The sequence below is a fragment of the Podarcis raffonei genome, chromosome 3 (assembly GCF_027172205.1).
Source record: "Podarcis raffonei isolate rPodRaf1 chromosome 3, rPodRaf1.pri, whole genome shotgun sequence".
Lineage (NCBI taxonomy): Eukaryota > Metazoa > Chordata > Lepidosauria > Squamata > Lacertidae > Podarcis > Podarcis raffonei.
In genome coordinates, this window is record NC_070604.1 from 44,519,890 (window position 1) to 44,808,247 (window position 288,358).

At 41.8% G+C, this 288,358-nt stretch overlaps 9 protein-coding genes and 1 long non-coding RNA gene across 25 annotated transcripts; 6 read left to right on the forward strand and 4 right to left on the reverse strand.

Moving 5' to 3' along the window:
* Positions 1–300: 300 nt before the first annotated feature.
* Positions 301–13,476, reverse strand: CGA (glycoprotein hormones, alpha polypeptide). Of its 4 annotated transcripts, XM_053381415.1 has the most exons (8): positions 13,388–13,476; positions 9,776–9,876; positions 8,386–8,591; positions 6,952–6,989; positions 6,367–6,429; positions 3,643–3,749; positions 1,588–1,778; positions 301–780 (listed from the first exon to the last, which is right to left on the reverse strand). In XM_053381415.1, the coding sequence occupies exons 3-8, from the start codon at positions 8,413–8,415 to the stop codon at positions 697–699; spliced, it is 513 nt and encodes a 170-aa protein (XP_053237390.1). In that variant the 5' UTR covers positions 8,416–8,591; positions 9,776–9,876; positions 13,388–13,476; the 3' UTR covers positions 301–696. The 4 variants fall into 4 exon arrangements, with proteins under 4 accessions (XP_053237390.1, XP_053237391.1, XP_053237389.1 ...); XM_053381416.1 differs by lacking the exon at positions 13,388–13,476 and having other exon boundaries at positions 8,386–8,463; positions 9,776–11,539; XM_053381414.1 differs by lacking the exon at positions 13,388–13,476 and having other exon boundaries at positions 9,776–11,539.
* Positions 13,370–43,017, forward strand: ZNF292 (zinc finger protein 292). 2 transcript variants are annotated; one of them, XM_053381411.1, is made up of 8 exons: positions 13,370–13,588; positions 18,948–19,102; positions 19,575–19,653; positions 21,699–21,834; positions 30,148–30,350; positions 31,922–32,058; positions 33,259–33,400; positions 34,946–43,017. In XM_053381411.1, exons 1-8 carry the CDS (start codon positions 13,409–13,411, stop codon positions 42,089–42,091), a joined length of 8,178 nt encoding a protein of 2,725 aa, XP_053237386.1. In that variant the 5' UTR covers positions 13,370–13,408; the 3' UTR covers positions 42,092–43,017. The 2 variants fall into 2 exon arrangements, with proteins under 2 accessions (XP_053237386.1, XP_053237387.1); XM_053381412.1 differs by lacking the exons at positions 13,370–13,588; positions 18,948–19,102; positions 19,575–19,653; positions 21,699–21,834; positions 33,259–33,400 and having other exon boundaries at positions 30,246–30,350.
* A 5,487-nt stretch (positions 43,018–48,504) lies between these two features.
* Positions 48,505–57,052, reverse strand: GJB7 (gap junction protein beta 7). The gene is made up of 2 exons (XM_053381413.1): positions 56,912–57,052; positions 48,505–50,090 (listed from the first exon to the last, which is right to left on the reverse strand). The coding sequence occupies exon 2, from the start codon at positions 50,060–50,062 to the stop codon at positions 49,268–49,270; it is 795 nt and encodes a 264-aa protein (XP_053237388.1). The 5' UTR covers positions 50,063–50,090; positions 56,912–57,052; the 3' UTR covers positions 48,505–49,267.
* Positions 57,053–63,008: 5,956 nt separating this feature from the next.
* Positions 63,009–74,155, forward strand: LOC128410320 (small integral membrane protein 8-like). 5 transcript variants are annotated; one of them, XM_053381421.1, is made up of 5 exons: positions 65,863–66,918; positions 68,780–68,874; positions 71,443–71,550; positions 72,555–72,757; positions 73,618–74,155. In XM_053381421.1, the coding sequence occupies exons 1-5, from the start codon at positions 66,771–66,773 to the stop codon at positions 74,036–74,038; spliced, it is 975 nt and encodes a 324-aa protein (XP_053237396.1). In that variant the 5' UTR covers positions 65,863–66,770; the 3' UTR covers positions 74,039–74,155. The 5 variants fall into 5 exon arrangements, with proteins under 5 accessions (XP_053237399.1, XP_053237398.1, XP_053237397.1 ...); XM_053381423.1 differs by lacking the exons at positions 71,443–71,550; positions 72,555–72,757; positions 73,618–74,155 and adding exons at positions 63,445–63,579; positions 64,743–64,884 and having other exon boundaries at positions 65,701–65,889; positions 68,780–68,876; XM_053381424.1 differs by lacking the exons at positions 68,780–68,874; positions 71,443–71,550; positions 72,555–72,757; positions 73,618–74,155 and adding exons at positions 63,009–63,136; positions 64,743–64,884 and having other exon boundaries at positions 65,701–66,416.
* A 1,747-nt stretch (positions 74,156–75,902) lies between these two features.
* Positions 75,903–91,623, forward strand: CFAP206 (cilia and flagella associated protein 206). Of its 2 annotated transcripts, none has more exons than XM_053381419.1 (13): positions 75,903–76,006; positions 77,563–77,671; positions 79,260–79,343; positions 80,602–80,692; positions 81,443–81,631; positions 83,133–83,291; positions 84,173–84,381; positions 85,567–85,686; positions 86,597–86,795; positions 88,632–88,772; positions 89,543–89,736; positions 90,606–90,749; positions 91,349–91,623. In XM_053381419.1, the coding sequence occupies exons 2-13, from the start codon at positions 77,564–77,566 to the stop codon at positions 91,577–91,579; spliced, it is 1,869 nt and encodes a 622-aa protein (XP_053237394.1). In that variant the 5' UTR covers positions 75,903–76,006; position 77,563; the 3' UTR covers positions 91,580–91,623. The 2 variants fall into 2 exon arrangements, with proteins under 2 accessions (XP_053237394.1, XP_053237395.1); XM_053381420.1 differs by lacking the exon at positions 75,903–76,006 and adding an exon at positions 76,116–76,230.
* An 872-nt stretch (positions 91,624–92,495) lies between these two features.
* SLC35A1 (solute carrier family 35 member A1) lies at positions 92,496–105,252 on the forward strand. Of its 3 annotated transcripts, none has more exons than XM_053381430.1 (8): positions 92,497–92,614; positions 95,760–95,937; positions 99,232–99,391; positions 100,394–100,546; positions 101,302–101,368; positions 102,638–102,814; positions 104,042–104,176; positions 104,798–105,252. In XM_053381430.1, exons 1-8 carry the CDS (start codon positions 92,599–92,601, stop codon positions 104,926–104,928), a joined length of 1,017 nt encoding a protein of 338 aa, XP_053237405.1. In that variant the 5' UTR covers positions 92,497–92,598; the 3' UTR covers positions 104,929–105,252. The 3 variants fall into 3 exon arrangements, with proteins under 3 accessions (XP_053237408.1, XP_053237405.1, XP_053237406.1); XM_053381431.1 differs by lacking the exon at positions 92,497–92,614 and adding an exon at positions 93,062–93,189; XM_053381433.1 differs by lacking the exon at positions 104,042–104,176 and having other exon boundaries at positions 92,496–92,614.
* A 1,581-nt stretch (positions 105,253–106,833) lies between these two features.
* Positions 106,834–126,598, reverse strand: RARS2 (arginyl-tRNA synthetase 2, mitochondrial). The gene is made up of 20 exons (XM_053381436.1): positions 126,475–126,598; positions 126,128–126,201; positions 125,422–125,527; positions 123,611–123,694; positions 122,013–122,110; positions 120,915–120,970; positions 119,729–119,812; positions 118,711–118,787; positions 117,861–118,019; positions 117,542–117,648; positions 116,293–116,379; positions 115,571–115,631; positions 114,966–115,042; positions 114,270–114,394; positions 113,787–113,854; positions 113,590–113,699; positions 113,185–113,283; positions 112,348–112,422; positions 109,338–109,401; positions 106,834–107,106 (listed from the first exon to the last, which is right to left on the reverse strand). The coding sequence occupies exons 1-20, from the start codon at positions 126,511–126,513 to the stop codon at positions 107,020–107,022; spliced, it is 1,737 nt and encodes a 578-aa protein (XP_053237411.1). The 5' UTR covers positions 126,514–126,598; the 3' UTR covers positions 106,834–107,019.
* Positions 126,599–126,689: 91 nt separating this feature from the next.
* ORC3 (origin recognition complex subunit 3) lies at positions 126,690–161,420 on the forward strand. 4 transcript variants are annotated; one of them, XM_053381427.1, is made up of 20 exons: positions 126,690–126,875; positions 128,246–128,297; positions 130,260–130,357; positions 131,862–132,006; positions 135,337–135,441; positions 136,929–137,080; positions 137,705–137,841; positions 139,425–139,584; positions 139,780–139,893; positions 140,809–140,942; positions 142,958–143,021; positions 146,276–146,392; positions 148,079–148,158; positions 149,433–149,566; positions 152,207–152,286; positions 153,548–153,645; positions 154,861–155,002; positions 157,956–158,072; positions 159,919–159,992; positions 161,057–161,420. In XM_053381427.1, the coding sequence occupies exons 1-20, from the start codon at positions 126,852–126,854 to the stop codon at positions 161,160–161,162; spliced, it is 2,133 nt and encodes a 710-aa protein (XP_053237402.1). In that variant the 5' UTR covers positions 126,690–126,851; the 3' UTR covers positions 161,163–161,420. The 4 variants fall into 4 exon arrangements, with proteins under 4 accessions (XP_053237402.1, XP_053237401.1, XP_053237404.1 ...); XM_053381426.1 differs by having other exon boundaries at positions 126,691–126,875; positions 152,204–152,286; XM_053381428.1 differs by lacking the exons at positions 126,690–126,875; positions 131,862–132,006 and adding an exon at positions 127,104–127,361 and having other exon boundaries at positions 152,204–152,286.
* A 2,167-nt stretch (positions 161,421–163,587) lies between these two features.
* AKIRIN2 (akirin 2) lies at positions 163,588–178,049 on the reverse strand. Of its 2 annotated transcripts, XM_053381435.1 has the most exons (5): positions 177,336–178,043; positions 166,378–166,518; positions 165,509–165,658; positions 164,537–164,608; positions 163,588–164,267 (listed from the first exon to the last, which is right to left on the reverse strand). In XM_053381435.1, the coding sequence occupies exons 1-5, from the start codon at positions 177,541–177,543 to the stop codon at positions 164,257–164,259; spliced, it is 582 nt and encodes a 193-aa protein (XP_053237410.1). In that variant the 5' UTR covers positions 177,544–178,043; the 3' UTR covers positions 163,588–164,256. The 2 variants fall into 2 exon arrangements, with proteins under 2 accessions (XP_053237410.1, XP_053237409.1); XM_053381434.1 differs by lacking the exon at positions 163,588–164,267 and having other exon boundaries at positions 164,463–164,608; positions 177,336–178,049.
* LOC128410326 (uncharacterized) lies at positions 165,656–173,020 on the forward strand. The gene is made up of 4 exons (XR_008329458.1): positions 165,656–165,938; positions 170,190–170,365; positions 172,322–172,388; positions 172,885–173,020. It is a non-coding gene; the product is annotated as an uncharacterized LOC128410326 (long non-coding RNA).
* Positions 178,050–288,358: the final 110,309 nt, after the last annotated feature.

The window sequence follows — 288,358 nt, forward strand, 5'->3', positions numbered from 1 at the left end:
TCTGGTCTATTTGAGATTTCCCTAGAGTCTTATTGTAGCATGAACTTTCATATACAACAACCTACTTTGTCAGGTGTAAGGTTCAAGCATCTGTCGAAAATATAAAATGTTTCTGAAATGGCAATACCCATACCCAAATTCAAAGTATAATTGGTTATAAGAGAAACTTGAAAATTATTATGAAGCTTCTTTTCAATTGACATATTTTCATGTGGTGAGAATCATTATTTTCTATGTCTAGCACTGAAACAATGTTATTCAGTTCTTCAACAGGGGAAGAAGATAATCCACAAGTCGTAATATATTTAACTGGCTTATTTTTAAAAGAAAAGAATGCAACATATTTCTCCACAGATGGAGTGAGAAATTATTTCAAATTAGTATAGCATCCTTTTTCTCGGAGAAGACAGTTATACATTAATTCACACCTTACGTACAAAATAAACAAGACTTTGGTTGTCATGCAAAATTCTATATTTGGTTTCTAAGAGAAATAATGAAACATATTTGTCAGTTTCACTCAATGTGTGATGAAGTAAAGAAGAAACATAACAGCAGGGAATATATCATAGTAGGTAAGCTCAAAGCTTCCTTTTTTTCAATCAGAAAAGTTATGATCTTATACATGCAAATAATGCAAATAATGCAAATAAAATAAAATCATTCGTTGTCATCGGCGGTCCATTCATGAAGGTCTTAAGATTTATGATAGTAGCAAGTACTGCAGTGACAATCGGTGTGATTCTCTATCTTTGTGTGTTCATGATTTGGAATGGGAGCCTGGATAAAAGAAAAGAAAAAATAGAATTATACTTTCATTCATTGCAAAAATCAGACCCTTTTTGCAAAGAACACCTTAAAGCTTTATTTTCTCACTTAAAATAAAAGCTATGTGTTTATTATGCAATTTCTTCTTCTATATTGTGATTTGTTGTAGTGAAGTTTATGGTACTGTTTTAATTGTACACCATTTTGATACTTTCTCTCTATATATATACATATATGAATAAATGTAAATAAAGAAACACTGAGAATTATTATCTAGACTCACTCTGCTATCATTTTCATTGGCAGTTATAAGTAGATAGAATCCTAAAGAACACCCCGCCCCAAAATGCAATTAGTTCCATATGCTCAAAAAATATTTTTCACTAGCATTTCTTGAACAGCAGCTGCTCATCTACAGGGCAAATACGTTGTAATGTAGTTGCAAGACATCGCTAACTTAACCTTTGCAGAAATGAGGTTGAGGGTACATTCAAAAGCCAGCTACAAGATAGTGTGAGGAATTCTCCTGTTCACCCACCCTTAATCTGGTTTGAATGTTGTGATACATATATTGCTCACTTGAATTATACAAGAGTTCAAAGTCAATACCAATAGATCTGATTTTGCTATGTAAGGGTTGGAGCCATTTGGATTTATAAGAGACCTTAAGTAAGTCAGAGAGCAGACTGTGGACTTAGAAGAATGGAGTTGCAGCTTTCAGGCACAATCTTCAAGCATGCCTGAGGATTCCAATATTATTCCAGGGTGGAAGCGTAACAAACACATATTGCATAGGTAGGTGTTTAGTAGCCTCGTTACCTGTTTGAAGGCTCTTGCCACACAGCATGTTGCTTCTGATGTGATGTTCTTTGGAACCGGCATTGTCTTCTTAGATCTCATGGGAGTGGGATAAGCCCTTGAGAAACAGCATCCTGCACACTGATAAATAGGTCGCCCATTGAACAGCTCGGTCATGCGTGCATTCAAGATCAGTTTACATTCAGGGCAGCCTTTCAGATACACAGAAAAGAATATATTTAGATATTAGTGCTGTTCTTGGTTCTACTTGTACTTCACATTGCAACATACGACGGGCTGGGCTGCATTCCAATCTTGAGCTGAACTGGTAGGGTGGGCTTCTCATTGTGCGCCATCAATTCATGAATGGCTAAATTCACATCTAACTTTGAAGACAAAATGGTCTACAGCAAGACATGGGAGCCTTCCAGATATTGATTGGACCACAATTCCCATAATCTCTTACCATTGGCCATGGTGGATGGGGCTGATGGGAACTGGATCCCAACAAGTCCTCCAGGCCCTAGTCTACAGGAAATAAGATAAACTTTCTGATCTGATCTTGGCCCTCTTTCTATCAAATGTTTTGGAATTAGCTAAGGCTTGCTTAAACTGGTCACCTCCTCAAGATCCAAAGGAAACCCCCCCCACACACTTCTTTCCTTTTTTAAAAAAAAAATTCAGTATGGTGCCATTAGCTTAAATAACTATATGGGCCAAAATGTAGCTAAGGCAAAAACTGTGAAATATTCACTGGGAGCTACTAACAAGGTGCTCTGAAGTGGGGTTTTCAAGACAGAACATGCAATTTCACTCCTTGAACACGCAGCACATTTTCAGAAAAAGAAATGCCAGTTGAAAGAATTTGTCACATACAGGGCACCAAAAACACTAAGGTATTCAAAATCACAAGTCAAGCGGGTAATTAAATGCATGTTTATGAATATGGCAGAAAATAGAGGTCATCTGTTAATCAGATTATTAACAAGTAACGTAGTAAATCATCTTTTGATGTTAGGGAAGCTTAAACAGCTGCAGCTCTTCATTTCCCACATTTGGAGATGCTGACAGATAATACTGCTTTAAAAAACAACTCAATCAAAAATATTATGTGGAAAGCCCCCAATCAAAAAAGCACTGTTAGTGTTAAAGTAAATTAGTTAATGCCATATCCATTCATTTTTCATCTTTTTAAAAATTTAATTTGCATTAATTGCAATGCATATTGTTATTTTTTTGTGGAAAATATTAATAAAATTTATTTTTAAAAAAAGAAAGAAAAAATATAGAAAAGAAAGCATACACATGTACTAGCAGAAAGCTTTCATTAGTTTAAAAAAAATGATTTCTTATGATTATGGGGAGAAATATAATGCCTTTCTTGTCAATGAGATTAAAAGTGCTACCTATCCAATAATCTGCAGTATGAAATGGTTAACATTTACTTTCAGGGGTGTAATGTACAAAGTGCTATTCAGTCAGAAGATTCTAGAAGTGTCACACAGCCCTATCTTTTGAAAATTTACTCAGTATAGGTAAGTATACTGAGTAAGTACAGTGGTACCTCGGGTTAAGTATTTAATTCGTTCTGGAGGTCCGTTCTTAACCTGAAACTGTTCTTAACCTGAGGTACCACTTTCACTAATGGGGCCTCCCACTGCTGCCACCGCACAATTTCTGTTCTCATCCTGAGGTAAAGTTCTTAACCTGAGGTACTATTTCTGGGTTAGCGGAGTCTGTAACCTGAAGCGTCTGTAACCCAAGGTACCACTGTATAGGTAAGTATATGTAAGTATTCCTCTTTGTAAAGCTTTAAATGCAATGATGCAATCCAGCAAGCTGCTAAATAGTTTTAACAAGAGAAAGAGAAAAGATTTTGCAACTTCTGTTAAAGTGCAGCGAAGAGGACCACTTCCATTACACTTCTCTTTTCTTTCTTATTTCACAATTTCCCGTGCCATGAAATGTCATTTCTGTTCATGGTGCACAGATGATGGCAGCTTAACTGGTAAGTTTTATTTATCCAAATCACTGTCTGCTTAAAAAAAAAAAAATCCAATATTTAATGTATCTCACCTGGAGCGATGAACTCTCGCTCCGGCACTGAATGTAGAATACTCAGTGACACAGACAATATGGCAAAAGCAACAGCTGCATACTTCCCAAAGAACACCATGGCCCTCCTGCAAAAGAGAGAAAAACAAAGGATTTCCCTTCTAGTCGTAAGCATGTTTATTTGGAAAGACATCCAGTTGATTCCAGTTGAAAGTAGCTTAGGAACACAGTTTTCATCGTATTCTTAAATTCTACCCATGGAGAAGGCGCAGACCTGTAGGACTGCTGGTGGTGCTGCAGCCTCAAGAGACTAGTCACTTATTTGGATTCTGGTCTCTGAATGTAATATGGGATAAAAGTGTGGTTAGCATCTTGAATTTACCATGCAGTTTTAACATACATGCTAAGTGAGTACAGATGCATAAACAATGCTGTCACTTGGGTCAAAAGTTTGGGGTCTTTGTAGAATAAGGATAAGATGCCTTTCAGATGTTGTTGGATCCCAACTCAAATCGGTCCCAGTCAGCTTGTTGAATGTTCAGGGAGTTACAGACCAACTACGTCTGAAACTAAGTAGAACATCCACGAGTTCAGAAGTGGCTAATGTTTTGTGAGCTAGCCACTCCTGAACTAGAGGGTGTTTTACTAAGGCACTCCACATGGCTTGACTTACATGTTAGCCAAAACATCCTATTGGCTCAGATAGACTAAATGTTTTATAGGACTGATGTTGTTGCATAAGTTATCTGAGTGGTTTCCAGTGACATATGAGAGCTATGTTCACAAGTGGTGGTTGTTGTTTTTTTTAAAAAATATTGTACACATTATGGTTGTGGACCAAGAGCCAAACAGCTATCTCATGTCATAGACTGATGCAGCACAGAGAGTATGCATGCCTCTCACTTCTTATGAGGAATACCTTGCATAAACTTTATATATAGGCACGTGCCCAGTATCTCTGAAACTCATGAAGTGATGCTAAGCATTAGTTAAATTTAACATTTCCCCCTGTCCATGGGAATACTTTGGTGTAAGCCTCTAGACTGAGTAAAATATATAAAAATATGGTATCACTTTCCAGTAGATCAGGAACAAGCTACAATCTAGCATCCTGCTCATGAATGCTCCCTGCAAAATCTACCGAAATATTTAGCTAGGATCCAAAAACCCACAAAAGGTCATTCTGCATGCACAATAGGGCATCGATGCCCGACTGGAAAAAATTAAGCAGACACACATGCCACAAAAAAGCTATGGGAACCGGATCTTCAGAGAAAAAAGTGTCAACAATTGTCACTAGGCACATGAGACAACTAGACATAAAATTTTCCATGCATCTTTATGAGAATCACACTTCCTAACTGTAAAAGCACTATGCTGGAGCTGGCCCTAAGCAGCTTATAAGGACAGTATTTTTATTCATATTTATTCTAAACAGAAAACAAATAACAGAAAAACTACTTTCCAGAAATAACAATGCAACAAAAAATGCAATCAGACAAGAAGATAGTGCTGTTTAGGCCATGTACACAAAAAAATGTGGAAGATAAAGGCAACTGACAAGCAAACCATTCAAAGGAATTAAATTAATAAAATATTAGCAATATATTATATTATCAAACACAATTTGTTTTTATATTTTTGTTATAAAGTAATAATGCTGATGAGTCTGTTATATTTATGTGATGATTTCTAGTAAATTGGCATTTAAAAGGAGAGGACTGCCTTAGGCTGCAGTCCTAAGAACACAACATGGAGTAAGACGCACTGAACACAATGGGTTTTCTGACTAGACTTGTGCAGGGTTGCACTGCAAGCCTTTGCAGAAATAATCTAGGGGAAAAATGTATTAAGGTAATAGCCATTTTTCTCCCTTAATTTTATAAATGTAGTATAGGGATGGAGGACAATTTTATTAAGTTTTAAAACTGGATTTACCAGATTCACACTTTTTGAAACAATATGAGAACTAAAACATAGCCATCCTTTGAAATCCGCACTTACTTGAAATTTTCAAGGCAATTTTCCCAACAAACCAATGTTTACCAAAAATGCATATTTTAGGTAGAAGGGTGCATAAAAATAAATATATTAGTGGAAATAATATACAAAAATACATAAATCAATATAAATTGCTTGCAAAGATGTGTGCATTAGTCAAAATGACATAAAAATTGTTTATCAGGAAAAAGTCACACTAAAGTGCTTAAGAATTCTAATGTGGATATTTTTAAAAGAAAAATTGCTGCAGGAATATGGAGAATCCAATTTAAGATTGTGAAAAATGAGAAATTAGCAGATTCTTCCACTGCTAATGCAGTATCAGAGATCTAAATGGGATGATTTTGAGAAAGTATATGTATTGCTCTCTTAGCTAAATACTCCCTAATGAAGCCATTTCCAACACGATATGTAAGTAACACAGGCTGTTGTTGCTTTTACCTTGACAGATAGTTGCAACCAATGCCCAACCAGTTTGATGCGTAAGTTTGTTGCATTCCCACTTTACAAGTTTAGATGTAAAATATAATGTGTGAAGTAGCCTAAGGGGATTGTTACTTATTAGCCACTATCCATCCAAAGTTGCTTTTTCTGATCTCTTTCCCTGATCCAGAGAACTATGGCTTGTATCAAAAGAACTTCAGGTACAACAGAGCTTTCTCACTCCATTCCCGTTGCAGCCTTTTGCCCCTCACCAAAAAACAAACGAACAGAAACCCCGCTCCTGAAAACCAGGGGACTCACCAGACAGAGAAAGCATGAGAAGACTGCATGGCCACTGATGTATTCAGGGTTATGTGGCATAAGCTGCGCAAGAGAATCCAAGTGAAAAGCTGCATGTGGCTCCACTTGCATTATGTCTATCCCTGGAGAGAGTTCTCCCTAACAACAACACTCTCAAAACAGTAACATGTTATACCCCTGCAACAGCAAACACATTTGGTGTTTTTGTTTTTTTTAAAGCAAAAATTTTCAGCTTCAGGTTTTTATCTAAACCATGCTCCCATTTCAGAGACTGAGATACATTGCACACAAAGAGCTGATCACCATTTGGCTGACACGTTTTTGTGTCTTCATCAAATGATCCCAACGCATCAAATGAATCCAACGCATCTCGCAAAACAACCCTTATCCATGTTACTCACAAGTAAGCACTACTGAGTTCTGTGGAGTTTACCCCCAAGTAAGTGGATATAGGATTGCAGCCTCAGTCTAGGAAGAGAATCACAGTACTTGGTCTTTTTACAAAGAGTCTGCTTTAAAGAAAAGAGATTATATTAGATTTCATATTAATAAACATATCTAAACCATTTTAACAAATAACATTACCCTTCTTCTTTTCCAGCTGAGGACAGTTGATTAAGGGTCTGAAAAAAATAGGGTTAGGAAACTTAGCGGCAGCTTGTCTTTCGACACTGAGACGGAATATACCCTGTGTTTTTCTTTTATACTAGGAAATTCAGTCATATCTCCCACCTAGATCTAAGCCAATGGATCAACTGTGATGTCTCCTCATTGGCCAACTATTGCTTGATGTAATTACTATTCCGCCATACTGATGTTATCTCATCCTTGACTCTTAAAGAGATCACTTCCTGCATTGTAATATTAAAGAAAGGTCAGATGGTGGGCACAAAAATCAACGATGTTTACCATTTAGTTTTCTCTTGCATTGTCAACCACAGTTTACTGCCATTTTCAGTAATTGCAGCCATTAAAAAAAGAACAACAAAGACAACAGTGACTTCACCAGATTTCCTACCAGCTTCTAAAATGGCACAGGGGGAGAATGTTCATTCCCTGTACAGAGGTACCCCAGGTTACATATGCTTCAGGTTACAGACGCTTCAAGTTACAGACTCTGCTAACCCAGAAATAATAGTACCTCAGGTTAAGAACTTTGCTTAAGGATGAGAACAGAAATTGCACGGCGGGGGCGCAGTAGCAGCTGGAGGCCCCATTAGCTAAAGTGGTGCTTCAGGTTAAGAACAGTTTCAGGTTAAGAATGGACCTCCAGAACGAATTAAATACTTAACCCGAGGTACCACTGTAGTCTCTTTCCCCTTTGCAACATTATATTAAGAGCTGAAAACTAGAAAATAACATTTAAAAATTTAACAATGGACCTGCAGTATCTTGATAAATAATAGAACCAAGGGATTGGAGGGAAGTCAATTTGTTTTGTTTTGTTTTGTTTTGTTTTTGCATTGTTGTGGTTGTTTTTTATTTTTGTTATTTTTGGAAAATCAATAAAATGTTATTAAAAAAATAAAAAGAAAACTAGAAAATAACAAAATACAGTGGACGCTTGGGTTGCGAACGTGATCCATGCGGGATGCATGTTTGCAACTTGCACCGTTCGCAACCCACGTGTGTGCGTGCACGGGTTGCGATTCGGCACTTCTGCACACGCGCAAAGTGTGATTTAGCACTTCTGCGCATACGCAACTGCCGAAACCCAGAAGTAACCCATTCCGGTACTTCCTGGTTTTGGCGGTCTGCAACCCAAAAAAACGCAACCGGAAGCGGCTATAACCCAAGGTATGACTGTAGGAGGGAATAGCTCAGTTGGTTAGAGCACGGTGCTGATAACCTAGCCCAGGTTGTGATTCAGTCCCCATGTGAGCCACTTGCATATTTCTGCATTGCAGTGGTTTGGACTAGGTGACTCTCAGGGTCCCTCTCAACTCTACAATTGTATGATTTTATGATGCTAAAATGATGAAAAATAATGCAGTTTCAAACCATCCTTTTTGCACTCACCCTGTTTGATTCATATTGCAACATTTTCATTTCATATTCATTTCATTCATGGAATGGCTGGTGGTCCAGAGGTTGTCTCTGACAGAAGGGAAGGGGAAGCAATTATCACCAATTCCTCCTTCCCCCTGCAGCATCCTCCATCACCTCTCACATTGTTGCAGAGTCATCCAAATGGAGCTGTAGGAGGGAAATGCCTTTCCTCACGTCTGTGGATGGGAGATTATATGAGTGGAAAGCTATACACAGGGTTCAAGCCACTATTTCTTTGAAAGCATTATGCAAATAGTGCAAGTAAATTATTCAGACCCATTTATATTTAGTACATAGTTCTACACATGCGCACACGGGTCCCGCAGATTTTTGTGTGTCAGGCTGTGTCATGTCTCTAGCCTCAATCTCCCCATCTCCATCTCAGAAGGGGAAGAGGTATTGCCCAGGGATCCTTCATCCCACACTCCAGAACCTTCCAAACCTGAGGGCTTGACTTTACTTGACACCTCAGACACAGAAGACCCACACACGGAGACCTCACCATAGTTTCCAGTGGTTGCAGGTTCAGGCAATTGGCCTTTAGGAAACACAGTTTTTTTCTGAATGGGTGAGGTTAACAGCAGGTGAAAATCATGGCATCTTGAAAAGGTCACAGCAGGCTGCAGAAACAATAGCTCTCTTTGGGTGAGTTCCAACTAATGTTTGCCTTTGTGATCTGTCCAGGGTCCTGGCAAAAGATACTGCCTTGCCTTTTGTGATCCACCATAGCTTACCATAATTCCATTTGCTCTTCTAGTAATTGCCACTTCTTCAAACCAGCCCCCCCTTGGGGCCTTGAGGCCACAACAGGTTGCAACGTAAGTCAACTTTTAAAAAAATAAAGTGCCAGGTAGCATGATAGCACTATTGCAGGGAAGCATATTTTCTGTAGGTTACAACAGACCTGTATTTGAAGATAATTTCAGACCATATGGAATTCTTATACAAAATGTGCATTATATTAAAGACAGATGTTTGTGTTAAAATAAATTTTAGTAAGTATTAGAATAACTGAGTGAAGCATTAAGCACTTTTATATTCCATTTATTTCAGTGAGAGTTAAATGCATGATCCATTTTCCATCTTTAAAAATCAAATTAAATTAAATCATGCAAAATTAAACTTTGCGTGAAGTGCACCTAATGGTTATACTCGCAACATTATGTTACTCCCTTTGCTAGAATAACTTAATTTTAGAATCACTTATTATTTTCCCCATTTTATTCTAAAAATCCACTTGTGAATCAGAAATGTTATTATGCATCTAGCTTTTCATTTGCACTCCAAGTAATTTTGTTTTTCCCTGTTCAATGTATGTAATACCCCATTCAAATCAATATTCTCGTAACAGCAACTATACCTGTAGTTTGCAATCAGTGATGGAACAGCAGGGGAGTTCAATTCCCTCTCAAGGCTTCCAGCTACCAATATTAATTAGGTGAAAAATACAAGGAAATATATCTGTGAACAAACAATGCTGCAGTAAAAATGCCAGGGCAGAGACCATTTTTATGTACCTTGTATAGTTTTATGTTTTTACTGGTGAAAGAAGATCTACTCAATAAAGGCCAAATAAAAGACATATGTGGATAAAGAAATAATATTACAAGGCAGAGTCTACCTCTACTGTTTACTTTACAGCTTCTGAGAAATGGAACAACTAATAGGGCCTCCTCTGCCCCCTGAGGGGGTCTGTAGGGCTTTAAACGCTAATGTGAGCATCTGGATCTAAGCCTGGAAATGAACTGGCAACCAATGCAGCAGTTTTAAAACAAGGGTTATGTGAGATCTAATTGGAAGCCCAGCCACTAATCTGCTTGCTGCATTTTGAACCACTTGACATTTCCAAGTCATCCTAAGTATGTAAGTTACCAGAGAATGTATTACAGTGGCCAGGTTATTTATGTCCAAAAGGGGTTGTTTCTGGTGAACCAGAAAGATACTTCTGCTCCAGAAGGCTACTGTGGTCAACAGTATCAAAAGCCACCAACAGATTGAGAATGAGCAGCGTTGCACTCTCCCCATCTCTCTCCTGATAAATATCATCACCCAGGGTGACCAAGGAAATTTGAGTGTCATGACAAGGCCTGAAGCCAGACTGGAACAGATCCAAGTAATTAGTTTCCTTCCTGAAGCTGGACCACCATCACCTTCTCAAGCACCTTGCCTCAAAAGGGGATATTTGCCACCAGACAATAGTTATTTTAACAATTCTGGATCCAGTGAGGTCTTCTTACCAAGGAGACACACCACTGTCTCCTTCAAGGCAGGTGGCACCTTCTTCATTAAAACATTAATCACTTTCTGGACCCCCCCACCAGGCAACCCCCTGAAGAAGCCAGAATGCCAAGGGTCAAGGTGGCAGGTGGATGGCCACATGTCTTCAAGCAGGTTGTCACATCCTCAGGCTGCAATAATGTAAACTGATCCAGTAGTGATGGAGCAGACAGTGCTCTAGACAACTTTGTTAGACTTGATTTGAATGCGATCCAGCTCTGTCAAAATCTGAGTGATTTTCTCCCTAAAGTGCCTTGCAAAGTTGTTACAGAAAGCCAGCAAGGATGTCAGAGCCTTTTCATTTCTGTTTCTATCTCTTTGGTATTTCTGTTTAGAGAAACCAGTACGCCCATTTTGTGGGAACGAAGGCCTGTTAGCAGGATCTATTAGCAGGATGACCAAAATAGATCTCATACAGGCCAGCAGATTCAACCCCTGCCACTGCACCGCCATCAGCCCCATTGTGGTGCTTCCAGCCCCATTGTGGCTTTGTCTGTGTCACAGTACCCTTGTCCTCACAGCCATCCCTCACCAAACTGCTACTGCATCGTGGCAGTTGCAGTGGCGGGACTGGCAGCAGTACAGGTGTGACGGTGGGGCCAGGGAGGGGCCCTGGTTCTGCAGGATGGTGAATGGTGTTGCAGGGGCGACAAAATGACCTGCGCCACCCCCAAATATAGGATTCATAATTACAACTCCCAACTGTTTCCCCACCTAAAAGCAGCTGTGGGGAAGGAAGTTTAAAAAATCCTCTCCCTCATACCATTTTCTAAATCTAAATTAGCCCTGAATATGCTAAAATAAAAAGCTAAATACCTCACCCCTACACGTGCTGCTTCAAAATTCAACGTACAGTGGTGCCTCGCAAGACGAAATTAATTCGTTCCGCAAGTTTTTTCTTCTTGCGAGTTTTTCGTCTTGCGAAGCACGGTTTCCCATAGGAATGCATTGAAAATCAATCAATGCGTTCCTATGGAAACCGCCTTCAGACCAGGTCCGGGGACAGTCTGTCCCCCGACCTCTTCTGAAGGCTGGGGGGGGGACAAGGGCTTTTCTTCCCACCGCCAGCCTTCAGAAGGCTGTTCTGAAGGCTGGCGGTGGGAAGAAAAGCCCTTCTCCCCACCTCCCACCCCGCAAGCTCCAGGGACAGGAGGGCTTTCCTCCCGACTGCCAGCATTTTAAAAGCCCCCAGGACAGCGGAGACTTCTCCGCTGTCCCGGGGGCTTTTAAAATGCTGGCGGGCGGCAGCGAAGCTTTCGCTGCCGCCCGCCAGCATTTTCAGATCGCCCCGGGACAGCAGAGAAGTCTCCGCTGTCCCGGGGGCTTTTAAAATGCTGGCGGGCGGCAGCGAAGCGTTCGCTGCTGCCCGCCAGCATTTTCAGAAGTCTCCGCTGTCCCGGGAAGGCCGGCGGGGGGGAGCAAAGACTTTTGCCCCCCGCCGGCCTTCAGAAGAGGTCCAGGACCTCTTCTGAAGGCCGGCGGAGATTTCCCTATGGGCTTTCTTCTTGCGAAGCAAGCCCATAGGGAAATTCGTTTTGCGAAGCACCTCCAAAACGGAAAACTCTTTCGTCTTGCGAGTTTTTCATTTTGCGAGGCGTTCGTCTTGCGAGGCACCACTGTACCTATAGAAAGCAAAGGTAATATTTGCAAAGGTGAATGTTTTTAGCACCCACCTTTGCAAGTTTAAAATTGTTCTCAATGCTGTTTTTCTACTGTATCTTGCTGTGGGACCTTAGGCATAGCAGCCAGCTCCTAGGGGCTGAGGTTCCTTCGCCCCCACCCCAATACAATATTTGAAAGGGCCAGATCCCCCCCCCCCGAAGTTGATGACCATTGCCATTCAAATAGTGTGTGGGCTGCATCACTGGCCCTCCTGCCTTAGGGTGGAGGGCGGGAAGTAAGTAAGTAAGTAAGTAAGTAAGTAAATAAATAAATTCGACGGATGTTTGTTCCTTTATTTTTCTTAAAAGGATAGTTTGTATTTAAAATAATTTCCCCAAAGCTTAAACAGCTGCCCTGTCGAACAGTTTCGGAAGTTGCGGACTAGCAATAAATGCGCATCGGTTTTTGGATTCCTATCTGCGTAACACCTGGCCTCCCTCGCAGACGGAGGGGCGAGAAACTTTGCAGCCAGGTGCGCGTGTCCAGGGAGAGAAAAGAGGGGCGAACGGAAGCGGGCGAGAAGCGCGCCGCCTGCCCGTTGAAGTCTGCGGTGGCGGCGCCGCCTCTTCCTGTGCAAGGGAGCGAAGCCGCTCCAAACCAGGCAGACCGCGAGCGAAACTGAAACACTTCTTCGTCCTGTCTCCTTGCCGTCTCTGCCCCCCCCCAAAAAAAAAGTTCGCGAGGCGCGTCACGAGGCTATTTGTTCCACTAGGCGCGCGCCGGCAGACGCACGTGACAGGACTAGCCCACGTTTCCCAGCCCCTCTGCGAATGTTGGGGGGGGGTAGGACGGATAAAGAGCGGGCGAACTGCCTGTTCGAACTCTCCTCCCCTTCGATCCCGCACGTGATTCCCCCTCCCCGGAACGTGGTATTGTGTAATCACGTGACCCCCCTTTACGGGGCTCGCGCCTGCGCGCGCGCGGGGAGAGCTGGGGGGGGGTAGGTGGGCCGTTGAGGGAGGGCTCGCGAGTGCGGTGGCGGTTGGTTGGTTGTGGTTGGTAGTGGTAGGGTGGGGGGAGGGGGGCTGCGTACGCGACGGAGCGGGGTGCGAAGATGGCGGACGAGGAGGCCGAGCAGGACAGCGGCAGCCACGGCCCTGGCGGCGAGAGCGGCCTCCTCCCTCTGGATATGCGGCGCTTGAAGGGGCGGCTGCTGGAGCTGGAGACGGGGCTGCGGGAGAGCCGGGAGCCCGCCGTGGAGGCGGCCGCCGAGTACTGTCAGCAGCTCTGCCAGGTCAGGACGGGGCCGGGGCGGGCAGGCGGGAGGGTCCTCTCTCTCCTTGCCTCCTCCTCCTCCTCCAGCGGGAGCAGGAAGGAACTGGGCCGCGCTGCTGCTGCTGCTCTCCTCCTTGAAACTGGCTCTGAGGGAGGGAGCGGGCGGGCAAAAGTGGCCCGCCCCCCTCGCCGGGAGGGGAGTTCATCGCGGGCCCGGAATCCCCTCCCCCACAACCTGTCTTCCCGGCAGCTCCCCACCCCCCACGCGGCTCCCTCTTCGACTCGGCCCCTTTGTTTTGCTGCTGCTGCTGCCGCCGCCGCCGCCTCGGGTCTGGAGGGGCCTTTGTCTGCTGATGGCGGCGGCGGAGAGCCCGTGCCCCTGGCCCAGCAATAAGCCGGAGCCTGAAGGAGGGGAGGGGAAGGGTAGCTTGTTCCAGCGGGAGGAAGCGAGGGAAGGGGGTGGCTATGAGAGCTCCCTCACCCGCTCGGTTGTATCTCGAGGACTCATGCTCCAGGTGCCAGAGAAGGAAGTCCTGCCCCGGTTTCCCCCTATGCCACAAATATTTCAATATAACCACCAGCTTGCCCATGGGAGCTAGCGCGCATCTGCCCCACAGTAGCGCACCGGGAGGCTTAGTCGTAAGGCTCCCTTCATGTGTTACCCCCATAGACGAGCATAGGAAGAGTCAGTCCAGTGATCAGGGTTTCCGGAGTATCTTTAAGCCAGTGTTGTTATGGTTGAACGATCTTTCCAACTGCCCTTGGATTTTGTCAATTAAATCAGGTTACTCTAAACGAACATAGTATTTGTAGCGTTTGCTCAGGATGCACACTATTGCTCTTTCCACAAATGTCTTGCCCATCAAATGCCTGTTTCCGCCAATTTGTCGATTGGGAAACTGTCATTTCAGAAATCCACTTAGTTCAAAACTTACATATTTGAATGGAAGACATGAACTGCTTTAAACAAGCATGCTTGAAACAGATACTTTTTGATACAATCACACAAAAATAACATATTGGCCTGGTTCTCGTGTCACTTAAAGTATCATTCACCTAAGTGGCATGCTGTTGAAATGTCTTACTCCGGCTGCTAAGCCATAGTTTGGTCTTAATGTTATGTCTGAACCCGAACTCATGATTGATTTCTTTCTAAACTACGAGTAGTAAACCAAGGTTTGTGTTTTGTTTACCACTCGTGTGTATGGCTGACTTGGTATAAGACAGCTTTCTATTTCTGTGCATGTTTGCTCAAAAGAAAATCCCGCTGTGTTGAGTGGAATTTAATTAATTGTTATTTAGTTTCTTTTTCTAGGTCAGAATGTTTTTTTTAAAATTTAGGCCTATAATAATGGATCACATTCAGTTTTTGTCCCTCTGTATACATAGTCAATAGGGAGTCAGCCTTAGGATTTACTCCTCACCTGTGTCAAACCATTTACAGCCATCCCATCATTTCCCATGGTTTTGTGTTGCAAGTTCACAGGTGCAAGCAAATTAAGATCCTTTGTCAACCAAAGGATGAAGGATCCTCGTTTTTTGTTAACCATAGTTTGCATCAGTGCCATTTAACAATAACAATGAAAAAAGTCCCAGTATTCCTACAGGCTGGTCCTCTCTCGCTTGTCTAGGATAAAAATTTCTGTAGAACAACTGTCATAGACTAAATTCCCATCTTCTTTGACATTATGCATTATACTTGAGCTAGAAAGAATAAGATGTTCCTTTTTGCCTATTGAGAACTCCTGAAAGTAGGAGTGAATAAAATCAACAGTGTAGTTGAGCTCTTGTACATCAGCTCAGTGTCTCTTGATCATATATCTTAATTGAGATTTGAAATTGTGCATTTTTGAGAGAAAGGGAGTCATGCCTGACACTCTTTTCAAGCATGCCTCAAGCCATGGAAGGCTTCAGTTTATGTATTTCTAAAATGTATCAGGCCTTGTTCATGTGAACTAGCTATGGCATTTAACTTTATCAGTTGCCTTTTGGGGAAAAACACCTTTGTTCAAGTTGATGTAATAAAATAGATAATCCTGATTTTATGAGATGAAATTATAATTATTTCCATTTTACCTGTTCTTATTCCATTCTTCCACCTTTTCTCTTACACACAAACTAGCTCTTAATTATAAGTGTGTGTTTGTATACACACACACACACCTTATTTGTTGTGTATATGTATATCTTAATATTTACTATGATTTATTCACTATTATGGATATTGATGTTTATGTGATTAATAATAATAAAAATCATATTATGTAAACAAGATGGGTGGATGGGAGCGTGCCTTGCTGGATCCAAGGAACAGCCGGGAACATTGGCTCCTGATGGTTCCTTTGGAGTCCCATCTTTACCCACACCATATCTGATGTCATGCATGGTATCAGGTGTGGGATGTGTGGGTATGACTTCCTAAAAATGGCCTGGTGGGCCATGTTTGGTACATGGGTCTGAGGTTCCCCACCACTGTACTGTCAGTGACAAGAGTGAGAATTCCTGACTCCCTAGCTGTGTATGCCCCTTTCTGTGATAAGGCGTGTTCAAACTGGCTCACAGCAATGCCAGAATAGGGTATAATAGTAGGAAAATCTATAGCATTTCAATTGATAGTCTCCCCCCCCCTTTTCTAATACTTAATTTATCCTTCAATTTTAAAAGAAATTTTGTGATGGGTGTTTATGAAAGATGTTACATCTAGCTAAAAGGCAGTCATATCTTATAGCTATGCCTCTGTTGCAATCAAAGAAATTTGGGAGAGTCGAGTACTTCTTAGCTTTATAGAAGCTTGGATAAAGAATGGTATACCGTGTAAAATTAAAGGGGGCTTTCCTTTTACCTGCCTTTGTATTCTCTCAAGTCCTTGCATCTTCATTGTAGTGGCAGGCCAGACACAGGCCTGCCTAGTTAGAAGAGAACTCATCAAAAACTCTCCACCACAGTGTGATGGTGCTTTAACAAGTGAAAATGATTTCCAGGGTTGAACTCACCTGGTGTCTTTCATGTATTAATGTAATTATTTAATTATATTTTTATTTCGCTTTTCAGACAAATATTGTATCCCAAAATGGCTTACATCAATCAAATGTTAGATACTGGCCCTGCCCTCAGACTTACAAACTAGAAAGACAAGACGTACAAGGGAAGGGGACTGGAGGGAAAAGGTAAAGGAGGGAGATCAATTTAAAAATGCCAAAATAAATTGATTAGTTGTAATCAGGCATTTGTATTCAGTTGAGGTTAGGTGATCTTTCCTTACTGGTGTTTTTGAACAGATAGGCATGGTGTGGCAACCTGGCGATCTTTAGTTCTGACATTAGCAGAAGCCAGGTTGTCCTTCTCACAGTCTCGGGGAAATTCTTTGGGTGCAAAAGTTCATAGTGACTCTGAATTTGCACTTGGCAGTACTGCTTTGGAACAATTGGCCTAGCTCTCATAAAGAAAGGGAATAAAGAGAGGGCCAGATTTGTCCTCCTTCACAGGTGTTTGATACCCCCTCCCTTAGTGATCCTGCTCAGATGTATTAGTAATGTAAAATGAAATTTATTATGTATAAATTATTGCATGTTAATAGATAATACATGCTTTCTGCCACACTTCAGATTCTTTGAAGAAAAGGTCCAATACGATGTTCATGTATTATTCTCTATGTAGAAATAGTCTCCTTTGGGTTTTTCCCAATTGAAGCCTCTGTTTCATGGCATCAATCTATAATGTTCATAAGGGTTACTTCCCATTTGGTAACTCTGGTTTTTTAGAATTAAATGATTCTTCACACTAGTTGACAAAATATTCTAATATCCCCCAGAATTCATTCAAAGTTCAGTTGACAGCATGTAGTTCTTTGTGATAGACCATATTAGTTTGGGGCAACAAAACAAAAAGATCATGGAAATATAATAATTAAAAATTTCATTTTAGTGTGCCTCACTGGCAAAGCGTTCATTGTTATCTGTGCTAGGAGAATTCTTTGTGATTTATATTTGTGTCTCTTGAATTATTCCTATCCTCCTATTCTAGTGGATTAGGAGAAAAAAATCATTATGATTAATATTTCATTTTTAATTGTATATAGAATAGTCTCACTTACTCATGGCACAGTACCAATCATTAGGCAGAATTTGAAGATACCCCTTGTCTACAGTAACATTACCAAGTTTAGCTCTAACATTACCCAGTCTAGATATGCATTTCTATGCACCATTAAATAGGAGTAAGTTCCACGCAGTGGGACTTGCTTTTGAGTAAACATGCATCACATTTCAGTGCATTTTTTTTAAGCTTTATTGCTTTGTTAAAGAGAAGGACATTTTAAAAAATCATTCTACAGCTAGGCAGTACCTGGAAATCTCAGAAGCCAGAGGGGGTTAGACAGTACGCAGAGGGTTTATTTATCTTCTACATATCATGTTGAATGAGCTGTGAGTTTTCTGCACAGTTTTCTCTCACTGTCCAGGCCCAGCTATGCTTGACTGAAAGCTTGAACACCATGTACCTCAGAGCCTCTCTCTCCAAAATGGAATTTTTGTGCTCTGCATAGCTCTGTACTATTACAAATTGGCTGACGAAAGCTGAGTAATAAAATACACAAATACATGCATAGTTGCATACACTGGTCTCATCAGGAAATAATGAACTCTTCCAAAAGCAAGTGCAAGAGATATTTCTTAGTGTTTCTACTCTCCTCTGTCCCTCGTCCCTAAGGTAAGGCTAATAGGTCATTTTCCAACTCACAAAATTCCCTGTAGAGTTGTAGTACTAGATCAGAAATCCAGTCTTTTCTGCTTGTCCAATGGAGCTGTTATGAAGGGTGAGTTCAACCAGCTACATCATGCACTACTTTAATTGTCCAGTCCTGCTATTAAATAACTCCTTTCCCAAGAAAGCTATGGCCCGAATACAGTGTTCTTAAGTACCTGCTACCATAATTGGGATTAGAGAATCACATCCCAGTTGCTGTGCAACAACTGGTAATATGTCTGTGGCTGATTGCAGCAGTTGCAACAGCTACCAGCCAGGGAATAGGATGCCACATGCTTGCAGCTTTGTGTTGGAGCTGTTGCATTAATAGTGGTGCAAAGCAGCTGTGATGTGCGGTCTCTCAATCCCATTTGTGTCTGAGGTTTGCTGTGTCTGGTATGTCAGCACAGTGCTTTGCAACAAACATATTGAGGTTCAGAGCACATAAATGTTCCTTCTCTTATGCTCTTTGGTGGGACATGGAAGAGAAAAGTCTTATTCATTTGGTAGATTCTAAAAATGTACAGTATAATGTTGAGGGGGAAAATGGTGAATGTGTCAAGTCTCATATCAGTGAATAAAATGGAAAAATGGACTCCAGTCTTGATTATTCCATCTTCATGTTTTCTCAACAGACACTTCTTGAATATGCAGAAAATTGGAAGACATCTGAGGATCCCTTGCCTTTGCTGGAGGTATACACAGAGGCTATCCACAGTTATGTTAAAGTGCGGTCTTACGTTACCTCTGAATGTGAAAATGTAGCCTTGGTGCTTGAACGCTTAGCACTGTGAGTATACTATAATTAGTTTTACGTACACTTGTTTTATATTTTCAAGCTACTTTGGAATATAATGCTGTATATAGTGATGGATAGTTCTTTTAGATAGTAAATGAGGGCCTGACTTACATCTTTAATACATTGGTGAGAGGAAATGGGACTAGATTCAGCTAGTGTTGGACTAGGACCTGGGAGATCAGGGTTCAAATACCAACTCAGTAATGAAGCTGGGTGACCTTGGGCCAGTCACATTTACCACCAATCGGCCCACTGGCAATTAGATACCTTATTATTGGCACTGGGAATACTTGCCCCACAGCTGACATCACATATGACACAAGGTGAATGTGGTTTGTGGGACGCTACCTCATGGGCCAAATTAGGATCTGTGTCAGACCCAATTAGGCCTGTGTACTGGAGGTTCCCCGCTCATGTTGTGAGCAGTGAGAAATTAACTGATTTTGCAATCTTTCTTTTTCAGAAGCTATGCTGAACTTCTGCTATCCCTGCCTCTTGAACTGCCTGAAAACCAATGGAAAGAGTTTCAGTCCTTTATTCAGGTAAGAATTTGGTTTCTTAACCAACCTATTCATCTGGAGTCATAAATATATAATGTTTGGTGCCTCGTGTTTCTCCTACAGTGATGAGTTCTGTTGTGTGTCAGTCTCTCAGATTTATTGTGATCTAAATCTCAGTGAGATGATGGTTTATAGTTCTGCCAGGGGAAAATTGTTCAGATGGAAAGTTTGGTTTAGTTTAGTAGCCTTCCATTTTTTCAAGTAAGTCACATAGCTACTCACCCCTTGTGTTTTGGCAAGGTAAAGAAACTTTGTGATAAAGGGGAATTGAAAATTTGAAGCACTCCACAGTTCTTATCATAATCCTCCATATTCTGAACAAGAATAGTATTGACGTACATAAATCTGTATAAAAATATGAACAAAATAGTGCAGGAACTCTTTGATTGTGGTACCTTTTTTAAAAAGTATGCTTTCTATCCCACCAAGTTATTTTGCTTAGTGTATGATCCTGCTTCATAATCTGTTAGCATAACCCCTTGAGTTGTAGGTTTGTTAGTTAGTTAGTTTGTTTTTTATTTAAAAAAAGTATGATTGGAAGTGAGTTGCGAAAGGCAGATAGCAGTGAGCACTTCGAAAACTCAGTGTTCTTATCTCTTCTCAATCCGTTAGATGCTATCCAGCTAACATAGTTTAGAGACCCATTTCAATCCCTGCTCAGTTTATTCAATTTAACAGAGAAACAGGGAAGATTGTAATTTGGAATTAGGAAGAATGGTACAAAGATATGATTACGTGGCCAGAAAATTAATGGGAAGTGCTGCGCTTTTACTCTTCAGTATTAGAGCCTGCACTCTACAGATGTGAAGTGAAGATTTTATACAAGGTCCACCAGACAGGACATTGGAATATCCTTTGAAATTCCATGTACAGTACAGCGTTGATCATCAACTGGAAAAGCCACCCATGCCCTTTAAAAGGCGGCATATCAGGCAGAAATTTAAAAGGTGTGACTGTAACCCACTGTTGCATTTATTGAATTCCTACCTGTTACACAGCTTTAAAAGGATATGACTCCTTTCATCTCTTTTCTCCCATCTTTTAACATATTTAGTTTGCTTTGCACAGAATGCTTTCAAAGTTCTCAAACAGAAGAGAGTACTGTGTCTGGTAGATGGACTAGGAATTCCATTTTTGTAGCCTACAGAGACCCTTCTGCTGTATGAAGCTACATTCCCTTTCTTCATCTGTGGCTGGCTGAGGAATACCATATGAATGCCAGCTTCCTATCATTCAATGCTGTGATTGCATACCTAGTACACTGGTGCCTGAATAGAAGAGTATGTGAGCGCTTGGTAGCTTTTTCTGGTATTATTATTCAATTGAAAAGATAGTAGAGCTTAGATAATTAGCAGTTAAACTCCGACAGAAGGTGCCAGGGCGTTGTCTTATTTTCAGAGCCAACATTGATTTTGGGTTGGTTCACACCAGATGCTTTTAAGCCGTGATTTAGAGCTAGGTGGATGAGACTCAGCAAGCCAGAGCAAAGAGTTGGACTTGTATGTTTCTCTTTGCTTCTCCTGCACAGCCAGGAATCCTAGCTTAGGAACCAGGAATCGTAGTTGAAAATTGCAGTTGCTAAACAAGCCAGCTTCAAACAACAGCTCTCTGTTTAGAACAGCATCCTTCAACTTAAACATGCTCCCTCTTCTATCATGCAGTGTGATAAAGTCATTGAAAATGGTCACAGTTCAAAAGAGCAAATAGAAGTGGCAGAGAGAAACTATAAAAACTAAAAGAAGCTCTTTTTCACAATGTTTTCAGTGTACTGCAGTATCCTTGTTCAAAAAGGCATGCTGATATGAATGTATATTTAATTTAAAATTGGCTTCCACTTCATTCTTCATTAACAGTTCTTACCAGTGTTGCATTCAGGACTGAACGTCTGTCATGTCAGCTGTGGCAACGTGCTTAGTAAAAATTACTTTAACGTTTGATTATTAAAAGCCCAAGTGCTATTATGAGTTTTATGTAATTTGATGTACATATACTTGTTAAAACTATTTTGGTGGTTTGTTTTTTCCAAGATGGCACACACAAAATTGATGGAAAGTGGCAGCTGCCAATTGCATTTCTTATCTCTTCTTGCTCAAGAAAATGGGACTTGGAAGAATCCAGTTCTTTCTAGTATCCTTTCCCAAGAGCCTCTGGATCAGGATGAGGGTAAGTTTACAAAGGAAATGTAGGCTGAAATGTAGCCTACTGTACAAAGCTAAGAGTTGCATCCATTAGTCTGCTTGCTTTTGCCCCTGGCCCCATGCAGTCTTTGGGTGATTCATCACAAGGGAATGTGGCTTTTGAGCTCGAAAGGTTCTCCAACCCTGCTATTAATTCTTTGCAGGATAAGGCACTTCTGCACTTCAGTTTCTGCCCCCTGTCCAACACGTAGTATAATCATTAGGTGAAGGTGAATTTGCAGAAATCCTCACACACTGTCAGGTAGGCTACAGCTACATGAAAAGACTTGTGAACTGAGAGATACTAACCAACTTTAGAAGTTGACAGTTATGTGTATTTAAATTAGTTCTTACTATAAAATAAAAGTGTGAATGTATCCTTATTTACCAATTGTTATATCTTCCTGTATTAAGTGGAAATGGGAAGACAGAGAATTGGAAATAAGCAGAGAGCTTAAAAGTTTTATGCCTTGCATGGGGGAAAGCCCACTTCGTGTACTGGTTTCAGAAAGGTAGAGATAGTTATGCAGGGGCTGGTTCTGGGGTTGTTCTGACTATGTGCAATTTCAGCTTTACACACAGTCCCTGGAACCTAACCCCTGTGCAAGTTGTGAATCAACTGTATAGACAATAGTTTTCCATTTGTTGCCCAATTATTCCACTTTCTGCAGCATTTTTAAATCTCTTCTCTCCATGAGAAATGGCATTAGAGAATGCAAGTTAGAGAAGAAAATTCTTCGTAATTCCATGTATAGTGATTAGTTTATACGTGATCATTAATGACGGAGAAAAAGAAATGCACCATTACTTTTGAGTCAATTCTTCTATGGTAAAGCTTTCTTGTGGAAGCACCCATATTTTAAGATTTGTGAGTTAATACTTACCATGGCAAGCATCCAGAGGGCAAACTATTTAGCTCTAGTGTAATCGTGTGTTCAATACTTCCTTGGTGTCTCGTCTCGTCTTTAAAGTATTAGTTTCGTGCTCCCCATATCAGTGATCCATGTGTTCAGCTGGATCAGCTGGTTGCATGCATGAATTAAGGCAAAAATAAATAAAAATGCTACCTGTGCATTTAATTGGCATGGCACAGAGATACCTGCGTACAAAATATTAAGATTTGTCACTGCCGTGTTACATGGCTGCAAGAGCCATTTTCTTTCCCTTCTTCTTTAAGGACTACTTGGGCTTAATGGGAGTATGAAGACATGCATAGTAGAGATATGAGGAATGCTGCTACTGCCTCCTTTGGGAAGCAGTGGTTGGAAAACAGTTTAAGTGCTCATCTGGCATGATGGGAAGGCATGTAAAAAATTTGATTTTGCTTTGTATTTGTAAGCTTCCTTTGTCTTAAGAGAAGCAGGATGGTGATGTTTGCCACACCCCAATAATTGCTTGCAAAGCTATTTAATGTGTGGAAATCTGGGAATTAATTGAATATTTTATTTTTATTTTACTTATTAAGTGCATATCTCACATTTCTTCCCAAAGGACCAGGTGGCAAACACTTCACGTAATAAAAACACAATTTAAAATGAAATACTGACAAAGAGTTGTATCTGACGAAGTTGTCCTATTCATGCAAAGGCAGATTCCTCCTCCTTCCCCTTCTTCCCAAAAATCTGTTACAGGGGTTTCCCCACCCTCCAGAACATTTTAGCGGGGTACAAGGAGAGGGAGGAGAAGTTTCATTGTAGAAGTGGAAATCCTTGTGCAAATTGGACAGCTTCGTCAGATACAACCCATAGAGTCTGGGAAGACTGAAATAATGTTTGAGATGGTGTCCTTGACACTTTCAGGGTTACCAAGGTGTTGAGGTACTTTAAGAGTTTAGTCCCTTAGTTATAATGGTCTGAATGAAGTTTGCATTAATTTCCACGCTGTTATTAATTACCATCTACAGTACATACAAATGGTATGTTTATGAATAGTGCTGCTCACACTAGAAATTTGGTTAGCACAATATTAAATCTTGAATTGAGGCCTCTTGCCAAATAGGGGTTGGGCTTAAGTTTATTTATGTAAGAATACAACTAAAACTATGATAAAACCATAATAAACACAATTAAAAATGTCCTGCACAGTAGGGATAGCCTTTAGGAGAAAGGAAAGAACATCATAGGGGGAAACTAATGATTGAGGATTTATTTTGATAAAGAATTGTATTAGATGTGGTATGGGTGGGCATCTGAGAGATTAAATATTGGGTTTCTATTGTTCATTGAAGATTGAGCAGAGTGAAGTTTATAGTGGCTTAAAATTTATTTTTGTATTCTAAAATAGATCTTGTTTCTGCATTGACTGTGTTATTTGTGTCATGGTTGTGTTTTTGTAGCATAACTTGGTCTTGTGATCATCCTTGCTCACAGGTTAACTGTACCGTGAAATTAAAGGTTGCTGTGGATTTGCAAGAGGAAAACTAAAACCTTGACATTAAAACTACAGATGTTAATAATACTAATGTGACGTACAGTTCCGATTCATGAGTTTAAAATGGACATTTTTTTAAACCTCAAGGTCTTCCGTATCTTATTTCAGTGATAGCAGAGAATGTTCCTCTGTTAATGCAAGACAGGTTACCTGAAATGATAAACACTGTGGTTTAAAGGATTATTAGGGACCGTGGGTGGAAGAGCAAGGCTAAAAAATAAGAAATGTAATTAGTCACTCAATCATGTGGAAGATGGAAAAGAATATGAATGTTTTGGATTGGGCATGGAAAATGAACATTGAATAAATGCATCATTTTGTGTTTAACAATGAACAGTACTAAACCTTTGCATATACAGAACTGTCATCTCTAGTTAGTAAAATAACTTTCTCCCGGATTTCACAATGGCCTGTGTGTGCATTTCTTGTTAAGAAAGCACGCCTGTGTTGCATAGCTTAGGAAAATATATTCTAATTTCTTACTTAGCTTGTCATTATCTTTTTTTAAAACTTAAGCTGATTTTAATAAGTTGCACAATTAAATATGCAAAGTGAGGCAGTTACTCTAATCACATAACATGGAGTAACTTCTCAAAATATGATTTGATTATCAGGAGCGCCATTGTGAACTGAGACAGTCTGCTCTTCTCCCCACCCCTGCCATGGTGTCAAAAATAGTTAAGAGTTAAATGTCACATTGCTTGACTCAGGCAAATGATGGTTACTACTAACCACAGTTTGTACCCAGACCAGATACTGAAACCAAGATGTGGTACACTGGACCGTTGTCTTGCCTTAGTAATGGACTGGACAAGAGCCAATAAACTGACAATCTACATAAGACTGAGACATTGTTATTGGGTGGTTCCCTAGATCAAATGGATGGGAGTGTGTTGTGGACACTTGGTCTAAAAATTGTAGACATGAGGATTAGCTAGGTAAGCCTAGGTAAGAAACCTGCCAAATTACAGACAAAGGTTTGTGTATTAGCCACCTGTAAACTCGACTGAGGGGACAGAGAGAACTAAAGGTGGTTTGCTTTACGCCCTGTGGTTTTGTGAACAACTACTTTTTAAAATGGCATATATCATAGGGGTGCCTATAAGAAAGGAGCGTGCAAAATTTCAGAGGAATGGGGGCAGGGGCTAGTGACTGACACGATTGGAAAAAATCACGTTTGGCACCAAAACTCCAGAAACAATGCAAAGCTGATAAATAGGAGTGGATGTGTAGCACAAAGGCAAAAGGGCATCAACGTCTGGCATTTTCAAGTGAGCACTGCTAGCAAAACTAGCAAAGAACACAGAGCATAGAAGAACAAGGTGATACATCAACATCTGTTCTCCAAAGAACAGTGTTTAAAGAGCTTCTGTAAAGCTATTCAAGGTTTTTCTGTGGATATGGCACAGTAAATTTGCAAGACATTTTAATGTCTGAATAATAGCTGTGTTAAAAGTTCTGAAACGTAACAGTTTTGATACAATATAAGCATTGTCTGGTTTTTTGTTTAGTGATTATAAAGTAGTGGTTTAATAGTGGCAAAACAAAGCAATTTTTTGTCTCATTTGCATGCTTTTAAGTGATCCTGATAGTTTACTCTCTTTTTCTATTTTAATTTTAAAGAAACATTTATTCAAAATTCTGCAAAACACAGTGTTATCAAACAGAATCTGATGACAATATACATAGTCCACATACAATTATAGATCACTGTTCAACAAAAACAGACATAAAATAAAACCAAAATAAACATCTTCCCATCAGATGTTAAGGAGATAAGTTATTTACACAACTTTAGAAAATATTTGAAGGTAGCCCTGTATAGGGAAGTTTTTTAATGTTTAATGTTGTATTACGTTTTTATATATGTTGGAAGACACTCAGAGTGGCTGGAGCAACCTAGTCAGATGGGCGAGGGTACCAAAAATTGTTGTTGAATGTAGCGACTGGAACTATTTATAACATAGATATAATGGCTGAACAAGACAGGGTTACAAACATGGACTCTATTATACCAAGGGAAAGTAATTAAAGTGTTCTGTTGTCGTAAGTCACTATCAGCCATATTCATTCATTACTGCTTTGTTTCATTGCTCTTTATTTGCCTATTTTCTTTTTCTTTATTCCTCATCATCCCAAAACTGTCTAAATAATTTTATTTATTTATCTTTATCCAATTACCTTCCCCATTTTTTCTCTAGTTTGGGAACCCTCCAAACATACATATTTTCTGAGTATGTTTTATTTAGCCGAGTGCCTTATTTTATGTCAGCCTTCTTCAATCTTGTGCCTTCTAAATGTTTTGGATGACAATTCCCATCATCCTTGACCGCTGGTGGTGTTGGTTGGGACTAGTGAGAGTTACATTCCAAAAACATCTGGAGGGCACCAGGTCAGGGAATGCTGTTAGTTGAGCAAGCTATAAGTGTCTATTAAAAATTAAGGCTGCAAATCAAGGAAGCAGTATATGATTGTCAGGGAGAACTACATGTGCAACCTGAGTAGGATTACAGGTGGTGCCATTTTGTGTGTGTCCAATTGACGCACAACCACCATTGTACACATCATTTTTGGCCCTGGAATGAAGTGGAACAGGCTTATAGTGACCCAGAACACAACTCCTGCACAAGCGGGGAGTTGCCTGTACATGTATTCACTACAATTGTTGTCATTGCCAAAGTCACTGTTCAGTATAAGAAGAGGCTTCTCTTCTGCCATTGGGACTGCTGTACCAAAACATCAAACAAATTAGATGTACATGTAGCTCTCTCACCATTCCCATGCCAGCACATCACTTCGTTTAATTGCTGCTGCAGTTAATGAAAAATATACCTTGACATTTGATTTTGGAAAGCATTGCCAAAGCATTTCGAGTCAGTATAGGGAGACTTATTGAAGACTGTTATTAATAAGTTTTTGCCTGTTACATATTTGTTTGACCCTTCCAAAATTACAAAATTACAATTGCTTTCCATGCTCACTTAAGTTAAAACTTTGTCTTTCTTAAAAGGTATGGGAAAATAGTGCACATACTGTTTCACTTTTCAAAAACATGAAGATAAAGATTGGCTGAATAGTTCATTTTAATTTATGATATAATTCACAATTTTAATTTACAAAATTTAGAAATTTAATTGTGAAGGCTTTATAACAAAAATACAAGTACATGGTTAAGGTATAAATACTAGTTGTAAATATTAACTGGTCTTTACTGATTCACACATACATTGGTGTTAAATATTTAATGGACAGTTACTGATCACATATTGTTGTTTCGCCCTGTTTGCATTTCACATTTTAAAGTGGAAAGTTCAATCACCTTACAGTTTGGTCTGAAACAAGTCTAATTGAAAGTACGCCTCATTGTTATCAGTGAAGCTTTCTTGCTTTGCAGCATTAATGTAGTAACATTCTAGAATGTAAGCCAGTGCTTAGCTGCATTGGATTGTGATACTGTATTGTGTGTTTTGATGTAGTAATTTTAACACTTAATATTGGGTTTATACCTTTTTATGTGCCTGAGATTCAGTAACAAGAACGGACAAAAGGCAAGTTTGTCTGTTGATGAATACATATTATTCTCTGGCTTCTGAAATTTGAATTATAAGGATATTCAGTAATTGCATTTAAGTCTCTTTCCTAAGTTGTAAAGAGCATTTCTAGCAATGTACCTAATGTTGGAAGATAGTATAAAATGTGTTTGTTTCTAGTATTTGAAATTATTATTGTGAGTTGTATTATCATTCAGTGGATATCACTGATAAAGCCTGTTTTTAATCAGTGTGTTAGTTTAAAAATATTATTTATTATTATATAATATATAATATAATATTATTATACTGGAAAGTATCTTTGTAAATAATTTATGGCGGAATTCAGATGAGATTGACCTCTGAATCATAAATCACAATTGTCTTTTTGCAGCCGTAATAATACTGAATCTGCCTCTTTCGTCCCATTTCATCAGCTTGCTCTCTGAAAAGTAATTAGAACGATTAATTTATCTGCAAGAATATCTGTTTTCATATTATAAAGCTACTTAATCCAGACAAGCTGCAGTGACATTGATTTTAATCTATTTCCTTAACCTTTTTGGTGGATCTTTTTTAATTAACTTTTGCATCCTAGCTTTATTGATTTATTTTGGTTTTTTACCTTTAGACTCTATAGATGAGTCATAATTGTACATATAAAGCCATCTGGATTCTTCTCCAATTTCTCTCTCATTTTACCCTTCTTCTAAAGACCAGTGTCTAAAATCTCTTTGTAAATACAAAAATTAGTGTGTGCGCATGTGGGAAAAACAAGTAGCTTTTAATCAGGTTTTGTTTTTGTTTTGTTTTGTTTAAAAAAACCTTTTAAATAATTTTAAATTTGGTTCTAATGTGTGCAACTTAAAATATATCTGGAGTGTCTCTCTTGATGGAACCTAGCCCGGCCAGGTGGGTTTCAAGGTGGGTCACAGTTCGGTCCCACTGCATTGTGCACCCCAGTTCATCACTTCACTTGTTCACATAGGTGTGCATAGCAGTCATTACCCTCCACCCGCGCTGCGACTGGCTTTGGGCTCTTGCACAAGGATGCTGCCACCCAGCAATAGAGAGGGGTGTCGCCACCACCTTCCCAACACTTCCGCCTGTTGGTCAAGCTTGACCTCGGGGGTGGAGGTGTGGCCAGCTTGCAGCATTGGGCTGCCACACAAGGAAGCTGTCTCTGCAGATCCCTCATAGCTGGCCCTAGAGTGGCCCTAAGGAGAAGGAGCCGCTGCCGCCGCTGTCCAACCCCAAAGGCTGGGCTTGGGTGCTGCTTCCTTCGATGAGGGAACCTGTTTTGGGGGTGCCTAGGTGCACACCCTCAAAAGAAATGTGTCTGGAGCTGCGACCCTCCCCGTCCTGCCCTCTCCATGCTATGCCACTGGCACTGGCTCTTATATATGTTCATCGCTGCAGCTTTCTTTGTAAGTGCTAGCTTGAGAGCCATAGGTGATAAGGAACTGCATGTCAGAGGGTGCATGGAATTCCATGCAGGTGAATGAGCTAGCGGAGGAGGAATGGAACACTGTTCCTACTGTGCACCCAGTGTAGAAACCAAGTAGGGTGCCAGAATCTGGTGCTTAGCATAAAAATACAATGAATTGTTGCAGGAAGGAAATACTTCTTTGTCTCCCTCTGTAGCCCCTCCAGTCCCTCTCCTGTTATAAAAAAATACATAATTGCAGACTAGTTTGTGGTCTTATTTATTAGGATTATTTGTTGGTTCTACCAATCCTGTAGTCATATATTTGTACAATTGTGTGCCGAATGAAATCTTACCTTGACACCATCCAGCATAAATTGTTCATTAAGAAGGTTGTTCAGCCCCCTCTCCCCTCATTATAACTTGTGTTCTCTGAAGTAAATTATGTTGAAATACAAATAATATTACTGCAAAAAAGGTAATCTCACTTATTTCCCATACCATAATTAAGAAAAGTTGGTATATCATAGGGTTTGTTCAGAAGTTGTCCCTGAGAAGGAATCAAGGTAGAATTTGGGTTTATGAACCCCCTTACCCATGTTTCTACTTCTCTTTTCATGATAACTGGTGACAGAACAGGAGCTTCTATACTCTTATGGTGAGAGGGATTGAGGAGGGAATGTACAGCAGTGAAATCATGTCCAAACTCTTAACCACATTGATGATCAGAGGGAAGAATTGAAGCTCTGGCTTACTTTTTTAAAATTGAAATAGGTTTACTGTAGTCAAGTTGGGCCCTTTCAAAATCCTTCTAACAGTTAGTGCCTTTGCCTTTCATGATAAATACTGGTATGTAGACCTGTGTTAACACTTACTGCATGGTGAGCTAACAATATGTCTAATTGTCTTTCAGTGAATCAGTTTTTAACCTTTGAAGGCCCTATGCTACTGGATGTGCGCATTAAGCATTTGATGAAAACAAAGCAGTTAACTCAAGCAACTGCCCTGGCAAAAGTGTGCTCTGACAATCCAGAAATCAGCAGCAAAGGCAGTTTTAAGCAAACCTATCTAGTCTGCCTTTGTTCTGGGTCACCAAATGAAAAGCTAATGCAGGAGGTAAGTATGTTTTAGAAATATGCCTTGTGACTTTCTCAAAGCATCAGTAATAAGAGTATTGGGAAACATGGTTCAGAAGTGCATGTTGTAACATTCTCTGAAGAAAGAATTACTTGTGTTCTAGAACAGTTAAGCTTGAGTCAGTGCAAACTGTAAGGTATAAAACATCTTGGGCCAGATTCAACTACCCCATTCATGGAAGCTAGCACAAGGACTCCACCTAGCTCAATGGAGCTTTCCCCCTCTCTTCCCCTGTACCTGCCCCAAATCCTCCCTGGAGAGTTGGGAGAACCCCCAGAACAGCATGGCAGGAAGGAGAAGGAAGATTGTTTCATCTGGCAAGCAGAAATATTCTCATTGGTGGTATATTTAATTCCACCCATTGACTTATCCCTTAAAAAAGAATTGTTGAGGTGTTTGCCATATTTTATTATATGGGGGTCTATTCGTTAATGTATAGTACCCAGTATTTGGATATAATGGCCTTTAAATTGGAACAATTGGGCATAGAAAGGTTAGGAGGGAATTCATGGTTTTGAATAATTCTGGGAGATGAAGGTTTTCATGGAAGCTCTTAATATAAGGGGTAATTAAATATGCTCAGTGGTCAGTCTTTGAAACATTCATATCTGTTAGACCCTCTTTGGCAGTAATCAGAAAGGAACTGACAGCCTTGTTCGAGCTTTTGAAGAGAAATGACAGAATGACTCCATTTGGCATTAATATCTTTTAAAATGCCCTTCCTCTTTCAGCATTAACCACACTACCTGGTGAATGCTAAGCTTTTGACTACCTTCAAATCCTTTAACCATGGCTGGCATTGACCTCAGCGCAGATGCTCTGCTGCAGCATTGTTAAAGTTGAAAAGGGTTAGAAGAAAGGGATTCTAGTACTGTATAAGGAAGGCAGTTCATGAACATGCTGAAGCCCAGAGGTTGCTCCCAATCTCTTAACCAAAATTAAGTCCTTTAGTTCCTGGAGTCCTTTCACTTGGATTATTTTATATTTGGGAATGATTTGTACAGGTCCTTACAAACATAGGGTAGGATTTCCCTAACAAGACCTATCAGCAGAAGCCCTGCACAAAACATTTTGCTTGCACAGTGGGGCTTTTCCACTCCACCCACCCATGTGTGTTGGTAAGGCGAATCCCCAGAACAGTACTCAGAAGGTGGAGAGGTGAGTGGTTATTCTGTTTGGCAAACGGAAACGCTTGCACTGACAGAAGGATCAGAAGAGTGTGACGTTAAATTCCTCCCATAAACTAATAAAACATACATAGAGACTTAAGTATTTTTGTCTGTGTTAGCAGTATTTTTAGTCTCTCTGGATAAGTGTAATAGAAGATGCTGGTGTATAAATTTAGGAGATCATTGAGATGATTTATGTAATGTATAAACTGTACAAGTTAGATTTTTTTTCTTTTTGAAAAATAATCATGGTTTTTACATAGACTATCACTGTTTAAAGCAATTGCTTAAACTGCTATGTACTATGCATGTTTTGATGTAATCGGATTTAATATTTTAACTGAAAACAAATTACTTAATCTTTTTTTCCTCACTCTTCAGATTGCAGATATAGACTGCAAAGATGCTTTAGAAATGATCTGTAATCTAGAATCTGAAGGAGATGAAAAGAGTGCTCTTATTTTATGTGCAGCATTTTTATCTCGTCAACTGCAGCAGGGAGAGATGTATTGTGCATGGTAGGTTTGAATCCTTTGAAGTATGTTAGTTAGAATATATTATACAGCAAATATACAAATGGAGTAATGGAACAGAAATCTTATAAAATTGAGTATTTTGTCATAACTTGTGATAGCTAGTGCCATTGGCGTCCCTAATTTATCCTAATTAATGATAAGATAGCAGATCAAATATTACAAAGCAACCGTAGTTTTACCTCTGTAGGAACCAAATTCTACAGCTCTTAGCAGACTGCTGTAATAGAAGTTAAGTTAATATATCTAAAATACTTACCTCATCATTGCGAGATTTTATTGTACCAGTACATTTCCAAGTACTATGCAGTGAAATGACTAGTAGACTGTTCCTTGTGAAAATAACCCAGAGCATATTTAACGCTGAAACGTGCATCCTTACCATTTATATCTGTATAAGATAGATATTGAGTGTTAAGTGGGAAAATATAATACTTGGAATGAAATGCTTAGTCATGAAAATGTTAGCACATTTAACATTTAGGATTTTTCTGTAAATTTTATTAAAATAAGATTTCAATCACAAGTTCAAGAATGATGGATTGTAAATCACTCTTAGTTTTATGCTGCTCAAGATGCATTAAGCAAGCCAATTTCCTCATCTCAAGTATTCAGAAAGAATGACTTGCTTTCCATGTGTCCAGGCATAGTTTAGATTACTTTAAGTCAAACAGTTCTCTTTTAAATGTACTGTAATCTTTCTCCTGTTTTTGGTCAAAATATCATGCAGGTAGGCTGCCTCTGAAGCTATTATTTTTCTTTGTATTCCAACTGTTTCCAAAAATTCCCAATAAGTAGAAGCTGCAGGGAATTCCCAAGGTGCCGTACTAGCAATTGTTTACCTTAATTTATAGGGCATGGGGCTGCCACCTCTGTTGCATTGATTGCCAACTCCCAACCCCCTCCCTTCACCCCTGCCCACTTGCTACCCCTGCCAACACACTACCCTCCCCATTGTGAATCCCCATCCTTCCACATCTCTCACAGCTCGCCCCAATCCACTGTGAGAGGGTGAGAAGATGAGAAAGTCTTTCATCGCATTCTGCCAGAATGAAGTGTGCATTTTGAAATTCCCACTTCCTTCCAGGAGCAGTGGAAAAGGGAGAGAAAGACACACACACCCTTCTAGTGACTACAGTGTTTCAATGTTAGAATAGTTTTAACTTTGTAAATCTCAATTTTCAGGGAACTGACACTCTTCTGGAGCAAACTACAGCAAAGGGTAGAGCCTTCTGTACAAATATATCTAGAGAGATGTCGTCAACTTTCTGTGTTAACAAAGACAGTATACCACATTTTCTTCCTAATTAAAGTAATCAATTCAGAGGTAAGGATGTGCAGTAAGGTTATTTGTGATGCTGTGAATTGAAAATCCACTTGGTAGTGACTTGCAAAGTATAGTGCACCTACCTCATGAAAATACAGTTCTTCGCACTTCCAACTATGGTATCTGCATGTGTAAACTAGCAATCAGAAGTTCCTGTGAAGCATAATTTCCTCTTGTCTCAGAGAATGCTGGCATGACAGTGTGCACTTTGCACTCAGTATCTCTGGCTGCCAAAAATGTCCAAAACACTAACCATTTGCTTAGAACATCTTTTAAAGAAAGGGAGGGAGGATGAGCCCATCTGTGGGAGAGAGCTTTTGATTGCTTTTGACCATTCTAGATGGCCTTGACTCCTACATCAGTTTTATGAAGTAGAAAGATTGCATTGGGTACAATACAGCCAAATTTTGCTCACTCTGTTTCAATAGCATCCTGGGTAAAGTATTTATTTTCCTGTTATGTTTATATTTCTAGGCTATTTTCCTGCCCAAAGGCCAGTAAACCAGGTTACAAATAAAAACAGCTCAAAACTTAGAAGCCAACAGCTAAACAAAATAAAGAAACAAAAGTCAAATGCAGAGCAGCACCAAAACAACCTCCAACTGTTAAAAAGCAAACATCAAAATACAGCAAGAAACCAGGCCAGCATGAAATCAAGACCAAAGGAACAATGAAATAATAAAACAATTGTAACAGAACAGCCTATAGTGTGGAGGTAATACAAGTATAGGGGAGATAGTTCCACATCCTGTTTCAGGACGATGTGGGCAAGTGGAAGTTCTTCCAGGGAATAGGTCTTAGTAGGTCAGTTGTATTCTTTAGTTTGGGACCTTAGTTTGCTTGACTCTGCCTTAAATTGTATAGCAATGTCTGCCCAAGAGTTGCTAAAGATACTAGGTTGGATCCAGAGAAGAGGACATTTGCACAAGTAGATTTTCTTCATGTGTCCTTCACATGAAAAGCTACATGATACTGCTGTCCGATTTCAGCTCATTCATTCCCATTCCAGCATTTCATCTTCCAGCCATCAGAAACATTTTATTTGATGGATGCAGGTAGCTGCAATTTGGGTTGGGAAATTCTTTTCATGCAAACATCCTTATGCTTACGTTTCTCTGGATACAACCCAGAGATGTTTGAGAATGGCATTTACAGGTAATAGCTCTGATAAATGTTGAGCCTTGCGGGACACAACTGAATTAAGGACAAAGAAGTTGCTCTTTTCCCCAGTATTATTTTTTGTGCTTCTATATATTGTAAGGCAGTTGCTGGTTTCACTTAATAATTATGGGGTTTTTTCAAGAGTTTGCAACAGGACCATATTAATCAAAAACTGAATTCTATAACTGTTCCTGGAAGAAGTGATTAATTTTGACAAAATGTAGACCATTATCCATTTAATGCAAAAATACGGGTTTTTTAATTGTATGTTTAATGTTCAGATGTAAGGGAAAGAGTTTGAATAATCATTTATAGAATTTACTGAAATCAATTGTAAGCATTACATAATGTTTGAAATTACTTTTTAATTTGTCTCTTTTACAGATCGATGCTGCTGGACTTGCAACGTGCATTGAACTTTGTGTGAAAGCATTGCGTTTGGAAGCCAGTGAGAATACAGAGGTCAAGATTTCCATTTGCAAGACTATATCTTGTTTGTTGCCTGATGATTTGGAGGTTAAACGTGCTTGTCAACTGAGTGAATTTCTCCTCGAGCCAAATGTGGATGCATACTATGCTGTTGAAATGCTATATAATCAGCCTGACCAGAAATATGATGAAGAAAACCTTCCAATACCAAATTCATTACGCTGTGAGCTCTTACTTGTATTAAAAACTCAATGGCCTTTCGATCCAGAATTTTGGGACTGGAAAATGCTAAAACGTCAGTGTCTTGCATTGATGGGAGAAGAGGCGTCAATTGTATCATCAATAGATGAGTTGAATGACAGTGAAATGCATGAAAAAGCAGAGGACTGCCAAGATGAAAACAAAGAAACTTTAGTGAATGGACTTTCTGGATGTTTTGATGAAGCTACAAACTTACTTAGAAGCATTAGAGATAAAAAGCAGAAAAACCGAGAAATAAAGAAACTGAGAGAGCGAGGGTTCATATCTGCTAGATTCAGGAACTGGCAAGCATACATGCAATATTGTGTACTGTGTGACAAAGAATTCCTTGGACATAGAATAGTAAGGCATGCACAGAAACACTACAAGGATGGAATCTATAGTTGCCCAATATGTGCACAGAATTTTAATTCTAAAGAAACATTTGTTCCCCATGTCACACTACACGTTAAGAAGTCTAGTAAAGAGAGACTGGCTGCAATGAAACCACTGAGAAAATTAGGAAGACCACCTAAAACAACAACCACTGGCGTGAACAAGAAGAACAATACTGTAGTTAAGCAGGAACAACGGCACATAAAAAAGAACAGCCTTTATGCAGCAGACTTCATTGTTTTTAATGATAATGATGGTTCTGATGATGAAAATTTTGAAAAAGACAAACCTTACATTCCAGAGATAACACCAGTTCAGAAACCTTTGCCTGTCAATGAGTTTACATGTCCTGTTAGCTTGTGTAAGAAAGGCTTTAAATACTTTAAAAATTTGATTGCACATGCGAAAGGTCATAAAGACAATGAAGAAGCTAAACGGTTTCTTGAAATGCAGAGCAAAAAAGTCATTTGCCAGTACTGTAGACGCCATTTTGTAAGTGTTACCCACCTCAATGATCATTTACAAATGCATTGTGGCAGCAAACCCTACATCTGTATCCAGATGAAATGTAAATCTAGCTTTAATAGTTATGCTGAACTTTTGAGTCATCGGAAAGAGCACCCACTCTTCAAGGCAAAGTGTATGTTTCCGAAATGTGGAAGAGTGTTTTCAGAAGCATACTTACTTTATGATCATGAAGCACAGCACTATAATACCTTCACCTGCAAATTTGCAGGTTGTGGAAAAGTTTACCGCTCCCAAAATGAATTAGAAAAGCATATTGAAGACCATACTAAATCATCTGAAAAAACACAGCTGTCTGATGGTGAGAATAATTCTTCCCAACCTTTAGAAGAAAATGAGAATGCTGAAGAAATCCATCCAAAAGAAACATTTGTTTTACCACCTGAAAATGGTATAAATATCTGTGCCAAAGCAGAAAATTATGTCTCGGATCAGTTCAAAGATGAATCTCTCAGGACTGAGGGAACAAAAATGCCAGCTAGTGTACTGGAACAGATTAATTCAATCTCTGTAGAAAGTGTGGAGCAACCTATACCTGCTCCTCCTGCAAAGGCAGAACCGGTAGCTGTGGCCAGCAGTGTTTTGATGCCTCTTCTAGGCCAAAGAATTAGAGAAAACATGGCAAGAAAAGGTAAATTACCTGCTTTGAGTAGTAAAATAGATACTGGTGCATCTGTAGTCCAACAGTTATGCCCAACAGTTGAAGATACTTGTAATGATCTTGCAGTGTTCCAGGAAGGAAAGGAACATGACTGTGTTGGTGAGTCCCAAACAGTTTCCATGCATTCAGTTAAACTTGAACCTGAAGTTCTTGCATCAAAAAGCCCTGAAAAAGAGATAAGTCTTATGTCCTTCATGCCGAATCAAGTTGGCTGTCAAAATTTACTCTCTCCCAAACTTCAGATGGAAGAGAGCATTAAGACTGCTCCCAATTTTTATAATTTGCCTCTAAAGACTTTAGAAGGGATTGCACTTGCTCCAACCCAGAACAGCCTCGGCACTCCATTTGTTCCAGTCATACCACTGGCAGCTCCAGTTCAGAAGTTCACTTGCCAAGTTGATGGATGTACTCGAGTCTACAATTCTTGCCAAAGCATTGGCAAACACATGAAGACAGCCCATCCTGATCAATATGCTGCATTTAAGATGCAGCGCAAGAATAAAAGGAGTAAAAAAACAAGCAGTTTGCAAAACCTGTCAAATGATAGCAAAATTGTTTATTTTTTACCATCACAAGTATCTACTCCCGCTAGTGATGCTTTTCTTCAACAAGCCAAGACCACTTCAATTCCCCCTTGTACAAGCCAACTGCAGCAGCTGTCTAATGCTCTTTTTCCAACACGTCTGGAAAGTATGACTAATTCCCTATTACCCAACGTGGAAAATGTTATAAATATAGGTCTGTCATCCCATATTAAAAGTGAAACAGAGAATACATTAGGCGCACAATTGGGAAGTTTGTCCAGTGCAACTTTACCTTCACAGCTGGACGAACTAGAAAAAACAGTTATGCCTCTGAACATTGACAGTGGTTCAGATCCTTTCCTTCCTTTACCTTCAGAAAATGGTCCAATTTCTCTCTTTCCTTCTCTTGCTGATAATGGTCCGAGTTCTGTTTTCTCACAAATGGAGAACAATACCAGTCACTTTTCCTCCCTAGAAGGAAACAATAACTCTGCTTTTACAAAAGAGGAAAGTGTTGATGTGCTCTTCCCTTCACAAGTAAATAATGAGAGTAACTTCAGTGAAACCACTCCGCAACTCCTTGTTTCAGAAAAAGTGAAAAAGGTTCGTAGGCGAGATCCAGATGGAAAAGAAAAGAAGCCAAAGCATAACAAGCGGGCAAAATGGCCAGCAATAATCAGGGATGGCAAATTTATTTGTAGTCGATGTTATAGGGTTTTTTCTAATCCTAGATCACTTGGTGGCCACCTGTCTAAACGCTCCTATTGTAAGCCCCTAGATGAATCGGAAATTTCTCATGAAGCTCTACAGCTTAATGGACAATCTTCTCTTCTTGCCAGTATGATTCTTTCTTCAAATGCATTGAGCTTACAGCAGCAACAGGAGCCAACTTTTAATCCAGAAGTGTGTTTTAAAGAGCCATCATTCCTTCAGCTGCTGGCTACTGAAAATCGGTCAACTGCTTTTTTCCAGAACTTGTTTCCACGGACTAATACGACTACCTTCAATGCAAGTGAAAATGAAGAAGGAAATGAAATTATCAAACAGGCCTTGGAAACTGCAGGCATTCCAAGTACTTTTGATTCTACAGAAATATTACCACATGTAATTACAACTAGCTGTATCACTGGTACTACTGAAATAAATGCAACAGTTTTGCCAAATCCAGGTGTGTCACCTTCGTTACCAACTACCTTGCTATCAGACCAAAACAGAACAATTAACACCAAAATTTCCTCAGTAGAAGAATGCAACAGCTTACCAGTATTTCCAGATGACTTAATACTTAAGACTATTGAAAATGGCTTATGTTCCAACTTGGTTTCTAATTCTACTGCCACAGCACATAATTTTGGAAATAATACTTCACGTATTTCAGTCATAAGCAGCATCAAAAATTCAGAATTGAGTAACTTAAAGAAAAAGGGGGTCGGTGGTTCGAAGAAAAAGAAGAAAGCTGCTGCTGACATTTCACAGAAATTAGTAATTAATGATTTGTCAACATTGGGGCTTTTAGCCAGAAATGCTGAAGAAAATGTGCAAATATCGACAGAGAATCTCCAGTCAAATGTATTGACAAAATATGAGTCTCAAGTGTTAATGGAAAATCTTACACAAAAACTGAGCAATGTGGACAGCGAGTTAATTGCCAGTGTCAAAGAGAACTTTAATACTAGTCATGACACTCATGAAGAAACAGTTTGCTTATCAGTGAAATCTGAAAATGACAACTCTCAGGTCACTCTAGATTCCTGCATTCAGGAAAATTCCAATTTGGAGATTTCAGAGCAGAATGTAATTGAAAACTTTGAGAAGACCCTTGAAATAATTAAAACAGCTATGAACTCTCAGATGGTAGAAGTTAAAATGGAAAACCAGGAAGTGTCAATTGAGTCATTGCAGAGTCAGCAAATCGGTACTGCTGAGTGTACATCAGAAAACCCTTCACAAACTGTTCAACCATCCAACGTTGCGCAACACATAGCAGACATACAGAATGTCACCCTTGATAAAATTAGCCCTTCTAAGTATGACACCTCTCACAAAGATGATATTCAGATTATGGAAATATTAGAAGGTTTGAAAAAGCTGAAGTTAGAAAGTGAAACTTCAGGTCAAGTGTTTGACAGTATAATTCATTGTCTTCCAGCAGATTCACTACCACAGATTCTTCTTCCATTTGTAACAACTGAAACCACTTCTCCTGTCCAGCCACCTTCAGAAACGCATAATCGGTTCAGTGAAAAAGCCCATAAACCTTTTATGTGCCAGGCCCCAAGCTGCAGTTACAGTGCTATGACCAAGGATGCATTATTTAAACACTACAGCAAAATACATCAATACACTGCAGAAATGATACTGGAAATTAAGAAACACCAGTTGAAATATGCACCCTTTAAATGTGTTGTAGCTACCTGTCCAAAAACATTTACAAGAAATTCTAACCTCCGGGCCCACTGTCAGCTGGTACATCACTTTACAACAGAGGAAATGGTAAAACTAAAACTAAAAAGACCCTATGGGAGAAGATCCCAAAACAAAACTGCAAACTTAACACCAAGGCCTGTTGAACTAAAGAGTATACCTTGTGTGCTAATGGAAAGTGCACAGGAAGCGCAATTGACTAAAGATCTTGAAATAAAGAAAGAAGCATGTATAGAATCTGTGAAAGTGCCAGAAATAGTGGTGCCAGAGAGAGTGATCCCAGAGGAGGTGGTGCCAGAAAGTACACCAGATGTTTCTGAAAAAATGGAAAAACCTCCACAAGTGGTTACCATTCCTCCTGAACTTTATAATGTTGCCACACTAAAAAACATACAGGTACAACCCAAAGTACGCAAAATTAGAAGAAATAGGAAAGAAAAAGAGGAGAAAAAACACCCCAAACCAGCATGTAAAACTTTAGAACTTCCTACTAGTTATAGTCCCTACAGACCTTACAGATGTGTACATCAAGGTTGTTTTGCTGCTTTTACAATACAGCAGAATTTGATTCTTCATTATCAAGCTGTACACAAATCTGATCTGCCCTCCTTCTCTGTGGAAGGAGAAGAAGAAAGTGAGCCGAGTAAAGATGAGGAGTTTTGTAAAGAAGAAGACTGTGATGAAACTGAAACAAATGTAGTTGTAAAAGAATTCAGATGTGAGGTGAGAAATTGCTCAAGGATATTTCAGGAAGTCACTAGTCTTATTCAGCACTACATGAAGCTTCATGAAATGACTCCTGAGGAAATTGGAAGCATGAAGTCAGCCTTGGATGTTGGAAGATTCCCTTGTGATCAGTCTGAATGTAAATCATCCTTTGCAATGTATATTAATTATATTACTCATTTAGAAGTGGATCATGGAATAAAGATAAAACAAACAAAAACAGAGGATGGCATGTACAAGTGTGATTGTGAAGGCTGTGATCGTATTTATGCAACAAGGTCTAATCTCCTACGACATATTTTTAATAAGCATAATGATAGGCATAAAGATCATCTGATAAGACCGAGGCGATTCTTGACACCAGGTCAGGAAAATATTTCAAGTAAGGCTAATCAGGAAAAAACCTTGAAAATTAAGCATAAAGGATTAAAATATAGGGCAGGAAAGCATGGAAACAAAATATCAATTAGGACTAAGCGAAGGAAACTTATAATTGTAGAAAACAAGAACTCAAAAATGGGCCAGATCCTTGAAAATAAGGCATATACTTTGAAATGTGGAAAGTATGTGTACTCAATAAAGAGTAGGCATGATGCTTTATCAGAATGTTCAAGCACTTTGGTCACACAATATCCATGTATGATAGAAGGCTGTTCGTCAGTTGTCACAAGTGAAAATAATATAATTAGGCATTATAAATGTCACAAGTTGTCTAAAGCATATACTTCAAAACACAGAAATATCCTAATTGTCTCAAACAAACATCCTGATTCATTGGAGAAAGAAGTATCTTCACAAAATGAGGCAATTGAGGACAAAACATGTGATGCAGAATTGCAGCCACATTTGTCTGAAACCCCTGAGGACTTGAGAGCCTCTACACCAGTGGCACAAAAAGAACCTGAGAAGAGTGAGAAGGATGAAGTGGATGAGCTTGCAGAAATGTTCATTACCAAACTTGTTAATGAGGACCTCACAAGTTCAGAGAATCATGGAAAGCCTTCTTCTGATGTAAATAATGACTGCCAAGAAACTAGTTCTTGCCTTTCGGAAAAGCAAAACGTAAATGGTAACTTAAAAAGAGCAAACAAAGAAAAAAATCCTCAGATTAAAAAGCGGAAAGTTGAGAAACAGGAAGAAATCTTAGCTGTTGAAGTAAGTAGTGTGCGGAGAGAGGAAGAAACTGCTGTCGCTGTTCAAACTGCTGAAGAGCAATCCGCATCTTTTGACTGGAGTTCATTTAAGCCTATGGGATTTGAAGTATCTTTCCTCAAGTTCCTTGAAGAGTCTGCAGTGAAGCAAAAGAAACCTACAGATAGAGCCTGCAATAGCTGTGGAACCAGAAAAGGTTCTCATTCAAACTCAAGAAAATCTAATGACAAGTCCTCGTTTGCAAGAACACGATCATGTTCTGAAAGTGAAATCTCTGTACAGTTTGCTAACCCATCACAATTTCAGTGTAGCGGTACTGTAAAAATAGTTTTAGATAAGACTTTTAAAAATTGCACTGAGCTTGTGTTGAAGCAGCTTCAGGAAATGAAACCTATTGTCAGTCTGATAAGACTTGATGGACATTTGGAGAAAAATCCAGAGGTTACAAAATAATCGGGTAATATATGTGGACTCTATGTTCTGATGATTAATGTCTAAACATGACCTGTACTGCATTTTTTATTTTATTTTAGTAGGAAGCCATTGAGCATGAGACTATTTCTTAAGGTTTTCTGTTGAAGTGATTTAACCTAGCAAAATCATGACAGTTGTCATGTAAATTTCTTTGTTTTTATCCCTATGGGACTTGGAACAGAATCATTGTTTCAGTTTTGTAAATAATTGATCAGAACCTCAATTTTTTATCAGATTTTTGTCCTTTTCCATGACTCAAATATTTGTGTATTGTCTGTGGTATTTTTCACTGGGTCACAGCTCATATATAACAGTACTTTTTATTTGTAGATACATTTTTGTATATATTTATTATTGTAAATCATTTGCTGCTGTTAGCAGTCTGTAAGTCTGAAATATTAAATGACACGTTTATATTCAGAATTTTAATTTGTAACTAAGTGATCCAGTTTTTAAAATATTCTTTTAAACTTTTTAAAGTAACAACTAGGTAAGTCTACCATATCCAGTTTCATTTTGCATAAAATGTGTGTACAGGAGAAGAGATTGATCAGATCACACTTAATTGGTTAAAATACATACTGACACAGTTGTGTTTGTAACTTGAAACATCCAATATCTTTGGATGGTATTCATATGTACTTAACTCAAACTTTTTCCTATAACTGCATTTGCATTGCTTTTAATTGGATCGAAATTCTTCCACTTCCATAATATAATGGAAATGTAAATTTTAAATAGTTTGCTGACACTGAAGATTTTAAACAACATTTTGGTATTGAATAACCCATCGTGAATGTGATAGAAAATTAGTAGTGTGGAGCAGTGTATATTTTTGAGGTGGTGATTTGTGAAGTAGCCCAGTATTGCCTTAAATAAAATCACATTTCATTTCTTGTTTTATACATGTTATCTTACAAAGGTCCTTTTTGTTTTTGAAATTTAGATTTATTTATAGGGTAGCATCTACAACACAGCTTTGGAAGCAATCTTTTTTAATGAATGCATTTTTACACTACTTGTTTTGATATTACCACCTTGGTATCTGTTTTGTAAAATATATACTATAACAGCATTAGAAACACAATATTTGCTTTTTCAATGGAAGATGAGAGTTAGTGCTCTTCCGAGTATACACAACTTTCATAATAGATGACAGCCTCTCTTCTCATTCAGAGTTACAGTAGAAAATGTAAGTTTCCTTCTGCCTTTTTTAGAATTAAGTTTCCTTGTCATTTGAAGTTTACATTACATGCACGCAAAGATACTAATAGCACATCAGGTTGATGCAGGGTAGTATTAAGGCAGAGAGACCACTGTCTCATCCACCATATTCAACTTCACTCAAGATGACCCTGCTATTGAGGCATCAAACAAATGACTTCAGGCTCTGTCCTAGTATCTCGAAAACGTCTTTCCCGGCAGCAGAGCAAGGGAGCAGTAGGTGAGAAAGAGGAATTAATGATGAGCTGGTGCAGTATAGACTTACTCCTTCACTTGGCACCAGGTTGAGACAGATTATTAGCAACCCAGTACTTGCCATCATGGTAGCAGTAAAGATTTGTATTTGAGCTCAAAATACTTGTTCCTACTTAAATGTTTTATGTCACCAAGGTCAAAATAGAAGTGTGATGTTGCCATAATAAAGAGTACATGTACACACAAGCCAAAAAAAATAAGCACAACTTACTTTTCATATATAAATATATGGCTGATGCAGCTGGGAAAGGATTGAATTGTGATGGGTCAAGTGGATTCTCTTACTGATTGTTAGACTTCAGTGAAGCCTATAGTAGATAAAACTGACTAATTTATCTTCCACAGGTTATCACTATTGCATATTTCACTTGATAAGTTGAATTTGAATGTGAAGTATGGATAAAATACCTGTTTCTAATTTTAAAATGTCTATTAAAGGAACAAATATGCAACAGTAACCACTCCCACCCCCCAGGTTGTGCCCGGACTCTTCAAGAAGCATTGTTTGGTCACCATACTTCTCTCACTCTTGCTTCATGAAAATACTTGAGGGATTAAAAGGAGGAAGAGGCAAACATGAAAGGAGAGGCCCTCCTTTTTTCTTGTTTTGTCCCTCCACAACAGAGTTTGGTAATATGTCCCTCCAGATACTGTTGGGACCCCCAACATTTATGAAACCTAGCCAGCTCCAGTGATTAGAGGTAATGGAATTTGTAGGTGAACAACATCTGAAGGGGTTCAAGTTCCTCATTCCCAACAAGTTCACATAATGTTGTCTCAGCCTTTTTTATGCTGTGTGATTTAGAAACGGGTAAGAACATGAGAGCTCCTGGATCAGGTCAGTAGCCTGTCTAGTCCATCCTATTATTGCAGTGGCCAATTAGATGCCCATAGGAAGTATACAAGGTAGACCTGAGCACAATAGCACTCCCCTGCAGTTTCCAGCAACTGGTATTCAGAAGCATTCTGCTTCTGATTATGGAGATGGAGCATAGCCTTCATGGCTAGTAGATATTGATAGCCTTATTTTCCATGAATTTGTCTAGACCTTTTTCAAAACCATGCAAATTGGTGGCTATCACTTCCTCCTATGGGAGTGAATTCCATAGCTTAACTATGAAGAAGTACTTTGTTCTGAATTCTCCCAACCTTCAGCTTTGTTGGATGTCCACCCTATTCCTGTGGGAAGCCCAAAGAAAGGACAAAGCTTTATGAGACTGGGAGAAAAACGCCTCTGCCCACTTTCTCCATGTCATGCATAATTCCATGCATTTCTATCATTTCTCCTCTTACATGGCCTTTCTCTTAACTGAAAAGTCTGAAGTAATGCAACCTTTCCTTATCCGCTTGATAATTTTGGATGCCCTTTTCTGAACCTTTTCTAATTATAATATCACCCTCAGGAGGTTATGGACTCTCCACCTTTGGAGGTTTCTAAGCAGAGGTTGGATGGCCATCTGACATGGATGCTTTAGCTGAGATTCCTGCATTGCAGGGGTTGGACTAGATGACCTCTGGGTCCCTTCCAACTCTACAATTCTATGATTCTATCTTGTTTTAAGGAGACCAGAACTGTATGCAGTATTCCAAATATAGTCATACCACAGATTTGTATAATGTAACGGTACTGGTAATTTTAGTCTTCTTTTCTTTCTGAATGATCTGTAGCATGGGATTTTTTTCTACAACTGCACACTGGATTGCCGCATTCTGGCTACCTGCTATGACCCAGTCACTGCCAGTTCAAACCCCTTAAATATATATGTGCAATTAAGATACTTTGCTCCAACGTTTGTCACCTTACACTTCTTTACGTTGAATGACATTGGGCATTTTACCATCCAGTCCATTTGGAGAGGTCCTTTTGGAGCTCTTCACAGCCCCTTTTTGTTTTAATGACCATGAATGATTTCGTATCTGGCAGATCTGGCCACCTCACTGCTCACCCCTAACCCAGACCAAGTACAGGTGCGTTGAGACGATGCGACACAAAATTGCACTTGTGGACAACTTACGAATGGCAATTTGCCTGGCAACCCTTTCTCCCCCGCCCCCTTCATAGTTCTTTTGTAGAACCCAACAAATTGTCCAGAATAGGGCATGAATGCCCCTCCCCATCCTCCTGCAAATAGGAATCCCTATTGGTTACCCTCTGAGCCCTGCTTTCACTGTCACTGGCCCAGCATCCACCCTTAATAACAATCATTCTATCATAGTTAATGTATCTTCATTCAGGAGCTCCCCCCAGTTTTTGGTAAGCAATCTATTCTTGGGGGGGGGGTTAAGTTATCTGTTCATTAGGCAGTTAGAAAGAAGTTAGCCCTCGGAAGAGTTGGGAAAATTGATACATAAGTCAGAGGCCTTGCTTGTTAGGAAATTGTATGGGTGCAGACGCCAAAACCCACTTTTGCCCTCAGCTATTGGATATATCATGTTGATGTCTGTGTTCCCTTCCAAAACATCATGTAGGAAAAGGCCCACAGACATGGCAAATAAGATGGGCTTGAATACAATTAGAGTGGTGAAAATGCAAATCTTTTTCACTTTAATAAACGGTAGTTTTTTAAAAAAATACAAAACTGAAGTCAGTGTTCACATGGAAATAACTTTAATATGTTTGCTTATTTCATATTTTATTTCAGCAAAAATTGCCTTGATCTAAATTTGCTGACATCACACTGTCGCTCAGAAAAAGTGGAAGCAACTTGCCAGCTAGCATTTAGTATTCTGGGGTGTGTTAAGCTTATTTCTCTAAAAATGTCATGAGAATTGTATATGTATACTTTGTAACAAAAAGGTAATTGATTTAATAGCCTTCAACAGTGACCTTTTTTGTTCTTTGACATTTTCTCATGTCAAATCCTCATGCAGTGCTTTCAGATGAGCTTTACCAGAGCCATAGCTTAGTGGTTGAGCATGCAAGAAGGTCACAAGTTTGATCCCCAAAACCTCTGGATGGAGCTGGGAATGCTCTTTGTCTGAACCCCTGGAGAACTACGGCCAGTCAGGATGGATAATATTGAGCTAGACGAAGCAATGGCCTGGCTAGTTATAAGGCAGCGTTCTGTGTTCTTGTGCCCTTGGATAAACTACTTGTAACACCACAAATCACCAATAGCTTATGTCTTCTAAATCTTGGTGGACGTTAGATTTAGCTGCCTTATTTTATTCCAGACACATCATTTTGGATTTCAAAGCCAAACATACTGGGAAACTTTAGCATTTGATTCTCCTCAGTGTGTTTATGCTGTTTTTCTGCCCAGAGTGGCTTACAAAAATGAAATCAAAACACAGGCAATTAAAATCCAAGAAAACAAAAACAAATGGCAGCAAAATTAACTTACAAAATTAATGAGAACAAGTTTTCAGATTCTAACGGGTGAAGTGGGAATTGATCACAAAGAGCCCATCAAAGAAAGAAGATCTTTTAACAGTCAAGATCAATATTGTGGGAGTCAGCATCATAGCTGTCAACTTTTCCCTTTTCTTGCAATGAATCCTATTTGGAATAAGGGAATTGCCCTTTAAAAAAGGGAAACGTTGACAGCTATAGTCAGCATTCCTTTAAATGCTTTTGACCCAAATCATTTTAGGTGTTCAATGATAATAAGCCGCACTTAGAAGTGAGATCAGAAACTAACGAAACCAGTGAAGGTCAGCCAAAATTGGAATTATATCCTGCATGTTAAGGGCTATGCTCCTGCTCACTCCACTAACCAACCCGCTGTCATTCCTCCCACATTAACACAGCAGAGCTCCCCCTTCCCATCCCATGCAACTACCAAGCTTGCTTGTCACATACCCAATCCTATTTCTGAAGCCACTTTGGTCTTCTGTTTTCACCTTCACCTCCATGTCCCCCCACATTTTGTGCAACCTTTCCTTGCACACTAACCACCCCCATGGTTAACTCCTGCATCTTCTTACTCCCGAACATTGCAACTACTAAGCATCCTTTTCACCTTCCACCCAGCTATGAAGCCACCATCTCTTCCTATTCTTCAGACCTTTTCATGCCCCTGCTTTCATCTTCAACCCTATTCACATGCCTCGTCCTCTTTTTTTCCCCTGCAACCCCTTTCATACCCCCTTTCCATTCCCCCTTTTCCACCCTCTTTTTTTCAACTCTCCTACACAGATCACTGCTATTTCCCTGTCTCCTTTACAGTGGTACCTTGGGTTAAGAACTTAATTCGTTCTGCAGGTCCGTTCTTAACCTGAAACTGTTCTTAACCTGAAGCACCACTTTAGCTAATGGGGCCTCCTGCTGCCGCAGATGAGGAATAGAAGAGGGAGAAGTTTAAAACAGAAAAAACCCCGCCCCTTACAGTGTTGCTCCCTTCTTGCTGTACTCAGTGGCAGAAGTTTGAGTAAAGTAGGGGTGGAGTTACACTGAGGGGTGTTCTTTTTAAAAAACAAACAAACCAGTTTTAACATAGAGAAATGAGCAGGGATGGGTACAACGCAAAAGTTAATGCAAAAAAGTAACACAAAACAGTGTTTTCCAACTTCCTTCTCACTGTACTCTAATATTGTTTCAAACTGCCCTTTAACCCCTGCCTTCTCTACTCAAACCTTTGCCATTGTTTAAAATCGCCACTAAGTTTCTCTCCATCCCTGCTTTATTCAAACCTCTGCTGTTCTTTAAAACTGTTATTTTACTCTGTGCCCTTTAGTGTTTAAAACCACCATTTCCCCCCTCTTTGCGTCCCTCCCTCCTCTCCCTATGCCATAGCTACTGCTGTGGCGCAACAGTTCCTTTTTGCTCCCTTTCGCTACCCCAACTTCATGCAAATCCAAGACTGTGATGAAACACAACCAATCCTCCAATGGAGGCTGCGTGATGACAATCTTACTTATTTGCATTTATTTTTGTAGGAAAATAGAAACCTAGTTTTAGGGTGCTTCCAGACAGGTATTTAATGTAGTATTTATTGTGTACTGCTTAATAATATTTTTACAAAAACGAAGTGGTTAACACGAGATATAAGTAGAAATAACAATGACATGTAAAAAAAATACACAATAGCGTTCATATGAGCAACTAAGTAGAAACAGAATTAAACTATCTCATAAGTAAAATGGGGCAGTACATGAGGCAAGAAGCTTCAGTTGCAAATGCAGTGTGTCAGTACAGGGATGGATCTGAGAATGGTAACCGGAGTCTCACTTACACAGTTGAGGCTAGTAAGTTACTATAACCAGCCAATGGCAGGGTTGCCTTAATGGCTAAGGTCTTGTCTTTGGGGCTTGAAATAAGAGAGGGGGCTTGAATCTTATGATGTCCATGTATAAGTGGAACAGTCATTAGCTCATGAGCCCTCCAAAATCTGTTTCAGATAGATGGGAGACCAGAGCAGATCTAGAGGACACCTGGGGGAGAAGGGGAAAGCCGGTTACTCTACTTACACAATCTTGGATTTCACCCAATTAAATTGTCTTTTTAAACTGAATTGTTGTGCGAAAACATTCAAAGTGACTATTGAATTTACTGTTCTTTTCAGCATTCTATATCATAAATATCAATATTTATACATCTTGAGGAAATGTCAGGTTTTGCATCTTAAACTTGGTGAACCTAAATAACTCCCAAGTCTGGAAAACACAGCCTGCTGATTAAAATCCCAAGCTGTCCTGAACTCATTAAAATGCATTTTAATTAACATTGTGTGCCTGTTACTCTTGCTGTTGGCTGGTGGGCAAGATTCTTCCATCTCCTTGGATACCGAAGATAGTGACTTCATCATTGCCCTGAAATAAGGTGGTTCCATTGTGATTCACAGAACTCGACTTTTTGTCTTCACGTTTGGACTCTTGAACTCTCTCGATGTAGCCTCTGAAACAACATTTGATGGAGTACTTGAAAACCAAATAGGTGAGTTCAATTACATTTAAGATGATGCACAAGGAGGACGTCACCACCACAATGTACAAGAAGACTTTTTTCTCTGTGGGCTTGGAGATGTAACAATCGACCGTGTTGGGACATGGACTCATGTCACATTTCACAAGGCGGGGCACGTTGAATCCGCCGTACAGCTTGTAAAACAAAAAGAGGAAGCCAAGTTCAAATCCTGTTTTGGAAATGAGACTGATGAGATAGGTGCATAGCAACCCTCCATCCATGCTTCCTGGGTCCTTATACAACTTCTTTCTGTGTCTTTTTTCCCTGCTTTCTCGATAGGCGACGTGGAGAACGACAAGAAGGGATGGGGTGGAGACCATGATCAATTGTAAGGCCCAAAGCCTCACCTGGGAAACTGGGAAAAAGTAGTCAAAGCAGACATTTTCACAGCCAGGTTGCCTAATGTTACACTCAAACTCCTTCTGTTCATCCTTCCAGACTTGTTCTGCAGCCACAACGTAGACAAGGAGGCGGAAGATAAACACAATAGCCAACCAGATTCTGCCGATTCCAGTTGAGTATTTGTTCACCCCGCTTAGGACATCACGGAGGAATGACCAGCTCATTGCTTCCACTTCAGAAAGGGGCAAGGAACTGTAACAAAACAAATACACAAAATGAGAATGCCCTCACTTTATTTTTATTTACACAACACACAGGACATCCAAACTGAATTACATTACTCGTTAGATTGTAAAAGTGATGTTCAATCCAATTGTACAATAATTCACGATTATAATTGGTTGTTCAGGGGGAACCAAGTGCTGGATTTGAGTTTAAATTCCATCTGTAAACTGGAAATAACAAAACTTTCCTTAACTCCTCTCATTAGCTCCTCCCATTGGAATGCAGATGCCAAGGGTATTCTTAGGTGCTGGGAACAGTTCATTATCACCCCATACATGAATATATATATAACATACATGTAATATATATAACAGGGATGCAGGTGGCACTGTGGGTTAAACCACAGAGCCTAGGACTTGCCGATCAGAAGGCGGTTTGAATCCCCGCGACGGGGTGACCTCCCGTTGCTCAGTCCCTGCTCCTGCCAACCTAGCAGTTCGAAAGCACGTCAAAGTGCAAGTAGATAAATAGGTAGCGCTCTGGCAGGAAGGTAAACGGCGTTTCCGTGCACTGCTCTGGTTCGCCAGAAGCGGCTTAGTCATGCTGGCCACATGACCCGGAAGCTGTACACTGGCTCCCTCAGCCAATAAAGCGAGATGAGCACTGCAACCCCAGAGTCGGTCACGACTGGACCAACACTCAGGTAACGTATGAGGCAGTTCTTTTTGTCATGCATGATTTTAAAGAATAAAACCAAGTTCAGATTTGGGAGTTGTAGCCAATGCTAGTAGTTCCAATGACTTCAGTCTCCACTCCTCCCCAGTGCCACCCCCAAAACTGCTCCATATGGTACCCCAAGCCTCAGGAGCTGGCTTTGGAGGGTGCATGGGGTGCTGGAGGAGACAGAAGAGGAATCTGAAACTCTGTGGCATGCATGAAAGTACATGGCACCATCAGAGCTGTAGCACTGGATAAAGCCCTCTTATTATTTTCTCATGTCCATAATTTCTTTGGTCATTCTAGATTTGACTAGTATGGTTACCTAGTTTCCAAACCAGTAGTCTTACTAAATTCCCCATCCGCAAGTATTTGCTTAGGCCAAACACACAGTGTAACGGTTGGACTTGTCAAAGGCTTCCGGGGTGTAGAGGGCAGATCCAGGTCTGAGGGGCCCTACAAGTACTTGCGGGGATAATTATGATAATTATGAAAAGACTGATAGGGATGGTTAAGGTAATAACATATAGTACCTGTAGGCCTCCTTGTACTTCGGTTTACATAATACAGTGGTACCTTGGGTTACATACCCTTCAGGTTATATACGCTTCAGGTTACAGACTCCGCTAACCCAGAAATAGTGCTTCAGGTTAAGAAATTTGCTTCAGGATAAGAACAGAAATCGGGTTGCAGCGGCGCAGTGGCAGCGGGAGACCCCATTAGCTAAAGTGGTGCTTCAGGTTAAGAACAGTTTCAGGTTAAGAACAAACCTCCGGAACGAATTAAGTACTTAACCCGAGGTACCACTGTATTTTATACTATTGTGTTCACGCTTGGAGATATTTTTGATGAAACGGTATATAAATCTGACTAAGTAAATGAAATAGGAATTTGATAGCATCATTAAGTGTCTACAGAATTGCTTGATGATGACCTATTATTTACTATTCATTAATCTACTCCTGCTATCTGCTTTCATGTCATTTTCCATGTTTTCTCATAGCAAGAACTCCTTTCCATTATCAGACTTCCCAAAATATGAGCAAGTGAAATGGCTGACAGGTTCTAGCCTACAGCTCCTAGCATTAGCATGAGGGAACAAATGATCCCCCTTCCGACTCTACAATTCTATGATTCTCCCATCCTTGCTGTATAGTCTGCAGAGTAGACCAACTTTCAGTTCCACAGTTTTGCTGATAGGTGGCACTGTTCTCTCACTTTATCATTAGTCTGTGTTACTTTCTCTTGCTGTATCACAATAAAAGGCCCCAGAGCAGCATCTATTCTACTATAACACCTGTCAAGTCATGTACTGTGGAGTCGAGGCCTTGATTCAGAACAGATTGCTGCAAATAACAAGGGGGAAACAGATACAAGGAGAGAGCGCATCATGGCAGGATGCATAAAGCCCATCACACGCGGAGGCCCTTTGCATCAGTGGAGTGGAAACTTTCTAAATCTTATTTATAATCAATTAAACGTAAAGCACAGATGGAGCCTGGATATATAGCCAGCCATGCAAATCCAAAGAACTTAATTAAGTCAAGGAACCATTTCTCTTCTAGTAACTCCTTAAGTTGACCTTTAATTATCTGTTGTCATGCCTGCCTAGATAGCTCAGTTGGTTAAGAGTGTGGTCTGATAACGCCAAGGTTACAGGCTTGATCCCCGTATGGGACAGCTGCCTATTCCTCCATCGCAGGGGGTTGGACTGGATGACCCTCGGGGTCCCTTCAAATTCTACAATTCTATGATTTTACACACTCTCTGGGCTGTGGATACTTGAAAAAGAAAAGGAGGATTCTATTAAAGTGATTGGAAAAGATTCTAACAATGATTCACAGAACATCACATGCACTCCGTTGTTTTAACCCTGCCTCCTGACTTCTGCCAACTTTAGCTCCCCAGGGTTGTGAAAGCTACTCATAAGGATTGAGGAAGAACCTTTAGATAAGGATACTGGAGGAGATCCTGACCCCAGTGCACATGCACAGTGAAATCACTAGATGTGCCTTCCGCTAAGAGAAATGAGCAGGCTGCTGGTGGAAGGCAATAGGGTAGGAGTGGCTAACCTGTGGTCCTGCAGGTGTTGTTGACCTGCAAGTTCCATCAGACCCAGTCAGCATGGGCAAAGGTCAGGGATGAAGGATGTTCAGCAACATCTGGAGGGCCAAAGATTAGCCTTCCCTATGGAATACATCCATGAATACAAGTCTCTCCCACCCCCCATTTTTTAAAGAAAGCTCATGATGGGGGGGAATTCAATGAAGAAGAGGAGCAGGTCAGTGCAGGACATCATCATCATCATCATTATTATTATTATTATTATTATTATTATTATTATTTCAATCAGCTGCAAGGTTTGCACCTTTTTTATAAACTACCAGCTTGCATCCAAAGTAGCCTGTTCATGGAAGGCAATATAGGCTGTGTACATGTGACATTTGATTCTAGATTCAATAGCAATTGGGTAGTTATTTATTCTACACAGTCCACACACAATCTAGATATATTGCATGTTTTTTTGCTCCTGAAAAGTGGGTTCATAGAATCGTAGAACTGGAAGAGACCATGAGGGTCATCAAGTCCAACCCCCTGCAATGCAGGAATCTTTTGTGCCCAATGTGGGGCTGGAACCCACAAGCCTACAATTAAGAGTTACATGCTCTACCAACTGCGCTATCCTTTCCCAAAAGTTCATTGCAGATTGATTCTGCATTACCCCATAGTGCGCCCATTTGAAAATGGATGCAGGCAGTCCCTGCAATTGGTGTGTGTGTGTATCCACACCCGTCCAATGTCGTGGTGGGTATGCTGAGATTGCAGTCATCATGTGCCTTCTTTATGCATCTGGGGCATGTGCAGAGTGGGAAAGGCATGGATAACCTAATCAAGGAGAGGGTTTTTAAATGTGTATCAGGTAACCACAACCACACTTGTGGTTCTAGTAGCAGGATCTAGTAGCCTGTTGAGGAGAAGCGTGAACAATTGCAAATTGAGAAAAAAACATTTTTTAAATGCTACGCTACAAACAGGTTAGCATGTATACAGCTGTAGACTACATCACTTCCATGCATACATTTCTGTAGAAGATCATTTCTTTATCATTGGTTTATTTATTACATTTTTATCATGACCTTCCTCCAACCCATCGGCTACCCTCACCCGGTTAAGCCGGCCAGTCAAAGCCATTCCCAGGGTGTGGCCGCCAGTGGCGTAGTGTGGGGGGTGCAGGGGGGCCGGCCACACCGGGCGCAACATCTGAGGGGGGGGGCACGCTAATCTAGTGGAAGAGACTCGAGTGCTAAAATCCACAGGTTAGGGGGCGCAAATTACTTGCCTTGCCCCGGGTAATGACAACCGACGCTACGCCACTGGTGGCCGCTGTCGCATGCTGACAGCTTCTAGGAGCCACAGGTGAGAGCCGAGTGCAAAGTGGGGGTCAAAGGTGGACAAATGACCCCAAAAAGAGCATGACATGTCCCCCATCGGAGGTACTACCCCTCCCCTAACCCCCTATACCCCCTTCAGAAGCATACAGTGGCATGAGAACATTGCCATCTTGGCTAGTAGCCATTGATTCCTTAGGTCTATGGAACTCTGAATCAAAAACAGCACTGTCCACCAAAATGGGAAAACACTGACAGGTAACATGGAGTTAAACATTAAATATTCCACAGCAGCTGCCGCTCCCATCATATGAAGAAATGTAAGTAGACTTGTCATTTGATGGAGGCTCTGGAGACTGCTTTACTCTTTACGGGTGATCATATTTGCCATGGGTACTGTTGCAACACACAACGCAGAGAACACTGGTCACATTCCAGGGGCATGTATCAGACTGGGGCACCCAGTGGGTCTTTTCCTTTCTCAGCACAGCAACATTGCAAGCAAGGGAGTGGCTGCTGCATCTGTGCTTGTCTAGCCTGGCGGTGAAAAGGTGAAGCATGTGTGCCACAGGGATATACAATACCCTCATTAGGGTTAAGGACATAACAGACCAATCCTGTGAGTTCTTGTATGAGCAAAACAGCTTGTAAGATCAGGTGTTATGACAGAATTCTGCTGATTAGCCTTCCCTTCCTCCTAAAAATTTTAAAACCATTGCTATGTAACATGGAGAGAGATCCAGCAAACATCAACCCTTTTCTGCCTACGTCTCTTTGCCCTTTCCCCCCCAACGTGCCCCCTCTGTATGTGATGGCTATATACACTCCACACACCTAAAGCACATTGAAAGGGCATAGCTTCCTCAAAGAATCCTGGGAAATGTAGTTTAGGGTGCTTGGAATTGTAGTTATTTGAGGGGTGAACTACAGTTCTCAGGATTCCTTGGGGGGAAGCGATGCACTTTAAATGTATACACGGGAGAGAACCAAAACATTGAATGCTTTCATATATGTTATTACCTTAACATCAATCTGTTCATAATTATCAGTTGTGAAATTCTATCCTGCTAGTACTTAATGCTAATACTTAGGAGAAGCCACAAGAACCGCTTAATAAGCTAGATTCAGGTAAGTAACAGTGTTGGTCTGCTGTAGTCGAAATAAAAATAAAAATAAATTGTCCAGTAGCACCTTATAGACCAACTAAGTTTGTTCTGGTATAAGCTTTTGTGTGCATCTGAAAGAAGTGTGCATGCACACAAAAGCTTATACCAGAACCAACTTAGTTGGTCTATAAGGTGCTACTGGACAATTTTTTTATTTTTTTATTTCCACATAATAAGCTGTTCAGCGCAATGTCTTGTCAGGAACTAATTGTCTTTATATTTTATAATGGCCTTTAATGATCATGTACATTGTGAAGTCCCATTTGCTTTAAGGCAGGCATGTCCAAAGTCCATTTCAGGGGCCTAATCGTGCCCACCAGTCAGTTTAATCTGGCCCCTGTGGCAGTTTATCTCCTGGGGTAAAATCCTAAATTTTCCAACTACAAAATTGGCCCTCAAGCATGTTTGCTTCATCAAATCTGCCCCTCTTTGAAAAAAGTTTGGGCACCCCTACTTAAGGAAACTATCCCCTTGGGTAGTTCAGTAGGTTCATCATCAAAAGAACTCCAGCAGATGCAAGTTCTCCTACCACAATGCAGGAACAGCTTATCTTTCTACCATGTTCCCTCCTAAATCATTACCAAAGACACAAAAGCTCTACCCCACATTGCAATGGCCTCCATCATTCCCATACCTGAGGAAGGTGCATTTCACACCAGCCTTCAACAGGGGATTCACATCAGACTCTTCATCTTAGACATCCTTTGCCAGCCTGCTGCCCTCCAGAGGATTTGGTGCCACAACTTCCAGTGCTAGTCAGACACCAGGTTGGTGGAGGCTAATTCTTACCTATTCCTTCCTGGAGCTGCCCTCCTATTACCTTAGTTTTACGTTTGCATTATTTCTCTTTCGCTTCCTTCTCATTCTCCTTTTTTAAAAAAGCTGACACGGTGACCTAAGGCAGGGTGTGACCCACCCTAGGTAAGGTTGGTGGTGATGCACTTGTAATTCTAAGTGACATGGCCCCTATTAAATTTGCTCCTGCAATACAGGATTAGCCTTTTTAATTCTCACTTTGTCTCTTTATACTTAAAAAAAAAAATGTTTTTATTGAAAGATTTTCATGGATGACAAAGTAGATTTCCTGCACATTCTTGGCTACAACTACTAATTCAATCCTATCCAATCTCATCATATTTTCTGGTTAGTTAGATTGGAAATATTTTTTTCTTTTGGTGAGAGTTAATAGAGTGTAAAGAGAGTCCCCAGAGTAATAGATAAGCAAATGGTCATCTTTACAAACGCTAACACTTTTTAACAACCAGCACAGTAAAAAATGGAGAAGGTTTCGGGATCCAAGCTTTAAGTCCCTCGCAACTGACCATTACAGAGCGACATTTCTTCTTGCTACTTATGATGGCAAAACATCCACTCACTTCCACAGCCAGCCTCCCCCCCCGCCCCCGACTCCTATTCCATGAGCATTTGTACATTTCTGAGCAAAATACTTTTGCTTGGCTGTATTCTGTTGCTGCTGATGCTGCACTTAAGATTTTAAAAAGCTGTTATACTTCCATCCTGTTTAAAAAGAACACACATATACGCACACTTTATCATAAGTGGAAAACAGACTTACCTTGTAGAGCAGCAGATGGCTGTCAAAAAAAAGCATGCAGCAGGTTTCTGGTACCATTAAAAATTAATCATTTGCTTTCCCAGAAACGGAGTTTTACAGCGTCAAGCGTTGAAAATGGAGTATGATGGTTTCCTAGGCAGTGTAACCTAAACAGGTGTAACCTGATCATTTGTTCAGGCATACTATTCAAATGAGGGTGTCTAGAGGAGTATCAGGGTAAATAGAAACTAAGAACAAATGCTTTAAGCCATATATTGCTGCTGTGCTGTATGTATGCACACACACAGTACATTCAGATTCCCAAGACTGATGTATAATTTGGAAATTCTCATCAGACAGCATGGTATAGTGGATTGTGTATTAGGCCTGAGGCAGGGCAATAGCTCAGGGGTAGAGCATCTCTTTGCATGCACAAGGTACAAGGTTCAACCCTGGCATCTTTAGGTAGGGCTTGGAGTGTATGCTGCCTGAAATCCTGGAGAACCATGGCAAATCAGCATGGCCAGTGCTGAGCTAGTGGCCTGACTTGGTGGAAGGGCAGTCTCCAACGTCCTTGTGTCAGCAATGAAGCTCACTTGGTGACTTTGGGCTAGGCACACATTCCTAGCCATTAAGACACTGTGACACAGGAGAAAACTGCTCTGAGTCCATTGGAGGAATGGTGGGATCCCAATACTACTAAGATACACCCCAACCTCTGTTGTTGCTGCCATGCATGTGTCTTGAGAGATAGAATGGAGTGTGCCTCCGAAGTCAAACCGTTAGCAACACCAAAGTGACCTGTCTGGGGCGCAAGCCTGGGCAGTGTGTGTGGAGGTCCTGGGATGCCAGATAACAATGCGGTCCAAAGGGAAGCAGAGCAAATGTTTGGCACCAGCTTGGCTGCAGGAGTTGCCAGAAGGAGGCACACAGGGCACCATCCAATTGTCTTAGGGACTGCACTCTGGTTCTGTGTAGGTTTTACTCCCTACATTATCTTCTCCTGAAGATTCCCCACAAGGCAGCAGAGGTTTAGGATCTGAGTGTTTCTTCTCTATGCTTAAGTTATTGTCATGCCGATCACTGTGGGCTTCCCATCCCACCAACCCACCATTCCGATTGAAAACAAATGTTTGGAAAGTCTGCTTAATCCTCCTCTCTTTCTAAACCCAAAGCTATCTAGTGATTTTGATTCACTACCCTAAAACTACAACAATCACCTTGCTTCAATTTTGTTTCCTGAAATTTGCATCTATGGAAAGCGATTTATAAATGGCAACAACGCAGCTGGCTTCAACTGAAGCATTCTTTTCGGTCCTGGAGGTTTTGCTGAACATGATTAGAAGGGACCGGTTGGTTAAAGGTATACAGGTTCCAAACAGTACAAATTGAGAGCATTTGCAGATGATTTAGTATTGACGTTACAGGAGCCAGAATCTAGTACCAAAAGGGTTTTAGAACTAATTCAAGAATTTGGTCAAGTGGCAGGATTTAAACTGAACAAGTCAAAAACTAAGGTGTTAGAGAAAAACTTAACACCGATTGAAAGAGAGAGGTTTCAGAATGAGACAGGTTTAACCATGGTCAAGAAAGTGAAATATTTGGGGATTAATATGACAGCAAAAAATGGGAACTTATTTAAAGATAATTATGAAAAATGTTGGATGGAAGTGAAAAAAGATTTAGAAATTTGGTCAAATTTGAAGCTTTCCTTGTTGGGTCGAATTGCAGCTATAAAGATGAATGTTTTGCCTAGAATGTTGTTTTTGTTTCAAACATTGCAGATTGTGGACAAAATGGATTGTTTCAAGAAGTGGCAGAAAGATATTTCTAGATTTGTCTGGCAGGGCAAGAAGCCCAGAATAAAATTTAAGATATTAACTGATGCAAAGGAAAGAGGCGGATTTGCCCTGCCAGACTTTAAACTTTACTATGAATCAGCAGCATTCTGCTGGCTGAAAGACTGGCTGCTTCTTGAGAACACAGACATTTTGGACTTAGAAGGTTTTAACAACGTTTTTGGTTGGCATGCATATTTCTGGTATGACAAGGTTAAAGCACATAAAGCATTCAAAAACCATATTGTCAGGAAAGCATTGTTCAATGTTTGGATAAGATACAAAGATTTATTGGAAAACAAAACCCCAAGGTGGTTGTCACCAATGGAAGCGAAGGCTCAGAAAAAGCTCAATATGGAGGCCAAATGGCCGAAATATTGGGAAATTTTGGAACAGGAGGGAGATAGACTAAAACTGCAGAGCTTTGAGAAACTAAAAAACAAAGTGCGAGATTGGCTTCACTATTATCAGATAATGGAGGCATATAATTTGGACAAGAAAATTGGCTTCCAGGTGGAAAAATCAAAATTAGAAACAGAACTGTTAGAACCCAAAACTAAGATTTTGTCAAAGATGTATAACTTGCTGTTGAAATGGAATACTCAGGATGAAACGGTGAAATCTGCTATGATTAAATGGGCTCAAGATGTTGGACATAACATTATGTTTGCTGACTGGGAACAGTTGTGGACCTCAGGTATGAAATTCACAGCATGCAATGCCTTAAGAGAGAATATTGTGAAAATGATATACAGGTGGTACATGACCCCAGTCAAGCTTGCAAAAATATATCATTTGCCCGATAATAAATGTTGGAAATGCAAAGAAACTGAAGGTACATTCTTTCACCTTTGGTGGACGTGCCCAAGAATTAAGGCTTTCTGGGAAATGATCTATAATGAAATGAAAAAGGTATTTAAATATACCTTTCTGAAGAAACCAGAGGCCTTTCTTCTGGGCATTGTCAGCCAATTGGTGCCAAAGAAGGACAGAACGTTTTTTATGTATGCTACAACAGCAGCAAGAATACTTATTGCAAAGTATTGGAAGACACAAGATCTACCCACTTTGGAAGAATGGCAGATGAAGGTGATGGACTATATGGGATTAGCAGAAATGACTGGCAGAATCCGAGATCAGGGAGAAGAGTCGGTGGAAGAAGAGTGGAAGAAATTTAAAGATTATCTACAGAAATATTGTAAAATTAATGAGTGTTAGAATGATGTTGGATTGAAATTAAGTGGTTTCCAGCTGTAATGCTTTTATAATGGTAAGGATTTGCTGAACTAACAATTTGGGGTGGAATACAAAAAAGGGAGGTATGAGGAGGTCCGGGAAACAAGTTAAAAGAAAATAAGTAACTGAAAATTTATGTGTGTGTTTTTTTTAAAAAAATCTTCTTTATTCTGTATTTTTGTTATTTTGTTTTCCTTTTTTATTTTATTGTAATATTATAAAAAATCTTAATAAATAGCTTATAAAAAAAATCAACTGAAGCATTCTTTTAATGGGAACTTGTTTTCTTCTGAAGTTGACATGTGCTTCCTACGATTCCAACGCAGACACCCTCTAGTTCTAATACAATACCTTTCAAAATTGGTGGACCTTGCTTCTGGGAGGGAATCCCATAGATTATGTGCTGTATGCAGGACCGTAGCTAGGGGGTGGTGAGGTGGGCCCCTGCCAGAGGTGCAGGCAAGGGGACGCACAAAATTGGCTAAAAATATGTCCATAAATACGTCTATAAATAAAAATACTGCATCGTAAGAAAAGGTTTTAAATTGAATGGGTGGAGGGGGGGGTGCTGGAGGAGAGTTGGAAAGAAGAGTTGATTTGTTCATGGCTAGGGGGCACAATCTGGATGGTTCAGCCAAGGGCGCAAGATCACCTAACTATGGCTCTGGCTGTATGAAGAAGTGTTTTATCTGTCAGCCCTGAATCTTCCAATATCTGGTTTAACTGGATGTTCCCAAGTTCTAATATAATGAGCTCTATCCAGTTTCTCTGCACTCAGCGAGATCTGACTCTGTCTACACATTACTACTTACAGAACAGTTAGGTGGTTAATTTTCACAAATCAGATCAAAACTGGTTTCGGGGAAATTGTACCAAAAAGCTGTATTTCATCAGAAACGGCCAGATAGATACAGGATGCTGATTGTGGCTAATGGGCTAATGTCATTCCAAACCAGCAGTGGAAGTGCACTGGGTGCAGAATAAACAGGAATGTGTATCCAGCCCAATGCAGTTTCTGATGTCTCAAAGCATCACAAGCGCATCATCTACCAAGGAACAAATCCTGATATGTAGGAGTGGCTGCCTGGATTCTTGCTGCAATTTTTAAAACCTCTCTAATTTAATTTCCTATGTTTGGTAGAAATCTGACTCTAGGGAAAGTTTTTGGCTCTGGGATGCAGCCATTACTTTGCAGCATTGTTGAGTATGACTAGACCATATTACAATGAAGGGAACAAAACACTATTTGCCTACCGTGTTCTCTTCCTCTGAGATGATTCATTCTGTATTTTAAGGTGAACAATTGCTTTAATCTTTGCTGACAAAGGGCAAGGTCAAGCAATCTAATCCACCTGCTTCTTACAACAGATGATAAGATGGAAACAGCAGGGCTTTACTTCTGATACGATCTTTCATTTTAAAAATGTAAGTATTCACTACAATTGCTTTTTAACATTACCTTTTTGAACTCTCACACATATGCAAAGCTTAGTTCTTTTATATATCAGAATTCTTGTTAATGCAAAGATACAATAGGATAGTAGCCAGTCTTTTGATAAAGACTAGATACAATGGTTTTTTAATGGTGCTGGGAACTGTAGCTCTGTGAGGAATAAACTACAGTTCTCAGGATTCTTTGGGGTAAGCAATGTGCTTTGAATGAGTGAAAGCATAGTTGCATCTAGCAAAAGGCTCTTGATTGTTTTTTACATTTATAGTTTATTTTAAAGACTTTTTTTTACATTTATACTTATTTTTAAAGTTAAGAGCAAAAATGGTCATTTGCTGGTGTGGTTTGAATCCAAGCCACATCTGCAAATAAACTTCAAATGGGTCTGCCAATCAGCTGGTTGACTGTTACAGTGAGCCCCTGCCCACCTTTAAAAGTTCACCTATGGGAAGGGAAAGGGATCATGTCTTTCGGGTGGATCCAGCCACACCAGAGGTAGACAATACTGAGCTAGATAGATCACTGGTCTGCCCTGAAATAAGGCAGCTTCCTACATTCCTTTGTTTTAAATAAAAAGTATCTACAATAACAGAAAGAGTGGGAGGGGAAGCAGATGTTAAATATGTCTGTTTTATAACACTGTAAATATGAATATAAACCTCAAATTATAATACAAAGTGATTTTTTAAATAAAATTGGGTGTGACCCAGTTTAAAACTGAGCATTTCTAAGCCCCACTGATTTCAACATACGGTAAAAGAGAAAACCAAATGCCTAGCTCTTTCATTTAAATCCGTCAGCCGCAAATGTCCTTAATTTTTATTGTCTGTAATTGGAGTGAGGAAAGTTTTGAACCGTGTTTTGATTTTACTCCAGATAATCACAACGGCAACACACACAAGGGTCTTGTGAAAGCAAGCTTCTAATCTCAATTGCACATTATATGATGCAACACAGCAGTACACAATCTTGTCTGTTGACTTTTCATTAGCTCAATATCTGTGATCATCATTATGAATATGAGAGGGACAACTTGTATGCTCCTCCTGATATTGCTGGAGTACAAATTTCCTAATCCCTGACCACTGGCCATGGTTGTAGTCCAACAATATCTGGAGGGACACACAAGTTCTCTATGGCTGCTATAGGAGGTCTTCGGCATCTCTGCATATGCACACTGGGCCCCACATAAAAAACTTCTCTTCCCAGTTTCATCTCTACGGGGATATAGTCCCCCTGCTGCATTAGTAGGCAACATTTTTAACAGGAGCTTTCCTAGTTATATGGAAAATAATGGAATCCAGCTAATATTATTTCTTTGTTTACTTCTCTGCAGATTCATCATAAAAGCTGTTGCCACAATAGCTACCAGTACAGCAGTTGAAGTGCGAGTTAAATATTGACAGAAAACACAGATGGCCCATTCAGTTCTCTAGTACCAAAGTAGATTCTCCGCATTTCCTACTTTCTAATATTTGCAAACTAGTGATGCACGTGAATTGCATTCATAGTGGCTGGCGAATTCTCTTCCTTTAAAGTTCTCTTTCTTTTAATCCAGCAGTTGTGTAAAAGAGGAAGAAAAAGGGGAAGAAAAAAACACCCCAGCAGGTGTCGCTTCTTCTTACACCTGTTAAAGGCGCAGGAGGCCCGCTCTGGCGTTTAAAGCCAAAGACATTTTTGGAGCCCGCTTTACAGAGCAATCTCCAGCACGCTTACTCAGAAGTAAGTCCTGCTGCTTTCAACGGGTCGCCTCCTTAATTTCCTCCCGCCTTTTGCATGGTTGGCCGCATGATAAGATAGATTATTGTCAAGGGTCCCACTGTGGTGAAGACCGAAGCTTTCACAACTCCTGCATTTATTTCCACCCTCCTCCATTCCCCTAATGAGGAAACAAAGCGGGGCGGTAATGGGGGGGGGGGGACTTAACCCTTCCTCTGAAGCGGCCTCGTGCCTTCCAGACGTTTAGACTTCAACTCCCATCAGCCTAAGTCGCGGTCCAAAATGGCCGGCCTTGCCGGGGCCTTATGGGAGTTGTAGTCAAAGACGTTGGGAGGACATTGCTTAGACTAGAGCAGAGTGCCGGCTTAGGCTTCGGAGGCGCGAGAGCGAGCGAGCAGGAGACGACTTTCTCCTAGGCCGCCCCGTGCGAGGAGCAGATCCCGAAGGTGCCCCCCCCCGCTCCCTTCTTTCTTTCAGGTCGCCGCTGCAGTATTGAATGCGGTGCCAGGTTGAGGGAGGTGTGGGACTTGTGCTCTAGTTAACTGGCTTTGAACTTGTGGGTCTGGGGGTCGCGGCACTCCTGGTCCCAAGGAGGCGCATTTGGGGTGGGGGAGAAGGGTGAGATCGGTTGAATAAATATTTGTGCAACTTGACGACCTACAGCTAGTTTCCCCCTCTTTTGTTATGCCTGTTCTGCAAAGTGTGTAGCGAGCCACTTGTTTTCAGTGCCTATAAAACTTGAGGTGAGTTATATTTAAGTTTTGAAACTTCTGGTACTGAAACGCCCACAGCGTGAGGGGTGAGATTATATTTGGTGGAAGATGTAAGGCCTGCTGCTGCTGCTCACATTTACCTGGAAATAAACTGCTCTGGGCTCGGACGGATTTACTGCCAGGTAAAGTATGGATATGAACAGGCTATGCAACATGTTCCTTCCTGCAGTCTGGAGCTGAAGCTGGGACCCAGATGCAGTGGCATAGCGTGGGGGGGTGCGGGGGGGCCGGCCGCACCAGGTGCAACATCTGGGGTTAGGGCAAATCCACAGGTTAGGGGGCGCAAATCCACGGGTTAGGGGGCGCAAATTACTTGCCCTGCCCCGGGTGCTGACAACCCACGCTATGCCACTGCCCAGATGGGCTTGAAATACACATAAATAATATGCTTTCAAAGTGGTGGAGAAAACTCATTAATTGGCTAAACCAGGCATCCCCAAACTCGGCCCTCCAGATGTTTTGGGACTACAATTCCCATCATCGCTGATCACTGGTCCTGTTAGCTAGGGATGATGGGAGTTGTAGTCCCAAAACACCTGGAGGACCGAGTTTGGGGATTTCTGGGCTAAACACTCTGGCTGTAGTTGTGGCAGGGTATGTAGGAGTTGAAATGCATGTGCTGCTGCTATGGTTTATTTACACATATACTACCTGAGCCTAAGAGGAAAGGGCTCACAGCATAATACCCTAACAGATCTTGCTTCTCCCTCAGTCACAGCCTTGGATTCCAGCACGAATCAAGCACAAAGCTGTGTATTGTACATGTTACCTTTATACATGTTTTTAGAACAGAACCCCTAAGCGAGCACTTACATAAACCAAACTGTTTTATGCAGCAGTAAGATGTCTTCAGCACCTCAGCCTCCAGATTTACAACATGAAGCACCCAAAGAGAAAGACTATCGAACTCCCGGATTCCGAAGTGTACGAACTACCACCTTGTTCCGTGCTGTGAACCCAGAACTTTTTATTAAACCTGTAAGAAACTTGTTAAGAAATAGCCATGATACGTGTGTGTGCATTCATTATATTACATATTACATCTAATTATAGATTGGGTTTTTTTTTATTCACAAGCAGCACTTGCTTTGATGGAAAAAATGAAGTTGTTAACTAGCTAATCAGAAGTGTGTGGCATATTTGGAGGTGGGGAGAAGCCAGACTATCTCCAGTGTGTTTTTTAATGTTCACAGAATGGGGAAATTGTTATGGTGTATGTACATTCATGATCTAATAACTAGCTACTGTCTACATTTAAGCATTTTATAAATACCGGTACATGTTTTTACTATCGAGTTGGGTAAACTTCATTAAATCTATGAAGTAAAGTGGAGCTAAGTGCACCAAGATTTTGGTTGCAATAGTTATGTAGATATACTTCAAAAGAGCTATGACTATCAGAGGCAAATGGTCTCCTTGACAATTTATTTATTAGAATTATATCCCACTATTTCATGGGTTCAGAGTTGACTATAGCAGTTTTTCCAAATACAAAAACTTCATCCCCAAGTGTCATGCAATCAAAGTAATCAAAATGTTTGAGGGATAAAAGAAGTCAAATCAGTCAACATTTTTACTTTTTATATACCGGTATGTTGAATTGTAACAGTGGTTAAACAGTTTGATTCTGTACGTTTCCATTCCCCATACTGAAAGCTGAACAAAAATGAAGAAGTAACTGAAAAGTTGATAGCCCCCACCCACCTGTGCACACACAGATGTTTGTATATGAACTGGATTAAGTACAATATTTTGGATTTAAATACTAGTATGTATTTTTTCTTATCTTCACAGAACAAACCAGTTATGGCTTTTGGGCTTGTAACGATTACTCTTTGCGTAGCCTACATTGGATACTTGCATGCACAACAAGAGAATAAAAAAGATCTTTATGAAGCTATTGACGGTGAGGGAAAGCGACATATGAAGCGGAAGACTTCTAAATGGGACTAAAGAAATGCATGACTTGCACATGTTCTGCATGTAAGGCGACACAAATAAGTGGTATATTTAGTTTTCTGATTTGTGACTTTTCAGGATTTTGTGTGGAAAGCCAGCATTTTTCTTGGCAATAATGGATGTTTCTTTTGAAATATAATGCCTTTTAATAACTAGGAAAAATGATATTGCCTGTACTGAATAAAAAGCCAGCATTATTAAGAAATGTAATATTTGTAACAACTGTTGCAGATATTCTAAGAATAAGCACTGTTGCAGATATTCTAAGAATAAGCACCTCTCTCTTTCTCTCTCTCTCTCTCTCTCACACACACACACGCACATGCCTGTTCTGTGTGTGTGTATAGAATGCTACACCGACTTACAAAATTTTAAGAGCAGAAAGGATAACAGAAAATCAGAAAAAGAACAATACATGATAATAAAAGCCATACAATAAATAACCTATAGAATAGAGCCAATTAAACAGCAGCAAAAGCATAATAATCTGTCTTATTATCTGGAAAATAACCTAAGCCTTTATTAAATGCTTGACTATCCTGTGTAAACTACTTGGGAGAGCACACAAAACTTTTTAAAGTTATTTGTTTAAAGGATCTAAAATGCTTTTGTGAGCAAAGCTTACCCAGCCTAGCAACAGTTACTGGGTGAGAAGTTAGCCTATATTATGAGACCTCTCACAGCCACATGATAGGCAGAGCTCCTTAACACCAGGGCTGCAGCTGAAGCGGGTATCATCTTGCCATCAAATAATCTCACCAAACAATGGTGAAACCTTTCTCTCTCTCCCCCTAGCATGCACAGATTCTAAGAAGACAATTCAGTTTAGGCTATGAGAACTAAGATTTCGCTTCCTCATCTAGTCCTCACTTGCCATTGGAGGAGGAAAAATCTTGACTGCAATCATGATTAGGAATCCAGATTTTGACACATTTGTTTGTTGTGCTGTTTGTTCAAAACTAATTCCACCACCTCCTAGACCAGAGACTTTTGAGCGGATTCGAGAATACAAGCCTTACAAAACTCGGTATTATACACACAGAGATATATTGGGTGAGTAGATAGTTACTTTATTTAATTTTAGATACTCATGCCTGTCCACCAAAAAGCCAATATATCTGGTGCTCAGTTGTTTTCATGCAGACATTGATCGCTCAGATACACTTAAGGTGTATCCACACATATTACAGTAATTACAGTTCCAGTAATTCCCATGTTAAACAGGATAAGAGTAAAATCTGGAGAAAATGCAGAAAGAAGGCCACAAACACAAGAGGGTAGAGACCTTAGTTAGGTAAAAATACTTCCGTCAGTTAGGGGAAGGGCTTTTAGCTTATAAAAAGATGTAAGTGTGTGAGAGACATGATGGAGAGTTTATGAAAGTTTAGGAAGAGTATAATAATTACTTGTCTCCCTGTCAACACAATCAATATAGTCTCATGACACTGGTTTGGGACAGACAAAAAGCAGTGCTTTATACAACGTCTAATGTACCTATGGGATTTACTGCTGTAGGACAGAGAGACTCTGATGGCCTCTAGAACTAACCTTCAAAAATTATTTGTTGTGAATGCATTTTTTCTTGATAAATATGTTAATGGATGAAAGTTTGACCAGTCATTTGATTAGCTTGTCTTAAGATCCGTGGGCATGTTAACAAGAGCCAGGACCCGCTGCCCTGTGTGGCAAATCACCAGGGCTACAGGGTTTAGAGCATTCCTAGACTCCCGAACTCTCCTGCCCATTCAGCCACTGCTTTCCCCAGCTAACAGCCGAGGCTGGTGCTTGATTTGTGACCACTGATTACTGGTTCCTGGATCCTCCCAGTGGTCAAAAGCCAGTCTCTGACAAAAGCCCAGTACCACTTGATGCAATGTTCATTCATCGCCCTATAGTGCCAACTGCTGGAACTGCACCCTTACCACTGTGCTCCATGGTGCAGCTGCTCATGTAGGTGCCTGGTTGGTATGGTCTTCCCTTCTGCTTTTTGAAAAGGAAGAATGGGCATCTGCACTGTGGGGTGGGAATGCAGAGTGCCTGCTTCAACTGGGAAATCATCTTGCTGGTGAGGGAGTGCTGCATTAGCACAGAACGTAGGAAGCTGCCTTATACTGAGTCAGACCATTGGTCTGTCCTAGCTTAGCATTGTCTATTGCGGCCCTCCAGTATATTAAACAAATCTCTCCCAGCCCTATCTGGAGCTGTCGGAGATTGCACATGGGGCCTTCTGCATGCAGAGCAGGTGCACTACCAGTCAGCTACAAAGCACAGCTGGGCCCACCAGTTACCGACACAGAATTTGTTCGTGCCTGTGTGGGGCACTGTTGTGTGCCCTGTGGAACTCCTTGGCTTGTGCTACATGGTGCAGATTGTGGCCTGCTTTTTTAATGCGCAGGCCCAGAGAGCAGCTGAATCCCGCAGGCTTACTACGTGTGAATCCTACAAAGGCTCTCCTGAACGGGGCCAATGCATGCCATCACTTCTAGGTGTAAGCCTGATGTTAGTGCTTGCTTGTATTCTGACATAGCTCACTTGGTAGAGCATGAGACTCTTAATCTCAGGGTCGTTGGTTCAAGCCCCACATTGGGGGGAAAGATGCCTGTATTGCAGGAGTTGGACTGGATGACCCTAGTGGTCCCTTCCAGCTCTACAATTCTAAGCAGTCAAATCTGCTAGCAAGTTGATCTGAGGAATCATTTTTTACATACTGAAATCAACCCAGGTCATTAAAAATGATGGGGGTGCACCAGCCTTCAGGAAATTATACATGGTTGAATAATATTAAATAAAAATACCTTAAATCTTAAAGCGTCTATCTTAAATATTCAAGCAAAGGAACAGGTGGCATGCATAGTTTGTGTATAACCTGTAGTGTTATGTTCCCCAATTGTGTTTTTTTTTTTGGCATACGTAGAATTGGGAGCTGACATTAAGCAAGCAGAAGCAGATAGAAGAGAAGCAGAAGTACAACAACGAATTGAAAAAGTGCAAGCTAGACTATTGCTCCAGGTACAACTGTTCTGCTGTCATCGCATTATCCAATCTGTTGCACTGGGGCCTTTCTGTGAATATTTACTGATGTATAATGCAGACAGCAAATTTTACAGAATTATGTGATATATTGGGTGGGGAACCTGTGACTCTCCAGAGGCTGAGGGGCTCCAGCTCCCATCAGCCCTGGACAGCATAGCCAATGGACTCAGGGATTATGGGAATTGCAGCCCAGCAATATGGGCTATAACTTGCCTAACCTTGCTATATATGATTACATGAGTTTTATAGGTTTTACAATGTTTTGCTTTTAATGTTTATTTTGTAATCCACACTTTCAAGACTATATTCTTCAATGTGGGATATAAATATTTATTTACGTAATAAAATAATTGAATAAAAATACCATTGTATGGATCCGTTCTGTATTTATCTTTCTGATGTGTTAATTTGGGTATCTAACTCACCAGTGTTACAGATCAGGGTTCAGATTTGCTCATTAGCAACCCAGTATGGCAGGGAATAAAGCATAAGCCAGTGCCAAAGACCACAGATTTAATATTATAATTGAACCAAATCAGTTGATTTATTGGTACTACAGTGTTTCATTTAAGGCTTGTTATTATCTTCATGTAGAAGATAATGATATTTTGAAATTAGAGCAACTTAAAGATAGAGCAAATTAAAGCAATGTAATACAGCAATATAGTACCTTTAGAAAATAAATTTTACAGATGACATATAGCATAATAATTACATTGACAAAACAATGAATCAGTGTCTTCTTCCTGCCCTTATAGTTGTAACCTAGAATTTCTAAGTTTTGCAGCGTATTAGCATTTTGGAATAAAGTTCATGGTTACCCAGCCAGCGCTGTGTGAGCTAAGATCTTGTGACCTTCGAAAGCAGAGTTAGATAAACTGCAAGCAGAGGGGGGGGGGATTCTTTCAACTCAGCATCTGGACTGTGAGGATGGAATTTCCCATTCTATCGCAATTTCAGTACTCTATCTTGGAGTAGGGAGAGGGAGTGAAACTGCAACCCTTGCCTCTTCATCAGCTCTTCACTTAGGACAGGGATGGGGAACCTGTGGCCCTCCAGATGTTGGACTACAACTGCTGGGGCTGATGGGAGTTGGAGTCCAAAACATCTGAGGGGCCACAGGTTCCCCATTCCTGGCGTACGGCTTGTGTGCCATGACACATCCCAGCACTTGCTTTCCAAAGCAGTTCAGTGTTCTGATCCTACATTTGTTTAGGCATTGTGGCTTGTTGTCTTTAAGTTCCTTAACATCTCATTACACTGATGGTACTGTGTTTCCTTTTAATCTTCTCATCTAGGATGCCGAAGTCTCCCATATATGGCAGAGAAACATGGCATAAAGTTCCAAGCCGCCTTTGTATAGTGTCACAGAAGCCAACTTTTCATCCCTTTAGTGCATTGTGGCTGCTCTCCTGTGTGTTTGACATTGGTTCTGCTGGTGCAGCAGGGTCCTGAGTAACATAATCTACATGCAACACTGAGGCAAAAGCTACGAAATAGCCATTAAATTACTCCAGGGGAAACTACTGCCACCAGCCATGTAGAAACAGCAGCAGCAGCTGTCTTTTCATGGCAGCAATTGGGAATTTGTGGCCTTCCAGATATTGCTGTCTTCCCTGACCATTTGTCCAATGGCTCTTGTGCCAGCTCACCACCTTTCCCAGAAAGCTCTGTTTAGGGGTTTTCCCCTGGCTAATGCAAATTATTCTGGTGCCACTTCTGCCTGCCCATTTGGGAAAAAAGGTTTGGATCATTCTGCCAACATGTTTCTGAGCTGTACCACTTTCAGACTGCAGGTGGGCATGTGCATAGTTGAATGGTTTGCTGTAGAAATAAAATCCCTACACACAGGTTTGCTGTAAAAAAACAAACACAAACACACAACCCTTCATATATAAAACCTAGACATTTGACGAGGCCCAAACTCTTCTCCCTGCTACTTCTCTGTACAGTGGTACCTTGGTTTAATCCATTCTGGAAGTCCGTTCTTAAACCAAAACCGTTCTTAAACTGAGGCGCGCTTTCCCTAATGAGGCCTCCTGCCACCGGTGCCTTTCCACCATTCAGATTCTGTTCTTAGACCGAGGTAAAGTTCTCAAACCGGGACACTATTTCCGGTTTTGCGGAGTTTGTAAACCGAATCGTTCTTAAACCGGACTGTTCTTAAACCGAGGTACCACTGTACAGGGAACTTACTTTGTATGGAAGAACAGACAGTTGTGTAAGCTGCCACCTTTAGTCTGGAGTGGTAAAGCCCAAACACAGGCATATCCTCTATTCTGCTGCTTTGCTTATGAGAACTATTGCTGTGCTGCTGCTTTAAAAAAGAAAATTAATGGGAAAATAATAAATATAGGGTGATATCCAACTAAGTCATAAAGCAGACCCATTTAAATTAAGGGACTTGTTGCTTAAGGTCATTGATATTAATGGGTCTGCTTTGAGTATGACTTAGTTGGATATCACCCAGAGCGATCTAGCTGATGTGCAGCATTAGAATGTCCTCAGCACAAGTTTTCTTCATGGCTATGCCTTGTTTTGTAGGCTGCAACAGAAAGAGAGGATGCTGTGGAAGATGCCCTCAATCGTGCAGCAGCTCTACACCAGCAAGATATTGAAGCCCTTAAAGAGAAAGACGAAAAAGCATTACAAGTCAGTAGTCGTTTTATTTTTGTTTTAAACATGTCAAGAGACAGTGCCTTGCATTCGGAGTTGTGTGGGGACGGATTCCCACCAATTGACACCCCCATGTCTGGATCCCTCTACAGTATGTCCTGCACCATTCCCAAAGCCCCCCCCCAAGTTCTTGGGGAAGGGAGTACGGGGCTGCAGAGGAAAGGGTGGAAGAGGCAGAAAAAGTCCCACTCCATGAACTGAAATCTGCTTTATTTTTGAATGGAATGTTGGGTCCAAACCTACATAAACATGCAGAAGCTTCATGTGGCACAATTTCTCTTGTAACAAGTAGGTGGGGGGGGGGATTTTTCTTGAAAACTTTGCTGAATTAAAAGAAAACACCCCACGAATTGAAATATAGGGTGTCAAGGTAAAGATTCAGCTGAAACCTCTCTGACATGCAAGAAGGGTTTGTTTGTTTGTTTGTTAGTTTGTTTGTTTGTTTTAGATGGGAGCAGTGCTTTTTTTCGGGGAGGATGCAGGGGTATGCATACCCCTAAACATTTTGTGAATCTAAGTTTGGCCTCATTGAGGGGCAGTATTTCAATATGAGTAGGGAAATGAGACTATCCCTTAACATTTTTTAGAAAATAAAGTACTGGATGGGAGAGTTCAAAACTGATTCATTACTGGCATTTTGACATCCTTTCTAGTCTGTGTCTCATTCTATTTCTACACATAAGAGCTGGCAGTAAAACTTTATTTTAGAACTACATTTATCTATTTATTTAAACTATAAAAGGGCATTTCATTTTTCATAAATATATAAAACCTAAGCATTCAGTGCACTGGTGAGACAGTCACCAGAAAGACAGCCTCAGTAAGCTATGTGGCTGAAGCATCTGAATTTGCATCTTCTACATCCAAAGTGGTTTATAAAGCATGGTGTGTTCTTTCTAGGCTCGTCTTGTTTAAAACAGGGATGAAGCAGCCTAATCCCTCCCTTCCTATTCTAATCTGTTTTTCTAACGCTGCTGCAGGAGGCTGTGAAGAACACAAGGATAGAAATGCTCCATCACCTGGAACTGGAACTGAAAAGAGAATCGGAAGCTGCTGAGCAGAGGATGACACACAAACTTCAGCGACTCATGCTGGAGCTCGCAATGGAGAAGTCGAAAGCCGTTGCTGAAGCTAGACAGGAAGAGAGGAACAAAATATCTGGAATGCTTGACAAGCAAAACAAGTACTTGGCTTAACAACCCCATTTCATATTTTAAAGCAGGGATGGGGAAACCACTGGACTGCATCACCCATCATCCCTGATAGTTGACCATGCTGGTTGCGGATAATGGGATAATGAGTTCACTGCCACCTGGAGGGACTTGGGCTTCCCATCCCTGTTGGGGTTTAAGGGGATGGGTTTAAGAGAGCTGCACCTGACCTTGTTTGCATCCAGATATCTGCAAATAGAGCGCTTTCCACCACCAGTGTTCCTCCAACTGATCTGCAGGAGCTGGATGTGCACTGGGTGCTTTCAAAAGTGGGATTGGTTTGCTAATGGGTCACTGAGATATTGCAAATGGGACATGGGCAGCAGTAAATCTGGATTAAATTGATGGGTATTTTGATGCCAATGGCATTGTGAGGATGTAGCTTGTGGTTAGTGAGGAGAGCACTTAAGCACAAGCCGAGGTTCAGGTGACATTCTAAATCAACTCTTAGTTTTTTAAAAGAGCCTCTTTTAGGTTGGGCTCCTCCTGGAAGCCTGCATGTTGATACAGCCCTGGTAAGCCATTGTTGGGCTTGTTGTGATTTGCAAACAAGGCTGATGTGATCAGTGGAGTTAACTCCCTGTTATGTGTGCTGTTGGATAGTACCAGATTTAATAGAATCTGATAGTAAAGATGGGCAGGGTGGGGGTTAGGTCTTCAGAAGTTTTGCTATCTGGTTTCCACCTACAGATTTAGTCCAGTTTATTGGAAGGCATTTTGCTTTGCCTCCAGCTGAAAGAAATGTGCAGTTCACACAAGATTGGCTTTCAAATTGCCAGTAATGAAAAATTATGTTGAAGTTATCATATGATCTTTTCTCTCACCCCTCCAGGAGGTTTTTGGAACAATTCCGGAAAGCTGGAGAGATTGCCAATGAAATTTATCAGAAGAACCTGCAGCAGTTGTCCGTGGAGAAAAAATATGAAATGGAAATGGCCTTTAAAATCTCCCAGAAAGAGTTTCAGGAAGAAACTGAGAAACTTATCAAAAGCGCAGAAAATCTCCGTGAGGCTCAGTTGGAAGAGGTGTCACATGAGGTGAGCAGGAAAAATGGCGAGATCCTGACTCTTAGCCAGCAACTGGAAAGCATGACAGACTGGAAAGATAGCCTGGAAGCAGAAATATTAGAAACAAGAGAAGCATTTCAGAAATACATTAACCTCACATTTCCACAACTTGCACCAGGGCAAGCAGACTTTATCTTACCATTCAGAAAAGTATCTCAGTTTGTTGACTCTGGTGTAGAAACGTAAGCTGAATGACAACCAGGAAGGAGTTCTGCCTGTTTGCTGCAGCCATCCAGTCTTGCTGTTGAGGAGTTGCTTAACTGCTGGGGAAGGAGGAGAAATAAATCCATCTTCTCTCACTAAGGTTTAACTGTGTGCCTGTGTCTATGTTTCCCTTGGATAACTCATGAACTCCCCTGTGACTGTGAAGCTGTGCTCTTTGAGGGGTGGATGGAGAATCTTGCTTCTGTATACTAAAAGAGAGCTGCTTCTGAAAAAGTTAGGGAGCACGGATGTCTCAATTTGAGCCCTGAAACTAGCAAGCGTGCCTCTGGACATGTGCAGAGAGCCTATCCCACCTTGCCACTGGGTTAACTGTAAGCTGCCTCCATACATATTTTATTTGAAGATGATATACTGTCAACTCAAGAAGGGTGGCTTATAACAACTGCAAGCCCCAACACCTTAAAAAAAATGGAAAGGGGATGGAGGAGCTAGCAAATTGCTCCTGATTTACTGCAACACGTTCTAAGGCTATGTGTACCCATCATAAAGGTGGCAAAGATGTGGACTTCCAGCTGTTGCTTGACTACAACTCCCATCACCTATAAGCTCATTGGTCTTGCTGGCCGGTGCTGGTGGGAATTGGAACACAATCAGATATAGGTGTGCCCTATTAAAGTGCATGGAAGTGTTGAGGCACAACAAATCAATCACCCCATGACTTTGCAGTTAGGAAAGTGATGTGGAAATGCAGTGAAAGATGCAGAATAATGATTGATGGACACAAAATAAAAGCTCTATAAGCTCAATAAAGAGCAGATACTGTATAATCTCTGCATCAGTGAGGCTGGGGGTGGGGTCTTGTCACCTAGCAGTCCAGGACCTACATACACCCTGCCCAGGCTTGCGCATCAAGAGTTCACTGCTGTGCTGCTAATGCAGCAAAAGCATGGGAGATCACGATTACCAGCCTCTACAGCAACAGCAGTGCTGTGATTCTCCCAACAGTTTGACTTCACCCCCCCCAAGGTGTACCCCATTGTCTTTTGAGAGACAGATGCCAACAATGTTGTCCTGTGAGATTGTCAAAAGGATCAAGCAGACGGCATTAATTAGCTGGCAAATAATGTTCCCTTGCTCAGTGGATTCACTTTAGGAAAGTCCTCCCATAGGCAGCATGCCGAAAACAGTTCTCACAATCTCGTGTGGCTCAACAGTAACCAGTGTGTCCAACACAGTAGTTCCACAGTAGAGGCTATTAAGAGGGGTGCAGAAAACAGCTTTCAAATGCCTCTTAGGTGGATTTCGGAAGTCACAATCTCTTGAGTTTTGTGTGTTTTAAAACCTAGCACATAGCTGCTAGGACGAGATACTGCTTTGAAGAACATTTCTCCGGCTGCGTTTCCAGCAAGAGCAACAAAGAATGACAGGCAGACGATGCATCCTCCAGCAGGATGGGACGCGTGCTTGGAGACCCCAGTGGGCTATTACGATTCGCACCGTGTCCTGTCAACCATAGGCATTGCCAGGGCGGACGGGGGCAGCTGCCCTCCCCCCAGATCAAGTAAAACAATAGAAATACTTAACTAACTGACCAATCACGTCGGTCCTGCTCCCCCACAAAAGTCCTGCCTCCCCTAACCAAGTCCTGCCCCACACCAAAAAACCCCTCTAGCTACGCCCATGGATGCAACGGGTGTGTGTGTATGTGAGAAACAGGGGAGGACAGTGGGGTAGGCAAGCGTGGGGACAATAGGTCGGGAGGTGGGTTAAGTTCCCCAGCGAACACGTGTGCGCTCATTCCGAAGACCACTGAGCCTGACCTAAGACCGCGCCGCCTCCGGCCTTCTAGCTCCGCCTACCTCCTAGGCCCCGGCGGTCTCCATGGAGACGCGGCTCTTCAGCGGAAACACGACGCGGGCGCTTCTTCCCTTTCAGGGGCCGAGACTGGAGGCTCCGAGGGCGCCGCGTGAGGCGGGAGGGGAGAGGCAGGTAAATCTCCGTGCTCGTCTTGGGGGGGAGAGACTGTTGTTAATTACAGAGACGGGAAAGTCAAGGAGTGGCGGGGGGGGGGAGAGTTTTACTGGAGCCAGGTGAGCGGGATGGCAGACCACATCTTGTTAAATTCCTTCAAGAGGGTCGCCAGTATCCCCTTCCCCCATCTGCTCAGGACTCTGGTGCGTTTCCTTGCTATAGAGAACAAAGAAATTACACAGGTGAAGTTTTCCCGCTGCTGCACTTCTGGAGGGGGGGGGAGAGAGAGAGAATTAAGCATCTGTTGAATTTCTTCATGTCTGCCGCACAGCTGAGGGGCAAAGGAACCCCACCAAGCGGGAGGAGAAAGGGGGGAATAGAGCGCTGTTTATACCACTAATAATAATAATAATAGTAGTAGTAAATTTGTATACCGCCCTATATCCGCAGGTCTCAGGGCAGTTACAACATAAAATCACAAAATAGATAACAAAAACAACCCAATAAACCTGCACCCCTCCCCAACATTTAAAAAAGGCATGGGCTGTAATTAACTCTGGAAGCCCAAATAATGTAATGTGGAGCCCAAGGACGGGACACAGCCAGGCAACTCTGCCACGAGTGCCAACATTTTTCTTGTAGCTGTGTATTTTTGTAATATTTTGGCTTAAATTGCCTGGGAGTCAGGAATTCTCACTCTTGTCACTGATAGTACAGTGGTGGGGAACCTCAGACCCATGTACCAAACATGGCCCACCAGGCCATTTTTAGGAAGTCATACCCACACATCCCACACCTGATACCATGCATGACATCAGATATGGCGTGGGTAAAGATGGGACTCCAAAGGAACCATCAGGAGCCAATGTTCCCGGCTGTTCCTTGGATCCAGCAAGGCACGCTCCCATCCACCCATCTTGTTTACATAATATGATTTTTATTATTATTAATCACATAAACATCAATATCCATAATAGTGAATAAATCATAGTAAATATTAAGATATACATACACACAGCAAATAAGGTGTGTGTGTGTGTATATATTTATACACACACACTCTAGCTCTTAATTATAAGTTTAAGAAAAAAGGTGGAAGAATGGAATAAGAACATGTAAAACACAAAAATAATTATAATTTCATCTCATAAAATCAGGATTATCTATTTTATTACATCAGCTTGAACAAAGGTTTTTTGTTTTTTTTCCAAAAGGCAACTGATAAAGTTAAATGCCATAGCTAGTTCACATGAACAAGGCCTGATACATTTTAGAAATACATAAACTGAAGCCTTCCATGGCTTGAGGTATGCTCAAAAAGAGTGTCAAGCATGCCTCCCTTTTTCTCAAAAATGCACAATTTCAAATCTCAATTAAGATACAGGTATGTATAATCCCTAACTAAAGTATTATATAGTATATTGTGTCTTTATGCAGAAGTAGGCAGCTTCTTGAAAACTTAAAAGATTGAGGAAGTTTTAATTGAATGTGCAATCACAATACTGTCAGTTATTCTGTGAAAAAAATTACCATGTATTGTAACAACATGAGCCCTTCATATCTTGATAATGCAGAATGACTCACTCTCAAGCTGAAAGTGTCATAAAGAATATCATCCGTGAAATAGGACAAGAATGTGCCATGAAAGGTCAAACCGTATCAGAAACTCTGGTGGCATTCATGGTAAGTGCAAAATACACTTGGGAGTTTCAAACACTGCTTTCTAGTCATGTTAACATGTCACTCCTGTGGCATTAAAATAATGCTAATGGAACAGAACATCACAAAACACGATTGTCTTGGGGCTAAAATGCAAGTACAGTGGTACCTCAGGTTACATACGCTTCAGGTTGCATACGTTTCAGGTTACAGACTCCGCTAACCCAGAAATATTACCTCAGGTTAAGAACTTTGCTTCAGGATGAGAACAGAAATCATGCTCCGGCGGTGCGGCAGCAGCAGGAGGCCCCATTAGCTAAAGTGGTGCTTCAGGTTAAGAACAGTCTCAGATTAAGAGCAGACCTCCAGAATGAATTAAGTTCTTAACCTGATGTACCACTGTAACACAAGAGTTATGCAGGCAACCCTTGGAACTCTAGAACCCATGGACAACTAAGGAAGCTGAACGTTGAAAGGTTCAGGACACACAAAAGAAGATGCTTTTTCACGCAGCACATAGTTAAACTGAGGAACACACTTCCAAATGAAGCAATGAGGACCACCTACCTGGATGGTTTGAGAAGAGTATTCATTCAGTGGCTACTAGCCGCAATAGCAGTGCTCCACCTCCACTTGCAGACTGGGAAAGACTCATTGCTTCTTGTACTTTCCACAGTAGTACACCTGCTCTAGCATTTTGCTTCGTGAGCTGGGCAGGTAATGATGACATTTGTATTTACTTCCCCAAATGCCGGGAATGAGGCCCCTATATTTGTTCTCTGGAGCTCACAACCACACTTCTCCAAGCAATGTTTTAAAGGAGGCTAGAACTGAGAGCAGAATAAAACCTCATACTGGGTTGCTTCTATCCAGTGCCACCATAAGGGCTGTACCTCTGGGGCTCTGCTCTATATTTTATTTTATTTAATAGAATGATAAATTAACCACTCAACCATTTATTGCATATTTTAAAATCATTTTTAGTTCCCATTGATTTTGATAAAATTTCCAAGTAAGTATGCTTGCTAGGACCAGGAAGTTAGTCCTCATGCCTATTATACCCAGTATACCTGAAGGAGCGTCTCCACCCCCATCATTCTGCCCGGACGCTGAGGTCTAGCGCCGAGGGCCTTCTGGCGGTTCCCTCATTGCGAGAAGCAAAGCTACAGGGAACCAGGCAGAGGGCCTTCTCGGTAGTGGCGCCCGCCCTGTGGAATGCCCTTCCAGCAGATGTCAAAGAGATAAACAACTACCTGACATTCAGAAGACATCTTAAGGCAGCCCTGTTCAGGGAAGTTTTTAACGTGTGATATTTTACTGTATTTTTGGTTTTTATGGAAGCCGCCCAGAGTGGCTGGGGAGGCCCAGCCAGATGGGCGGGGTATAAATAATAAATTATTATTATTATTATTATTATTATTATTATTATTATTATTATTAAATTAAACTGGGAAATGACATTTAGTGGGGAAACCTTGAGCAGTTGGGACATTTAATCTGTTTTATTCTGCAGTTGTATTTGGCAGTAATATATCTTTAAGAGCACAAGATAAATATTTAACTGGAAGCCTGGTGTTTTTTCTTTTTCTTTTTTGTTTCTTTTTACTTATAGGTGAAAGCTGTTGTATTGGATCCAAGGAATGGATTTAATGTGGACAGGACCCTTACAAAGGCTGATGTGCAAAAACTTATTAAGGTAATTTTGTGAATCTAAACATTTGTTTAACTATTTTTATACTGATTTCAATGAACTTACTAAGACTTATCAACAAATTAAAGCAGTCTTTCAAGCAACTCATGAAGTCTGTGGGAATTAAGCAGCCTAACTCTACTCAGGATTGCAGCCTAAATTATTGTTTTGTGTATAGTGTTTACCAAATTATGTTTCAGACCACAAAATCATTTAAAGCCTATGCTCTCAGAGTCATCTAAAGCCACATATCTCTCAGTGATAAACCTTTGACTGCTGTCCATTTTCTCATTATCCGTTGAAATCTCCCCCAACTGCTTCTCCAAACCTGCACAATTGGATCATAATTTTGTATACCCAGTTGATGAACACAAAATATAACGTTTGATTTCAATGTAATGGAAATTTGGCGAGCAGATGACACTTAATGCATTCAGCCATAATAAGTAGAATTTAAAATATGCCTCACATAAATGGCTTTATAAGCACAGCTACATACATATATCATTGCTTCAAACTGTGATACATGCCCTTTTGAGGTGTGTAGGACACCTGAAATATGAAAATGTTCTTTGTTCTAAAGAAAGCCTCCTGTGTGTGATTTTGAGGTTGTTAGATATGTTAGATAGATTTTAAGGTGGTTAGACTAGTTCATTGCCACTAGTGAACTAGCATTTCAAGCAACAAATCTCTCTGTGTGTCCGCAGCCTAGTGCTGCTGTATTATGCAGCAACAGGCTGCATGCAGTGGTATATGAGACTGCTTGTGTAGAAGGGATTATTGGTTTCAAGGCTGAGGGCTGCATATTTGCTGCTTTAGAGTGTGTTGAGCTGCTTGCCTGCTCTCTGTATTGAGAATGAGTAGCTTCATGAAGCTATGTTCACTTCAAAGTTCATGCAGCCACCTGGAATCAGGCAATAGCAAAAAATCTAATCCATATTATTCAACTCCACGCAGCAGTCCACTTATTATGCTATTTAGGAACAAGTAAATTACAAAAACTATGAACGTTTTGTGTCTTGAAGCTACATTATGGCAACGCAACATTTTGTTCTTGCAGTGGTGCTTCTCAGCCCCTTAATTTGTTTTCTCATGTAATGTTTAAGCAAAGGGCACCTTATTTTTTAAAACTATTAAACTGATGGATTCTGTTTCACATGTATAAATTCTGTAGCATAATGTTTCCAGGTGCCCAACGGTAATATTATTTTAATAATTAGTTAAGGGGCTTGAAATAACTTACATCAACATTTTCTCTTTTTAGCTTTCCATTGAAAGACTGCTTGACACAAGCAATCCATCCCTGGACACTATTAAGATGCAAGTTTATTTTGATATGAACTATATCAGTCGAGGTAATCAATGTGTGGAGTAATTTAATGTGAATATGGTGATGGTACAATCCTATGCATGCTTATTCAGAAGTCACACTGTGTTCAAGAGGACTTGCTGTCTAGTAAATTTACATGGGATTGCAGCCGCAATGTATCTATTCTTGCTACATGTGAAAACTTATAGTACTGTAATACAATGAAACAGCAAATCCAATAATATGTGAACATGCTAAGAGATGCAATCTATAAGGAGGTTATAAATTAAATTGCCTCTTTTAAAAATATTCAACATTTACTTAACATTAGAACAGTTAATATTTATTGTGCATTTAAAATCCTGGAAGTGCATTTGTGGTTTTTTAAAAGTTATATCCTATACCAAATAAATGGAACCGATACATTCCACTGTCTCAATTTACCTACAACTGAGTTTGTGCAATTATGTTACATAGTGCAGTCCTATGTGTGATTACTTGTATGTAAATCTCAGCATGATCACTAGATAATGCCTTAGGATGGCAGCCCTCAGAACGAGAAGAGCATGGGAGGATTTAAGCATGTGAAATATGGGCATTTTCAACTAGCTAAGTTGAAAGTCTGTTGATGCCTATGCATGTCTTTTGGCTGTCTGTGCCTTGGGGTTACAACTGATGTGTAACTGAAAAACTATCAAGTCTAATGAAATCTGCATCACTATGTGGTCTGCTGAAGCATGCAGGTGGCGCCAGTGATATAACTTGCTTTTGTATCGTCCTCTGTGTTTCCTCTTAGTTGAGTTAATCAAGGAACAGCATCGTGTTTTGGATTCTCGCCTTGCTCCAGTGGGCAGAGAAATTACAGATAGCCGTGCTCGTACCAGAGAGGAATTGGAAAGTGTTTATCGAAAAATTGTCAGCTATGTCCTGCTGCGCTCTGGCCTTGGATCCCCTACAGACATCAAGGTCATTAGAGAGGCAACTGGTTGGTAACTGTTTCAGATATATGCCGTGAAGAGTTTTGCCAATATGCACTTTACTGTGGTAGTCATTGCATAGGAACTGAGCGACAAGCGGTGGCTAGTTGGGGGACTGTCTTTTTACTTTCTTTTGTTTTGAAGTATTTGTATGCTGCCTTTGTGCCTCAGTATGTACCTTTGGCAGTTCACAGCAAATCTAGAAAGAATCCAGAGTATGTATACCTCCCCGGTAAAAAAATTCAAAGAAAACACTCAAAAGCACGTATACAAATATCTGCTCCAGATAGCAAAACCAGTCTGAGAATAGAACATAATCTGAGAGCCAGAAAAAGACACTTCACATATCCAACAGGCCAAATGCAAGCAACCATCCAACCCTTTCCTGAAGATATGGAGATCTTCTGAAGCAGCATTCAACACAGCAAGAAGGGATGCAGACAGAAGGACACAGCCCCTGTGCTGTGTATTATCCAAGTCACAAGTATTGTGTCAAGGGAGCAGTGGTGGGGTTCTTGGCACTTGACAACTGCCCAAGCTGGCCATTCACCTCCTTACTCACTGTGGCCTTCCATTCAAACTAATTGCTGATAAGGGCATTATACTATTCTGCATACAAGATTCTATACCTGAGATTCTAGGTAGTTCATGCAGAACTTGTAGTCTGGTTGTCTGCTTTAATGCCTTGCACAACTCCATACTTCCCTCCAAGCCTCCATCCCCCTGATGATATTCCTTGACCACTTACTCTTGCATGTCATTCATCTCCATCCTAATCTCTCCTTACACTCTTCAGGTCCTTAACCCCCTCAGTCCCCGAGTCCAAATTATTCAGACTCTTACCTCTTGGAAGGAGAATTAGTAGCGCAGAATTAGCAACTGTCTCCCAATGGCCTTATTCACTGACATTTATACTGGAGGGGGAAAGTGTGTTAAAAGTCTCTAAATTCTGTAGAGGCTCTTGACACACTTTTTTTTTTAGAGAGAGAGGGGGGTGGGGCAGTTTAACACACGTAGCTTTGTCCATAACGATTTCAGTTTATGTTGAGTGTTAGTTTATTGATTATCCTCTTCAGCCGTCATAAGATTTAGCATTTTATAGCTCTTGGTAAGTTAAAATACTTTATACTTAACTATGTCCAGAGGAGGGGGGGCATGCAAAGGGGCTGCAACAGGAAGAAAAAGATTGAGAAATTCCCATTCCACAAACAGAACATTCACAGTTCTTAGGATTCAAGACATGATCTCCAACATAGTGGGATCTCAAATGTGAATAAGTATCTTACTATACTAGGGGCGTTTCCATGGAAAATCCAGTAAGATACACCCACACCAGTTACCTGTTGGTGATACCTAAATGATTGATTTGCAAAACGAAGCCCCGACTGGAAGCAACCCAATGTGAACAAATTGTGGTCTCGTCCCCTCACCTTTCTGTTTTATTTGATGTTACAGCTGTTGTCTGCCTTTTTTTTTTGTATGACATTTTCCACTTTTAATATTTTACAGCTGCCCTGCAGAGTGTCTTCCCTCAAACAGAACTTGCTGCTTTCCTCTCCCTTTCAAAGAAGGAGAAAGAGAGGCAGTTGAAGGAGCTCACCATGATTGTCACAGGAATTCGGCTATTCAACAAGGAGTGTGGGAAGGGAGGAGAAGGCATTGATGAGTGTAGGTATATACTAGTAGGTGCTAAACTTGATGATGTGTCTGCATTAGCCATTTAAGCCACTTTAAAATGTGCAAAAATGCTCAGTGCTGGCTGATCACTAGTAGTCCCATCTGAATTGCTTCATGCAAATACAGCATTTAAGTTGATCTTCCAAATGAGATGTGATAACATGCTGTTCAGCTGCAGGTTAACTTTACTGAATATCTTCAAAATTGATAATCTGTACTGTATTATCTATTAAAAACTCTGTTAAATTGGCTTGTTGTAAAGCCTTTCATAGGATTTTTATATATTTATATAAAATAGAAAGCCGTGTTAGCCCCCTGAGAGAAAAAAGAAATGTTTTTTAGTCTCACCATGAGACTAACTTTAAATAAGTTTCGTATTAGAAAAATAGTGTGAGCTTTCAGAGGTGACAACATACTACTTCAGATGCTTATTTTTGGAACTAGGAGAAGCAAGGTGGAAAAGTCAGTTAACATATGATAGTTTATTGACTAAAACCTAGTACTTTTAAAAGGTTATTGACCCAAACCAGGATCCAAAGATGCCACCAATGTGTGCTTAAGAGTCCTTTTGCAGATGCCCAGTCTTGTCTGCAGTCATTCAAACTATGTTGGATGCTCTTCTGAGGTTCTCTCAGTCCTCAGGAGAGACCTTTCAGGGCATGCAAGGGGCTTCAAGTGGAAGGGAACCCACAAAAGCCTTGGTGTGCTCATATGGAAGGCTCCATGCATCTCTTCGGATGTCAGCCCTGTTTATTTTAGACAGAAATAGGTGGGGAAAATGCTTGTGGTTAGTTACTGAATTTGAGGTTGGCATGCTTAGTAATTACTGCCATGCCCCTTCTATATGTTTCAAACCAACCCTGTGTCAATAGTACCAGCTATTCTGAATGAAGCTATCCCAGCAGCCAACCACCATATAGAAATAGAACTGCAAGCTTCCAAGGATTTGGCGTACCAATACACAGCCTTGATTGAAATGATGCACCTGAGTCAAAATGCTGAGATAGAACTTAAAACGACAATGTTAAAAGAAGTCCTGTACAACGTGAGACAACACGAGGCTTTCCTCTGCATCATTCTGGTAAGATTGTTTTATACTTTGCATCCCTTCTAGAATGCTTGCATATACATTGTGCCCGTAAGCTTTTTGTATACTTATAACTATGCTTATTAAATTTATATACAGTATTGCCCTTCATTTGAAGATCACAGATTTTTATGTCGCAGTTTGCAACATAAAAAATAAATTAAAAACCCAAATACAAAACAAAACAAAAAACCACCTATAATCCACCCACTCCCCTGAGACATTTAAAAGGCCACAGACTGTTTAATCAGTGAATGGCCTAGTTGAAGAAGAATGTTATCGCTTGTGCCTAAAGATCTGTAATGAAGGAGCCAGGTGAGCCTTCCTGGGGAGAACGTTCCACAAACAGGGAGCCACCATAGAAAAGGCCTGTTTTCATGTTGCCACCCTCTGGACCTCTCATGGAGGCTTCAGTTGATTATCATTCCTTTGGTACATATCTTTAGACACTAGGCAAAAACATGCCTCTTCTCCCAGGCCTTTGGCTAATTAAACAATCTGTGGCCTTTTAAACTGTGGCGGTGGGGAGTATTGTTTTCGTTTGTCACTTTGGTATGTATTTTTGTGTTCTTATATTGCAAACTGCCATGTGATCTTTGGATGAAGGGCAGTATAGAAATTGTATTATTATTATTATTATTATTATTATTATTATTATTATTATTATTATTATTATTTTATTAATTCACCTCCCTGGCACAGCTAGCTACCCCCTCCCAACTATGTTGCCACCAGATGAAGAAGAGCCAAGTGGGGAGGGGCAGGTTCAATTTAAGAAACCAACTTTTAGTTGGTAGAGAATTGTACAAGGTTCCAAGTTGGACTGAACTCTCTTTCGTGCACTTTGGAAAAGAAGTGTCATTCTCTGCAGTACATAGCAATATAGGAGTACATGTCCAGATGACTGAGAATCTAATTGGAGATTGTCAATATGTGTGTGTGTGTGTGTATTCCATCCCGTATTTCATTTAAAGAGCTCAAGATGGCATACATGGTTCTCTCCCTGCCCCTGCTTTGTCCTATTATTTATCCTCACAACAACCCTGGGACTTTGGTTAGGCTTGGACATACTGACTGCCTCAAGGCCACTCAACGAGCTAAGGTAGATGTGGTAGATTCAATGAACTGTGGAAATGTCCTGAATTTCCATTGGTAATCTGCTGTATGCTGTCTTTTCAGTCTGATGTGATCACATGTGCACAAGAAGTTGATATGATGCAGAAGCAGTTTGCAGCACAGATGGAGCACTTAAAAAGTATTGTTCAGGCAAAGACAGCAGTGCCTACGTCTCTGGTTTATGTAAGTTCCTAAATTGCTAGAATGTAAAAAGGACTAGCTTGTGTTTGTGTGCTGAGTTAGTGACACAGACCTCTTTTACACCGAGAGACAGAGAGAGCCTGGATCCTTGCCTTTCTGTTCAGCTAGTCCAAGGGAGTTTTGAGCTTGTTGATAGTGCTGAGAGAGGGGTCTTGACCCTCCCCTCCCCTCCCGATGTTTTCCCAATTTCAACTGCCCCCAGGAACTATTATTTGCTGCATACAACAAAGCATACAGTGCCCATATGATACCATAGAGCATATTGGGGTGGGGTATTCAGATTGGGAAAATAATCCATTACAGGGACAGGGGAGAATTAACCCACCCTGCATCTTCATGCAGCTTTATTTAAAACAAAAAACCCTGCAGGACATCAGATCTCCTGTCATCGTAGCAAGTTTGTCTCTAGGATTTTACACAGAGCTGCTAAAAAAGAAAGTACTGTAAGTTCTGTAGGTTTGTACAGATTTGTGGGTTTGTACAGAGCTGCTAAAAAAGAAAGTACTGTAAGTTCTGTAGGTTTGTACATGCTGTCAATTTAACAGCATGAAAATTCCCTGTTCTCTGTTTAACTTTCATCAGAGGAATCTATTGCTTTATTGTATACAAGGAGTATATATCCTGGCACTGTGATAGTCTTTGGTCCTATGCTGTGCTAGAAATAACATAAAGAAATCAGGGATGCATGTTAAGGAGAGAGTGTAAATATTCCTTCAAAAATCCTTTACAATTAAAATTGTTAGGGTTTAAGATCATGAATTGCACCCCCTGCTTTTGTCTCCTCACCTGTGGAGTATATATAAAGAACAGCAGACTACATATTTTTGGCAAGCAGGCAGCATAATTTTGCAAATACAACTTCAATTTCTTTGTTTCCCCCCCCCCCTTCCAGCCTATATTTATTGCACTTTCTAACCTTTGGACCAGTTTTCAAGACGAGATCCTGGTGCTGAGTTTCCTCAATAACTTGACTATCAATCTCCAGCAGTTCCTAGGAGCCCACTCAGTGATTTTTCCAGAAGATGTGATGGAATCTCTTCTTGAAGATATTATTGTAAAAACTGACGAAGAAAGGTTAAAAGAAAGTGCTGGTACTAAAACCATAATTATGCATTTTGAATTAATGTATAAAGTCCATGGAATACTCTTGCTACCTTCAGATTCTTAGCCCTTTGAGAGCTAGAACTTCCATTTTATTGCTAAATAAGTATCATGTGCCATAAAAACCACTGAGCCTCTTACTGATTGGAAGGTTGGCGGTTCGAATCCCCACAACGGAGTGAGCTCCCATTGCTCTGTCCCAGCTCCTGCAAACCTAGCAGTTCAAAAGCACACCAATGCAAGTAGATAAATGGGTACTGCTGTGGTGGGAAGGTAAACGGTGTTTCCGTGCGCTCTGGTTTCTGTCGTGGTGTCCCGTTGTGCCAGAAGCGGTTTTAGTCAGGCTGGCCACATGACGCAGAAAGCTGTGGACAAACGCCAACTCCCTCGGCCTGAAGCAAGATGAGCGCCATACCCCATAGTTGCCTTGACTGGACTTAACCATCCAGGGATCCTTTACCTTTTGCCTTTACCATGTGTCATGCACTTACGGCTATATATATATAGCTGCCCTTGAGACTGACCCAGAAACTCCAGCGGGTGCAGAATGCCACGGTGAGACGCCTTACGGGGTCCTCGCCATGGGATTGCATTTACCCAGTGCTATACCAGCTGCACTGGCTCTCGGTGGAGTACAGGATCAGGTTTAAGGTGCTGGTTTTAACCTTTAAAGCCCTATGCAGCCTAGGACCCTTGTACCTACGGGACCGCGTCTCCTGGTATGTCCCACGGAGGACCATACAGTCTTCAAACAAAAACAGCTTGGAGGTCCCAGGCCACAGGGAGGTTAGGCTGGTCTCAACCAGAGCCAGGGCTTTTTCGGCTATGACCCTGATCTGGTGGAATGCTCTGTCACAAGAGACTAGGGCTCTGCAGGACTTGACATCTTTCCGCAGGGCCTGTAAGACAGAGCTGTTCCATCAGGCCTTTGGCCAAGGCACAGTCTGACCCCCTGCTTTGGTAATCCTCATAGAACTCTAGCCCAATGGTTGCTATTAATTTGATTCTGAATTGATTTTAGAATGAATTGATTTTAGAATGTATTTCAATTAATAGATTGTGGATTTTATGTAAATTGTGTTACTTTTACTGTTGTTAGCCGCTCTGAGCCCGGCTTCGGCTGGGGAGGGCGGGATATAAATAAAAAATTGTATGGTTGCCCAATAACATATGTTCTCTGGGTTGCTCTCAGAAAATTAAAATAGAAAAAATAAAATGCAGTATCAAAACCTCCTGTGCTGCAAACTGTTCCTAGGCCACACTATAGCCTCATCTTTCTAGATGAATTGTGTTATTATTTGGGGGGGGGGGAAATATGTTTTAGAATAAATGTTTTGTGAGCTGTTCTGAGGGCCAATATTGTGGATATAAGTAATAAATAAAAGTTGCCCTGAACCTTCCCACCTAATATGAAATACTAGATTATTCAGTACCTCACTAGGTACTTGTGCCATGGGATTCAGTGGTCTCAACCTTCCCCAGTAACCATGTGTATACATGAGTATGATCTGGGGTGTTTCTAGGTGGGACCTCAATGTTGCAAATGGGTTATTGAGATACAGCAAATGGGTCCTTGGCAACAGGTTTTTAACATCATATTCCCCCCCCCCCCAGAAAGGGAATATCTTGATTAAATGCTGGGGGGTGGGGGAAATATACTCTGTCATTTCGACACCAACAATATTGTGTGGACATTGCAACTAATAATAATAATAATAAAAATCTGCATGCATAAGCAATTTTCTCCTGCAATAAATACCTGTCTGGAAGCACATTTTCTGATACTGAAAATATATCCTAAGCTGCTGGTTTTTTTAATATTTCAGATAGCAAAGTAAATCCTGCTGACTTTACCGTAGAAGAGTGGCTCGTCCCAGAAACCACCATTAATTTCAGCCAAGTGCAAATTCAGTACCATGGGTTTTGTGCTTACACTTTTGCCGTGAAAGATGGTCTTCTTATCCCAGGTTTGCCAATTGTAGATAAGTCCCGTTTGCTTTTTAAGAGCATTCTTACTGCTTCATATTATGTTTTAAGTTGTAGACTGCCTTGCTTTAGTTTTATAGAAGTTTGGTGTATAAATAAAATAAAAATACCTGACATATAAGGAGCCTGCCACCCAAACTACTGGGGCTTGGCTTAAAAATGGAGATGGAGAAGAATTTGAGGCAGTAGGAATGTGGGGGGTGAGGAGGGAAGGAACAGTGACAAGCAGGAGATAAATCTGAGGAAGGGAATTAGAAAATTGGTATACACAGTGATCGATGGTAGCTGGGACAGAGAAACAATCGAAAAGAAGACATATCAACAAGACAAAAGGGCAAAGCCAATCAGTGCCAGAAAGAGATCTATTGGAGACTAATTCTCTTGGTTGGAGAGAAGAGGGATGTCGGAGCCTCCACTGCTTTAACAGCACCCTGTTTAGAATTCCATTCAAAGCATAAATTTGTATTTGTTTGTCCAGCAAAGAAACTAGAATTTAACAGTGCAATTTTTAAAAGGGTATTACTATTTTTACTGATGTAATCCACATCATGCAGGATTAGCTACGAAATACTTTAGTCTTGTTCTTAGTTCATAGAAAGTGATTTGCTGGGGGAGAGCATGATTTAAAGTTGACTGAATTTTCAGACAGGTTAGACACTAGAGCCATTCTTAATTTCAGAAGTGAAAACACTATAATCTGCATCAGGAATGTCATGAAGAAATCCTGTGTTCTTTTGCGCTTTGTTGTCAGCGAACCTTGCTGTTGGAATCCTGAAGTTTCGGGAGAAATACTATGCCTTTAGTTCCAAGGAAGCGGCATATAATTTTGCCAAGAATCCAGAGAAATGCGTTAAGATGATTGCAGAAAAAGCAAAGGAATCTGCAGAGCTTATTCAGCTGCTTGAACTTCATCAGCAATTTGAATCCCTTGCCCCTTATTCTCAGGTATTCAACACATTTATCCTTTACTTATTTAGGCCACTCCAAGAAAGCTTCATTCTAGAGTAAAGCCAAATAAGAGGCAATATGATAGAACTTATGCATAGCATGGAGAAAGTGGATAGAGGAAAGTTCTTCTCCCTCTCAAAATGTGTAGATATCCAAGGAAGCTGAATGTTGGGAGATTCAGAAGAGATAAGAGAAACTACTCCTTCACACAGTATGTAGTTAAACTGTGGAGTTCTGTCCCACAGGAGGTAGTGATGTCCACCAACTTGGATGGTTTTAACAGGGGAGTAGGCAAATTTATGGGGGACAAGGCTATCAGTGCCTACTAACCACAATGACTGTGTTTGGTCTCAACTGTTGGATGCAGTATGCTTCTGGGAACCGTAGGAGTGTTCTTGTGCTTGGTCCTGGTTGTGGGCTTCCCATAGGTTGGCCACAGTGAGTACTGGATGCTGGACTAGATGGGCCATTAGCCTGATGAAGCAGGCTCTTGTGTTCTTATGCTCCAAAAGCAATATAGCTACCATTTTAATAATACAATAAGTTGATCAGGAAGTATCTCAAAGAAGAGGTACTTCTTAATGCATAAGGTTGGTGCCACACTTCTTGTTTTGGCAGTGTCTTGTCCTTACTAGTTCATTGTGGGTTTGGCTGCAGTTAGCATGGAGAATAGCACAGTTCCAGAGTGGCTTGTGGTAGTTGGATGCATTGGTTCAGTACACTCAACACTCCAAACAGCCCCATCTGGAAGTGTGCTAAATGATGTGGTGTTGAGATATCTTCCCTTTTAGTTTTTATCTAATGCTTGGTTGGAAGGTGAAAATGTGGAAATAAAAAATAGCTATTCCTTTTTGTTGTTGTTACAGATCAGAGCCAAAGACAAGAAGAGTATGAAACCCATCACAAAATGTGACACCAGTACTCAGACGGATGTCCATATTTTGCCACCAAATATTGTGAAGAACTATGAGTGGAATGAATGGGAACTGAGAAGAAAAGCCATCAAACTGGTTTGTGTCAACATAATTTGAGAGACTAGTTCAGACAAACTACAAATAACAATTATCTCTCAGATCTTTTCAGACTTAACTCCATGCATTTGACCTTAAATTTTTTAGCCCCTCCATCTTTTGTTCTCAGCTTTGTTTGGAATAGCATAGTGCAACATTCGTGCTGAAGCTTTTACTTTGTTACTTTAAAATGTCTAAACTCCCCTTCATTGTGTCTGGGTGGTGTACAATAATGATAATATAAATAAATATATAAATATATAAATATATAAACATCACATATCCTTCATAACAATAAAACTGACAGGTAACAAACCTATGAAGCAGGCAGTGGCAGTAAAATGAATTAAAATGCCTGGGCAAACAAAAAGAAGTCTTGATCTTGCACCAAAGAAATGGAAAGTGCTTTCCCCTTGCTAGTTCATTGTCGACATAGGCTTTATACACATCCTAGAATTTGATCAGTTTATTCAATCCACCCTTGATAAGAAAGTATAAATCATTTATAAGTCTTTCAGGCAGTGCAATCCTTTAACATAATCTCACATTATGTTAAATGCAACTGTGATTATTCTTTTATCTTTTTTTTTTATATTCAGGCAAACTTGCGTCAAAAGCTAACTCACTCAGTGCAGACCAATCTAAGTCACATGAGAAGAGACAACTGCAGCCAGGTGTACCCACTGAAGGATAATGGCACACAGACCAAGCGTGAAAGCAATACTAATGTACCCAAACCTCAGATTTTCCTGGCTGGTCTCCGTGGAGGAACACCTCCAACTACCCACATGATCAAAATCAACTTAACAAGAGCAGTTGATGAAACATAAATGACAAGTCCTTCAATAAATGAACTTTAAAAACAAAAAACAAATTCATTGTGTCTCATTTTTGTTCTATTATTTCAAAGGCAATCTTTGTATCATTAATGGGGCCAGATGAAAGGTATCATGGGTAAGTTGAGTCTTCTATTCCCAGCCTTGTCCCATTGTAGCATCCTGTATTGGAAGGTGCAGTACTAGCTATATTTGTGGACTGCTATTCCTCACCATGCAATGCTCCCAGCTATCCTGTGTCAATCTTAGCAATTAGCCCTCCCATTCTGAACACCTTTTTTTTCCTTCTTTTTGAGGGGACAACGGGAAATTCACTTTTCCTTTGGTCTTGGATTTCATCTTAAGAAATATTTCGCATGACTGTAATTGTGCTAAAGACACTGAAATTCTGGTTCCTTGAGGCCTGACTGTAAAGTAGTGAAGAAATCTAGAATTTTAATGCCGGTGTTTCCTGCTTGGAAACCAAAGGCAGCGGCAAAGTCCCGACTTTTCCTAACTTGGGTATCATTTTGCATTGAAAATATTTTGCGTATTTATTTGAACATTTTAAGAAATTCCCGGCAGTACAGCCCGTTATCCCTCTATTGCTAAAGCAAGCTGGAGGCGGCAGTGAGTGGAAGAGCGTGGCTTGGGGGGTTAAAAAGAAAACAAAATTAGCAATTACATATAAAAGCTCTTTATATATGTGTGTGAGGGAGATCTATAGCTATATACAAATCACAAATTAATAGCGCGTACGTATGATACTGTAGTGCAGAGTAACGCGCTATATACGTGAAAGTATCCACTATGAACTCATGTAACGTTTCAAACCGGGGCAGGCTGCGCGCGCACGCGATACCCTCCTCCTGCATACATTCCCTTGGCTTCCGGCAGAAGTAACGACGCATCCTGCGCTCCAACCATAGAGCGGCTAGTCCGCTCTAGCCTCCGACGGTTGCTCTCTCTGGTATGCTGGGAGGCTTGGCTTAGCGGGCTTGAGCGCTCGCCGAGACGGATTCCTTTTGGATACCATGGCGCCTCCGAAAGGTGAGTGAGAAGCAGCCTGCCGCCGCCGCCACCGGTTTCCCCGTTATGCGTAAATGGAACAGTCCGTTCTACTGAGGCAAATAGCCAGGCGTCGTCCAGTTACTTGGAAGGCGGGGGGAGGATGTGAAGTGGGGCGGGGGGCAGTTTGGAGACCTTCTGCCTGAAAAGGCGAGCGCTGAGGTGTCTGGCTCCGGGGGCAACAAAACCGGCCCGGCTGCCTGGCAGCTCTGCTGGAAAGCGGCTGTCGGTCAGCGTCTCTCTCTGCTCTTGTGTCAAGCAGGCGAAATAGTAGAAGGTCCCTCGATGGAAGATAATGCTCCCTCCCCTTCCTGCCCCTCTTTAAAGACATGGCAGGTCGGGGTCTCGCCAGGATTTGGGGAGGGGGGCTGAACCCAAAATGTTAATTATAACGAGTTTCCGCTCCCCATTCCCTCTCCTTCAGGTTGCTTAGGCGAAAGAATAGCCCCCCTTGAACCTCCCTTCGAGCATGGAAATAATTGCTGACTTTGTCTGTGAACAAAGACTTGGAAACCTTTAAGCAGCCGCGTCTGGCATCATCCTCTCCTGCAAACGGTGTAGGATGATGCTCTTGTGTCACTCACTTGGCCAAGTAATGGCTGTTCTTGTGCAATGACCCTGGTCCAGAAGGCAAGCTCTTCCTCTAGATCCATGTGTACAGTGGTACCTCAGGTTACATACGCTTCAGGTTACAGCCTCCGCTAACCCAGAAATAGTGCTTCAGGTTAAGAACTTTGCTTCAGGATGAGAACAAAAATCGTGCTCCAGTGGCGCGGCAGCAGCGGGAGGCCCCATTAGCTAAAGTGGTGCTTCAGGTAAAGAACAGTTTCAGGTTAAGAACTGACTTCCAGAACGATTTAAGTACTTAACCCGAGGTACCACTGTATTTATTAATCGGTCTGAAATGCTAGGACAGATGTTTTCACATTAGAAAATAAATGCATCCAGGGATACATGAAATTGTAATGCAAGAAGTGGCTTGCCTATCGTGGTGTTAGAAACGTGCTTTCTCCCGTTTCTGAAAAATTGGGCCGAATAGACTTATTTACGCAAGCACTTTTGTGTGTGTGTTGTCATAAGGATGTTAGATGATCTCTGTTGAATCAGGCCAATGGACCATCTATTCCAACATCTTGTTCTCACAGAGGCCAACCAGATGCCTATGGAAAGCCTGCAGGTAGGACCCAAGGGCGACAGCACTCTTCTCACGATTCCCAGTATGATATTCAGAGGAATAGTGCCTTCTACAGTGGAGGTACAATAGCTAATAGCCATTGATGGGTTTGTCCTCCATGAATTTGCCTGTTCTTTTTAAAAACAAGCAATCTGAGATGGTGACCATCGGGTTACAGACGCTTCAGGTTGCAGACTCTGCTAACTCAGAAATAGTACCTTGGGTTAAGAACTTTGCTTCAGGATGAGAACAGAAATTGTGCTCTGGAGGTGCGGCAGCAGTGGGAGGCCCCATTAGCTAAAGGTACCTCAGGTTAAGAACAGTTTCTGGTTAAGAATGGATCTCCAGAATGAATTAAGTTCTTAACCCGAAGTACCACTGTATATGTGCTGCCTGAAGAAGCGCTTTCTTTTGTCTGCCCCGAAGCTTCCAACATTCAGCTTCCTTGGATGGCCCTGAGTTTCTAGGATGAGAGAGGAATCTGCTTTCCCTACACAGTGATAATTGCATCTTTTCAGATAATTCTGCTGTTTGCATTTAGCTTGATATACACCCGAATTAGGCTGAAGGAAATAGAGTTATATCTCTACCAGGGTGTACTCAGTTTAAATTATTGCAACAGTGCATCTATAATTGTACCTTGCAGGGATGTTTACATAGGCAAGGTGATAGTATGAGTAACAGGATTTAGTAATTCCCAGTCATATCATAATGTGGTGTAATGATTCAGGCGTTCACTGTTGAGTTAATAAAGAAATAAAAGTTTATACAGATAAAGATAAATTGTTTAATCAACAGTCTGATTCAACTGTAACTATGTTATTTTTGGTGGCCAGAGACTAGATGATGGCTGTTCTACTATACATCTCTCCTATGAAGAATCTGAAGTTCCTTGATTAGTAGCTTCTTATTTGCTGATCCTAAAATCAGCATGTGGAAATAATTTCATTTATTTCTGTTGGCCTTTGGTTTCAAGTAGAGTTATAGGTGCCAGATGAGGTACCATTTTGAAAATAGCCTACATTTATCTAGACCAGAGCTTTCCAAACTGTGTGTCGTGACATGTTAGTGTGTCAGCTGCAGTGTGTCAGTGTGTCACGCAAACACTCCCTACCCCCCTCTCAGGGCTGGAGAGGGGTTAATTTAACCTCCAGTTTGCTAATAAAACTGAATTACTGTATCACAAAATGATGCATATCTAAAAAGTGTGCCACCAACATGAAAAGTTTGGAAACCTCTGATCTAGACAGCCAGGAGTAGGATAAAGCACTCTCCTGCACCAGTTTGAAGGACCTTTGAGCCCTGGCCCCACATTCGCTCTTCTGACAGGATGAGCAGGACTACTTTGGCATGCTAATCAATGAATCAATCGGTTAATGCTTATCAATTAAACAATTAATTAAATGTATATCCCTCCGTCCCAAAGGAGCCCAGGGCAAACACACTAGTGATAAACCAATACAGTTAAAAATAAAACAAAACATGTTTAAAACATCCCAAACCAATTAAAAACATCTGAAAGCAGTAACATACTCTCACAGCTAATAATTTCAGAGTTGCCACGAACAGTATCTTTTGGCCATCCTTGGTAAACAGGAACATTTTAAAGTTCCTCCTGAAACTTAATTGTGAAGGAGACAGATGTGCCTCACCAGGGAGGGTGTTCCACAAATGAGGAAACCACCACCAAGAAGGCCCTATCATAAGTCAGTGCCAACAAGGCATCCCCTAGTGGTGGCACCACCAACAAAGTCACCTGCAGGTTTTAGGGTGCAAATCCTTCTAATGGTTAACCGTAATGTTTCTGCAGCAGGCCTGCTATAGCTTTTTGAATATAGAATGCTCCTGTTTTAAAACCCGTTTTCTAAGGACCAAACAGCAAACATAACTTCACTGTAGTTGTCAACGTGGTTCACGTCTTGTGTCCAATAGAGCGATGCTTTTGTTTTTCAGAAAATGTCAGCTTGCTTTTTAAGTTGTACTGCTTGACGGTGATGACCTTGGTGGCTGCAACGTATACAGTAGCTTTGCGGTACACGAGAACAACAGAAACAGTTTTATACTTCTCAACTACAGCTGTCTGTATTACAGAAGTTATCAAGCTATTCCTAAGTTTGGGCATTTTAGCAAAGTAAGTATAAATGTCGATGAGTAAATTGGAGTGGCGTATTTGCTCTTTTTTCTGATTCTTTTATTTTACTTGTTTTGTTTCTTGCTATGGTTCATGTGGACTGTGTTAGGCTTCTGTGAGCAGGTGGTATCAGAGGAGTCCTTCTCGAAAAGATTGGTTTTGAAACAAGTGAAAACATGCACATTTTAGTTTCCTAATCTCTCTTATGAATAGGTGTCACTGCCTTGAGTTCATTGTTTTGGATAAAGTTCAGAAGTCTGTGTAAATTAAGTATGGATGCTTGGCTGGCAGGTTTCTGGGTTGGTGTAGGCAGGAGACTTCAGAGTCATTCAAGAAGAACTTGTATTCTCACTAAGGCGGTATTTAAGGATTAGAAGCAATCCTCTGAACCATGTTGACCTGTCCTTCCTCAAATATGCCTATGATGTTCTAGAAGGATTCTCAATCAGAGGGCACTTATGATTTCTTTTAGCCTACATAGAAACTATTCAAATGGCTTCTCCCCCATGCTGGTAACATATGAATAATTGACCTTTTTTTGTCTTTTAATGGGACCCCAGGGCTGCTGCCTCATCTTGTGTAATGGTAGAGCTGGCCTTGAGCCTCATGTGGGATGCTTGGGCACTTTCAGTAATAGTCACTGTTCTTGCTGCATCTTGTAACATGGTACAGTGGTGCAGCCTTGGCTAGGAATTTCTCTAGCCTCTCTGTCTCTCAGAGCCTCAATATTTCCCCAAATCTGTGAGTTTATAAAGGTTGTTTATGAAACTCTATCTTATTCAGTAACATGCTCTGCAGCAAGGGGCCCTCCAGCTCCCATAATCCCTGGCCATTGGTCATTCTGGCAGAGGCTGATGGGAGTTGTAGTCCAGCAACAGCTGGAAGGTCACAGGTTTCCCGCTGCTTACTTAAATCATGGTTAAGTGTAGACTGCAAATTGCAAAGTAGAACTTCTGTCCTGAAGTGGGTTTGCTAATCTTGGTCTCGTTCTGTCATGGTGGGTGGGGCCACCCACCTGTCAATTACCTGATGTCACAATGATGGTGCTTTAAAGTGCCCGAGGCTTTGGCTTTACTACCAATCAGCTTTTTGCAGGCACTGGGTGTGTGGGTGAATTCCCCGCAGGGAGCTCAGTAAAGCACAGCCTTATCCAACAAGTGAAGAGTGGTAGAGTCAAAATCTGATTTTTCTTTTGCCAAAGCACAATTGGGAACGCATGTTAAGGTTCCCAAATATGAATTGGCAGCTGTGCCTCTATCTGCCCCACACCTGACAACACAGGTCATGTCAGGTATGAGGCAAGCAGGTGAGTGTGGTTTTGGGGAAAACTGCCTCTAATGCCAAAATTGAATCCCTGGGGGGCAAAGTTTGGCCAATGAGGTAGAAGTTGTCCACCGCAGAATATGGGACAGAACCTGAGAGAGAGTTTAGTTCTGCAGGCTGATATAACCTCTGGTTTGTGCTAACCTTGGTTGAACTTTTTTTCTGAATTCAGCATTTGTCTTTTTGAATAAAAATCAGTTTGCCTTTTTGAATAAGCCAGCAGTCAGTCAGACTTAATCTCTTCTCCTGCAGTTGTCTTTGCCGCCCTCACCTCTACTTTCCAACAGATGTAATCTAATATGCGTAAATGTTTTATTCCCCTTCTCTTGCAGTTGTGTCCCATTCGCTTCCTTTGTAAAGTCAGCTGAGAAGCACACGTTAGAACGGTGGGGGCTGATATGAGGGAGTGTTTAATCCCGGGTGTTCTCTGTGTTCAGAGTGAAGCAATCTTCTCCTTAACACTGCTAGATCCCAGAGTTGGGTCTCAAGGGGCAAAAAGTAGGTCACCAGTTATGAGTATCTTTTCTGAGGCCTGGTTTCAGCTGCATAATCACTTTAGTCACCCTGTAATTATGAGGGCCATATGAAAAAAAAAGACATTTCATGCTGTGCTGACTCCAAATACATAATTACTATCCTATCAAATTCAGAAATGACATAGATTCTTGAAATTGGGTCCCAGGAAAGCCAAACTTCCCTGGCAGGTATAATTTAAACAAGCAAGTCACAAGCAATGGCTTGGACTTTTAAAATATAGAGATAGCATTGACACGAAGAGGCTGTCCTCATTTTCGTCACAGGAGGTAGATTTAAGGGGAAACGGCTTTCTTGCTGTTTCACAATATATGGTGACATGTCATACTGTACTGGATTTTGTGAGATTGTGTATTTTGCAATTTTCCTGTACATACGTGTATGTACAATGGCTGTGTACAGGCTCTTTTACTTTTGTTCTCCCAGATCTCTGGTTCTCATACAGGGGTAATTTCACATGCACAGGAGTAAAGACAGTGTTCCTCTGCCTCCCCGCCCCCCTCCTTTTTTTTTTTTTTTTTGCATACACTACGAAATCACGGAGGTGGATAAAATGCATTTGTGAAGCTGTTCCTTTTTGCAGCAGGAACAGGACTGCTGACATCTCAGGTGGCTAAAATTAGGCCATCAAAGTGGTGTACTGTATAAGATAAAAATCCTGAGATTCACCTAATGCAGAGTTGCCATATGTCCGGAATTTCCCGGACATAGCCAGTATTTGGGCCTCATAAACAGTGTCCAGACAGAAATCACTTAAATGTCTGGGAAAATCCAGACGTAAGGCAGCCTATGTCAGAAGTATAGATTTTGGCAAATTTCATTTATAACAATAATAATAAATTTCATTTTTATAAAAAGCTCAATAACTTTGCCAAAAAAAGCTCACTTTTTGAAATATGGCAACCCTACCTGATGAGCCACAACAGAGGACAGCTGCACAGCTTCTGCTGTTTTTATGGTGCCTTGAAATGGTATGTAAAGGGTGATACGTAAATTTAATTAATTAACTACTTTTAAAATCTGCCTTACTGCAACATTTAGAGGAAGTTTTAAAACCAACCAACCCAACCAAATGTTGTCTTCATTCCAGCACTGCCAACTGGAATGTCTGGTTTGCATTCTGTCACCCTCACGGCGGTTATAGTCTTTGTTTGTCTTGCGGAAGGAGGAAGAATGTGAATCTTAAGCTTTCCAGGAGACTCAGCACGACTCTCCTTCCTCTAGTTGGCTTCTGCTTTTCTCTTTTTTTGGAGGGCCTCAAGATTGATACAAGATAGGAAGCGGGTGTTGTTGACAAGCTCATCCTGGCAGCTGAGAGGTTGTGGGGCTAAGCCTCTGTTGGGCTATTTCTGGATTGTTCTTGTTCTGCTGTACTATTGTCAAGCAGCTACAGTCATATTTGTGCTCAGAGCTTCTTCTTCTTTAAATGTTTTCCAGAGAGACTGGAAGCCCGGGTAGACTATTGACATCTTTAAAAGAAAATGTCTTGGGCAGCCCTAAAGAGCTACTCAAATTAAGCGTTCCATCTCTTGTCTATGCCATCCAGAACAACATGGCCTTCCTGGCTCTTAGCAATTTGGATGCAGCCGTTTACCAGGTAATGGTTGATGTTTGGAAGCTAGATGCAGACTCCCTAACCCTTACCAGGCCACACTCCTCATTGGTCCTGCTTTGTAGCCACTGTGAGTGTTCTTTCCTGCTTAGAACGAGCCCTGGAACTCTGACCACTCTTTGTGCTTGTCTGGGAGAGAGAGATTTTAATGTGCCTGGAAACACACCTACAGTACAAAGGTGAAATTAGCATTCCATCAATCAATCTTTATTGTGGTCATAGTCCAGGCAATAGAAAGAAATTAACATTAGTTTCTATGCCCACTGGCATTTGGCCCCTGAAGCATTGTCCAGAGGGGGCTGTGGCCCTCAGGCTGGCAAATGTTCCCCATCCCTGAGCTATGATGGATGAGCTCATGCAGGTGTGCCCATCAACTGGCGGCTGCAACATCGAGCAACAGGTTGTACGTGTGAAACAGCTATCACAAACAGAACACCCCAAACAGAACTTCTGCATTGTCTGATAGGAATTCAGACACAGTATCTTTTCAGTGGAAAATGGTTCACAGTTTCAGCTGCAAGTCACGGAAGGGAAAAGTCATCCTGGGCGTGTAACTCTTTCCTGAGAGGAAGGGGATTGTTCACCAAGGAAGATCCTGCCATGAGCATAACATCCCTTACATGAACCAAGTAATGATGTTGGATGCAAACCTATAAGCTTAGAACATGGGCGATACATTAGTATAATAAAATCATAGAATCATAGAGTTGGAAGGGACCACGAGGGTCATCTAGTCCACCATCCTCTACAATGCAGGAATCTCAACTAAAGATTCCAATCTCTGCTTAGAAACCTCAAAGGAAGGAGAGTCCACAACCTTTTACTGTCAGAAAGTTCTTCCTGATGTTTCATTGTATTACATTGTTGTTATAATGGTTGTGTTATATTGTTGCTATTAAATAAAGCAGGTTAGATATTAAACAGATTGTCTTTCTGTCTTTTTCCTAATAGCTAAATGAAACATGCCCTTTCTTTCCGGCTTCTTAGGTGACCTATCAGTTGAAGATCCCATGTACCGCTTTATGTACAGTCTTGATGCTGAACCGCTCTCTCAGCAAACTGCAGTGGTTCTCAGTCTTTATGTTGTGTGGTGGAGTCACGCTTGTTCAGTGGAAGCCAGCTCAAGCCACAAAAGTCCAGGTAAAGTTGATCACTGGGAGCCTTTCTCCATACCTGCTTTATGAAATAAGTTTCTCGTGCATCCAGTTGCATCATCTTACCCTAAGGGCATTGTGGAAGAGTATACTGCAGGGGAGGAGTAATTGCAGCCCTCCTGATGTTTCTCTACGGCAGCTTCCATCTTCATCAGGATGTCCTTTCCACACTGTAGGAATTGGGCCTTCTGTGTGTTGGCATCTGCCTTTCGGAAGCCCCTCCCTTTGAATATGAGGCACTCTCTGTTGCCTTTTTGGTGCCTACTGAAGGCCTTCAACAAGTTGAGACCTTTCCCAGTCCGCATCTGTATTGGAACCATTTTAAACAGATTTTGTTTTTTCGTTGTTTTAGCACTTGTTTGCCACCTTACGGTCCTCTGGGAGAAAGGGTAGTATATAAGTAAGTAAGTAAGTAAGTGAATGAACGAATGTCCTCATTGCATTTCAAGAATTAGCTAAGCTGTGGTATCCTGCAGCAGCTGGTTGAATAAGCAGGAGAGGAAAGGAAGAAGTACTGTTGAGTGATGACCTCCTGTGTTACATTGGCTCTCACCCTCTTTTCCCCAGAGAGAATTGAGCAGCCTGGGAGTCACATTTTGTAGTGCTGCTTGCATAGCACTGGCAGATGTTGCCAGATGGCCTAAGTCGTCTTTTGTTGTTGCAATAAATAACAATCTGGCTTGGCTTCCGAAAGTGACTGCAGCTATAAATAAACTTCCTCTGTTTTTATTTGTTCTTTAGATGGAGCAGAGCCCATTGATAGGCTTCGGTGCGATAGCCATTGCTGTTTTATGTTCAGGATTTGCAGGTAAAACCTTGTAGTTGAAGTTATCTTCAAGTAGCAGGCATTTATCTGTGAATGTGGCTAGTCCGACAGTGAAGGCCCCCTCTTACTTTACCTTGCCAGCTCAGAAAACACCATAGCACAGCTCCTTCCCATCCTTCTCAGGTAACATGGGAGAAGCTCTGGGAAGTGTCTTGGGTCACATCCACACCATACATTTAAAGCACTCTTATACCACTTTTGGGGTGCGGGTGGCGCTGTGGTGTAAACCACTGAGCCTTGGGCTTGACGATCGGAAGGTCGGCGGTTTGAATCCCCGTGACAGGGTGAGCTCCTGTTGTTTAGTCCCAGCTCCTGCCAACCTAGCAGTTTGAAAGCACGTCAAAGTGCAAGTAGATAAATAGGTACCGCTCTGGCGGGAAGGTAAACAGTGTTTCCGTGTGCTGCTCTGGTTTCGCCAGAAGCGGGTTAGTCATGCTGGCCACATGACCCAGAAAAACTGTCTGTGGACAATCGCTGGCTCCCTTGGCCAGTAAAGCGAGATGAGCACCACAACCCCAGAGTCATTTGTGACTGGACTTAGCTGTCAGGGGTCCTTTACCTTTTTATACCACTTTAGCGGCCATTGCTTCCCCCAAAGAATCCTGAGGACTGTAAGATGTTTGTTGTGCGGCTACAATTCCCAGCGCCCTGAACAAACCCAGTGCCCAGGAGCCTTTGAGGGAAACCAAAACTGTTAAGAGTGGTGTAAGAGTGCTTTAAGTGTACAGTGGTACCTTGGGTTACATACACTTCAGGTTACAAACTCCGCTAACCCAGAAGTAGTACCTCGGGTTAAGAACTTTGCTTCAGGATGAGAACAGAAATTGTGCTGTGGCGGCAGCAGGTGGCCCCATTAGCTAAAGTGGTGCTTCAGGTTAAGAACACTTTCAGGTTAAGAACGGACCTCCGGAACGAGGTACCACTGTACATTGTAGATGTGACCTATGTCGTAAGCTCAGGTCTGCCCAACCTAGGTCTCTTTTGAAAAGACAACTATCATCTCCGAGCATCAGCTCTACCTGTTAGGGCTAATGGGACTCAGGTGACAACACCTGTTGGAGGGCATCAAGTTGGGGAGGGCTGCTGTAGCTGTTCCCCACCTCAGCATCACCTCCCCCACAAACTTTTACGGTGGGAAGGTGGTGCAAGTTGACCCTGGGTTTATCTCTGTGGTGTAAATTCCCTAAATCAAAATTTAATGTATGGCGGGAGCTGTACATTGTTTCATCTCTCCCTTCCCTTCCCTTTCAGGGGTATATTTTGAGAAAGTGCTAAAGAGTTCGGATACATCTTTATGGGTCAGGAACATTCAGCTGTACCTCTCTGGGATTGTAGTGACCTTGGTTGGTGTCTACATGTCTGATGGCGTTAATGTAATGGAAAAGGGCTTCTTTTATGGCTATACCCATTATGTCTGGTTTGTCATCTGTAAGTATCCGATTGCCTTTTATCTTCAGTTCTACTTTTTCCTTCTTCAAGCTGGGGCCAGAGGTGTAGGAGATCAGCTTGGGGAACATATGGGGCAGAGACATCACTGAGCACAGCAAATTAAATTCACAGTGGTCTACTGTCCTGCAGGAAATAATTCGGAAGCATGCACTTTCCAGGGGAGTCTGAATATTGGCAAGAACTTAAGAATCATGGGGTGACTATCAGGTAGACTGCATGAAAGGGATTTGAGATACAGGAAGAGACAGGCCTTATTTCCTGGGTTACAGAGAAATAAGTATTCAAGGTTAAGACTAACTGCTGTGCTGGCTTTCCAAAGGAAATGCAGGTCATGTCAGGTAGGGCAGGTTAGTCACATTGATTCCATTCAGAGAATAAGCCAAGATGTAAACAAGCCCTTTTCCTTGATATGCAGACCCCTCACTTGTCCAGAAATCAAACCAGGACATTGCTAACCATCATTTCCTATTTTGTCTGAAGTCCAAAACTTGAGTTACAAGCTTCGGAACAAGCCAGGATCCTAAACCAACTCCAAACCATGGTTCTGAAGCACCGTTTCCCAGTTTGGACATGGGGAACTATGATTAATTGGACACTTCCTGGTTTGATTGGCTGTGCCATGTGTAAGTGTCAGTGTGTATAGGAAAAAAGTCTTGTTTGGATCTTAGTGTAGACTTTGATCTTGCCCATCCTTGCTTCCTGCTGTCGTATGTTGCTGAATCAGCTGTTTATGTTCCCATATTGAACAGACAGGAATTAAAAGTTCTCTTAACGGCCTGTACTCGAGACTAGCACCAGCAAATATGGGCTCTAAATGTGCTGTGTTGAATCTTGCTGGGTGATGTCCAAGGATAGCCATACTCAAGAGCAGACCCATTTAAATCCATTGACTTAGTTACTTAGGTATTGCCCCATGACATTCAGGTCAGTCTTGTAGGGATGTAAACAGCATTGCTGGTGCAAGCTAATATGTATAGACTAATACCAGGTTTGGTGTACCATGGGACAAAGGTATGCCATACTGGAACACAAATTTAATCCCCTAATGAGGTTGTGATACATGTCCCAAATGGACAGTATCTTCCAACCTTCAAAAGTTTTGCTATAAAAGGTGTTTTTTCTTCTTTGTTTCTTTGAACCCATATGGTAAATAAGAAAAAGATTCCAGACACTTCATTAACAGGGATATATCCTTTTGCTGTCTAGTCCTTTCCAGCGTTGGAGGTCTCTACACTTCAGTTGTTGTTAAGTACACCGACAACATTATGAAAGGTTTTTCTGCAGCTGCTGCCATTGTTCTCTCTACTGTTGCCTCGGTCCTCCTCTTTGGCTTACAGATAAGTACGTTGCTTTTGGCCATAGTCCACAATCCTAGGTGACGCTCTTTTGGTGCGGGCTTGAATAACTGTTGTCAGCTAATTGTATTATTGTATAATATTATAATCTGATGTTGTCGGCCCACAAATTAGCAAGGGTTAACATTTCAAAGCTGGCAGCATCTACTATTATTATCTTCAGCGCACCCGAGGCTTCGGAATGCAGGCAGCTCTGCGTAACCTTTGGGAGCCCGGCGCGGCTTCCCGCCGGGCTTGAGGATTGTGCAGAGCTGCGCGGAGCCCGGGAGCGCAGGCAGCTCTGCGCAGCCCTCCAGAGCCCGGCGCGGCTTGGCGCTGGGCTCCCGAGGGTTGCGCAGAGCTTCCTGAAGCCTGGAGAGCGAGAGGGGTCAGTGCGCACCGACCCCTCTCGCTCTCCAGGCTTCAGCGAAAGCCTGTATTTGCCCCATAGGACGCACACACATTTCCCCTTCATTTTTGGAGGGGAAAAGGTGCGTCCTATAGGGCAAAAGACGGTAAATATGAAGTACACAGCAATCTGATAACGAGTTTCATATTAAAAAAAGTATTCTAGAGTTTCTGTTTGGATCAGTGTGCTTTAAACCATGTGCTTTGTTTTTCCCTTTAGCCATCACCTTCTCTCTCGGTGCCCTCCTTGTATGCATCTCAATATACCTGTATGGACTGCCTCGACAAGACACCACAAAAATCCAGGCAGCAGAAGCAAAAGGGTCAAAAGAAAATCTTATTAGTGTGTGATGTTTTGCATCATGGAGAATAGAAAAAGACAATCTAAAGACTTGACATGAGTGTTTGTTCCTTTTTTTTCTTTTTTTAAAAAAAGCCTTAAACTGGTAATGCAAGATTGAACTAAAAGTGAAGTAACTCATTAGTGAAATGAAGGATTACACTGGAGGATGGAAACTTCGCTAAATTGTGAAGCACTGCTTTTCATGTAACGTTGATCTATTTGTGTTGGACTATGAAGAGTCTGTTCACCAAGAAGAATGAAGAAATTGAATGTGCAGTTTTTAAATATATATATATATATTGTCTATAAAATAAAGGGGAATGCCATTGGAATTCACTTTGATGAAACATGTATAATAGGGATTCTCTTCACGTGTTCTTGTAAGGAAAGGTGCTACATTTACTAAATTGTTGATTCAGTCTTAAAATATCTCAATCAGATTCTCAAACACATAGTACAACACATTTCCCAGTACAGTGGTACCTCGGGTTACAAACGCTTCAGGTTACAGACTCCGCTAACCCAGAAATAGTGCTCCAGGTTAAGAACTTTGCTTCAGGATGAGAACAGAAATCGTGCTCTGGCGGCGCGGCGGCAGCAGGAGGCCCCATTAGCTAAAGTGGTGCTTCAGGTTAAGAACAGTTTCAGGTTAAGTACGGGCCTCCAGAATGAATTAAGTACTTAACCCGAGGTACCACTGTATCTGCTTGTGCCTCGGCTTTCATATTGTCGGTTGCTGAACTACTCTGATAATCAGCTAGCTGTCGTAGCCAAAATGAAACCAAGATGATTGTTGTGAGGGGAAGTGGGGTATGTGGGAACAGAATGCTGTCATCTGATTGTTGAAGTGAACATAGGTGTAGCTGAAATGGATTCAGTTTCTTTTAAGCTTTTGATCTGCTGAATCCACTCTGCGAAAGCAGGAAGAAGAAAAAATGAAGCTGCTGCTCGTAAGAGGATTTTTTTCTATTGTGATTGGGGTTTTTAACACCATTTTGTATAATATTTATGCTTTTGTTGCACATCTAATATTCTGAAAGTGCTAAATAATTTTTTGTGCACGTTAGGTAGTCCAGAGGCCATTTGGGTTTGAGCCCTTTGTTCTTGCATCAAATAAAACTTAATGGGGGTGGGACAGTATTTAATGCTACTTAGATGTAGTTTTTCATTTTTCTCAACTTAATCCAACACTGAAATTCATGAAGGACAAGTGTTTTGATTTAGCTTTTCTGCAGCTTTGTAAAGATGTAAAGTTGATAATTAAACAATTAGAAGTGTGTAAGCTTCTCAAGTGGAGAAACTAAGATGGGAAAGGAGGTCCTAAATTCTAGACATGGCAATCTACTCTAAGGGGCTAGAATCTTAATTTTTACCTTGACATTCATACAGCAAACTTGTGTTCCTTGGGTTATGTTATAAATCCTTTTTGTTCTACGCCAGTAGTCTTAACGCAGTAGTTCTTGTCCAGTTATGCAAGATGGATTGTACAGGGACATGAGGGCTGCTCCTAGACCTTCTCTGTGGCAGACTGCCCAACTCTGCTCTGCTTGAATCAATGTCCTATCAGCGGCTAGGCACTTACTTCATTTCTTGGCTCTGCTGGGCACTTAAAACAAAAAAGATGGAAAGGTCTTTAGATTTTAAGACTGCTTTATTGTGCACAGTGCACTGAACTTGCTGTAGCTGCATTTGCATTGCTGTGGGGTTTTTAGTTTGTTTACATTTTACTGTGACATTTCTTTTACAAGGGCAGCAGCCTCCTCCCCATGACATATTTTGAAGAAAGGGGTGAGAATGAAAGGACTAGCTCCTCTCATAAGAATAATACAGACAAAATAATACAATGGCAGAAGGGAATGGGATCTGTTCTTCAGTGGCTAATGCTGTGTGTGTCCAATGATCTCGTCTCTAGGTACTGCCAGACTGCAACTCCTTTAATCTCTGATCCATTGTCTGGGGTTGGTGGGAGTCCAAAGACATCTTAAAAGTCCACACGTTTCCCACCTCTGGTCCAAGCAATATAGAGAAGCAAGGACAGAATAACAGCTAGTCTTCAAAACTCGTATAGTTTAGAATACGCAGTGCAGGAGATCTTCTCTTTACATTTTATTGACAGGTGTGATTCCTAGAAGCTTCATTCCATTAGCCAGAACGGAGCGAACAGCCTGGAACAAACAGAGCCTTGCCTGGAAAAATAAAAGGTGGGGAAGAGGAGGACACTAATTAATTTTTATCCTTAGCTCTCTTAAACAGAATTAATTCAGTAAATCTTGAATGTTTGGTGCATGTTCAACCATAGCAGAATTACAATTAAAGAATAACAACAAATGTTAAGATGCCCACTTTGCACCAACAGCCATTTCTTCCAGAGTTTAATCCTAGTAATGCTGAAAGTCTGCTATTATCTGTTTCACAGACACACGCCTATATTTGTATCCTTGTTCCCCATGCATAGTAAGTAGTAGGTTGAATGCTATTTCAGCTGAACATTACCTACCTCTCTGCAGTGAGTGTATTTTTAGGGCAGCAAATACACTACGAACCGTATGATGTGAAGTACATATGCGTGCGCACACCCTGACTATGGAAATGCTGCATGGAAGACATGCTCATGCATAGCGATGAAGTCTTAATCTAAAATTACAATACATGAAGTGGTCCTAATACACCTAGCTCAACCTTCCCCTAGCTGGTGCCTTGCAGGTGTTTTGGACTATCGCTTCTATGCACCGCAGCCAGTACAGAAGGCTAATCTAGCCAGTGATACACGGTCTATGGCACCAGGAAGAAAAAAGTGAAAATACTTGTTTCAGGACAATTGCCTCTTGATGAAATACAAGGATATCCTACATCCTGCCTCACCTACATCAGTAAATATACCAAAGGCAATGTGCTTTTATGTTTCACAAATAAAGGTGGACAGAAGGCTCTGGTGGGTGCTGTCAAGTTGAAGACAGATGAAGGGAAGAATTCACCACATACATTGGAGCAGTTTCTTTTCAGCACAGTTGCAAGAAATCTACCTGGTAGGTTAAATCTGCTCCAAGTTTGTGATTAATTAATTTGCCCCGAGTAACAGTGCAAACCCTATTATGTGTCCACTCACGTCTTTTGATTACAATGGGACGTACTGCCAGCAGTCGTGTGTAGTATTGCAGCCTAAACGGATTTATTTAGACTGCAACCTTATTTGGGAGTAAGTCCTACTGAGCTCACTGAAGCTTCTGAGTAGGTATATAATTTTGCGCTGTTAAGCCTGCAGCTGTATTTTTAGTTGATTAAGCAGCCGGAGCTTATTTTAAAAGGTAAACTCAAACATTAGTGCCACACGTTTTTTGTCTTAACGCTGTTTTGATTTGGTGCACTACCTTGGTGTGCTGCCAAAATAGGGAATAAAGACAAGCAGAAAATAGTCTTTTCCAACAAGGATTGGTAGAGTTTATTAACTCGCTAACCCCGTTTGTATCATCTCAAAAGGAAAAACAAAACCACACCAAACCAAACCGCTTTTCACTCTGCCTCTGTTTAGAACACTTCACATATCTATAGTATTGGTAGTATTTTGAGTGGCACTATAAGGGGGGAAGTGGGTAGATTTATTGTCTCTGGCTACAAAAAGCCTGAGAAAGCTGAAGTCTAACAAAAATGGGAAAGATTCTCCACGCTAAGGAGAAGGCTTAAAGAAACGTGGCAATTGCAGAAAATGGCTTATTTAAGCAATGTATCTCCTCACCCCCACAATTATTAGTATGGGGCAGGAAAACATTTTAAACTAAACAAAAAAAATTATGTACCGTATTTTTTGCTCTATAAGATGCACTTTTCCCTTCCTAAAAGGGGTGTGTGTGTGTGTGTGTGTGTGTGTGTGTGTGTGTGTCTTATGGAGCGAATGCAGGCGGGAGGCTCTGCTCAGTGCTCCCTTTAAAGAGCCACGTGGAGCGTGACACGGCCTGTCAGTCCCTTCTCCCTCCTCGGGGAAAAGCCCCCAAGAGCTGCAAACACACTCCGTGCGCTCTTTAAAGGGAGCGCGGCTCTTGGGGGAGCCTTCCTCCCGCTGCCCAGGAGAGGCTGCGCTGCGATCTTGCTTGCTGTCCTGGCTTATGGGATAGCCGCCTGCAGCCTCTTCCGGGCAGGGGGAGCCTTCATTCCCTTCATATCCCAGAAGCCAGAACAGCAAGAGGCTATCCCAGAAGCCAGATCCCTCTTGCTGTTCTGGCTTCTGGGATTCAGAATAATTTTTTTCTTGTTTTCCTCCTCCAAAAACTAGGTGCGTCTTATGGTCTGGTGCGTCTTATAGAGCGAAAAATATAGTGCTTATTTGATATATACCCCATCCTTCAACAGACTGCCAGAATGTACTTTGTAACACATCTCACGAGTAACGCATTCTATTCAAATAGCATCTCTTTTACTTTACCTCTGCTAGTTCCGGAACACTGCCTTTCACAGGTAGCATTTTGTGAGCCACAGCTGCTAAGTGACTGAAACAGAAACAGAGATATGAAACAAACTCTTTAAAAGCTGCAACCCTCAGTACGCATCTAAACTTACTGGCATTTGCTAGGGATGTGCAGTGAGCCCAAGATTTGCATTGCATCTAGTGTTTTTAAACAATCCAATCTGTTTGGATCAGCTGTGTGTTGTTCTGATTCAAATCCATTTTAGGGGCCCAAATCTGATCCGTTGGATATGAAACTCTGTTTTATCCACCTCCCCATTCACTCTCATGGGGAAATCTATAAACTGCTATAACTTTATTTACTCCTCACATATAAGTGAATGACATTTGCAAGCAAATGACCCCTCAGAGTGGATTAAACCTACCAAATGGATCAGGCATCATGGAAATTAATGCATTTCCATGCAGGGAACCTTTGATGTTACTTTTTTAAAAAAGTTTGAAACTTTTTCATTCTCTGCCAGAATTGGATGCAAATTTCAAACCTAGTTGCTCCTACTTGAGAGGGATGAAGCCTGCCAAATTTCCAAGAGAGATAAAGTAACCATTTTGGAGTGGAAAAATAGACATCACAATCCCTTCTTTCTTTCTTTTTGTGGAGGAAGCAATTAGTTTGAAAACTAGGTATATGAGGAAGGTCCCCTGGGTAAGAAACTTGTCAGAGTTCAAACAAACAGATCCAGGGGCTATTCTGCTAGGTGATCTGACTTTTGCAAGCCACCCCAACTTGCCTAACTCTGGCACTTGCATGCTGCTCTCGTAGCCCAAACTCAAGAGAAAACATGACCTAGGTATTTACTTCAACATCCCTCCCTCAAATCACGGTGGTTGGAGTCCACTGTGAAAATAATCTACTCTGTTTTAAAAGCTAGATCTGTCCATTCGAGCTCTGGGCATTTCCCCAGTCAGGTTGGTTTCTGTTTCTCTGAAAATAAAAGGGGTTGCGGGTGGGGGAAGGGATGAGCGTTTCATTAATGAATGGGAAAACGAAAGCAACAGAGTTGCTCGGAAGGTTGGGCACTCCCTGCTCCATCACAATAGGCCTTGTCAAGTGTGTGATCCAACTTGGTGATGTGAAAGAGTACGCCCGATCACCCCTATTTACCTTGGCATTCAGCTTTGTTACCAATGAAATTTACTTAAGAGCAGGTTGAGTAACCATAGTTCTATAACACAAGGGTTACCAACAAACAGAGAAACCACCACAGTTTGGATCCTTCTGCCAATGGAACAGTCATTTTCTGACCTATTAAGATGAGCATTATGTGAGAAGCAACTCCTCCCATACCGGAAGAGTTTCTTCCGTTTGCACATGTTTTCCTCAATACAGTGGTACCTCAGGTTAAGTATTTAATTCGTTCCGGAGGTCCGTTCTTAACCTGAAACTGTTCTTAACCTGAAGCACCACTTTAGCTAATGGGGCCTCCTGCTGCTGCTGCGCTGCCGGAGCCCGGTTTCTGTTCTTATCCTGAAGCAAAGTTCTTAACCCGAGGTACTATTTCTGGGTTAGTGGAGTCTGTAACCTGAAGTGTATGTAACCTGAGGTACCACTGTACCTTTTTATAGCCCACTGGAATTTGATAATTTACTCACTATGTTTCTCATGCTGTAATACGGAGGGAGCAGGAAGAACCTGTGGCTTCCCAGAGGTTGCTTGACTCCTAAGCTCACATAAGTTCCAGGCAGCGTGGCTAATGGCCAGAGATGCTGGGAGTCCAGAAACATCTGGAAGACCACAGGTTCCTCAGCCCTGATTTAACGCCATCCCCAGGGTACTGCAATCCTTCCCTAGAGGAACTATTGCCTTGCCACACTTGCACAGGAATACACTCAAATAATACCACCAATACATTTTTATTTTATTTTTTGAAAATTATACTTGTGGATCTCTGAATTCACAAGGAATAATCAGCAGGCTTGGAAAAATATTTGCCCTTGTTTTTAAAGGAGGGAAACCTTTGCTGAAGTTAAAACAAAAACAAACCCACAACTTTAGGGGGCACCAAACTGGGGTGGGAGCACCTCAACACAGCCACCATTGACTGAAGATGCTCAGCGGCCATAAAATACTGTTGCAGGGAGGGAATAGGAAAACCAGACTGTGCATTCTAGGAAATGGAAGGACACCACCACACATTTGTTTGCAGTTCCCACAGTTAACGTTATTACTGATACAATGGCACGAAACAATCACTAATGCATAGCTCTAGCCCTCCTGCAGAAGTTGTACATGAAGAGCCTGCTAATACTTGTGCAGTATATTGAAGAGGCTTCTGCAGAGTCTTCCCCTCACCCCCATAAAAGCAAATAAGCTCGAAATGTCATGTACATTTCAGTTCTATTGACGCTATGCAATGTTGGCCTCAGTCACTGGACTGAAATCAGCTCATGAGGTGCCTCGGGGCAAAATGTCTATCAGAGTCAGATGATGGACTTAACAGACCATTAAAAGTAACTGGTTTTTCTAGTTGAGGCAGATTCAAATTCTATGAATATGTACAGGGTTTCCTGGACAGTGTGCCAGAAAGAAAGGGGTGGCTCATTAAGGCTGGGAAATGAAATAACACTTGACAGAAGGCCCATTTCAAAGTTTTCAAGCCTGATTCACAGAATGCATTCTCTTATGAGGCCCATTATTATTATTATTATTATTATTATTATTATTATTATTAATGGAAATGCAGTATTAACATGTGAAGCAATGCTCAAATGTTCAATCTAAAGAAGTTCATTCTTCAGTGAACCACAAGTTTAGGTTCTAGGTATAGTTTTGGCTCTAAATAAAGCCTAAACTTCCTCAAGTTTGGAATGAGGTTCTGTGAATTTAATTACATCAAACTATTCCTTATCAAAGGACGCGGGTGGCGCTGTGGGTAAAAGCCTCAGCGCCTAAGGCTTGACGATCGAAAGGTCAAGTAGGCTGAATTCTTGTCAAAGGGCAAGACGTTTCTCTCACCCACTCACCTACCTTAGTTTAAGGAGATAGGCAACAATATGCTTGGGCTGGAGATCTTGAGAAGACTTGTAAAGAATCTCATCATACCTGAAGAGAATAAATAGAATAGCTGGCACATACTTCAGAATCTGAACATAGCTAGGATACGCACAGGTCACATCTATATTCCCATACTTATTCTCATTTAACACTAATGGAACACCTGTCATTTTCTAAGCAATGTAGGTATATTAAAGGATGAGGTAGCCTGTGCCTGGAGTCTCACAATCTAATAGACATGATGCGCAGTCTGAGCAGTATAGTACAGTACAGTACAGTACAGTACAGTACAGTACAGTACAGTATAGGTCCTTCTATCACCTTCCTATACTGGCCACCAAGCTATATCCCCCTGAGTTGGAGAGTGGTGTCTTTCTGAAGCCAGTTTGCCTCTTTCTGATGTTATTTATGAATTGCCTCTCCAGTCAAAAATGCCTGAGGTTATATAAAAATTTAAAAAATCTCCAAAACTTGGTTTGCAGCCTCGACAAATCACAAGTTAATCATGAGTCATCAAGGAAACCATGGCTTGTTTCTCACACAAAAAAAGTATGTTTTGTTTTCCAGCTGTTGGGTTTACACAAAACAGAAGGCCTTAATTAAACTAAAGTTTATATGCCAACAGTAATTACTTCCGATCATGGCAGTAAAGAAATAATAGTTAAGATGCTGGGCAGGGTTCACACATAACAATAAGCTTTAGTTTAATAAAACAATGGAGCCATTGTATCTAATGCAGCTTCAGCTCTCAATTAAGCAAGCAACTAAGTGAACAAGCAAGCAGAAGTTTGCAACTTATTTTCTGAATACCTGAGAAGGTGCTGAATTAGCGAAATAGCCTGTGGATCTTGTAGGCATGCAGCGTTAATGCAAGACGCCTGATTGACTGCTCCACACATCTCTTCTAAACTGGGTGGAGAAAAAGACAACAGAAATATTAAACATCTAAAACGTCTACGCAATTTTACTGAATGGAAAAGAGCCACATTGCCTTTTCATGAATATTTTCATTGTACTCAATGGAACAGTATTGCTAAAACCAAACTAAAAGCACTTGAGGAGATTGGGAATCCTAAATCCCAAGATTAAGAAACAGTGGCTGGGATCTAAAGAGTTGTTTTGGTTGTGGCCAAGGCTTTGGGTTGGCCCCCTGAGGTTTTCTTGGAACAACAGACCCTGACCCAGACTCTCGCCATTTTCAACTGCACTTCTTACCTGTGCAGTCTGGCGTGTGTGTACTGCAGGAAGACACCAGTATCACCTCGGCTCTGGAGAATACGATCCCAGCTGAACTGATAATCAGATAATAGGAGGCCCCTGAGGTCCTGAAATGGTAAGTTATTCAAGCATCTTGTAAACCCTGACAGCATCACTTTACATTTTGTCATGAAAGGATAACAGCATCAACAGACCTGAATGATAAATGCTGCGAGCCCAATCCTCTCAGCTGTCTCAAGAGGGTTGTCCAGTTCTTTGGTTGCTAAGCAGATAACAAAAGGTGAGGTGGGGAAGAGTGTCAATGGCTGCATTTCAATGTGACACTAAACTGTGGATTGGCAAAGCATATATGAGCCTAGTGTTCTCCTGGGCTTGCAGATTCCTTGTGAACTCCTTTATGCGCCTCCTGCTTAAGTAGCAGAAGGAGTTCACAAGTTTTCACATCTGTTTTTGGTTAACTGCAGTGCCATCTGAACTGGCACACTGGTCAATGCCTATAGGGAATTTTAACAAGTCAGCTTAGAAAGCAGGGTTTGAAGTTGTCTTGTTTGAAACTAATTGTAGCTAATGTTAAGCACCATTTGTTGGACTTGGAGGACACAACAAAAATGCTAAGGCCAGGCCGGCATTTCCATTTGCACAAGCATTACGTTAATAAGAGAGAATGATCAGCTAACTTTTTGCAGAAGCACTTTGTTCTATCACCATGGAGCGAGCTTCGTCCAAAACATCGTCAAGGAAAACCACTTCTCCTTTCCGAGTCCTCATTCCTTGAACTCTTCCAAAGGGCACATGCTGGCACCTGCAGGAAGACAGGGGACCAGAAACTTCAGTTGTTTTACTTTACCACCTTAAAGGGGGGGAAAGTGGCATTTTCCAAAGTGCATAAACTAAAAATGTTATTCCTTCTGAACAGAGATAATGTCAGCGCATTTTGGGATTCACAACTGTGCCCAGAAAGAAGTTACTTTGCAGTTCTTAATATCTAGACACATGTACAAACATGAGGTGGAGGAGAAGGGAGATCATTCTTTCTGGCAAACATAAATGCTTGCACTGACTGAGCAATCAGAAGAACTCAACACAGAATTCCTCCAATAGGGTATCTTCAAAGCCTTAGTATGCCATGAAGGTGCATATATATATATATATATATATATATATATATATATATATATATATATAAACGGTTGCCATATATTTTAAAAATCTAGATAGATAAGTTGTTGAGCTTTTACTAGCAACATGGACTACCGTACGTCCAGTTTTCCCTGGGCATTTCAGCAATTTCTGCCTGGACACTGCTTAAGGGGGTTGAATATAGAACGTATGGCAACCCTGCTATAGATATAGATAGGCAAGTACACATTTACCTTTCTGCCCATTGGTAACCCATTAATTTTAGTATCTGGAAGACCTGTTGAAAATGAGGGATCTGGCTTTTATCTGTCTTGGAGAAGGGGAAAAAAGAAAGAATCATTAAATGTACATTCAAACAGACACACAAGTGAAAATGTTCATATCCAAGGTGGGACAAATAATGGAGATGAAGTGAGGATGAAACTTGTGTATCTGAGAACATGATCTTCTAACATAAACTTTGGAAAAGCAGTCAGGTATGCGAGATCAAACTCGACTGAAAGATCCAGTCTTGAGACCACCACCCATTTCCAAAAAAGTGTCAGAAAAACTCCACCCTCACAACTTTGAAAGCTTTCACCTTTTTATTTGTTCAGGCCACAGGTTGTGCCAGAGATTCTGGGCTATAGCCAATGGCGTCCCTCCATTGATGGAAAGCTCTGATCCAGCAGAAGCTTCCATCCCTGCCCCGCAAGCCAATCTCACCCCAGCACTATATCTACTTTCATTTTATCTTTCCTTTTGCTGCTGCCAAAATCAGTGGGGTTTGAGGGCCGAATCAGAATTATGTGTTTGACGGGCTGGGGAGCTAGCCAGTCTGCAGGACAGCCAGACTTACCACATATATCATAGTGTCAGGATTCCATTTTTCCACTCTGTCTATAGCAGCAGCAAGATCTCTGGAAAACAAACACAAATACAGTCGTACCTCGGTAATCAAACGGAATCCATTCCGGAAGTCCATTTGACTTCCAAAACTTTCGGAAACCAAAGCGCGGCTTCTGATTGGCTTCTGGAAGCCGCAGAAGCCCCGTCAGATGTTCAGCTTCCAAAAATAGTTCGCAAACAGGAACACTCACTTCTGGGTTTGCGGCATTTGGGAGCTACAATGTTCGAGAACTAAGCTGTTTGAAAACCAAGGTATGACTATAAGACCAAACGAAACTTTCCAAAATTAAACAAACTTTAACTTACTCATTGTTAATCCTTTTGCGATTATGATTTGCCACTGGTCAATATTTTGTCATGTCCGTCTAACAGAGGATAAGGCTGGCTGCAACTCTATACTGAGAAGCATCTCACCAGGTAGGCTGGAGTCCCATTTAACTCAACAGCTCTTACTTTGGAGTGGATACGTTTAGGATTGCTCTGTAATAGCATCAGAATGCTGGGCCATTTCTATGGCAGCACCTAGGCTATAGAACTCCATTTTTTTATTTCACAGAGTTTTTAGTGTGGGTGACAGTTCTGGGTGTGGTTTTTTGCCAAATTCTTTTATGTTTTTGTTTTTATTGTATTAAAGTTACTGCTAAACAATCAGGCAAAAAGAATAACACTTGCCTCGTTAGATAGAGCGAGGTTCCATCACTCCGCATCACAGCAGAACAGTCCTCCTTTTCCGATAGGTAAACTACTCCTGTTCCTTCTCTAGAAAAATGGAGAAACAGAAAACAATGAAGCAACCATATGCGATACACAGATGAATAGTCATAATCTCACAGCACACTTCTAACCATAGTGTACTCAAAAATAAGTCCTCTTTAATTCAACAAGGCTTACTCCTAGGTGCATGGGTTAGGACTGCAGCTTGTGATCACAATTCTACAATCACACTTATTTCTCAGTAATTCTCCCCTCACTATCCAGAATTAAGGTTGTTTTCAAACAAGGATGATTAGGGCAAGAGGGACTTTTCACAAAAAGGTGATTACTCCCTTTCCTCAGCAACTTTACTGTACCCTCCAGCTCACTGATCACCTATATGGCAAATGTCTATGCTTCTCTCTCTACGAACCAGGCCAAATCCTGTACACCGCACACAAGAGAATGGGCCTTTTCTATGGAATGCTATTCCCAGGGAGATATACTTGGTGCACTTGGTGTCAGTTTTTAAGCACCAGGATGAGACTTTTCTGTTTACTCAGGTCTTCAATTAATTAATACTGCCCTCTGTGGTGGTATTGATCTTTAGGACTTTGTTCTCATTAATTCATTGTTAGATGAGCATTTTATGCCTTTTGTATTGTTGGCTTTAAAAAAAAAACATCTCTGGTTTTAAATTGTTTTTAGAAGCTGCATTTTTGATAAGTGACGGATAAATTAAATAAAAATAATAATGAAGCCATCACGTTTACATTACCTTTACCCTCCCCATTCTCACCTGCCTGCAGACTGCCAACCCTAACAACCTAGAGCAAACTTTTCACTTTGTTATGAATATCAGTATCAATTCAATACATGGCCCTTCCCTGCACAAAGCATGGGTAGGGAAGCTGAGGCCAGGGGCCAAATGCAGCCTTCTACACCTCTCCATCTGGCCCTCAAAACTCTCCCTAGGCAACATCCCTCTCTGGCCCTGTTTTGCTAACTGCTTGTGCCTGGCTAGAATGTGCACTTGAACCATGATAACACCTTTTGCTTGTCTGGATGGAGGACAGAGGGGTGTGTGAATGGGTGTAGAAATCAGCCTACTGTACAAAGGTAAAATTTACATTAGTTGCTCTGCCCCAGAAACCCAAAGTTCAGACAAGCAGGAGAGGTGAGGATGGCAGATGGTTCAAAAGCTGTAAACAGAAGAACCTGTTCGTACTGAGTTTTCTTAAGGAGTCCTTTCGTGTCCAGCATCTTTAAGACTTCTTGGCTTTTCTCCTGGTAGAATGATTCTCCAGAATATTCATCAAAGCACACGCCCAGGCGCTGAATGGCCCCACCAGGACGAAAGGAAAACAGTGTTACCATGAGACAAAGACAACCTTAATTTCTGTAAGTGCGTCATTCGGAATCAAGGTGGCGAAGTGAACTTTTGAAACCATACTGATTTTGTGTGCTTCTTAGAATTCCCAAGCAATGCCAGATGTGAGGCTGCTAGTGATATATAAATACTGGAAAAAATGGACCCGAGTTAGCACCTTGTACATCCGGGCATAGTCGTCAATGCTAATGTCTCTAAAATGTTGCCACAATGACACGGCTTGTTCTTCACGTGCCTCCAATCTTCTAAAGAAATCTTGCGCCAGCTTTTTAATGTTTTCCTCCTCTTCTGATGCTTTATTGGCCTGTACATAAACCTAAAGGAAACGAATGAAAAATATGGGTCAGTATTAACTCAGAGAACTCTCTCCAACTAGGAAAGGGACATTAGGCAGTGGTGAAGCACAGCTTTGTACCGAGATGGTCCCAAGTTCAATCCCTGGTGATCCTGACTCGGTGCCAGTGATCTCAGGAAGAAGGGAAATATATCTGGCATGAGACCTTGGAGAACTGCCATGCTAAAGAAATGAATGGTTCGAGTCAGTATAAAGGAAGCTTCAAGATAAAACAGAGTCTGAATTGTCCAACAAGGTTATCTAAAACACTGTCAAATAAACAGTACCACTATTAAAAAGCTATCAGATGCTTGTAGCATTCATTCCACACAGGTGCTCAGTTAAAAGAGGGCATGTCTGTGCTAGAGATTTGTTAATAGTCATTCCATCTTTTCAGAAACCCTAGTTATGTATGCCTCCAGAGGAATGGTAGTATAAAATTAAATAAACGTAATGTGAAAATAAACAGTATTTTAAGGCTCAATTACTTTTTTATAAATAAAATACTTATATACTGCAATTTCACTTAAAAATAAGCAGTGTACAACAAGCAAACACACACATACACAATTTAAAAACCACATTTCATCTTCACTTTGGAGCATGCACTCTGATTAACCTCACTCTTTCAGATTCAAGCTTTTTCAGACTATTTAACTGTGGATTAACGTACCTCAAAAAGATGCTGCAAAGGATTAGATTTTAGTTTTTCTTCAGAGCCAAACTGCTGGAAGCCAGCTCCCAACAAACCTGTGTTATTGTAGCCAATACAGTATTTGTTAACAAAATAACTGCATGAACTGCAAATTAATGACACAGTATTTTTTGACTACTTTTCTGCAATAGAATCTTACCAACCTGTTAAGCAAATATCAAGGGTAGAATAGCCAAGAGCATAGTGGTAGCCAGCACCTGTGTTGCCCCTCACAATAAATCCCTATGTCACACTGCTGGTGGGAGGCGAGGTCACAGCACTCCTCCTCACCACTCACCAGCTGCCTCTGTACTATAGCAGAGATCCTCAGGCTTAGAGTTTGAATACAGTTGTACCTTGGAAGTCGAACAGAATCTGTTCGACTTCCATAATGTTTGGAAACCAAAGCGCAGCTTCTGATTGGCTGCAGGAAGATCCTGCAGCCAATTGGAAGCCCCGCCGGACATTTGGCTTCCAAAAATAGTTCGCCGCAAACTGCAACACTCACTTCTGGGTTTGCGGCGTTCGGGAGCCAAAATGTTCAAGAATTAAGCTGTTCAAAAACCAAGGTACGGATGTATAACCTTCCAGGACTCTCTTTCAGGCTCCTAGAACTCTCTCCCAAGGCCACACCCCTCACTGCTCCTGCTCTAAAACCTCCTTTCAGGTGTTTGTTTTGTTTTGTTTTGTGTTTGCCAAGATGGAACATGTCCCTGGACTGCTCCAATGCCCTTTTCCTGCCTGACTAGAGGTTGGAGGTTTGTGAATGTAAAATCCTCCGAATTTCTGCATGGCTGGAATACAGCCTATTGTGTGAAGTGAAGCGCCACGTTCATGGCTCCACTGACTTTTGCCTCTGGCTCCCACCATGACTGGCACGCACCTGCCCACTCCTGCAAAGGTCGCCCACAAGGGAATGCAACACGTGAACTGAAAAGGGTTCCCCACCCCTGCACTATACATATCCTGAATGAGAAAAGGGGGGAGAATTACTTACCAAACTGCATGCCCCAATCTCCAAGGTAATTTACTCTTGTAACATGATGTCCCGTTGCTTCTTTGATATTTGCTATGAAATTTCCTGAAAACAGAACGTGACAATTATTGATCCCAGCAGCACACTTCATCCCCAAACACTCAGTTATATGTAACCCACACTCTGCTTTTCTCTGTGACAGCCAACAAAAATAATGACTCTATAAGGGCAGTTTCCTGCTGGATCTCTAAATAGTCTGAATGTGCTTTTACAGAAACATTATTTCTTCTACACATTTAATTCAATGTTAAAGAGCCTCCCTGTTTGCATTGTGTTCCATTCATTCCAGAAACACAGTAACTTGATGCCTCTAATCTGTGTAAATGTTATTACTCCCATGCTACAAATAGGTAAAAAAGGCACAAGGTTAAACTTGAAGGCAATGAACCTAACAGCTGAAAGAGAATCTCAAGCATGCCATCCTTGTGCACCAACTGTTTCTCATTAAACATGCAATCTCAGTGTGATCTCACTGGACTCCATCCGGAGTTGCAATTCTTCCCTAGCTGCACTCAAAAGGAGGTCATGTATCCGTATCTCAAAGTTGTGACCCACCTGTTACTGCATCCTCTGTGAATTTGTCCCCTCCTCTCTGTGTTGCGTACGGGAACCCAAAGCTGGGAAAAGTCATTCTAATTCGGCCTATTCCCCACATGATGATACAGAAATTCTCTCTGGTCTATGTCACAACTTTTTTTAGGATAAATGTCTTAACTTGTTTTGTTAAGTGCCTGTCTCTATCCTGACTTGACTGACTTTTCCTACGGCTGACCTTTGATTTCGCTATTGCAGAGAGACTCAAATTCCTTATGAATGCCTACATTACAAAGGGAGAGAACCACATAGTGAAATATCAGGATTCTTGATTAATTGATTGCCTATTACTTGTCTCAAGGCAATTCATAAGAAGACCATAAAAAAGAGCTAAGAAGTGCTTACAATTATACACACCCACCCACCCCCAAGGTAGGTTTAAACAAAATTAACACCCAAGTCATATAAGCCAGAGCAGTGTTGGGAGCCTATTATGGTGCCAAAGGCAAACCATCCATACTGTGACACCACAAGTTGGGAGGGTGGGGCGGAAACACCCACGGCAAGCAGGCCGGCCACATGAGCATAGAACATAGAGCATTGGCTATCTTACCTATTATTGTAGAGCGCAAATGACCCACATGAAACTTCTTTGCAATGTTGGGTGAACTGCAAGAAACAACAACAGTTACCATTTGAAGTTTATTTTCCCCCTTGTCTGTAAAAGGCATATGTGCAGACACACATGCTGAGTCCTCACAGCAGCATCTCCCAAACAAAACGGTTTCAATGTTTACCCCACACAATGAAAAATAAAAATACAACTGCATGGTAATCCCCCCAAAGAACCTATTAAAGTAAAAGCAAAGCCACAGAGAAGGATCCTGGCAGAAAACCCCATTCCAAAATGCACTGGCAGCTTTGTTACTCAAAAACTAAATGTACTTTAGCAGTTCCCTTTGCACAACAGACTTCTATGTGCGCGACAGAACTTCCCCTTCCTCTCCTACCACCTGCAGCTCCCCACACAGCCTCAAAATGTGCTCCAGAGAGTTGGGGGACCCGCAAGAGCATATTTTAGAGACACACAAAGGGAGGAGAGGAAGAATTCTCCCTGTGCAAGTCGAAAACTGACAGCACTGCAATGGCTACAACCCATTACCTTCAGAGATTTATATGCTAATCCATAGCTCATTCATATACTCTTCATGTGCGTGTTATTTCATATATTTTACTGAATGGGAAAATGTTAGTGTCATAGCTGAGTTGAGAGGAAGGGAGGATGTGGCAGGTATGCTACAGGAGAGTATTTAATATGTTTGAAAACCTGTAAGCATGGAAGCACAAAATCCTCTAATAGAATTTAAACTATCAGCTGTCATCTTTGATGCAGTAAGACCACCAAACTACCAGTCTACATAGATCAAGCTAGATATTTCCCAGGCCACAGTGGGACACAAACCAGAGCCGTCACTTTGGAGAAAGGAGCAAGAAGATGACTAAAAAAAGTGAGTCAAGCATCATAGTGCATGGAAACGAAAGAAGCAAACAAAACCAGACTCAGTCCAGTGAATCTATGTTGATCCATAGCCAAATATATTTGTGTAACCAGACTGCAGACTCCCAAGGCATTTTAGAAATATGCTTCAAAATAACTGAAGCTGTAATCTGCATTGAGTAAACATGTGCATGATTGTGCCTATGAACTCACCTAAACTCAATCAGAATTTTTCTTTTTGGCAATCCTGAGAAAAGTTCACTCTTTATCCCATATTTGGAGCCATCCTCAAACACTTGCTGCAACACTGTCTTAGAAGGCAAAATATGTATACAAAGAAAGGCATTCATCAATAATGAAGAATTTCAGAAACAGGTTGATATCCCTTTCACAAAAAAGCAATCAGTTACACCTGAAAGTAAACTTCAAGCATGTTAAAACTATAAACCATCAAGCACACATATCCCACTTACAGGTCTAACCTCAACAGCAGCTCACTTCAGAACTTCAACTCACCACTTGACACTAGTATTGTCAAAGTGTCCTTTTCCTGCCATTTGTCTCCCCTCATGTATCTGGTCTTCTTGGCTTGTAAGCCCGAGATTTGCGTCAATTTAGTAGGATTGATGTGAGGTGCTTTGGAAGACAATACTTGTCTGAAAATGGGATCCAGGCCCAATTGTTGCACCAACCCCAGGCTGGGAAAGTGTCGTCCTGCCCCTGGCCAGCAGTCTCAACAGGGCTGTGCATGAGGCTGAGACCCTGCTGTTCTTTAAAGCTCTGCTGGGCAGTAGCCAAGTTAAGATCACACGCTTACCTTGGAACTCGATGGGCCTTCCTTTCAAGCAGACACATACAGGATTGCACAATAAAAGGAGCGGTTGGTTCTCACTTCAGAAGTGTTTCACCGAGTGTGTGATCCGCTACCCAGAGAACTGCTGATTCTCAGAATTTTACCACACCCTTATCTATGCTCACGCTTTGCTTTGACATCAAGCCTGCTCATTTTAAGAGGCCAGAGCTCCAGCAGCTTTGAATCTCCAAGCATCTGTGACACCACACAATGTTATCAAATATCTGTGGTGGGCTTGGAAGATTGGCAGCAGCCAGAGCTTACTTTGGATTCTGCCTTGCGGTTCAGTTTCCTGTGCCCTCCCCCTTGGTGAACTGGGAAAGGCAGTTTGTTTTGCAGCATATTTCAGTGCTTCAGGCATTAAACACCTCGTTCAAATCAACGTTAACTAAATTTCTGTTTCCCCAGCTTTTAGCTTAGTAAAATGAAAACCAAATGGACTGTTGTGGTTTTCAGTTTGCTCTGTTAGTTGTATGCTTCACTCCCCACCCCCATTTTTATTATATTTCAGTTGTTTTTATTTTGTTACCTGCCTTGGAACAAACATTTGTGTAAATAAGACTGTAACTGTCAACGTACAAGGTATTAAGCCCCATTGAAAATAGTAATAAAATTTTACATTGATATCCCAACTTTCCTCCTCCTCCTCATTTTATCCTCACAACAACCTTGTGAAGTAGGCTAGGCTGAAGGTTCAGTGATTGACCCAAAATTACCTAGTGAGCTTCATGGCTGAGTGGGGATTAGAACTCTGGTCTCCCAGGTCTTAGATCAACACTAACCGCTACACCACACTGGCTCTCATAATGGGACTTGCTTCTAAGAATACATGTATACGTTTACAATCTAAATGCTCTAGAGCGGTGTGCAATCCACACTGCAACCATAAGCCTTGATTTAGATTTCCCTCCATTTATATCCAATAGCATTTTCACTGCTTATATATATTGGGTCTTACCTTTGCTAATAATTCTCGATTTATTGTGAAGTTTACTGTTCCTTCACCTGCGCTGATTTCACTCACCACTGGATCACATTTTAACTAAAATGAAAACACATTGACAACAGTGGATTACACAATCAATGAGTGGCACAGTTGATGCTGTTTTGTTATCAGTATTATCCCATACAGGTAGATCTTAATTATATTTTGAGAGATTTCAGAACTACTTTATGTTGTCTTTCACAGCTGCTGAATGATGAGAATGGCATGTCCTTTATACAATTACTACCAGCAGATGGTGCTTTTTAGCACCCATTACATGTCATTTGCTAATGAGCTTTACAATTAAAAGTTTAGACTTCCAACCTGACATAGAATTTGTATAAGTTGTTTAAGCTATACAGTACGTTTAAACATGTAACTAAACACACACACACACACACACACACACACACACACACACACAGTTAGCAGCTTAGGGCCCCACAGTTAACACACACAGTACAAGAACGTTCAGGAGTTGAGCATTAGTAAAGCGACTGCTTTCCAGATTACAATTTTATATAAAAATTGGTGATCGTAAAACCTTTGTAAAGCGCTGCCCAGAAGAAAGTCACTGATGTCAACATGGAACAGGCAGACATAATCGGAGGTGCATGAGTTGTGGGGCTGCAGTATCCAACACCTGATCATTTGCAACCTACAAAGGTGAAGGCAAGCAACCATTTTCCTGCCCACTCCCCATATGCGCAGTAGAAGTGTAAGGAGGAAAAGAGAACATAGGTATCAACCTTTAAGCCAGAGGTTTCCAACCTTTTTGAGTCCATGGCTCCCTTGACCAACTACATTCTTTCTGCGGCACCCCAGTGGGGTTCATGAGCCCTGTTATGTCACCCCTTGCCTGCAGAGCTGGCAGCCTCTGACCCTATTTCGAACACCCTACCTTGTGGAGTGTTCCCTCAGCCTCCTCTCCTCTCCTTGGGAGTCCTCCAGGCAGCCGCTGCTGCTACCGCCCCTGCCCCAAAGAGAGGTGCCTCCTCACACTGCCCCACAGCCACCTGGGACTTGTCTGTCCAGACTCCATTCCCAACAGCAAGGACTAGATGACTGGACTCCCTCGCCCGCTTACTCCAAGGCCACCTCAGCTTCTGGCAACCAGCACCCCCTGACCAGCCCAAGAGGCACCATTCGCCTGGGAAGCTTATAGCCAGAGCTGCTGCAACAAATAGCCGTGCAAGCCTTTGGGAGGCAGAGAAGTGAGAGGGCATCAAAGGAGGACAGGGGGCGAGGAAAGAAGGATGAATGCCTGTGTTGCCTGCAGCACTCCTGGCCATCATTCAAGGTACCCCAGGGTGCCACGGCACACTGGTTGAAAACCACTGCTTTAGGCTATATCAGGGACCTCTGGCCCTGTTTAACCATAATGTCTATGCTATATAAATAGTCCCAGTCTCTACCTTCCATGCATTTACATACCTATGGTTTATTTATTTTGGTTTTATATCTGCTTTTGTTCAACCATGATCTATAGCTGCATATGGACTACTTATATCGTCATTAGATCCTGTTTTGATACTACTATATTGTACAGGATTTTGTATAGCCTTTTGTGGAGAAATTAATACAAATTGCTATTTTTTTTAAAGAAAATCTTAGGCCCACCAGATGGTTGGACTCCACCTCCCATCAGCCCCAGTCTGTATGGTGAGGAATGATGGATGTTGTTATGTAGCAACATTTGAAAGACCACAAGCTTCCCACCCTGGGGCTATGCTGCCCTGTTTTTAATTGAATAAACACATTACAGTAAGTAGATCTCCGCATACCTTCTTTGCCAGCTTCTGGGCTTCAAGCTGAATATCTGACTTTGAGTAATTGCTGGAGCTAGCATCCAGCACAGAACTCACAGAGAGTTGGAAATCATACGCCTGCCTAGGGGATGAATAAAAAGAAGCAAGAAATTAAGGGGGGGAAGCTTTTATTTTATTACTGCATTCTGGCATAAAGACCTTTATTTATTTGCACACTTTACAATACAATTACCAAACACAGGGAGTGGTCTTCCAAGACAAATACACGTACAGATGTTAGGCATTGTATGCCACCATCCACATGGTATCCAAGCAAACTTGGAAAACCTTTTACATTACAGATTCAGCTCACATCTACAAGGTATACATTAATCTAAAGCGTTAAGATAATTTCTCCATAGTGGCTGCTGCAACTGTGATGAAAGGGAGAATACTGTGCTAGTGTTAATAAATGATCAACTGAGACCATACGGAGTCAAACCCGTCTTTGTCATTCCTCTTATCATCCTTCATATCAAAATAGCCAATGTTTATTTACACTGGATTTCTTTTGAATACTAAAAGAATTACAACAATTCTATTTTAAAAATTCCTAAATTATAAACAATGGCTAACTGAAATATTAGCAGCATCCTGACTTTTAGTCATCATCTTGTCTTACCATGGCAAAGTGATTTTAAGAAATTAAAATAATTAGAATAAAAATTAGAAATAACTCTACCCTTTTCTTGACACTGGAACAGCATATATTGACTTAATCAAGTTTTCTGGCGGCGTCTCCAGAATATGTGAAAGCTAGATTGAAAACAGATTATCCATATTAGTTAGGACAAAGTCAAGGCGCACGACTTCTGAGACCAACAGTGTCCCGCCCCCCAACTTGTCCATCTTTCACGGGGGTGGGGGAGTTAGCGAGCTGCTATCCTTATAGCTAACTGCTCTCTGCAGTGAAGCTTATGCAATCCCAGCAACCTTTCCAGGAACACTGTAGCAAGGAGGAACCATGAACCAAGGCCAGGGCAGGACGAAAGCCGACACCCTGGCTGCTGAATGAAGAGGGAGTGGTACCTGAGCAGCGATGCTCCTCCGAAATCGACACGCCGCCATGGCGCGCCCTCCACCCCCTGCCGTGGACGCGGCTCTTGGGAGGAGGAGGAGCCACTCGGCTCCCGCCGCCAATCGGATTGTACCACTTTCCGTCCAGCAGGGCAGGCGCGAAAGATTCGTCCCCGCCCCCTCCCTCCTTTCCTCTCTCTAGCCCGGCTATGGCGGAGTGAGGGAGTCACATGACTGGGAGGGGCACAACCTAGACCGGCTCGTACCATTCTCAGAGAGAGGGGGGAAAGGAAGACTACAAATCAGGTCCCGGAAGTGGCGGGAAAGGAGGCTCGAGTCCCGTTCGCGTAGTTTGGCCGCTGCATGTTGAGCGAGCTGGAGCCGCAGCTATGAGCACGTGCTCAGTCTCCAAGGTGAGTCAGGAGGGGGAGGGTGCGCCGCCCCGCCCGCCCTCAGCTTTAAAGAAGCCGCCCCCCCCAAACCCGCGCGCGCCTGGCTATCGCGTCGCCACGCGGAGGGTTCACTGAGCCCTGTCGACGGCAACGGCGGCCGCGCGTGGTTCGCCGCCCGTTCCTCGGAGCATGCGCGTAAAGGACCCCTGTAGCCGTATCCTCGCGCTTTGCCAGTCCTTACGTTGCGGTTGTAACGCCTCAGAAGGGGCTGGACCGCCAGGGTGGTTGTCAGAGACGCTTCTTCCCCTTTCCTGCTCAGCTGTAATGAAGAAAGAGAAGCGCAGGAGATTCTGAGTCTCTTTTGACCCCCAAAATGTGGAAGGAGAAAACCGGGAGGAGGGACAGAAATTCCTCTCCCTCTAGAGCCTTATCCAGAAATATGGCTGTTGTAAAAAGCGCACACATTGCACATGCTCTAATACGCCCAGCAGGTGGAATATTTGAAAGGTGCAGCATTTTCTCATCTGGAGATGCAGTGAAGGGATGGAAATTTCCACCTGTTGACTGTCTGACAGGCCTACATCAAGTATTTATTATAATTATTATAAATTTATATCCTGCTCTTCCCCTGATGATCACTTGGTGGTTTATAATATAGAAGCACAAAAATGCATAACATAGTAGCAAGCAAAAATAATACCCCCCCCAGCTTAAAAAGGCCCTAGATTGTTTAATTAGCCAGTTAAAAGCAGCAGATCCTCTACATGGTGGGGGTGAGGAAAGATAGCAAGCCAGTTCTCAGAATAGATATGCCTGCTCTAGCAAAACCAACCACTTGACAGCCAGGTGCTGGCATGGACTCCTGTCTGAATCGTCCCCACCTTTTTATGTTTTTCATAAATTTACTTTGGTAAGGGTTAGCACTTACCACTTCACTCTGCATATGGATGCAAAGAAGTTTGGCTTGGATAAAGGGAGGAAAGAAAAAGATCAGGATAAATGTGATTTTTCGCATACAAACTGGTGTACACTGCAAAAATTAACCTATCATTTGAAGCCAGGGTTGTTGTTAACCAGGGTCTGTACCCAAGGTTTGTCCTATGGTTACAGGCTGTGGTTAAGGAGGAGAAACCTTAACCATGAACCTAGGTTCAGATGACATGTTAAATCAAACCTTGACTTTGCTGCTATGCCATGCTGAGTTAAAAGGATGGGGAGGACCACAGCAATGTGAGCTCTTATCTGATAGCCAGGAAGTTTGGCCACTGCTGATAACCCATAGTTTATCATGATGTGCAAACCAAGCCGTTATATTTTCCTGCCAATCTGGAATTACGGTAAAATATTCAGTAGTTTTAGTCTTCCTTCCTTCCTTCCTTGTTACTCTTTAGGGCTGCTTTGTGTTCAAGCCAGATTCTAAGAAGGCGAAGGCATCTTCAGCAGGTTAGTACACAATATGTGTTATGAAACTCCACTTCCTAACAGTAAATTCAGACGGAATTTATATAACAATGCCATCTTTATTTTCCCATCTGTTCTGGGCATCCTTTGTAGCAGATATAACATTTCCTCCAGTATCTAAAAAATCAAGGTCTTGAGAGATTCTTTTTTAAAGGATCGGGTCATACTGTAAATTCCAGATTTAAAATTCTGCACTTGACATTTTCATTGTTTCCAGTGCTGGTATAATGTTGAAAAACAGCCACTCTCCTAGCTTTACACTGTGAATTTATTGACTGCTATGAAGGTCCTTTGTATTTTTAAAGGCAAGGATAGTAGGACAGTATGTCTATCTGTTTTCAAGGTAAGTAAAAGTGAAATAGTGTTCTTTTGAGTATATGAGGGTGCTTCTTAGATGTCATTTTGCTCCTTTCTTGTTCAGTTCAATCAACTGCAACTCAGCCTTTGACCTTCCTCTCTTGTCTGACCATGGTCAAGTCCATTGTTCATCTTCATAAACTTGAAATGAGCCTTGGGCTCATGGATGGGTGTTGAAGGATTTTTAGCCAACATATGTATGGTCTCATCCTAGGCAAGTCATTTTCTGTGAGTCTCAGTTCCCCATCTGTAAATGGAAATAATACAGTGGCTATGCCTCAGGAGCAAAGGCAAGCTTACAAGGATAGATGTGCAGCAGCAGTGAAAAGGTGAATTCTGTACTAGGAAGCATTAGGAAAGGAATTGAAAATAAAATAGCCAATATCATAATGCCAATATTCAAATCTATGGTGCAGCTACACTTGGACTGTATGTATTTTTAACTAGGGAAAATCTTTTTAAAATGGAGTCGCTGCTAAAATAATCCAAAGGATTATCGCCATTCTTGTATTGATTATTTTTACCTTACCCATATTGTGCTAGATTAGATTTTTTAAAATTGCCCTCCATCATTGGGAACAATACCTGGAAATAAAAAGCAACATATTTCAAAGTTGAGTGCTTTTCTATAGCATGCATTGAATAATATGCAAGGAAACCAGTTCTGCATATGTCTTCCATGTATATTGTTCTCTTTACTGTTTGCCATGAAAATATTTTGCAGGGAGGGATAGGGTTTACTGAATATATTATTTATTTTTCTTCAAATTTTAAGCTACCCTTCTTCATTAAGTTTACAAAAAATACAACAAAAATGATCAAACTAAAATATATTTAAAATATAAAGCCATTCCATTTAAAATGATATATTATCAACGGATCACTAAACTACAGCAGCAAAGAACCCAATTATACTGACCACAGACATCTCAACCCCAGAGACTTATTGACCAGTTCATGAAGCTTGGGCTCAATTTGGCTCTTCACCATTGGGCAACTGACAAGAACCACCTTGTCTTTGGAAAAATTCTTGTGTGAATCTATCCTCTGTAGAGGGCTTATTCAAGTAAATATGATACAACATTGCTCAAGATTTTTTATGGGCAAACCTAAATACTTGGATCCTCTTTCTCTTCTACACGAAAGTCGGAGTGACACAGAAAACCTAAAATGAGGGTGAGAGATTATGGGAGTTGTAGTCAGTAGCATCTGGAGGGCCAAAGATTTCCCATCCCTGACTTAAAGGAATATGGTGGTGAAATGTAATTAGGGATTCTGGCTACAATTTTATACCTACTTAGCTGGTAATAAATCCAAATGAACTCAGCAGGACTTCATTTGGGTTGACATTTATGGATACAGCATTCCATACTGAGGCTGTATAAATCTTACATCTTTCATAGCTATTGGTGGGGGTTTCTTTCTTCCTGAGCTTTGTCCTGACACCAGTTGCAACTCTCAGTTAATTTATACCTCTCCTGTGAAAAGAAATCTTCAGTATTCTGTTGCACTTAAGTTTTTTGCTTGAGAGGAAATTTGTTTTATAAATATTGAGTGTGAATGTCATTTCCCCCCTTGTTTTTCTAGCTGACTATTTTAGTAAAGGCAATACTGACTCAGAGGATAGTGAGCTACGATTTGATACTTGTCAGTTGTTATGGAAACAGATTAAATGTGAAACAGAGGTGAGTGTTGCTGCTTTTAACATTAACCATGAGATTTACTTAAGTCAGTTGTGTCTTGGGTGGGGGAAGGAAGCTTAGAAAATGCTTGCATTGAAGAAATAATGTGATATGCAGTCTTTTCTTTTACTTAGCCTGTACAATGGGTGAAACAGCAAGACTTTGAGCAATATTTTATACCCAAACTACTCCTTAATCTCTTAAGGTACCGTATTTTTCGCCCTATAGGACGCACTTTTTCCCCTCCAAAAATGAAGGGGAAATGTGTGTGCATCCTATGGGGCGAATGCAGGCTTTCGCTGAAGCCTGGAGAGCGAGAGGCGTCGGTGCGGACCGACCCTTCTCGCTCTCCAGGCTTCAGGAAGCTATCCACAAGCCTAGCAAGGCTTGCGGGCGGCAGCCTGCAGCCCAAACCACGGGGTGCGCTCCGGAGGACGCCCAGTGCTTCGGGCAGATGTCCGCAAGCCTTGCGAGTCCTTGCAAGGCTTGCAGGCAGCAGCCTGTTCTGGGGGCTGGGGGGGGATAATTTTTTTTAACCCCCCCCCAAAAAAACCTAGGTGCGTCCTATGGGCCCTATAGGGCGAAAAATACAGTACTTTTTGCAGCCTATCTGTATAAATTGTGGGTATCTTTCTACAATGTGTGAGCTGTTAGCTCCTTGTACAAGGAGACAGATTGGACATCCCTAGAGCCAACCATGCATATGCTTTTTCCTGTCGAGAATGAATTCCACATTCTTGGTCATCAATATGCATGTAAATTCCCCATGGATAACCTGGTAGAGAAGGTTTTGTAAATTGAAAGAGGGTTTTATTTTACCTTTTAGACTGTTCATGTAGTGCTGTTATTAAGACTTCAGTCTTCTGCCCTGTTGCTATCTGTAAATATGTAGCAGTTGACCTAAACATATTTAGGCTTGAACAGCCCCCCTTCCAACAAATATTGAAGGGGTCAAAGACACCTTGGCCCCCTAGAGTTGGCGCACCTGCTTATGGCTGACAGAAACAAGTTGGATTCTGCTTGTACATCTTGTGGTATGGCCTCAGCAGGAATTCAACAATGTCACTGTCTCAGTTACTACTTAATTTGTTCCTTTTTTTGCTGAGGAGCATTTGAAAATAAAAGCTACTCTGTGGAATTTCTGTTGTCTTTGAACTGCTAAAGGTATCAGATCTTTGACTTTTTAGGGTCATATCTGTCTTAAGTAGCAACAAGTAAGGAATTGAATTTTTCCTACAACTGATTCCCCATCCCCCATATCCGTCTAAATGGCTTTAAGAACCCCATACTCAAATAGAACATTTAAATCGGAATCATGAGTTGACTGAAACAGCTATGGAAACCACAGAAACAGTGTTTATAAACAATTGCCAGGAAACCTAAATAATTATGTGTTGTTGGATCTTGATTAACCTTTGGGGACTGCTCTTTAAAAATACACGGAATAACAATACGTCTCTTCATTCAGGCAACTAACAAAGTTCTGTGCATGTTATCTTTTTAACAGCAACTACAAGAGGACTTGAATAAAAAATTGTTTGATAACCTCATAACATTTTTGAGACAATCTCATTCAGACTTCCAAAAGAAGAAAACAAAATGGGCTTGTCGAATGAAGTCCAGTGAAATTCCCACTGCAGCTGTTGTTCTAGGTAACGTTTTATCTGGCATTGCATTTTTATTTATTTATAATAACTGCCATAACTTGGTATGAATCCTAAAATTAAGAAAAAAGAGAGATTGGGTAGAAGACTTAATACAGGCAAGGATCATAACATTAAGAATTGTTAATGGGCAGATTAGACATGTTGGCAACATAGTTGCCAAACAGGCAACGGCTTAATGCTAACACAGGCTTTTCAGCAGTTTGCAAAGTATAAAAGCCAATTACACAAACATTTAAATATAAACAGCTATAATTAACATAGGCAATAATGCAATCCTATTAAAATGCAATGTTGTATCCAACATCACAGTTCCATGCATGCAACATACTTCTGCATGTGCAATGGAACTTCCACTTCCTCTCCTTCCACCTGCAGCCCCCTTCCAAACCCCATCTGCTGCAGAGAGTTGGGGGACTGTGGAGCAGATTTGGCAGGCATATACGGGGAGGAGAGGAAGGGGAAATCCCATTGCACTAACGTATCTATTTCCAGTGTTAGATACAACCCACACCAATTAATCCAGAAGGCCTGGGTCAAAAGATGAAAGGAATATCTGTATAAACAGGTGCATCTTCTACAACTGGTCAATTGCCAGTACAGATGGGTCCTTGGGTTTCAGCAGGGAGTGATAACACCGGTGTTGCCAGTGAAAACTCATGTCTGTGTTACCATAAGGCATTAATCATCAGGCCGTAACAAGACTAATTAGTTCCATTTGTTGATCTTAATGCCTGTACCAAGCAATTGAAGGGTATTTGGTCTTTTAGTAATGTCATACAGAGCAGAGTTGTTTGGGGCTTCTACTTTTTTTAGATCAGTATGTCAGAAACGGGATCTGCCCTGGTCACGTAAGGTGAATCATTCACTTTTAACAAGAAAAGGGCACACAGGCAGATGCACATTGCAGAGAGACAAACCACAAAGAGCTTTTCTCCTCAGCTGAGCTCCATCCAGTACTTGTCAAGTCTGCAATGCTAACATGGGAATAAGTCAATTAAATTCAGTAGGACTTACTTCTGAGTAGACTCGGTTAGGATTACACAACTCCCTTGCTCTGGTAAGAGATACTGCTTATATCTGAGAGGATTACTTTTTCCACAGTGTTGCGTTCCTAGATTTACTTCCAATAATCCTTAGATATTTCTCAGTAGAGATGTCCTAGCAATTTTCTAAAAGCATGAGTGAGGAAAATATATTTTCTTGAAGATGGTGGGGAAGGTATAGAATATACAGACCAGATTATGTATTCAAACTGATGAAACTGCTATTAAATTAATTTTGGTGTCATCCCAGACCAGAGTTTATTGTCTGAGTAAAATAGTTTAAACATTTTGGCTCATGTTGGTAGCTAGCAGAGATTTGTGTTTGTCACAAGCAGCTGGTGGAGGGGCCAGGACTCACTGGATGCCATCCTGTGATTGAAGCTCAGGGCAACTGTGAGGCCTTGCTCTCCTCCCAAGCTTCTGAGCTGGGAAAGATGGAAGGATAGCACTCATCTTTCCTTTGCTGATTCATTACATTTAATGTGTTTGCAAATTATTGGATATGTGCCACCTTCATTGCCAGAGCCTAGTTATTTCAGTTTTGTGTCTGCACATTCCTTCTAGGGTGTAAATTATTTCTTTTGCCTTTGCTTTTCTATGCCTTTTCTTGTTTTGTTGCTTCTTCATTCAAGCTGCAGATGCCTTTGCTATATTGCTAACTGCCTTTGAACTTCGTCTCAGTTTTAATATGGAGAGCTAAAACAAAGGCCCAAATCTCCCTTGGGCATGCATTACTAGTTGCATGACCTTTGGATCACAGCCGTGTGAGGGGAGGATGTCCTTTTGGATTTCTAGCTCTTTGCATTTTTGCATTTATGTGTAGATTTAACAGTATGTCCTCAGTTCCTTTGTCTAAGAGCCAGTTCTCATGTCAGCCTCATAATGAGGCATAACAAGTACAGAAGCTCCCCCTCTGTCTGAGCAATCTACTTCCAACACCACAAATGGTTGTAGATTCTAATGCACCCTCCCCCCTCCCATTGTCTCATTCAGTCTGTCAGCATCTGTTTTCTCCTTGAGAACAGGACATGAAAAAGGGCAAATGAGAATGCTGGAACTGGAGCAATTTAAGTGTGTGTTGAAATTAAACACCAAAAAAAAAATAAAATCCAAATTGGCTACTGGTAGTGTTCTTGCTTAAAAAATGAGATCTTTATATTTTTTTTAAAATGGGTTTCCTTATATTTTCCACCCACCCACCCCAAATAACATCCTGGATATAGATTTTTAAGCTAGCAGGCCTATTGTTCCAGATATTCTGTGAGGTTAAGCATTATATTGTTGTGTCTGATCAGTTTGGACATCTCCTGTTTTATGGTAACAGTTAGTGGCTTAAATGTCTATAGCCAATTCTTTGCCACAGAGAAAGTATACCCTAGTTTAATTAAAAGTAGTGAAATACTACTTAAACAGCTCTTTTAAAAAACCCTGACTTCTGTCCTTCACATATTATAAATGGTGACTTTGCTTATTATTTGGCCACGATTAATTTCTTCAGAAGTTTTGGAAGGGAAATAGGCACCGAGCAGTTAAGATTGCATCTTCTGACAAAAGTTGATTGCTTTATTGATCAGTCAGCCCACAGTTTGTTTATCCTTCCTCCTACTTCTGATGTACTTGTAAATTTTCCTTTTCCTTCTTTCACTAGAGAAGAGTACTAGAAAATATATTGACCTTTAAAATAAATTATGATATGCAAGACAGATAAAGTGGTTGTTCCTGAGCTTATATATGGAGCCTTCCCTTAAGTTAAAAATGTTTTTGTTAATCACTTTTTTCTAATTCAGGCTGCAATCCTATGGATGAATTTCCTAGAAGCAAGTTCTAGTTGAGACTTGCTGTACAGTGCTACCTCTGGATGCGAATGGGATCTGTTCCAGAGCCCCGTTCGCATCCTGAGTAGAACATAAGATGCGTCTGCGCGTATGGGGGTTGCGTTTCACCGCTTCCGCGCATGTGCGTGACGTCATTTTTAGTGTCTGCGCATGTGCGATCGGCGAAACCCGGAAGTAACACGCTCTGTTACTTCTGGGTCACTGCGGAGCGCAACCTGAAAATACTTAACCTGAAGCTACTTCAACCTGAGGTATGACTGTATATATTAAAAGATATATTTAACAAGTACAATGTAGATATAGTTCAAGATAGTCATCCACATTGCTACTGTTTTACCTCTACAAATGTAAAATGACTATATGGTAAGCATGATAGAAAAGTATATTTTGTCATGTTTAAATGCAAACAGCACAATTCTGACTTGTCTTACTCCTAGGTGTCAATGTTATGGACCATGATCTGACATTTAAAAGCCTCTCAGAAGTTCTCCATGATGATGTTACTCCTTTTGTAGTGTCCCTAAGGTCCAAAGAATGCCCAGGTAAATACTGCAATAACTTGAAGAGGCTTTTTAGTTAAGTAGCATGCGGAATATGGGAAGTATCCCTAGAAATACAGTATATTTAGGCCTTTCCATCATTAGCCTTGGCAGTCAATGTTTGCTTTCATCAAAGTGCTTCTTCTTCTTCTTCTTCTTCTTCTTCTTCTTCTTATTCTTATTCTTATTCCCACCCATCTGGCTTGGTTTCCCCAGTCACTCTGGGTGGCTTACAGAATATGTAAAGCAGAAGAAAACATCAAACATGAAAACTTCTCAATATAGGGCTGCCTTTAGATATCTTCTAAAAGTTGTACAGTCGTACCTTGGTTGACGAACGTTTTGGCTCCCGAGCGCCGTAAATCCGGAAGTGGGTGTTCCGGTTTGCGAACGTTCTTTTGGAAGCTGAACGTCCAGTGGGGCTTCTGCAGCTTCCAATTGGCTGCAGGAAGTTCCTGCAGCCTATCGGAAGCTGCACCTTGGAAGCTGAACGGACTTCTGAAATGGATTCCATTCGGCTTCCAAGGTACAACTGTATAGTTCTTTATCTCCTTGACATCTGAAGGGAGGGTGTTCCATAGGGAGGGCACCGCTGCTGAGAAGGCCCTCTGCCTGGTTCCCTGTAACTTCGCTTTTCGCAGTGAGGGAACCAGCAGAAAACCCTTGGAGGAGGAACTCAGTGTCTGGGCTCAGCAATGGGGATGGAGACGCTCCTTCAGGATTACTGGGCCAAGGCAGTTTAGGCATTAAAGGTCAGCACCAACACTTTGAATTGTGCTTGGAAACGCACTGGGAGCATTAATATTCTAACATGACTAGTTCAGTGGGTTTGAAGCCTTTCATTCTATTGTTGTTGTTTAGTCATTTACACAAGAAGTTGTGGGGGTATCTTGAGTACAAAGGGTTTTGTGGGTTTTTTTTGCAATGGGGTCAGCATGAAGAAGAGTTATTTATTTCAAGTTCTTACACATAAGAGAGTCAAATGACTTTTGTATGTATTATGTGTTGTATATAAACACATTACAGGTTTGGTAACATTCCAAACAAAAAACTGAAGTTTGCCTGACCTCCTGCACTGTGTGATTGTCTTTTATAGAGATGCAAGTGGTCAGTGCATATTCAGTGCTGCTCCTGTTGCCAGCTTGAGACCTTTAACTGGAGGTGTCACAAACTGAATCAGGAAACTTTTATGTGCAAAGCATGAATTCTATACTGAGTGGTGCTGTTTTAAACTATGCAAAATAAGCACACTTTATTCAGTTTTCTATATTTTAAGAATCTAGGCTGAAGAACTTGGTTTACCTTTGATGTAAATTTGATACAGGATTTGGTTGGTTGGTTGGTTGGTTTAGTCTGTGAATGAAAATGAGTGAAGTGAACAAGTCTTAGTCGCATAATTCCTTGAAAAATAGTTATTTTTTAACAAGATTGCTGAGAAATCTAGCATTTTCATTATTAAATATTTGTGTATGTATATTTTTATTGTCAAGGCATAAAACAGCTTCTGCAAAAGCTGATGATTCAGCTGATGGGTTGTCATGTAGATGTGGACTCATCCGAAGAAGAATATTCCAAGCCTTCCTCAAATCGGATCCGCTGCTCCGTGGCATCTCTTATTGATTGGTATAGGAACATAACCAAGGTAAGCTTCAGAATTGCCTCTTGTAAAGTGTCACTGTTTTCCAGACTTAGTTCCCGCTAAAAATTTTCCCTGATTTGCCCCATCTAGTTAAATAGCTTTATTGGTGAGGTGTAGATTACATCAAGATAAATCCTGTGTTGGGATAGATGCAAAGTACTTTAATGGATAATCCTTCTTCCTAGGGAATTCTGGGAATTGTAGCTGTGTGAGGAATAGGGGTTTCCTAACAACTCACAGCACATTTCCCAGGATTCTTTGGGGGAAGCTGTGATTGTTCAAAGTTGTATGATGATGCTTTAAATCAATAGCGCAGATGGTGCCTTGGTCTTGCTAAGGTAACAATTTACACTGTCAGTCTTAACACAAGCTAAGATAACACAAGAGAGGGTTTTTGTTTATCCTCCACTCCACTTTGTATATATATGTTAATTACATGTATATTCCATCTCTCATTCACCATGAACTCATCAAAATCTCCTATCCAGGCACTGATTTTAAGCCTATTTAGCTTCAGCAAGGTTGCTGCATCATGTTGCCTTCAAACCATGCCCCTGGAGCGTTATTTTTGATGAGAGGTTTAATTTTCTTTTCGTATTTCCCCCCAACATGCACTATGACTTGAAGGAAACCGATACCGAATCTCCATGCAGAAAAAGGGTGTTCTCTTCCAGACATCTGGAATCTCCTCCAGTTGTAGTTATTTTCAAAGACTTGGAAAGTTTCACAACCAAAGTTCTGCAAGATTTCATATTTATTAGCAGGTAATATGATAGATTGCATAAGGGGGGCGGGGTCTGTTCTAATTCATGAAAGCAACTGATAATCTTGACTTGTGCCTGCATTATTATTATTTGTCTGTTTCATAGTAAGTACAAATACAGGTTCGGGTTACTCTGTTGTGTCATTTGAAGATTAAATTATAGGCTGGGGGCACAGTGATGTGTACAATTCAAATGTGGAAGCAGACTTGCAGCCCACTCCTATGCATCCCCCCCCCCAAAGTAAGCCAATAAGGTTGCAATGCAGTGCATACTTACCTGTGAGTGATATATCTCATTTAACTCAATGGGACTTTTGTTTGAGTAGTCCCAAATGAAATTGCATGGTGGATTTAGTTGTAAAAAAAAAATTCCAGGAAGTGTGCCTAGAATAATAGCCAAAAGATATTTAGAGAACAAAATAGGAAAAATCTCTGGGATTTCTGAACAAACACTGGCTTGACGTAAAGTGGCGGAGCTAGCTGAGAAGTGGTCTAGAAATCAAATAAGAGCCTCAGCATAGTTTTACATTTTCTTTTTTTTTTATTGACGCAAGCACGACAGTAACAAAGCCAGTGGCACTTGTGCGTTTAAATATAAAATAATGATTAGGCACAAAAGTCAACCTCCTAATTCTGTGAAGGTAGGCTTGAAAGTATGAGTGCATTAGTGGATGGAATCTCAAAGCCAGGAGGTTTCTGAGCAGCATCTTCAGGAGCAAGGACTGTGTTTGCACCCTGCACCACACTTTACCTGTCTTTGCACCAGCAGAGGTAGAATAAATCATGCAAATAAACAAACATGTGAAAGTTGTCTTTGTCTGCATAGTTTACAAAGAATCCAGACTTTCTTGCTGTGTAGTACTTAATTTTTGCTGCACACAACCTTGTGTGTTTCCTTTGTTCTATATATCACTTTCAGTTATAATTTGAATTTGAGATTAAAAGGAAAGCTTCAGATTTATTTATTTTTAATCTACTTTCAAATATATATTTCAGCTGCAGCTCTGGCTGTCCAGATGTTGCTGGACTCCCATCTCCCATTGGCCCTAGCTGGCACTATCAATCCTCATAGATGATGTAGTTCAAGGCTGCAGGTTCTCCATCTTGCCTGCGGTCTTGAACTACGCATAGTGCACTAAGCAGGGAGTTGGACTAAGTGGCCTCTAATCAAAACCCCATGATTCTGTGATAACTGGCACAGCAAAACGTGTACCTATTAAACTGAGCACAGTGTAATAGCCATGTTATACTAGCCAACAAAGGACTTGACAAAGCTCCTCTTTCTGATGTCTTCCTGGGAATGTCAGCCCCTGACAGGCCACAATATGCAGCTGATTAGCTCCATTCTCTTTGGTATGTATCAAGTTGTACATGCCAAAACTAGGATGGCCAGAAGGATTTAAAGGCCACATTCCACATGAATAGAGGCTATGAATTGTAAAATTATGTTTTTGCTTCCTTGCCTCATTAATATTGACACCACTGTATTGTTTAATGGGTGGGTGGTGTTGGAATGTATTGCCCTCTGATCACAATATACAAATTTAATTTTCCCTCCCTCTCTTTTTCTCTTATGTACCATAGTCATTGTATACAAGAATTTCCACTGGTACTTATTTTTGGAATTGCCACCTCTCCAATGATCATCCATAAGTTACTTCCTCACACAGTTTCCTCTTCGTTATGCATAGAGCTCTTCCAGTCTCTTTCATGCAAAGAGCATTTGACTAAAGTAATTGACAAGGTAATTGCCTTTAACTACAAAGGAAAAAGTAGTTTTTATTAAACGATATGATAAAAGTAAAACTGTAGATTTTTGAATGCAAGGCAGCACCCTTTTAAATATGTCTTGTATATGTTGGGATAACCCACCAAATTATGTAATAAATTGAAAGGAGCAAGGTTTTAATAAATGCTATTTTCTTCTTTTTTACTTCAGCTACTCCTAACAAGCCAATTTCCCTTTAAACTTAGTGAGAAAGTTCTGCAGGTGCTAATAAATATATTTTTATACCATGATTTCTCTGTTCAGAACTTCATCAAGGGATTTCAGGTAAGAACAACACAGTTGATGAACTTTAGATGTTACACTTCTAGCAAACTTAGGTTTACTACTTCACTGTGAAAATTAAGGCAGTTTCTGGATTATAATAACACTGCAGACTGCAACTGGGTTTCATATGATTGAGTACTTCTACTTACTTCCCTGCACAAACAGAACTGGCATGGAGAGGAGAAAAACCCTTCTCTTTGATGTCTGCTTTCTGTGTACAAAATCCCCACATATGTAATGGCACTGTTTCACCTAGAACAGATTGATAGGTTACAATCGCTCATTTAGCTGGGGACCACGCATGTGTCTTACACCATTGAAATGAAACAACAGTGGTTTGGCTGATTGATTTCACTCAGAAGAAAAAGGAAATAGGAAACAAATGGGTGGGAAGATAAAATTTGTAAACTTTAACAAAATCTATTGAGCGATTCCTTCATGAAAATACATGGAGTCAGCATGATATATTTCTGTAACACTGCTGTCCCAGTGAATAAATCTATCAGATCAGTTATGTATACACTAATGGGCTGGTTTCATAACTAATCCATCCAGTTGCATATTGAAAATGTACTCTACAACTGGCATAATTGCTATTTGTTCAGAGTATATAATACTGAGCACCAGTGGTGTTGGTTGCGGTTGCAGAGCAGGGAGGAATGAAAAAAGCAAAGTGGTTGATTATTGGTCTCTGTGGATAATTATTCATTTGCCTTTTAGGGAAGCAAGTGATTTCTGTAACCTGATTTACTGCCATATTTTTAAAAATGCATTGCACATGGTTTCAGCTTGATGCTAATTATTTAACAAAATAGATATATTTTTCCAATTGCTAACAATAGTTCTGATATTTTGGAAAATAAAATTTTGAAATCTCAGCATTGATATGTACTGTGATGACCTTGGTGCCTGCAGCTCTCTCTTTTGGAGCATTGTTATTCCCACCCACTCAGTGTGCTGTGCTGTGAGCTCCAAGAAGCTAGGAAGAGAACAGAAACGTTATCACACAGTCAGTGTGAAAACATTCGAAGACTGCCATCTTTTAGAAGGTAAAAGATGAAAATAAATCACTGCCTGCCTTTAGGTGAATTTCTTTTCAAGTTTAGCCTTTCACATGTGGTTACATATGGCTCGTATAGTTGTGTGTAATTTCATATGAGACTGCATGCATGCTGTGCAGAGAGGTCTCTGGAACCTGGTCTTGAAAATGACCATATTCCAATGGATCTATGCATTCATGGGAGACAAACTGTGTTTGCAGCTAGAGGGTACTTTTGCCATTTTTGCTGCAGCCACTTGCTGTGCTGAATGTGCAAGCTCCATTTTAAACTGAAAATCAACTTTCCTTGATAGCAGCATGCAATGGAGTACCATTAGCAGGATTTCTGGAAGTCAAAAAGTTGATCTTCCTGTGCCTTTCCCTCTATCAACTTGCTTTAGTTCCATTTTTTTTTACTTCATTTCCAAGACTGTTGTTGCTATTAACCATCCAGACCTTTATTTAAGAGATTCTAATTGAATGGAATTCTAATGGAAATTCTGATTGAAATGAATTAAGTGAACACAAAATTGCACATGGATTCCCCCCCCCCGAGTACTATCTGTCTGTCTGTTTGCCACCTGGTACACATAGCCTGGAAAGTACTGTGTTAGATCCAGATCTCAACTTTTTTGAATGAAACATCTCCTTCTGTCCACAAAAGGCTTTTGATCTACAGTGAGGGGGGAAAGTATTTGATCCTCTGCTAAATTTGCCCATTTACCCTCTGATGAAGAAATGACCAGTCCATAATTTTAATGGTAGGTTTATTGTAGCTGTGAGAGATAGAATAACAACAATTAAGGTCCAGGAGTGGCCTAGCCAGTCTCCAGACCTTAATCCCATCGAAAATCTGTAGAGGGAGCTGAAGGTTCGAGTAGCTACACATCAGCCTCGTAATCTTACTGACTTGGAGAGGATCTGCAAAGAGGAGTGGGACAAAATGCCTCCTGAGATGTGTGCAAACCTGGTGGCCACCTATAAGAAATGTCTGACCTCTGTAATTGCCAACAAGGGTTTTGCCACCAAGTACTAAGTCATCTTTTGCAAAGGGATCAAATACTTATTACACTCATTATAATGCAAATCAATCACTGACTTTTGTCTTCTGGGTTTCTGGGGTTTTTCCTGTTGTTATTCTGTCTCTCACAGTTACAGTAAACCTACCATTAAAATTATGGACTGGTCATTTCTTCGTCAGAAGGCAGACGGGCAAATTTAGCAGGGGATCAAATACTTTCCCCCCTCACTGTAGCTGGGAAATGCCATAGTGGAAAGTGGGAGGCATAAGAACATAAGAAAAACCTACTGCATCAGGCCAATGGTCCACTTAAGTCCAACATTCTGTTGTCCCAGTGGCCAACCAGATGCCTATGGGAAGCCTGCAAATAAGACCTCCTTTGGTTTCCACAACTGGTATCCAAAAGCATACTGCCACTGACTATGGAGGCAGAGCATAGCCATCATGGCTAGTAGCCACTGAGAGCCTTATCCTTCATGAGTTTGTTTATTCCTTTTCTAAAGCCATCCAAGTTGGTGACCATTGCTGCCTCTTGTGGGAGCAAACTCTGTAGATTAACTATACAACTTTGATGGTCTCCTCTCCACCTGCAGTCCCCCACTCCATCTCCAACTCTATTCCAGAGGATACCCCAACACTATGGAAAAGATTTTTGTAGGGTACAAGAGATCGCAGAGAGAAGGGAGAATTTGCAGAAGGTAGTTTTTCCACCCCTTACGCCAGCAAGTGCAAAGTCTAGATCCAAGCCAGAGTTAGTTTCTCTTATGTTTAGGAAGATAATATGTAATATCCTTCATCATCATCATCATTATTATTATTATATTTTAGAATGTGTGTATTCCAGATGGAACAATAACAACAGCTCATCTAGTATAAACTGGTAGATTCCCAAGGTTCCAAAATACTGTAATGAAGTCACTTCCTTAAAAAAAATGAAAGAAATTATATTGTATGGTTTGGTTTGGCTTTTCATTTTTTGAAGCACACTTTTCTTTTCTCTTCAGGTTTGTTGAAAACCAAGTATCAAACAAGCAGACAGTTCTGCTGACAGATGATGAATGTTTAAAGGTAAAATGTAGGCTGAAAAACCCCCTTAAGCTTTTAAACCCCTGAGTTCAAGCATTCTTTCCTACTGTGCTAAACAGCATAGAGTGAGCAGTGGGACCAAGGAGCAGCCCTGCTCCCAGCACTGCTTGCTCCATCTAAGCCCTCCTGCAGTATCCATGCATACAGCATGTATGTTTGTAGGGAGGGGGCCTATTCACATGTAGTTGGACATGTGAAGGTTTCCCCTAGAATCTGGTGATTGTTCAGGGTTTGATGGACAGGCAGTCAACAAAATGCATGACAAATCTTTTGGCTAACATACATTTCTGTGTAAAGCAGGAATGGGGAATCTCTCTCAGTGGAGAGCTGCATGGTGGTAAGAGGCAAAAGTAGGCAGAGCAATGAATGTGAATGTTACTTTGGTACAGTAGACAAGTTTCTACACACGTGCGTGGGCACACATGCATGCACACCCTTTTTATCCTCCACCTGGCCAAGTAAGAAGCATTGGAGTTTGAGGACACTTTCCAGCTGGGCAGAAACACTCAAGGAGGGTGAAAAGGAGGAGGAGTGAAGATATGGAGAAACCTAGAGGGTTGCATTTGGTCCCCAGCCCTGATATAAAGCAGCCAGATGTTGCAGAATTATATTCCATTGAAGTCTTTCATATTACACATTTGATAATGGGAGCCAAACCCATATTTTCATGTGTTATGTGTAACCAGCCCATTCACTCACTAAGTATGGCTTGTCTCTTCGACCTGAGCATGCATAGGATTATATCCTTCCAGCAGCACTATGCTACTTTTATGTATTCAGAAGTCAATCCCATACAGTTTAGTGAAGCTTACTGTTGAGTACGGAATGAATTACAGCTTCAGATGTTTATATACAGAAATTCATGAGTCTTAGAAAAGTCAACTGAGGTCCAGTTTTTTATACGATATAATGCAGAATGTCCAGAAAGACGTATACCTGACATGCATTAAAATGCTGCTCTGTTGTTTTGGAAGTGAAAGATTCTCTTTGGAAGATCACCCTCCTCAAGTCATCTTTATCTGCTAGAAATTATTCATCAAATGAGAGACAGAGTGGCAAACAAGGGCAGTGAAAGCACCAGTGATTCAGTGCTGCATCTTTCCAGCTTAGATAAGGCTTTCATAAAACTGAAATTAAATCTTCCTCCTTTGGGAATTGTCAGACTTCATTTCAAAGTTATAACAATGGTTGAACTTAATAGAAAAACCTGCCAAAAACAACCCAATACCATCAAATAGAAGGCCATAGCACAAAATTATCTGTCTGATGCATCCAATAAATTTAGCAGAACTGGCACACAAATGGATTTCCTCTGTATATCTGTAAGGGGCTGAAGATCTCTAAAGTAAATTTTGTGTGATAGGAAGATATAATCTCAGATCAAATAATTCTGCTAGAATAGAACAAATGGACTAACTTCTCAAAATACTGACTTCTTCCATCTGTAAATTATAAGAAAATTTGTCAGGCTTTGTTATGGCACTAAGCTTTCAGTCTTTGCCAAAAATTTATGTAGTCTGCTATTCCCTATATAAAGGCAGGCATTAAGTGTTGGCTTTTATAGAAAAAACATTGAGGTTCATTTTAGCCAACTGATAAGAAGTTTCAGCTTCAGACACACAGGGGCACAGCTTGTTGGAGTTGTAAGGCAATCTCAAACACAAATGAACTACCTACAGGAGATCTTTAGTCACAACTAATTTAAGACACATTAATTTCAATGGGTCTGGCTCCTAGGTATAGTTAAGTCTCAATCCAAACCGTTAAACGTTTAAGTTGCTTATCGCGGATGGCGTTGTGGGTAAAACCTCAGCGCCTAGGGCTTACCGATCGCATGGTCGGCGGTTCGAATCCCCGCGGCGGGGTGCGCTCCCGTTGCTCGGTCCCAGCGCCTGCCAACCTAGCAGTTCGAAAGCACCTCGGGGTGCAAGTAGATAAATAGGGACCACTTACCAGCGGGAAGGTAAACGGCGTTCCGTGTGCTGCGCTGGCTTGCCAGATGCAGCTTGTCACGCTGGCCACGTGACCCGGAAGTGTCTGCGGACAGCGCTGGCTCCCGGCCTATAGAGTGAGATGAGTGCACAACCCTAGAGTCTGGCAAGACTGGCCCGTACAGGCAGGGGTACCTTTACCTTTACCTTTTAAGAAGTTTCAGCTTCAGACACACAGGGGCACAGCTTGTTGGAGTTGTAAGGCAATCTCAAACACAAATGAACTACCTACAGGAGATCTTTAGTCACAACTAATTTAAGACACATTAATTTCAATGGGTCTGGCTCCTAGGTATAGTTAAGTCTCAATCCAAACCGTTAAACGTTTAAGTTGCTTATCGCGGATGGCATTGTGGGTAAAACCTCAGCGCCTAGGGCTTACCGATCGCATGGTCGGCGGTTCGAATCCCCGCGGCGGGGTGCGCTCCCGTTGCTCGGTCCCAGCGCCTGCCAACCTAGCAGTTCGAAAGCACCTCGGGGTGCAAGTAGATAAATAGGGACCACTTACCAGCGGGAAGGTAAACGGCGTTCCGTGTGCTGCGCTGGCTTGCCAGATGCAGCTTGTCACGCTGGCCACGTGACCCGGAAGTGTCTGCGGACAGCGCTGGCTCCCGGCCTATAGAGTGAGATGAGTGCACAACCCTAGAGTCTGGCAAGACTGGCCCGTACAGGCAGGGGTACCTTTACCTTTACCTTTTAAGAAGTTTCAGCTTCAGACACACAGGGGCACAGCTTGTTGGAGTTGTAAGGCAATCTCAAACACAAATGAACTACCTACAGGAGATCTTTAGTCACAACTAATTTAAGACACATTAATTTCAATGGGTCTGGCTCCTAGGTATAGTTAAGTCTCAATCCAAACCGTTAAACGTTTAAGTTGCTTATCATATATTTTTGAAGATTCACTGTTTAAGAAGTAGTTGCTTTATTGAAGACTTTTTATTTTCTGCCACAGTAGTTGATTTCTTTTAAGGGAAATTGGTGTAAAATAATAGTAGTAAAATGGGGAGAATAGAAAAATAGTTGACACCCACTGCCCAAGATATTGTGGGTATACTCCTTTACATCCACTAGGAGGCAGATTCTTTGAAGAAAGATTGCCCACCCACCTAGGAGTAAATTTCATTGAACTTTGAGTAGACATGTATCAAATTGTGCTATAACTTGTACAGTTGGACTATAGGCTCCCAGTTGCTTGCTGTAGCAAGTAGTAGGCTAATCAGACATTTTCCTTTATCAATTTAGGAAACAACACAAGAATTGCTTCAAGACCTACATACTTACCATGAAAATTATTTTCCAATTCTATGTTGTCTTCATGCTTTCACATCTTCTCTTCCCAAGTATCCATTAGGCAAACAAGTATGTACAAATCTTTTCTGCTTCATGTTTTCACATCTTGAGGAGTTTGAATTCATTTTGCAGTCCTGCTGCTTCACTATCTCTGCAATAGAGCCCAAGCACTATTGAGTTCTTTTTTCTTTCTTTTTACTGTTTGTATCACCCAATATCCGTGCATGTACATCCATCTCCGTGTCTTCTTGACTCTGAAGCAAACACTTAGGTTTTTAGACTTAGTTATATTGGGTTGCATCTTAACCTGCTGGCCACAAATGGAAAGGCTCCAGCTGTACCTGCAGAGAGTCCTCTGTGAACCGGATGTTTATATGGTGGGAAGAAGAGGTGACTTCTGCTTATATTTTTCCTACTTCCTGTCCCCCAGAGCTACCTCCTAAACTGTTCAAGATGATCCCAAGTGTCTCAAGCAGATTTTCAGAGAGAGGAGATTTAGCAAAAATCATCATCCATGCAGGAAAGCATTCAGTTCATGGAGTTATGTTCTGCGTAACTCTGGAGGATCAAAGATTTGGAGCCATCTAATTGCTTTGGCATCCTTCTGGAAATCAGTACAGTACTTGAAGGAGCGTCTCCACCCCCATTGTTCTGCCCAGACACTGAGATTCAGTGCTGAGGGCCTTCTGGTGGTTCCCTCGCTGCGAGAAGCCAAGTTAGAGGGAGCCAGGCAGAGGGCCTGCCTTCTCAGTAGTGGCACCTGCCCTGTAGAACACCCTCCCACCAGATGTCAAAGAGAAAAACAACTACCAGACTGTTAGAAGACATCTGGAGGCAGCCCTGTTTAGGGAAGCTTTTAATGTTTAACAGACTACTGTATTTTAATATTTTGTTGGAAGCCGCCCAGAGTGGCTGGGGAAACCCAGCCAGATGGGTGGGGTATAAATAACAAATTATTTATTACTATTATTATTATTGAAACTGCACTCTAAAAGGGCTAGGAAAAAGATACATTTCCCAAGGAACAGTTAAAGTAGCTTAAGTCTGTGGTGTAGATTTATGCATATCCCATATCACACAAGTGTCCTGTTTGGGGCAGGACACCCTAGATTTACAGAAGCCACTTGGCTTCTGATGCCAGTCCCAAAGTCCCATTTTGGTTCTCACCACCGTTTCTGCCACAGCCACCAATGTACTTCTGGAAGCCAGTGCCACACTCGCCTGGGAACCAAAAGAGTGCTGAACCAAAAGATGCAAGTTTGTTGGTGCTGCATTCTCCTATTCCTCTGGCATAGGTTTTCTTTGTAATCTGGGTCTTGGGCTACAAACACTCCCCCTATCAGTGGCGGAGCTTCATGCTCTGGCACCGGGGGGGGGGCAGAGAGCAGGCGGGGGCGGGGCTGACATGCGTCCTGGGGGCGTGGCACACAGCCCACACGGGTGTGACGCACATCCTGGGGGCATGGCGCTCTTCCTGAGGGGGCGGGGTGGCCAGCGCAGGCAGGGGGCAGCTGCGATGGCGCGCTGCCAGGGGCAGTGTGCTCCCCTCGCACTCCTCTTCCTCTGCCAGTGCCCCGTACCCCGTTTTAAAGATCTGAATGGTGTTGAGTCATCCACATTTGAGGTCAGTGAGTCCTGAGGACTTCCAGCTTTTCATGAAAACAGTGACAACTTAGCCCTTTGTGTTTTAGATTTTTTAAAAATGCTAAATTTAGTCTATTCCATGCTTGTAAAACGTTCTCTTCTATTTAACAGATCAGAGAGTTATATTGCACATGTTTGGAAAAGAAAGTGTGGGAAACAGAAGAATATGAGTCAGCTATTCAGCTGGTGAGGTAGCCTTCTTTCCATTTTCTTCTTGTGTTTTAGATATTTTAAATGCCTCCATCTGCTATTCAAGAAGAACTCAGTAATGTTGCCAAACAGGAAGCTTTTTTGTAACTGACCACATTGTTTCTCTTTGATAAAGTGGATGTTTTTAATTTACATTTCTATCCTTTATAGTGGGGTTGCCAGCAGGGATACAGAGCCAAACTCTAATTTTTCATTCATGCTTAGTAACGCTGTGAGGAAAACCATTGAGCTGTTCACTGTATCCTATTACATTTCATCCCCACCCGTTTTCTCCAAGGATTTTGGGACAACAAACATGGCTCCCTCCCCCATTTTATTATGTGAACAAGCCAGTGAAGCAAGTAAAAATGAGTAATTGGATTAAGATACTGAGATTTTGAACCTAGAACTTGCTGTTTCAAGCGTGACACTCTATTCTCACTACATCATTCTGGCTGTCATTGGTGTGTGCATATGTATATACGTACTTTCAGCTATAGATGTCAGGATTTTGAGGGTATGGTTTTGATTTAGAAGTTTTTGCTGTGAGCCTACCCATCAGGGCTTTCATTGCACCTAGCTATCCCAGGTGACATTTCTGTGTAATTTCCCATCTTCACAATGTTCTTACAGTAGCCCTGAATGTGCTGTGTTGAAATATCTTGAGTTTGAATGAAAGGATTTTTACTAATGGAGAAGATTCAGAATAAAACTATTTGAGATTTGTAGATTATAAAGAGTGGAATCCAGATTAAGTTAATTGAATGTAGTTACCTTTGAAATCACTAGGAACTAAGTAATGGCTAAGGTTAAGCGTATCTGTGAGCTCTTAGAGTTGCATCATATATAGTGCACAGTTTTGTAACTAGCCAAGTAGGGAATAGTGGGTTATAGCCAATGCTCAACAAATGACATTCCACTCTCACAACAGGATGTTCCTTTTCTCTCCTCTCCCTGTGGGCCCCCAAAATCTGCACCCTCTGGAACAGATTTTGAGGCTCCACAGGAGAGGAAGAAGTAATTCTATTGCACAAACAGAAGTCTCTTGTGCAAATGGAATAGCAGCATTGAATACAACCCAGATACTTAAATGGTTTTAACTTTGTTTCTTAATAGTCCACATTCTTAAACAATAAAACTGGTAGCTTGAAAACCATTATGAGTTTTCCATGCTTTTGCAAAAATGCTAGACAAAAGGCCAGGCATTCTGCTAAATGCTTCAAGCAGTTTACTGTGTCTATAATAAGTTACGAACATTGTTGGGCTGTTTTTTCAGGATGATGGCCAAGGATGAGTTGGTGGTGATTCTTGAAAAATGTGTGGAGATTATTACTTCCTCTCCTTCAGAACATCTTAAAATCCCTTCAGAGAAACTGAAGCAGTACCTGGACCAATTTAGGAATCTTGAAGGTATTTTGTACCAGTTTGTGTTAGAAATTTAAAGTCCATTCCCAGCATCAGTCACAATTCTCACTGAAAACTTGGAAAATAGCTTCCGTATACTGGGCACCGTTATAAGAAGAAACTATTGGCAGACAAAAGAATTATTGAAATGTTTGTCACAGTTACAGCAGCCGAGGAAAGTAGATAGTCATGAAGTCTGTAGGCTTCCCAACTTTTCTGAAATAAGTCAGCAGCAGGCCTGTTTAATTTTAGAAAATGAATTCCTGAAGTAGTAATGCAAATAAGAAAGTGGCTGTGGGTTTTTTTTGTGTGTACAGCTAACATGCAGACCTGCAGCAACAGGTCATTGTCATTGTCCTTTTTCTTCATAGGGGTAGCCTAATTTATTTTACTGTACTACACGATTTCTAGACAGCCTGTGATAATACCACAGACCAGCACTGCTTGTTAAGATAAGGCAGACTGCCATTTGCTGAGCATTACTCCAATTAGATCTGCCCTTATCGTACACAGCTTAAACTAAATAGGAGAAATGTTAGTTTTCAGGCCTTGCACTGCCCCTGCATTTGGCCACCTACTCCATAACTGTTGCAGAATAAAAAAATGAATCCGGTGTTTACGAAGCAGTGGTTTCATTTATGAGGTTTTTGACCTATGCCCATTTACAAAGGTTTTGCTTGTCTGCCTACCCACATTGATAACCAGAGTAACAAAAATGGCCAAATACAGGCTTATTTTTGGATTTCTGGCCCGTTCCTTAGCAAAAGATTTTATACATTTCTTAAATGATACAACTTGAATAAAGAGAACTTTAACTTCAGTAATGTTTACTCTAACTGTCCAGTGTAGGTTGTAGCCAACCCACTCTTAATACTTTAAGAGGACACCTTAAAATCAATGGAGTTAGGTTACTTCTGTTCATGGTTTTCAGTGGGCCTCCTTGGAATATGACTTAGTTGGAGTCAGCACACCACAATTCAGCTGCTGACTGAATTGGTTCACCTCAGTATCCTCAAAGTGTTTATAGCTCTTCTTTAAATGAGAGTTGTGTGGTGAAGTGGTTAGTGTCAGATTAGGACTTGGGAGACCTGGGTTCAAATTTTCACCCTGCCGTGAAGCTCACAAAGACCTTGGTCCAGTCACTCTTTCTCAGCCTAAACTACCTTACAAGTTTGAGGGATAACTATGTATGCCACTGAGTTCCTCAGAGGAAAGGCAAGATACAAATAGGGGCTAGCAAGACTGCTTAAAATTAGCAGTCTGCAGATGTTATTAAAATGTATTATTCTTGGAAGCATTATTTGCTGTTTTCGATGTTCTGAAAAAAGACCCCAGATATTTAATACGCTGCATTTGGAAGAAATACAATAACCTTTGGCTTCATTGTGAACAAATTTCTTTCTGATGCTGATCAGTTCAACACATGTTGCTTATAAAACCTCAAACTACGTACAAGACAGAAATATGAATGCTAGATCAGAAAGTGAATGAGAGCATTTCTTTCTGACTCTGAGAGAAATGTAGGGGAATTGTGCAAGGCACTAATTACAAGGCAAGCGTGAGGGTCCCAAACTCACTCTTTCCTCATTATGCTAACTTGGGGGAGAGAATCAGCAGTTCAAAAGGTGTGAGTAACCCTTCCTTTGCCTGCAAATTCACCCATCGTTTTCCACTCTGCCAACTTGAAGTCGTCCAGAAAACAGAGGGGGAGTGTGCAAATCAACCAGTGACTCTTTTCCACCTGTAAGCTCATCAAAGGGAAATACATAAACAGAGGCGAGGATTATTTTGATTTGTAAGAAATAGAAGTTTTGTGCGAAGACTACATGTATTAGGCAATTGGCAAACATGAGCTTTAAATCTGTTAAAGAGCTTAATGCTGAAACCTCATAATCAAGGGCTCAATAGATGTGAGAATAGAATTGCAAATATAGGAATATGTGAAGATTTTGAGGAGAACCATCTTATGCGTGCCGTCAATAGGAATAGGTGGAAATTATCCAAATATGAATCAGAAAGCTGTAGTTGAGCTTTGTGCTTTATTTTTGTGTACTTTTAATTCCGTAAATCTTTGGTGCTTGAGGCAGTAGAAAATAAGCCTCTTTTCTTTCTAAATATTTTACATAGGGGCAGTGGAGCGGAGTGAGATTCAAAACGTTGTATCCAGCTAAGTTATACTAAGAGTAGACCCACTGAGATTAGTGTAGCTAAATCAGTTGCAGCCATTAATATCAGTGGGTCTACTCTGCAGATGACTTAATTGAATACAGCTCCTAAAAGTATATATGTGTGTGTTTAACAATAAACGAAAGCTCTGGAAGGCAGTGGAACAGAGCAGTTTAGTTTCCGCGAATGTGCCCAATAAGATTTAATATGGGATTAAGTGGTGCACAGGGATTTCAGTCTTGATGCATCTTATCTCTTATTCTTCTTTGAATAGGAAGTTCTTAAGCTGTCCTGTTTGAATGCAGGAAATTGATGGGGGCAGGGAGAGAAGGGGATTGCAAATTTCTCAAAAACATATTCTCATCTGTTTTCCACTTAACTGTTTGCATCTTTCTCTTCCTTCCATGGACAGGCAGTAGCAGTTCACATAACCCACACAGTTTTCTGACTGACTGACCCCTGTTCTTATTCTGATAGCAGAAGCGAATGGTGGTCAAGAGGAGCCCATCTCCTCACTACAAGAACTTCAGAAGAAGACAGATCTTTATCACCTGCAAAAGGTCAGACTACCTAGGAATGAAAATATTATTAGCTAGACTGATGGCCGTATTTTAAGCACCTTTGGAATACAAACCAGATAAAGAGAGCAGTTTCAGCTTCAACACAGTGTGATCTTGAAATTCTGACACAGTCCAATGTAGCGAAGGGACAGGGTCCTCCCCAACCCAGTGTTTTCCTTCTTGGTCTGTTCTTTACCATGTCCATTCTTGTCAAAATATACTGAATTCTCTGAACACCCAGATGTTACAACTTGTGCAGAAGTGGATGATAATATGATTTGATTAATCCCGAGAGCAGGAGTTGGGTTTTGCTTGGCACAAATGTTTTACTCTCCCTTGTGCAAAGTATCACAGGGTGCAGGTACTAATTGAATTTTGCATTATTGGTAAGTTTTAATCTCAAGGTGCTCCAGGGCTCAGGTTTTTTTCTTCAAAAGTGAATAATCTGAAGTTATACCAGTAAGAGGCAGCAACTTATGGCTCTTCACATCATGGCAATAGCTGACCTTGGGCCAGTCACTACTTCTCAGCCCAATCAACTTTGCAGATTAGTCGTAAGGACATAGTAGCATGGAACCATGTGCTGAGTTCCTTGGATGAAAGGTATAATTCAAGGAAATACCTAGTCAGAGAGAGGCCCATCAACATAAACAATCTCCATTGTTCAAGCATGTGGTACTACATATTCATTGGGAAGGAAGGAATTGATGGGAAAAATCTTGCTACAAAGATGTAGCAGTCACATAAGCACTGGCAGTAACCTCAGATCCTGAGTAATTGAGGCTCTGCCATGGAGAGCTAGCCCTTTGGCTCAGCTTGATTGGTCAATCTAGCTGCAAATCAGGGTTGAAGTGTAAAGCAGATTTTAAGAAAACCCAAGAGTTTCACTTACTTGCTTGCTTGGATTAGTATATTATTCTTGCTCTTTGCTGTAATAGAATCACAACTGATGAATTTTAGAAGGAAAGAATTACCTGGAATTTCTGTATCAGGTGGTCATGAATTTGTGGAAACTGTTAGTTCTAGTCCAATAAAATTTCACTTACATGATAGTTGTTAATACTTGTAAAAGTGCAACTGTACTAGTTAAGGAACACAATACTATTTTGTCATCAAGCTAATCCTCTTTATTATTTATCACTGAAATCCACAATAATAAGCTTTTTCTTTTTCATTTAAAAAAATCTAATAACCTCATTAGCATTGCCAAGTGATTTACTCAATATAATTACTTGGAAATTCCTCTTTTGTTTTGCTTTAGACCCTGCTGGAGATGAAGGAATCAAGAAAGCTTAAGAAACTAACAAAATTTGAAATGCTTCGTTTTGAAGTGGTTGACTTTGTAGATGGCCTTGTAAGGTTAGCTTTGCTTTCTTTCTGACTTGGTTGTACAACTTTGCGTAACAAATTTAGTTCAACAGTAGACAAAGGCGCAGTTCAGCTGTGATGAACCATGGTTTGTTCAACCAAGACAAATGTGCACACCTTCCTTCCTCTCATTCCCTCATCCCTGTGCAATAGGAGGGGAGGGAGGTGCACACACAAAGTTCATTCCCAATCCAACAAAGCTGAACTAAGCCCAGATTGGAAATGATAAGATTGGGTAAAAAGTATCTGCAGAAAACCACTCTGTTTCATGCCAATACATTGTGTTCTTAACTTGAACTTGAAATTGGCCCAACATTGCATCAAGAACAAAGAATGTTGTCAACTAAATAGCAGTCTGGCAGGATGGAGGGTCAAGGGCAAAAGGAGGGAGTAGCACATGATGATAACTGATGGGTGTCATAATAAGACAGCTGTGGAGTGCAGTAGCATTAACTATGGGGGTTGTGGCTGAATAGTTTATAAACATGGCTTATTCAATAAATCAGGGTTTTTATTTGCTTTGGATGTTTTTCAGTTTCACTTTGGTTCATGGAAATTCAACTAAGATTGAAATACAGCTTTAATATGGAAATCACCTACAAAATGTTGTGTTAAGTAGCTCTCTCAAAAGGAAAGATTGAAATACAGAAGAAAAAGAAAACAGGCAGAGAAGTTGTTAAGTAACGTGTCACTACAGACTAGGAGACTTTTCATCCTCCTATATTTGATAGGGCACACATTAGCAAACTGATATTGGACCCAAGTCGCGTTTTTTAAAAGCTACTGAGGTGCGTTTTACAACTGCTGCAAATATGTAGAGGAGTTAAATCTGCACAGATCACATTTTGGAGGAATCTGAAAATGGGACAAAATGTGGTAAATGTTGTTGGTAACAATTGATGGCTTTAGTAGTCCTTCAATTGCTGGTCATTTCCATAAAGTGAGATTGCCAGTGGTGTGTGCAGATTGTTTGTAACAACTTGCGAGAGAGAAAGAGTCAGAATTTTTCATTGCCAAAATTACAATGAAAAGCCCCCAATAATTTCTGTTTATGGCATCTAGCCATTTGTCTACATAGTATCAGAGTTCATTGCAAAATGTATATGCTTGTTGGTTGCTGAGCACTGATCGTAGTAGGAATTAAGAAAAAAATCCATGTGTAATACTAGTCTCTCTCCTGCCCTTTATTCATTGGTGGTTTTTCAGAAATTACCTTGCGCCTGCAGAGATGCAGACATTGCATGAGGTGATGTATTTCAGTGCAGCTAATACCCTCCGTGAACATTTGAATGCTGCCCCACGTGTTGCTCTTCACACTGCTCTCAACAATCCATATTTCTACCTGAAGGTAAGAAATGGGCGGCTAAGCAATGTGCCCACACCCTCCTTGTACTTGGCGATCCCTAACTATGTTTAATGCTGTCCTCCCCGGCTTCCCTCATTGGGTTCAACATGATGAGCCCCCACAGCATCTTATTGCTTGAAATGTTGCTAAATGGTATTTAGAATCTCAGTTATGGGTCGTGGAGTGTGTTCCATAATGTAATCATTTGAAAATCGTGGCACTGTGTTTGGATCATGCAAAACGATCACAAGGTGGCTGTTCTTAAATACTTGTGAATCATTTTTTTGACTTTGTGAATTGAGTAATCCTGTCCCATGATCACTCCCATGGCTTTTATTTAATAAAAACCTAGATTTTGTAAGATCCATAGACAAGCCTGTCACAAGATTTTTCTCTTAACCTCCTGAGATACTGAAAATGGTAAAACTATACAAGATATTTAACTACCTGCTAAAATATCTGTTGCCTGTTGTTATTGAATTTTTCAACGACAGATCTTCCACTGAAGCACTTTTGATCAGTTTCTTAATAAAAGTATCCACATGCTGACAAAGAAAAAGGAGGAGACTTTAGCAGGCAGATAGCATTTCCTTTTTTTAAGATATATTATAAAATTCAACCTATTTTTATTTGCTGCATTGAGTTAAGTCGTGGAATATAAATTGACAAGAGCCAGGTTGGGAAAAGAATGTAAATTGTGTATGTGCCTGTTTTATTTATTTGATCTTATCAGTTATCTGATTTTATGCAGTGTTACACAGTTTAGATGGGGAAAACAAGCTTAATTCAAGTTCCAATATATTTGATAAAAAGCCAAGTCTTTGGCCTGGCATATCTGATTAATTTCTTATGCGCTTTGGGCAACTGTTTCGGGTATCTGTGAGTAGTAATCTCTGTTATTCCAGTGCACTACTAGTATTTAATTGTGTTATGACAGAAAGAAATAGCTCTTCATAGTATGAATTCAGTACATTCTGTTCTTTCATGAATTATAAAACTAGGATAAAAAATTATCTTGATAAATATAACTATAAAAGATGTAAGCTGTATAAAATCTAGACATTACTGATTACATAGATACTATTTCTCCTGGTAATATTATGTACCAGTCCTTGAAGAATGTTAGGATCATGTTTATGCTAATCTCTCCATCTTTCCACAAGTGTGGCTAAAGCATCAACTGGGCAAATCCCCAGCTTTACCCACCACAGTGAACCTGCATTACCCCTTGTAATGGTTATATGGGGTTGCTCGTGCGTAAGTTGCCGCCACTCCTGGCTAGGTGGCCTGGTTAAACCTTTCCTGGCTGGACAGCCCTTCACTCCGTGGCTGTTCAGTCGCTGGCAGAATCTGACAGTGGGCGTTTCTTAAACCTTTTCCAACATAAAAGTTGTTTGACGCCCAGTCTCCTCCTACTCTCCCTGCGCGGAAGTCTTCTGCGCAGGGAGGGTGTGGGTAGCGGAGGACCTGTGCTCTCTCCGCTGGTGTCCAGTGAAGAGTCTCTGAGCCTGCTCTCTGCTTCCCCCATTGGCCCCCCTTCATCCTTGGTGTTGCGCTGATTTTCTTCCCCAACAGGAGACCTGCCTCTCTCCCTACTTGGCCCCTCTCCAGCATCGTCATGGAGCCCCTCCTCCTCCTCTCGTTCCAATGGCAGTTCCCTGACACCCCTTTAAGGGGCTATCAACCAAAAATGACTCGCCTCACCTCACCTTTCATTCTAGGTCTAAATTCATAGTCAAAAATTTTCCTCCTGGAGTGCAAGAGGACAGTGTCATAAGTAATGTCTACAGCAGGACCTTGTCTTGAGGATTAATGGGGCTGCAGAATGTTGCTTGTATTAGATTAGCCTTATTTTTAGGGTTTTGTTTTTTACAGTCAAGTAGTACATACATTTTATGGAATTAAATAAAAGACAACTAATTAAGTAAAAACAAGAATGCTTGGAGATGATTTCTGCACATTTTTATCATCGCATTGATTCTGTAAGAGGCACAGCAATATGTGGAATTTCCCACTGTGTTTCCTCCCAGGTTGGAATGCTGCTAGAGGCCAAACTAGATGCCTTGTCCAGTTCGTCTGCCTCCCTCCTCCCTCGCCTTCGTGCATAGCGTTGTCATACCTAGCCCTTCTCTGACCATCCCGGGTGTTCCTCCTTTAATCTTTTGTCAGGCTGTTCTAGGTCTTTACGTTCATTATCTACCCTTCACCAAAATGTCTCAGGGCATCTTACAAAACAGAAAAAGAACAATGGTATAAGTCACAAGGTGAAAAAAGGGTTTAAACCATAGACAGTATAAAATGTCATGTCCCTTCTTTGGGGTCTTGCTGTGTGTGCTGTGTCTCATGTCAAGAAGAACAATATACTGCAGCTGTTGGTTGCACTAGACTTTCAAGTAATAGGACCCTCACTCCCATCTTGCAGCCCTCCTGAATGATCAGGTGGTTTTCAAAACCACTCTGCCAGCTAAGAGAGAAAAGCTTTTTCTTTGTGCTTGGTTCCTCCCTAACCCTCTTCTCTCCCAGCTGACCTTTTCCTAACTGCCTTCTCCTCCTTAGCAACCTTTCCCTAGCACCTGTTGCCATGACTCTTGCCCTTCCCAATAGCTCCATTTTCCTGACTGCTGCTACCAGGCACAAATGACCCTATTTACTTTTCATCACACTTGCCCCAAGGAAAATCCAGGGCTGAGCTGAGAAAAAAGTGAACTGTGTCAGCTACATACTGTTTGCAGCTACTATGCCTGGTGTAAGAGCAGAGATGAGTAGATTAATATTTCAGAAGGCTGGATGAAGTTAACAGCTTTCTGAAATAGTGGCATACGTTATGATTGTGATGTCCAGAGGTTGGGAAGTGGCTTAGCATAACATTTGCTTGGTGGGTCTGGGATGATGGCGTTATTAGCATATAAATGAAATGTACATGCATAACTCTCATTCTCACTATGAATTTTATCAGAATGAATCCTTGAAAACTGATGCAGGATGCATTTCTAATGCGGCTCCCGATATCTGTATAGCATACAAGCTTCATTTGGAGTGTGGCAGATTAATTAACCTTGTTGACTGGTTAGAGGTATGTGAACATGAATCGATTGACTGTTTCTGTGCTTTGCTGAATACTTAATCTGCTGTTTCTTTCTAAGCTTCACTTGTTTTGACAGCTAAATTGCTGCTGTATAACATTGAGAGTCCTCTTTCTTCTTATTTTTCCATAGTCCCAAAATCAGTCCACATAGCCTTCCCAGTTTATACTAGGACCAGAGTTAAATACAGTAGAACCACTTGCATCTTTGGTAGTGCCAAGGGCCCCCAAGGAACAAGCATCCTAGTGTTCCCATCAAGCCTTGCTTTTATTAGTTTCTCTCCTTTTCTCTCCTATTCTCAAAGTGTGAAAGGCATGCTCTCTTCTGTAAGCTGGGCTGTCACAAAAAGCACCTACACCTTCTTCCCATGGCTTTCTACACAAACCAACAGGGAGAGAAATAGCACCCCTTTTCTTCCCCATAATGGAAAGAAGTAATCCCATTCCCTTGCTTGCAGTTTTTCAGTAAATGGCAGCAGGGTGCTGGTGGTGCATTGTAAAAGCCAACCTGTTTTTCTTCCACTGAGAATGGAAAGAAGCAGCTTCTGTCCTGCAAGCAACATTTGAAGGAACCACCTCTCATGCCTCACTACTGATTCTTCAACCCCCAACTAGTGAGGCATGGATTGCACGTTCTGCAAAGTCCAGCTTTCAGAATAGAAGCCTCCTTTCCTTCCTTCCCCCTTCACTGTAGACAAAAGCAGTCCTGATTTTGTTCCCACTTACTGGATTTATTTCAGAAAGTAAGCCATGCCTCACTGCAAAAGCCCAATATGGGAGAGAAAGAAGGGGAACTCACTTCTTTCTTGTTTGTCATCTTTGGGGTTTTTGTTTTGTTTTGTTTTGCAAGAAGCAGTAGTTAGGTGTGGCTGCCCCTTTCTTCAAAAGGCCAAATCATGGAAGCAAAATTGCATCTCATGTCATCCTCCGAGACTGTGGAAAAAGGAAGTGTCTTCTGCTAATCAGGCTTTTGTTGGGTCTTGTTGCTGCTACCTCCTGTGCAATCCCAATGAGAAGGAAAAGAACCCCCTTTTCTCTATGGAAAGGGATGGATTTCCTTCCACTGGGCTTTTGCAGAGGCAGCAGCAATGAACTAGTGTGGAAGAAAACTCCTTAGTGCCATTGTCTCCCCTGTCCATCATGTAGATTAGTTTCTTATTCCCACCAAGCTTTTTCTGGTTTCAATCATAGACAAAGGCTCAGTTCAGATGCGATAAACAAACCATGGTTTGTTGGACCAAGAAAAAGATGTGTGCACATACTACTCCCCCCCTTTCTTCATCTTTTGTCTCTCCAGTACATCTGGGGTTTGTTAAATCATCTTCTCATGACAATTGTGGTTTAAGTGATCTCTCCAAAACAGGATATGAAACCAAAATTAAACTGATGTGGAGGTGGCAGTAACAAGGTGTCACATGTACCTTCTGCAAAATTCCAGCATTCCAGGAGAGGTCATTGGCAACACTGCAAATGGTCTTTACTAACAAGCTAAACAGAAACTTGTTGGCCACTGGCTGACACCACCCCTGCCCCCCCACCAAAAAGCCATTTGTGCTGATCCTAAGTACTGCAACTCTCCATGCTGTATTCAAAACTGTTTAGGAGGCCCCCAGTCTTCAGGAGCTGTTTTTTGGTGAAAATTTGTTGTCTGTAAGTGGAAGTGCTCTCTGCTAGTGCAAAGCTATCATTGGATTAAACCCTCAGTTTACAAGGATCTTATTTCTCCTCTGTGCTTTGTTAGCATGTTGATATCAAACTCTTTCAGCGTATATATTAATTTGTGACATTTATTACATTTACAAAAAATGGTATAAATCAATACAGTGTTTCCTCCTAGGCTTTTGCTACAGTTGTAGTTGCTGCAGAAAATCCAAATTCCAGTGTCAAGGACCAGATAGATGATGCTATCCAGTATCCTTTTCTGATTCTCTTCTGATTTAGCACCAGCTAGCAAACCAAAATATTATCTTCTTACAAATAACCTGAACAAATCTAAAAGGGTCTAGCAGAACATTTTGGAGCATTTTTCAATCCACGTTAAAACAGGGCTATTAGAAAGGAAAAATGAACTTGCCTAATTTAGACTGATAATCTCCCTGTGTAAGTTGTGTGTGCTGTGCCCAGACGCCGTTGTTCCATAAAACATTGTCTATCAACATGCCTGCCTTGTAAAGGCTGTTGATGTTATTTCCAGAGAATAAAGGATGCAATTATTTTACATAACAACAGTGAATGGTATGCAGCTAAGTTTCACTCAGAGTAGACCCATTGAACTAAATTAACCTTAGTCATGTTCATTAATTTCAGTGGGTCTACACTGAGTAAAACATAATTGAATACCACCCAGTATGTTTAAGCTCTATCAAATTTTAGTGAGTCTGGAGTTGGTCCTGTACTGACTAATCTGGGAACAAGCCCCATGAAACTTGTAGCAATGGCATTATCAGCACCACGCTCTTACCAACTGAGCCGAATCAAACTTCTGATATGACATGTATAAGATTGCAGTGAAAAGCTGTGGTTCTATACATATGTAATTTGAGATAAGCCCTCATGGAACAAGAGATTTATTTCTGCATGCAGAGGGTTGTGCTGTAAAATACCTATGACAGAGCTATGTAGTTTAGGACAGACCTTAAGATGTGTTTAGGTGGCAAGTTAATTTATAACAAGTCATATAACATCAGCATATCCTAGTCTTTAGAAAAAGAAGCCATACCTTGGGTAGAGAATACATCCACCCTGATCTTTGAGGCAGATGTCTCAACTAGACTAAATTTGTTCCATGTTATTATATGAGCCATATCATGTGTGTATATGAGTGATTTGTAAGCATGTGAAAGCAGTGCTTCAGTGAACTATGCAGAATACTTATCCTATTAGCAAAAAATATATAGTTCTGTATGTTTAGCCCATCTGTGAATATTCCCTTTGGTAGAGTGAAATGTATTTTTCCTTGACTGCCACTCCCCAAGTGCTCGTTTCATTAGAGCAGTCTCAGAACTGGAACTCTTGGGATTCATAAAGCCTTCCAAGCAGAAAACTGATCATGTGGCGAGACTGACATGGGGCAGCTGCTAGTATACGTTCTACTGAGAGAAGGAAATGCTCTGTACACTGTGAACAACTGTGGTAACACTTTCATAATGAGAAGTGCTGTTTTGCCACTGTAACATTGACAAGAACAAGTAGCTTCATGGATTTTGTTTCTTTGCATTAAACAACAAGCTAAATCCATCCATTTTAGAGAGAGAATCCAGTTGATGTTTGTGTTTGAGCATTTTGACATTTTTGTGCCTTTTCTGCAATGCATGTAAAATAAAACCGAACTTATCGTCACTGATCTCTGTCCTATCTGCAGAAACACTGAAGAAAATATTAATATTGTTCTGAGCTGAGCACATTGATATGACTGTACAGTGCAGACTAGACATGATTGTTGAGGTGGGATGTGAGACTCCCTACTGATGTTTCCTTCCTACTGTGGGGGGCTATGCTCTAATGTGGTGAGTTAACAAAGCTATTTAGAGAATGGTGATCAGTACCACTGTACTTAAGGTAGCTTCTACAATTTTTTCTAAATAAAATTACTTATTTTCAGTATTTGCAGTGTATTTTCTAAGAAAGTGAAAAAATGGTTGCTTATAAGTATGAAGCAAGCTCATAATCAAAGGAAGACTGATCAATACTGGCCTGCTTGGTACCAAAGCTGTGCCTAATGCATTGTTTCTAAGACACCAGGAAGATATTGAAGACTTTATGCTTGTTTAATCTCTGACATACTGAATAATCAGTATGACACTTTGGATAACAGTGTTCGTCATTGTTTTTAGCTGGTGTTCGAACAGTTCTCTTTAATCTTTCCATTTCCCTTGGCATGACACTCAAACAGTTGCAATTTCCTTTAAAAAACAACCACCTTAAAGTGAGGAAAAAATGCAATCAAACCTGAAAGTTAAATTTAGGTTCTTATGGAGCAAACATGAGTGGGGAATTGCAAAACTCTAACCTTCTTGTAGCAGAAGCCTGGCTGAAATTACAATGTGAGGAAAGTACACTAGCAAAATTCAGGCTCAGAATGTTGCAGTGTGGCCATCCAAATGCAATATAACAGAGGCTCCCAGAATGTAAAATTGCTTTGAACAATTTCAGCAGCATCAACAATACTAGAAAAAGAGATTGAAATGAAAGCCAAATGAGCAGTCATGTCTTTCAAGTTAAAATCAGAGATTTTAATCCAGAAGCTTAAGAATCCTCAACGTTCACTGCCCGTGCCCCCCCAAGCTTGAAAAGGCTAATTCTTGACAGCTGTGGTAGCAAAAGCAATGATTACTTCCAAGAAAAAGTAGTTTATACAAAGACTTGGACCATACATAAAAGTTAAAAAGCTATTTACGTGTGGTAGCTATTAGGAGTGTGCACCAGATGTTTTCACAGAAGTGCCTGAAATCTGCAGATACAGCAGCTCATTCATAGCAAATTAAGCTTTGTAAATTGTAGGCAGATGCATGCAGTAGTTTTGTGCAGCACACCTTTAAAGTATGGTCTAACTTTCATTTCATGCCAGAACTAGACACCTTTTGCAAGTATGATCACCCCTACTGAGTCTACAGAGCCATATGGAATCTTGAGAGTTCCTGATTGCACTGAAACACTGTATTAATGGCAGTTTGACTCAAAAATATGAAAAACCTTCAAATCACACCAATTTGTCTCGAAATTTTAGTTCAGAGCTGACCAATCCCCCACAGTGGCTATGAATATGCTTTTTAAAACTTAAGATACAAGTATTGATACAAACTAAGGGATGCGGGTGGTGCTGTGGGTTAAACCAGAGCCTAGGGCTTGCCGATCAAAAGGTCAGCGGTTCAAATACCTGTGATGGGGTGAGCTCCTGTTGCTCGGTCCCTGCTCCTGCCAACCTAGCAGTTCAAAAGCACATCAAAGTGCAAGTAGATAAATAGGTACTGCTCCAGCGGGAAGGTAAATGGCGTTTCCATGCACTGCTCTGGTTCTCCAGAAGTGGCTTAGTCATGCTGGCCACATACACCAGCTCCCTTGGCCAATAAAGCGAGATGAGCGCCGCAACCCCAGAGTCGGCCCCGACTGGACCTAATGGTCAGGGTCCATTGATACAAACAGGAATAGTAGACCTTCTAAGGGGGGAATATGTTCCTCTTGGCAGTGCTTTCTACATACTTGTGAGCAGTTTTTCAGACAGGGAAACCTTTCAAAAAGATGAAGGCAGGTTCTTCCAAAAATCCTTATAGAAAGGAACCTTGGCTCATCTCAGATTTCTGAGGTTCAGTGAGTCATCCCCAAAGCTAACAGCTTCTGAAAGTCTGCCTCGGTCGGCAGCAGGCCAAATGACTATAAAAAGGAAGCTTTCTTAACCTCTGGTTTGGTCACTTTTTCTTCCTGAGCTATCAAGCTAACAGCTGCTCGAAGTTTCACTTATTTTATCCAAATGGTGACAAAATGCCACCTATATATTCAAACACACAGGTTAGAAGTAAATGTTTATTCTTTCAACTAAATTCCAGTACTACAAGGGCAGTAAAACAATGATACACTGAAAAATTGCAGCAATAAACATTTGTTAAAGACTGATAGAATAAATAAAACCTACAAAAATGAGAAATTATATAAACCCATTCTTAACCCCCCAAAAAGTCATGGAATACAGAAATGCCCTCCTTCACTATTTCACAGGCAGTACTGTGGGCTATTTGCTTTAAATTTGTCCAGGAATTACATTCTAATTTAACTGTGAATATAGCTTTGCAGTGCACAGTTATGAAAACCACACTAACTTCAGTCAGAAGTGTCATTCTACACTTTTATTTACACAACCAGTGAAGGGCAGAGTTCTAGTACACCAGCTTTAATCCTTTTACTTTTCAAACTTATTAACATAAGCCAAATTGTAATGATACAGCAAATGAGACCACTGGTATTAACAGGTAGCAAAGGTCCACATCCAGGTGGTACTGACATCAGGGAGCACTCCAAAACCAGTTGCTGCATAAGAGTGGTTGCCACTGACAAAAGCTTGAAATAACCAGTGTATACAGAGGGGGGAAGGGGGAATATGGCATTGTTGCAAGTCTTTAAAGGACAGCTTGCAACAATAGAACAGGGTTTCAGGGCTGCCCACATATGCAGAAAACATGATTCATGAAACATCTGAAAAGAGAAAGAAAGAATTGCATCAGGGAGAACAGCACACAAAATTCTACAATCAAACTCTAGCACTAAACTGCAACTTGCCTCAGCATACAGAAAACCAATGCGTGGATCCTAGATTCCACTGAGCAGAGTTCTGCTCACAGGATTCCCCCTACCCCCAACCTAAGAAGTGGAGGCAATTTCTGTGGCTCCCCACTCCCAATATGCTCAGGGATGGGGGCATTGGTCTCTCTGCAACAACATGGGCGATAGCTCAAAATACTTACAACTTGCAGGCTGTTCTCCATATCGTCGCATGATCTGGTCATGCGTGAACTTCACAAATGCGTCATACTGTTCTATAAGCAAGGAATATTCCAAGTGAATAATCAAATGTAACAATCGCTTGAACAGACTCTACAGAACACAGCCAGTACAGGAAAAAGGAAGCACTTCACATTAAGCACACTACACTCTTTGTGTGTCAGTTGGCGCTCTCTGCATTGTGCCTAAGCACCTGCTGACTTATTATCCCTTATAGCACTCTGTCTAGATGTAATAAAAGGAAGTCAGAGAAGGCCTCACATCCTCCCTTTAACCCTTTCATCATTACATGTGGGCACAGATATTGTGGACTAAACAGGCGGCATCCAGCACACTCATGCCCTGATATCATCTGCCAGTAAAGTGGCATATTATCAGGTCTAAGTCATTTGTCATTTAAAAGCAGGCAAAGGATCATCAGATCCAAAAGTCAGCTTTCTACACAGGCAGTTAACCTAAACTAAAGCCCAGAGCAAATTGTGATGAGCATTTATGTTGGGAATGTTTTTAGTGCAACATGTGAGAACTCAAGTGGCTCAGCCAAGCCAAGCTACTTTTCCTGCTCAGCATCATGGTGCAGGAATACAACTTGGTTAGTAATCATTTTGTGACTGCCATCCTACAGCAGGGGTGGGCAACCTGTGGTCCTCCAGATGCTGGACACAAACTCGCACCAGTCCTGGCCAGCATGGTCAATAGCCACAGATAAGAGCTGTTGTCCAGCAACATGTGGAGGATCCCTTCCCACACTACAGTAGAAATATCTTGCAGGAAATTAAAATGAACAGGATCAGCCCTACCTCCTCCAGATAGAGCCAACTCACAAGAACTCGGCTACAATTATTACTCAGGAGACAGAGATTTATTTGTAACAGCTCACTACTGACTAATGTATAATTACTGCAAGTTTCACGCACTGTTTATTTTTGTCATACCTGCAAGTTTTGTGGTCAAAATTTCTTCATACTCTTCACGGATTTTCTCTTCACGTTCTTTGAGCAAGCGTTCACATATCATTCCAACTTGTCTGAGAGTAAAGAGGGGCTGTTCTTTTTTCAGTGGCGATGATGCTGCAGATGAAGTACCTATGAAAAAGTATTTTCATAGGTAATTAAGGTATATTTTAGAGATCCTCCTAATTACTGATGAGTGCATAGAATACACTTGTAGCTGTTTTGAGGATCAGATTTTTGACCAGTGAGTGCAACCTCTGTCACAATCCAAAGCGATGTCAACTGTGCTTTATGTTTCCATAGATTTAAGTGTGTAACTTTCTCTGTATGATGGCTTTTGAAGACAGCAGTCTAAGTGCCTGTCAATTATTTACAACAATATGTATTGGCAACATCTCAGAGTATCCACAAGGTTATTTGTCTGCAAACATATAAAATATGGTTTGATGTCCCATTTGCTAGTTACCCTTAAATGTCAGGCAGAGGAATCTCTGCTGGCTTGCCAGCATGTATGTTGGCCTGTTTTGTTAAAATCTCCTCTCAGGCTGAATGAGATTCCCGTCCCTGGTATATAGTATGTCGCTCTTATTTTATACTCAACTTTTGGCACCCTTTTCAAAAAGGGTGGGCAACAGCCCATTTAAAAGTATATTATCTCAATGATTATCTGGAAGAGAGCAGATAAAGTTTCTTATGAATATGCTCTTATTTGTTTCCACTGTTCATATTAACAGAGTATATCTCCTCTTCAAATAAAACTCTTCCTTCCACAGTTTTTTCATAGTGACACGCATAACTTACCTAGGATCCAAATTAACAAATGTTATGCAAGTTTACTTTAAAAGTTTTACCTGGCAAAGCTGGTCCAGTAAGGAGAAATGCTTGTGACTGTGCATCAGTAGAACAACAGGGATCTGTTTGCTGAAAGTTTTCTAGGTGTCTCCTCTTCTGCATGCGTTTGTACTCCTGTTTTATATTGTACAGAATTTGCTCTAGAAAAAGGAAAACATATTCATTATGTTTCTGCTTATTAGTCTAGCAAAGATTTCAAAACCCAAACATGTTACATTGACTATATAAGTGCTGATTTACTATAGTATGCATCTTAGAAGTGTGGCTATGCAGTTCTGTCAAAACATTAAGAGCATTTAAGTAATTTTCAATGAATTACACTTTTTAAGAAGCTAAATTTATGCACCACAAAAGATAAAATTTTGTATTATAAACCCCAGCAATGTTCTTTCCCACACAAATTCCTAAGCAGCAACAGGTAGGGGGCCTAAATGGTTACTTCTAGCAAAGGTCTCTGTTAACAGAAAGGGAAATGATTGGAGATTGGAGCAAGGTGGAATGCAAGGGAGGGAATCAGCAAAACTTGCCTCCACACCCCTTTTGTTAGCAGAGAGGAACACTGAATCAAAGCTCCCTCGGTAGTTGCACTCCACCCAATGTGGATCCACTACCAGCCTACTATGACCTCCACTTTGTCCTAAAAGAATAGTGAGAAAAATGACAGGTCACAAGCGTTAAATTGCGAACCATCGTTCCATGACATAGATTTGGTGGCAGCTACATTCATTCCACCTCCCTGATTTAGTCCGGCTTTAAAGGCACTAGACAATCAAGGACAAGTTCCATAAACATGTTGTCAGTACCTCCTTATTTCCTGCATACTGACTCTGTGACTGGGCCACATATGCAAAATAATCTGTGCTGCTTTTCCAAAGTAGATCTGAATAATTATGCATCACATTATCTCATTAAACTTAACTAAGTATTACCATTAAAAACGTACATCACTGTATGAGTTATAATTCTTTTCTGAAATACTGCTGTACATTGAATGCACTACTGGCTTAAATGTGCACCATCCCCTTCCATTATGGCTTCTCTCGATCTTATGATAATATTCTCTAGACTGCTGCCTGGTGGGCAAAAATGCATGCTCTCCCTTACAGATCTGCACTCTTCCCTGCACTTCACTAGAAAGAAACAAAAGGGGAAAGCAATCAGCCCTATCTACAGCACTTGCTTTGTGGGGCAAATGTAGTGAGACTGATTGTGTCTTTCTCCTCTCTTCACCTCTATCCCATGCGGAGGGGTATCCGCAGAAGAAGCAAATGTTTGCCAGGAAGCATCTTTCTTAAGTCTCATGCAAGCACTTCTACAGAAATGCATCCCCAACACTGCTGGCAGGGGAGGAGTAATCTGAGTGCAGATTCTCTCTCCCCACCCTTCCAATTTCAGGTTGCAGGTCTTGCAGGGAAGACTTCCACATGTAAACTCAGAACACCAAGATGCACATGCCACCTTTAATTTCACCCCCTCCCCCACATCTGCCATAATTCATCCTACTAGACTGTAGAATAATCTCCTTGCCACCAAAAGCCAATCTAGATTGCCCAGATTCTCTGCATGCCAGACACCATGGGGTATACTACTACCATCTCCTTTAAGGCAGTTAATATAGCCTCTTTTGCCTCATCTAGCCAGCTTGCAAATACCAACTGAGTACAGTGGTACCTCAGGTTACATACGCTTCAGGTTACAGACTCCACTAACCCGGAAATAATACCTTGGGTTAAGAACTTTGCTTCAGGATGCGAACAGAAATCGTGCTCCGGCGGCGTGGCAGCAGCAGGAGACCCCATTAGCTAAAGTGGTGCTTCAGGTTAAGAACAGTTTCAGGTTAAGAACGGACCTCTGGAACAAATTAAGTACTTAACCCAAGGTACCACTGTAAATATACAGAGTCACTTCCATTACTTGGGCGCGTTTGCTCATGTCCAACCTTGGAAACATTCCCAGATGGTTGTCTCATTATGGTACTTTTTAAAATGATTACTGTATCTCTTTTCTTTTTTTGAAAAAACTTTCACTCTAAAAATCATAGAGTAACAGTAACTTCCTGATCTGCTATAAAGTCCCATGTAAGATGAAACCTGGCACTTTGCTAAGGCAACAATGAAAGAGTAGTAAAATCTGTTCCCTTGGAAAGGACAGCACAATATCTTCAACACCTCAGCTAATAAGTGAAGTTGCACAGGATTCAAACCAGTTTAAGATATACAGTACAATACAGATCCATTTCTCCTAATTTGTATACCGCCTTTTTATTTTACTATACCCACGGCTGTTTACAAGCTGAAGAAACAAAGTATGTACACCTTATAACAATCTAATCCAATACAAAAATGTGATAATAAAACATAACTTTGATATAAGCAACTTATATCAAATAAAGTAATATTCAACAATTCATTAGAATAGTCATTCCAGTCTACAGCAAGAGTGGCTAACCTGTGGCCCACCACAGGTTGGGACTCCCAAACCCACCAGCGTGGCAGTGGTTAGAAATGGGAGTTGTAGCCAACAACATCTGGAGAAACATGGGTTAGCCAAACCCTGATAAGAGCGGGATTTGAGAAGTTCAAGCTATCAAGTATCTACTAGTTAGAAAAAAATTAAAATAAAATAATGGAATGCTTGTTTTGTTCACATTAAGAAACGTCCTTTTTTTTACATTTAGCATCTGAATCCCTAACTCCTTCTAAACCTTCAATAGATTGAATCCATACCTAATCTCACACTGTGAAAACTATTCCCCCCTTTTGCATTCAGTATTTGTTCCCATTAAAAAAATAAATCCATATATTGCTTTTGAAAAATGTCAGCTAATACCTGTATGTAGAAGAAGTGAAACTTAAAACTGTCTATTTTCACTTTTTGGGACACTACACAGAAAATATCAAGAGGCTGCATTAGTCCAATCCAGGGGTGCCCGTTTCCCCCCCAAAGCAGGCCAGATTTGACGAAATGAGCATGCGTGAGGGCCGACCAGACCTTTTTTTAGGATTGAAGTTGTTGAGTTTTTTTTAGGATTTTACCCCAGGAGACAGGCTATAAAAGAAGGTGTAATCTAAAGACCAGTTAACAAGCATCCCTGAATCATGCCTTGGAGGCAGAAACCAAAGGAGGCTGTGGAATGCTGGTCCCAGTAGTCTAGTCCTTTTCAACAACCAATAGTACTTTATTTCTTTCTTTGGAGTATGCTTCTCATATAGGAAGCTATCATCACTAAAGAAGCATATTCACTTTCAATGTTGTATTTAATGTTGTTTAAATAATATTTAAATCCAATTTTTAAATTGTTAGCTATTTCCATACTTACTTTCTTGTCATACTGTAAGCATAGTTTCAATGTCATGGTAGCATTCCTGACACAAGGCCCAAAATACCCAAGATATTGTCACTGTCAGCCTAGGTAGTGTAGTAGATAAGAATGTTGGGAGTAAGACCTAGGAGACCAGGTCTTATAACCCCCCACCTAGCCATGAAGGTCAGAGTCTAGTTCACATCTACTACCCCAAACTATAGATTAGTGGGAACCTGCCTGCTCCAACTTGCAAAAACTTTGTTTTTCCGTTATTATTTTTTGCCACCATGCTGAGCTACACCAAGGTTTGCCTGACCATGTTGTCCGAACCATGGCTTGTGGTTAAGCGTTGTCTTCACCAACCACAAACTAGCCACAAATAAATCGTAAGCCAAATAACCAGGACTGCCCAAACTCTTAGATTGCATTTGAGTGTCAAGGAATTACAAAGTCCAGTATTTACGCTCAAATGCTGAGAACGACCATTATGATTATCTTTGAGTTTAGATTTACTGCCACTGCTGGGTTTGACAAACCTGAAGTTCAAAAGCTAGTCACTTTAAACAAGGTACTGCCAAGAAAGGGGAAAAAATATTCATATCAACAGCCATGATCCAGAGGCTCCACCTGCCACTGATCTGAGCCCCAACAAAAAAAGAAATTGTCCACAAATGGAACAGCAGGTAAACGGTGCATTCAAAGACCTTTGCTGGAATGAAAACTATGTGCTGATGAGAGTCCTGAGTGTAGGGGGGAGTCTCCACACACACACACATTCAGTGGAGCGAGCAATCCAGAGCATCCAGATCAGCCCTTGTTGGATTAAGGTTCAGGTGACCAACTTTATGTTGAAAGAAATATTGCAAATTACAGATCCAATAAAAACAGACAGAAGTCTATTTTCCATTATAGAGTAATATGAACAGAATAATCCAGAGGGTGAGGAGGAAGTAAAAAATCCACCCCAACCCCCAAAAACAGGCAGAACTGGGAAATCCCCAACCAAAGATTCTGCTAAAAGCAGTAAATCCTAGGGTTTAATCCAAAGCTGTCCATGTGCAAGCCAAATGGACTTCTGCTTGCGCAACAAGACTTCACTTTCCTCTCCTTCCCTTGCAGTTCTCCGCATGCCCTCAAAATCTGCTCAGGGGGGTTGGGGGAGTGCAGGGGGCAGCAGATGAAGCTAAAGCCCAATTGTGCAAGTGGAAGTCCACTCACACATTGGATTCCACCCAATCTCCCAAAAGAATAATGTGGATTATATTCATATTTCCACTCTGGCTCAATAACCTCTGTTAAACAACAGAAGATGATGCAATAATAATTGTTACTTCTATTCCACTAAGGGCATTCCACGGAATACAGTCTGGATACATGGTAGCAAAACCTTTTACATAATACTGATCTTTAACTGGTGGGCTCAAACTCAAGTTGGTCACACTAGCAACATAAACCAAAAAAATTCCTTTTTGGGTTAGTGATATTTTTTCTTCTTTTAAGCAGAGAAAGAGGAAAAACAGAAAAGACCAAAAAAGTACTAAAAATAGTTTTCATGGTTTGCTAATACACTGAGATATTAAAGATATTTAAAATGTTTGGAATGTTACGGCTACTGAAAGCTGCCACTGATATATCCACATGCTTCTCAAGTTCTCACTAGTGTTACCTCTTCCTGTAATTTAGGAATAACATTATACCAGCACATCAACTGTACCAGCTGTGCCATCTTCGTATTTGTGGTTTGAAATGTAGGACAGTTCAAAAAGGACACCGCAGGATAAGCATGGTTCATAGCATATGAAGTCATATTTTAATTTGCTCAAAAAAAATTATTATGGTTAGCATTGGATAAATGCCCCAAATGTACTCTCCCAAACGCCCATATGTACACCAAAGGCTTCATGAGTAGCATCTATATATATACACATTAAGGAAGTATGTGTTCAAGATGACTAGGCAAGTGTGTTGCTCAGTCTAGGATGGCTCTGTCATGCAAGCAGGTCATCAAGTGATGGATAGGCACATGGGTAGGCAAACTAAGGTGGGGGGGGGCGGATCCAGCCCAATCACCTTCTAAATTTGGCCTGCGGGTGGTCCAGGAATCAGCGTGTTTTTACATGAGTAGAATGTGTGCTTTTATTTAAAATGCATCTCTGGGTTATTTGTGGGGCATAGGAATTCGTTCACCCCCCCCCCAAAAAATACACAAGGTCTGAGGGACAGTGGACCGGCCCCCTGCTGAAAAAGTTTGCTGACCCCTGCACTTACATGTCAACCACCTTAAGAGGCGGAGTATTAGCACTGATCAAAGTCAGAAAATACATACCAGATGACCCAACTATTTTAAAAAAATTGCAATACCATTGTTTTAAGCATCTATTCACTTACTGTATTTTTTGCACCATAACACTCACTTTTTTCCTCCTAAAAAGTAAGGGGAAATGTCTGTGCGTGTTATGGAGGGAATGCCTACGGGTGGCATGCCTACGGATTTTCCTCCTCTAAAAACTATATGCGTGTTATGGTCGGGTGCGTGTTATGGAGCGAAAAATACGGTAGTTTTCATTAAGGTGACAAATTTGTGTCTGGGCTGTAACTTCTTTAGACTGTATGACTGACTGACATTTTTTTCTATGGAGATGCAATCTTAGGACATCTCGACAGACAAGACTTACCGGACTTCAATCAAAGTGTGGCAAGTCCCAGGTAAGTGTCTATATAGAGCTGAGGAATCTATGACCCTCCAAATGTTGCTGAGCTACAAATCCCATCACACCGACCACTGGCTATGCTGGCTGGGGACGATGGAACAGTTGGAGGGCCACAGGTTTCCCACTCAAATGTAGAAGACTGAAGGAGCAGGCATGTGATTCCTTAACATTAATCTATACTGATAAAGCCCAGACAGAAGTTTAGTATCAAGATGCTACTATGGCAAGTGATCTTATACTTTTTTAGTTATTTGGATTTTATACTAAAGTCTATGAACAGGAATGCTACAGGTGTCTGCATTGGTATTAAACCTAGATGTACAAACAGATCATTTAACCAAAACATAGCTAGAAATTCCCAGATGGGAAAAAGCTCTATAGCTCCCCAAGATAAAAAGTACTTTTCCCACCATGATTGCTCCAAGTAAATACACTGCACACCAAAATTACATCTTTGTCATACAGGTTTTAAGATATGCAATTTCTTTCAGACATGTAAAAGTAGAAAAATCATAGAGAAAAGGCCGATTCAGCATGAATTCAGCAACACAGCAGCTGTCCAAACAATGTTTAGAACTCTTTGATATAATATTTACTCTGAATGTTTCCCTTCTCCTCTCCTACCAATAAAGCACTTATTTACCTATTCAAAACAGCTGGTGGCTCATTTTTTTTAGTGACACACCCACCAATTCCAAAGCTAGATTTTCTTCCTTAATTAAGCTAGATTGGCCCAAATCGATGTTTACATTGGCATAGATCCAAACATGCCTTGTGTGAACAGAAAGGTATTTCTGCTTGTGCAATGTACCCCAGTAATTCTTCCGTTTCCTCATCCTGTTACAAGCCTATATGCCCCACTCCAAGCCATTCTAAGAGGCTCTGTAAACCCTCAGGAACAGCTTGGTTGGGTGTGTGCAAGGGGTAAGAATGGGAAGAGGGGAGAGGGGAGAGACAGAACACCCCATTGCACCACTCCACTGTTCTTCTCAAGAGCCAACCTCCTAAATTGAGGGGGAAATTGAGACCTGAAATGCTGTACATTGAACTGCTTTTAACAAACCAATTCCTATAGCCAATTAGATTACTCAGTCTACAGTCTGATGCATGAGCTAATATGCTGACACAGCAACTCTGAGAAATGAGCAAAAGATGACAGAACTGATGTAAGGACCAAACTTTTCTTGCTGGGCTAATGCAGCAACTCGACCCCAGTCCAATGCAGCTGATGGTGTGGGGTCGTAACATTTTTATACATGAAAAACCTATTGTTACATTTTTCAATGGAAAAAACTCCACTTTAAGAATGCATTCATAGAATTAGTTAGTAACATAACTAATGAATACTGTACAATACAAATTCAAATCTGCCAGCTAGAATGGATATACTAGTTTAAATCTGAAATCTAAGTTGCAATTAACTTTTTCATGTGGCTATTCATAGACAAAATATTTTATGTGCATAATTCTTCATGCATGCTGAAACTTAATACTTTACAATGCTTTCATTTCATTTATTAAAATATAAATAATGCAAAGGAATTATATGTCATTCAGCTATCATGCCAGAATTGAAGTAAAAATAATTTCCAAGTAAGCCAAGGGTGGAAAACCCTTTTCATATTAAGGGCCACTGACCCATGGGAAAATCCAACCATGGTGATACGCTAGTGATACGCAGTTAGCACTTCATTATCTTTCTGCCACCCCATCTCTACTTCTATATTTTGTCTTATGAATCTACCTGCACTATGTTCCACTAACTCTGGGAGTGCATTTGCTGGGGACAAGTGTGCGAGCCTTCTTGGTGGCAGCACTAAGATAATGGAAATCCCCTCTAAAAGAGGTTGATGTTTTAGGAAAGCAGTAATGATTTCAATCTGTTCCAACAAGCCTTCCTGTTGAGTGGTGTATTTAGACTGCCCTAGTTGTTAGATGCCCTTTCATGCTGCAGTTTTAACTTATTTAATTAAAATACTGTATTTTTGTTGTCATGTTTCTGATCTAGATGCCTCCTTGGGAGCCTAAAGGCAGGGTAGAAATGATCTAAAATAATATTTTTAAAAGCTTAAGTCAAATAAACACACAAAGTCAGCTTTCAATCAATTAGGGCAAGAAAAAATTTCCAATAAAACCCACATCACTGAGTACTGCCACTACTGATGGCAACACACAAGTGGTACCTGTGTTTCGTATAAAATAGCTGTATTCCATGAAACTTTGTTGCCCTTAACAGAACCAGCAACAACTAACATTGCAGAACACGAAAGTCATTCAGGGTGTCTCCTGAATATAAAGGTATTTAGTACCCTTATCAATGCTTATTAAAAGCAACCAAACCCACATCCTATTATGACAGCATTGCAACCAATCCTTACATCACACCTATGTAAGAAAGTCTACTTAACTGTCTTAACAGTTCAATGTTCTTGAACTGTACATATAGGAATATCTGATGTGCAACCTGATCTTTTAAATCTTTTGCTAAATTAGTATAACCTAATGTTTGCTAGATTACTGCAACTCATCAATAGACAATTTAATTCATCCTCTTGCATAGAAAAACAGGCACATATCTGAGGCCCTTATTGTCATGCTTTAATTTACAGACTAGTTGGATTAAACACATGCCCGTTTCTGAAACCGGAAACATACAATAAATTCCACACATCATTGTATTTCTTGTGGAGTAAGGCATTACAAATCTAGGTTATTTCATCCCCAAGTTATTATTGGACAATTTGAACAAAGTCATAAGAATTTACACAGAAGCCCCACATTGTGAAGATTTACTTAAAACTAAATACCGCTGAATGACAAATCTCCAAATAATTTTGAAACAGACCTCTATGTGGAATTATTGGTCTTTAGTCTCAATTAGCATCTAAGGAAGATCATCTAAGTGTTTAAACACCTAGTTTTATACTTTTTTCTGGGTTTTTCAGTGGCACTGCACTTTTCAAGAGGATATGTGCTCCTAAACCACTAATGCTTCAAACTGCAGCTCCTTGACATGCCCAGCTGTTCACATCACTAAATCAATTTTAAACCCACATTTACATTAAATATTCATTGCATGGATACTTCTACTTCCAGTGAAGTCACCAATCATAAATGTAGCATTTAACTAACACAACCTTGGTTCCTGCTTACACATTTAGCAATCCTTTGGCTACTTTATGATTCAAACTAAACTGCAATCCTGAATACATGCTCCACTAACATAATTTACTAATGAGAAAGGTGTTAATTTAACTACCACACTTTGTTAACCCTATTCAAATCAAATGTAGTCTACCAGGGTTTAACAGGAGATGGTATGGTCCCAGACATTTCAGCATATCATCTCTCACAAGTGAGATTATCTATACAATGGGAAGACCAACATAATTTGAAGCAAGTTATTGTAGACATACCAAGATGCAAGATTTAAGGGCTAATTTAAATATTCATATTTCCATGTGACAGCAAGCATTCTGTAATTAATGTGGCTTACACAGATCAACTACATGAAAACACAATATATGTGAAAAACACAATATATGAAAACACAAGCTCTTGGGAAATGAAAAACATTATGAAAAACACTATATGAAAACACAAGCTCTTGGGAAATGAAAGCTTAATAAAAACCTGCAAATTACTATGCCTGCTATCTCAGATAATCTTCAGACCCAAATGCCACATCCATATATGCAAAATAAACTGAAGATAATGGTCCCTACATTCATTAATTACTTGAGAACTGGGGGAGGGGGTGAAGACGACAAAATGATTGGGGGGAGGATGAACTCTATATATGGAATAAGATTTTGAATAGATCCAGTTAGTGGAATCCACACTCTGGGCCAACCATGTAAATAGATTCAGAGGTGTAATTCAATGAAACCTGATCCTGCAATTTATTCATTAGGTCTTGGGGTGCAGGAGGAAGAAGAGACAGGTTATCACTTTAACATTTCTGGTGAAGTAACACTGAAATGCATTCTCATCCTTACTAAGAGATGTTCAACAGCCACTGCCTTATTACAGCTTCTTCTTACAAGAACGCCTTTATTGATTTGAGCCCCCGCGGAGACGTGAACAATACCCGGCTCAATACTGGAAGGAGGTGGGGTGGGGTGGGGGAGAGAAATGCAATTCTTATGGTGGAACCGGCCCCTGCCGTCGCGCAAGCAGTCCACCTTGGGGTGATTGATGACAGCCCCCGCTCCGTCCCTCTCCCTGCCCTCCCCCGGTGTTTGAACGGGAAGGCGGAGGCACGGCCGCCTCGGCTCAGGCAACATACGCCCAAGAGTTTAATGGCTGCAACAAATCGATCGCCTGCACCGGGGAGGAGAGAAAGAAGGGCAGAGAGACGGAGAAAGAGACAGACACACATTTCTCCCGGCCAAGATCCCGCCTCCCTCGCGATATAATTTCTCGGTTCCTCTTTCTCTCCGCACACATACAATTACCCCCGTCAAACGCCAAGGAGCCAAGCAGCCCTCTCTCCCCCAAGGGGGGTGGGGGGGGGAGGAAGGTGCGGTGCTGAATAGAGAAATTCCCCTTTCCCAGACGCAGCCCGGCGGGGCTGAGTCTCCCCGCCCCTCTTCGCCCATTACACCGGCTCAGCCCCATTATCAACCCCCTTTCTGCGGCCTCTCCCGTATCGCTGCCACTTCCCCGCCCCCACCGCGGCGAGAGCGGCCATTTCCATTGTGCCGACTCCGCGGCGAAAGCGAAGCCAAAGGAGGGGGGGAGAGAAAGGGGGGCAGAGAAGGGAGGTGGCTGGGAAGAGAAAGCGGGGCGACGGGGGAGAAGCCAAGCGGACTCATGAAAAGCAAGCCAAGAAAGGGGGGAGGCGGCGGAGGCGGCTTCGCCCCTTATCCTAGAGTCTCTCTCTCTCTCTCTGCCCCCCCCGCCGTGCCCCGCCCTAGGCAGCCCTCGGGGCCCCGCTTACCTGTGGTGAGGCGAGTGGACACTTCCCCGAAGGGCGAAGGCTCCATGCGCAGGTATTTCTGCGGGGACGAGGCGAAGGAGGCCGCGGAGGAAGAGGAGGCGGCGGCCGCCGAAGCGGACAAAGGGGCGCAGCGCCGCCGCTTCGGCGAGGCCGGGCTCAGGAGCGGGTCGAAATCCAGAGTCCTTTTTAGGGTGGCGCCGCAGGCCATGGCGGAGGTGGAGGGAGACGAGGACGAAGAGGCTGAGGGAGCGGAGCCGGCTGGGCCTTCGCCACCGAGAGAGAGAGAGCGGGGCCGGAAGGAGCTGACGAGACCGGGGGGGAAGGAGGGAACGGAGGAGGAGGGGGCGGAGGAGGCGCTTCAGGCGCTGCCTCGCCGCGTCAGGCTCGGGGTCGCCACTGCTACGCGCCTCCTGGGCTTTTCTGCTGCCTGCCGGCCGCCGGCTCCGCCTGCGTCTCCAGGGAGCGGCCCGGAGCTCTCGGCCCGGCTCGGCTGGACTCGTCGGCTCCGCCCGCGGAAAATCCTCCCCGGGCCGAATCCGGGAGGGTGTCTAGGCCGGTGGGAGCGGCACGACGGGAGGCTACCCGGCCTGAGGCCGCCGATGACGAGAGATAGCCGCGGCGGGAGCTGCCGTGCGCCTCTGTGACTCTTCCACACCAGCAATATGGCGTCAATAACAACGCCGCTGATTCAAAAAACCATCCCTCGCCGACGCGCCTGCACGGCACGGGGGTGGCGCCCGCCGCAAAGGTTCAGGGGAGTTGTGGTTCTCTCAGGGTCACCTCCCAGCGTTTGAGGCAAGGGCGCAGGAGGGGAGCGGAGAACTACGTTTCCCGTCGTTCTTCGCGCTAAGGACATGACTTCCGGGTGGAATTTAAATCCCCGCAGAGAACCCTGTACCTCAGGAATGCGAGTGAAACGGGGTGAAGGAATGGAAGCGGTCTTCTTAATATGGGGAGTAGCAGGAAAGGAGCCGGGCAGCGGGGAAAGGAGCTTAGTTTGCGGAAATTATAAATGGCTGATAGTACTTAATTATAACATCAGCCATAATAATACCTGGTCCAGAAGAAAGGGCGTTTCGTTCAGCTATCTCTGAAACACTGAAGTAGATTGTGGGGAAAGATGAATGAATGAAAGAACAAGAAAAAATCCCCGAAAGGAAGAAATTCGCATTTATAATACTCTTCTTGACTGTGCTCCAGCTTGTGTGGTGGGGAGAAAAAACTGTCGTGTCTAATGGCTTCACCGTTGTAGACAACACTTTGTATTAAAGGAAATAAATCACACATACATCTCTAAAAATGTTTGAATTTAAATGCCAATAGTGACTGAAATATATCCAAATATATGGGAAAACAAACATTTGATTCTCAGAAGCATTAATAATTATACAGATAGAAAACCATGGTGTGCCTGTAAATTGATTTCTTTGAATGATAACACAATGGTGTGTTTTTTAAGGCCAGCCAAGAGCAGCAGATCCTCCACCCCCAACCCGAGAAACATCACTCTGTTTTGGGGCTCTAGTGAGTGATTATAGAACCTACAGTCTTACTCTGGAAAAGATGATAGCATGTAACAATTGATCACATTTTACAAAGGCTCTCTCAGTAATACAGTAAACCTGAAAAGTAGGCCAAAATTAGTGTCCCCATATTGCAGTTGAGAAGTGAATATTTTGATTTGAAGAGTTAATATCTATACCACTTTATGAGAGAGAGTGGGAAGCTTCCCCATGGTCACGTAGTGAATATAAGCTGGGGGAAACATTTTAAGTCAGAGACTTCCTGGTTCTTGCCCACCGTTCTATTCAAGGAAAGAGCTATGGTTTTCTGAAGTGGAATATAGAAAGGGCCACTTAATCTTCTCAAATCAAACTAACTACATAGGGTGCATCCGTTGCATCATACCAGCCAGGCTGGAAGGCAGTGTGGCAAGCCTGGAGCTGGCACAGCAGTCGGGCTTGATGCTTTCAAGAGGTGACCGTGGGGCAGACTCGAGATCCAGCAGTTCCTAGCTCAGTCCCCACCCCTGGAATCAACATTTTCCCCCCTCCCTCTCCCATGCCACTAGAACTCATAGAATTGTAGAGTTGGAAGGGATCCTGAGGATCATCTAGTCCAACCACCTGCAATGCAGGAATCTGTCCCATATGGGAACTGAACTTGCAACCTTCGCATTATCAGCACCACACTCTGACCAACTGAGCTATCAAACTGGCAGATTTTTATTTTATGGTGTAAGCCCTGATTATTGGGGAAACAGTAAGTAGGCCACGATTAGTCTTGAGCCGCAAGGTCTAATACTCAACTAAATATTGCACCAATTCTTGAGCAGCCGATTTTATTTCATCATTTAATGGAAAGAATACAGAAGATGAGCAATATGAACAACATGTTGAGAGATCAGGAAGCTTGGCCTTTGGCATCTAATGCCAGTGGAGGGAGCCTGATGCCAGCAGATGCCCCTTCCTAGCTTCCTGTATAAATATTAAAAATCCGTACAGAGATCACTGTCAGAGTTAAACAATCACAGTCAGTGATAATTAGATCTCCCATCTCCTACATTACTGGAGTTTCCCACACCACTACCACAGAACTCCCAAGGGGAGGCAAAAGTCCAGATGGAAATGTGACATACACGAGCCATCTTCCTGCCAGTGTGCTGGCTAGGATTCTGCACAAAGAAGCACAGCTACCATTTACCCTTTACACAAGCACAAGCCTGTCTGAATCAACCTTGTGCTAGTCAAAGAAGGTCTGGCTGTAACTGATGAGTTCCAAGTATTGTTCACATGGGTTTGTTCTTCAATCAAATGAATTGTTAAGACATGTTCTAGCATCACATGTCCAGGTATCAGGTTCTGGCTAAAGGCCAGGATTTGGCCATGCACTGACAAAGTGTAATTTCATTGGGGAGTTCTAACAACATTTTTTATTTAGGCATTTTTGTACTGCTTTATTTGTTTCCATGAAAGGCCATCATAAAAAGGAGCATAATAAAAACATAAAGCATAGCAATAGACAGCATTGGTTGCCATCTGTCTCAGAAGGCAATGGAGGAGTGAGTCTTTGGGGTGAGGTCAAGCATCATAATAACAGCCCCCTTCTTTTAACAGGGCATGGATTATTTAATGGCCAAAGGCCTGAGTATAGAGGTATGTTTTTGCCTGGCACCTAAAAACATGTAATGATGGCACCAGGAGAGTCCCTCTGGGGAGAGCATTCCACAGACAGGGAATTATGACAGAAAAGGTTCGTTCTTGTGTCGTCACCCTCTGAACCTCTCAGGGAGTGGGGACATAGAGAAGGACCTTTGATGAAAAGCGCAGGGTCTGGGTTGGTTGATATGAGAAAAGGCAGTCCTTAAGGTATTGAGGTCCTGAGCCATGTAATGCACATTTATAATGCACATGTGACCTCAAAGGAAAACTTACATTTTGGCGCCACAAGTAACTCCAAAGTTATGTCTAAGATATTCTTTGTTGAAACAAAATCACGAGGTCGTGCTCACTTCGGCAGCACATATACAAAATCAGAGGTTGTCAATAACCATTAGGTATGCAGCCAACTCCCCATTTGCACACAGTTGAGGCATAAGTGACACCTGGAGCGGTATTATGCTCATCCTGCTGAACACAACCCCTGCACAAATGGGGAGTTGCCTGTAGTTAAACCATATTAGGCAATTTCTGCCTTTAAATTTGTATAATTTTCCAATTGTGTTTGCAAAGTACGGTATTTAGAACTAAAAGCTTCAACCTGATGGGGCTCTGGGAACTACCTGATATTCAAATTAATAATAATACAATTGGTATCTGTTTAATTAATAAGCACACTATAGAGCTGCAACTACAATGTAGAGCTGTAATGTTTGCAAAAACCTAGCAGTGATACTTGGAAAGCATAGTAGAATAGTGGTTGTGGACAATCTGTATTTCTTGTCAAAGTTCAACAAGATGCACTGGTATAAACAGCCTTCACAATTTTTTCACATGGAAATCAGGCCTTTGGGAAGGATAAAAAGGACTGCAGCCTTATGCATACTTCTGAGAACAGATCCCACCAAATTCTTCTGAGTAAACATGCATAGCATTGCACTGTAAAAGTGGGGGGGGGGGACTTTCAGATTCACTTATGGCCTTGTAAGAAGAAAGCTGTGTCCCTTTCCATTATTATACATTAATCAGCTCTGCCTGCTCTCTAGACTAGAACAGACTTACCATTAAAATGAGACAACCGAAGGCAACCTTTACCATAACTCATCATTTTAAAATATAACAGTGGCAAGTTAGAACACCGAGTTCTTGGTCTTTGTTCACACAGGTGCTTTGGGGAGAGACATTGAAAAATGACTTTAAATTCACAACATTGTGCTATTTAAAGCTGGGAATTAAAAACCAGTGAGCATTGCAGCAATTTTTCCATTGTTAATCTTGCCCGATGGAAGATGCTATGGATTGCTTTTTTGCTTTAGGCTCCTATCATGTGGCATTTAACCTGGCAGCAAGCCCCCATTGTACTTAGCGGAACTTACTTCTTAATAGACATGGGCAGGACTGCACTGTTAATGAATTTTATGTAGTGCTTTGAAAATGTGTCTGGACACTTATTATTTTTTTAGCCATACCAGTCTCTCAGGAAATCTGTCTCCCAATTCTAAGCAAGCCAAGAAAGTGGATCAGCCACTCAGTCAAATGAACACTGATTTTACAAGCTCCCTAAAAATACTATCACCTTCAGAGAATTATCACAAGGCATGGAACACTCCTTCCCAAGTACTAAGTCCTAAATTCAGAAGACTCTTGTCTTCTGTGCTGTCATTTCCTCTTTCTGCCTCTCTTGCATAGTGCTTCGTTGACCCATCTACTCCCATATTCCTTACCCCTTGTTATAACCCTTTTACTTGACTAGATTTCCCCCTCCCAAATGTATCCCTCAGTGTTTTCTCATCTTTATTCCTTTGTTGATCAAGCTTGTTGTCTAACCATAGTTGAGTCACTGCTCTTGGAGATATGGTGCCTCCCTGCTTGAGACTTCAGGGAGTACTATAAACACACAGTATATAATTCAAAGAGATGGGATGAGCAAACAATGCAGGCTCCTTTATGGGCAGGCTTAGTACTGCTTAAGTTGCCTAAGGAAATCTTACTATTAAGAAAGGTTTGATGATGTGGCCTGAAAATGCTGTGTGAAAGATCTGTTGAGAGTCAGTAGAGTCTTGGTATACAAATGTCAGGGAAGACAACAAAGAGAGGCTAAGACTATGTCGCTAGCTTTAGCAATCACTACGTCATAGCTATGTTTTGAGATATCAGCAAGTTACCTTCAGGAAAAATAAATATTGGTAAAGTTTGAGGTGTGACGATTACTTTGTTGGTATTTTCAAAATAGACATTGATTCAAAATTAAAATCAATACAAACTTATACCACTAATTCATTAGGCAAGCTTTAGGTAAAGCATCAAATCTATTCAACTCAGAGTACATCCACTGAAATCAATGGACCTAACTTAGTCATGTTTATTTTTTTAAAATTTTTATTTTTCTCTCCCTCCTCCCGGCATGTTTATTAATTACAGTGGGTCTACTCTGTGTAAAACATAGTTGAGTACCAACCTAGTTATTTTCTGTAAGCCATTCTTGTACCACTCAACTGTGACCAAGTAACAGAACCCAAGATGGGCCTCTGCAAATAAGAAATGGCTCTTTAGCAGCTCAGATTTCTATTGCCAACACTGCAAGAACAAGCAGGTGCATGTGTTTGGGTTGCATGTTCCCCCTTCTATCTTGCATGTAATAAAATGAAGCTTCTTGTTGCTGTTTTGGACAAACCACAGTTTCCAGTTATGAAGACAAGAAACTGTAGCTTGTTCTAATCTCAGCTCAAATAAACCCATTTTCAGCTGTGGTTTCAGATCCTGATTTGTTAACCAACGAAGAAAAACAAATCCGCTTCTCATATTCAGATATAGCACTGTGGTTTGTTTGTTTTTAAAAGTCAACAGAAGCCTTAAGCTTCCTTATCTTGAGAGGAGACTGTGCAAGTCTAAGATTTGCACTTGCTCATCCCTGTACTGTAATCCTAAACAATGCTTTATAATTAATGGCAACTGCATGGTGGATAAGGCTTTTAGTGGCAACTAACCAGATGGTTATATACTATCCTCTATTATCAGAAGCAACATGCCTCTGAATACCAGTTGCTGGCATACAAGAATGGGAGAGGGCTGTTGCCTGATTATGGTCTTCCCATAGGCGCTTGGTTGGCTACTGTGTGAAACAAGTTCTGATCAGCAGGGCTCTTTTAATGTCTGGACCAAGCCGTTGCATTTATGTAGGAGAAAGTAGAAGAGCTACAAACAGGGACCAAGGTTCAAATCCCCACAGCCATGAAGCTCATTGGGTAACATGAGACATGTTACAATCTCTCAGCCTAACCCACCTCACAGGGTTGTTGTGATAACAGTATGGAGAGGGAGAGAACAATGTACTCTACCATGAAGAAGTGTACTTTTCCTTGGAAGAAAGGTGGGATTTTTAAAAGTTTTTTTTTTAAGTAAGTAAAAAGTCACCATCTACAAATTAACTATTTCAATGTAATTATATTTTAATGTTCAACAGGACTATTCCAGAGTATGTGGTATGTAGTGAGAAACCTCAGACTATTCAGTATATACAGTATATTAAATGTTCCCTTACAGCACCCCTATACCAGGTAGATTTTATGTAAAAGTTAAAGGCAGAGGAGGAACTTGCTAAATGCCAAGGATGTTTGTTTAAGATCCGAAGCATAAATTTCCTCTGTGGGTCATTTATTTATGGGTAACTTATAACCTTTGCTTGATCATTTGTTTGTTAGAGATAACCATGCACATCCTGGATTCAGCTGGGAAATCTTTTCTAGCTAGTAGGACTAAAGGGTCAAAATATGCCTTGTGAAATTCACCATGATTCCCCATTGCAAGTTGGAGGTACCCAAAGGCGAATTTGGCTTCAAGAGTCTGGTTTACAATAACATTGGGCATCATTGCACTTGCATGTTGCAGCTAGGGGTAAGGCCTAGCATCTGAACACCCATGATCACCAGAGCCTTGACACCAACATCTTAAACCCAGTTCTGTGTGCCATCGAAAGAACTCAAGAGCCTGATGAATCTTAGGCCCAAAGTAGACAAGACACAGGATTCCATGCCTCTTTTCTGCAACGGACTTTTGCTCTGAAATGAAAAGCATCATTGGAAGGCTGCAACCAGGAGTTGAAGAACAGATGGAGGAGTTACTTAACCCTCTGGCAACTTGTCCACCCGCGATTACCCTCAAGCTGTTTTCTTACCAACAGCAAAATGGTGGTGATTTTGAGTAGACAAATGGTAGGAAGGGATAGAGTTAAGCAGAAGCTGCAAGTCTTCCTCATCCACCACTACTCTTCTTTCAGGTGCTACTTTTCATTCTTTTAAAAAAGGTGGTAAGAGACAGGTAACTCTTTTCACATATATTTTGGCTATTGCTTACAAAAATAGCTAGCTTTTGAACCTTGAAGCTCATAGGAACCCCAGGCATTAATTTTCCAAGAGTTTTCCCACATACCAATCATTTACTTCATGAAGCTTTGGCGAAGGGTGATAGCATACAGGTATAGCATAAGCTTTACGTGCAGAAGGTCCTGAAGTCAAGGAGGGCAGAGAAAGAGTCCCCATCTGAAGCCCTGGAGAACCACTGTCAGTCATCCTAGATGATACTGAGCTAGCTAGACCAATGATCTGACTGTTAAAAGTGGTTTCCTGTTTTTGTACATTTGAGAGGATCTGGTGGCTTAAATGGCACAGAGATGGCAAAACAACTCATCTACCACCCAGGTAGATGTTTGGAGTAATCAAGAGGTTACAGGAAAAAAACAGTCTCCTTTTCCTCTGTTTTCCTCTCTTCAGTCAAATATTGCTTATCTGTTTTGGTTATGGAAATTTGTTGGGGAGATCAAGCTACTCATCTGCCCTCCAGCAAAGCAGTCACAAAACGCTTCACACTTTTAATAAAGGATCTAGGTTCCTAAGGAAAAGTGTTCACTGCATGTTATCTTTTAAAAAAAGAAAGAAAAAAGAGTAGTAGTTATTTTCCAGGTGTGGGCACTTCAGTGAGGTAGTTTTGGGCAAACAAAGGAAAGGAAGGAATAGCTTCTCACCTCCACCTCTGGCTACTTTCCATTTTAAGATGTTGGAAGGAAAGAGACAAATCATCTCAAATTCAGCTCTAAGCTGCATGCAAATGAATGCTGAGGAGGCAGTAGGAGACATTCATTCAGCTGAACTTTGTGATGGAAAGAGAGATCCACAGCTGGGAATGCCTCCCCATCATGTGGGTCAACCATCTGTGCTTGGCAGATATGCCTCCCTGTGAAGAGGTTGTGCTTGGCTAATTGTGGAGAATGCACGGGAGATGCAGGAGGAGCTGGTGGCTCTTAAAGTTGCTTGCAGGACAGAAAGTCTGGCGAAATGAGCGTAAAGGCTGGTTCTAATTTAAGAAAATTTTAAAGGGGGCACGTGTGCTATGATGACCTTAAGCATACTTGGAACGTAACAGGGCAAATCTAGGGGTCATCGGATGAGCTCTAGTGTGCATCTGTCCGTGAGTCATTTGTTCCACTGCAGACAGAGGCAGCCTGTGTCATGGTAGGAGTAACACTTGTATGCATTTTATCCATCCCACATTACTCTTGTATAAAAAGAGGCAGGAAGTTTTCTTGCGGCACTTCCCACACCTAGCAGTATATTACATGCAAGCAGAAGAGAAGGGGGGAAAGAACACCTGTTTTTATATAATGTACGTATGTGTTTACTGGGGAAGTAAATTCCATGAACATCTGAGTTCCCATAAATACCAAGAGCTTGGTATTTATAGCATGGTGGCTATTGGTTAAACTACATGTTACACACAAATCTGTATGGTAGAGATGGATGTCATTTTTTAAAAAAGAAAAGATCTATGGAGGTGGCAACTGATAGCAGAGAAGTGATTAGGAGAAGGTATGCTTCATCCTTCCCCCCCACCATTTTCCTGCTCCAGTTGCCCCCAAATGAGTTTTCTTTCTCCATCCTCAAGTTTCAGATATATGTTTGTAAGGGCTGAAGGGATAAAGCTGAGTTCAAGATTCACAAGTGAAAATTTAGCATAGAATTTATCAGAGATTCCACATTTCACATCTGGAAAATACAATCCCCACAAGGTACAATGCTCCCCATTTTTAATGAGTTGAAGAAAATGAAAGAAGAGCTTGTGTTCACCAGGCAACAAGAAATTTAGTTTTTAAGAGCTCAGAAACACCTTGTCAGACTCAGAAGAGTACTTCCTGGCTGATCTGCAATGAATCATCACTGTTTATAGGGCTCCAGCATGCGGTAAGCCCTGAGGCAATCTGGCTGGAAAGGATGTGAATGAGATAATTATGTTGCCTGTCTACTTGAGGAACACCTGCTTTTCAAAGGTATTTCTATTGTTGAAGAAAAGAATTTGCATGTGGGTATAGCAACACCACACATTTAAACTCTGTAAATTATAATTATGTGTCTAGCAGAACATTCTCAGCACTGAAACTGAGCCACACGTCCTAGGATTCTTTGGAGGAAAGCATAGACAGTTTAAGCTAGTTTTAAAAATAAGCGTAGGTTGTGGGTCTTGCCATATAAAGAGTTCCCATATTTGATGTTCACTTGTTTCCCCAATTGTATATTTCTGCCTAGGATACAGTAGAAAAAAGAAAAAGAAAACAAAGTACAGTGGTACCTCGGGTTACCTACTCTTCAGGTTACATATGCTTCAGGTTACAGACTCCACTAACCCAGAAATAGTGCTTCAGGTTAAGAACTTTGCTTCAGGATGAGAACAGAAATCATGCTCCGGCGACGCGGCAGCAGCAGGAGACCCCATTAGCTAAAGTGGTGCTTCAGGTTAAGAACAGTTTCAGGTTAAGAACGGACCTCCGGAACAAATTAAGTACTTAACCCGAGGTACCACTGTATTGTTTCTCATCATTTTGATGACTTGAATGGATATCATTCAGTAAAAAAGGGTGTGGAAACCCAGTTGCCTCACAGGTACTATTTACTTCATGTTAGAACATAAGAGCCTGCTGGATCAGGCCAAAGGCCCATCTAGTCCAGCTTCCTGTTTTCCCAGTGGCTAAGTGACTAGATGTACAATATGAATCAGTAAGGTGTCAATTACACCTTGTATGTTTTCAGGTCACTTTCTTGGGGAGGGAAGTTGCATCACTAAGAAGCTTTCCTGACTCTACAGTGTAATCTGGCCTGCAAGGCTGTTTTTCCTATAGCCAAGCTTATCTGTCCTATGCCTGACATCATCTAGGACATCAGGTGTGGGGCAGGCAAAGCTGGGGCTCTCTGATGAAATGGGGAATACAGCCATTGACAGCATTCATGCCTTTGTCTCGTCCTCTTTTAAAGCCAAGTTGGTAGCCATCACTGGCTCCTGTGAGAGCAAGTTCCATAGATTAACTACAGTGTTTGAGGACCAGTGTGGTGTAGTGGTAGACTCGTAATCTGGTGAACTGGGTTCAATTCCCTGCTCCTCCACATGCAGCTGCTGAGTGACCTTGGGCCAGTCACACTTCTTTGAAGTCTCTCAGCCCCACTCACCTCACAGAGTGTTTGTTGTGGGGGAGGAAGGGAAAGGAGAATGTTAGCTGCTTTGAGACTCCTTCAGGTAGTGATAAAGTGGGATATCAAATCCAGACTCCTCTTCTTCTATGCGAAAAACTTTATTTTCTCTGTCTGGAATCTTCCAGTGTTCAAGTTCATTGAATGACCTTGTATTATGTTTGAGGATGAAAAAAAACCTATCTTTATCTATATCCTCCACGCCTCTAACATGTCCCCGCCGTAACTCACTTTTATTCTAAATTAAAACACCCCCAAAGTTGTTGCCTTTCTTCATAGGGGAGCTGCTCTAGCCTCTTGATCATTTTGTTTGACCTTTACCTTTTCCAATTCTACAATATCCTTTCTGAGATAGGTGACCAGAACGGTACATAAAAATGAACACACAGAGACACACAAAGACAGAACAGAGAGGTAGAACTTATTGCCCTTTCACAACAACTGCACACTGGGACAACACCATCCTTGAGCTGTCTGCTAGGACCCCAAGGTCAGTCACTGCCAGTTCAGATCACACTAATATGTGTGTGAATTTTTTTGGGGGGGTTGTCCAATGTGCCTCAGTGGTGATCAGCAGGGGTGCTCACCTGACCTCTCATCACCGGCTTACTGGGATGGGGAGATACAAGGCGGGAGGTTGGTTGGTGTGGTGCAAGCACAATAGCAGAGCCATTTCACTGCTCCCATTGGTGCGTTTGCACCTCACCATCCTCACTGCCATTTCACCCTCCTAGGAAGGTGCAGTGACTGCAGTGGCAGAAGGTCAGATAACCACTGCTGACTACTACTGGTGTACACTTGCTGACGTTGAACAGCATCTGCTGTTTTACTGCCCATTTATGCAGCCTGGAGAGAGATTTAATATTTTGTTGGAAGCCGCCCAGAGTGGCTGGAGAAACCCAACAACAACAACAACAACAACAGTAATATATCATTATCATTATTTATTATTAAGCTTTTGCCACTTCTTATGTGTTTCAACTTCTCTGAACAACTGGGCTTAATCAGCAAACTTGTCTACATTACTGCTCATTCCTAACTCCACATCATTTATGAGTATGTTAAAAAGTACATGTCCCCAAGCCAATCCTTGAAGGGCTCCACTTTCTTCATCTCTCAGTTGCAGCCCCCACCCCACCATGACACAAATCTATTCCAAACCTTGGGGAAGTTTTGAAAGCAGTTTCTAATGCAGCATGATTCTATTATTATTTTTGATGCTATGCAGAATTGGCTGTTGGAAGGGAGATGAATAAAGTCAAAGGCAGGGATGGCTCTGCACATGCCATTAGGCCCACCCAAAGGCCTCTGTGTTGCTCAGAACACACCTTACAGTGGGCCTCCATACAGTGGCCAGTATGTTTTAAGATCAGGGTGCAGAAGGCTTTATTAACAAGAAATCTATGTGAATATGATTTTTTCCATGAATGCATTTTAAGGGAAGGCAAAATTATATTGTAATAAACGTCTTTCAAAGTATATTCTGGGCATGAAAATGACTGTGTCTTCCCTTCTATCCGTGTTCCTTTTGTGTGATTTTATGCCCAAAGCAATGAAGTGAAACTCCAAACATTGCTGCTGCATCAATATATACTGCCCATGGAGAAAAGCAAGAAGCGAGTGAATTGCAGTAGGTTTGGCAGGGGTGGGGGGGTTGGGGAGTGGGGATGAGGGAGGCTGACAGTAGTGATTAAAGAAACAAGTTTCTTACAAGCAGACATTCATGTTGCTAAAGGATGTTCATAAATTGTTTCCATGTAACTGAGCAAGTAGGAGACTCTGGAGACGGCAAGAAACAAGAATCCAGGCGATGCAGATATTGTCACTCACACCACCAGCATCTTTGTGCTTAGTAATAGGGCTAGTGGGATAAAATATAATGCACTATTATTGTTCCTGGCTAGCTGAAAGTATTTAGCAGAGCTAGAAGGAGCGGATCAGCATTTTATCAAGGGTACAAGCAGTACCTGCTGGGGTGAGGGGAGTGTTCAAATGCAAGGCACTGCAGCATGTTCTAATTGTAATGTCAAGACAAGTATACTTTTAGGCAATGGGAAAGTGGAACATTCTGTCCTCTTTTGTACATCACAAATGTTCTTATCTGCAGCCTTGCAGGAGTATTAAAAAAAGAAGAAGTTTATGACAAATACCATACCCCTCTCCCCAACTCAAGAAACATTTTCTTCTGCTTGTAAGGGAATTAGCAGAACTACTTCCTCAACAGCTTATCATGACCAATGGCCAAATTCTTTGTCAGGCAAAAGAAGATTAATGGTTGTTTGATGTTCCTCGATGGCTAGTGAATGTCTCTTTAGGAGAGGTGATTGTCACAAGATGGTTTCTTGATATGGAGGCCTCTCTGGAATGTTCTGAACACAGGAAGCTATTAGCTTTCAGAAGATCCCATGTCATGTTTATGGAAGGTCCATTTCTTGAACCAGACCATGATCCCAGAATGCTATGGGCTAAACACAGAGACCAGGCCATCTTGGAACATACAGTAGGCAGGTGTGGTGTGGTAGGGGATTATGGAAGGAAGGACATCAGTTTGCATATAGCTGTAAGCCTGCTGTCTGAAAAGCAGTCTTGAGTCTAGGTTTTTATTTTGAAGAGTCTCAGGCCTCTCAGGACAACACCTCTGACTGAGGGAAGAGCTTTGTGTTTGGGAGAGAGAAAAGCAATGAATGGAAGCAGTAGCTTTGGAAAAGACCTTTTAGGGGCTGCCTCTCTGGGAGATCCAAGGTAGCCTGCAGGACAGTGGAATAGCTGCCTGTAGTAAACAGAAATTCTCAAGAATACAAACTGTGCCACATTAAAGATCTGCTCTGTATTGATGGGTAAATGTGTGTGTCCTTGTGTATCTTTAGAGGATACTTTGTGGAATGTATTGTTATGAGTTTGGGCAGGGGGACACCTAGGGACCCTCGCACCCTTGGCAAGGAGCTGTATCAGTGCCCCCGACCACAAAAAAATTACTTTACCACAATAGCCACATTATTTGTCTAAAAATTACTGTTGGTTTAGATGGGAATGCTTTGATTTCATCGATTAAATGCTCCAAGTAATTTAATGGTGCAAATAATAAAGTACGTAAATCAGTTATGCACTATAAGCAGTAGATCAATGTACACTATATGCATAAATGAGTAATATGCTATAATACATTGACTTACCTTAACCCTGGATTACTAACCCTGACTAAAACTTATATTACTAACTCATCATATTCTTTTATGACCTTTTTTTAAATACTTATTTTCCTGTTCCTATTTATTTTGAAAAAATTACATGATCTACTTTGGCATAATATGGAGATGCAGGATTAAAAGAAACATCTGGTCTAACGTGTTTAAACAGTATTTTATTACTTATAAATCTATGTGTATGAACAAGTTAAAATTTCACTTTTCTTGCTTTGACTGAAGCAAATTTGCTATGGCATCTACAATAATCTGTGAAACCACTTCATGTTTGATTGATAATAAGGCAAGGCTGGTCAATTTTTCTTGGTTCACAGTACAACAGAGATAATTCTTTATCAACTTGAGCTTGCTAAAGCTGCGTTCGCAAGATGCCACAGTCATTGGTAAGGTTACATAAACTCGAAGTGCAGTCTTGATATTTGGCTAAATTTCATCCAGAGAGTACTCTTGTATACACTTGTTTGATGCATCTCAGTATTCTTCCCCATCTTTGAAGAAGGCAGAACAAAATGTGAAGTCTATTTGTCTGATCAAATCTTGTGCTCCAAAAGCTGTTCCATCGCTATAATTTCTGTGATCTGCCATGTCATGCAGTACTGAAAAAACACAATTTACTGACTTTTAAAAAGCACTAATTGCTCTCTGTTTGGATGACCACCTCGTATCACTGTGACCTTTTAAAGAAACTCCAAGTGTGTCCATTAAAACTTGCTATTTTCCTGTAGAACCACTGAAAAAATTGAAGAGTTGTTGTACAGTTCCAAAAAACATCACAATCATTGCTCAAACATTTACAGCCTGGTATCCAACAAGATTTAAACTGTGGGCAGCACAGGGTATGTATCTCACCAAATCATAAACCTGAGATAATCTTGCTTGTTTGCCATTGTATTTTCCAGCCATGCTGCTGCCATTATCATACGCATACGTTTGACTATGGCAGCCATTAATTTTCAAACCGTCTGCCTGCAGTTTTAATAAAATATCATTTGAAAGGCCCTTTTCTGTTTTTTCATTTGTGTTTACAAAATCATAACCTTATAACTTGGCTTGTCTGCTCCATCTAAGCACTGTTTGTGGTGCAGTTGAAGATGATAGAAAAATATTTTGCTGCTTTAACTTTCCCCAATATCTCTCATCCTTTGCTTTCCCTGCTATCAACTCAATCAACTCATTTTCATATTTTTTTTTGGGGGGGGGATAACACAGAACTTATTTACTTGCATTCACATAGGTCATGTGAGCTGCTAGCTGAGGGCTTATCAATTCCAAGGTACTGAGGAACAGTGCTTTCTTTTCTGGGGGGACGCAGGGAGACGCATACCCCTAAACATTTTGTGAATCTAAGTTTGGCCTCATTGAGGGGCAGCATTTTAACAGGAATAGGAAAATGAGAGTACCCCTAAACATATTTTTTTTGGGGGGGAAACATTGCTGAGGAATATACCAAGCTCCCATGAAATTTCCCTCCAATTGCCCCAATGAAGTACCAAGTTGTCTTGGGCACAAAAAATGATAACATTGACAGCAACTTTTAGAATGTTTTGCCATTCCTCAGTCTCTTCTTAAAGGCTGTTTTTAGCATCCAGAGTTTTACCAATTCTTAATCTTTCGAAGTCTTTCCACGTTGTCTATCAGTGTCTGTGATGAGATGCATTTTAATGAATTTGTACAGAGGGATTCAAGTTTTTCCAATACTGAAAACCCTTCTCAAAGTCAGAAAATGTTGTGAGTTTTGGTCTCTTGAAGAAAAACAAAACACAATGGGAAACAAAAAAAGGGAGCATTTTTAGATTGGCTAAAGGATTGAACATTCAGTGCAGGAATACACATTTCCCCCAGAGCTGCACCCGTTACAAACAATGCTACAGATTTCCTTCAGATGGCTGTATACTGCGCAGTCTAGGCAATGCCACTGGGGAAGATAGTAGTCACAGCCACAGAGAGACTGGGTATGTATTGAACAGTGCCAGGAACAGGGAAGACAGAGGAGAGCCGATGTCACTCAGAAGGATCATAGATCCAGAATAAGAGCAAGCAGCAAAACAGATTGCCAGCCCCCTGCAAACTGGAAATGATCCCCAAAAGAGGGACTTCAAACCCGCTGCTTCACGTTCCTTCATGGCAGTGAAGGTTTACTATAAGGAAAGAGCCATAGGTGACCAACCTCTGTCCCTACATACTAGAAAAAGAACCCAGAAATGAGACTTATAAGGGCACAGTGGTATTTAGCAAACTGGTATCTCTGTGTAGAAAGCTTTGTCCTGTCTCATACAGGACTGCCAAGTGATGCCAAGTTAGCTGCTAAATCTAGAGAAATGGCAGGATGTCTGACAGGCCTTAGACCAGGCATAGGCAAACTCGGCCCTCCAGATGTTTTGGGACTACAGCTCCCATGAACCCTAGCTAACAGGACCAGTGGTCAGGGATGATGGGAACTGTAGTCCCAGAACATCTGGAGGGCCGAGTTTACCTATGCCTGCCTTAAACCTTGAAGAATTCTTAATTGTGCTTTAGATTTTGATTACATAAGGCTGAAAGCCTGCATTCAATTGTGGCTGTTGGAATAATTTGATATGAAAGGCTGAAGTTGTTTATATGTGGGGAGGAAAGGCAGCGTTTTTATTCCCTGTGTTGCTTGTTTTATTTTTCCGTTCGTTTTTGCTGGCAAGTGTTGGTTTGGGGGTAAAATATTTTGCAAGGTGTAGAAATCTTTAGTTTTATCCATGATGAAGCAGAGGAAGCTGTCTTATGCTGAGTCAGGTCCACTAGTCCATCAAGTAGTGCAATATTGTCTACATGCACTGGCAGTGGATCTCCAGGGTTCCAAATAGGGAACACTCCCAACCCTGAATGGGGACACCAGGGGAGGAATTAAAACGTCACACTGGAAATTGCTAGATTTTTTTGCTGAAGAGCTTTCCTTGTGGCAATGAGTTTTCTTTAAGCGAACAACAGACATTTCTTCTGTAGATATTGTATCAGCCTCTTTTTCTTTTATATATCTTTTCTTTTCTCGCCCCCACATGTGTCTCAAAGTATTTTTATCCATCTCCTGTAAATTCTTCTCCCTTCACATTCAGCTCATACTTATTCTCCTCACCACCACTATGCCAGTTTCTTTCCTCACTTCCTCCTACATTCACTTCTTTCTCCTACAACAGTTTTCCTCTCTTATTCCTTTTTCAGTTCCCTGTCTGTTTGGTTTGTTGTTGCCAAATTCCATACATTTAAGAATCTTAGAGTTGGAAGGGACAATGACCATCATCTAGTCCAACCCCCTTCAATGCAGGGATCTTTCATCTAACCTGGGGCTCAAACCCACAACCCTGAGATTAAGAGAGTCTCATGCTCTACAGACTGAGCTATCCCTCACCTTTTATTTCACTTTCTAGTTTCCTCCATCACCTCATCCAGCCATTTCCCCTCAGATGAGGGACACACACAAAGTCAAACCTCGTTGTCCCCCAGCCACTGTTACTTAGCATGGGAGAAGTTGCTGGTGCTGGCATTGGTCTAGCTAAAGGGCTATGGAGTAGCGAGGGGGCAAGGGACAGGCAGCTGAGGAGGCCTTGAGCAAGATGTGGCACTGAGGCCCACCTGAAAGTGGACCAAGGACCACTGGAAGGCCACACTCTTTGAGAAACACTGTTCTAGACCAAAAGAATCATCAATGGCAAAAGTGAACAGGGAGTGGAGTCAGGGTCAAATTTTGCACAGCTAAGAAAGAAAGAAAGAAAGAAAGAAAGAAAGAAAGATTCATTTTTATTACAGAGTTCCTGCTTAATGTCTGGAAATGTTATCTCCTTGTATCACTTATGGTCAATCTGAAAAACTCCCCCAAAGTTTTGGCATTTCACCAATATTCTAATTCCTGGTTGTGCTCATTAGCACTAAATAAAACTGGAGTAGGTTAAGTGTCTCAGTGAAGGCGCTTGTTGAGAAAGGAAGGTGGTGTCAAAAATGTTGACACGATTTTGTAAAAAGATGCCAGGCATTTAGCAGATTCTGTAATTGGTAGCTCTCTTAGGCTTACATGCAACAACCCGCACACAGAAAGAGGATACTTGCAAAACAGTAAAGACCTAATGGGAAAGAATTTTCAAACCACCTAATAATACCTTTTCTCTTTCCCTGAAATGACAGGCAGGAAGATTGCAGAACATGCCCTGCTATTGATTCAGCTTCTCCTGTGTTGTCAGACTTGATTATCTCAATTTCTCCCAAGGTTTGACTTGATGGAGAAGGAATTTGGCTCATTAATACATGTCTTTCGATCAGGCACTGCGGGGAGCAGGTGGAGAACAGCAAAATCAGCAACACCCAAATGCAGGAGAACTCTGTGTGGTTCTGGAACTAAAATCAAAAAGGTTTATCCATGGAGATGGAGTGCTACAGCTAATCCAGTGATGGACTATTAATAAGTCTGGCTAAGGGAGGAAAAGTGAGGCTTTCCTTCCATCAGGCTTTGAGATAAAGTCAGGACGGCACGCTGCAGCCTGTCCTTTCTGTGGGCTACACCCTTTATTTAAGCCAGTGACGCTGAAATGTCCTTCATCTCAGGTAAGCTGGGTGTGGCAGATAGAATACTGGCAAGCTTCCATTCACTGCAGCCTTTAAGCAGGGAGAGAACTATGAGTGATCTTGCCTTATTGACATGCCTCATCCTCATAGTCATCAGCAACCTCCCCTTTAATTTTTCAGGCCATCAGAACAGGATGAAATCAGGCAGGAGAAATTCACAATTCCTGAGGCCCTTCCTCCCATAAAGATAGATGTCCATGGTACACTGATACACTATAGTAATGAATGAAGAGTTTACACGCTGTATGAAAACAACATAAATGTCACTGTTCTCTCTTCTTGCAAGCATGCTGCCAAGTTAACGCCACAGATACTTCGTTGTCATCATGAGTGGTATAGTTGTAGACCAGTCCAGGTGTGTGAAAACCAGTCTATCCATCAGTCAATCTCCTTATTATGGTCAATCATTAGTATTAAAGAGAAAACAAACTTTGCAGAAATATGTAAAATAATACCAAACGAAACAAAATGGAGAACCACAAAAATGATATTAGTAGGAACTGTATTGTGTTATAAAACACCAGGCATGGAAAACAAAATTATAACTCTGCCAAAATCAGTCCCTGGTGAGCTTTACATGCAGCAACACAATATTTAGCCACACTGGAAAATGTGGATGCATTCTGCTTTAAAAAGAATTTTTAAAAAGCACAAAATGCACCATATCGTCCTGAGAATCTCTGTGAAAAGAACTCAGTAAAAATCTTACAAAATATCACAATAAAAGGAGCAAAACATAAGAAAATGAGGTATCAGTTCTACTTTTCCAGATTCGCAGGGACGTGTGGGAAGAAGAGATGCCATAAGGCTCCCCTGCCAATTTTCCTCAAATGCTGCAGTCAGTCTAGGCAAGCGTGTGATTGATGCAGTACTAGTGCAATAACCTTGCATTCTCCTAAGATGTTGTTAAACATCTTTTCTAGGCACATTTGTATACATTTTCATGGTGCATGGCAGCTTAGATGGTCAGATCACTAGTAATCAAATGGGTCAGATTCTATAGAGCAAGGGAGATGATCATACTCGTAATATGGCTTATTAGAAACAGCCGAAGCTGCCGTAGACCAAGTCCACTGGTTCACCCAGCTCAGTAGTTGTGTACATTGGACTAGCAGTGGTTTTCGTCAGTTTCACGCAGGAGTCCTTTTTAGGCTTACCTGGAGATGCTAGCGATCAAACCCGAGACCTTTTGCATGTAAAGCATGCAATGCATTCTAATTGTAACCTCCTCCCTTTTCATATCCCCTTACCCCTTCTGCTGGTCCCTTTGGTTCAACTTGAAACCACCAACATTTGCTGTACGTTATACAGGGCAGCTCAAGTCGGGGCGAGTATTGCGTAACCCATCGTTCTGCCTTTTTGAGCCAGATTATTATTTGATATCTGCTCAGCCACCAGATCTTGTCACACTGAGTTAGTAGATTTCCCCTCCTAACAAGGCAGAGGCAAGTCACAGTGGCGGCAGATCCTTGCACTGAAAATGTGCCTTCCCAAATCATGTAGAAAGACGAGGCTTCCCCTTTTAACTGAAAAATGAGGGGTTCAGAAGCCATGGGAGTAGCCGGGGGGGAGGGGAAGCAGGAGGGCAGCAGCCCCCACATCAAGTAAATCAATAAAAAATACTTAACTAACTGAGGTTCTGACCCCCCTAACATGAAGCCTTCCCCCCTCCCAACATAAAGCCTGGCTATGTCCATGGAAGACTTTCTTCTGCAGCTGCTTACCTTTCCAACTACTGCCCCTCTCTCCAAGCACTTTTCTCCAGTCCAGCACTGGAGGAGGGAAACTCTTGGTGCATGGGCAACTCCATGAGGAAGCGGGCAGGGCACCTGTTCCAGAACTGCACTACCTGTGACGCAATCGGTCAGTTCCCAGAAGCCACGATTATTGCTCAGTTGGGTTGCCAGTTGTTTCACTAGAATGTGCCACAGCATCATCGAAGTGACTTCAGCGAGCATTTCAATTTCAAATATCCTGATCACTTCTACTCTTAGTTAAGTAATTTTGTTTATTTGCCTGATTTACGGGGTGGCTGCCTCCCTGCCCTCGGGCCATGCCCATGCCCAGTGCTAGTGTATGTTGTGGGACGGGCAAGCAGGCAGACTTCAGAAACTGCAGGGGGACGGCTCTGTACTCCTCACCTGTGTGTCTCATTTGTTTAAAAATATGTACCCTCTTACTTTATGGCTGGGAGAAATCTGTGCTTAAAAATGTGGATCACCTGCTCTCTAGTTTGGCCTTGAGAATGCTCTGAAATGCAGTCTGATTTTCACATTTGGTACCTTAGTGCTCACTAGTTCAATAAAAAACCATTAAATCTCTCTCTCTGTGTGTGTGTGTGGATTCAGGTGGAAATGGGAAGAAAGCAAACTGTTAATATAACTTTCCTGACTGTAATCTTGTCCTTTATGCATTCTAGCTATTGAATGATTATTTATTCCTATGGTAAAACTCTTTAACACTGAAATACTGCTAGGCAGAAAATGGAATTGATGGTAGCTGTACAAAGAACTGCTTTGCACTGGCTGGTGAGTGGAGGTGGAGGCTTGGCTTAGGAGTCTGCACTACGTGAATGCAATGATCTGGCTTTTCAGTGTGAAAAATTGGGTAATTCGACAATGGAGCGAGTGGGAAGCTTCTGGCTAGGTCATTCTGACTTGCAATGACCCTTATCTTCCATGAGGGCAGTATGAGGAGAGGTGGAAAGATAATTAATACAGACCTGCTGAGGGTTTCTTTCTTTCATCCATTAATGCTTTGCAGCCTGCAGAGATGAAATGACCCAGGTGTCTCTTGCCTGAGCCTTTGAGGACACAGTTGATGTTCCAAATGAATGTTTAATTATCTGGATATAAATTTAATTGACATAAGCTTAAGCAGCCCTGATGTTGTGAAAAAGACTTAATAAAAATTAATCTCGCAGCAGCCTCACTTGCTCACATATTACCTAAACAGTTACCCGGCTCAAAATGGTAATACAAACTTGTATGTTAAAATGAGCTGTTTAGAAAAGTGATGTTCTTTGGGGCCAGACTGCTGGTTACACGCTGCATTTTTTTTGGTCCCGATTTATTCGTTATTGAAAAGATACCTTGGGGACTACCACAGAGAGTACCAAAAGAGAGGCTGTATAATCCTTTCCTTTACTGCTAGTAGTCTGCTCAAAGTTATCCCTCAAGCTGTTTCTCCACTCCCTTGGCAAAAGACACGGAGACCACACAAGCTGCCTTCTGTTCATACACAAAATATGCCCTTTTGACAGGATTTGAAGAATTTGTAAGTGGAAAGAACTATTGGGAAAAGTGTTTCCAAGATATTTCCTTCTGCAGAGGAAATATTTGGGGTCGTTAAGAGTCAAGATGGCTTCAGTACTGCTCTCCTATACTATTTCAAACATGTGGTTTATGTATGTGTTTTTCCCTTGTGCGCTCATGAACATTCATTTTATTTATGACCTTAGATGTCTTATAACAATTCCCCTCTCTGGGGCTATAATTTTATCTAAAATTGCCCCCCCCAAACAAACTGGTATCCACCCTTCCTTAGTATAAAACAAGAGAAATAGGCAAAGGTAATGGACAAATGTAAGAGTTGGGTGTTGTAAGTGAATCTGATACTGTCAATCCACATGGGAATTGTGCCAATCTCTTTTGTGATTGCTAACAGCCAAATGGGCTAGCAGGACCAGCGTAACTGGAACAGGAAATGTGACACGCAATCAGTGGCTTCAACTTCAAAGCTCTGTGCTAGTACGTATCTTTTGTACAAGGTACTTCCTGTTTGGTATTAATGTTGGCTGGGGGAAGCACTCCGTGACATGTTGCTTCATCTCATAGCTTTATTCAATATTTAAATTAAAAACTTAGTTAGAACCAAACCTGGATTTCCTCTTTGTCAGCTTCAATATATTTTTACAAAAGTTGGGTGCCATCTCCACTCTCTGCTGAGCAATAGAAAGATCTTTCCAAAACTTATCGACTCCTCCTTGACTGGACAGTCAAGGAGGAGGAGGTAACACTGGCAATGGTGAGGTGGTCCCAGGATTTTGGCCATTCAATAACCATGGCCCAATGGGAAAATTTATGGAAGATCAATTGGAAATTCACAAATTGTTACACAATTAGAGAGAACTTTCAAAAAATGCAACATCGATGGTATCTAACACCATGGAAACTTTCAAAAATGTATAAAAATATGTCAAGTAATTGTTGGAGATGCGGTGAATCAGGAACATTCTACCATATGTGGTGGACATGTAGGAAAATACAGGTATTCTGGGAGAATATCCACGCAGAACTGCAAAAAATGCTAAAGATCTCTTTCAATAAAAAACCAGAGGCCCACCTCCTGGGAATAACAGATTTGGATATTCCACAAAAGAGGAAGGGTATCTTTTTATATGCGGCGGCGGCAGCAAGAGTTTTGATCGCAGCAAAGTGGAAGAGTAATGAAATCCCCTTTATACAAGATTGGATTCAAAAGCTGACAGAATATGCCAAATTAGATGGTTTATCAGAAAAAATAAAGAATAAATCAAAACAGGAATTTGTTTCAAAATGGGAGGTTTTCTCAGTAAATTTTCTTTATTTTCATTAATTGTACATATATACAATCTAGATTACATAAGTTAGTTATAACATTGCTGTTACCAAAATCATATACATAATACAAACTTATTTGGAGCTCCGCCGAGCCTTGGACTTCCCTTCGCTTCATTGGTAAGTATCAGATAGTATCAAAAGTTACGTGTTTTATCTACTTTACATACTTGTCAAACACTGTTAGAGTTGTTCTATTCCTGCCAGAGTCGTCAAAGTTCTATACTTATCTCTTATATATACCAGATATTTATTCCAATTTTCATGAAACCTCTGATCGTCTTGGTCTCTTAGTCTTCCTGTTAATCTAGCTAGTTCAACATAATTTAACATCTTAATCTGCCAGTCATTTATGGAAGGTATAGATGGGAATTCCCGGAAGGGATTTCTTTCTATTTTAAAGAAAAAAGATTTAAACTAACCAGCCCTCTGGAATTGAATAAATTTGCAAGAAGATACGAGAAGGAACTGGGAAGGATGGAAGGGAGGGAACCAGAAGGGGATCAGACGGGGGAAGAGAGGGGTGGAGGTGAAGGAAGCGGAGAGGCAGAAGGGGAGGAAAGCCTAGACGAAGAAAAAGAGGAAGAAGAGACAGATAACAAAGAACAGTAGAACCAACTTAGACTCGACTACTCACTGACTGTACACTAAAAATGACCTTAAAAATTATTTCATGGAATGTGAATGGGCTAAACAATAAAAATAAAAGAAATCAAATTGCTCATGTATTGCTTAAAAAGAACCTTGATGTAATTTGTCTTCAAGAAACTCACATAAAAAAAACACACAAAAGAATTCTAAGTAATAAGAGATTAGGATTGGATTTTGTAACATCAGATAATGTCAAGAAAAGAGGAGTGGTATTATATGTAAAAGAAAAACTTGATCCAAAATTATTATATAAAGATGAAGAGGGGAGAATGATAGTTGTACAGATCACCCATCAAGGAGAAAAGATAAATGTGGTGGGGATATATGCTCCCAATGACAAAAAGTCAATATTTTATTCTGAATTAGGCAATAAATTGTTAGAATGGATGGACCAACATTTGATATTGATGGGAGACTTTAACGGAGTAGTTTCCCCAAACATGGACAGATCAACAAAAAAAGAGGAAGTGAGGGAGGGCAAACTACCGAAAACCTTCTTCGAGTTAGTGGAAAATTTGGGACTAATTGACGCTTGGAGATTTAAAAACCCCACGTTAAAACAATTTACCTTCTTTTCAAATCCAAACCAAAGTTGGGGGAGAATAGATCTTATGTGGATCTCGAAGGAACTGACACAGAGAGTAATTAGGGCAGAAATTCACCCACAAACTCTATCTGACCATAACCCAGTCTATATGGAGATAAAAGGAAAAGATTTTAGATCACTAAGATGGAGAATGAATGAAAATTTATTCAACGACCATAAGATAGTAAACAAAGCAAAAGAGACAATCGAGGAATACTTTAAGTGGAATTTGAATAAAGAAACTCCCCTAGAAACGGTGTGGGATGCGGGGAAGGCCGTCATGAGGGGCTTCTTAATTCAGGAAAATAGCATTTTAAGAAAGAAAAAAGAGAAAAAGAAAGAAGAAATCCTACTGCAGCTCATGGAGAATGAAAGACAGTTAACTATTAAACCAGGGGATGAAATATCAAAACAAAATATAAGGATGCTACAAGCCCAATTCTCTATGATAGTGAACCAGGAGATTGAATGGAGGATTAAATGTTGAAACAAAAGAACTTTGAATCAGCAAATAAGATGGGGAAATATTTAGCATGGCAAATAAAAGAGAGGAAAAAACAAAATACGATATGTAAGATAAGGGTTGGAGAAAGGACAGTGGAGGATCCGAAAGAGATAAAGAAAATATTTCAGAGATACTATAAGGATTTATATAAAAGAGGAAAAGAGACAGATAAAGAGATAGAAGACTATTTGAAAAAATACCAACTACAGCAGATTACGATTGAAGAAAGAGAATACTTAAACCGGGCAATTATGGAGGAAGAAATCAGGAATGCAATAAAAAAAATGAAAATAGGAAAAGCGCCAGGGCCAGACGGTATCTCAACTAAATATTACAAAATGTTAAGTGACCAACTTTCGCCAGTGCTATGCGAAGTTATGAATAATGTATTAAAGGAAGGGAGAATTCCAAACACCTGGAAAGAAGCATATATTACCTTAATCCCCAAAAAAGACGCGGACAGCTTAGAGGTAAAGAATTATAGACCTATTTCATTATTAAATAATGACTATAAGCTGTTCGCAGACATATTGGCGGAAAGGTTAAAAAAAGTCTTAAATAAAAGAATCCATAAAGACCAAACGGGTTTCCTTCCGGGGAGACAACTAAAAGATAATATAAGAAACGTGATAGATATTATCGAATATTTGGACAGTAGAATAGACAAGCAGGCGGCGTTGGTTTTCATTGATGCCGAGAAGGCATTTGACAACGTCTCCTGGCGTTTTATGATGGAAAATTTAAAAATGATGGGAATTGGTGAAGGTTTTGGAAGAGGTATTGAGGCTATTTATCAAGAGCAGAAAGCCAAACTTATAATAAATAATAGTACATCGGAGGTATTTGATATTGCCAAAGGAACTAGGCAAGGCTGTCCTTTATCCCCTTTGTTATTTATAACAGTATTAGAAGTGTTTAACAAAAAATTAAGGGAATCACCGGGAGTTAAAGGAATTAAGATAGGAAGCAAGGAATTCAAAATAAAAGCATTTGCAGATGACTTGATACTAACTTTGGAAGACCCTAAGAATAGTTTACCAGAAGCCCTACAGAAATTAGAAGAATTTGGAGAAGTGGCAGGTTTTAAGCTTAACAGGAATAAAACTAAAATGATAACAAAAAATATAACCAAGGAAGATATAACAGACTTAGAACAAAGGACGGGAATCATGGTTGCGAAGAAGGTAAAGTATCTAGGAGTGTGGATTACAGCGAAAAATATAAACCTATATAAAGACAATTACGAGGTTACCTGGAAGGGTATCAAAAAAGATCTAGAAATCTGGGAGAGATTAAAACTTTCCTTCTTAGGGAGGATTTCAGTTATCAAAATGAACGTTCTACCAAGAATGTTATTTCTATTCCAAACCATACCAGTTCTGAAAGGATTAAAACAGTGCAAAGAATGGCAAAGGACCCTAGCGAGATTCATCTGGCAGGGAAAGAGACCACGAATTAAAATGAAAATATTGGTAGATAAAAAAGAAAGAGGGGGTTTCTCTTTACCAGATTTGAGTTTATATTATGAAGCGGCCTGCCTAACGTGGGTGAGAGAATGGATAAAGCTAGAGAATACCGATATTCTGGACTTAGAGGGCTTTGACAACAGGTACGGGTGGCACTCGTACCTGTGGTACGAAAAGGTAAAAGTTCATAGAGGCTTCCTTAATCATATAATTAGAGGACCTTTATTCCAAGTATGGGAAAGAAATAAGAATTTGCTGGAAAAGAAAACCCCATGGTGGATCTCACCAATAAATGTTCTAACTGTTAAAAAAACTAACATGGAAAGGGAAAAAGCTACCTACGAAGATCTTATTAATAAAACAGAACAGGGTGTAAAACTTAAACCTTACGAAGAGGTAAAGAATGTGCTCACGGGGTGGCTGCAGTACCACCAAGTGAATGATCTATTAAAAGAAGACAAAAGGAAGCTAGGTTTTGAAGACAAAAAATCTAAATTCAATGTGGAAATCATAGAAGGTAAAAGTAAATTATTATCAAGGACGTATGACCTCTTATTAGAATGGTATACAAAAGACGAAGAGGTGAAGGAGGCCATGATAAAGTGGGCCATAGACATTGGTTATAACATCGATTTTGTAAAGTGGCAAGAATTGTGGAACGTAAATATCAAATTTACAGCGTGTATGGCATTAAGGGAGAACCTTTGGAAGATGATTTATAGATGGTACCTTACACCAGTGAAGCTAGCTAAGATCTATAAACTGAAGACTAAGAAATGCTGGAAATGTGGTAAGGGAGATGGTGAATTATATCATATGTGGTGGACATGCAGTAAAGTAAAAGGCTTTTGGGAACTGATTTATAATGAACTTAAAAAAATTTTTAAGTATACTTTTCCCAAAAAACCTGAAGCCTTCCTATTAGGAATAGTTGATAAAGAAATCAAAAAAGAGGATAAAAATTTATTTTTATATGCCACAACGGCCGCTAGAACCATGTTAGCCCAAAACAAAATGGGAGGTTTTCAAAGAATATCTGAAAAATAAATATAGTAGTTTAAATTCAGTTGCAGCATTCGAGTAACTTCAGTAATAGTTGCAAGGTAGATATAAGAAATTAGATTTATTAAGAATAAGTTTAATTATGATAAAAGTGTGTATTGGCAATAAGTAATATGAATTTGAAATATGGAATAGACGGGAGGTTGGGTCTTTAGTGTTAAGACCAATAGATGTTTTATTGTTTGTTAACAAAATTATGTGTCTATGGTTATTCTTGTGTGTAATTTGGTATTTGTGTTTTTTCTTTTTTCTTGTTGTATTAATAAAAAACTTAAAAGAAAGAAAGAAAGAAAGATCACAAGGGGTTCCAGGCACTCACCCAGGGTGTGTGTTCCTTGAGAACTGAGACATGGTGGAGACTGTCATTGCCTTAAGAAACACGGTTCATCCACCTATTTACACCTTCAGCCTGCATGGAGGGAGTCCTGAACTTACAGCATGGCCATTTCAAGAGGGGCTTGTCCCCCACAGCAGTGCAGCCAGCCTTCAGCCAACCTGTCCAAGATGGATCCCTGTCTGTCTTCTTCCTTCTTTTTCTCAGAACACCCTGCTAAAAACTCTCTTTTCCTGTCACCTCACACCCAGTTACCCTGGCAACCTTCCAAACCCCAGTCTCTGTTCACACCTCAGCGGGGAGGACAGTTCTATTGCATTGCCAGTGACTCTCAGTGGCCCTGTATTGTTTCTTAATAGCCCTAGCTTGGCCAGGTCGCTTTGCTATGCTAGCTCAGGAATTCCTCTGTAGCTTATATCCTCCCTTCCCAAATAATCAAAAATCCTACCATTTATTAATTTCTAGGGTTTAGGGGTGGAGGTCTCATGCCCTCATCAGATGTGTGAGACTTGAAGTGTCACAAATTGCTTTGTTTTTGCTGCAATGGACTAGCATGGCTGGCTACCTCTCTGAAAATTGTTTTAAAGCATATTTGCTGTCCCTGTCTTTGGCTATGAACACATTACCACTCTGGCTCCAGTGCTCTCACACCACTGTTGACAGCATGTGCAAAGTGGTTCTTGAATAGGACTTTGGCTGCTAGTTTAGCTAACAAATCAGGTAATGTGTACCAGGTGAAGACACCCATTCGGCTCCTTGGTGCATACAGCAAGTGGAAATGCAATTTGAAGTGTGTGTGTGTGAACCAACTTGCTGTGTTTTAAGCCGTGAATATGTAGATGAGGCTGTTCAAACCAGATCATATTTAAAAAGGAAACATTGATGTTTTTGCTTTTGTTCGCCCTGTTTATGAATACTGGCTGACTAAAACAGGAGAGGAAGCTAATGATGCTGTGTTCCTTTGTTCCTGAAATGTTTTGTGATCAACTGGGCAATGGGGTGGGGGAAGCTCGAGAGAACTAAACAAGCTGGTGAACTGAGCTTGAACTTTACGTGTGAAGTCAAGAGAGAATCAACAGGTGTGCTAACAGCCTCCAAAGCTGTGTGCCAGCAGGTTGCCCTTTAAATGGCTGTGTTATCACATATACCCCATCTGCATAAAGCATCTGTGGCTGGACTGGTATAGTGTTTAGTGTGTTTGGGTCTGAAGAGTGGAAATCCCTCTAAAAATCCTTCACTCTGCCATAAATGTACGTAAAGCAGCAGTTCTCAGTATGGACACAAGGGAAGTAAAGCCCCATTGAAGATGGTGAGACTTGCTTCTGAGTAAATATGCATAAGGTTGAATTTGGGGGAGGGCCGTAGCACAATGAAACCTCAGCATCTGCAGGTAGGGCTAGGAGAGTCTCCTACCTGAAATCCTGGCAAGCAGCTGCCAGTCAATATAGACAATACTGAGCTAGATGGACCCACGGGTCTGACTTGAGAGCTTCCTATCTTCCACAGCTGCAATACTATGAACTCTAGGGGACGCGGGTGGCGCTGTGGTCAAACCACTGAGCCTCTTGGGCTTACCTATCAAAAGGTTGGCAGTTCGAATCCCCAGAACGGGGTGAGCTCCCCTTGTCCTGTCCCAGCTCCTGCCAACCTAACAGTTTGAAAGCATACCAGTGCGAGTAGATAAATAGGTGGCAGGAAGGTAAACAGCATTTCCGTGCAGTCTGGTTTCCTTCACGGTGTTCCGTTGCACCATAAGTGGTTTAGTCAGGCTGGCCACCTGACCCGGAAAGTTGTCTGTGGACAAGCGCCGGCTCCCTTGGCCTGAAAGTGAGATGAGTGCTGCAACCCCATACAGTGTTAAGTACCTCAGGTTAAGTACCTAATTCGTTCCGGAGGTCCATACTTAACCTGAAACTGTTCTTAACCTGAAGCACCACTTTAGCTAATGGGGCCTCCTGCTGCCACCACGCCGCCAGAGCACGATTTCTGTTCTCATCCTGAAGCAAAGTTCTTAACCTGAAGCACTATTTCTGGGTTAGCGGAGTCTGTAACCTGAAGCGTATGTAACCTGAGGTACCACTGTAGTTGCCTTTGACTGGACTTAACTGTCCAGGGGTCCTTTACCTTTTACTATGAACATTTACTAGAAGTAAGCTTTTACTTCAATGGAACTTGCTTCTAAATGTGCCTGGGATTGTGTGTGGTAAGTAACCTTGAGTTGCTCACTACTTCTCAGCCTAACCAATTCACAGGACTACTGTGGGAATAAAATTGCCATTGGCTAACTAACCCCATGGACATAGACGTGAGCTCATCCAAAGAAGGGTGGAATACAAATTTAAGTTTTCTTCTTTGACTGCTATTAATTTGCAGATTGTCTTGAAGATCCATGACCAGCTCTTGCATATCTTAATACTGATCAGTAGAATTTGGAATTTGGGTTTTACAGAAGACAAAGCACATTACTGATACTGCTATGTGATCCTGCTTTATCTATAAGAGTTATCACTTTGACTTCTTCAAGATATTATCCCAGTATCCTTTGTTCTAATCTCAGCTTTACACAGGCTCTTGGCAAAATGGCGAATGCTTTGTAAATCTTGATCGAAGTCAACTGGACTCTTCCCTCGGAGTTTTATATGCAATGTTCTTCTACGCTGCTTGAATATACAGTTTTGGCATCGTGCGCTGGGGGTGGGGAGGAGCATGAGAAGGCAAGTGAGCTCAGAGCCTTCTTTTAAAAAAAGAAAAAAGTGAAGAAAAGAAAAGAGAGAGAGAGAAAAGAAATATAGTATATTAATACACCAATTGTTAACAGTTAACAATTAAAAATAATAATAACCTACAGCATTTTATATAAATGAGTTCAATTCATTATACCTGTCCATGCAAAGTCAGTCTCTGTCTACAAGCAATCAGCTTTTAGTGGCAAGTGGAGTCAGGTCTTCCATCCACTGAATAAATGGAGCTGTACATTTATTTTTCCAGTGCAGTGATATCAGCCTTTTGGCCATAGTAAGGGTATGGAGAACCCATTTACATTATCTAGTTGTCAAACTCCACGTAGTAGGTATATAGTTCAAAAGAAGAATATCCTCCGGAAATTTTAGCTTTTTCCACACATTCATATTTATATAATACACTATTTTCTCCCAAAACTTACTAAGTACAGGGCATTGTAAAACATGTGTTTTAAAGAAGCATTATCTGCATTACATCTCCAATAAAATCATGGGATAGTTCCCAGCTTGATGTGGAGACAATGGGGTTCAAACTTGGGATCCTTTGCATACAAAGCAGTTTCTCTGCCATCACAGCTGATGGTAAATAATTATGTAAGAATAACTGTTTGGAGGAATGTCAAGTGGGAATGAAAGCACGACATTCATTTGTTTTTGCTTTCACACTTATTACTTACTTACTTATTACAGAACATCCACTGTTCAAACAAGCAGTGCAAATGCAAAACACAATGCAGACTAGCATGAGTTTGGAATCTGATCACCCTTTCCCCTTCCAGCTCACTCACATGGCCAGTTAATCTATAACCCCATCTATTTCCTTTGGACATCCTAACTATTATAATTGTAAATATCTTTGACAAGATTGCTTGAGGCTTGTACTGTATTCTCATTAGGATTTTTTTTTTTAATGCTCTGTGTTGCAACAGTGCGGTCAGAGGGAGAATAAAAAGTCCACACCAACAAAAGTAAAAAAAAACCCTCTACACAGAATAAACACTTCAGTGCTCTCGCTTCTTTATCGTGCATGTAACCATGGTGATTGTTTTCTTTTCGAATTCTTCCTGAGTAAGTTCAGGGCTATCTTTTCATGTCATCCCATTTGACAAATTTGTTCCTGACACTGCCAGATTGTTTTGGCATGACCAGACTGGCCTGAAGAAGAAAAACAATGTAGTTGTGTGAGGACAGGAGTTGCTAATATGTATTATACCTGTTAAAATGTGGGAAGTACTTTCCTGTGGGGAGCTGGAGATTTGGTGATGTTCCCCTGTTGATACATGGAAGAATTCAGACATTGTGCCTTCAGGGCCAAGGAGTTGCTTTGGCCTTTGTCCAGTTTCATCATTCCACCTCCTCCTCCTCCTTCCTCATTTTGTCCAGTCAGGATTATGATAAATTATGCTTTGGTTTCAGAATAGTCCATACCCCTTTATCCCGGTTTACTTTGGGCTATATCCTGGATTTTCAACCCTAAAGTCCTAAACAATGCACTGAAAACAGGCTTATCACCAGCAGGAAGTTGACAGGATCCGAGCAAAGCCCAACCTTGATGCTTGCCCTGCTCCCATGCACCATTAAAATAATAATAATAATAATAATAACAATAATAATAATAATAATAATATGTACTGGATTGCTTAGTCTGGAAGCCTAGTCTAGATGACCCATATCACTCTACAGTTCTATGGTTTTAATTTTGCTTTTAATCAGGGTGAGGCAACCACCACAGGCTGCAGAGGCGGAGGGTGAGGTGGGTAAGTGGCAGGGAGCTGTAGGAGAATGGATCTGGGCACTAGCTGACGTCTGCCCACAGATGCAGAGGAGGATACTGGCCCATCAGGCAGCAAAGTGACTTAGGCTGCTCCTGCATTAGGAAATTGTGGCAAATTTAAATGGTGGCTCGCTACCAAGCACTGTTAAAAGCACTGCAGTGGCCTGCAAAGGGGCACCCACGCTTTCTCAGCATTTGGCAGGTCCTGGAGCTGAAGGGGCCGGTGGGCAGATTCCTTTGTACTCCTTGTCCCTAAACCTTTCAACCAGTGGCGAAGGAAGGCTCTCCGGCACCTGCTGTGGGGTGGTGCATGCGTGGCGCCGATACGGACAGCACTTGAGTGGCGCCGATATGGATGGTGCATGCGTGGTGCCAATATGACCGGTGCATGCATGGTGCCCATACAGATGGGCGCTCAAGTGGCGCCCATAATGACAGCATGCACGCGCCCTCGACCTCCCGCCATTTTGTCACCCCCCCCCTCAGGGTGACACCTGGGGCAGCCAGCCCCTGCTTTCAACCAAACCAATATAAGCAGTGGCATAGGCCTTGGCCTCTGCCACTAGGTGGTGGCACCATCTCTGCAAAATCTTTGGCAGATAGTTTGCAACACCTATTTCCTGATCCTTTTCACTGTGGAGGCCAGGGACGAAAACAGGAGCTTTTGCATGCAAAAATTTAAAAAGCTAGCACAGAGTAGCTGTATTAAGGGTACAGTTTAGCATGAAGTGTAGAGTTTGGTCTGCTTAACCTTGTTCATGTCACACGAACAGCCTTCTAATAAAGCAAAGATTGAGCTCATGGCACCAGGATAGAAAGGGGATTAAAAAAATATTGGCAATGACATCACCTTGCCTAGCAGATGGCAGTTAGAAGGGAGCCAGAGGGGAGATTGGGCAATGGGGGGCACCTTGTCCGGGGTCCCCCCTCAAGCCTAGCAGTGCCTCTGTCTGCACCAGCAGGCTGACTTGGCTTGGAAAATATTTGATTTGGGGAGCATTTCTGTACCATAACCTTTCAAGGGACAGTGTATTGCTTTCTTTAATTAAGTATTTCAATTAGAGAGAGATGAAGGTTCTGTTCCCGCTCCTGGATATATTAGCCTAAACTTTTTTTTTAATTATGTGGACACATTTATTTTTGATGGCATGATAGAGTGTTAATTGAAAAACACATCATTAGAGCTGATAAACCAGACATAGTGTTATTTTGGTATTAAAAGCCAGGTGCTGAGCTGACATCCCTAGAGACTGAGATTTTCTCTAGAAAACAGCTGCCCTATTGTCGCCTTGTAAATTCCAGGAATAGTCATTTCTCTTTATTCCTTCAGACACCTCTTGCAATCCATTCTGAAATACTAATTCTTATTCTTTATATTTCCTTCACCATTAAATCCTTGCCTTTATTCCTGTTTTTCTGAACAACTTGGCTCTCAGAAACAAGCTCCTCCCAGGAATAGTGTGTGTCTGTTAGCCAGAGGTAGACACCAACCTTAAAATTTGGTTTGTACCCCAATATGGCACTTTGGAAAACAGTCCCCTTCGTTCCTAAGTACTTCAGAGTCTGTCCAAGTCTGCTTTGGGAAAAATGAGGCTTAATTTTCTCCATTCAGTATGGGAATAAAAAAAAATATTATAATCTATTATACCTTGGACAAAAGTGGATGAATTTTTCCAGAACAGGCACTAAGAGTTTAGCAATATGAACAATGATGATGATGATGGCTTAATAAGGCAGACTATGGCTTGGCTGATAAATAATACAATAAATAAAAATCACTTGGGACAGCCTAAAGAGTTTGTGGGTGGGAGGGAGAGGGTGTGTCTGAGAGAGAGACTAAGAATTTAACAATATAAGGCGTACTATATGGAACTTAAAGCAAATTCCTTGGTCCAGAACTATTATAAGAGGAAAGGCGGTGTGTGCGCACGGGGGGGGGGGGGCAATGACTCTAGTAAGAACAAACAAGCAGCATAAGATTAAAAAACCAGAACTCTTCAAATAATGCTCCTGTTTCTCAGACAGCAAACTTGCACAAGAGCAAGAAGAAAAAGAGACCAAAGCTCTTTATTTACTTTAACAGTCCTCTCCAAAATGCACCAAGATTGAGGATTCCTAGGAAAATTTCCTGTGATTACAAGCTTGATCTGTCAGTCACACTCCCCGCCCTAGTGTTCGCTCACCACCCCGCTGCTACCTAACCCCTCATCCCATTGTAACATTTTCCCCATTTAGTAAAATTAGAGAAATCAGTTTTGCTTTCAGGAGATATTGGTTTCTCTCTCTGATCATTCCTGGCAAATTTATTCTGAAGGGTATGTTTAACATAGCTGTGTGTTAACAAGGAACTCCCCCCACACACACCTGGTAACTGTGTTTTTTGAATGGAACACCCCAGTTTCTTCAGCACAGGTACTTCTGGTCATTAGATACAACCTTAAAATGTCCCTTCTAGGACAGGATGCCTCCAACATGACGGAACAAGCACATACACACCAGGCCGGACAGCACTGCAAAGGTTGCTTTGTCTGCTGATAGAAACAGGATCATTGACATGGAATTTAAGCAAGGCTGCAACTTTTCAAACTTCAAACTCTGTAATGAGTCACAAGAGGATGCTACAAGACTGTTGCAGAGAAGGGTGAGGGAAGCAATAGTACTTCCTTTATTTCCAGTGTGGTGATGAAACAATATCCCAGAAACAGTTTCTAAATCTACTTCTGCATTTTCCAGTAAGACTGTGTTATTTACAGTAAAGATAAAGAGCCGAAAACCTAAAGGTTCTGTGTTAAATATTGTGTGTGTCTGAATAAGAACAAAGTAGTACAGCTATCGAAAGAAAGCCTGTAAGAACAACAGCAAGGTTGACAGGCAATTGCATTAGGCCAGAGATTAATTCTTTACTTCATTAGGATACAGGAAACATAGGCTAAACTAGTCTTGCTCTTGATGGATGATGCCTCAGCTCCAAGAGTTCCATCCAATTAGCATTCAGTCAGTAATAATGTGTGTGAATGGGAAAGTGTAAGGCTTGCCTGGCTGAAGACAGAAGAACATGCATAATACATTTTAACTCTCCTAGTGCAGCAGGAGATGAAACAATGGTGACTTCTCCTGCCCCATTTCTGCTCTCCAGCCTCCTCTCTTACCTGCAGCAAGTGATCAGGGCTCCAGGTGGACACATAACACAGCAAGTAGGGGATATAACAGTGGTGTCCAAACTTTTTTCAAAGAGGGCCAGATTTGAGGAAGTGAAGGGCCATGAGAGCCGACCAAAGTTGTTGACCTTCTTTTAGGATTGAAGTTGTTGAGCTTCTTTAAGGATTGAAGTTTTTGAGGTTTATTTTAGGATTTTTATTTTGAGGTTTATTTTAGGAGGTTTATTTAAGGGACACGGGTGGTGCTGTGGGTAAAACCTCAGTGCCTAGGACTTGCCGATCGCATGGTCGGCGGTTCGAATCCCCGCGGCGGGGTGAGCTCCCGTCGTTCGGTCCCAGCTCCTGCCCACCTAGCAGTTCGAAAGCACCCCCAAGTGCAAGTAGATAAATAGGTACCGCTTTATAGCGGGAAGGTAAACGGCGTTTCTGTGCGCTGCACTGGTGCTGGCTCGCCAGAGCAGCTTCGTCACACTGGCCATGTGACCCGGAAGTGTCTTCGGACAGCGCTGGCTCCCGGCCTCTTAAGCGAGATGAGCGCGCAACCCCAGAGTCGGACACGACTGGCCTGTACGGGCAGGGGTACCTTTACCTTTACCTTAGGATTTTACTCCAGGAAATAAACTGCCACAGGGGCTGGATTAAACCAACTGGTGGGCCAGATTAGGCCCCCGAAACGGACTTTGGATGTGGCTGGGATATAACATGGCCAGGGAAGGAAGGAGGGATCTTGCTCTATCTAGAGACTTAACAGCAGACGTTCCCAACTTTTGGCCTGGCAATCCTGAAAAGCAGAGCAGGGGAAACTCTGGCCGATAGGCCAATTGTGGCCCATGAGGCCGTTTCCCCCAAGTCACACCCACCTGCTCATCAGCTGATATCTCTGGTGGGATGACATGGTTTAATTCTGCCTCAGCTGTCTGTCCTTGAGAAAGGACAGCACAGCCGAGGCAGCAGGATTTAATTTTCGCTCACCATCTGATAGCAGAGAATAAATCCTGCTTCAAAGGACTGTTTAAAGCAGGTTGTGCATTTCTTGTGAGCGGGTGGGTGGCATCAGCACTGGGGTTGGGGAGAAGAGTTTTTCCGTGAAAAGTATGCAGTGGGACCAGAGCACCAAGAATGCAGAACTGCCACCCAGATGCCACATTCAGGAAAACCACTTCCATTCAATAGTACTCCAAAGTCCACCAGATGGAGCCAAATATGAAATAGTGGCTTAGAAAGAGGGGCGGAAACACACCCGGGATTGGGGAAGAGAACACTTTTGAGTGCATTCCCTCCCAAATATTTGCTTTCAGTTCCAGAAATGAGTTTATAGTCCACTTCTGGTTTTACCACAAACTTTCCTCCCCACCCCATGTCAGCAGCTTAATTTGAAAAAGAAGTGATTGTTCTTGTTAAATAGCTGAGAGTTGGAAATCCTGGGTGATCTGGGGCATGTTACCCAGAGACCTATCAGTAGATCCCGATCTGCCTGATCCCGTTTTAATATATTGAGAACCAACTGCCCCTACACCCACATCCAGCTCAAAAAATAAAATAAAATCCATTTTATTAAAAAGGTTCATGATTGTACTTTAGAATATTCTGAACAAAGGAGTCTTTGTTCACTGGCTTTGTTCTGTTTTATATGTTTGCTGTTAAATGCTTCAAATTCTCCCATTTAAAATCAACGAAAGAGCAGGAGAATGGGTGATGTGTGGTCAGACTTGCTTGGTATTCTGCTGCCCACCCTCTAATTGTTAATATTAAATGTCTGCCTCTTTTCTGCACCTCTGCTAACCCCCATTACCCCACCTGCCTTGTTTTAAACTCAGCTCATCTGGCCATATCCACTATAATCAAAAGCAATAAACCAGAAGTAGTAAAAGAATAGCCTGTGCCTGACCTCATCTAACTTACGAGGATAACCTATTAAAAACACCACGTTCCAGAAATTCAGACTTTGTCTTTTTGACACAGGTGGCCCTCAGCACTTTCCCAGCTTTTATGCCCACACACTCTTTCACAATGGTCCTATACTTCGTGCCTGAAGCCTTGATTTATCAGTAGAGATGAAAACTTTTGTTTTTTATAAGTTTATAACAAAAAACATTGTTTTTATATTTTGTTGGAAGCTGCCCAGAGTGGCTGGGACAACCCAGTCAAATGGGCATGGTGCAAATAGTAGCAGTAGTAAATAATAGTAGTAGTAGTAGTAGTAGTAGTAGTAGTAGTAGTAGTAAAGGTAAAGGGACCTCTGACCATTAGGTCCAGTCATGGACGACTCTGGGGTTGCAGCACTCATCTCGCTTTATTGGCTGAGGGAGCTGGCACACAGCTTCCGAGTCATGTGGCCAGCATGACCAAGCTGCTTCTGGCAAACCAGAGCAGCACACGGAAACACCGTTTACCTTCCTGCTAGAGCAGTACCTATTTATCTACTTGCACTTTGATGTGCTTTATTTAATAAAGCACTTTATTTATTTCTTTAATAAATAATAATGTTTTAAAACATGTGCAAAGTGTCTCTCCATTGTGAAAGGAAGACATTTCTTATTTTAAAAATAGACTAAAAAATAGAATGTCTCTGAATGTGTAGAGTGTTCCTTCTGAAAACTCCCTCCCCCAACCCAGCAACTTATAGCATCTTGTAGGAAACAATGAAAATGCTACAGACATCCTCCAGGATTTGCACTCTCTTCTCTCAGCAGCTGAACTAGAGGATGTAACACTAGCTGGGTCAGTTCTCGGGCTGCCTCGGGAATTCATATCCATGTTGACGTTGGCAGGGCTGGTTAAGAGAGATGTGAAGGTACCTGAGAACACAAGAAGAACCTCCCGAATGACACATCTGGTCCAGCATCCTGTTCTCACAAGAGCCAACCAGATTCCTGTGGAAAACCAGCATGCAGGATTCAAGCACAAGAGCACTCTCCCCTCCTGTGGCTTCCAGAAACTGATTCTTAGAAGCATTACTGCCTTCAACTGTGCAGGTAGACCACAGCCTTTGCTAGCCCTCTCCAACATGACTTTGTCTAATCCTCTTTTAAAGCCTTCTGGCTTGGTAGCCATCACTGCCCCCTGTGGGAGCCAGGTCCATAGTTTAACTATGCGCTGCCTGAAGAAGTACTTCATTTTATCTGCCCTGAATCTTCCAACATTCAGCTTCATTGGACATCTAGGAATTCTAGTGTTACAAGAGAGTGAGAAAAACTTCTCTCTAGGCACCTTCTCCATGCCTTGCACAGTTCTATAAGCTAGGAGGTCCGATTCAACCTAGAACCCTTAGACACTGCATCAGGATAGGCAATACCCAAATTCTGCTAGCAAGTTACGATTAGACTTCGTTACACTGATTTTGGCATGGGGCGATCAAAGGTCACAAATGACTAAGAGAGACGTGTGTGTAAGAATAAGCAAAACATGCCTGGGAGATTCTACCAGCAAATCATACTTCTGTGCTACATGAAAAGGTCAGAAGGTGCCAGAGTTGCAAGACAATCTGAGTTGGGAAACAATTCCTTTCTGACCTCGGTTGACTCGGGATTCTGCCAGACCAATCCTGTCATTGCAGATCCCCCAATCTAACAATAGGGAAATTTTAGAGTCCAGGTGGAAGCTCTCTATAAGGGCAGCAGCCTGCTTGCATTTGCCACTCCCTTTTCAGTGTACAATCCTCCTAGCTAGTCAGGGGTTTTCATGCCTGCCACCATCTCTTGTGATTTATATGAACCATCTCTTTGCATGGAGAAAGCTATTTCAATACATAGGTTGCCATTCAGCAGACTCGGGCTTAGCAGTGCCATCTTATGCAGAAGTGACCCTGTTATGTTCTGCAGAACTACCCTCTACATAAATGTGCATGATTGCAGCCTAAGTGTGTAAGAGAAGCTAAAACGCAAGGGCAGTTGCCACGAAAACTCCGTCTTTGCAATGGGGGTGGTGAGTGACAGAGGCATCAGCTGCTCCAGCATATTGGGAGGGGCCAACATGAGGTCATGTGATGTCATGAGGAGCCAGGGGGCTGAGCTGAACACCCTCTGAAAAATTAGGGGGCCTGGCTCCCTCAAAAAATACATGGTAAGGAGGGGGAGCCAAAACTGCCTCCGTGCCTTTGGTGAGACAGCTCAAATTCTTGCTCCCTGATTGTGTTTATGATATCTATTTTGGAAAATGAGACTTATTTGGTCCGTAATAATAGTTCCATTTTTAATGTGGCAATGCTTTTAAATACACTCTCAGAGCACTCCTCCCCCTTTTTCCTTCTTGTGCTTTCTTTCTCAGCCCCCCAATTCTCACCCCCGACCTGTCCTGTATTTTGCCCGACCAAAGGTGACAACCCCAACCCTAACCCATCCTCATCCTGACAAGCAGAATGCAACCATCACTGGAAGGAGAACATCACAGTCAAGTAACCAACAAGTAACCACAAGGGGTAGCCTTAAAGTTCACTCAGTGAGGTTACCTTGAAGCTTATGTTTTGAAGAAAAACCTCTATATAAAACCATTCTTTTTGCTCCCGGACCTCACAGTAGTTCCTGTCTTTTAAATGGTAATAACTGAGGGAGGCGGGTGTCTGATAATCCCAGGACCATACTGAAGGAAGGCCGCAAATTTTGGTAACACCCACCATTATTTCTTTAAAAAGAAAATGAATTATTTTCCGTGACTGTTTTTAATTCAACCACTAGAGAGCAAACTTCTTCTTTCTATCAGGCTGTGATTTATACTCGAAAGGAGAAGATGGAGCACGCACTCCTGCAATACTTTCGTGCTTGAAAAACTTTTTTAAAATAGAGAAATGTACATGTGGGTGACCTAGAAAAAAATAATTGTGTGTGTTTTTAAATTGGGTGGTCTAATTTTCAAAAGAAAGGAGAGCAAAGTAAACAAGTGTGCCTTTGTGTATAGTTTTCAGAATATGGAGGTGCACTAGGTTCTGTTCTAACATTTCCTTCTTCTAACCCCCACAAACAGGTCATGTTTTTCAAGGTCCTCTCCCACAACTCCATGGGAAAATATCTGAAAATATTCAGTGATGAAGGTATAGTTATAATGATTAGGGCTCAGACCTGCTTTATTTATGGCTGGAAAACTGCATAGAGAACCTCAAGGACCTCTGAGTGGACAATTAGTATTACCAGCAAGATTTTAACATGTTTGCCAGCCTTTGAAAACCCACAGTGATCAAACTGGAGTTTCAGCTGTCTGGTGCTCAAGTCCCTGTCTTGTGACTGTGTGTCATGCTGTTGGTACAGCTCTTTCATGTGCCAAATGAGCTTGTATGGGGGGGGGGGGAGAGATAGTTGTCAAGATCAGATATACAGATGGGGACTTTGGCATTTTCAACCGCTTCCTTACTGATCTCCTTCCCAGCTCCTGTCCTGAAAGCAAACCTGTGCCAGTATTCTTTAATGACACATCTGAGAACAGAAGTTCATACCCTTTTTGAGAATAACTGGCAGCGGGGTTTACAGCGCGCAAAAGGCAATGAGTTTAATAGCGTTAATTGCAACTGTCTATTACCTAACTTCTGGCGATCAATGTACCATGCATTTAAAGTGCGTCAACTTTCACGATCAGACAGCTAAGGACCTGAAGTGACACGCAACACAATCTCTGCTCAGAATTAAGTCCTCCTGACTTCAAAAGGACTGACTGTAGTAAATGAGTTTAAGATTGTAGCTTCAAGGTACTTTAAATTCATATGGAATTAGTCCAAGAGTAGCCAGTGTAGCACTCAAGGGCACTCAACCTTTTCATAGTAGTTTGAAATAAGACTCTTTTTGCCAACAGAAGATGTAACTGAAGAATGGTGGTGATTTCAGCATGTTGGAGTATAGTGACCACAACAGTTTCTCTGGCTGGCCAATGTGCCCACAGGTTCAAAAAAACTTTGCATTCTGCATCCATCAGTTTATTCCACCCATGTACAAGAGGGAAGTGTCAGCAGGCTTGAGGAACCCCAAGGGTTTGCATGTGTACAAAAAAAATCATATCTAATGGTGGATGTGCCCCCAAAGAGCCCAATGAAGACTAATATTTTCAGTGAGTACAGAGTGCTGGCTGACTGTTACAGGGTAGGGGTTAGGGATGTGGGTGGCACGTGGTCTAAATCATTGAGCCTCTTGGGCTTGCTGATTCGAAGGTTGGTGGTTCGAAGCCGCTCAACAGTGGTGAGCTCCCGTTGCTCTGGCCCAGCTTCTTTCAACCTAGTAGTTTGAAAGCATGACAGTGCAAGTAGATAAATAGGTACTGCAGTGGCGGGAAGGTAAAGGGCATTTCCATGCGCTCTGGTTTCCGTCATGGTGTCCCGTTGCACCAGAAGTGGTGTAGTCAGGCTGGCCACATGACCTGGAAAGCTGTCTGTAGACAAATATTTACATCCTTTTGTCAAAGGCTGTGAATAGTGTTCAAGTTCACAAAACCTGTTGACGATACTCACACAAACACACACACTTATCTCAGCATTATTCCCTTACTAGTGCTATGAAGTGATTTTTTTCGGCTTGCAGAAGTCCCAGGAGCTTTGAAATATATGTTTGCCCTGAGGCTAGAGTAGTAACCAGCCTGTATTTCAGATATTATACTCTGAGTCTTGGGAATGGTGTTCTTTTGCTCTGAGTCTCACGGGGAATAGATAACAATGCAAAATCTGCTTTGTTGGCTGAGACAACCTTCGCTTCAGCTTGTAAAGAAAATAAACCTTTTCACTGCTCTTTTATCCTTCTCTTTCATCGGGCAGCAAAATGCAGCAATTTTCTTAATTCCTCTCTCTGTTTCTCTGTCTGAAATTAGCTCCATAGCCCTTATCTCTGCTGAGGGCCATGAAGGGATGCTATTATACTAATCAGTTCCTTATCTGTTTTCTTCCTTCCTCTGGTTTCTTTCCAGAAAATGTGTCTTCTGGGACACATTTTGAAGTAAGGGGAAAGAAGATAAGTAAACCTATGGTCGTAAGGTGTCAGGGCTCTGAAGAGTGGCTCTGAAGATTGTGTGGCGGAGGCAGGGGACCAGGGGAGTGACCCAGGAGAGGGGACAAGTGATTTATGGAGTGTCATGCCAACCACAAGACAGGAGCACCGGGGCGCCTCCGGAGTCTGCCTGTCTCCTCCCACTCAGCCATCTTACAGCTAGGGGGGGAGGCAGCGTGTGGACCGTTCGGGCAGCATGGAGAGACGCATGGCTCGTGTGCACTGCAGGCCCCGCGGTGAGTGCCACCCGCATTTTGTCACCCCCTCAGTGGTGACACCTGGGGTGAGGTGACCCACACGCACCGCACCCCATTCCTCCGCCCCTGCATTTCCCCCACAATAAAGATTAACCCCATTGTTGTTGAACAGTATGCCAAACACATCTGTGCTAATCTTCAAGATGCTTAACTGCTTTTGAGTGTAAAGAAAATGGAGGTGACAGAAACCAGTATTATTGATATTTGTAGATTCAGTACATCCAACACATCTTGGCTATCCTAATTAATGTGTGAGCAAGATTGACTCCAAATGCTGTTGAAGTGGTGGGGGCACTCGGAGTCAATAGCTTCCTTTTTACAAGCATCTGCAGAACTGTCAATTATGACTACAAAAACTTGTGAACTGACCAGACTTGAGCAAATTCTGATGAGTAAATGCTTAGGGGTTTTTTGTTTTTTTTTAAATCATATGGTGCTTTGGAACATATGGACTATAAGGGAATAAGGAATGTACATAACCGTTTATTTGTATCACAGAGTTTAGTACTTTAATACTAGAAGACGCTTGGCTCATAGAACAAACCCAGATCCTCTTTGTTGCCACTGAATCCACAAGCAGCCTTCACTACAAACCATGGGTTGCTGTAAGTGATACATGAAGTGGTCTCTTTTGAACCAATGGTAATCATCTGATTCTATTGTTTGATCTAGGAAAGTACATCTTAATCTCCAAGCATAGATTTATTTTACAGAAAGCATCCAGATAATTCTATAGTTGTTATGTTTTTATTCTTTGTGCCTCACATTTTAGAGGCTGCACGTTAAGAGTATGCTAGTTTTTCTAGCATGAAAAGCTAAGGGATACGATCTCCTCCTTTACAAAACACACTTGCAAAGATTTCAGCATGTAGGTTATGAGATGGATTCTATTATCCACGCCCCCATCTATGATAATACTTTAATTGCCTCTTTACAAAAATCTCATTACATTTCCTTTTTCATGTAAAATATCTCCATTGCTGTTAGTCAATATGAATATAGTTCTCTGCTTCCAGCTGCAGTATCAATTTATTGTGGTGCAAAAGATTTTGATTAACCTGCAAATGATTTCCCTCCCTTTTTTGGCAGTGTCTGCTGGCTTTATCTAAAATTTGCAGAACCGCTGCAGGCAGCATTTGCCGCAAAGGAACGAATGCACTTTGCTCTTGCTATTATAATTTAATCTTTGAAAACATAATTATTTTTGCTTATTCAATCTTTCACAAAGCTACTCTGTACACATTCCAAAACAAGAGGAATGAGAGCTCTCTCTGGTGTTCACCCCCACCCTCGTTCCAGCTTTCTACAAACATAGGAAAAGAAATAAGTTTGTTTATGTTACGTTACACACTTCAGCATTCTTCACTCTGCCTGTCATGGAAATTGCTCATGAGCTTACAGTGAACATCAAAGAAATGGTGACAATAAAACGGCTCTGATAATAGGCAAGCGAGCTTTGTGCTCAACCAAAAGTTGACACGTAAATGTCAAGATGATGCTCCATCATCCACATTGCCAGAAGCATTAGTCTGTGTCCACACCGACTATGTAACTTTAGCCAGTCTGCTCTTGCAGTTAATGCCCACACTTGCTTTCCAACCTTCTCACTGCTTCCACTTTTCTCTCGCCTCTTCTTGTTTTCGAGGTGCTATCATAGTTTCTTTGCAACCCTTCATCCTTCTCTTATGAGGCCTGCCTCTCCCCTCCTCGGTTTGGAGTGTGCTTGTGCTTGGCACCCTGTCCAGCCTGCTTTGCTCGCCCACGCTGCAAAGACAAGGTACCCTGGGATGTGCTTTGATGATGCATGTTCTGTTGTGCAGAACCTCCATACAGAAGCGTGCTGCTAGCTCAGTGCAAGAAGCCTCTGTGCAGACATACCATGCTGCAACTCAGTGGTAGAGAATCTAATCTGCATGCAGAAGGCTCCAGGCTCAATCCCCAACATCTCCAGGTGGACCTTGGAAAGATTCCCTGCCTGAAACCCTGGAAAACTGCTGTGAATCAGTATAGGCAATACTGAGCTAGGTGGACCAATGATCTGACCACACACACACACACACACACACACACACACGATAAAACACATTTGAAGCACATTTCCCGCCTCAAATAATTCTGGGCAATGTAGTTTGCTAAGGGTTGCTAGGAAAAGTCTCTCGGTGAGGGGTGAACTACTGTGCCCAGAATTCTGTGACGGAAATACTGTAACATGCTTTGAATGTGCTTTAAATGTATGCAGCCGTACACAGGCAGCTTCCTATGTTCCTATTTCTGCTAAGTATGATTTTCTGAACGCATGTGTCGGTAGGCTTTGGGAGACAGGGGAGGGGTATGTACAAGCCACACAGCATGGGTGCATAACCTGTATAGAATGTTTGTGTCTGTCCACACGGCAAATTTAGGGAATTACCTTGCTGACTCCATATGGGGAAATAAAGGAGAGAAGAATGAGCCTGGTGACTGCAACAGTTTGGCACTGGTTTGGAGGTGACCCCAAATTTTGGGGTTCATAGTTAATGTTAAGTACAAACCCCATGTTTGATGTATCAATTGCTAAATTTGTGGGATGCTGCAAAACGTGGGGTTTTTGCTGCAAAACCCCCCTGCAAAACTTTGGCACAGGTGTGGAGGGGATCCCAGATTTGGGTGTTTGTAGTTAACTTTCCTAGCCTGTTGAGTACTTTCGCTTTTGTGTTTCACAGCACAGAATGTTGAAGGATAACTCTTGTCATCACCTCACAGCCTCAGTTCTCCATCAGTAAAAGTGAGAATAATAAGCAGTTACAAGACAGTTATGAAAAAAGGAAAGCGTTTTATGAACTAACAGCACAGTACTGTACATGCCTCAATAGTGTTTTTTTTAAGGATATTTATTAAGATTTTCAATTTTTTATACAAACAAAAAACAAACAAACAAAAATTTAAAAAAGACATATAGTTCAAAATACAATCTTTTCAATAACATATTTCTCTGACCTCCTCATACCCCCCTTCTTGTATTCCCTTTTAAATTCTTTGTTCCGCAAATCCTTACCTTAAAGCATTACAGCTTATAATACCACCTTCTTTTCTATCCAAACCCTTTTTCCCCCATCCATATTCCTTTATATCATTACAGCTAGAAACCACTCAATTTCAATCCAACATCATTCAGCATTCCTTAATTTTACAATATTTCTGTAAATAGTCCTTAAATTTTTTCCAATCTTCTTCTGCCGACTCTTCTCCCTGGTCACAGATTCTGCTCGTCATTTCTGCCAATCCCATACAGTCAATCAGTTTCATCTGCCATTCTTCCAGAGTGGGTAGATCTTGCGTCTTCCAATACTTTGTGATGAGTATTCTTGCTGCTGTTGTAGCATACATAAAAAAAGTTCTGTCCTTCTTTGGCACCACTTGGCCGGCCATGCCCAAGAGAAAGGCCTCTGGTTTCTTCAAGAAGGTATATTTAAATACCTTTTTCAATTCATTATATATCATTTCCCAGAAAGCCTTAATCCTGGGGCACGTCCACCAAAGGTGAAAGAATGTACCTTCATTTTCCTTACATTTCCAACATTTATTGTCGGGCAAATGATAGATTTTTGCAAGCTTGACTGGGGTCATGTACCACCTGTATATCATTTTCATAATATTCTCTCTTAAGGCATTACATGCCGTAAATTTAATCCCGGTGGTCCACAACTGTTCCCAGTCAGCAAACATAATGTTATGTCTCCAACGTCTTGTGCCCATTTAATCATTACAGATTTAACCGTCTCATCCTGGGTATTCCATTTCAGCAGCAAGTTATACATTTTTGACAATGTCTTAGTTTTGGATTCTAACAATTCTGTTTCCAATTTAGATTTTTCCACCTGGAAACCAACTTTCTTGTCCGAATTGTAAACCTCCATTACCTGGTAATAATGAAGCCAATCTCGCACTTTATCTTTCAATTTCTCAAAACTCTGCAATTTCAGTCTGTCCCCTGTACATGCCTCAATAGTTAGCCCCACTGAGTTCAATGGTGTGTATAGGATTGCAGCCTAAATGTGTTATTCATAACTCATATTCTACAGGGCAATAGATTTTAGGGCTTCTTTGTCTTCGGTAAGGTAATTCGCAAATCATTCTGGTCTAGAAGCCAAAGTCAAGGTACATTATAGGTCAATAGCACAGGTCTCATCTAAGAGTTCCAGCTCTCTGAGCTTATTTTGCCTGACAATATGAGAAGCCTTGGAGCAGGGGGAGGGGGGAAATTGCTGAAGTGAACTTTATTAGATACAGTGATGACCTTTGGAAATCCCTTCTTAGCTCTCTAGGGAATGCTCTGTGTTTTTCCCCTCTTTGTGTCAAGTTACAATAAGGCTGATGTATCCATGGCGAAGGAAAACCTGGCAGTTTTACTCTGCTTAGTGCCTATGGAATTACTGTAACCATTTCAGTCACTACTATATAGTTTATTTCATGGTTATTTAACAGCAGCCACACACTGGGCTGACATCTTCATCAAGTTATCTTCTACAACCCCAAGGTCTCATTAGTGGTCAGTCACTGTAAGTTCAGACCCCATGAGTGTATATGCAAAATTAAAATATATATATGCCCCAACATGTTTCACTTTACACTTATTACAATGAATTTTATTTGGCATTTTATAACTTATTCACTCAATTTGGTGAGGTCCATTTGATGCTCTTCACAATCTCTTCTTGTTTTAATGACCCTGAACAATTTAGTATCACCAGCAAACCTGGCCACTCATTGCTCACTCCTAACTCTAGATCATTATGAACAAGTTAAAAAGCACAAGTTCTGATACCAATCCTTGAGACTTTTCTCCCTTTGGAGAACTGTTCATTTATTCCTACTCCTTGCTTTCTGCAACTTAACCTATTCCTGATCCACAAGAGGACTTCTCTTCTTATTCATCAACTGTTAAGCTCACTCAGGAGTCTTTGGTGAGTTACTTTGTTGAAAGCTTTTTGAAAGTCCAAGTACAACTGGATCACCTCTGTCTATGTTCTTGTTACATTCTCAAAGTGCTTGAAGAGGTTCATGAGACAGCACTTGCCCATGCAGAAGCCATGCTAGCTCAGCTTCAGTAAGGCTTGTCCTTCTATATGTTTGGTTATTTTATCTTTAACAATACTTTCTACCAGTTTTCCTGGGGCAGACATTAAGCTAACTGGCCTATAATTTCCGAAGTCCTCTCCAGATCCTTTTTAAAGACTGGCTGTTTTCTGGTGCTCAGTTATGGAGGCTGAACTGAGGGACGTTACATATTTTTGTTAGCAGATCAGCATTTTCACATTTGAATTGTCCACCATTATGCCAAGATCCCTTTTCTGGGACTCACACCCCATCAGTATATATAAAGCTTGATTTTTTTTATTTATTTATTTGCACTTACTTTCACACTGAATCTTATTTAACCTTTCCTTGTCCAATCACCCAGTTTGGAAAGAGCTTTCTTGAATTCTTCACAGTCTACTTTGAATTTTATCTGCCTGAACAGTTTGGTGTCATTTGCATTCTTGGCTGCCTCACTGCTCACTTCTGACCCCAGATCATTTATAAATATAGTAACACTTCTAACTTCCATCCATTGTGTCCATTTATGTCTGCCATCTTCCTATTATTTAAATAGTTGATGTTCTGTAAGAGATTTTCTTCTTTATTGAGTACTAAGAACCTTTGGATAAGGGACTTTGTCCAAAAGGTTTTGGCAAGGCCGGCTAAGTGTGAAATATAACTCCTACATAAATGCTTGTTGACCTTTTCAGAAAATGCTAGATTGACAAAGCAGAATGCCCCATGTTGATTGTTGTCAGAAAGTCATTTCCCTCTTGGCATGTAACAATTTCTACTTTCATTATTATTTCTACCAATATGTCCTGGGACAAAACTTAGGCAGATGAGTTTTTAATTCCCTAGTTTCTGCCCCACCAACCCACTTAAAAATAAAATGAAATAAGTGTTATATTAATTGGGTTACCCTCCCATCCTGTCTTAAGAAGGCTGCTTTTAATGTGGCATGCTTTAGTTAAAATGTTCAGCAACCTCTCATTTCAGCTCTTCAAGAATTCTAGAGCGAATGCCACAAGGCCCTGGTTACTTTTTAATTTGTAGTTTGAAAACTAGCTCTACAATTTCACCATTTCCCACATCTATTTGACATAGTTCCACAGGCACCTTCCCAGGGGCTGGGAGTGGGAGATTGTTCAGATATGAATCTCTTTCTGACACCTTCTGCAGTGAGGGCTGATGCTAAGAATTCATTTAGCTGCTCTGTAAACTCCTTGCCCTTCTTTAGTATTCCTTTCGCAGTTCTGGATTCTAGCAGTCGTAGCACCTCCCTGGATGATTTCCTGCTCCTGAGGTATTTAAATATTTGTTTGTAGGCCTTTAGCAATTTGCTCTCCTTATCACCATCTTGCATTTGTTTTGCCTGAATATGTTCTGCTTTTTTATTTTCCAAAACCTACACTTATTAAAGCATGGAAGGGGAACCTTAGATCTGGGGACAAATGCAGCCCTCTGGACCTTTCTATCAGGTCCTTGGGATTCTTCCCAGGCCACAAATTTCCTGGGCCACACCTCTCACTAGCCTGGGCAATGGTTCCAAATTCCAAGGACCATATTCCCCAGAGAGAAGTGTCTGTTGGCTGGAGAAGAAACAGAGTAGATGCCATATTCCACTTCCTCCTCCAGTCTCCTCTTCCAAGGGAGGTTGCTTCAAGATGGCCTCTGGAACAAGCTTCCATTTCCTGACGGGAGGCTGCCAGAGAACAGCTATTATCTTTGGATCTACTTCCTCCATTAGAGCCACCATGGGCAGAGGGAAGAGAGCTATGAGGTGGGTGAAATGGTGGGAAGGGGGCCATGATACAGTGCCGTAGCTATGGGGGGGGGCTAGCCAGGTTTTTGGCCCTGGGAGAAGCCTCCAGAGGGGAACCATTGAGGCTCCCAGCCTCTCTCTCTCTCTCTCTCTCTCTCTCTCTCTCTCTGTATGCAATTGTGTGTGGGGTGTGTGCCAAACTGGGTTTTTGATACCCCCCTGATATGCCCAGCTTCGAATACATGCTGAGACACAATGCTCACTGGTTGACCTTAGATAAGCTATCAGTTCTCAAGTCTGGTTGATGGTGAAGATAAATAAGACTAGAAATGTACTTTGTAAACCTGGAAACGTGTGTAGAAATTATTAGCTCTGAAGCCTTGTGACTGTTTTTAAATGTTTTCAGATTTTTAAAAAATGTATTGATTTGCTACATTGTTATTTACTGCCCTGGGCTACTTTGGGAGGAAGGATGGAATAGAAATTTAATAAATGAATAAATCCAAAATTTGCATTACTCCTGACATCTGGAGGCTCTGCCTTACCGCCTGCTTGAGGACATGGTTTTCTTTACCTTATTTCCCCACACATACACAAACGAGGATAAAATTTTTCTTTAAATACCAAGGCCAACATTTGCAATTTAGATATTTTTAGACTGGGTTGACATTTTCCTCCACCATTTACCTACTGCATCTTCCACAAGGCAAGTGATTAAAATCATGCATACAGTATGGATATTAAACCATGACATTCTAAGAGCCTACTTCTAATTGCCTGGATGAAGGCAGTAAACGAAGACATGCCTTTCCGTGGATCAATTTTTTACTTGGCCGATTCCCCTACACTTCTGTACTAATGAAATAAATAAGAACAAGGAAGCTGGATGAACAAAAGCAGAGACAGCAATCAGTGTCTGAGTTGGAGGAGGGTGGGTTGCTGCCATCTCCACCCACCTCTGCAGCAGTATTTTGCAGCAGTACAACTGAGGACTCTTGTTTGTTTTGCTTGCAGCAACAGCCTCCCACCCTACCCTAGGAGAGAAGCTGCACTGATATGGAAAATGCCAGCACTTCAGGTGTGCCTTGTAGACACTGCAACATCAGAAGCAGACCAAAATGCTTGAACTTCAGTCCAAGGTCCTGGAAGTGTTGGGACCATAGGTGTCAACTTTCAGATTTGAAAATAAGGGATCAGCAGCCTCAAAAATAAGGGATCAGCAGCCTCAAAAATAAGGGATCAGCAGCCTCACCTGTCCCAGGGACAGTCTACGGGCTATCTAACACCTAGTGGTTCTTTGAAGAGAATCAATACTACCTCCGCCTTTAGTGCCAATAGATCATGGATATAGGAACAGGGGCTTTGCCATAGCTGTCAACTTTCAGATTTGAAAATAAGGGATCAGCAGCCACACCTGTCCCGGGGACAGTCTACGGGATATCTAACAATCTGGGATAGCAATGGGAAGCAGCGGGAAACTGCGCTGGAATAAGGGAATTTCCCGCAAAAAAAGGGGAGGTTGACAGCTATGGTTGGGACCCCTTCATTCCCTCCTCTTCCCCAAATTATATATGATCAGTCATTTAAGACAGCACCACTCACCTGTTAACCAGTGACAAGTGGGGAATGAGTATCCCTGGGCAGACTCTGGAAACAGCTTCCCCCCTTCTTCTCAGCTAACAGGTGATGATTGGCTTTGTTCAGGGTCAGAATCAGGACCTGGCATCTCTAGGCAGTGGCCAGGATTCCGCTGCTTCAGCATGGCCTGCCAATGGTCAGCTGGATCGAGTGTCCATTGTAATTCATACCCTCCAACCTTTCTCCAATGAAAATAGGGATGTCCCATTCCATAATGATAATTTAACTATTTATACCCCACACATCTTACTGGGTTGCCCCAGCCACTCTGGACAGCTTCCAACATATATAAAAACATAATAAAACATTAAACATTTTAAAAAGCTTCCTTATAGGGTTGTCTTCAGACAGCTTGGAGGTTGGATAACTCCATACTCTCCAACATTTCTCCACTGAAAATATGGACGTCCTAAGGAAAAGTGGGACATTCTGGGATCAAATCAGGGACGTCCCAGGAAAATAGGGACACTTGGAGGGTCTGTTAATTTCCCACAATGCATTGCAGCTGGCAGGAAGCAGGAACACAGTCAGGACCCTGGACAGGGCTGAAGGCTAAGAGATCAGCGGCTAAGCTCCAGAACTGCAGCTAGCAAATCTGCAGCTAAGACAAGACAACTTTACCTCAGCACTAGCCTGGTCAAGAGTCTCATCCTAAAAATTCCACAGCACTCCCAGCTCCATGCACACAAGTGCTGCATTTGACCAGTTTAAATGGCTGGTTCCTTTTTATGCAGTCCTTTGCTTCTTCTAAGAGAGGATTGAAGAGTCTTTTTCAGCTTGAGGGCAGCAGTCCCGCCATACGTCAAGTGGTGGGCAGGGTAAAAGCAACACTGGGTGGAGCAATGGATGAAAACGTAACCTTTGTCCAGTTGACTATCCCTCTCTATCCTCCACCCAAGGTAGAAGAGGCATTGTGAGAGTTCAAGGACACATTCCAGCTTCCACACTCAAGGAAGGTTGTAAAGCAGAACTAGATGAGAGATGCTGCTAGGGAGGAGGTGTAACCTGAGGAGAATCCCAGGGCCAGATAGAGAGGCTTGGGGCCACATTTGGCCCCTTGGCCTAAGGCTCCTCACTCCTGTTCTAAGAGGATAGGTTTGGAGTAGGACAGAGGTTTTCAACCTTTTTTGAGCCCACGGCTCCATTGACCAACTACATTCTTTCTGCTGTACCCTGTGGGGCTCAGGAGCCTTGTTATGTCACCCCTTGCCTGCAGAGCTGGTAGCCTCTCACCCTTTTCAGACACCCTCCCTTGTGGAGTGTTCCCTCAGCCTCCTCTCCCCTCTCCTTGGGAGTCCTCTAGGCAGCTGCCGCTGCCACCCCTGCTCTCTGAGCTGCCTCACTCTGCCCCACAGGCACCTGGGAAGTGTTGAGAATTTCCATTCCACCTCAAGGAGCAGACGTGTGGAACTGTTGCATGTCACATGTCTGTTTACATTCCAGCACAGCTTGCTGGGAACTTCCGTTGTGTGTATAGCTTTTGCTTTTCCCTGTCTCTCTGAGAAGACGAAGAGAGAGAGAGAGAGAGACAACATGTTTCTTTGTCCTGATTTATGATTAATAAATCTGTAGTTGTAGCATGCTTTCACAAGCCTCACGCCTATTCTGTGTGTGCAGTTTGATCTGCTGATAGTGTGCCCTGGCTTTGAAGCACGGGTTGCTGATTTACGTCAGAGCAGAGGCTGATGGGTCTACGCAGTGGGATGGCTGGAAGGAGATGGCCCAGCTGGGGCTAGCCAGCTGGCCTTGTGGCCCTCTGTATGTCAGCAGGAAGCACCCCCTGACCAGCTCCAGAGGCACCATTCACCTGGGGAGCTTGTAGCCAAGGCTGCGGCAACAAACAGCCTCACAAACCTTTGAGAGGCAGAGACGCAAGAGGGCATCAGAGGGGGGAAGGAAGGAAAGAGGGACAGAGGCCAATGCTGCCTGTGGCACTCCTGACCATCATTCAAGGCACACTGGTTGGAAACTACTGGAGTAGGATATTTTCCTCAAGCTTTTCCTGCTTGGTGGAGGACTCCATCATTAGTGGCAGCTCCCTGGGGTTCAATGGACAAGGCAGGATATTTGGGTGGGGTTAGGAGGGGGGGCTATTTGAGAAAGTTTGAGGAATGAGCCCTTCTCGTTATCATACTTCACACTGCACCATCACTCCACCTCCCAAGGCTCTTGGTCTGGGGCTGTAGCAGAAGAGACCTGAGGGTGAAACCAGTTCAATCAGCACCTTGTTTCCTTGGAATTAAACTTCATTGATTTCATCAGGAGGAGCTTGCACCCAGTTTGCAGCTACTTACCATCTCCCAAGGAACATTTCTGTTGAGGGTAGAAATAAACAAGATGTTCTTTTTAGCCCGTTCGCATTTGTTTTGTTTCTCTAGTGCATTTTGTAATCCTTTCTGTGAAAGACGCTTATATATAAGGAAAAATGGAACCAGAGCGGCTGGATACTTTTGCAATATTGAATCTGGAACAGAACCGTCAAAAATATTGCTAGGAGAAGCAATATCACATCTTGCAGTGGTGGTAGCAGGGCTTGTCACACAAGCACGAAAAATACTTTTCTACCTTCATATGGAAACTCTTCTAATTTGTGCGCTGTACATAAGCTTTTTAAATGCTCGTTCCTCCTCATTTTTGTTGTGTGTGTGTATGAAACAAATTCCTTTTTCTACAAGCAAAGCAAGCTTGTGGTGTTTTCAAAGGAATGAATGGGAAGGTAATTTTATTAAAGTTCAATAATATTTCTTTGTAGGTTACTGGTTCTGTTTATCATCATTATTGTTAGTAGTTTTAATGGGATTTTAGTTGTATCTCAAAGCCTTAAATTATGCTGTAACTATATTGAGTTACATAGAAACACAAAAACTATAACAATTACTTCAGGCTTTTTCTTAGTTATAACCTGTTATATAACTTTTCATGTCAGCCCCTCAGACAACATCTTCCATCAAGCAGTGCAGTTAATTAAGCCCTCATCTGGTATGGGAAATAGTATATCTAAAATAGCACAATTCCCATATTACATAAAGTTATCAAGGGAGGGTGCTTCCAAATGAGGGCTTAATTTGAAAATGTAAGGACTCAGCTACACAGCTGCAAAGAAAACATTTTAAATGTGTTGTAAAGTGCAATATACAAATGTGATACTAGATGGTGACAGCGAGCTATGCAAATTTCAATGTATTTTTCAAAACTTTTTTTTAAAAAGCATTTTCAGTCTTTTTAAAAAGCATTTTTTTTATATGTGTGTAGATTTCACCTGAGTGGTGAATTCAGATAAAATGAGATGTGTATGGAATGTGAGTTGGTATTTTGATGCCAGTGATGTGTGGATGCTGCAAAAAGAAATTCATGAGGAGTAACAATCCCAAAATAAACAACCATTTGGAACCACTCAGAATGAAGCGTTGGTTCTGGATTTGGAAGATGTCATTTTACAGCTTTCTCACCCATAAAATGACTTGAAGGTCGTGCTCAAATCTCTGGCTCAGTTCAGATATACAGTGGTACCTTGGGTTAAGTACTTAATTTGATCCAGAGGTCCATTGTATTGTATTGTATTGTATTGTATTGTATTGTATTGTATTGTATTGTATTGTATTGTATTGATCTTTATTACGGCCATTGGCCCATCACACCAGAGGTCCATTCTTAACCTGAAACTGTTCTTAACCTGAAGCACCACTTTAGCTAATGGGGCCTCCTGCTGCTGCCGCCACGCCACCGGAGCACAATTTCTGTTCTCATCCTGAAGCAAAGTTCTTAACCTGAGGTACTATTTCTGGGTTAGCAGAGTGTGCTGGTCCCGGGGGAGGTTACCGTGAGGCGTGGTCAGAGTCCGGTCCTGGGTCGAGGGTCTGGAGACTGCCCACCAAGGGCGAAGCGGGGTCCAAAGCGAGGAGCCGGGCAAGGTGGGAAACTCTGGAAGAACAGGTCTGGGTGCTGGCAGGAACAGGTTTCCAACGATGTTGCTCCCGCAACCTGGGACTGGGCTGACTGGCGTTTATCTTCTCTGAGGCCAGGGGCGGTCCCGGCTCACAGGTGACCCGCCTCTCCTGGCCTTAAGGCGAGCACTCCTCCTGAGAGAACCCAGTTCCCTTCGCCTCTCTGCCCTGAGCCTCTGCAGCTCAGGAGAGGCTGGAGGGTTACTGGACCCAGAGGGAGGCTCACCTTCCCTGACAGGGCTGGGAGAGGCGCACCTGTAGGCAATGGGTCCTCAATCACCTCCAGAGCCAGAGCGGATTCATCTGGTGTCTGCTCCTGAGGATCCGGCACAGGTGCAGGCGCTTCAGATTCAAGGCCCTGCCCCGGCTCAGCCGGCCCTGGAGGCGGGGACTCCTGTGCAGGCTGGGATTCCTCTGGTTCAGCCTCTGAATCAGATTCCCAGGCCATCACACGGAGTCTGTAACCTGAAGCGTATGTAACCCGAGGTACCACTGTAACACCAAACTATAGTTTATGCCAACCATAGAATCATAGAATTGTAGAAGTGGTAGGGACCCCAACGGTTAGTCCACCCCCCTGTAATGCGGAAATCTCAACTAGATCATACATGACCGATGGCCATCCAACCTCTGCTTAAAAACAAGAGGTGTTATACTGCTCCACTGTCAAACAGCTCTTACTGTCAGAAAGTTCTTCTTGGTGTTTAGTCAGAATCTCCTTTCCTGTCACTTGAATCCATTGATTTAGGATCTACCCTCCGGAGCAGGAGAAAACAAGCTTGCTCCATCTTCCATGTGACGCCCTTTAGCTATTTGAAAATGGCTATCATATTTCCTCTCAGTCTTCAAATATCTAAAGAACATAGTTAAGAGCATATACCATGGTAGGAGCTTCCAAACAAACAATAGGAAAACCATGGTTTAGAGCTACTTTTCTGCTTTAGTTTGCCACGTTAGTATTCATCTTCATAAATTCATAGCTTCACCCCTGTCTTCATGGTGCAGCAACCTCTTGAGGCATAGCAGTGGCCACAGCTGCAATTTTTACCAATGGCTTTTGAATTTGGTTGTAAGGGCAACCCACAGCACAACTTCTGCTTTGCATACCAGCTCCAGCCTTTGGTTTGCTGTCTTATTTTGGCAGCCACCAGCAAGCCATAGTTTATAAAGTGAGCATAGGCTTGGACATTTAAAACACCCACACCATGGTTTGGTGTGCCAGCTGAATACAGCTAATGTTATCTAGGAAGGCATGTAGCAGTAATTATACTGTTTCTTGTTCTCCCTTCTTTTAAGGAGGGAGAAGCCAAGGCCAGCCATTAAACGACCAGTTTCCTTTGAGAGAGACGTGGACATTTATGGTGTCTTATGCAGCTATGTTTGCTTAAAGGTAAAGGTACCCCTGCCCGTATGGGCCAGTCGTGTCCGACTCTAGGGTTATGCGCCCATCTCACTTAAGAGGCCAGGGGCCAGCGCCGTCTGGAGACACTTCCGGGTCACGTGGCCAGCGTGACGAAGCTGCTCTGGCGAGCCAGCACCAGCGCAGCACACGGAAACGCCGTTTACCTTCCCGCTATAAAGCGGTACCTATTTATCTACTTGCACTTGGGGATGCCTTCGAACTGCTAGGTGGGCAGGAGCTGGGACCGAAAGACGGGAGCTCACCCCGCCGCGGGGATTCGAACCGCCGACCATGCGATCGGCAAATCCTAGGCACTGAGGTTTTACCCACAGCGCCACCCGCGTCCCATACCGTGTCCCATATGTTTGCTTAGGTAAAGGTAAAGGGACCCCTGACCATTAGGTCCAGTCACGGACGACTCTAGGGCTGCAGCGCTCATCTTGCTTTATTGACCGAGGGAGCCAGCATACGGCTTCCGGGTCATGTAGCCAGCATGACTAAGCCACTTCTGGCAAACCAGAGCAGCGCACAGAAACGCCGTTTACCTTCCCGCCAGAGAGGTACCTATTTATCTACTTGCACTTTGATGTGCTTTCGAACTGCTAGGTTGGCTGGAGCAGGGACCGAGCAATGGGAGTTCACCCCATCGCAGGGATTCGAACTGCTGACCTTCTGATCGGCAAGTCCTAGGCTCTGTGGTTTAACCCACAGCACCACCTGGATCCCTTATGTTTGCTTACAAATGTACTAATTCTTTCAGTGATGTCCTTCTCCTTCCCCACCAGCTGCTCCTGCAAATATGAAATATTTGCTCATTCCATACCCAAAGCACAAGCTATCAGGGTGCATATTTGGGCAGCACTTCTTCAGCCATGAAGGACATGTTTGCAATGAACCTTCTTGAGTCATTTGGGTTCTTCAGTGCAGATAAATGTTTCATCTCAAAGAGCAGCTCATTTGATCTGTCCGGGAAAAAGTGTTTTGATGACGGAGTCATGAATAATATCTCTTCACAGTCATATCTGCTCCCTTGGCTTCGTTTTTCTGAGGTGATTAACAGTTTTAGGAACTGAGAGAGAGTGAGGAAAAAAGAGAAATCCCCAAAAGGCTGAATATTTTGTTTTCTCTCTAACAAGTTTTCTTTCCTGTTAGAGACAGATAAGGTTTTCTTTGCATAAGAAATAAACTTGGCTATCTGCTTCTTAAAATCACCTGAATTTACCATGATCCTCTGCTACGATCAAAGGCATGGAGGTACTGGGGCTGAATAGAAGCTGACAAGGTAGACCATTTAGGACCCTGACGAAAACGGTACATCTGCATCATTTCAGTCTTTTAATAAGTTTTCAGACTGTTTATAAGTAATTTGCCTATGGCTTAAAATAGAATAAAGCAGGATAATTTGGGGGGGGGGAGGTCTTAACCATTCCGAGTATCGTAAAACTACCAGCCTCCTACGTCAGTAGTCTGAAGCATACAATGGTAATTATTTAGATTGCAAAGAATTGCTTCCCTGAAGAATTTCTGTAGTCCATAAAACCTTGTGTTTTTTCTGCTTCCAGTGAGATTGTAATCCCACTTCCTAAATTTGTTTGATGGCCCCTCTTGAGTCTCTCTCTCTCCCCACCCCCCACCGCCCAATTATCTTTGCAAAGAGACAGATAGTATCAATGTGTTATCAATCTACCGCAGGCCTGGTGCTTAGATACAGAGTGAGTGAGTCATCAGTGGGAGAAGGGAGGATTCAGGTCAGTCCTGCTAAATTGTAAGAATGTGGCCATAACCTAGAGAGAACTCTCTGCCCTACTTAGGGACTACAGTGGGAAGAACTGACAAAGTGTTGTAGATACCAATATTTTATTGCTGTGTTTGTTTAACCTCTTGAGCACTACGTAATAATGCATTGCTTCTCTGAATGGCAGAAGTTTTCAGAGACAGTGCTCTCTGGGTCTGGCTTACTTTGGATCAGAGGGTATGGAGCACTGTTGTGATATTTGCTTTATTTACAAATATGTGGGTAGACCATAATGTTAGGCATGGGGAACCTCAAGCCCAGGATGGAGATTGTGGTATCTCAGTGAGCATTTGAATTTTAAATATCCTGATTATTTCTACTTTTAGTTAAGTATTTTTATTTATTTACTTGACAGGGAGGGGGCAACTGCCTCTCCCTGCTCCCCTGGCTACACCCATGGAAAAAACTAGCTCACTGTACAAAGGCAAAACTCACATTCATCGCTCTGTCCGCTTTTGCCTCTGGCTCTGTCTACTGATGGCATGTGGGCCTCAGAAGGATGACCTTAACCATGGCAGAAAGGTTCTTCAGAATACTTTCCTTGATTAGTCTATTTCTTCTCTTTCCCTCAAGCCCTTATTCTTCTGTTAGGTTCTTTTTTTTAGTCCATTCCTGACTCACACTCTTCCTCCAGTTTCCTTGTCTCCTGAGATTCCTGCACCTTAGTGTGTAGTGTTGTGGTTAGACTGTTGGATTAGCACTAGGTTCAAATCCTCACTCAACTATGAAGATCAGTGAGTGAGTATCTGCCAATTGTCCCTTTTGAGGTTTGAATCCGAACCACATTTCTCTTCCCCTTCCCTCACAGAAGGAGGCCTGCAAATTGTTTCAATCTTGAAGCAACTGAAGGTTACCACATCAGCTCAGCCAGCTTCAGAGTCTATACCACTACAAGCACAATGCAACAGAGACAGAGATTCCCATAAAAAGAATAAAGCTAGGTAGGAATCAATGTTTATGCAACATGTAGGGCATATTCTCAAGCATGCTCCACTGAGGCATGTTTGAGAACTTTCCCAGGATTATACACACAGCTGAGAAAATGTGTTTCCGTTTTGTCATACTCTGGTACTGAGGTAACATATAAAATAGATAAAAAATTTAAAAATTTGTCCAGTAGCACCTTAGAGACCAACTAAGATTGTTCTGGTTATAAGCTTTCATGTGCATGCACACTTCTTCAGATAAGGTGCTACTGGACAAATTTTTATTTATTTTATTTATTTTGACTGCGTCAGACCAACACGGCTACCTACCTGAATATAAAATAGATATTTTTTTTAAGTAACTGATTCAATAAAGCTCTCAAATTATTCTATTACTTTTATGGCCCCCCCTTGATGCATGACTTTATCTCATGTAAGATGGTATGAGTTTGACTATTTACTAATGTATTCAAATATATGCAATGAAAATGCATTTAGAGTGCAATTAATGTGTCATTTCTGCCCATTTCAAATGCCAGTGTAATTAAGGTGCATAGACAATGTAATCTGTTAACTCTGTATAATTTCCTGTGCCTTTTTGGTTCGGTCTGCCCACCTGTGTGAAACTTTCAGTTACTGTTATTACCAATCATTGGTTAATTGTGACATTCAATAGCTCAAACCAGAGGCCCTGCAGACCAAATTTTAGTGCACGAAACTCAAGCTGTAAAATTAGTAAGTGCTTTTTGTTACATAAAAGTTCTCCAACTGCAACTGATTGTTTATTAGAAGCATACTCTGCAAAGCACTTAGCAAAGGAGAACCATTGTTTTCAGTTTTAGGGCCCAGATGAGGTATATTTCTAAGATGTCATTTATACTTAGAAGAGCGCCTTGCCAATGCCAACCATCTCAGACCCTACAATCAGGAGGTGAGGCTAGGTTGATGGTGCTGCCACTGGGAGTTACTGGTTGGCACAGTTCCATAATAGGGCCTTTTCAGGGGTGGCTCCCTGGTTGTGGAATGCCCTCCATAGTGAAATACACCTATCCCTATCATTACTCACTTTCAGATGGGATGTGAAAACATTCCTGGCTGCCCAGGCATTGGGTGGCTGGAAAATACTGCTGCTGCTGGCAATCTCGAGATCAGTGGGTGGGAGTATATATTTAACTGTAACTGCTTTTAGATGCTTTTAATTGAAACGTTTAATCTGTTTTAGAAAGTTCTTGCTTTATGGTGGTTGTTTTTTAATTGTATATCTGTTAGCTTCCCAGGGATTCTTGGGGAGGAAGGGTGGCATGTAAATTCATTTTTTTTTTATTAAATATTTATTGGCATTTTCAAAAAACACACAACAAACAAAAATAAAAAATAAACAAAACAAAGAAAAAAACACAAAAATCAAAACTAAACAAGAAAGTAGAAAAAACACACAAAGTTTCTGATACTTGTTATTCTTAACCTTATTTCTCAGACCTCCTCACACCTCCCCTTCTTGTATTCCAATTTAAATTGTCAGTTCAGCAAGTCCTTAACTTATTTCTTCACCTTAACTTAAACATTTGTTCTAAAATACTATTGTTTTACTTTACTTCTTTTTCCCATTTCCTCAATTAATTTTTAACAGCCTTATTTTCAATTAATTTAAAAAGAAAAGACCAATTTTACCTTATTAAAATCACACATCAATACTTATACCTCATTGATTATTCTTAAACCTTTTTCCTAAAGTCGACCAAAATTTCCCTTCCACGATTTGCCCAATTTCCTTACCACTAACAAAATATAAAAAGCAAAATTATCCTTATGTACCCTTTGGATTCCCAACCTCCACCCACCCTTTTCCCGGTTCCAGTCCCCAACCAATATCCATCAGTCTTTATATTATTTATTTAGCCTGGAGATCTCACGTCCGAGGCCCTTATATCTCTCTCAGTTCCTTTCTGCCGGTCTCTTTGATAGTCCTTGATGTTAAGCCCCAAGTCTCGGAGGGGCTCCGGCCCAACAGAATCCATGTTGCTTCCAGCCAGTCCTCCATACTTAAAAGCAAAGCCTATGGGGTGCTCCAACTCTTGTTTCAAATTTCTTTCAGATCCAAATGTCCCCAAAGCTCCAGCTTTCACCTTCAACAAATTTGTAATCCTCAGGTCTTCAGATCTCCTCCAAAGGGGATCTCTCCATTTTCCAAACTCCCATTCAGACCAGGTTTTCCACATCCTATTTTTATTGTCCTTTTTTATCATCATGTCAGGCCTCATATTGTAACTCTCCTTTGACTCCTGCTCCTCCTACATTTTCTTCGAAAACAACATATTGCTCCATCATATCCACACTTTCAGTTTCATTTATTTGTTCAGTTGAGTAGGCTTCCTGTTTCAAGTCCTTATCAGGCTCAAAACTGTTGTTTACTGTCCAATGTAGTAGTGATACCTTTGTAGACAAAGCATTGTATTCATCTTGCAAGTTTCCCAAGAGAACGAGTGCTCTGTCCAATTCTGCTTGGATTTTACATACTCCAGCCATTTTTGTGATGTAGTGTCCCTGTTACCCCTCTAGGGGGATTTTAGTTCCTTAATGTTCCTTTCAGCTCAAAACCAAAAGTCCAGTTATTTTGTATCAGCCCTCCTTATTTTCAACAAGTTATACCGAATAAACCAGCAAAAACAGCAGAAACAATGTTCTCTTTTTCCAGCTGACAACTAGCTGACTAACAGCTCACTTGACAGCTGTCAAAATCTTCAATGCAACAGGCTTTCTCATAGGACGTTCCCGGGTCTCGGGGGGGGGGGTGAAATTTCGACTCCCAAAATTCTTTTTATCCTCCAGTAAATCTTCTTGTAGTGTCAAAACCGTGAAGTCAGGATCTTTCATTAAAAAACAAGAAACAGATTCTCTCGACCTTAGCTGCCCAGTCCTTTGCTTTAAATTGTTTACAAAGAGGGGGGGGGGACTTCCTTTTTAGCCCCTTCCCGCTCGTTCCAAATCCCAAATTAAAAATTTTTTAGGGTTCCAATCTCCGTATTACTCACGGGTTTATGTTTTAGAGTCCAATCGGTCTTGGAAGAAGTTGGCGCTCTCTGTCAATGGCTTGCGGCTTCACTCCGTAGGCGAGGGAGTACTCTCAGCACCACGCCTCACCCTGCCTCCGTTCCGAAGCCTTTAAAAAGGCTCCGTCGCGGATTGGGGGGGCGCAAATGGTGCCCGCCGAGTCTCTGTGTTCACAGGCATCCGCGCCTGTGATTTTAAGGGTCTCCACTTCGCCGCAGCGGCCAGACCCAGACGCTACGGAGCCGATTCCCTCCGGAGCTCGGAGGGAATCCGCCATTAAACAATGGCGCCAACCCGGAAGTCTCTCGGGTGGCATGTAAATTCAATCAATCAATCAATCAATCAATCAATCAATCAGTGCAGAAAAGTTGTACAGCACAGGCTCCAAGATAACTCATCTCTTTAGTCCTATAATAATAATAAAAAACTACGGAGTGATACAGTAGCTGTTAAAAAACTTGCTTTTTGGCACTTGTAAGCATGTGTGAATATAGTCGGTTGGCATTGGCCAGTTCTTTCTTTGCCATCCAGTGGGCCAGCAGACGTCAAAATGGGCCCAGCCGATACTGCACAAAACAGGACTGAACTCCCCATGCATCAGCCGATGTGCAGGGAATTTTTTGTAGGATTTCTAGCTGACACTTGGGGAATCTTACTTTCTACAGCTGCATCTCCACCTGCCCCACACCTGGCGTCACATTTTATGTCAGATGTGGGGCAGGTGGGTGGAGTTTCTGAAAAAGCCCTCACAGACCAAATGGAGAATCCCGGTAGTCCATGTTTGGCCCTGAGGCAAGAGCTTTCTCATCCCTGGACTAGATTATCCTTAGTTCTACTTGAGATGTAGAGGAAGGCATTACATGCTCCTGCCTGCCGCTACTTTTAAAGCCGCCTCTTTTCAAAGGACACTCCTGCATTTAGGAAAAACGGAAATCTACTGGGATTTTGTGTGTCTCTCTGTGTGTGCAGATGGTAATAAGTGTGAGTTAGCATTTGTAATTTGACAAGCACATATGGTTTTTACATATCAATTAAAGCCGTTGGCTAGTCATTTTAAATTTAATTACTGATTCATCCGTGTAGTTTCAAATAGGCATTTACACTCAGCCTGACAGAATTTTATAGGTAGGGCCAAGACTGAACCATGTGCTTCCTTCACCACCAGTTGCAGTCAATAACATGTCCTTGGCATTGAACATCTGCACACGTCTCAGCAGTGTGTGGGCAGTTCATCCGGCCTATTCCTGATGCAAACGGCAGACACGTAACATGTTTTGTGTGTATGAGTGAGTACAATGATGATTTCTTTTTAAAGGGCTGTGAGCTGGTGGGCTGGGAATGACAGCCACCGTTTATGTCCACCAACGCAGGAAACACATGTCGATTCATGCATGTGTTCATCTGTCTGTCATGCTGTCTCATTGCAGTGTGATGTTCAAGGCAATGATGATTCTGCATACGGCCATTTGCACTCCTTGAGTATTTCATAATATATTTCACGAACTTAAGGCAATTGGGAAACTGCTAACTGCATGCTACAAAGGTTTCGCCCCCCTCAACTGTTGAATCCCAAAACTTTCTATGTTAGCTGCAGGTAATCAGAGTTGCGTAAAATATGCTTAGGGAACCAACCTAACCAGTTAGTCATTATGACATCAATAAGACCCCTGCTTGATCAGACAAAAGCGCCATCTCGTTCAGCCACCTGCTTTCCACAGTTGCAAATCAGGTGCCTTCAGGAACCCCATAAGGAAGACATGAAGGCAAAAGTCCTCTGCTTCTCAGCAACTGGTTTTCATAGAATCATAGAATTATACAACCCTGAGGATCATGTAGTCTAGACTTCCTCAAACTTGGCCCTCCAGATGTTTTGAGACTACAATTCCCATCATCCCTGACCATGGGAATTGTAGGCCAAAAACATCTGGAGTTTGAGGAAGCCTGATCTAGTCCAACTCCCTGCAATGCAGGGATATGCAGCCATCCCATAAGGGGACTGAACCTGCAACCTTGGCGGTATCAGCACCATGCCCTAACCAACTTTTATAACACAGAGATGGAGCCTCTCTCATAATTGGTCCAAAATCCAATCTGCCTCTCAGAGGCTAGTTTCCAGTGGTCTCAGATTCATCAGCCGATGAGGCTTCTCTTGCAGGCTTGCCCTCATTGAAACCATCCAACCAAGTGCATTCCTTCAGATCATATTTTCTGGGAGGAACTCTGCACAGCTCTGAAACCTCAGGGTTGCAATTTAAAGGTTTCAGCTTAAAATGGTTTCTATCCAATGTTAATCACACTCGGAGTAGATTCAATGAATCAACACACCTAACTTACCGGTAGGTCCAGTAATTCGAATGGGTCTACTCTGGAGACAACCCTTGGATGCTGTACCGGCAGGTAAAATATAACTAGTGAAGTCAGGTTGACTTTATTGATTTGATTTCTAAGTCGCAGTATGTGATTGCTGCATGGGAGGTGGTGTGGGGGAACAGCAGGAAGAAGGAAAAATAAGCCAAAACTGTCTCTTTTGCTTCTTCCAGCAAGAACTTCTGCTGGATCACAGCCCTTTCTGTGGAAGTGCAATTCTGAACCCATCTCTGAAAAGACAGGTGCAAATGATGAATTGTACACAAAGCTGGTGTGTTTGTTTTTTTAAAAAAACAGTAGTCGCAGAAAAACACAGCATATATTTTATATAACTTCAAATTGCTTATATAATTGTAAGTCTACTGCATGCAAATATATTTTAGGTTTCTTGGATTGACTAATTTGATTTAGAACTGCAGTGTTGTTTAGCAAATATATATATTGTGATCAACGTGCCATTATTTGCATCTATTTAAAGTTGAATACAACTGACAACTGACAGTTGTAGGGAGATAAAAGAAGCTAAGAAAGCTATAAGGCTCGCACATGCTTTTTTGTTCCTTATAGCTGCAGAACTGAAATCAAATATATCTTATTTCCCAGCAGAGTATCATTTGGAGCCCACTGCTGTTTGAAATATTAAGACCCTTACCAGATTGGTGTTGCACATTATCTTTAGCATTACATCCAAAGCGCCGATACTGTATGACGGACTCTCCATAATCCCCAAAGAGGATTTCTAAGCATATCTCCTTTATAACTGATTCAGCCTTAACAACAGCACTGATAATGCTATGAAACATCTCTACTAAAAGAATTCCTTGTGAACTTTGTAGGTATTCTTTTCTGCTTCGCCTCTGAAACATTAAATACAAACTAATATCTGGAGCCGAGCAGGAGCAGCGGGATCCATTCATTCCAAACTGCTTGAGAGCTCAGAGGACTCATATTCAAAGCCTGTTCAGACTCCACATACAAGAATGTGAAGTCCTGTCTCTGAAATGTAGTGTGTATATTTGGTCCTTTTCCTTTACAAGTTGTTTGCAGGCCCGTGTAAAACCTGAATGTACACTACAGACACAACTCAAGCTGTATCCATAACTAGTGAGGCCTCCTGCACTTGGTAAGGTGCAATGTTGCCTGAGAAATCCTGCACCATGAACTTTAGATTGTGAAGGGTGTGAAGAATTGTTAGGAAACCCCAATTCCCCTCACAGAGCTGCATTTCCCAGATTTCCCTGAGAAGAGGGACTGACTGTTGAACCACTCTAGGAATTGTAGCACTGTGAAGTGAATAGGGGCCTAACATTTGGATCTCACCCAATATTCTCCAGATGTTTTGGATTACAACTTCCATCACCACAGACCATTGGCCATGCTGATGGGAAGTGTAGTCAATAGCATCAGTTTGAGGGCATCAGGTTGGGGAAGGTTGCTCTAAACTGCTGTATTAAATAGTAAGTGTTGGGTATTTGTGATGTGAGTTTTGATGAGCAAGAGGACTGCCTCGTCTCATGCTTGCAGCATTTTGATGATACAAGCACTGGAACCCTAATCTAGCCACGTTTTCAAGTGGCATTTGTCGGCAAAATGATCTTTCCTACTCCTCCCTTCTCCAGTGTCAGGTAGCAATGCCCACCCATTTTGTGTAACTATTGACCTTTTGGTTTTATTTTATTTTAAAGACTTCCTGGGGGGCTGCGTACCCTCCTCCTCCTGTGCTGGAGGACACATCTAGGCAGGTTTCCGACAGGAAGAGGCAGGGGGCACCTGCAGGACAGCTCCTTACGGCAAGCTGCTTTCCTCTGCATCATTCTGCCCCACCATTTATTATGTGCAGCAGACAGGATACCGTGCTGCTATCATTATTGAAAATGGATATGGCTGGCATGATTTGACTGATCATGTGAAGATGCCCTGCAACCTGTGCCTAATTGCAGCCAGCACTCAGTGATTCTGCCCACAGTCACCCTCTGCATAAACAATGATCAATCCAGGTTTTCTATGTGAGCATGCCGCTGTTCAAAGTGCAAGAGAAAAGCTGGAAACCCAAGGTCACTTCCTTTGCAACTTGCCCAGTGCCCCCACCCCATGCTCTTTCTATCTCCATCCCTTTCCTTGGTAAGAAGGCTATATTTTTAGTATCACATGTATACATCAAAAAAGGGGCAGGTGCAACAAATAAAACAAATTGGCTTTCAGGGAGAAAAATACACTTCATTTATTCTCTTGGTAATTGCATTTTTATTCCCTTATTAGTTTTCTCACTTGAAGTTTTAATGGATCCATTTTCCTGTTTTGGTCACTGCGGATGAATAGTTTTGGGGAAAATGATGTGAACCCAGCAATAAGGTGGCTCATTCAGTTCCTACACTTAACTGGAAGAAATGTACCCACTAGCTATCAATTGCTTCTTTCATGTTTGCATATTAATCTCTCCACTTTCTACCTTAGCTTTGACAAAGGCTCTTCATCAGTGTAATCCTCGCAAAATGGTGGTACCATCTGCCTAAGATTGTGATTATCATTGTGCCAGTTCTTTACTTCCCTCAAAAAGATACTCTTTTCAGTAAAACTCAGTCAAATAGATATTGATTCTATTATATATTCTGAAGCAGATCTCAGTCTATTAAGGCATATTAACGTTTGGTATGCAAGGATCTGGCTTCCTATGTACAATGTGCAACGGAGCAGAATGACATATAGATTTTATTGGCATAGACATAAGATGTCTACATTATTCATGAGTATTGATGCCTCAGGTTACTCCAAATGAATGCCAGTAAAAAACAACAACAAAACGTGTCTGAAACAGGAGCATCTGCTGTTGCACTCCAACCTGTTCTTACAGTGACTAGAAGGCTGCCTTATGCGAGTACTATGGGCCTCATTAGTGTAAATCAAAAGATGATGGTATACAGTTGACTGTTAATGTTCTGTTTTTTTTTATGGTGTACATTCATGTATGCCTTTATTCAAAATTGGTATGCATGAAAAACAGAATACTCTAGTTGTAGGGTGCAGAGGAGGTCTTCATCTGGGGCTTTCATAAGCCAGGATCCAGTCCTAGACTTCTACCATCAGCTACAAGCCTTGATGAGTCAGCTCTGTGCTCCAGTGCAGTGGAGATGGCTCAGTGCAGCACCTAGATGGCTCAGTGCAGTGCAAACACGATGGAGCCACACCAATACTCTTATACCACTGGACATGCATCACATGGAGCTCTGTGTCTCACCCCTCCTCTCAAGAACTGGCAGCGATGCTCAGCAGCATTGGGAAGGCAGCTGAGTGGTGCTGCCCTGCCTGCCCTGCCTCTGAGCATAAGCTCAGTCCAGGAGTTTGTTGTCATGCGAAAATTGACATTGGGTATCCCCTCAAGCTTTTTTTTAGTTCAGTAACCTAATTTAAAAGGGGTTTGTAGAGACTTTTGTTATTGCTTTGTTAAATTGCTTTGCAAACTGCTTAGGGTTGGGTTATTTTTAAAAGTGATGTATAAATTTTATTAAACAAACAAAAATGAATGGGTATCAGACCTTGCTGATATTCTGCAAATTGCCCAGAGATCTACAAGTAGATCCCAATCTGCTTTCTACCCACTCCTAGCCTATGCTGTTGGATGCCCTAAGAAGAGATATGGGTCACTGTTTAGAGCGATAGGCCTATGGAGACACAGCTCATTCAGCATCATGGTGGTGTGTTGAATTTAGAGCAGGCCTGGTGGGAGGTGAGGCTGTGTTGGTCTCTTAGAAAAGGATTCTCAGCACCCTACTTTGCTTGCCCTGAGTATAGGAATTCAAACCCTCTCCATTGGTTCCCAACGCCAATTTCATGCCCCATTGCAAAAGATCAGTTGTCGATTACTGCTGTTACTTTACATTGTTGCTCCCACTATTATTCAGGGCATAAAAGTTAAATTTAAGGCTTGGCAGGGCAGTGGTTTGAAGTCCTTGTTACATTCTGTTCCATCTGACATTTGATTTTGTTAATTGATATGCATGGAAGAGACAAATGAACATTGAGCAAGTGAATTGGTGCTTATTATTAGCATGTCAAACTTTAGCTCATCCAGCCCTCTTGTTTCTGTCATTGAATTTCTTGCAGTTTGATGAGGAGCATTGATTTTCTTGAAATGAGAGATTTAATGAAGCTGGTCTTGACTGTGCCTCCTAACTAGTGAAGCACTCTGGCCAAATCAGGAAGATAAAATTGGTCCTCCACTTCATATCTAATAAATATATCCTTGTTGCTTGTTGAGACTTGGCACTACGGTGTTAAGGATCTCTCCATCAGTGTCCTAAGATTACGGTACAGCCCTGGCTGACTTTCCACTCCAAAAAGTGGTTTGTGTAACTGGTGTGTTCTAGCACATAGGTCACACTGCTGTCTAGTTAGACACTTAAGCATCATCTTAGAAACGAAGGTACAGATTGGTAATTGTGAAGGTTTCATTTCCCTCCAGATGAGGGAGAGTTTTTATGGGGGCACACTGAGTGGGCTTCCTTTTATTCTGCATTATCTCTTGTAAAAGCAGAATAGTTCTAGCTAATAATTTCATCTTGTAACCTTGAGGTACCTGTGTTGGTACTGAAAACAGCCTTTTCACAAATCACTTTGCTGAAGTCCCTTCAAGCTTATAAAGAATAAAGTGCAGCCTGGTGTCATGGTCACCTCCTGCTGATCCTTACTCAGATCAAAACAAGAGAATTTGGTATTGGGAAAATAACAATAATGACAAAAAAGACTTACACTGTCACCAGATAATCCTGTGGGCTTTTGCTTCAAGATTAGTTTTCAAGCAAAATGTTTCTTGCTGATCCTGCTAAGATGTGGGTGTTCATAATATACTGCTTCTCTTTCTCTTAATACCGTTAGAGTGTTCAGCCAACAAAACTGAAACCAAAACCATTTCAGGGACAAAGTGATAGAAAATTAACTCTCTATTTTAACATAGATGTCGTGCCAGTGCTTTATTTCTAAATAAAAGGTACAAGAGATCTGGGCCGAGGGCCAGCCCAAGACATGTTGGCACCTGAGGTAAATCCCTCCACTGCCAGGGGAAAAGGGGTGAGTAAGAACAGCCTTCAATCATAGAATCATAGAGTTGGAAAGGACCCTGAATCCACCCCCTGGCAATGCAGGAATCCTGCACACAAACGTCCCTGAGTAGGCTTCAACCATCAACCTTCTGATTAACAGCCATATGCACGGTCCCATTAGTTATGGTGTAGCGGTTAAGAGCAGTGGACTTGTAATCTGGTGAACCGGGTTCGCGTCTCCGCTCCTCCACATGCAGCTGCTGGGTGACCTTGGGCTAGTCACACTTCTCTGAAGTCTCTCAGCCCCGCTCACCTCAGAGTGTTTGTTGTGGGGGAGGAAGGGAAAGGAGGTTGCTAGCCGCTTTGAGACTCCTTAAAAGGTAAAGGGATCCCTGACCATTAGGTCCAGTCATGGCCAACTCTGGGGTTGCGGCGCTCATCTCGCTTTATTGGCCGAGGGAGCTGGCTTACAGCTTCTGGGTTATGTGGGAAGCATGACCAAGCCACTTCTGGCAAACCAGAGCAGTGCACGGAAATGCCATTTACCTTCCTGCCACAGCAGTACATATTTATCTACTTGCACTTTGATGTGCTTTCGAACTGCTAGGTTGGCAGGAGCAGGGACCGAGCAACGGGAGCTCACCCATTCGAACCGCAGACGTTCTGATCCGCAAGTCCTAGGCTCTGTGGTTTAACCCACAGTGCCACCCACATCCCTTGGGTAGTGATAAAGCGGGATATCAAATCCAAACTCTTCTTCTTCATCATCATCAAAGTCCACCAACACCACAGTAGCCTTTATAGCAAACATAACAATGCTTCATATTCCCTTAGCAGAGAAAGAGCAGGATGCATTGATTTACTTATTTTTCTGTCCTTGAAGTGGCAGCACTCGACTTCAACCAGGAACCCAAACTGAGGATCCTGTGAATAACCTATAGCCTTCCACGTCTGACTTCTGTTGAAGCAACAGCTGCCTATTTATTCACAGCACATCTTGCCTGGGGGCCAGAAGGCACGGAGCCCTTGCTCAACATCTGTTGTCGTTTTGTTGCCTGACAGCTGGAGCATGGATGCTAGATGGCTGTGTTTTGCTAAGCTGATGCTGTTGTCTTCATTCCCAGACATTTTCAGGGCAGCCACAACGGACATGAGCTTTGGCAAAGCGTTCGGGTGCACCAAGTAGATGTTGGCCATAATGGTGTGAGCTTTAGGGTTAAGTGTCCTGATGGCAAGCTGCCCACTTGCACAGAGGACTGAATCCAACACACAATTCAGATGAAGCTAGGGCGTTTCTTTGCTATGCTATGAATGCTAATACCAGTCTGCAAGAAGAGCCTCAGGACTACTGGTACGGTACTTCATTTTGTTCTTCGTCGTGCATACTGGGGGCAAGGAACTTTTTTCAATCTGAGGGCCGCATTTGCTTGTGGGCAACTTTCCAGGGGCCGCCTGCTAGTGGGGTGACAGATGTGACTCTTATTCTTGTACAGGAGACAGCAATCTCACGAAACAGGCTTCTCTGTCTACACCTCTCCATCCAGGCAAGCATTACAGTTCAAAGGCACACTCCCCTTTTTGGGTATGCCTTGTCTTTCTTGGTTTGTAAGGCAAACATTAATGCCTCTTTCTCTTGATATCAGCCACTTTGGGAGACAAGAATGGGCTGCAAAGCAGGAGAAAAACGCAATGGGTGGAGCTTAGCTCAGAGCAGACCAATTGAAATTCATGGGCCCAACCTAGTCATGTTCATTCATTTCCATGGGTCTTCTCTGAGTGATGCTTGCCTGTGTACCACCCATCAAATAAATCCCTGGGATAGCTTAGTCTGTAGAGCATGAGACTTACCGTATTTTTTGCACCATAACACTCACTTTTTTCCTCCTAAAAAGTAAGGGGAAATGTCTGTGCGTGTTATGGAGGGAATGCCTACGGGTGGCATGCCTACGGATTTTCCTCCTCTAAAAACTACGTGCGTGTTATGGTCGGGTGCGTGTTATAGAGCGAAAATTACGGTAATTCCAGGGTTGTGGGTTCAAGCCCCACATTGGACAAAAAGATTCCTGCATTGTAGGGGGTTGGACTAGATGACCCTCATGGTCCTTTCCAGCTCTACAATTCTATGATATATTATTAATATTGTAGATGGGACTTGCTTGCCTAAAGCCATAGTGACCAGTGGCATAGCGTGGGTTGTCAGCACCCGGGGCAAGGCAAGTAATTTGCGCCCCCTTACCCGTGGATTTGCGCCCCCTAACCCTAACCCCCAGATGTTGCGCCCGGTGCGGCCGGCCTCCCCTGCACCCCCCACGCTACGCCACTGATAGTGACTTCATGGCAGAAGCAAGATTCATGGATTTTCTAGCTCAACCTCTTCGGCACTATGATACACCAGCTATACCAGCTCTGTGTCAACTGCATGTACCACATGGGAATGGCTACCTGGTGCCTCTCCTTCCAAAACACCTCATAACCATCCTCATGTTACATCGCAAAGCAAGAAGCAGCTTTATGCTATGTAAACACACAAATTTCTTTGCTAGTGTTTGCTTAAAGCATCCTGTTTCTCAGAGCCAGCTAACTCACTCGGCTGGCTGATTATAATTTAGATAGGCAATCCTTTGCTGAAGTATAACTACGCAGAGAAACATCTGGCCTTGCATGAGCTTTGAAACCAGATACACACTTTTCACTGTTTCTTGTCACTCGGTCTAGGCTGGGCAAAATTAATAGTCAAAGACTTCTTTCATTTCCATTTCAAAGTTGCTATCTTCTTTGTTCAGAAAGTACATGCCAGCTTGACTACAAAGGTCACCCCCATGTTGGCAGAAACTGTTTTCTACTTTAAAAAAACAAGAACCAAGTCTAATATTTTTGCAAACAATGCAGGAAAAAAAACCAAACCCCACCTTTAAGCACAGTAATAGGATTTGGATCTCACAGCCTTATCGAGTCCAGCCTGTTAGTAGAAAGCAGTGGCATTATTTATTGCATGCGCTCTAGGCTAGGTTCTTAATACTGTGGAAGTTCTGAAAGACAATCTGACCTCTGCTTTATTTGTGGTAAATCAAGATGGCTGTGGATAACGCAGGAAAGTGGATTAATCCAAATTGTTAGTTGCAGATCAAATGCATGATTCCCCATTATAGTGAAGGTGGAAACACAAAGCTTCACTTTAAGCAGAGCTGAATTTCTGGTTGAAGTGGAGAAAATGCAGAGCAACTCAGAAACAGATTAGAATTTTTCTAATTGCACAGATACAGATACACCTCTACCAACAACTAATACCCAAATCACACAATGTGTGTTGAATGTGCTTTAAAGCTATAGTGTGTACACAGCCTGGAAAATATCAAAGATATGAGATTCCACAACTCCTCTAGACAACGTATTCTGTTGTTGATCTGCTCCTGTAGTTAAGACATTTATCCTGAAGTTAAAACTTAAAACTACCTTCCAGTAGTTTAAACCAACTCAATTTTTTTGTCCTGTCATCACGGAATCAAGCGAACTCTTTCTGACATTTGAAAATTGTCCATTTGCCCTTCTCTTGGTCTTTTCCTTCTCTCTTGGTTAAACATGAGCCAAAATGAAATTGGGCAAAGTTATTAAAGTTGAATATTTATTCAAATTTCAAACATTCATATTGCTTTTCAAGTTCAATTTTGAGAGATGCTTTTCAAAAACATGCCTCCCGCTGATGCATTTTCAGACAATATGCTTTACACAAAGTTTGCAAAGTTTTTCGTATTCTTGCAGCATCCTTCCACGCCCCCCCCTCTTCCACAACCCTTTACAGTCAGAACTTCCATACTTGGGAATTCATTCAACCGTTTGTTCAAATATTTGGAGAATATAAATCCACACTGCTGCAGCAACGTTTAACTAACCAGAATTTATTTAAATCTCCTCCCTATTCGTTTTGTGTATAGGTCAAACCTTTCAGCTTTATGTGGCATGCCCTTCTGTCTTTCTTCTAGTTTGCTAGCATCTTTCTTGAAATTGCTGCTCCAAATTGATACTGTGTAAATCTTGTGCATATTTATTTTGGGCTGGATTCAGCTCAACAGTTCCACTAGTGTGAGGCAGTACAAGGGCACTCACTAATACAACAGGGCTCTGCCCCCACTTCTCCTCACCTTCAAATCAGCTCTGGGTGTGGGGAGAACCCCATGGACTGTACATGGGGGGGGGGGGACGACAGAGGGAGGCCACACCATTGGGCAAGCAGCAGCGCTTGCACTGATAGGACATTTGTTTTAGCTTAACGTTGCAACCCTCCCTCTAAATATAAATTAAAGATCCCCACCTCACTTTTCAGTGGAGAGAGCTCACACAAATTAATGAAATAAGACACCATCTTTACTGTCCTTTCAGCACCTATTCAAGGCCTTTCTTTTTCAACAATCATTTTAGCACCTGGCCCTTGGCACCTAACACACACACACACCTCTCTTTTGATTTCAATTGTTTAAACTGATTCAAATCTTGCATTTTTATATTGTTGTAACCTGCCCTGGGACCTTATGACAAAGGACGGGTAAGTAATCCAGTTAATCATCCTTACCATCATCATTATTTTAAATGGAGATGTTTATCTCAGTATATTGGATTGGAAATGGTTCTAATATATATGTTTTCACTGTTGATGTTTTTATTGTTCAATCGTTTTGGGATGTTTCATGTGAAGCGATAGGTAAATGAAATAAATAAATGTGAACGGAGAAACTATGACAGGAGGGAGTACATTATAATTCCCATACATGGAATACGTTCCTAGATTAAGGAGGATGAGATGTTTTTCACTAACTTCAGGGTGATGATTAATTTGACACTTCTCAATTTATGCGAAGCAAAATACCCTGTTGGCACATGACTTTGTAATTATTGTTAGCTTGTATGCAGATTATTGTAGGGTGGTGCTGTGGTCTAAACCACAGAGCCTAGGGCTTGCCGATCAGAAGGTCGGCGGTTCAAATCCCCACAACAGAGTGAGCTCCTGTTGTTCAGTCCCAGCTCCTGCCAACCTAGCAGTTTGAAAGCACATCAAAATGCAAGTAGATAAATAGGTATCGCTCCGGCGGGAAGGTAAACAGTGTTTCCGTGCTCTGCTCTGGTTCACCAGAAGTGGCTTAGTCATGCTGGCCACATGACCCGGAAGCTGTCTGCAGACAAACGACGGCTCCCTTGGCCTATAGAGCTAGATGAGCACTGCAACCCCAGAGTCATCCGCGACTGGACCTAACCGGTCAGGGGTACCTTTACCTTTATGCAGATTATTACATAGACTTCCATGTTTATACAAAGTTTTGATATATTTTCTCCTATGGAAAATGGCTATAATGCCCCCAAATGCATTTTTGCAATTCTGGCAATTTGCAGCCTTTCAAAAATTACTTTTTCTGTAACTCTTTTTATAGTTTCCTTTTTGGATTTGAGTTGATGTGATTTAATATTTCTATTGTGCTTTCTCAACAACAATGCTGAGCTCAGAGTGGCTCATAACAATAACAATAGCATTAAAAATGAGCAAGCATTTAAATATCCATTATCATATCAAAAACACTGTATAAGGCAAAAACAAACAGCACTCAGCAAACAATACAATTCAATGCAGACTGATAATGATTCAGAAATGGCTGGTTTCCTCCTGGTAGCCTCCTCTTTTGTGATCCCAATCTCAGCCATCATTTTCTAACCTAGCATGGGAGTTTATTGATCTCTGGGTGTTATGTGTGAAGGTTTGGCCAGAACCTGCATTCTCTCAGCTGGAGCTTTTAGCAAAGCAAATTAGCTTATGCATAGATTTGAGGAAGCACAAGACTATTGCTTCCTTGCATGGGGGAAGGAAGCGCAAAGTGCCATAAATCTGTGCTGGGCATATTGTGAAGCAAAAAATGAGGGGGGGGGAGAGAGGAAAGCTCAGGGAGAGAGAAGATGAGAGACGAGTGGGATTTGGTTGTTTCAGTACAGTGATATAACCTAGATATTTTGAACATCCTTCCTGAGGTGAAAAGCTTTTTAAATGTGTGAGACAGTCATTTCCAGTTCACAATTATGAAAGCCTTTTGAACAGCAATGTGTTAGGAATAAAGGTGGCATTTCTTATTCACAAGATGAAAGGGGTTAATGACATTATAAAAGGAAGGAACGTCACCTGTATGTAAATACAACGTGTAGGCATAACTCAGATAACAGGATGAAATTGGAGGGGGGGCAGTGTATGTGGAGATATTGCTGTGTGGTGTAATGCCTTTGATCACGCAAGAGCTGTACTAAAATGAGAGGGGCTATCGCTGACTCTCTGGAGATGGCATTCTTCTGGCCTGGATGCATTCGCCCCAATCCCATATCTCTGCAGAATGGGAATGACTACTAAAGGGAAATGTATCAAACCAGCTTTATAGGGCCAAAACCATAGCTAAAATATCTAAGATAATTCAAGTACCCATGAGATACTTTTGAAGTTTGCACCTATGAGGCAAATAACTGCTGGTGGTGCAGGAGTCTGATTTTAACTGAGAAAATGGTGTGGAAGAAAGAGTTAACCCCCTAATAGACCTGATTGCATTCATTCAAGCAATGAATAATAGCATTCATCGCTATTAATTATTATTTTAATGACTATGGAAATATCCCACATCATATCCATCTGGGTCCTTGGATGAATTGTTGTCACAAGCAACATGCTAAAAAATATGACAAATAGATTTATAATCTCATTTGGTGCTTTGTCCTTAGACACAGTTTTGAACCATGATTTCTTCCTTGGCTGGTTGATATTATGGCCAGGGTGTTCAATTTGGGCCTGTGAGGGCCTGTGGCCTCAAAACCCTGCTCAGCCATGAAGTTTATTTGATAGCCTTGGGCAGATTATGGTCTCCTTAACCCACCTCACAGGGTTGTTGTGTATATAAAACAGGATTATCTCATGCCTGCCACCCTGGGCTCCTTAGAGAAAGAGATAGGATACAAACGGATTTAACAAATAATATTGTTAGCTTGGTGAAACTGATTGCAGGAATTGCAAATGAAATAGCGTTGCACTGTGAATGTTACGAGACCTTAGCTTCGGTTAGATTTTGCCCATAATCTGTTGCTTGCTACAGATCAAGCTTTGCATTTCCTCCACCTGTAATTAGAATGAAATGGCACATTGCACTGAACAAGCAGTTGATTTAAGAATAGTCTTCTCCAGCTTTGCAACCTGAATTAAGGACACTTAGAAGCAACTTATTCCAGACTCAAAAGTGTTCTCAAGACATTAGTAAAAAAGCCTTATTGCATGGTCAAGACCCTGAATGCCAAAATTATTCCCCCCCCCCCTTAGATCAGCCTCTGGCTTGCTTGCCATTAATTTCAAGTGGGAATGGCAAAGTCAAGAATTTGGTGAAATGATTGGTTGGTATCCAGTGACGTAGTTCTGTTCACACAAGGATTTCCATTGCACAATGGAATTTTCTCTTCTCAGATCTGCTCTGGAGGGCTGGGAGAAACTCCAGAACAGATTTAGGGTCTGTATGGGGTGGGGGACAAAGGAGGAGAGGGAGGTGAAGTTCCATGGCACAGCCAGAAGTCCTTGTGATAAGGGAACTGCTTCGTTGGTTGCTTCGTTGAAACAGTGAACCTTGGCTGTAACAAGCACTGTTGTTAATAGCATAAGCTATGAGCTAGAAGTCTACGATTCAATCGAATTCCACTTCCAACATGAACCTTCTGGGTGGCCTTTAAAGTGCTGATGCTGTATTGATTAGTTCCATTTACAAAATATTGATCCAATAAAAACTATTTTTATCTGCTCTTTGATTTTTAACCAGGGCAAATCCTGCTCATAACAAACAAGTCTAATACTAAAATGGTTCTGTCTGTCTGTCTATCTATCTATCTATCTTTAACCAATTCTGTTATCATTCTTTCTTTACGCGTACATGGGTTGACCGTGGGTGCAGGTTTATTTGTTCTAAGTTTTATGGGGAGATCAAGAGGAAGTTTCCACAGAAATTGGAACACTGAAGTGGTGATCTGTTTTCATTTCTATTGCTTTGAATATTGTCTCTTATTTGTCAAGAAATAGTCAATGCAAGACTATAGCGGGCTGGCAGAGGTAGGGCAAAAAAAAAAAAGAAAGAAAAGAAAAAGGATGCTGCCGTCATTTTCTCAATAGCTTTAAAGGGCACTGGCTATATATTTTACAGGCTGACGTTATTATTAATTCATTCCTTCAGACATCTGTGCGCTAGAGCAACTGAGTACCGCAGATGATGTATAGTCGAAGCCACCCTCCTGTAATTATGCCTGAATAATCTAAATGCTGGATTACTGTAACATAATTATAGAGGGCTATTTTGACTATTAGCTCATTAAAAAGCTGTGATGCAAATTGGAATCTTCAAGAGTGTGCGAAAAGGATGACATACGTGTCTGCAGCGGGAGGGGAAATGTCAGCCTTCCTCAATGCTATCTTGCATTTCATTAAAGCGGAGGATGGATAGAGGCCGTAAAGGGGCCTCACCTCGTGCCAGAGCTTTCTTCAATGAAATTGCAGCACATAGAACTGAGCTTATCTAACACAGACACACAGGGAGCTGCCTTATACGGAGTCAGACCCTTGGTCCACTCAGCTCAATATTGTCTACACGGGCTGGCAGCAGCTTTCCAGGATATGAGACGGGGATGTCGCCCAGCCCTACCTGGAGATACCAGAAGCTTGAACTTGGGACCTTCTGCATCCAAAGCAGATGCCCCACCACTGAGCTACAGCACTTCCTGCAAGAATCATAGAATTGCAGAGTTGGAAGGGACCCTGCGGGTCATTTAGTCCAACCCCCTGCAATACAGAGATCCTGCCCACAGCTGTCCCTGGATGGGCTCAAACCACCAACCTTCTGGTTAACAGCCGGATGCACTGACCCATCATGCCACCTCCAGTTATGGGTTATATTTCTGCCAGAGCCATTTCCTTGTTGGGTGATCCCACACCACGCACAGATTAATTTGTAAGAAAAAGAGTGATTTCAGCTCACGGCATGCCTTCTACCCAGCTTGCAGGGGGAAAGGGAGAGACACACAGAGAGAATTAGAACCTTTATCTATTGCTTCATTTCCATCAACTGCGAAGCCCATCGCTCTCATTGAACCAACATCCATAACCTGTCTGCAACTATTTTTCAATTCCTCAGGTGGGGTCTCAAGCCACTGCTTGAAAACCTAGTCACTAGACCTAGCAGGAAGAATTTTTATTTTTGATATTGAAAACTGCTATCCCTACACTAGGGCTGACATAAAGCAGAGGTTCTCATGGGAGCTAGTCTTATAGGAAGGTTTGCATGGAACTATTAATTTAAGCTGCTGCCCTGACTAGAGCTGCAATCCAAGCAGTATTTGCAGGCAAGACCTTTTCTGAACATGTAGCTGAAGTGTGTGTAATGACTGGTGCATTTTGTGCAAAGCCCATAACCTTCCCTTTTTTTGCGGGAAATTCCCTTATTCCAGTGCCGTTTCCCGCTGCTTCCAGCTGCTATCCCGGATTGTTAGATATCCCGTAGACTGTCCCCGGGACAGGTGTGGCTGCTGATCCCTTATTTTTGAGGCTGCTGATCCCTTATTTTCAAATCTGAAAGTTGACAGCTATGGCAAAGCCCCTGTTCCTATATCCATGATCTGCTGGCACTAAAGGCGGAGGTAGTATTGATTCTCTTCAAAGAACCACTAGGTGGTGCATCCATACTAGAATACAGAGAAGAACAAGGACTATGGAAATAGACTAGTAAAATATGGGTAATTATGTGGCCTCTTTGCATTGGATCAACAGGAGGTGAAACTGGGAAGGCCTATATTCAGAGGCAACTAATATATCAAACCTCTTTCTACAAATGATCAAGCATTAAGGAGGTAAAGTTCAGAGGCTGTAAAAGAAAAGAAAAACTAATACAACTCAATATATTTCCACTTGAACTCAAACATGTCCATGTGCTTGTGTGTGTGTGGAGGATTATAGCTTTACTGTACATATATGGTCAGGATGATTCTGATGGCAACTAAAAAGCAGGTTGTTATACTAAACCCCTCTTTCTTTCTTAGGTCAGTCCTAAAGCATTGCTAAAGATACCAGTATAATTGATGCTCCTCACCTGGTTCCAAATACTATGAGGTTAGGCCAGAAACAGATTTACTACAAGACTAGCTGGTGAAGGCTTGCTGCAGGTGGTGATGGGGTGGGGGGAGAATATTCTGCTACTCAGTCATTTCCTCTTTCAAACTTGTGCACCCATAGAGGGAAAGTGCAGTTTTCAAGGATGAAAGCTTCAGAAGCTGATAGGACAGCTTCTGAAGGTATATACATGGGTGTGTTGGAGGAAGTGCTGCTCTTCTCCACTTAAAAAAAAGCCAAATGCTGCTGAATGAGCAATCCAGTTATCACACAGGAATCTGGCCAACTCATGGCTTGTAGTTGATCTATTTTCCTAGATTTGCAGAGCAATCCTATACATGTTTATTTAGAGGTTAGCCGCACAGAGTTCAATTAGACTTGATCCCAGGTAAGTGTGTACAAGCCTGCCACTGGGCAGTCCTAATCATGTCAACTCAGAAGTAGGTCCTATTGAATTCATTGGGGCTTACTCACAGGTAACAAATTGCTTTATTTGTCCACTTAGCAGTAACAGAGCAAAGCAAAGCAAAGCACTAGAGCTTCAGTTTGTTCATTGAACAAGAAGATTGTAGGACTCTCAACAAAATCTTTTAAACCCTAAGGCTTTTACCCAGAATCTGACTTGACTGTGGTGAATGCCAGGCATACAACTTTTTTGTGGATGCTTGCTTCTTCATAACATAAGGGAAAATATAATAGATCTTGGCCAATTTGGTCCGTAACCTCTTTTATACATTTCTCCTTGGGATAGGCTTCAATTTTTCTCTATGGATGCTCAACAAACACAATCCAGATGATTGATTTTCACTCAGCGCTGAAGGTATCCATACCTTCACCCTGTGCAAAGTGCTAAAGGACCGTTCAGTTGTGCAGTTGGGAAGGAAAGTGCTGTAAGCATAAAGGCTTTTTTAAAATCTCCAGCTAGGATGCATACAGTGTGTGTATGTATATATATATATATATATATATATATATATATATATATATATATGGGAGATGCTATGCTCTGGAAGTAAACTCACCATGGCTTTGTCAAACAAGGCTTTACTCTTCCTTCCCCCAATGACTCCTGGGAACACTGCACATTTAAAGCTCTTCCTTCCCCCAATGACTCCTGGGAACTTTAGTTTGTTCAGAGTGATGGGCATGATAGCTGTGTGAGGGGTGAACTACAATTCCTAGCATTCCTTTGGGGAAGCCATGTGCTTTGACTGCATGGTGCGGATGTGACCCAAGCCTGGGAGGAAACTGCTTTTGGCACTTAGTAGCAGACGCTTGCTATGAACGGTCCTAATTGTGATAATGCAAATCATCTTTGTATGTTTGCAGTGTTTTAACGTGTGGTTTCATTTTTAAAGTTTTGATTCCTTTGAAATGAATTCTCCCATTAAAACATTTTTGAAAAGAGTGGCACGCCTAGAATCAAGAGTAGAGTTCCTGATAAGCACATCAGTTCATTGGGAGTGCTCTCACAGGTCTGGTGTAGAAGGAATTCAGGAGCCTTAGCACAGTTAAAGAGATACTCAGGCCATAGTGGTATTTGTCTCTGTAGTGAAAAGGGGTAGTTAACACAGAGCCCTCCTGATATAGTTGGAGTCCAGCTCCCATCAGGCCCAGCCAGTATGGCCAAGGCTCAAGGATGATGAGAGGGCACCGTGTTGGTTACTCCTGGTGTACAGCATTAAGGTATGGCAGGGGATAGGGGGACGGGAATGAAGTTTCTGAATCAACCCAGCAGCCGGTTGCAATTCATTGTTTCTTTCCGAACAATATTGGAACACAATCCATGTTAACAGATCATTTGCTGTGGAGTGCATATGCGTCATACAATAATCTGGAAGGGTGACCAAGATAAATGATGTTATTTTAGTGTGTTCAAATAAACATTTATTTTTTGGATGTTGGATGCATCAGTAGGACTACGATGGATATGATCTTAGAAAATAACATCATTTATTATGAACCAGTGACATACTGCAGTGATGTTCAGCCATTGGCAAAATAAACTAAAGAACAGAAGATCACAGTGCCTCACTATCTACAAGGTGGAGGGAGGGGCTGAGCTGGGGTGGAAATAAGCAGAGTGGAGTTTGAACTATGTGCCTCCAATAGGCCTGTGCAAATTCTCATGATAAACGAAACTCAATTCAAACCACCACCTATGTCTGCTGGCCCACCAGGTGCTTGATGATCTCTGGGCTTTTGCCATATCAAACAGATTGGTGAGGGGGGGGGGGTGGCAGGAGCAGCAGGCTTATTGAGTCCTGAGACAGATCTTCCTTTATGGATTTGATGGGTTACAATTAGTGTAGGCCTGAAGTACCCCATTAAATAAAACAACCATAGAGTGGGAGAAAACTTGCTGGGAGATTCTTCAGACATCCTTGGAGGGGTTCCATTGAAACTACACTCAGATGCCTTCTCCCAACTTTGCCACCTTTTATGCATCCTGTGACATTGGTTGCAACCTCGGCCTGCTCATCTAAGGTATATCTTGCTCCTTATTTAAATCAACAGGTTAGTAGGCTTCTCTCCTACTGCCAAAGGAACCAAGGGAACTACTGCCCTTCTATGAGCAGCACCTGGGATTTCTAACAGAATTCTCAGCACCCTCATCCATACTCAATTCCCAGATTTCTTTGGAAGAAACTATAGCAGTCATTTTGGGGCATGCCTAGAGCAGGAGTAACCAACATGGTGCCCTCAACATCTTGTTCGACTGCATAATTCCTGACCGTTGGCCATGCTGCCTAGGGCGTTGGAGTCCAACAATATCTGGAGAGCAGAATATTGGCTACCTCTGCTCAAAGCCAGTCAAGGTTGCAATCCAGATATTATTATCTACGATGCTTGATGAGTCCAATCTCCAAGCTAATTTGTGGATTGATACACAATTATTCTTTTAGATTTGTCCTCTGTTCCAGCAAAATCAGCCAAAATGCATATTTTAAGATAAGATATATTTAGAAATGCCCGCACTGAGATTAACATAATTAAATATTTTGTGAGGGTTTTTTTGTATGTGTTTTTTTTTTAAGTCGATTAATGCAGAAATGGAAGAGAATGAACTTGTGTGAAGCTGACACAATCTGGAAATAGAATGATTCTTCCATTTCTATTACTATCTTTGGACAATTACCTCCGATGTGGATAGCCCTGATACTAGCTTTTTGGCAGATCTAAACCAACTTGTCAAAAAGCTCAGCCAGCCTGGAATCCTTCACACAGCCCGTTTTCATAGTAGTCCCGCCGTGTTGTCATTGCACACAGTTACCACTGGAAGCCGTCTGAATCCACTCCTAACTCCCCACCCTCTTTGAAGTCATGCTGAAGTGAGGGCCGACGGAGGGGAGAAGGTTCCAATTTTTAGAAATGGTTATTAAAAACGGCCCTGCTGTTCCCTGGTTTTCCAATAAAACAGCAAGAACATTTGCCTCAGAGGAGTGCTGAGAAACTCAACTTGTTAATGTGGTCCAAGACTTCTGTTTGATACTCCTTTAAGTGAAAGTTGAGATGGAGGGGCTGTTTAAGGCCAGCACAGCAACTTTAAAGGACAAACAGAATGCCTCTTAGAGTCTTTATGTGTACATCTTCTACATGGAACAGCAAAATTGAGCAAGATCCCTTTTTCAGTGTTTCAGATCAATGACTGCTGCATGCTGTGAATCTTTTCTCTTTGATTTATTTTCATGGTTTCCCTTCCCTCATACAGAAGTCACTGCTATTCTATGTGATTCTGACACAGGAGAACATATCTAGCCAAAGACACATAACAAGGCCCCTAGCTGTCTGGATAAGAACATATGAATAGCCTTTCATTCCGTGTTCCGTATATTTGGAATGGCCTGACTGACCAAGGTTAAATTAAACACAAAATGAATGATAAATCTTTGACATCAATATATAATTTGAATACTGTACCAGTGTTTTATTAACAGCATAACCATGTATGGAGCTATTTGAATGTGCAGTGTGCTATAGAAAATATATTTTTTAAAAAACAGCAACAACAACCCTCCACCATATTTTCCCACTGAAATGATAACTGCTGAAGGTAGCGGCATGAGGGTTAGTACACAGTCAATAATGTTATAAACATTCACATGGATGTACTCTATGGAGAAAAACCAAATGAATTCAGTGAACATATTTTACTATGAGTGTAACTGTACAGTGTGGGTTTGTTTGTTTGTTTGTTTGTTTGACAATAAGGCTCTGCCCCCCTACTTGCTTCACTCACAAACCTCTGCCATTCCCCTATATTAACCTCCTAGAGCTTTCCCTTCCCAACCCATGCAGCTACTAAGCTCACTTTACACATTATAAACTGCATTTCTGAAACTACTTGATCTACTCAAACCTTTGCCATTGTTTAAAACAGCCACTTCCACCCCTTTGAATGTTCCTTCCTTTTCACTGTCCTCAAACTTCTCTCTCTTCCATTCTGCAGCTGCAGAATCAAGTGAGACAGATAAAGGAGGTGGAGTCCTCAAATAGTCCATTACAGTGGTACCTCAAGTTACATATGCTTCAGGCTACATACGCTTCAGGTTACAGACTCCGCTAACCCAGAAATAGTACCTTGGGTTAAGAACTTTGCTTCAGGATTAGAACAGAAATCGCATGGCAGGGGCGCAGTGGCAGCTGGAGCCCCCATTAGCTAAAGTGGTGCTTCAGGTTAAGAACAGTTTCAGGTTAAGAACGGACCTCCAGAATGAATTAAGTACTTAACCTGAGGTACCACTGTACTTTACTTAAACCTCTACCATTCCTTACAACCACTACTTTCTCCCTCTCAGTGGCCTTCCCTTCTCACTCTCATGCCATGGCCACTCTTGTGAAACCTGCCTTCTATTTTGTCCACCCTGACTTAATGCAAATGCAGGGTTGGAACAAGGCACTACAAATCCTCCAATGGGCTGCATGATGACAGCCTTACTTTTTATTTATATAGGAAGAAATGCATATATTGTTTAATTCCTAACTGGCTTACGTAAAGCAATATAAACCATTTATTTAGAATTGTATATAAAAATTAAATGTTAAAAACAAGCTGGCATAAAATGTATCAAAGATAAATAAAACTAGCGGTATAAAACAAATATACATACTAAAATTGCACATCACAATACATCCTAAGCATGTTTACCCTGGTTTAAGCCACACACTGAGTTCACTCAGACTTAGTCAGCATGCTTAAGGATTGCAGCCCAAGTCTTGTGCTGGTGGGTGTCGTGTGCTGGTTGCTTGTGTCATGTTGCTCACTCTGTTCTGTGCTGGCTGAACAGCAGGAGGAATGGAGCTGTAAGAGAAACCTTAGGCTGTGATAAAAAGAGAAGTGTCTGATCAATGTTGGGGGCGGTGGAAGGAAAGCTGGTACCCAACCTTTGTGCTTGGACTAATTGAAATCAATATGATTAGTCTCTGGTATTCAGAGGCCTTGAATTTACTCACACTACCAAACATGGATCACACTGAGAAAAGACTAATCACCCTTTCCTGCTGCACTCACCTTCTTTAAAATAATAATTAGAAACCCACAATCTTGTTTTGACTATTTCCCCCCTTCTGTGAGAATCCTGTGAATAAAACTTCAGAAGATCAGATTCAGCCAGACAAAGGGATGCTTTTTGGTTTGAAATCACTTTTCCACTTCTTTTTCCAAAGAAAGGTGCTACCTGTGAGAATGAATATGCCTGATAACTTTAGCCTAGTGAACCATCTCAGAATATATAGCATTTAATACAAAATGGATGCCCCTTTGAACAGGATAAGGCTGTAGCAGGCAACATTTTATAAATATCTTGGCAATATTTTTTTTTTAAAGAACTGTTCCAAATTGTTATTCACAAACAAACCTGCTTATTCAAGGAGGCCATCAACTGGTCCACAGAAATTTGCTTTGTAACTCTTAGTTTTTAACCCCAGTTATTGATATTTAAGGAAAGCCATTCAGAACTGAGTTTGTTTTTTGTTTTTTTGCAAATGGATACTGAATACTTTGTCATACAGTGCATAGCTGAACTGTGGAATTTACTGCCTCAATGTGTAGTGATGGACAGCAACTTGGACAGCTTTGAAAGGGGTTTAGACAGTTCCATGAAGGGTAAGGTTGTCAGTGGCTATTAGTCACGATAGTTCTACCCAGGCTCCAAGATCAGAGGCAGCATGCCTGTGGAAAAACAGCAGGAGTGGGCCATTGTGCTCATGTGTAGCTTGTGGGCTTTCCATAGGCACCTGGTTCACCACTGTGAGAACAGAATGCTAGATTAGATAGCTCATTGGTCTGATCCCACAGGGCTCCTCTTATGTTCTCCTGGGTTCATTCTTGTCTTCCTCTTTTACTTCATCCTCATGTACTGTAGCTCTGGCATTGCCTGCAGTGGAGGGTTGAGCAGTGGATCGTGGAGGAACACTTTAGGCCTTGTTGCAACATCTATAATGATGTAATGGCAGCATGGATGGGGTGCCAAACAGAGACATTAGAGCTCTGTTTTCTGAGCTGCCCAAGATGGAAATTGTAGAATTGCTATTTTAAGATTTTAACTGAATAAGAGTGCTCTCCTTGTACCTATGGTAGATCTACACAACTTGTGCCCAGGCCAAGCCAAACACAGTCCATCAGTCATGCATTGTGGCATGTCAATAGCTAGCTGCCTCCTTTGTTTTGGGTGTCTGGGCTGGGGGTGGGGGAGGTTATTTAGTTTGCTGGCAGGCTGCCAAACCTGGCCAGTGGACTCTGAACCAGAGCCCTGTTGAGACCAAAGGCTCTTCTCCTTCAACATCTTGCTTCCACAGTGGCCAACCAGATGCCTTTGGGAAGCCCATAGGTAGGACATGAAGACGATCACCCTCTCAATAGTGGTTTCCCAGCAGCTGCTGCTGAACCCAAAGGTTGCATGTAGCCACCATGAGTGGTAGCCATTGATGGAACTTAAGCTACAATCCTTTGCACACTTATCTGGGAATAGGTCCCATTGAATTTAGTGGGGCTTACTTCAGAGCAGATGTGCAGAAGGTTATGTTGCTAGTCAACATTAATTTGCCCAATCTCCTTCTAAGGGCATCACCACATTGTACTCTGCTCGTTGCATCACAAGTGATACAAGCTTGGCATAGGTAGTTGCTTTAGCAGCCTGCCCTTGGTTTTGTGAAGTGGATCCACTTGTGATTCTCCCTCATAACAACGGATGCTGGAAGCCCTGCTGGCTGAATAGCAGAGGCAGAGAAGAGGAGAAATCTGCAGCTCTCATGTAGCTTTATTCCAGAACACAGGAACACACCCTTTTCTTTGCTGAGAGCCAAGCAAACTCCCATCCATTTAAAACTACACCCTTAGATGTATCAGACCTCTGCCTTCTCTCCCTGAGTACTAAAGATGTGAAACAGGAGAAGGAGAATCTCCTGTGACTGTACGAGAGGAGCTTGGAACGATTCTCAATTTGCCGTTTTTCTATGGTCTGGCTGTCAGTACAGTTTGTTTCTGTTTTTACAAAGACTTAGCAGACGTAAATCCAAAGGAGTGTGGGGAGAGATACAAGGCAGACGGTGATGCATCTCTGCCACGAGAGCCCCGAACCCCTCTTTTCACTTGCCTAAATGTACCCTGATGACAGCTCCTACGTGCGATAAAAGGGAAGGAACTGAGACATGGCACGTTTGTGTGTGTAGCGGAGGAGGGGAAATAACATTTGCTAAATGAAGACAACTGGCTGCCGACTCTGACTGAAATGGCTTCATTTGGAAGCGTAATATGCTCTGAGATGATTAAAAACGAGGGAGCTCTAATGATATGTGGAACCAATTCTTATTAATTCTGACCTGGCATGCCTCGTCTTGAGTGAAACCCTTACATTTCTGTAATGGCAATTGCCACCTTAATGATCACCATGCCCCTGAAACTCAGCACTAAATGCTACCAGAGTTCCAAGGGCTTCTTGGCAAATGATTCCCTTTGTATTACATGCTTTTACATCTTCATTTAGGCAGGCAATTCTCTCCTCTTTATCTGTACTTCATGGGCTTAATTCTTTTGGCAGCCATCCCTTCCTCCTCACCGAAAGACAATCAATATTACATTATCTTGTTAACTGCAGTGCCTCATACATGATGAGATATGTTGGAGCAAGTTCCTGTGGGACTTGTTTTTTCCAACCCTTCCTCCAATGAGTGAGGATATGAGAAGGTATGGCTGGACCATAGCCCAGACGAGATTATCATAGGGCTTTCACCTTCCTTTATGGGAGCTGATGTCTGTGAGAAATCCATATGCTGCCATTTGTGCTCGCAGCTGAGATTAATACACGATCAATGAGACAGGGGGAGAGAGAGAGAGAGAGAGAGAGAGAGAGAGAGAGAGAAGAGAGGGAATGAATTTGTTTGGCCCACACAGAAATTTTTAATTCTCCATGTTTGATGCTTAGGACCATGCAGCATAAAATATATTGTAGGCCACAGTTTTGTACAGAATATAATATGTCTCCTTCGATGAAGGCGCCATGGTCTGATCACTACGCTCTGAAAGCCAGGATTGACTTTCCACCCCCACCCTGCTTAGGTGGCGAGCCGATTTGGGCTCGCCCGCAGAGGCTGATGGACCCTGATAGATTCCGCCAAGCCTTGCGGGACCTTGCTCCCCCTGGCGACTCATTGAATGAGCTTGTTGAGGGCTGGAATATCCAGCTCCTGGCAGCCATCGATGAGATCGCACCTAAACACCCTCTGCGACCCCGCAGAAACCGGGCTCCCTGGTTTACCGAGGAACTCCAGAAAATGAAGCGGGACCTCAGATGGCTAGAGCGAGTATGGTGGGGTGCCCGTGACGGAGCCTCAAGAACATCTTATAGGGCTTTTATGAAAACCTACGAGATGGCGATGAAGGCTGCTAAGAAGTCTTACTTCTCGGCCTCCATTGCATCCGCTAGCTCTTGCCCGGCGCAATTATTTAGTATAATCAGGTCTTTAACGTCCCTTGAGGGACAGCCAAATTTAAATAACAATTTGACACACAGCTGTGAGGCATTTGCAAGCTTTTTTGCGGAGAAGGTCTTGTTGCTCCGCCATGACCTCCCTGCCAATTTGGATACAATACGATATACGATATACGATATACGATATCTTTATTGTCATTGTCCCTTGCGGAACAATGAAATTGAAAAACTACATAAAAACTACATAAAACTACCACGAAACTACATAAAACTACATAAAACTACATAAAAACTACATAAAATTACATAAAAACTACATAAAACATTCAAAAACCCCTAAAAACTCTAAAACCCCATTTTACAATACACTATACTACAGAGACCCCTTATGCTGCGTTTAGAACCAGAATTGCATTAGCGTAGAAACTGTTTTTCAGGCGGCTAGTCCTGGCCTTTATAACCCTATACCTTCTTCCAGAAGGCAGAAGCTGAAAGAGATCATTTCCGGGGTGCGTACTATCATGTGCTATCTCTGCCGCTTTCTCATGGCACCTGGCAGCATAGATTTGATCTAAGGTGGGAAGAGTGCACCCAATAATTCTCTCTGCAGTCTTTACAACCCTGGATAGCATTGTTTTTTCCCTGGCCGTGCAGCTCCCAAACCACACGCACAGACCATAAGTTAGTACGCTCTCCACAGTGCAATGGTAGAATGCCATCAACAGGTCCTTTGAGAGATTGTTTTTCCGGAGGATTCTCAGAAAATATAACCTCTGCTGTGCTCTCTTCACCAGGTCTTTGCTGTTCTCTCCCCAGGTTAGGTCGTCTCTCAACTCCATTCCCAGAAATCGAAACACTGAGACCTGTTCCACGCACTTCCCCTCAATAATAAGTGGCTGAATATTCAATTTACATTTCCTAAAGTCCACAATGATCTCTTTTGTTTTCTTTAAGTTAAGCAGTAAGTTGTTTTTCCTGCACCACTCCCCCAACTGCTCAACTTCCTTCCTATAGGCCGTCTCCCCCTCTCCAGCCGTAATTAAACCAACCACCGTTGTATCATCTGCAAACTTAATGATCTTATTACTGGGGTATTTGGGGGCACAGTCAGCTGTATAGAGCGTGTATAAAAGCGGGCTCAACACGCACCCCTGCGGCGTCCCCATATTCGTGATGAGATCCGCAGAGACGTGGGAACCCAACCTGACCCTTTGGGAACGGTTTGATAGAAAGTCTAATATCCACCTGCAGAAACATGGTGGAAGTCCCAGGTCTAATAATTTGGGCACCAATCTATGCGGAAGAATAGTATTAAATGCAGAACTAAAGTCTACAAATAACAATCTCGCATAGTTCCCTTGCTTCTCCAAATGAGTCAGGACAGCATGTAAGGCCATTGCCACAGCATCCTCTGTGGATCTCTTTGCCTTGTAGGCAGACTGGTAAGGGTCAAGTCCCACTGGCAGACAAGATAAGATGCGCTTCCTCACCAGTTTTTCGAAACATTTCATTATAATGGGTGTCAGCGCCACAGGGCGAAAATCATTCAGACTGTCTATCTTTGATGTTTTTGGCAGGGGTATAATGGTAGCGGATTTCAGACAGGGTGGAACAGTGGCTTGGGCCAGAGACTGGTTAAAAATCTTCGTAAAGATTCCTGCCAGTTGGTCCGAACAATCTCTTAGCACCCTGCCAGCCACCCCATCCGGGCCCATAGCCTTCCTCGTGTTTACCTCCTTTAATATTCGCCTCACTTCTCCCTCTTCCACCCTGGCAGCATTTCCAGTAGGTAGTGATGCCAATAGCTCTGGCATCCCTGTTGGAGTCACCTCAAATCGGGCAAAGAAGGTATTCAACTCTCCCACCAAGGAAGCAGTACCCTCTACCACTGATAAATTCCTTGATTTATAACCAGTCAGATGTTGGACTCCCTGCCACATTTGTCTAGTATCATGATTTCTCAGATGGTCCTCAATTTTTCCTCTGTACTCCGCTTTTGCTTTCCTGATACCCCTCTTCAAGTTCGCTCATTCCAATAAAGGAACTGGAGGCCCCTCGACTGTCCTCGGGTCCAGTATTGGACCACTTCGACCGGATATCCCCAGCCGATGTGGACAGACTCCTCCGAGCTGGAAAGCCCACCACCTGTCCTCTCGACCCGTGCCCGTCTTGGCTGATTAGAGCGTGTCCAGATGAGGTGCGGGCCCTCCTGGGGGATATCATCAATTTGTCCCTTGGCACTGGGACATTCCCAGGGGAACTGAAGGAGGCAGTGGTGCGCCCGCTCTTAAAGAAAACATCATTAGATCCTTTAGATCTATCCAATTACCGCCCGGTTTCGAATCTTCCGTTCCTGAGCAAGGTGATTGAGAGAGCGGTTGCTGAACAGCTTGGTGGGTTTCTGGATGAAACATCGGCTCTGGATCCATTCCAGTCTGGCTTCCGCGCTGATCGAGGCGGGTCGGGGCTGCTGATTCTTCTAGATCTGGCAGCAGCTTTCGACATGGTCGATCACGAACTTCTGGACCACCGCCTTGCCGACGTGGGGATCCAGGGCACAGTCCTTCAATGGCTGCGCTCGTTTCTCTCTGGTTGGGGACAGAGGGTGGCGCTTGGGGGGGAATTGTCATCGCGCCACTCCTTGGTGTGTGGAGTACCTCAGGGTGCGATACTCTCCCTGATGCTTTTCAACATCTTTATGCGCCCCCTCGCCCAGCTTGTCCGGAGTTTTATGCCGATGACACCCAACTCTATCTGTTGATGGATGGCCATCCTGACTCGGCCCCAGACACACTGACCAGATGTTTGGAAGCTGTGGCTGGATGGTTACATGGGAGCCGGTTGAAGCTAAATCCTTCGAAGACAGAGGTCCTGTGGCTGGGACGGGACGATATGGGATTGGGGGGGCAACTCCCATCTCTTGCAGGGGTGCAATTAGTGCCAGCACTATCCGTTAAGAGTTTGGGTGTAATCTTCGACACCTCCCTTTCCATGGAGGCGCAGATTGCAGCTATAACAAAGGCGGCATTTTTCCATCTCCGCCAAGCTAAGCAGTTGGCTCCTTACCTCTCTCGTCCTGACCTAGCCACTGTGATCCACGCGATGGTCACCTCCAGACTGGATTATTGTAACTCGCTCTACGTGGGGCTGCCCTTGAGACTGACCCAGAAACTCCAGCGGGTGCAGAATGCTGCAGCGAGACTCCTTACGGGATCTTCGCTGCAAGATCACATTCACCCGGTGCTATACCAGCTGCACTGGCTCCCGGTGGAGTACAGGATCAGGTTTAAGGTGCTGGTTTTAACCTTTAAAGCCCTATATGGTCTAGGACCCTCGTACCTACGGGACCGCCTCTCCTGGTATGCCACACAGAGAAACTTACGGTCTTCAAATAAAAACATCTTGAAGGTCCCAGGCCACAGAGAAGTTAGGCTGGCCTCAACTAGAGCCAGGGCTTTTTCGGCTGTGGCTCCGATCTGGTGGAACACTCTGTCACAAGACTTAACATCTTTCCGCAGGGCCTGGGGGACTTAACATCTTTCTGCAGGGCCTGCAAGACAGAGCTGTTCCACCAGGCCTTTGGCCAGGGCACAGCCTGACTCCCTCCCTTGGCAATCTTCGCGGAGCTCTGGCCCAATGGTTACCAGTGGCTTGAATTAATTAATTTTATAATGAATGATTTTAGAGTGTTGTTTGTGCTGTACTTTTGTACTGTTTTATTGTTGTTAGCTGCCCTGAGCCCGGCTTCGGCTGGGGAGGGCGGGATATAAATAAAATTTATTATTATTATTATTATTATTATTATTATTATTATTATTATTATTATGTCATGCAGTGAGGGGACAACCTTTCTAGATTTTGTGTGATGGAATAACAGACAATGCTTGTTTAAGAAGCACTTGTGGCCCACTGACGTTCCTGAGGCCTTGAAGGTAAGTCACCCACCACCTGCAAGAGAGGGTGGCCTGGGACAGGGGCTGCTTGAAAGACTTGTTCTGCTTAATGGGGAGGGGAAGCTGCCTGGTTTTCCCTCCATGCTCAGCCTATATATTTGGAAATGACACAAGATATTACAACAACACTGCAAATCCCTGATACCACTCTCGTCAAGGAAATTTACCTCGTAAAAGGCTACCTCAAAAAATGCTTGCAACCGTTTTGGGGGAAGTGCGGACTCTTCCATTTGTGCTTGCATCCAAGATCTGCTATACAAGTAGGAAGAGAGAGAGAATTGCATTATTATGTTAATAATAATAATAATAATAATAATAATAATAATAATAATAATAATTTATTATTTATACCCCGCCCATCTGGCTGGGCCTCCCCAGCCACTCTGGGCGGCTTCCATAGAAACCAAAAATACAGTAAAATATCACATGTTAAAAACTTCCCTGAACAGGGCTGCCTTAAGATGTCTTCTGAATGTCAGGTAGTTGTTTATCGCTTTGACATCTGCTGGAAGGGCGTTCCACAGGGCGGGCGCCACTACCGAGAAGGCCCTCTGCCTGGTTCCCTGTAGCTTTGCTTCTTGCAATGAGGGAACCGCCAGAAGGCCCTCGGCGCTGGACCTCAGCGTCCGGGCAGAATGATGGGGGTGGAGACGCTCCTTCAGGTATACTGGACCGAGGCCGTTTAGGGCTTTAAAGGTCAGCACCAACACTTTGAATTGTGCTCGGAAACGTACTGGGAACCAATGTAGGTCTTTCAAGACCGGTGTTATATGGTCTCGGTGGCCGCCCCCAGTCACCAGTCTAGCTGCCGCATTCTGGATTAGTTGTAGTTTCCAAGTCACCTTCAAAGGTAGCCCCACGTAGAGTGCATTGCAGTAGTCCAAGCGGGAGATAACCAGAGCATGCACCACTCTGGCGAGACAGTCCACAGGCAGATAGGGTCTCAGCCTACGTACCAGATGGAGCTGGTAAACAGTTGCCCTGGACACAGATTTGACCTGTGCCTCCATGGACAGCTGTGAGTCCAAAATGATTCCCAGGCTGCGCACCTGGTCCTTCAGGGGCACAGTTACCCCATTCAGGACCAGGGAATCCTCCACACCTGCCCGCCTCCTGTCCCCCCAAAACAGAACTTCTATCTTGTCAGGATTCAACCTCAATCTGTTAGCCGCCATCCATCCTCCAACCACCTCCAGACACTCACACAGGACCTTCACCGCCTTCACTGGTTCTGATTTAAAAGAGAGGTAGAGCTGGGTATCATCCGCATACTGATGAACACCCAGCCCAAACCTCCTGATGATCTCTCCCAGCGGCTGCATGTAAATGTTGAAAAGCATGGGGGAGAGGACAGAACCCTGAGGCACCCCACAAGTGAGAGCCCAGGGGTCTGAACACTCACCCCCCCCCCACTTTCTGAACACGGCCCAGGAGGAAGGAGCGGAACCACTGTATAACAGTGCCCCCAGCTCCCAGCCCCTCAAGACGGTCCAGAAGGATGTTATGGTTGATGGTATCAAACGCCGCTGAAAGATCCAGCAGAACTAGGAAACAGCTCTCACCTTTGTCCCTAGCCCGCCGGAGATCGTCAACCAGAGCGACCAAGGCAGTTTCAGTCCCATAATGAGGCCTGAATCCCGACTGGAAGGGATCCAAATGGTCCACTTCTTCCAGGCGTGCCTGGAGTTGTTCGGCAACCGCTCGCTCAATCACCTTGCCCAAGAATGGAAGATTTGAGACTAAATCTAACAAACATTAAAGACTGTGGATAACGAGATGTTTTCGTGAGCTCCATCATTTCTCTCTAGCAGTGAGATGGTTCTGGGGACAATGGTGCAATGATACAGGGCTGATATAGGGATTACCTTTGGAGGAAAGGTCAACAGAGACTAAGTGTGATATTCTACATTCAATATATTCAGTATACACTGAGACTTGTTTTTCCCCCTACCACACACAATCAGAACCTACTGCATATTGTTACAGATCTAGAGTTGGTGAATGTTATAAATTAGTAAAATGGTAGAATACAGATATTGTTTGGAGTATTGGAGGGAAGAGTCCAGGCCAGTGGAAAAATACAGGCTAAGCTTCCTTTCCAGGCCAGGGCCTCACCTGAACTGGAAAAAAACAACAAGAAACACAAGGGCAAATGCGTGTTCCAGCTGAGGTGACTTCTCTCCCTCACAGAGCCACTCAAGGACCATCCTGCCCTGAGGGAATGGAGGGGAAGAACTAGCTTTCCAATAGCTTGCTGCTTTTTGCTTGGGGGGGGGGTTAGTGTTTAACATTTTGATGTAAACCACTTTGTGAGGTTTGTCTGAAGAGTGGCATATAATACTAAATAGCAGGGCTTTTTTAAAGGCAGAACTCAATGGAACTCAGTTCCAGCACCTCTCAGGTGGGCACCATTACCAGTACAGTCGTACCTTTGTTATTGAACGCCTTTGTTGTCGAACAAATTGGCTCCCAAACGAATGAAACCTGGAAGTGAGTGTTTCGGTTTTTGAATGTTTTTTGGGAAGCCGAACATCCAATGCGGCTTCCAATTGGCTGCAGGACCTTCCTGCAGCCAATCGGAAGCCACACTTTGGTTTCTGAATGTTTTGGATGTTGAACGGACTTCCAGAATGGATTCCATTTGACTTCCAAGGTATGACTGTATAAGAGAACAAGAATTCGTGGTGAGTTCCAGCACCTCTTTTTCTAGAAAAATAGCACAGATATCTAGAGAATGAAATAAAGAGGAACAGGGAAATCAGTTTGACAATTCCAGAACAAAGCAATGCCTTTTAAATATGCCTTTAACATCAAGTGTTGGGGTCAGGCTGTTCTTCCCTAGTTGGTGGCTTTGTGCTTAGATAGGTGTTGCAAATGGCCTCCTTCCTCTGGCTGGTGGCAGAGGTCCTAGTGCTCTTCCTTTCACTTCTGCAGTCTGAGGGCAGCTGCCATTTGGAGCTGAATGTTCTTTTTGGCAGGGAGCAGGGAAGCAAGTTCCTCGCAGCTGCTCCTTCTCTGCCCAACGGAGCGGGCCAGGCTGTTTTCCCGTCTGCCATGATGTTACCCTTGGGAGGCAGGGGATGTGACCTCTTCAACAGACCTTGATCTCCTGGGTGAAAGCCGAAGTGTGCTTTCCTTCTGCTCTCACTGTCCTGGCACAGCACTTGGGAATATTCCTACAGTATAACTTTCAGATCAAAGATGTATGTTGGATCTGCTACAGCATGACAAAATAGATTTTGGAAATTAAAAGTCATAAATAAGATGGATTTCCAAGCAAGGGCTCTTGGTAGCCTCGGGCCTGCCAGCCATGATAATAGCTAGCCTTCATTTTATGGATTCATGTTGTTGCAGCAACGCTCTTGTCATTAGATGTGTGGTGCTACAATGCCGTTGTGCCTTAACGCATGACAATAGAATGATGATATCAGTCCCATAGTTCATATGCTATAGGTCTCTGGAGGTGGGATGACTGGCATATGTGAGACTGAGGAATGTATTTTCAGTTAATTCTTAAAGTTAAAAAAAAAAGTGCTTCCACCTGTAACTGGATAGTGTATTCCCTGGAAAATGATGGGATGGGAACATAGCCGGCTAGTGACAGGCTACCCTACCCTACCCTATTGTTAGCTACCCTATTCTTATCTAAACCACCAAGCCTCTTGGGCTTGCCAATTGGAAGGTCAGCGGTTCGAATCCACTTGAAGGGGTGAGCTCCCATTCCTTTGCCCCAGCTCCTGCCAACCTAGCAGTTCGAAAGCACGCCAGTGCAAGTAGATAAATAGGTACTGCTGCGGTGGGAAGGTAAACAGCATTTCCATACGCTCTGGCTTCCATCACGGTTGTGCCAGAAGTGGTTTAGTCATGCTGGCCACATGACCCGGAAAGCTGTCTGTGGACAAACGCTGCCTTCCTTGGCCTGAAAGCGAGATGAGTGTCACAACCCATAGTCATCTTTAACTGAACTTAACTGTCCAGGGGTCCTTTACTTTACCTTTACCATGCCGCTTTATCTTAGATTTATTTATTTTTAGCAGTTTGCACATTTTCATTACTTAAAAAAATTAATCCACATGTAAACTGCAGTTCCCATGGAGGGTCTTCCAATTTGGCAAGAACCTGCTGGTTTTAACAGTATTATGTGCTCTCAAACCCTTCACTGACCCCTTTATTGCAAACAAGTTCTTCATTCTCTTCATTCTCTGTGAGAACAACAACAAAAACACCACCTTTAGGTAGAGTTTTCTTTTTAAAAAACTTTTTTTAAAAGTTTGAGAGTAGGTCAATGCAGTTTATGTTTGAGAGTAGCAAGGCCAATACAACTGAGCAGAATCAATTTTTCACTACATAAATAGGAGGAGGAGAAACATTTCTTATGCAAAAATAAAGCTCTCATCCTTGATTTCTAAATGCCCTAGGGAAAAATTATTATGCGGAAGAAAAGTAAACTCTGATTTACCAATTTGCACAAAAAAGGAGAACTCAAATAAATTCAAAAGCAACTCAAGAACTAATTCAAGGTGATAATTTCACACATCACATACCAGCCTGTAGAAGCAATTACCAGAAGATATCACAGCGGATGAGGATTTAATAAGATTAAAAATTAGGCCTTTAGTAGCTGACCAAAGTAGCTATTCACAGGGGATAGAAATCATTCTTTTTATAAGAACATAGGAAGAAGTGCCTTTCTGAAATAGACTAAGCTCCAAACAATACATGCAGTGGCATAGCGTGGGTTGTCAGCCCCCAGGGCCCCACGGAGGGGGTGGAAGGGAGGGAAATGGATGGAGTGTGCATGCACATCCAACTGCCTAATGGCATCTGCATCACCCAGGAGATCATAGCCACAGACATAGGAAAAGAAGAGTCGTTCTGTTGTCTGGAGAGGTCACTTCCTGGTTCACGTGGAGAAGCCTCTTCCAACAAAGCCCAGTGATAGAAGCACGTTGTTGTATTGAGGCAGCACTGGGTGCTGAAGTTTTGTGCCCCTAACAATTTTGTGCCCAGAGCAACTGCCCCTGTGTCCCTCCCACGCTATGCCACGCTATGCATGCAAATACAAGTAACAAAAATCCAACCACTGCTATTTTTCAAGCACCTCCCTTCTCTGCTTGTTCTTCACACATCACCTCTTTCTTCTCCATTAAATGGAACCCAGTTATTGGAGTTCTGAGATATGCCTTTGCATGTAATCTATAAAGGTAAAGGGTAAAGGGACCCCTGACAGTTAAGTCCAGGTGCGAACGACTCTAGGGTTGCGGCGCTCATCTCACTTTACTAGCCAAGGGAGCCAACGTTTGTCCGCTCCGCAGACAGTTTTTCCGGGTCATGTGGTCAGCATGACTAAGCAGCTTCTGGTGCAACGAAACACCGACACCAAAGCAGCGCATGGAAACGCCATTTACCTTCCCGCCGGAGCAGTACCTATTAATCTACTTGCACGTTTTGACGTGCTTTCAAACTGCTAGGTTGGCAGGAGCTGGGACTGAGCAACGGGAGCTCACCCTGTCGCGGGGATTCGAACTGCCAACCTTTTGATCAGCAAGCCCAAGGCTCAGTGGTTTAGACCACAGCGCCACCCTAAGAATCATCTAGTCCAGTGACAACCAGCTCAATAAGTTCACAAGCATAATGTGGAGGCAATAGGCACCCCTTGTTTGTCTTCAGCTTGTCACAAAGGACAGGTTCAGGATTTCACCTCAGTGGTCAGTAAGGGGGGAGGTTGCCATAGATTTGGAGGAAGGGGAGGTAGAACTCCATGTGGCGCTGGCTAGAGGAGGCTGCACACAGAGACCTAGAAGCATGGCTACCTGCTGTCTTTGGACCCAAGCTTGCTGAAGCTATGAGAGAAGCAACAAGAGACACTCCTGGGGTTTCTGCACTCCCTCCATCAAGACTGAGACAGTAAATATGTGAATAATAACCATTCTCTGCTGTGCTCCATTCCATAGGAACACAAACCCTGGTTAAGTGCCAAGAACCCAGGAATCTTGCTACTACTCAGCAGAGAGTACACTAGGAGATGTATTGGGAGATGTAGGAAAAATGTACAAAAACGCATACTGATTTTTGAATGGGATTTTTTTTAAAAAAGCAAACTGATATGGAAATGGGGCAAACTGAATTTAAGATTAGAAAAATGAAAAGCTGAGAGGTTGAAATTAGCAGATTTGTCCATCCCTACTTTATTCCTCTTGCTTTACTGGTTTTATGTATGCTTCTTTACAGTATCTGTTGAGGTGGCCTGGTGGAATCCTCCCTCAGAGAATCATAGAATTGTAGAGTTGGGAGGGATCCCCAAGGGTTATCTAGTTCAACCCCCTGCAATGCAGGAATCTCAGCTCAAGCATCCATGGCAGATGACCATCCAACCTCTGCTTTAAAATCTCCAAAGAAGGAGAGTCCACAACCTCCCGTGGGAGTCCATTCCACTGTCAAACAGCTCTTGCCAACAGAAAGTTCTTCCTAATGTTGCTCAGAATCTCCTTTCTTGTAATTTGAAGCCATTGCATTTGGGTACTTCCTACCCCACCCTGCATAGAAGGAGAAAACAAGCTTGCTCCATCCTCCATGTGACAACCCTTTAGATATTTGAAGATGGCTATTATATCTCCTCTCAGTCTCCACTTTACTAGGCTAAACATACCCAATTCCCTCAACTGTTTCGTTTCCAGACCCTTGATCATCTTGGTGTCTCTCCTCTGCACACATTCCAGTTTGTCAATATCCTTAAATTGTAGTGCCCAGAACTGGACACTGTATTCCAGGTGTGGTCTGACCAAGGCACCGTAGAGCAGGATTATTACTTACCTTGACCTTGACACTATACTTCTGTTGATGCAGCCTAGAATATTATTAGCAGCTGCTGCTGCTTCTTCTTCTTCTTCTTCTTCTTCTTCTTCTTCTTCTTCTTCTGCTGCTGCTGCTGCTGCTGCTGCTGCTGCTGCATCACACTATTGACTCATGTTAAGCTTGTGGTCTACTCAGAACCCTAGGTCCTTTTCACATGTACTACTGGCAAGCCAGGCGTCCCCCTCTGTTGATGCATACACTGTAGGCCTTTGATACAACCAGTGCTCGAATAATATCAGTTTTGACTTTTTTGGTTTACTTTCTATATATGACCTTTGGAATGTCTCAGTGATAATGCTACAGAAATAGAGCATTTATAGTCACAAAACATGTCAGGCATCTACAGCTGCTTGCTTTAAGAGCAGATTTCCATTGAACTTGCAATAAAGGTTGATACGGTTCTTTGTTCCATTCTTTGCATGGTGTCAGAGAAACCAGTTTGGCACTATTTGTAATTTGTTTATACAGGCCTTGGGAGTTATCCAACAAGCTTCAAGTTGAAAATCAGTGGGGGAGCCTCAAATGCACTCAGGCATGCTAGTTGAGAAATCTTAGTGTGTAGGTGTTTTAGTTAGAGAAATAACCAGAATATTGCCCAGTTTTCTCTTTGTCAGCCATTTCCTCTTTTCTAATCAAAGGGTAATTAAACTTGTACCAGTTCCGCATTCCCCCATCGTCTGGTCTGCTTTGCTTGATTTCAGCACCTCCTGTTCCCCAAAGATCTGTTTGGGCCCTGTTTTTTACATCACAAACACCAAAAGTTGCATTACCTTCTGAGAGTCAGAATGTTTCCAGACCTGCAACCTGAGGTGTTTTAAAATGGAGAATAGGGTTTCAACCATTTATGCACAAAATATGTATGGCCTTCCCTTTGTGGGAGGCATGGTTGTAGCTGAAATCCTCTACTACATATGCAGCAATAACTTGTGATGGGTTTAGCCTCCTCACAAGGAACACATGGGAAATTTGTTACCACATTGCACTGAACAGTTAGGAGCTGGTGTTTGTGTGAAAGAATGTACAATTGTGTATTGGAACACCTCAGCCATGATGTCCAGAAGCTATGGGGAGGTGTCTGGCAACACAGAAGTGGTAGGTGGGGAAAGGGTTAAGCACCTCCACCAGCCATCTCTCCTGTCTAGATTACTCCCTCTCAAAGCTGCTTTTGCTTTTAAAAAAACAGCTATCATATTTGTATGTGACATACATACATTTAGGCCCTAAGAGCAAAACAATGAAAAAACATCCCTTCTTCCTTTGGCAGTATAAAAGTCACACCAACTCACTTTCCATTTTCAAGTTGACTTTAAACTTCAGCTTTTGGTAATAGCATTGCTAGCCACACCTGGTAGATTTGTTCCTTTTCATTAAGCTGCTGAAATCCCTGCTCCACCATTGACAGAGAGAAAGGTGTCAAAGACAAATAAACCATTTTATTACCTCTGCAAGAGATTGCATTGTCTGGCTTTCAAAATATCCCTCTGGGTTAATACAAGACAGTTTATACACTTAATTGGCAAGCCATCCTAAGTGGCCACATGCAGAGTTTTCAATCATATTCTAATTGTTTCTCAAACCAGCAGGCGCACTTTGAGAACCAGTGAATGCAGAATGTTTAGGCTGAGCTGGGCTTCACCGGTTGACATACATGATACAGGCAAATTGCGTAAATGGTCTCTGAACCATACTTCCATAATAGCTCTCTCTCTGTGTGTAGAGGAGTAATGGAATGATACAACAAACTGAGGGGAATAGAAGCAATCAGTGGATCAATATTTCTGATCACCAAAACAGGCCAAGGCCCCATTTCATCTCAACTGATAGTCAACACCACCAATTTTCAACATCATGTTCTGTAAGCCTTTATGGTTTTTCAGTCATCCTCTGATAATGGATGAGATCTCTGGCTAATGTCATGAGGCAACAATCTTGTGTTTATGAAGTATGGTGTAACAAAGTGAGGGTCACATCCATCTGGGTTGTAGGCTGCTGCCATTCTGTTGACTTATGTGTTCAGCAGCCAGTATGATGTAGCAAGCAGAGTGTTGAACTTTGACCAGGGAGACCTGACTTCAAATCCATCAGCCATGAAGCTTGTTAAGTGGTCAGGAAGCAGTCACCATTCCAGCCTAACTTATCTCAGGGGGTTGCTATGAGTCTAAAATGGAATAGCTGGATGTATGCCATGCTCATCTCCTTGGAGGCAAGGTGTGATACAAATGTAGTCAATGTGCTGTGGTCCTAGTTTGACAATTGCATTGCACTGTATTATATTCTGCTAAGTTGGACTACTGCTGGGTTTTCTAGTTTTAATAATGTTGGATAAAGAATACACTGATTGTTTCAACTGGTGCTGATTGTATGCATTGTATTTTGATGTAGTGTGTAAACTGCCTTGGGGAGAATTTTATTTTATTTTTGAATACAAAATTATGAAACAAATAACCATTTCAGAGGCGGATCTTTCTCTTAGTTCCTTTGCATAGGTTTGGTCCACAATTAATACTGTACTGGCCTGAATATAAGCCTCACTTTTTTTTCCAAATTCTGACCGTGAAAGGCTAAAGTGTGGCTTAAATTCTCAACCTTACAAAAATGGGCTTTTACGATATCGTTGCTGAAGCAGACATATGGTAAAACAGAACAAAAAAAAATCTTTTCTTGCCGATTTGCGAGCTTGAGACTGTTTATTTGCCATTTACAGGTGTGAGTGCATGCGGAATTGTAGCAACTGAATAGCAATTTGCAATTTTAGCAATTGTATGGTAACTTTTGCAGGCTTGCAAGATCAAAGGCTTATATTGGCTCGGAGTTACAATTCTACCAACCGCAGTGATTTTTAGTCTGTAACCCAATTTTAAGGGAGCAGCTTATATTCCTGTATTGTCTTTTTTTCTTCCCTCCCCCGAATTTTAAAGGTGTAGCTTATTTGTGGGGGCTGCTTATATTCAGGCCAATATGGTACCAGTATTTCCCACTTGACAAAATCCCATTTCATGCAAGACTTTAGGGCTTTAAGAGGCTGTGATGACAACCTACTTATTTTATTGTATGATGACTATGATATTTATTTGATAGCGAAGGGCAAATATTTGACAGATTTAATGCTGAATGCTCTTGTGCTCTAGTAAGTAACATGTTTACACATGTCCAGACAGAGGTGAAACCCATTGAACTCAATGGGTTATATCCACAGTTAGTTGAACTTAGAGTAGACCTAAGTAAGTCATGTCCATTAATTTGAATGGCTGTACTCTGAGTACGGCTAATATTGGATAAATGTGTATAGAATTACAGCCTAAGCCTCATTAAACTCAGTAGGATTTACTTCTGAGTAGACATGACAAGGATTGCATGGCACGCTGCTTATTCCTCTAAGAGGGGATACAAAAGATTAAACTGGAGGCATTTCAGTTGTTTAAAAAGACAAAAATATATCTGTTCATACCAAGGTCTGAAATAAATGATGCCATTGTTTTCATAAGCATAAATACTCTCTTTAATAAGTTTCCATTCCCTGGAAATTTGATGCTGGCTCATGAATAGGCAATTAAATATTTCCTCCTTCCAGGCTTCAAGAGGACTTTTTTCTTTTTTAAGATACCTTCTTATTTCTCAGGATGCTAAGCTTCTCTCAAGGAGATCATGCATTTTATCCTCAATGAAATAATGAACAATTTTTAAAAATATTATATAATTTTTCTTTTTGATGTACAGTATTAAAAAGAGGCATGTAAGGCAGCATTTTTTAAATTAATACTCTATAACTCATGCGATCTCAGTAGAGGGTGTAACAGGCAGAGAATCCAAAATGCCCTGAAATTGCCACCTTACCTTAAAGCAAATAGCAGGCTCTAGAGTTGATGGTTCCATCTGGAGAAAAAGAAAATCCCATTGAAGAGCATACTGTGAATGCCCAGCTAGATGAATGGATCTCACGGCAGGCTGCAGTCTATATAAAGCTCAAAGATGCTGTGGTGATTAGTGCAATAGAAATCCTGACAGATGGAGGGATCAATAAAACAGCAGCAGCATGCAGTATAAAAACAATTCAATTCAATAATATCTTATTGGTTTGGCAATCTGTACATGGGCTCTGTGCGTCTATGCGTTAGAGGAAGGCAGATGCCTCAGGTACTTATGTGGGAAAGTACCTTTTAAAGAAACTTTTAAAGAAAAACCTGAAAGCTCCAGCATTGTTGGGTGGGAAGAGAAAGACGATTGGCAGTGGAAACCAGAAGGAGCCCTAACACAGCAGGCATTAAACGCTAGGTCACAAGTAGCTTACTTCATGCTTTTTGTATGTTGTTGGGCTCCAACTCCCACCAGCCCCAGCCAGCATGGCCAATGGTCAGTCTTTTCATAAGGGGGGGGGGAGAGAAATATGCCACCCTCCCAGCAGCTCCAGTTCAAGTACTCAGAATAGATAAAATCCTGAAAAAACATACCCTTTCTTGAGGAAGATTCCTGCCCACCCAACAGATGAACAATATTTGTTGGCTTTGGTAAACTGATTGTCAAAAAAGGCTCCCAAGAGTTTTAATTGGTGTTATTGTGAGAGATGCCAGGACGCATGCCTGCCTAGCATACATCCCCTTGATTGAGTCCTGATTTGACACCTTAAAAAAAAATCTTCTCCATTATCTCTCTGACTTTTGCTGTGTCTTCTTCTAAAGTGACTTGCAGCTTTTTCTATCACGTGGTTATCATTATGGCACCAAGACCATCGGGGTGCACACCCAGCTAACAGTAAAGACTGTGTTCAACACTTCCAGCTATTTTGAGCCGAGAGATTGCGTGAATAGGGGGTGAAGCCATGTGCCTTATTTCACAACAGTCCCAGCTCCCCAAAAAGCACAGCATGGTAGGCAGTGTTGTGGAGCAGGGCAGGGCAGTTCATGGCTGCACAAGAGCACATTGCAGATCCAATCTGGGGCTCCTGCTGGTGTGCCTACACAGCTCCAACCTCAATGGCCACCCTTCTCCTTCCTCGTATTGTCCTGATAAGGGTCAGCAATGCCACTGCTATGAGAGCAGCAGCCCCACAGCAGCACCCTGAATAAACCACATAGACTACCCCCGATGAGCCTTCCTTATTCCTCCAAAATATCCCAGCGATATATTTTCAGATTTTCCTTCTTGGGCAGGACAAACGCTTTTCACAAAAAGATGTATGGTCTCAGGGTAGGCATTAGTGGGTTCTGGCACAAAGGAAGTGTTGCAATCTCTTTCTCAGGAGTTTATTGCCACTAATAAAAAATGCGCAGATGTTTTTCTCTCCTCTTGAAGACAAGATAATCATACCTTCATTTTCTCCCTCAATTTTCCATTTTGTCAGAGGGATTAGATATACCTGGAGGTTAGAATTAAAGTAGTTCTGATAGTTGGGAAAGTGATATGAAAGTGGTTGGTTTTTTTTATATTAACATGCTGTTTACTGAGTTTAAAAATGAAGTTTCCCAGAGTTCAAGATGTCACTTTCTCCTGCTTTTCTTCTTCGCCATCCTAGAAGGATTTTGCTGCTTACAAGCTTAGGCTTGAAGAAAGGAAACTTAAATCAATCAGTGTGATTAGTCACTTAAGTTTCAACGGCTGATTAAAATTTGCTCCTAGATTAATTGGCCAGGAAGAAAGCAAGCAGCTTCAACTTCCTGAATGGCCCTCCACTGCCTGGCAGAACAGATGCAGCAACCTCCAAATACCAAATGTGAATATATATAAACTTACAGAAAAAAACCTGTGCATGCTTACTCAGAAGTTAAGTCCCACGGTGCTCAGTGGGGTCTGCTCCCTAGTTACAGAGCAATTCATAGTGGGGAAATCTGCCAGAGGATAGGTTGTTTCAATTGCAAGTGCCCAGAGCAGCCAGTCTGGGCACAGCTCCTAGCATGCATGTTTATGTTGTCAGTCACACACATGACCAATCAGGTATTCAAACTGATGTCACACCCATCCACTGGTGTCATTGTAAATAAAGATATGCAGCAGTGGTGTACTTTAACAATATGGAGGTTGTCTCCAGTTCCCATCACACACACACACACACACACACACACCAACCACACCTTGGTACTAGGGAGAACAATGCAAACGGCTCTCTATTGCAGTGATGGAAAAGAGGACATAGTACAAGGAGGCAGAGAAGGAGAGGACAGGAGCAGAGATGCCCTCACCGATGGAGCTCCACCCAGACAAGAAGTGGACAAATGAGGAGACCATCCAACAAACAAAGGCACAGCAGGAAGCAAAAGATCAACAAGATTGGGCAGGTACAGCAGCAGCACTCCACCCCAGTACCATGGACAGGGCCATGGGCAGCAGTAGCAGCAGGCCAGCCTGCTGAGCCCAACCCCAGTTTCCTTGCCAGTCACCTGCATCAGCTCATGGAGGAGGGGACTGAGCTCAGCAACCTCCTCCATGAGGGAGGCTAGGTCACAGCACACATTGTCCATTGCATGAAGGTCCTGCACTTCTCAATGGCCTAGAGGAAAACAGTGGGTCCACTGAGACACTTCAGACCCCTTCCTGATAGCCTGTTTGCCATTCAAACCGGGATGGTGTGACGACAAGTGGGGAAGTCCTCTCTTCCATGGACACCCTTGCAGGAGTGCCAGCTTGAATAAAATATTGCGGTGGGGGCAGGTATGTCCCACCCTGCATAATCGATCACAAGATGTGGCTCTCACACACCATTTGGATGGCGATGTCCATCAGCTTGGGGTTGGGGGCTCACATGTTTTATTGGGTGGGTGGTGAAGGGCCTAGGTCCCTAGCAGTTGTCTTCTATGCACCCTTGGCTGGCAGCGCCACTGAAGTACCTGCGTACCTCCTGCAAAGCTGAGACAAGAAACTGTCTAGCACTCCAGAACCTGATGGCAAGGCTTGATGGGGACTTCCAGAGCTGCTAGCTGCTGTTGTGCTCAGTGACAGTGCATCATAGGACATGCTCATGGAGGACTGTTCTTGGCATTCCATCAATGGGTCCCTCTCCCTACTCCACAGGGCCTTGCCACACATGACCTCTCCTCACTCGGGACCTGCAACTCTATCCATTGCCTTTCATGCCACATCACTACACACTGAATATCCCCAACAGCATGTCTCGGAGGCCCTCACTCTGCCTGACATGGAGCACATCCAGGCAAATGGAGGTTCTCCATTCCGGCTCTCCTGGTCCATGTTCACAGGGAGCAGAGCCGTCCAAAATTATCTGACACTTTGAACCCTCCACACCAAAACAGACAAATCCACTTCGCCTCAGAAATGTTAGTGCATTTAATGTAAATGTAATCAATGGATAAACCAGACATTTATCACTTTATCAATTAGAAGTCTTTAACTGGTTGATTGATCTAATATATCTGTGCTCACTTTATGGAAAGAGCTCAAAGTTGTAATCCAGATAACCATTAGTTAATCATTTTAATCCATTTTAATCCCATAACTCATCTTTTATACTTTATTCAATCTTCCCTCAGTTTGACTGCCATATTGAAAATATTGTTTGTAAAGAGAAGAGAATTAAGAGAGTTGCATCACGCAGCAGCATATACTATTTTCCCCAGGGGGGGTGTCATTTAAAACCCAGTACATTGGAGAGCAGAGAAATAAAGAGAGAAAGACAGACACACAGAGAGGACAAAAGGAAGGAAAATGAACAAAGGAAGAAGAAAGCCAAGCATCTATTTCCTTTTTCCAGTGAACTTGTATGCAGGTACAATAATAGCTGCTTGCCCAAATGGTATAGGGAATAGGGTTTATTTCACTCAAGGGGAACAGGGAAAGAAATCAAGGTAAACAAGATGCACAATTTCAGACAAAGCTATTAGGAAGAGGGGCCCCGAGTCCATTGCAGTAGGCTGCCCTTCTCCTGGCAATAATCAGGAGTTTATTTGAAACAGCTCCTGTATCAGTCTTTTCCCTCAGGCTGGCAGCAGGCTGGCAATTAGGCCTTGGTAAATCTCCAGCCCCTCTCTGCCTAAATTGTAGCTATTACAGAGTCCTTGGCGGGATGCAGGCAGGCCTCCAATCTCTCAATCACTCCCCAAGCTTGGATGCTGAACTGCTTCAGGGGGCGTGTGCTCATTGGAGGTGGTGACTGAATAAGGCTCTACCATCTCCTTGACTGCCTCCCTCCTCATACATCTTCTCTGACTGATTTCCCCCACCCCTTTCGGGCCATGTCTAATTTTCCTCATAGCATCCCTGATTTCTCCTCAGTTTCCTACAGCTGCTTTCCTCAGATGAAAGGGAGACCTTGCCTGAGAGAAGATGGAGGCAAAACGTACAAGGTTACAGATATGAGAAGTCTTATAGCATTTTGTCCTTGGGAAGAAAGCCTCAAGAAATGCTTGCACTGTTCAGGACAAGTGCTGCTCGTACTCTAATGTTCTTTCTTTTTATTGCTTTTTGGGGGAGGGCCTAGCATTTTACAGAGAAAAACAGGACATTAAATATTTCATACAAGAGAGTAGCTAACAAATACAAACCAACATGAGAGCCAGTAATATTCACCTTTTATTTCACAGATACAGCTTTCTATGTCACACATACTTGACCTCAAAGAACATGTCAGATCGAACCATTGATTTCTGGAAACCATCAGCGGTTTCGTTTATTTATAAAAGCAATGAAATCACACCAAGTGACCTAAAACTCTTCTACATGTACATGTCCTTTAGCCTTCTATACTGTTAGCACTCCTCCAGATGACTTATTTATTGAGAAGTCATTCTGTTTTGTTTGCACAAAACTTATGCAGAGGTTAGACTGTGTCCAGTCTTTACTGAGCATTTGTTCTGATTTGTTTGTGAGGAGATTATATAACCATGAACATTTATCCTGCTCTGCTTGTGAGATGTTTACACATCTTCCTGTTAATAATGTGTTCATGTCACACTTTTCAGTGCATTTCTCTGAGCCCCTTTTTATTGAGCACTCATCCTGATTTATGCTTTGGGTGGGTATATATAATTGTGTTTTCTACAATGCATTTGTGCCTGCAAAGGTTTTGGGTCTGTCATTCTGCTTTCTTTTTTTCTTTTTTTGCAATAGGTGCATGCCCCATAGTTCCCTTCTAAAATCATGTAACTTTTCATACCACAAATCATAGAATCATAGTTAATTGTAGAGTTGGAAGGGACCCTGAGGATCATCTAGTCCAACCCTCTGCAATGCAGGAATAGGCAGCTGTTCCATACGGGGATCGAACCTGTAACCATGGTGTTATCAGAACCATGCTAGTTTTGCAGTTGTTGTTGGTGGTGGTTTTGTTGTACTATGGTGCAAGAGTGACCCTTCAGGTGACAACAATGCAGTAGCATTCAGATGTAAGTATGGACCAATGGTATCAAATAGTATGGGAAACAGCCTTCTTAGAAAAACTAACCAATAAACTGAAACTGACACGGGGACAAATAGAAGAGGACGCCTTCACCCCGGTTTGGTTCCCCTTTTTCACATACACAGCCCAACAAGACAACAACAAGAATCCCCCGAAGCATATGAATCAATATGGCTAACCTGATTCAAAAATACACACACACACCCTGCTCACACACACACACAAAAATTCTCACTACAGCCAACCAAATACAACCAACCACCCTGAGCCACACCCAACCTCTCTCACCACCAAGGAAATACAGCAAGTGAATAGTAAGAAAACCCATACAAGTAATGCTGATACAACCCCTCACACACACTAAGTAGAATAATAGAAGCATAACCACCCCACCCCACCCCATCTGACACCCCCTCCCCTCTTCGCCCCTTTTCTTCTTCTTCCTAATTGTTTAATCCAATTCATAAACCAAGAACTCATACATTGACCACTAATAATGAAACATATGTTGTAGATATTTTTCCGCATTTATTATGCTATTTTTGTGATATACATATGACATGAGAAAACTTGGTATACTTATATGTATAACATTATTCTTGTTTATAAAACCCAATAAACACACACACACACACACACACACACACACACACACAAACCCCAATTCAGTAGCATGAGTGAATAATCACATAACAACTATTGCAAAATACAGCCCCCTCCCTAAAGGTCCGGGGAGGCTGCCTGTCACTTTCTAAACCACAGAACATTTTTTAAAAAGTGGCTTTGTTGCCCTAGGGTGGCAGAGTCCTTTAATCCACTTTAATTGTGCAAACTGAAATTGCCATTATGCTCTTGAAACTCTCCCACAAAATACTGACAGTCTGGAGGTGACCTTATATACTATAATAATACAAAGTTCGGAAGCTGATTTTCCCAAAGCTCTAATGGCATAGAAGAATGTCTTCCCACCTTTTCCACCATCAGTCTTGCTTCTCGTACTCAATAGTGTTGCTCATAGTCTTGATACAGTATTGAGAGAGCCTAGTTGAACACCATAGAATCCCCCCCTTTAAACCAGAATAAATCAAAGGATAAGAAAGGTGTGGGGATTATGACCCATAACAACAGCATTAAGCAAAGGCAGCTGTGTTGGTTCGTGAGGGAAGGGGAAACCCAAAATCCATAATAGGGCCAACCAAAGTGTCACAAAATAGTGAACAAGCTTTCAGCTTCTCAGAAGTCTTGTTGCTAAGCAAAGCTAGCTTGATGTTAGAGCCATGAAGTTTGTATTGGTCTCAGTTGTAAGACAGAGTGTGGGAAGAGGTGATCTAAGTACATGATCGACAACATCATTGGTGATGCATTGTGGGTAGTTTTTGTATAGAACTTTAGTGAAGTTTTCTCCAACCTGGTGGCTTCCAGATGTGTTGGAATACAACTCCCTTCATCCCAGACCATTGGGCATGTTGACTTGGGCTGATGGGAGTTGCAGTGCAAAATATGTAAAGGCTGCTGTACTGGGTATTATCTACAAGTAAATGTTTCTCGTACTGAGAATTTATTTATTTTCTTAAATCTGTTTTCTCCCACTGTCATACAGACCTGTAGCATAGGTCCTCTGCTATGGAACAGCTTGGAGGCTTCTGGTTCTGTTGTGGTAAATCTTTCAGCATGTAGAATGATGGGGCCAAATAGATGAATTGGATGATAAATTCAAAATTTTTGCTGCAGAACGTAGCACTCTGAACTTGGACCTCATCAGCTATTTGATGGGCTTTAAAAGCTTGTACATCTGAGCCGGAAATGAAACAGGAAAAATTATGACTCCTCCAAGCAAGCATCCAGAGACTATTTTAATCAGCAGGCTCAGCATCAACACATCGACTGCATTTTTATTTCCCTTAGACATTTTACCCAAATGACAGTTGAAAACCACCATGACATGTAGAGACAGACGTCCAGACAGAGTGTGGTTTGTTGGTATGTGTGTGTGTGGGGGGGGTAGGTTTTTAGGTCACGTTAGCCATGGTGATTCGTATGCTGTTAGCATTTAGGGATTTAAAGGTCAAAGCCACCTTTAAATGAATAGGCAGCCTAGGTACAGAACTGGTGCCATGCAATCTGAACTCCTAACTCCCACAGGCTTTCTAGAATCTAGATACCACATTCTGCGCCAGTTGCCATTCCCGTTCCATTCTCAAGGCTAGACCCACTTTGAGCATGCCTACTATTTTGCACATCCAGATTCAGAGGCACTCATCCTTGG

What these genes read in the sequence shown, in the direction of transcription:
- CGA (XM_053381415.1), bottom strand. Translation starts at nt 8,415, where the DNA reads ATGAAAATGTTGCAATATGAATCAAACAGG. An exon ending in TGCAATATGAATCAAACAGG is followed by an intron (nt 6,990 to 8,385) that starts GTGAGTGCAAAA and finishes TATTTTTTTCAG; the next exon opens with ACCCTTAATCAACTGTCCTC. An exon ending in GCGAGAGTTCATCGCTCCAG is followed by an intron (nt 1,779 to 3,642) that starts GTGAGATACATT and finishes TGTATCTGAAAG; the next exon opens with GCTGCCCTGAATGTAAACTG.
- ZNF292 (XM_053381411.1), top strand. Translation starts at nt 13,409, where the DNA reads ATGGCGGACGAGGAGGCCGAGCAGGACAGCGGCAGCCACGGCCCTGGC. An exon ending in ACTGTCAGCAGCTCTGCCAG is followed by an intron (nt 13,589 to 18,947) that starts GTCAGGACGGGG and finishes TTTTCTCAACAG; the next exon opens with ACACTTCTTGAATATGCAGA. An exon ending in TTAAAGTAATCAATTCAGAG is followed by an intron (nt 33,401 to 34,945) that starts GTAAGGATGTGC and finishes TCTCTTTTACAG; the next exon opens with ATCGATGCTGCTGGACTTGC.
- GJB7 (XM_053381413.1), bottom strand. Translation starts at nt 50,062, where the DNA reads ATGAGCTGGTCATTCCTCCGTGATGTCCTAAGCGGGGTGAACAAATAC.
- LOC128410320 (XM_053381421.1), top strand. Translation starts at nt 66,771, where the DNA reads ATGATTAGGAATCCAGATTTTGACACATTTGTTTGTTGTGCTGTTTGT. An exon ending in AAGACGAAAAAGCATTACAA is followed by an intron (nt 71,551 to 72,554) that starts GTCAGTAGTCGT and finishes ACGCTGCTGCAG; the next exon opens with GAGGCTGTGAAGAACACAAG. An exon ending in ATGCTTGACAAGCAAAACAA is followed by an intron (nt 72,758 to 73,617) that starts GTACTTGGCTTA and finishes TCACCCCTCCAG; the next exon opens with GAGGTTTTTGGAACAATTCC.
- CFAP206 (XM_053381419.1), top strand. Translation starts at nt 77,564, where the DNA reads ATGACTCACTCTCAAGCTGAAAGTGTCATAAAGAATATCATCCGTGAA. An exon ending in TATGAACTATATCAGTCGAG is followed by an intron (nt 80,693 to 81,442) that starts GTAATCAATGTG and finishes GTTTCCTCTTAG; the next exon opens with TTGAGTTAATCAAGGAACAG. An exon ending in AGGAGAAGGCATTGATGAGT is followed by an intron (nt 83,292 to 84,172) that starts GTAGGTATATAC and finishes CTGTGTCAATAG; the next exon opens with TACCAGCTATTCTGAATGAA.
- SLC35A1 (XM_053381430.1), top strand. An exon ending in CTCAAGCCACAAAAGTCCAG is followed by an intron (nt 100,547 to 101,301) that starts GTAAAGTTGATC and finishes TTTGTTCTTTAG; the next exon opens with ATGGAGCAGAGCCCATTGAT. An exon ending in CCTCTTTGGCTTACAGATAA is followed by an intron (nt 104,177 to 104,797) that starts GTACGTTGCTTT and finishes TTTTCCCTTTAG; the next exon opens with CCATCACCTTCTCTCTCGGT.
- RARS2 (XM_053381436.1), bottom strand. Translation starts at nt 126,513, where the DNA reads ATGGCGGCGTGTCGATTTCGGAGGAGCATCGCTGCTCAG. An exon ending in ACAAAGTGCTTCTGCAAAAA is followed by an intron (nt 113,855 to 114,269) that starts GTTAGCTGATCA and finishes TTATCTGCTTAG; the next exon opens with CAACCAAAGAACTGGACAAC. An exon ending in CTAATTCAGCACCTTCTCAG is followed by an intron (nt 112,423 to 113,184) that starts GTATTCAGAAAA and finishes TATTCTCTTCAG; the next exon opens with GTATGATGAGATTCTTTACA.
- ORC3 (XM_053381426.1), top strand. Translation starts at nt 126,852, where the DNA reads ATGAGCACGTGCTCAGTCTCCAAG. An exon ending in AGATTAAATGTGAAACAGAG is followed by an intron (nt 130,358 to 131,861) that starts GTGAGTGTTGCT and finishes TCTTTTTAACAG; the next exon opens with CAACTACAAGAGGACTTGAA. An exon ending in TTTGTAGATGGCCTTGTAAG is followed by an intron (nt 153,646 to 154,860) that starts GTTAGCTTTGCT and finishes GTGGTTTTTCAG; the next exon opens with AAATTACCTTGCGCCTGCAG.
- AKIRIN2 (XM_053381434.1), bottom strand. Translation starts at nt 177,543, where the DNA reads ATGGCCTGCGGCGCCACCCTAAAAAGGACTCTGGATTTCGACCCGCTC. An exon ending in GTCCACTCGCCTCACCACAG is followed by an intron (nt 166,519 to 177,335) that starts GTAAGCGGGGCC and finishes TCCTTTTTCTAG; the next exon opens with AGCAAATTCTGTACAATATA. An exon ending in TACTGGACCAGCTTTGCCAG is followed by an intron (nt 165,659 to 166,377) that starts GTAAAACTTTTA and finishes ACTTTTTCATAG; the next exon opens with GTACTTCATCTGCAGCATCA.